This window comes from Ambystoma mexicanum, chromosome 7p, assembly GCF_040938575.1.
Source record: "Ambystoma mexicanum isolate Mex_15411 chromosome 7p, UKY_AmexF1_1, whole genome shotgun sequence".
Classification (NCBI taxonomy): domain Eukaryota; kingdom Metazoa; phylum Chordata; class Amphibia; order Caudata; family Ambystomatidae; genus Ambystoma; species Ambystoma mexicanum.
In genome coordinates, this window is record NC_090939.1 from 899,532,218 (window position 1) to 899,820,575 (window position 288,358).

The following is a 288,358-nucleotide window of genomic DNA, read 5'->3' on the forward strand; positions in this document are numbered from 1 at the left end:
GCTGTTGAGCCACTCTTGCATTGGGCGCATGCGCAGGCGCGCGTGAGGTACCAAATAAATACACGACACCATCATTCCTAGCAATCGCATCGCTTTGCGCACCGTCACCTCTCGACCCGCCACATATTGGGGGATCTGAAACAGCATGTTTTGGACCCTCTCGTTGGAGGGGAAGACGAGGCCGTCCTTTGTTCGAATTAGAGCCCCTAGGAATTGTTTGACTTGGCTGGGGTCTAAGCTGGACTTCTTCTCGTTGATGGAGAAGCCCAGTTGGAACAAAAGGTCTACAGTCTGTTGGGTGTTTGAGAAGCATGTCTCGTAAGAATCCCGTTATGAGCCAGTCGTCGAGGTAAGGGTATACTGGGATGTATAACCTGCGCAGGTGGGCCGCTGCCACTGCCAGTACTTTCGTGAATACCCTTGGTGCAGGTGCTATGCCGAAGGGTAGCACTCTGAACTGGTAGTGTTTGCCCTCTATCATGAACCTGAGGTATTTTCTGTGCGCTGACAACATTAAAATATGAAAGTATGCATCTTTCATGTCCAGTGTTGTCATGTAATCTCCCTGTGATAGCAGTGGGATCACTTCCTGTAAGGTCACCATACGAAACTTTTGGGGTTTGACAAACTTGTTCGCTGGGCGCAGATCTAATACAGGGCGCATGGTTAGATCCTTTTTGGGTACAAGGAAGTACACTGAATAAATACCTTCCATTACCTGAGATAGAGGCACGACCTCTATGGCTCCTTTTTCCAGCAGTTGGTCCATTTCTTGGAGAAGGATGGCGAGGTGTTCTGGTGTCATGCGGCGTCCCCTCGGGGGTCTGTATGTTGGGGAACTGTTGAACTCTATACAGTAGCCACGGGCTACGGTGGAAAGTACCCAGCGGTCTGATGTTATTCCCTCCCATGCTGGAAGAAAGGATGTTAACCGGCCCCCGACCGGCGTTGCATGGGTGGGGACGCGAATCTTCGCGTCACTTGGTGGTGTTGTTGGCTTGGGAGCCTCTGGGGGTGGAACCCCGGCCTCTTCCCTTGCCACGGCGTTGACCCCTCTGATTGTACTGGCCGCTATTACCCTGGTAGTTGCTGGCAGAATACTTGTCATGATCTCTGCTTCCAAAAGGTCAGGGTTTTCCCAACTCCCTTGGAAGCAGATCCATAACCCAGGTTCCGAGTGCCAACCAGTCCCAATTGGGACCTTTTGGACCCTGTCCTGGCGCCAGTGGCACCAGGCTCATAAATATGCCCAGTCCCAGCGCTGGAAGCGCCGGGCTCATAATGCATGGGTGGACTTACCTGCAGCAGACCATGCTGGCAGTTGAGCCTCTGATCCTCTTCTGTTTGGGACTACTTTTCCTGTTGGGTGGGGCAGGAGCCACTCCCTAGGTTCAGAACACTGGAACTCTTCTGGAAAGCAGGAACTCTTTTCTTACCTAGGCGTGGCTGTGGAAGGAGACACCTAAGCACTACAGGAGGCTATTTAAACCACACCCGATGGATGAATCTTGCTTTGCGTTATTCTGCATCCTCTGCAGCAGAATGCTCATGGTGTCTTCTGCATCGGATCCTGGGCCTAAGGAAAAAAGGCTTACCATCCTGAATCCAGTCTTCAGCAACACCTATAAAGACAAGAAAGAACAGGTTAGCATTACGGTCTTCAGTGACAGCGCTTCACTTACCTGGCCCATCGGCTGTCACCAACGCCTCGCGCTGCATTCCGGCATCTGAAAGACAAAGGCTTACCTACTCTTTGTGCGCTCCGGAGGTCTTCGCACTGCATTCCGGCATCTGAAAGACAAAAGCTTACCAACTCTTTGCACGCTCCGGAGGCCCTCGGCGCTGCATCCCGCATCTGAAAGACAAAACAAGGTGCGTTTAAAGACATTGGGGAACTTTAATACTCACGTGCCATTACTCCTTTCCACACCTAACCCAGTGGGTATTCCGGCACTCTGCAGCTGCTCCGAACATGTACCTGCAAAATAAAAAGACAGTTATTGCGCATCGTGAAGCAGGCAACAAGCGCTTACTTACGTGCTTCCAGGCGCTTCTATTCATCACACGGGCTCCATCTTCAACTCACTTCAGCCCGTCATCCGCCATCGCCGGAACCCTGCAAAACAAGAGACATCATTACAAAAGACTTTTAAAGACATTTGAACTACTCAAAACTTACCGTTCGTGCAGTAAACGACGGACAGCAGTCCTCTGAAGTCAAGAGGCCTGCTCCCCTTATCCAGTGAAGAAACTGTTTACAGCACCCTGCCCCGAGGCAGATGGAGAGCACGGCGTTCACTTACCTAAGGTGAGAGCGTTAACCTTTGGGGTTCTACAGGAGAAGAGAAAGGGAAGAAGAGAGAGACATTCAATAACCCAGTTCATTAATCCCATATTTTCTATCTGCAGACATCTTACCCTTCGAGTCAGACATACAGTGCAGAGGTCCAGCCCAAAGAGCCAACCGTGTGTTACACATCACCTTTGAAGATACGGTATACGCCCAGTCAAGACCGGCGCCTCTACGGGAATCAGGTGAGCGTTACAATACTGTTGTTGGTTTTGTTGCTGGCGTTGTCCACGAAAAAAGTGCTTATTACCAAATCCCCGCCTGTTAGGGGGTTTTGAAATTTGGTCTAAGGTCTTTATAGTATCAAATTCTTTCTTCGCGTTCTCCAGCGCGTCATCCACTGCTCTCCCAAAGAGGTTAGACTCCTCTATGGGTTTATTAATAAGGGACGCTTGTGTTTCCGCCTTAAATCCGGAATTGCGAAGCCAGACGTGACGCTTCAGTAAAATTCCTTGTACCAAAGTGCGGCCAGCCGTCTCTGCTGCATCGAGGGTATTCTTGACGATGCTTTGATTGACCAGAGAGCCCTCGTTAACTGTAGCCAGTAAACGAGTCTTTAGGGGTTCGGGAACTTCTTCGATGTCCTGTTTGAGCTTAGCCCATTGAGCATCGGCGTAGCTTGCCAATAGGGTATTATTATTGGCGATTCTGGTAGAGAATGCTGCAGAGGTGGTGATTCTCTTGGCTAGGGCATACAGCTTATTCCCCTCTTTATCTGGGGGTGCCTCGCTAGTAGATAGTGGGACTCCTGCTCTTTTCCTGGTGTTGGTCACGACCAGGGAGTCCGGGATTGAGTGACCCTTAATATATAATGGGTCTGATTGAGAGGGAGAAAATAGTTTCTCAATCCTCGGATTGACCCCTCTCACCAGTGCAGGAGTGGAAAGAGAAGGTGTAATACGTCTCTTAACTGAGGCGAGGATGGGTATAATCTGGCTAGTGGGGGGTTTTTCTTTGATAATCCTCTCCACAAAATCGGTGTCTGGGGTGACCTCCCCAGTTTCGATTTCGAAATGTGCTGCTGCCTTCTTCAGCAGTGCATTGAAGGTGGGTTGATCATCGACAGGCGAAGGGTTCCTGAATGGTGTAGTTTCAGTAGACCTGATGACTATACTGCTACTGCCTGTGTCAGTCGACCTAGCCGGTGACTGCCAGGGATTTGGGTCGCCCTCGCCTGTGTCTTCCTGGAATCCCTCCTCACATAGGTTAGTTTCCTCGTGAAAACCTTCCTCTTCTTGTTGGTCCTCAACATAGGTGAACTCATCTTCCTCCTGGAAGAAGGTGTCTTCCCGAGTGGGATTGTAAGAGTATATGTCCTCCTGTATGGGGTTATAAAACTTCTGGTATTTAGCCCTTGGACTCTCCAGGGGTGCCTCCCTTGGTCTCTTGGGTGCCCTGTCTTCTGGGATGGACATGAACCTGTCTAGTTTGTCCATACAGGTCTGGAACCTTTCAAAGGTCCACTGAGGTCAGGACGGTCTGGGAAAGAAAAAGGAGTTTCTTCCTCCTGTAATTGTCTGGTTCTGTCCCATAACGTCGAAGAAAGAGAGCCTTCGCCTTCTGAGTAGCCTTCTTGCTGGCTAGGGCCTTTTGTCGGTGTTGGGAACTGGCCTGATCTGTTTTCCGGCGCTTTCGGCGTATCTTTGGCCTTGTGCGCGGTTTTCGGCGTTTCACTCGCCGTACGTCTCTGGCCGTCCTTAGATGCTATGCGCGCAAGGCTTTCGGCGATCATTCTCTCTTCCGAGGGATCGGTCGCCGTCGCGCTATGTAACGTCGAGCCTTTGCTCGTCGAGTCCTTGCCCGTCGAGTCCTTGTTGGCAACGTGAGGGCTCTTGCGATGCTCGTCGCCGGAGGTTTTGGTGTTAGCGCCCTTATTTTTAGAGTGCCCAGTCGCCTGTCGCGGAAGCGGTGGCGGGGAGGGCTGACGACCCTTACGGTCGGCGGAAGACACCGGTGGGCCCGGCGTCCCCGTTGGCGCTATGGCTGCCTTCATCTTCAACGAATGTGTGCCGGGGGTATGTGCTTTGGTGTATTTCCGTGTGCGTCCTTGTCGCCGGGGTGTTCATCCCCATAAGCTGGGCGTGAGCCAGGCTTGTCGGGGCCGGGGACGAGGAGCGTGAACGCTCCTTTGAGAGGTCTACAGTCTCCGTTACGGGGGCCGTGTAGTCACTGTCCTCGTCACACTCGGCGGCAGCGGGCGAGGAGTCAGGCCTAGACATGGCGTAGGCCGCCCACCTTTTGACCCTGCGGTCTTTTAGAGTTTTGGGCTTTAGTAATTTACAGGCCGCACAGCCGTCCTCCTGGTGATCGAGGGGTAAGCAACGGTTGCACCATTTGTGCTTATCCTTCCAGGTATATTTACCCTTGCAAAGCGGGCAAAACCTAAATGGCGTCCTCTCCATAGCTGAAGGTAATAAGTGTGACTACGACCTCGAAAGAGAGGGAGGGGAAAGAGAAAGGCATTCTTAAAGAGAAGAAAGAAAGACCACAAAACCCCACTCTTCCCTACTGTGTATGGCCGGCGAGGCCAGGCCACGTGTTCGGAGGATCCCCTCTGCTCGTCCTTCCGTCGAAGATCTTGCTCGGCGGAGTAACGGCTCTGCGTCGAGGGAGGGTTCTACGTTATTGATATTACTAACAAACGACCAAAGGTCGAAGAAATTATTTGGCAATGTCTCTCGAGGAGCTCCGCATAAAGGCGACCAGTAGCTGGGCGGAAAATAACAATCTGAGGGACCTCGACGCGTGAGGGATTGTGGGTACAACGCACGTCACTATAGGGATAGTGTTACAGACACGCCTTGTCGACGTCCCCTTTTCGACTACGAAAAACAAAATGCAATACTCTGCAGTGACCACTGGATGTCGGACCTATGCACAGCATGTGATTCTAAGCAGATTAACAAACATCAGAAATTAAGTTTCCAGTTCTCAGTCTAATGAAGGAACAAAAACCATTGTTTCCAAGGCTTACCCAGTGTGTTTCCAGCTTCTAATTCACATGCTGAAAACACAGAAAACCCCAGCTTAGCACAAGTGGCTGCGGGTAGGGTCAAAGAAAGAAAAAGCCCTGTGGAGTGAAGGGCTGAGGATTTTTCTAGCTGTTAGGCTGTGGCGAGTTGGAGAAGACTATTGCTTACTGTTGGAGACTTCCATTTTCTCCACCCGAGGTGCGTGTGCCTTTAACAGCTGAGAGTCAGCTGACTACTTAAGGCCGCCTCCAGCGCCCTTGCGGCGTTAAGCCCTGTGGAGTGAAGGGCTGAGGACTTTTCTGGCTGTTAGGCTGTTTGGCGAGTATTGGCAGGGATGGCGGATAACTGCACGAAAGCACTTAGAACGCGTGCCCAAAGAAGACGTGTGAGACCAGGTGGGTGTGATGTAACCCCAAACAAAACTTCTACTGCTACAAAAAAACCTAGTCGCTTCTTTACATGTGTTTCTACCTGCGACGATGTCAACATTGCCACTAGTGAGGAAAACATCACGTACATAAACATTTCGGATGATGATCACGTGTTCGAGTGTGAGTGCGATCTACAAAATGTACATCAACGTGTGGGGACTGACAGCTGTAGTCACCCCGAAAACCCCAAATTCAATAGTTCTACACGGCCTACACGTGATTTTACATGCTCATCACAAAAACGCAAAGAAGGCTCTGGTGTGAGCCTCACGAAAGATGAACCTCTCAGCCTTCACTCACCCGTGGTGAACGAGCAGTCTTCGGTCTGCGTCGTTCCCGGGGGTGCCGTGGAGGGAGCTCCGTGCACAGCGAGCGGGTCTGTCCCTGCTGGTCTCGCCGGTTGCGCGGAGGAGGTGATGCATGGCTTTGGTGCCGGCCGGCGCGGCTGCGGCGGAGGAGAGGCCGGGTCGCCGTCGGTGCTGGGGCGGAGCTGTGCAGCAGGCGGGAGTCGAGGCCTGCGATGGTGCTCATGCAGTGGCGCTGAGTTCTGTGTCCCCCCGGCCACTCTGGTCATGGCATTTGAGGTCGGGGGTGGGACTGTGGGTCAGTGCCCTGCCGCTGTGGGAAGGCTAGGGAATTCCCTGGAGACAGGTGAGAGTATGCCCGCAGCGGATGAGGGGATGAGCAATGTACGCACGGTTCACGATGGTGAAACCGTGGCGGTAAAGCAAGTGAAATTAAAAGTTTTGGCTACTTCAACCTTGGAGGTGGGAGGAGGCCCAGTGAGTGGCCAAGCCCCACACGAACATGAGAGACGTCGTTACTCTATGGACATAGCAAATAACATTCTAGCTAATCTCATTGTGATGAACAAAGCCCATAGTACTGTGGGGAAAGGAGCGTTTGTCCAGGATGGCCTCTTGCAAAAGTCTACTCTTAAACGGCATAATGAACAACTTATTGACTCAAATAAAGACATATGGTCTAACGTATCATATAAACGGAGGAAGTCACCTGTAAGTGCCCCATTGGAGAGCAGAAACTCATCTTCTTTGAATGATATGTCGTTCAACCACATACACTCTCAAAAAAGAGCAACCAATCCTAAACAGGTGCAGTTGGACTCAACACATTTGAGCACTCGATCTATACTGCACGCCAGTTCCACTATCTCAGGGTCATGTGATCTGTCTGACTCATCACTTATGGAGCGTCCCTTTCCTAAAATAAGGAGACGAAGAATCCGTAGATTGGCTATTCCATCGAAGCGTGCCTCCGATGCTAATTGGCTGGAATCCAAGAATATGGGTCTATCCGCTGAGTTGCACTCTGTCTTAATTTCATCAGTAGCAATTTCTCTGGCCCCCTACATGAAACTCTACGAAAATCTGAATGACTCTTTAAAGGATCTAACAACATTGACCGCTTTACTGAATTCAAAAGTGACTCATGTGGAACAAATAAGTGGCCAGTCCTTAGGAAAGGTGCTCGAGATATTGAAATCTCTGGACATTTCATTGCAATCAACACGCGAGCAAAAGAGAAATGATGCAATCGATAAAAAATTGCTTGCTGATGTTGCGCGCGAAGCGCTGGCCATATTTCAAAACACTACCATATTAGGTTGACCTACAAAACAACCTATAATCGGATCCTTGGAACCCATGCCAAAAAAGGCGACAGGTCCACTAGGCGGTGATCCTGGAGGTACAGTAAAAGCGGCTGATATCCCTGAAGAGGCGCAACGGTCTTCACAGGATATTATTGATCTTTCAAGCGCCAAAAGTACAGACATAGTGACCCCGACTGAGCCAGTCAGGTTGGGAACAACAGACAACTCAATGATGGAAATTGACAGCTCCGATAAGGAGTGTGATAAATTACCCGAGATCTCCTTCAATACAGCCTTTGAACAAGCAAGAGCTTGCAAACAACGGCTAGCGATCGAGGATCAAACTCCTACTACTTCAACGCTGGAAACTCCCGTATATAAGGAGGATAAGGGGCCAAGGAGCATGCATGAAGAAGATAAACGTCAGATATTTTCCATCTTTGGTGGAACGCCTAACAGCGCAAAACTGGCGGAACAAAAGCTCAAAGCGGTAAATCTCATAAAAAAAATCAAAAAACATGCCAGCAAAGAGAGGTCGCACAAATACAGGAGCAAGAAAATTTTTAAGGAACATTAAAATCGTTCAAATCGTGACGGAAAATTGCAAGAAAACAGAGGTAAAGACGTCCAAAGTGGCCTTACCTATAAAAGCCTCAAATCAGCATTCACAGGATGAGAACGACGAGGTGTTAAAGAGCATTCCTGAAGAGCTTTTAAATATGTCAACTTACAATGATACGGATATACTTGAGGTGGATCCTGTTGGCACGGAGAGACGGTTAAATGAAGGAGCAAATATTTTAGACCTTCAACGCTCTGTTCCTGTGACCCCTCCCATCGCAAGCTCACAAAGACCGCAAAGTATCAAAATGGGACCTAAAGATCCTTTGGGAGCTGCGCAACTGAATCGGCTAATAGCAGCTCAGCAGCTCAAAGCGACGGAGACTTCATCACGGCCGAATAAGAGTCCTAGAAAGGATGATCGACAAACATCTCCATTAATTGCTCGAGAGAAGATTGTTAGAACCTGTCGGATCGTCGACGAACCAGAAAAATTGAAAATGGACCAAACTGTCCCGCCAAGTCCACCCTTTGTGACGATGCACGAAAAAAGATTGCAATTGTGCGCCAAACAGGAAGGCACAAATCCTATAATTTCGAATGAAGCCTGCCCAGATATACCGAGAAAGGTCGATTTGAAAGTCGGCTATGCTCTTGGATCCAAAGAGCGTGCTGCGGAGACTATAAAATTCGACGACAGCGATAAATTAGACCATACAAAAGCCTATTCAAGTGAAATTGCTCGAGAAAGGAACAAAGAGCAAATGACAAAAACTAAAGGACCAACGCCGGTCTTTAAATTAATGATTGAAAGGCTGGACTCTGTTGATAAACTGATCTTAAATCATGCTAACATCATTCATCTATTCGACTTGGTCCCTAGTCTACATGCTATTAAGTCTAGTGATGTTAAGGTCGTTGAGTTTCCAAATGAAAATCGGAACGACAAGGTAATTTTACACGTGACCTCATCGTTAATAGTCAAATCTATCATGGACGCGAACGCTGCTCTATTTTCACTGGGGTTTGAAGTGTACGAGTTGACAGTACAGAGGACGAATCAGCCTGAATGTCTTGACAGAAGTATTGGTAATATTTCAAAATGCTTGCAACAAACAAGTATTTTACGACGACACAACAACGCACCAGAGATTTGCTCAGCGAGCAACATTGTTGGAGGGAAAGTCTATAACCTCGACAATAGAACAAGGGGCCCTGAGTCAAAACAAGTTGAAAAAGACAAAGTTATCTTCAGAAATGCGAGCTCCCAAGATGCACCTAAAGCAAGCATAAGAATCACGATTAACCGAGGTCAAAATTGCAGACTAATATCAGCCACGGACACCAAGGGCCTGAGTTCCAAGATTACCAACTGTGAGTGGGGTTGGGTAGCAACAACGATTAACACAAAAAAATCAACAATAATGACAAGTAGTTCCCGGTTCTGGTGAGTGCTTAATGGCCTCGTGGAACACCAGAGGCTTTATGCACCTTTTCAACACGAACTGGCTGGAAGGATTATCGATTGTGTGCTTGCAAGAGACTTGGTTAAGAGAGAGCCCGCTTGCAAGTGAATATGAAGTGGCACTTAATCCTGCTATGAAGTTAGAAAAAGGACGCCCGACGGCAGGGTTATTAACTCTAGTGAAGAAAACTTCGGGCTACAGGATTAGCGAGTCGATTAACCACTCCCCCTTCATACAGGAAATCACGATCATAAACGACAGGGGTAGCGCTGAAGATCCAGATGAGATGTCTCTTCTAAATGTGTATTGGAACCACTCGAGGGCAGGGACACAAGAGTTTGTAGATCAAATCATTGAGATTCTTGATACCCTGTTTGTGCGTAAGGAGCACGCAAACATTTTGATTTGCGGGGACCTGAACATCGATCTCTTTAACGCTACCACTAAAAACACAAAGGTGTTGAGTAATAGCTGGTTGGAGGAAATGAACATCCGAGAAATGCAAATGCTAAATGGAAACACGATCGGAGACTTGAAACCAACCGCAACTTGGCATCGAGCTGAGACTAAATCAACAATTGATTACATATTTGTCTCCAGAAATCTACATGCTCGTATAAAGTTCTTCAAAGTTAGAAGCCAAATGAATAGCGATCATAATATGCTACTAACAAGTCTTAGTATGAAATCAAAGGAGGACTTTGAGCGGTGGATTCATAACATACGAGTCTCATCTAATAGGGTTAGACTACGGCTGGAGTCGCATGAGGTGGCGAAGTTGGCAACAGCTTATTGTCAGAACAGTACCGAAATCGACTATGCACACCTATTGCTCAACTTCAAAAACAAACATGTTGGGCTTAAACACTCAAATATGGCGCGCAAGCACTGGTTTGACCAGGAGATACAGGTCCATAAAAGGCAGATGAGACAAGTGATCCGTCACGCCAGATTGGGAGACCAGGGTGTTCGAAAAGAGAACATTAGAATGGCAAAACAGAAGTATAAAAACTGGCTAAAGGCCCATAAACATATGACAGTCCAAAATGATGCAGAATCAATGCTGATGGCATTAAAGAACAAAAATTCAGGAGAGTTTTGGAGGATTATTAACACCATGCAAGCACCTCAACAGGCCTTGCAAACGTGTTCAGTGTTGGAGAAGGACTGGATCGCCCACTTTGAAGAGCTATATAAGGGGCAGGATAGTGGTGCGCCTAGGTTTCCACCTCGTTCAATCGATTATTGTAAGGAGGACATCATATCGATAATTGCAAAAGCAAATAGCTCGAGAGCACCTGGCCCGGATGGGTTAACCAATTATACTATCAAACAACATCCTGAGATTTGGGCAGAGCTATGCGTAACCTTATTCAAAAGAATAAACAACACGGGACTATCCCCTGAGTCATGGAAATCAGCGGTCATAGTACCTATATTTAAAAAAGGAGACCGGTCGAATCCAGGTAACTATCGACCAGTGGCTCTTTTGGATGTCTTGGGCAAGATCTATGCTACTGTTTTACAACAAAAATTGGTAGCATGGGCGGTTGAAACAGGTCACGTTGATGCCCGCCAGGCGGGATTCGTAAAACAAGTGGGCTGTTCTTTAAACTTACTATTGCTTAACCTGTTAAAAATGGAGGCCTTGAGATCAAACACTAACATCTACCTGGCCTTTATCGACTTTTCTAGCGCATTTGACACTGTTGACCGTGACTTGCTATGGTCAAAATTGCACAGGTGGGGCTGTCCAGAAGATCTAGTAGCGGCAATACAAGAGCTCCACACGGACACGATTAAAATTCGACTTGACCAAAGAGGGTCCTTGTCAACCATAATCAAGACGTACAAGGGAGTCAAGCAAGGGTGCCCGCTTGCTGCTGCAATATTTAGTCTGTACATATCAGACTTGGGATACTCGTTAGATACAGTGTCCTCTAATCCACCTAAAGTAAATAATGTGCACGTAAGCTGGCTTTTATATGCCGACGATCTGGTGATCATGGATCTGACACCGGTCGGCTTGCAACGCAAATTAGACGCAATCCAAGCCTATGTTGGCGAAAATCGCCTGCTGATTAATGCAAAGAAATGTGAAGTATTAATATTCAAAAATCTAAAAGGGGCTACTTCAAGGAAAGTAAAAAATCTAAAATGGTACATGAGTGGGTCCCCAATGACGACATCACACAAAGTCAAATATTTGGGAATGGTGCTAAGTTCATGCATCAATGATGCCCCGTGGGTGGCAGACACAAAAAGGAAGTGCACCCAGTTAGCAAACCAAGCTCTGCTAATGAAAAAGAAATATGGGAAATTCTCCTTGGAACCGGTGCAAATGTTCTATCAGCAAAAAGTCGTGCCGGTCCTGATCTATGGAGCGGAAAATGCTCTGGGATGCTCTCATGAATTGTGGCCCTCCCTGGAGAACCAATTTTGGTCAAAGGTGTTGGGTCTCCCCAGAGGGAACTCGACCTCGTGTATCAGATACGAGTTATCCCTGATTTCATTGCATGCAAGGATCGTGTGGAGTTTACTGGCCTTATATCGAAAAACTCGAGTGCAAGAAAATATCTTGCAATTTGAACTTTTCCATAGCGCAACGTCGAAAGGTCAGAATATGGTGGCTTTATGGATGCACAGATGTGAAAGCTTATTAGTAGAATACGACATCAAGCCCAGCTTACTGCACGAAAATCCAGTTGCCGCTAAAATGAAAAACTGGCGCTTGGACTGGGAGAAAACTTGTACTGAAAGAGCGACGGCAAAGCTGATGTCAAATGCGCCGATGGAAGTCCGCCCCTTTACTACGCCTCAAGGGTACATCAATTTGTTTGCAGAACCAATGGCACGAAGACGCTTTATGTTATTTCGTTTAAATTTGTTTAAAACGAAAGAGCGGCTACAAAAATGGAAATGTAACAAAAACATAAACCTTAGATGTAGATTTTGTACCAAAGCACCGGAGATGCTGAAACATCTAGTGTTGTTTTGTAATAGCTTTCGGGACAACAGAACAGTACTTTTGGGTCCTTTGGGTGCCATCCACCCATCGTTGTGTGCAGAGGAATGGTGGGATCACATGTTTAACGGCACGGATCGAAAACTGTTATTTCCCCTGACTCAACTTTTAGCAATAATTGAACAGCAGCTGAACATGGTTGTTGATGACTTGGAAATGTATAAAGGGCAATTGTCCACCCTGAAAGCTGATGATTTGGGGGAAAGGTAGATGGGGATGGTGATCCTGAACGAAGTATTCTGTGGAGTGTGGATGTTTGTAAGAGGTTGTGTTCCTTTTTAAAGGTTTGTAAAAACCGTATAAATAAAAAAAAATAAAAAAAAAAAAGAAAGAAAACTGGATTTCAAAATGGAGGAGAAGCCACTTATAAGCTTGGTCCAAAGCATCCCCAGGTGCTTGCAGGAACATCAACCATAATCCTTCACAAATCAGAGAACACAGGTGCAGACCCTAGATAGAGTGGGAGTACACAGTGTAAATGCCCACAGCCCCATTTGATCAATACGGTTGCAGAAACAGGTGGCTCGCATTTGGTAAAGAGTGGAAACTGGTGGACAAGACAGCTGCTGGAGAAACGCAGGAGGCTAGAGAAGTGACACTATTATAGAGATGGAGAAGGTAACAGCTGAAGTGAAGGTGGTGGTAATGGCTAAATGGAAGCAGGTAGCAGCTGTGTAGGTGGTAACATGAGCCCAAACTGGTAGTGTGGAGGAGTTGGCGACACTGGCTCAAGCTGGTGGTACGGAAGAGGGTGTTACAGACTGAAGTGATATTCAGGAGCCGGTCGTAATCGGACGGAGGTGGTAGTGCAGGCAGCACAGGTAGTTGACTAACACTGGTGGTGATCTTTGGAAAGACAGAGGTGTTAATCAGGAGGATATAGTACCACCACTGGAGAAAGGAAATACAAAAGGAAGAGGTGAGGGCACTCTCGTTAGACAGCCCAAGAAGGTTTCTAGCGGGCCAGACTAGCGCTAGGCAGGACCAGACAGTTGGAGAGGGGAGTTACAGGGTGTCGGAAAGGACAGGATCACAGGGCAGGTTGCAGCAAGTGCCAAGGAAAGTGCTCGCCTGAAGTAACACTTCAATATTTCTATGGCCGTCTTCACAGAGGGTCCTCTCAGCGAGGTGCTACCAATACTTTGCCCGAGAAAGGCTTCATGTACAGGTCTCAAAAAGCCCAGCACCTAGAAAGTCATGGGAACTTGGAAAGAACATTTTGGGACTTAGAGACACTGCTTTACTTTGGAGGAGAACCATCCAGGGGCTTTTTCATTTTGGCAGACCATCCCCCAGGGGCTTTGATTTGTTTTCGGAGAACGTTCATGATACTGGACTTTCATTCTATTCCATTACAGTTTTCCTGCAGTGTAAATATTATCCCCAAACAAAAGTGTTGAGATTGTAATCTGAGAACTTGCCATTGTTCTTGGTCCCCAAGTACTTGACAGCCAATAAATCAAGAAACCAATCTAAAGCATACATGTCAAGTAACCTGCACAGTTCTAAAATAGCAATGTGTAGCCTGTCTTCCTCCTTCCTTCTCCCTCCTCCTCCTCCTCCTCCTCCTCCTCCTCCTCCTAGTCTTCATTCTCATCCTCCATGAAGCAAAGAAATATACAGTGAACAACCAGAATTAACTACTGAAACTCTGGGTTCAGACACCTTAGAACAAGGCACCAAAGAGCAGGTACCAAAGACTCAGGTAACCGATCCATGTTAAAAATAACAGGTTTCAGACAGTGAACAACATTCAAAAAAGAGACTAGAAACAGCTTGTCTTGGAGGATCGATTTGCAGTATTTGACAAAACCTCCGAATTCGGTCTGGAGTAAGGTTAAGAAATTATCAACTCTCAAGTACCGAGTCAGGTATTGGGGTAGAAAAAGGCTTTACAGAGTTTGAGGGTTGATCTTCTTGGGTCATGGTTTTGTACCAGAGTCACATAACAAGAGGAAGCATCATAGGGACAATGATTCTGTACACAACCCTTGGTACCATGCTTAGACTAATGCTTCCTGTACCTACCCTACTCAATCAAACTGCCTCCAAAGAAAAGCCTCCCCGTGTTAGCCTTTTCAGGGGATGTAGCACAAACCTGATCCACCCCAAGGCAGGCAGGAATTGTAAGGAGTGTAGCGGAGGTCCGAGTATGCCTCTTCATAACCATACAGACATGTTCTAGCTAGAACAGAACTGGTCGTCTGACAATGCGCATTGGCAGGCTTACCACATAACTGCATTCTTGAAGATCCGGAACTCATGTCCCATAACAGCCCACAGAAAGCCCTACAGACCTACCTGCCACTATAACCCAGTTCGGATTCACCCATATCTATATCACTGATGCGCTTGTGGAGGCTGAAGTCCACCATCACCCGCAGAACCTCTTTCCTTCCTTTCAACTCCGTTCAAATCCATAAGCTTAAGGGACCCAGGTGATATATCCACACAGAGAACAAAACTACATGTGATGAAGAATACCCAGGCAAGGGAACCGGTACTGCGTGGATCGGCAGAAGTAAAAGGATGTGTGAACAAGATACACACTTTACAGCCAGCGACATACAGCAAGTAACCTGTAGAGGTAAATACTGGGTGATAAAGTAAATAGGAAAGAAAAATGATAGACCATATACCAAAATGTAAGCACATACAGCGATGCAACAAAAGTTCCAATCTCAATTTCTATAATGTAAGAGAAAAAGTAACACCATTCAACTAGTGGCCTGCATATAGAGCAGAGAAATTTGTAGTGGTGCAGTGAAGATTGAACCACAAGGAGAGGAAGACCAAAATGTGCTTCAGCTGCAGAGCAGATCCCAAGGAAGGAGAACTGCAACCTATTCCAAAGCCAGGTCTGGGCTGAAGCACCAGCTGCAGTGAGGGGCTTGTAGAGCCAAGGTAAATTCCAACCTTCAAGGACGGACTGTTACTGAGATTAACCAAAGGAAGATGAACCACAAGCATGTGGAAGAAACCAAGGCTGGCCTTTGCAAAGTGAAGGGGAAAAGCAAGCTGCTATGGGAGACCAGAAGGGAGCTGTGCTGTGTGAATGGTGCTGAGCTAAATGAAGATGATACATGACCTACTGTGAGACCAGAGCGAGCCTGAAACACCCATAGACGAATGAGTGTTGCCACACAAAACAGAAGAGAAATGGTACAGAGCTTAATAGAGGCAGAGCAAAGAGGCCGTGGCACCAGTCACTGAGAGTATGTAAAGTGTAGGCAAAGCAGTACTGAGGAGAGAAGGCGAACAGCCAGAGGAAAGTAGCAGAACTTTAGTAAACAAGGAGGTTGAGTGCCAATTATGCTGGCCAGTAACCAGGGTTACGGTCAGAGATATTTGGCAAGTGATGCTGCATCTTGAGAACCAACAGAAAGATATCAGAAAGTTCAAAACATATCAAGGAAAGAAGCCTGTCATCAATGCTGCATTCTGGAAAAGTGAGGAAAAGTACCAAAAAGTATAACAGGTGTTGGGGGATTTGATTCTGCATTGTGCTTAACAGAAAAATACCAAAGCATTGAACAAGCCTTATATGACGAATACGATACTATGCATCTGCAAGAACTACATTCTGGAGGATGTACTAAGAATACCAAAGTCACTGAGAGATTGGCATACGAGAAGGTGCAAAGTAATACACAACAATGTGTGTGGGCCGTAGGACCTGTGCATATAGTAACAGGCTGAGAGGTGGAGTGGTACATGCTTGGGCTCCAAATTCTATAGCTACAGACTTCTGGACAAGAAGAGCAGTTTTTTAGGCTTTTAGGCCTGCAAGAGAAGGAGGGGCTGAGGGATGTAAGATGAATACGGATACATTCTGGGTCCAGGTGTCCTTACAACTCACCTTCATTCAATCAGCGTAATAACTACTGGTGCGATTCAGATATCCAATTACTTTCAAATCACAATCTTTCCCGTGAAATCTGCAACAATCTCTATAAAAATCAATGTGCATCTTCATCCAAGATAACAGTTCATGTATGATGTATTGATACTGCGTGCCAATAGAAAGAATGGAGGCACACAAGTACATGTTGGGAAGAGAATAGCTGCTCAAGATTCAGTTTGAGATTAAAAGTCAGAGGTTAGACACGTTTGCACAGGCGATAGCTTTTGCTATTCATACTGAATGACATTAACATCAATCTTATAAAAAGGCATATAATAACTTATTTACATTTCTTAGCTCTGCGTTTAAAGAAAGTCCTAGCGGTGTGAAAATGTGCTAAGAGTGACCAAGCTCTCCCTGTGAAATGTGAGGGAGACACAGGCCAGTGATGGACAGCAAAAGCAATACAAAAAAGTAAGTGCCATTTGTTCTGGGCTCATAATGTTTGTGGCATTAATGAATGGTTTTTTCAACGATAAAATGTCCAACTGTGCGACATGGCACACATTCAAAGAAAGCCCACGTTGATGGGTTTCCAAGTCTCTCAACACTAAGGACTCCACTGCCGTTTTCAATTTGCAAAGCAAAAAAATGTGCATGGTGTCACAAACAGAAGGCAAGAGAAAAATATTCAGTGCATTTGGCAGTAGCATCGGAGGTCACCACCGACTCCAAGGTTACATCTATGTGTATCCAGTACATCCAAAAATATGACTTTTCAAACCGTTCAGAAGTTGAGAAAAATAAACCAATAATCATGCAATATCAAATTGGATTTTATAGACCAAGGGTCTGCAACCTGTGGCTCTGCAGATATTTTGGACAGCAGCTCCCATGATCCCTCACCATCGGCTAGGATGGATAGGGGAGATGGGGTTTGGGGTCCAAAAGAGCAGACTGAAGCCTATATCAGTATGAAAGAGGGATGCATATGGGAAGGTATCCAGTGGCCTAGTGTTGAGGGGGAAATAAAATGTGCATTTTTCTAACGGTAAACACACCATGTAAGTTAGGAGTGATTAGTTATCTGATGAAAGTAAACAACATTTAAAAAAAGCCACCCCATGGTTAAATCCAGCCTCTGTCCCCTACCCTCAGGGATCTGCAACCTTCTGCAGTCCAGATGTTTTCTACTACAAATCCCATAATCCCTCCACATTGAATTTGCCAGCTGGGGCTGATGGGAGTTTTATTCCAAAACATCTGGAGAGCCAAAGGTTGCAGATCCCTACACTAGTGTATTCTCTTATCAGTTACATCTCATAAAAAATCAAATTAAACCAAATGGTTTGGGCAATTTTTGCTGTCTTCTGAACCAAGAATGCAGCAACACGATCTCTTTTCAGGTTGCATATGTATGGAAAAAAGGGGCAACGTCCCGGAGAGATATGGCGGCCACCAGCAGATTCCATAATGGAAGTGGCATGCACTTAATGTCGAAATCGGTAGATTTACAGAAAAGGGCAGCCAGCCACATCTTGCTCCCAAAACACAGGAAAGTCAAACACGAGTTCCTGCACCACGCCCCCACTGGAGCAATACCCAGCAAGCAAGAAGTCGAGTCGAAGTTGTGTTAGGGGGCTGGGTGGGGAAATACCAGACATCACTAGTAGGCCCAGTCGCTCTACTCCTTTCATTTTCTGCCCTGAACAGGCAAGTATCTTCGAGGGAGGGTAAACACTAACGCTTTCCTGCCTGTGAGCAATTGTGCAGGGCTAAAATACAGCAATTTTTGTCTCTTTCGTGCAGTTAGTTGTTAGGCGCTGCAACCAATTGTTTTTTAAATTTATTTACAGAACTGCAAGGCGATCGTCCGACCTATAACCTACTCCTAGCCACCCCATAAAATCTACTATTCACTCAATAATCCATCTCTTAAAAGGTGTAATAGACGGTCATAGGGGGAAACATGTTTTATAGTCACAGTTTGTTTGCATTTCAATGTTTAATACTGCAGAATCTGCATGCGATTTCGGAGGTTAGCAGCTCCACTCTTACTGTACATATTACACCCAACAAAAATAAAAAAAGATCCTTGTGAATTTGCTGCTTTTTAAAATCAGCAATACAAAAAAAACAACTTCTTGATTCCATATTGAGAATCTTATTATAAATCGAGCACAATCTGGGCCCTTTTAAACTTTTTAGCACCTCTCCCTTCCAACCAGTTGTGCATGGCTCCTATATGAAACCATTAGCAGCCATTTAGCTATTTGAATGTGGTCTCCATCTAAATATGGCATCATGGCAATGGATTACAGAATTCATATTTATTTGCACCCGAAGATGATGTTGGAATCTGCCAGTGACCCCCAGCATCACCCAGCCACCTACGCACCTTTTCTGGATGCCACAATTTTTCTTTACTTCCCCCTGGCCACCTTCCTCGCCCGACCCCTACGAAATCCCGCCCCAACATCATGCATCGCCTGCCCCACACCTCCCTCCTCACTGATTTACCGGCTGGCCTTGGCTTTCTCTTTCGGTTTCTGGGCTCCCGCACCATCCACGCTACTGCTTTAGAAATGGAAAAGAAACTTTGCCCCTTTTCATTTTGCTATAGCAGCGGACCTCTTTATCCCCCCCCCCCTTTCAAGGCGATTGGGCAAGTGCAAAACACGCAAAGCCCATCTCCTCTTAAATATCCCAAACGTTTACACTAGTCGCACCCCGGAATGCAAATAGCCATTGTTCAGGATCTCACAAGTCCAGTAACCAGCATTGGGCCCTCTCTGAGGCCCTCACATGACTTGGGGCTACCAAGTCTTGGGTTTGTGGGTCGTTACTAGCCCGGAACGCCCCCAAACTTGAGGTGATCATTAGAATGAACTGCTAGGACATCACGGCGGAAGCATATGACATTTTCTCTGCCAGGAATATTTTTGTTTTCATTTTGGGGTTCTCTGGTGAGAGGTAACATGGTATTTGATGTTTTATATAATTTCCACAGGCCTCCCCTCCCCATCCCTAAAATGCTGCTCTATGGGGTCCACTTGAGGGTGGTAGAGGGATGCAAGAGGGCCATGTACAACTTAAAAATTATAAATGGTAGCTTTCAACTACAGGGTGTATTACACTTGTGTGTTCTGAGCCGCAACAGACCACTAGCGATTTGCTCTCAATTTCGGAATGACATCTGATAGACCGTTTATAATTCCAGATACATGGGGAGTGACCACTGCAAAAGACCAGCAAGCCCATCTGATCTAATCTCCCCTTACATCAACCAAAGACCCTGCATAGTCCAGCACTTCACCCAAAAAAAGGACAGACTTGGGCCAAACACTGTCTACCAATGTATCTTCTTACGTCATCATGTGCCAAGCATACTGTGCTTAGAACCCTTCAACGCCAATACTGATGTACATTTCAGCTGCCTTTGTGATTTCAACAAAGAACCAGTTACTTTCCATTGTCCAGAACAGGAGGGACCCTGACAGCGTGTGTCTTGGATTTTGATCTAGGTGCAATCCAAGTCAAACATATGGCAACAATATTGTTATTCAATTAAACGCATGGAAAAAGCCAAACTAGGTCAGATATTCCCACCAGTGTGAAAAAGCACCACAGCTTTGAGAATGGACGGGGCTCCAGGCAGCAGTGCCAAGATTTATTTAGGCAGACGAGCAATGGGTCTCCAGAGCGTCAAGAAGTGAGACTTCAACCAAGGACGGTTATTAAATGGAATTTGCTTTTGCATCACTCTACCATATACGAAACAAACCGTACTTGTAATGTGTATGTCTCCCATGCTTGGTAAGTATCGGGCAGTGTTCCCTTTGCGGTCACGGATGTGGAAAGAGGCAACACGTGATCAGTCCCCTGAGAAGATGGTGTCATTGTTATCAGAGTGAGAGTTTGTTAATGCAGTTCATTTCTAGAAATCTCATCCAATAATACGAATATAGGCTTTACTTTAAAAAGTGCCACAGAAATTAATTTAAGAAAAATACTCAACACGTTGAGACACAGACAGAAAGAACACACTTAAAGGGCATACTTCGTGGGTACAATAACACCCCCCCACAAGTCTAAAATCAATCACTCTAACCTGTAAACTGAAACTTGCCCTCCAACATGGCCCAGGCAGCCTCAAGAAGCAACCACAGTAACATCCTGAGTGGCCGGGGAAGTGCCTGCCACATACAATTGCATGGGCACACTACCACAATTTTTAAAAGCAAGGGATCTACTTAAAAACTGTTGTTTGCCTGACTTTGGCTACGTCCCAGCACTTCTTTACACCATGCCCTCCTTTCTGTCATAGACGGTTCATAAAACAATCATCCTTGGGCGATTATTAAAAATACCAGGGTGTCCAGACCCACACTAAAATCAGGGGTAGGCGTACCGATGGCTTAAGTAGAAAGTATGCATCAGAATGATTCTAACTACAGAACACAATACATTCAGTTTTGTGGAAGTGGGGATACAGAAATACAAACAAAATAAAATCCGAAACCCTTGGCAGCTAACCGGCCTCCTTATCTTGAACATTACTGAAAGCTGTCCCAAAAGGTTGCATAGGTTCCGGTTTCTTCCTTCACCCACCTTATAGTTCTGAACATGAGGTAGAATGCCAGAGTGCCCTACTCGCTAGGCGAGCCAATACCCTTTCGTAGTCATCTCTGGGGTCAGTGGCACTCCTTTCCAAACACCAAGGAAAGTGAACAAATGATCAAAAGTCACAATTTGTGGAGTGATGAATAGAAGTAGACTGCACAGTGCACACATGTCTCTGTTTTTTCAGAAAACGTTATTAAACAATCAGGCAGATGGTCCCTTTTTTCTTTCCTTTTGACTTGAATACTGGTGGGTCCAAGGTCCTTTGGGGCCCGTAGCATCGACAGCAATATCGATATTGGAATCTGGAGTCATCCATTTTAAGAATAGAAGGAAAACAAAGCTGAGCACGGTGAACAGAGCGAAAATGTAACCCGCAACCGAGCCACAATGGGAGATGAATCGGTCCAGTCTTTCATCCATAGGCAACACAGCCTCGCCCGAGACCCGATCATAGACCTAAGAAAGCAAACAAAGGCAATATCAAACTGCAAGAAAGAAAGACCACCAATACATGTCATTTTCAGGCAACACACATGGCACGGTGCAATAAAGTAGTAGGGATCGACAATCTTCAAAAGGAATTCATCAACGAATTGTAGGAAGCAAGCACCATTTAAATAGGAATTAAAGCATGCAGCACGAAGCACCTAAACAAACAAAAAAAAAGCACATTAAAACATTTAGCATACATCTGGGCTGGGCTTTTCAGAATAGATATGTTTACATTTTTTGTATTTTTTTTTTTTTTTTTTTTTTTTTTTTTAAATGGAGCTTCTACCATTTGGCCAACTGTTGCTCATGCTCCATTGGGGAGTGTTCAAGTTGTTTCCCTGTTAACAAGATTTAGTATAAAAGATCGTAATTTACCTAAATAATGTCTAGTACTACATAGATTCCGTTTTTTCAACAAAACTAGATTGACAAAGTATTTCTGAAATAAAATATCTTCTTAATGCCTTTTACCATTGACCTCATTATGAGTGGTGAAAAAAGCACAAACATTGGGTATTGTAAATATAATTTGTTTTTAAAATAACATGTAATTAGGACTTGGTGTCAGATGATACAATTGCTGCATGGGGTACTTGGTAAGAAGCATTGGAGGGAGTAATACAATCATTTACCTCATGCCCCCTATGTGAATTTGTGTTATAATAAATTTGTTGAAGAGGATATCGACATTTGTTGGGTCGTTATTAACACTGTATACCCTTTGGATTGGCACAGTAATTGAGGAAAGATATCCTGTGCCGTAGGATTTCTTTTTTTTATAGTCTCATTTTTCCTACGGCACAGGATAGATTTCCCCATTTACTGTGCCAATGCAAAGTGTTAATAACGACCCAACAAACGTCGGCATCCTCTTCAACAAATTAATTACAATGAAAATTATAACGTTGAATATCATAAACAATGACATTTTTAATAACTAATATTGAATATTAACAATAAATGATTATTTATAATGGATATATATTTCAACTTGAAACAATTAATTTTGCTAAATGCTATATCTTTTTTGACCAGTAGGTGTCACTTTGTCGACGGCTTTTTCTCATTTCCATGAGCCGGATACGGAGATGCCATTTTGGACGTCTTCTTTGGACACGTTCAGAGTGCTTTCCTGGTGTTCCTGTTTTTGTGGATTTTTCTTTTTTTCCCCCTGTTTTTTTTTTAGAGGGTCTTTAATAAAAGAACATGTCAGGATTCTGGATCGCACTGGATTTGTGTGTTTGGCGTGCTTCTTTGGTGTTCCTGATATTGTGGCTTTCCCCTTTTTACCCGAATTTTGCATTTGGAGTGCCTCTTTTGTGTTCCTGGCCTTGTGGATTTCTCTTGGTGTTGCTGGCCTTGTAGATTTCCCTTTTTTTGTAGGGTTTTAATTTATTTTTTTGGTTTTTGGATTGTGACTATTTCAAATTTTTACCAACCGGATAATCCTGGATATGGTTTTTACTGCTGGATTTAATGGGTACCGCAATCTATCTTGAATTGCATCGGATTTGTGTTTCTCAGTGGTTTCATGGATACAAAGGACTTCTGGATTTCAACTTTGGTTCAATTTTCAGTATTTCAAATTAAAAGCAATACTCTACAAATATGCAACGTCCTCTACTTTTTCAAAATTTTGAATATACTTCTTTAGTCGCATTTGTGAGTCTCTATATTTTTTTCTTTGAATTTCAGTCTTTTCTCTTGCTATGCACTGTGCTAGCTGCATCTCCTGAAGGATTGTTCTTTTTTTAAATGTAATTAAAAAAAAACACAATGACCGATTATTCTCTTGAAGGTGTGTCTAATCCCATTGTGCCACCCCTCTAAGCGGTTATTTGTTTAGGGGGTTTCATTCTTACTTGCTTCGTAACAATTCCATATATTTTTTGGGCAACTGAGGTCTCCTCCTGTTACCACTTCTGGGCAGTTGCCCTATCCAGGTAAATCGAAATAATCCAATAATGGCTAAAAACAAAATTTTGTTTATTTAAAAAAAAGTCTATTAATTTCTCATAATATTTTTCAACATGATTTTCTGGCACAAATGCCAAAGCAAACAATTATATTGAAATTCTTGGTTGCATTCCACTATTTTGGAGTAAAATGAAGAAAGAAAACGTGATTTTTTGCTTCTGGAAATGTTTCCGTTATGGCTTTTATTTGTTGAATTTCATAGTCTAAAATGACAATGTTTGGATTCTTTGGTGAAATTCTAGCTTTTACAAATCTATAGAATTCTTTGTAACTTTTGTATGTTTTAATGGCATCAGGGCATTGACTTGTCCATGTACAGTATAAAATTGGGAAAAAGCTTTTGGACATACTTTAAACTTACTACCTGCCATCGTGTTGCATATTTTAGGTAATCATGTTTTTTTTCTTTTGCTGAATATCAATAGCCTGACCTCCGATTGTCATACATCAAAAAGCACTCCTTTTTTCAGTTAGCGTGAATTCTTCTGGTATTTATACCTCTGCCTTGATTTGTGGGAGAGGGGGAAACATTTTCCTTTTTTTGCCTCCGTTTGCACAGTTGCCACTGTAATAATTTAATGTTTGGCATTTGGCCTGCTACATGGAATGGTATATCATTACATACTGCCCTGATTACAGAACCACTCGGTTCATCTATTGCGTTATCCATGCACGCTTTCATATCGGCAACCTTAATTTCCAATATTGTACCATCAGGCATGTGATTGTGAACTCCTTCACTAATCAACTTTTCGCCCTTAGTAACAGCTCCCCCTCGAAAATTGTGTGTGTAGTAACAGGAACATTTCCAATAGAACCTATCGTCCCTTCCTTTCTCCTTATTCAGTAGAAATCCTTTTATAATGAACTGTTTAGCCTCTTTTGGGATGTCACAAACTCCAGGCCTCCGTCCGACATAATCTAATCTACATAAAAAGAAAAAAATCTCGTTTTATTACAAAATTAATTCACATGACATGCATTACTTACCGTAATAGCATTTCTGATTATTGTATCTGCTTAGATTCACATGCTGTGCATATAGTCTGACATCTAGTGGTAATCGCAGAGTACTGCATCTTGTCTTTCGAGGATCGAAAGGGGAAGTCGATAAGGGGCGTGCCTGTAACACCATCCCCAACGTGACGTGTAATGTACCCAAAATCCCTCACGCATCGAGGTCCCTCCGATTGTATTTTTTATGCCATGAGGGAGCCTTATGAGTATCGTGAGTGGGTACACAGAGAGAGAGAAGTAGTAAGATGTCTATGTTCCTTCCATCTGAGCGGGGAGGAAGGGTGGGCGCATGTCAATCTAAGCAGATACAATCATCAGAAATGCTATTACGGTAAGTAATGCATGTCTTCTGATGCTTGTGAATCTCCTTAGAATCACATGCTGTGCATAGACTAGCGAGCAGTACCCGCGGTTGGTGGTGGGAAGTGAGAAGGAATAGTAGTGAAGAGGTGTCTTAGTACCACTTGTCCCACCTGAGAATCAGACCTAGAATGACCATCTAGGCAGTAGTGTTTTGTAAAAGTGTGTACAGAACTCCAGGTTGCTGCTTTGCAAATGGACTCGAGGGGGACATTTGCAATGAATGCTATGGAAGCCCCAGTGCCCGGAGTAGAGTGTGATCTAGGCTTGAAGGGCAGATCTCTCTTGGCAAGAATGTAACAGAGTGTGATGCAATTGACAATCCACTTAGAGATGGCTGATTTAGAGACAGGGTCCCCTTCTCCAACAGCCGCCACAGACGAAAAACTGGTTGGTTTTTCTTAGTGGCCTGGTCTTTTCCAGATAATATAGGACTGCCCTGCGCACATTCAGTGTGTTTAGGCTTCTTTCTGCCACGTTAGTGGGGTTCTGGAAGAATGTGGGTAGTTCTATTGATTGGTTCACATTGAACTTGGAAATGAATTTAGGCGCAAACTGTGGTTGAGTGCGCAAAATTACCTCGTCTTTGTGGATAGTGACAAATGGGTCTAGAACTGAAAGGACCTGTAGTTCACCAACTCTTCTTATTGAAGTGACTGCCACCAGGAAGGCGGTCTTGTAAGTGAGTGCTTTAAGGCTAGCCTAATGCATCAGTTCAAAGGGAGATCCCATAAGTTTAGTTAGTACCACATTTCGGTCCCATCAAGGAGCTGGGTTTGAAAGAGGGGGATGAAATCTTTTAACCCCTTCCATGAAAGCCTTGATTACCAGGATCTTTCACCACAAGACCTTTCTCTGGGACGTTGCATATGCTGAAAGTGCAGCTAAGTGGACCTTGAGGGAATTAAAAACCAGACCTGTGTCCAGTAGATGAGTCAGGTATAATACAATATGTGTTGGCGAGCAGCCTATAAGATTGATGCTCTTGGAATTACATCAGATGACGAAGCGTTTCCATTTATTGGAGTAGTGTCATGATGCCTACCCCCCGGGGCACCAGACCAGGTCCAGCAACCCCGGAAGCAGGCATCAAGTTATTTTGAGCAAGCCCAAAAACCCCTGCTAGGGGCTGTTTGGGTGCGGTCCTGGCGCATATGGCGCCAGGCTCATATGGAGAGTCAGTCCTGGCGCCATAGGCGCCAGGCTCAGAGTAGAACTTACCTGATGCAGACCATGCTGCAAGCTTACCTGATGCAGACCATGCTGCAGAGCTCCAAGCCAAATGATGCTTGGATGGGACTATTTTACCTTGGGACTATTGTTTATTCGGGTGGGGCTGGGGAGGAATACTTACCTGAGACTACTTTGGAGGCTATTTAAACCACGCCCGAAGAGCAGCACACGCTTCACGTTATTCTGCATCCAGCAGCGTAACGCTCACTGTGTCTGCAAGCCTGCATCCAGTCTTCTGCCACGCCCGCCTCGAGTCTGCAGCTCCTAGAAAAAGGGAGGAACAGAAGGAGAAGAAGTTAGAATAAGAGCAAAACCTTCGATCCTTACCGAATTCCGGATCCACCACACCTTCGAGCTGGAAGAAAAGCATTTTACGTGTGCCGCCTCGCCTGCTGCAGCGCCGCGCTGAACTCACCGGCCTTCGCAGCATCCTCACGATCCACCGCATCCTTCTGCACGTTCCCGCCGCTCTCTGGCACCTAAGGGGAACACAAGAACAGCAAAGGTGAGCCAAGGGAAGAAACATAGGCAATAGTAACTACCCCCCATAGACTTACCCGATTACCGCCGGGGGTACTATTCCTCTTCACGGGTCGGCGCAGTCTCCATTGCATCCTCGCCGCACCCCGGCCCCTAAGGGGAACAAAAGGACAACAAGGTGAGACGAAGGGACAAACAAGCGGAACTCTTCTCACCACAATAGACTTACCTAATTTTACCGCCGGAGGCATTATTCCCCAAACTTCATATTTTCTCTCCACACCTGAATAAAGGAGCAAGCAACAGGTTACATTTTGGCCATATTTTATTGAACTGTGCAGGATAAGCTAAATCCTTACCTGAACTTAGTCAGCTACCACGAGGAACTCTTCGCTGGGGGCAAGCTGCAAACTGCAAGGAATCAGACAAGAGTGAAAGTCGGACATGTGAACTTTTATGAACTACATACTTTTCGGAGTCAATATTGTTCTGGAACTCACCAATTCCTTCGAGCCAGTGAAGCAACTGGTTATCAACGCGCCCCTGCGCTCAATGCAGGATGGAGAGCTCATCTTTTCAAACCATCAGGTGAGACTATAAGAGGGGACATCAAAGGTGATCTGTGGGGAGAACAGCGGGTGGGGGGATTTACGCTCAACCCCACGGGTGGTTAATTCCCTTTCTCCATTTACAGAAGAATATTCCTACGGGCCAAGCAAACGAAGCTAGGTGGGCCAGTCCAGTCCGTCATCTCGGCCCTAAACGTCACACTGATGGAGACCGCAGCTGTCCAGTTCAGATCGACGCCTCTGTGGGAGCCAGGTGAGCGTAACAAGTAGCAATATCTGGTGTTAGGCTTTCTTGCTTCTTTAAGTACGTCCATACATCTCAGAGGATGTTGAAGGTGCCCGAACTCTATGACTTCAGGAGCCAGGCAGCTAAATTAAGAGTTTGCAGGCATGGATGGAGTGTTTCCCCCCTGTCCTGCGATAGCATGTTGTATGGGCAAGGTAGTTTCATCAGAGGGGAGATACCTGGAGGCGTAATCTGGGAATTGCGAGTTCTCCAAATTTACAAACAAGTCGATCTCTGGGAAGCCCCATTCTGCGAAAGAACATTGTACACTATGTCTTCGTGTAGTCGCCATTCGTACTCTGTGGGTAGCGGTAAGTCTCTGCTGAGTATGTGTGGCAGATGAGTTCCCCTTGAACATGTTGCGACCGGAGGAACATCTTGTGTTTGAGAGTCCACTTCCATATGTTCTGGGACAGATTGGATAACCGCGGACAGTGTGTGCCCCCTCGTTTGTTCAGGTAATACATGGCGGTGGTACTGTCTGTGAGGACTAGTACTGTCTTCCCCCGTTTGTGTCTGAAAGGCCTTTAGGGTTAACAGTTACAACAGGTTTATGTGGTTGGACGCTACTGCTGGGCACCAACTGCTGTATGCCGTCTGCTGAAGGAGGTGAGCCCCCCACCCCGTGAGAGATGCGTCCGTTGTGAGAGTGGTTTATACTGCGGGGGTGGTGAAGGTCTTCCCTTTCAAGAGGTTTTCCCTCAACCACCTCTGCAGAGACACAACAAGGGCTGCCGAGACAACCACTAGATCGTCCCATTGTCCGCTGGCCTGACACCATTGGCTGTTGAGCCACTCTTGCATGGGGCTCATGCACAAACGTGCATGTGGGACTAAATAAATGCAGGAGGCCATCATTCCTAACAGACGCATGGCTTGGCGTGCGGTCACCTCTCGACTGGTTACATATTGAGGTATCTGAAACAGCATGTTCTGATCACTCTCCTTGGAGGGCAAGACGATGCAGTCTTCTGTCGAATCATAGCCCCCAAAAATTGTTTGACTTGGCTGGGGTCTAGGCTGGACATGTTCTCGTGTATTGAGAATCCCAGACTGAAGAGTAGAACTATCAGTCATCGAGGAATGGATAAACTGGGATGGATTGCCTGCACAGGTGAACCACCGCTACTGCCAGCACCTTTGTAAATACCTTTTGGGCTGAGGCAATGCCGAAGGGAAGGACCTTGAACTGGTAGCACTTGTCCTATATCATGCACCTTGGGTATTTTCTGTGCGCTGGCAACATTGAAATATGAAATCCCCCTGTCTCAGTAGAGGGATTACCTCTTGCAATCTTATCATTCGAAACTTTTGTGGTTTGACAAATTTGTTCGCTGCGTGCAAGTCTAGCACGGGGTGCATGGTGAGATCCTTTTCGGGTACAAGGAAGTACACTGAATAAATACCCTCGTTTACTTGTAGAATGGGGACGACTTCGATTACGCCCTTTTCCTGCAGGATATCGACCTCTTGCAGTAGGATCTTCAGATGTTCCGGTGACAAACGCCTGGACTTTGGTGGTCGGTATCGAGGTGGTCGCCTGAACTCGATACAGTAACCGTGGGTGACTGTCTTGAGCACCCACTGGTCTGTGGTAATTCCCTCCCATGTTTTATCTGTCCCCCGGCCGGGGAGGCATGGGAGGGGACCCGGATCAGCAAGTCATTTCTGATTGGAGGCCGGGGAGCCTCTAGGGGTGGTGCTTCTATCCCTTCCTTTGCCACGGCGTTGTCCTCTAGACAGATATTGGTTTGAGGCAGCCGACCCCTGTCCTGAGGACAATGTGTTTCCCATTCTGTATTGTGTGGGGAACGTGGGAAAGATTGTCCGTGAAAGGGGCGGTGAGAGCTTCCACCTCGCTGCTGAAAGGGTCTTTGAGTTATCTGGTTCAACGACTTCAAAGTCTCATGTCCTTTTTCGCAGTTTCTAGCACCTCATATAACGCTTTGCCAAACAGGTTAGATTCCTCTACCGGTTTGTTAATGAGGCACGCTTGTGTTTCTGGTTTGAATCCCGAATTTTTCAACCATGCGTGCCTCTTTAATAGGGTACCCTGGGCCAGTGTTCTCCCTGCGGTCTCTGCAGCATCTAGGGTGTTTTAAAGATTATGATTCACCTGCCTCCCTTCCCTTCCGACACAATCGACCAGCAGGCGTGACCGTGTTGGATCACCTCTTGCAGGCCTTCCTGGAGCAGGTTCCACTGAACATCGCTGTAGCTGGCCAACAACGTGGTATTGTTGGCAATTCTGGTGGAATAGGATGCCGCAGTGGTGACACGCTTCCCCAGGGCATACAACTTCTTGCAGTCCTTGTCCGGTGGTGCTTCGCCTGTGGACAAGGGTACTCCTTCTCTTTTCCTACTTGTAGTCACCACTATGGAATCTGGGGTGGCATTTCCTTGACTGTAGAGTTGGTCAGAGGGCGAGGGGCGAAAAAGTTTCTCGACCCGTGGGTTCACAGCCCTAGTTTGCGATGGTGTCAGTAAAGAAGGGGCGATGCACCGTTTAATAGAGTAATAGCCTGGCTTGCAGGTGGTTTCTCCTTCAGAATATCTTCCACGAAATCTGTGTCTTGCACTGTTTCTTGCGTGGCAATCTGAAAATGTTCTGCTGCTTTCTTCAGAATGGCATTGAATGCCATCTGGTCATCTATGGGAGATGCCTGTCTTATAGGAGGAGATGCGGTAGGAATCATACACAATGTCTCTGGATCCGGGATATTGGTCGGTGAAAACCATGGTGCATTATCCAATGGCTGGCCATCCCCCCCAAATCTGGGGCTTGGTCAATGGGGTCCTCTTCCTGTACATAGTGGTCCTGAGGAACCTCCTCTGGTTCTGTCAGGTCAAACACCTTCCTCATGAAGAGGGTAGGAGGTCCTTTGGAATTTAGATACAGTAGGATAGAGATCTTCCTCACTAGGCCTTTTAGGTGTGGTAAACCTTTTCTGAAAAGTCCACAAACTTTGAAAGTTTATTCATGCACCCCTCAAACTTGTCTCTGGTCCATAAAGATGAACCAGAGGGGTCTGGAAGGGAGGGAGGGGTGAGGGGCTCTTCGTGAGGATCTGTGCTTTTAGGCCGTCGAGATTTATCTGAAAGAGTCTTAGCCAGTGGCTGGGGACCTTCAGAATACTCTTCTGTTAGGAGGTGTTTAGACTTACCATCATTGTCATCTGCTGCTATGTAACCTAGTTACCAAGGAACCATTGCTGTTATTATTAAGCAAGAGTTCCACATTCTAGCGGCAGAGAGGAGGAGAGACGGATATCCTGGTTCTCAGCTGGGGGCCTTTCTCTTGGACGTACTACTAATAAATCCTCTCTGAAGACAAAGACTACTGTGAAGTGTGGTCATTTACTTATTAACATTGGCAACGAGGATTGGGCCAAGGAGAAAAGGCCCCCAGCAGCGGCAATAATTGATTGTAGGTTGGATGCACTTGGACGGAGTGTCATATTGGATGTGGAATTGCAGGCGAGAAACGGCCGGTGTCTCGGAGCGGAGTGAGCCACTGGGGTGCATCCTGGAGCGGAGCACGAATTCTGAGGAGGTGGTCGGTGTCTCGGAGCGGAGTAAACAACTAAGGTGCATCTTGGAGCAGAGCACGAATTCCGAGGAGGTTGAATTGTGGATTGTGATATGTAACTACGAGAGACAGTGCTGACAGGAGCAGCAGAGGTCCCACCTGAGGTCAGTCACTTATGTTCTGTTGCCATTGCCTTGATTACTCACGGCCCCGCCGTTGCACACAACCGCCGCGGCTTGCCGTTGTTTATCTTTGAATGGAACCCGGCTGTCGGGTGAATGAATGGGCGACTACGAGCACGAGGAACTCCCGCATTGGATCCCTTAATGTTGCAGCCTGGCGTCACGTCAGCACGCAATTAGACTAAAGGACCTGGAAACGTGGCGGCCATCTTTACGTCGTGTCAGTAATACGTTCGGATAAACGAGAGGGCCCGATTACGTTGACACACAGCAACTGGTTGTGAAGTCGGACGCCGGACCTGGAATGGTGTATTAAACTGGAATCTTCCTGGTGGGTGCACACCTCACCTTGTAATTTTGGTACAGTTCGGTGACGTTTTGTAGTGTTTGTTATCTGGGGTGACATTTGTTAATTCACAGCATGGCAAACGTACCAGCCCCAGTATTCTTCCTACCTACGCCAGGTGAACCCAGAGTGCGTTGGTTTGACTGGAAAGAGGGATTTCACAAATATGCACTGGCAGCATTTGGACCCAACTTTTCTAATGAGCGCAAAGAGGCACTTCTTTTTCACTGCTTGGGCACCGCAGGGCAGGAAGTGGTCAAAAAACTACCAGAACCTCCAGACATCCCTGATGGGGGGCCATATGAGAAGACTCTAGCGAAATTAGACAAACATTACTGTGTTGAAGAGAATATAATTCTTGAGAGGTACAAATTTGCTACGAGCGCTCAGAAAACTGGAGAGAGTATTGAGGAATTCTTAACTGCTCTTAGAGGCTTAGCCATCAAATGTAGATTTGACCATTGTCGAGATGAGCATGTCAGGGATCAACTGATGATTAAGTGCTCTAATGATAACATCAGGAAGGAGTTATGGAAGGAAAGAAATCCTTCTCTTGATAGGGCAATTGAGATAGCGAAAATGATAGAACACACAGACAAATGTATAAAAGTGCTCCAACTGGATAATACATCTCAGGATAAGTCCAAAACAGATGACTATGAAGCTGCCATACACAAGGTGTCGAGAGTGATGCAGAGAAGTGTGGCAGGAACTTTGCGTTGCCCTTGGCAAATGGGTAGGAGACCTGAGGGTCGTCAAGGTCCCTCCACCAAAGTATGGGGACAACAAGGGTCATCTACCAGAGGACCGCCCAGTCAGAATAATACATTTAGGGGTGGCAGAGACTCTGGTTACCCGAGAATTGCTTCAACTAGGAAGTGTTTCAGATGTGGGAGTATGTCTCACATAGCATCTGACAAAGAATGTTATGCAACATACATTGTATGTAATGAATGTGGGGTCAGGGGACACATGGCTAGATGCTGTAGGAATTTCTATACCACCTCAGGCCAAATACATGAAGTCAATGCGGATCAGGAATATATCTCAATTGACGATGCTGGTAGTGAAGTTATTTTCTCTGTCAATGCCATTGATGGTAAGGTCAAGAAAAAGAAACCATATGCAACTGTGCTAGTTGGGGGTGTGCCAGTATCAATGCTCATGGACAGTGGAGCAGATTATACTTTGATAAGCGTGCATGTATGGAGGGAGAAATTTGGATGTTGTACATTGTGGGAGAATGTGGTGAGAGCAAATGCTTATGGAGATGTGCCTATAGAAATTTTAGGGTGCTTTGAAGCTGAGCTCCAATTTAAAGACAAGAAGGCGATAGGGACTGTCCATGTGGCCAACAGAGGAGGAGAGCTGTTGTCCTGGAGCGATCAGGCAGAGCTCAAGATAAGACTTGAAGCAAGTCGCCCAGAACAGGTGTTGACTGTTGAAGGTGAAAAATGTGTCTCGAGTACCGTCATGGAGGGGGCCAGAGCGCAAACTAGTGTCACCAAGTTAGGGTGCTTGAAAGGATTTGTGCATAAAATTCGTTTGAAGAGAGATGCCATTCCCAAAGTTGCCAAATTACGTACCATTCCTTTGGCTTTTAGAAAAGATGTAGAAAGTGAATTGAAGAAAATGGAAGGTGAAGGAGTGATAGAGAAAATTGATTCCTCAGAGTGGGTTAGTCCCATTGTAATAGTGAGAAAGGCAATGGATCGCTGCGGATATGCATTGACCTTAGGCACCTGAATAAAAATGTGGTGGCTGATAAATTCCCTTTACCCAGAATTGATGATCTATTGACAGGTGTGTCTGGTTCCAAAGTGTTTTCTCTTATTGACCTAAAATCGGCATATCATCAAGTGGAACTACACCCTGACTCTAGAGATCTAACAGCTTTCATTACCCCTATTGGTCTCTTCAGATGTATACGCATGCCATTTGGATTGATTTCAGCAGGGAGTGTGTTTCAGAACGTGATGTACAGACTGTTGGGAGGTGAGAGAGGTGTCATGTACTACCAGGATAATGTGCTAGTGTGTGGGAAAGATGAAGTAGAACATGATAAAAGGTTAGAGTGTTGAACATATTCAAAGAGGCTGGTCTTACAGTATCTTTAGATATATATTTAAAACTGACAAAGTTGAATATCTGGGTCATGAAATCACGGGAGAAGGTATCAAACCCAAAGAAAAGGCCATAGAAGCCATTTGTAAGATGGAAGCACCAAAATCCAAAGCAGATGTACTGTCTTTTCTTGGTCTTGTTGAATTTTATGGCAAGTTCGTTAGAGGTTTGTCAAATTTGTCAAGGAATATGAGGATGTTGACTCGGAAAGGTGTTACTTTTAAGTGGGATGAGTCATGTGAGGAAGAGTTTTGTAAGATTAAAGATGCCATTGCCAATGCACCCATTTTGAAAACTTTTGAGGAAGGTAGACATTCATTACTATTTGTGGATGCCAGTGACTATGGTATTGGGGCAGTTTTAATGCAGGAAGATCAGGAAGGCTTACACACCATTGCATTTGCCTCTAGATCTCTCAAAGGACCTGAGAACAGATATTCAGTCGTAGAAAAGGAAGCATTGGCTTGTGTCTAGGGAGTGGAAAAATTCAAAAGATATCTGTGGGGTAGAGAATTCACAGTGTGCACCGACCATAAGCCCCTAATAGGAATATTTACCAAGGGTGGTCTGGAAGGTGTTTCCAGACGCATCATGAAGTGGGTGACTTCCTTACAAGGACTGCAATACGACATGCTTCACATTAGTGGTGAAACCAATGTAGTTGCTGATGCCCTATCCAGATCAGTTTTGAGAGAAATTGTGTCTGAGGAATGTCCTCCGACTCGTGAGAAGGGTGTTGAAATATTTCAAGTTCATGAGTCAGTAAAGAGAGAGGAGTGGGACAATGCATGTTCCGAGGAAGAATTGTACCAGAGAGTGTTGACATTAGTGACGCAGAACAGAATAAGAAATTATCTTGGTGATTTAGGTGGGTTTGCCAAAGTCAAAGAAGAACTCTGGATTGATAAAGGATATTTACATAGGGGACATCAGATGGTTGTACCTATCAAAATGAGAAAGTTAATAATTCATCTAGCTCATGTTGGGCATTTGGGACTGCCCAGAACCAAAGGCTTAGTTAGAGCAGAATTTTGGTGGCCCAGTCTAGACAAAGACACAGAAGAAGTGGTCAACAATTGTAGTGATTGTATTGAAGGAAATAAAGGTCTCAGGATTCAGAAAGTACCCATGACCGTTAGGAAACCGTCCACGGTTCCCTGGGATGAGGTTGCCTTGGATTTATTAGGTCCTTTCAATATCAGAGGTGGGAGAGATACCCATGTGTTGGTTGTCATAGACTTATTATCCAAGTGACCTGAAATATTTACACTAAGATATATCCAGTAGTAGCATCATTAAATGTTTGGAGCAATTGTTTTGGAGAGAAGGATTTCCCAGGAAGTGTTTATCAGATAATGGCACCCAATTGGTTTCCAGGGAATTTAGAGAGTTTTTGAGTAACCATAGCATAGAACAAGTAACCACCTCATTATATCATCCCCAGACCAATGGGTGCGTAGAACGCTTCAACCGCACACTCATGGATGCCATTAGAATTGCGGTAGCCACAGGAGGTGATTGGGTCAGGACCATAATGGAGAGAACATTCCAGTATAGACTAGCTCCACACAGTGTTACGGGTGTGTCTCCTTTTGAACTACTAAGAGGGAGGAAGCCTAACTCGCACATGTGTCCAGGCTGGATGGGAAAGTCAAAATTCATAGGAGTAGATTTGGAGGCAGTGAGGGAGAAGATATTCGAATTAGGTGTAAAATCCAAGGAGCAATATGACAGGAAAAATGCTTGTAGAGAGTTCAGTCTTGAGGAAGGTGACTGGATTAAGATCAAACTGCCTACCAAGGTGCGCAAAGGTGCATCCATATTTTCCCAGCCCAAACAGGTTGTTAAGGATTTGGGACCATCGGTTCTTGTTAAAGGAGGTGGTGTCTGGAACAAGGAGAGGATAGCAATTTGCAAAAAGGTTAACAATACTTAGTAACTTTACATTACCGCATTTAACCTATTCTCTCTCATAGCTTTGTACCAGTTACTATGTAAATAAGAAACCTTAAGTTCTTCAATGCAAATGCTCGTTTACATGAAGACAGCACTCATATTTTGGTAAAAGGAAGGGAGGTGTTAGGAGGTGTTTAGACTTACCATCATTGTCATCTGCTGCTATGTAACCTAGTTACCAAGGAACCATTGCTGTTATTATCAAGCAAGAGTTCCACATTCTAGCGGCAGAGAGAGAGGATTGAGAGAGGTGGAGAGACGGATATCCTGGCTCTCAGCTGGGGGCCTTTCTCTTGGACGTACTACTAATAAATCCTCTCTGAAGACAAAGACTACTGTGAAGTGTGGTCATTTACTTATTAACATCTTCCTTCCTTTCTCAGTGTGTGGGCGTGTCCTTTGGCCTGTCCTTAGGCCTATTAGCAGCCGAAATGAAACGATGTTCGCGAGACTCTCGCCGATTGCACAGCTTATCTGGGAGGGATTTCGACTGTTCTAGCAGCTTCGCTGTAGTTTTCGATGTAGCTGGAACTTTCTGCGTCAGCGCGCTCTTAGGAGGCGTCCCAACGCTCTTATGAATCTTGGTGCTGACGCCCTTATCACTGGAGTGCTCGGACACATGCCATCTAGGCGGTTGCGGGGAGGGCTGCCGACCCTGCGGATCGGCGGGTTCCGTCGAAGGAATCGTACCGGTTGGTCTCTTTGGCTGTCCCGACGTGTCCATCGAGGCAGTTCGGGGGGTTGTGTGTTTATCTTTGTGAGTAGTGTGTGCGTCCCTGTGCCGGGTTGCACACTCCCTATAGCAGAACCGGTGGCCTGACGGACGACTTGGAGGGTAGCTGCTCCGAAGATGGGTTGATGGCACCCGTGTCGGAGCCACGGCTGTCGCTAAATTCCTCGTCACTCTCGGCACCTGTGGCGGCGCTACCCTCGGCCTGCACCATGGCGTAGGCCGCCCACCATTTAACTCGCCATTCCTTTATCGTCTTAGAACGTAGAAGCTAACAAGAACGACAGGACTCCACGTGGTGATCTCGAGGTAGACACTTATGGCGCCTCCGGTGCGTGTCCTAACAGGAATACTTGCCTTTACAAGAAGGGCAAAAAAGGTCTCCTGTCCATAGCTCAGGTTTATAGCTACAGCAAAACCAGAAGGGAAAAGAGGGGAGAAGGCAATACATTCTTGAAAAGAAATAGAGCCCGGACCCCACTCTCCCTACTGTGTAGGCCCGACAGTGTCGACCGGAGAACCAGACGTCGAAGTCAGTAGTTGTCTTCCACAGTCTTCGGCAGTGGTGGTGGTGGTGAAGTAGTCGCCGATGAAGGGGACTGAAAGTCGTGGACAAAGATATTAATTGGCAATTGTACGAGCTCCACATAAGGCGACCAGCTAGCTGGGCGGAAAAAAACTATGCGAGGGACCTCGACGTGTGAGGGACTTTGGGTACACTACACGTCACGTTAGGGATAGTGTTACAGGCACGCCCATGTCGACGTCCCCTTTCGATCCTCAAACGACAAGATGCAATACTCCGCGATTACCACCAGATGTCGGACTATATGCACAGCATGCGATTCTAAGCAGATTCACAAGCATCAGAAACATGTTTTCCCCACGCATTACCTAAGCCTCCGTTTTCTATATGTAGTTATTTGCGTTAATGTTGACGTAATAAAGCTTACCTTTTTAATCACTATAATCACACGTGTAGCATTAGTTATTTATACTCTGAAACCCTGTTGAATCGGTTCACCTCCGTCTGTTACTCGCAAAAACACGTTTTAGAATACTAGCATCAATTCACATCTTCACTTCCTCATGAAGGTCCTTTTCTCAAAAATCTTGCTTCAGTTTAGTTAAACAGATCTGTCGCTGTTTGCGTTTCGTTAGAATGACACTTTATGTTCCGGTTAATACATTTAGTTATTAGTGGTATTGTTATTTGTAATTCGTTATTGTGAAATGTCGACTTTTATTTTCGTTATTAAGACATGTAACCTTTCAAAGAATAGAGCAAATGGCATGTTTAAACGGTGCATATTTTCTGAATCGGCATAAATGTTGGCCCTGGGCCACTGTCCAGTATATAAGGGTAGTTCGATTATGGGGACTTTTACAATACGAAACAAATTTAAATGTCATAAGTTTACAGTTAGTAAATATTCTTGCTCTGTATTGCTGGGCTATTCTTCTCCTATTGCTAGTTTCCTTTTGATAGATGTAAGCGGAATTGCCTTCCAATACCCAATTTCTTCAAGTTTCTTAGATACAAATTAGAAGAGTGCATCTTTGGCTAGAAAAATGATTTCCTAAATATTCATTAATGATGCTACCACTTACATGCAGGTGCTAAGGAAAGTTAGATACAACCCATTTTCGGGACTCCTTCCATAGACAAACCTGCATTTTGCAGAAGTGAACCTGCTTACAAGCAAAGAACCCAAAAGCCCTTCTTATGACCTATTTAACAGTGCTGGGAAAAATCTCAAAATGTAGCATCTCTGAGGAGCGCCCACTGCCGAGTCATCCACAATAAGCAGAGAATGCCTAGCCACCAAATAAGAAACAGCTACCCGCTGCAAGAAGGCATTTAAACATTCGCCTCTTCACTTTAAAAAGGAACACATTGCCTGTTTCAGAGTCACCTGCTGTGCACAGTCTGCCATCTAGTGGATGGTTGGGAATATTACTAGAAGTTTTGTCCTAGTCTTAAGTGTTAGGTAGAATGTTAACCGTGTGTGCAATTCTCCCCACTTATCGAGTCCACCAGCACTTTTTGCTAGACACTGGACATTTGTCTGACTCTCCCGAGTGAGTGGGAACCCTTTTTACTCACTCATTCACTCTTTTCTGTGACTGAGAACCCTTTTGGGTTTCAATTGATGGAGTTTGCTTTCCTCCATCTTCTTCTGGCATCTGAATTATCCTATTTCAGCACGCACCACCTTTTGTTCAGTGTTGCTGGAAGCTCCTTGAGCTTCCTTCTTTGGTTTTACTTTTTTCCTATGCAAACTTAAGGTTACCAGGATAGGGCGATACGTTTTATCCTACTTCTGCTTTTCGTTTGCGAGATCATTACACACCACTTTATGTGGAGTGCTTAGGGGACACAATGCATCCCTTTTATCACTTCTCCTGTATCTTTCTAGTTACAGTGACAAGTCTAAGAGTGGCTGGTGGCAGTGGATGATTTTCAACCAATTTTGTTAAACGTACATCGCAGACTGTATTCGCTGCTGTGGTAAGGGACACATGGGGTACCCTTGTTCCAAAATGGTGCCAGTCTTTTTTCACAAACTCACGAATTGTCCTTTCTTGAGCCTTTTTCCGGCAACCTGGGTAGGGGGAAGTTTCTCTCACTTCTTTGTCTTCACTGGGCTTTCCTTGGGAAGCCTGCCCAAAAACGCTGGTGTGTCTGGGAGAACAGGAAACTGGGAGGTCACCGAAACTCCTCAGGTCTTGGTTTCCAGTGTGTCTGATTGGATCCAGTTCTGACTGGGTGGCTGCCATCACCCAAAGTTTGATTGTAGGATGCATGCTGATTGGATGGGTTTGTGCATAAAAGTAGAGGGCCTTGATGCAGAAGCCAGAGTCGACCAGTGGAAGATCCAATCCGAAAGAAGGATGCCTGTGTAGCCACCTCCAGCGACCACCAAAGCCGACTCAGTGACCACTGCTGTTCCAGCCCTTTCTTCTGTGCGACAAGGAAGATCCAAACCAGAGGACTTCCTCCCTTGGACTGATGGGCTTACCAGTCGAGACCAGCTACAGGTTTAGCCATCCCACAACGAGATGCAACATTCCAGGCCTGCAATATCCGGATACCCTGGGACCTCTGGCACTGCGACTGTGCATCGTCTCATCAAGCGCAGTTCCGGCTGCAAACCTGTGGACATCCATCTGAGCCTACAGAGACTCCATCCCAAATTACAGAAGTCCCTTCAGCAGAATTGTCGACCAAAAGAAGGAGGAAAGTCTGCAGGGTGGCAACAGTCACGGCTACAAAGCCTGTGTCGAGTCTCCACAACAAAGTGCCGCGAAGACTGTATGCTGGGCATCCCTGTGACCGAGTCTGACCGCTTGCTCCCACCAACTGTTCTGCCTCCAGCTGCCAAGGCCAGAGACCCGAACCGGAGCTGCCGTCATCTTCCCTTAGTACCTGCTAGTGACATTGTTCTTCATCACAGAAGATACTGTCTCACTCCTGGGTACTTACCTGTGCAGTTGTGTTGCTGTTCGCTCCTCTTGAGCATTGGAGGTACGCTGGGGTGGACGACTCATTCTCCCATGCCCAAGGACCTCTGCCCAGAGGCTGAAATCCTTCAGGTGGCCTACCTAGTCCCCTGAACCCTTTGAATCCAATTTTATTACTTGCTACGAAAAGCATCATCTGTGAATTTGACAATTGCCTGCCTTCCTTTGTTCTGTCGCCCATGGGTCACGGGTCCCCAAGTGCCTCCATCTGACTTTTAAAACTCATTCCTCAGATAGGGTTAAGATTCCTAAAGTTTAGCCCTACACAGTTATCTAAACTTAACACTGTTGCTATTTAGTAATGTTGTTGATGAATGATTTGCTAACCTAAAGCTACTCTTAATACTTACCCGTTTCTCATCTAAATGTCGACTATTGAACTGAGTATTGCTACAGCCAATGTCGTCCTACTGTATATATGTGTGAAACATTCCTTACCCGAATTGTATTTTAAGTTTAGCATTGCCCTAGTGTATATTATAAATCATATTTATATATAACTACAGTGTATAAGCGTTTCATTGACTATAAATGTATTCAAAAGGTCTTTGTACTCAACTGGAGCCCTCCTACACTAATCCTTACTGCTTGTTAGGGAGAATTCTCAAAATGTGCTAATTTCCTTTACCTTTTGAGACCCTCAGGAACTTTGCTGGATTTCTAGGATTTCATTTTTTTCCTGGGTAGAGTGTGAGCCTTTTTTCTCACTCTTCCATGTATTTTGATGTGCGTTTTACTTTTGTGTTCTTTGGTTATGGAGTTTTAAAACAACTCCATAGGCATCATCTTTTTCTGTGTGATACACAGCACCTTCAGTGCAGTGGCACAGGGATGTCTTTCAGACTTCCCAAGGTTTAAATACCTTCTCGGACTGACTACTGTCTCTCAGAGCATGTAAAGTTAAATTGACTTTACTAGTCTCTTTAAATGTATTGACCCAGCACACACTATCTTCCTATAGAGTGCAGGAGGGGTTGCTTAGCTTCCCCTGAGTCAAAACACTCATGCAACAGTAAAATTCTACCTTTTCATACTTTAAATGGCTGGTGGCAGTGGTTTAGATCACTATAGTGATTTTTCCCGACCGCTAACAACGGTAGCTAAAAATCGAGTCAGCCATGTTTTTCAATATAGCACCACAGTCAGTAAAAACAGACTCCGGTCATCTTTTTTCGCCATTTCTTTTAGGAAAAGTCCTTCTGTTTGTCTCTGCGCGCCAAACCAGGTTTGGTCCCTTCGTTCATTGGCCTTTGGTGGGCTTCAGTGCTCAAGCCCTCCTCTGGCGCCCGAGTGTCTTGGGTGAACAGGATGTGATGGAGGTGACTGAAACTCCCTGTGCTTAGTCTCCTAGGAGACCTGAATGCACTCTGGCGTGATTGGCCGGCTGGCTGTCCGGTAAGGACAGCCACCCTGCTGTGTGAGTGGAAAACTGTTTAAAAGCAGGTCCTCTGGGACATTGGAAAGCAGAGTCGACCACTGGAACGAAAGAACCAAAGACGAGCTGAAGGAAGAGGACTGCTGCAACTCCTGGACGACCTGTGAAGCCCTGCTGCTGGTCTGAATTGCCTGAAACTCCATCGACAGAGAAGCCCTTCAAGGTTTACTTCTTCCCTTGAGTTTGGTGGGAACAACCAACTCGCAAGCCATCTGGACACTGTCCCCATCTGGTCGAATTTTCATCAGAGTGCTGTTGAAAACCGGATGGCCAGAGGGAAGAAAACCAGCTTGTGGACTTTAAGGGACTCGCACCTTAAACCGACATCTAGCTACAGCTTTTGGCCTCATCCCTGGGCAGTGCAGGAACCTCTCTACATCCTCCTTGTCCCCACAACTGAAGCTCAGGAACAGCGAGATCTGCTCGAACTGCCAGGAACAACTGCCTCAGCTACAGTTTTCTTCATTGAGAAGGTACTGTGCAAACGCGGTCTGGAAATATTTTCGGCAATCGAAAAAGTGCTTGTAACTTTGAAGGCTTGTCCTTCCCTAAACATTAGTCAAACTTTTCGCCTAGCCAAATTCTTCTAAACTCTGTGGCAAAGACTTAACCGTTATCTACCAGAACTGTGCTATCCTATACAAAGACTCTGAACCATTGACTTTGGCCCATGCCTATGAGAAGAATTGCTGGTTGTATTTAACTGAAACCCTTGGCCCTGCCTATGAATGTATTTGGGCTGTCTATGCTTATAACCTTGTCTTTTTACCCCTTTAATAAGTATCTGAAGTGCCATTTTGCTCCCACTTCACAGGAGCTAAACTTGTTCATTTACTTACCGGTTGTATTTTTGTGGTTTATTAGGGTGTGATATTGAGCTGCTTATGCTAGTGTAATGTTTTTGAACTGACTGAGTAAATAAATGTATATTGTTTTACCAAGAAATCTTGAGTGTTTGTTTGAATCACTGTATTAGTTGGTCCTTTGTGTAACTTGTTCTACTGCTCACTTAAACTCTTGAGATAAGTCTGGCTGCTCAGCCATCGTTGCCACTTTACTGTGTAGTACAGGGTTGTACCCAAGGTGAAATTGTGCTTACACTTGTAGTCTTAATTGCATGTAGTGCTCCCAAAGGGTACTGCATGAGATTCTGCCTAACACTGCTCAACCATAGGTACCAAACCTTTTGGGTAGTTCAGGCCAAACCGAAGAGTTGAAGCCCTATACATCTAAGAGGGAGTCTTCTGTGAAGTCCTACCACCGGTGGATTTTAGTAAAACCTCCCAACACCAAGCGTGGATATTCCAATACTGCAAGTCCTATAAAACTTGCATGTAGTCCATACAAATACTTCTGAAAGTTGACTCAGTCTTTAGATTGTTAATGTTCTTTATCTACTGCGATTAACTTTGGCATCACAAATTATGTAGCTAATACTGTAAAAGATAAAGTTAACACAGTAACCTGTGAAAGTCTCTAGATAAAAATGTTCATTTTTATATAAAAAAAATATTTCTCCATCATATCACAGATATAAAAATTCCCTTACGGGATTACTTTGTTGTAACAGTAACTACATGCAGTGGGGGTTTGGTGAGGAGCAGGTCAATCTAAAACAGACAGAAGCTGCAAAAAATAGTGTTAGGATAAGTCATGTTTTCCTTGTATTAAATAGGTTAACACTTCTAGTCTTACTGTCTGGGACCTTGAGTTTTGTGCATACTTTGTCCAAGCATTACAGCATAATTTACATATATCGGCTAACTGTACATTAGCAAGACCCCCAGCTTATTCACTATTGAGGACTCATGGGAGGCTGGGGAGGAGCGAGAGAGGGAAGAGGAGAGCGAGGGAGAGCGAGAGGGGGGAAGAGAGCGAGGGAGAGCGAGAGGGGGGAAGAGAGCGAGGGAGAGCGAGAGGGGGAAGAGAGCGAGGGAGAGCGAGAGGGGGGAAGAGAGCGAGGGAGAGCGAGAGGGGGGAAGAGAGCGAGGGAGAGCGAGAGGGGGAAGAGAGCGAGGGAGAGCGAGAGGGGGAAGAGAGCGAGGGAGAGCGAGAGGGGGAAGAGAGCGAGGGAGAGCGAGAGGGGGAAGAGAGCGAGGGAGAGAGAGAGAGGGGAAGAGAGCGAGGGAGAGAGAGAGGGGGGAAGAGAGCGAGAGAGAGCGAGAGAGAGCGAGAGAGAGCGAGAGAGAGCGAGAGAGAGCGAGAGAGAGCGAGAGAGAGCGAGAGAGAGCGAGAGAGAGCGAGAGAGAGCGAGAGAGAGCGAGAGAGAGCGAGAGAGAGCGAGAGAGAGCGAGAGAGAGCGAGCGAGCGAAGAGTGCGAGCGAAGAGTGCGAGCGAAGAGTGCGAGCGAAGAGTGCGAGCGAAGAGTGCGAGCGAAGAGTGCGAGCGAAGAGTGCGAGAGAGCGAGCGAAGAGTGCGAGAGAGCGAGCGAGCGAAGAGTGCGAGAGAGCGAGCGAGCGAGGGAAGAGTGCGAGCGAGGGAAGAGTGCGAGCGAGGGAAGAGTGCGAGGGAGGGAAGAGTGCGAGAGAGGGAAGAGTGCGAGAGAGGGAAGAGTGCGAGAGAGGGAAGAGTGCGAGAGAGGGAAGAGTGCGAGAGAGGGAAGAGTGCGAGAGAGGGAAGAGTGCGAGAGAGAGCGAGAGAGAGGGAAGAGTGCGAGAGAGAGCGAGAGAGAGGGAAGAGTGCGAGAGAGGGAAGAGTGCGAGAGAGGGAAGAGTGCGAGAGAGAGCGAGAGAGGGAAGAGAGCGAGGGAGAGCGAGAGGGGGAAGAGAGCGAGGGAGAGCGAGAGGGGGAAGAGAGCGAGGGAGAGCGAGAGGGGGGAAGAGAGCGAGAGAGAGCGAGAGGGGGAAGAGAGCGAGAGAGAGCGCGAGCGAGGGAAGAGTGCGAGAGAGCGAGCGAGCGAGGGAAGAGTGCGAGAGAGGGAAGAGTGCGAGCGAGGGCAGAGTGCGAGCGAGGGCAGAGTGCGAGCGAGGGAAGAGTGCGAGCGAGGGAAGAGTGCGAGCGAGGGAAGAGTGCGAGCGAGGGAAGAGTGCGAGCGAGGGAAGAGTGCGAGAGAGGGAAGAGTGCGAGAGAGGGAAGAGTGCGAGGGAGAGCGAGAGGGGGAAGAGAGCGAGGGAGAGCGAGAGGGGGAAGAGAGCGAGGGAGAGCGAGAGGGGGAAGAGAGCGAGGGAGAGCGAGAGGGGGAAGAGAGCGAGGGAGAGCGAGAGGGGGGAAGAGAGCAAGGGAGAGCGAGAGGGGGAAGAGAGCGAGGGAGAGCGAGAGGGGGAAGAGAGCGAGGGAGAGCGAGAGGGGGAAGAGAGCGAGGGAGAGCGAGAGGGGGGAAGAGAGCAAAGGAGAGCGAGAGGGGGGAAGAGAGCGAGGGAGAGCGAGAGGGGGGAAGAGTGCGAGAGGGGGGAAGAGTGCGAGAGAGGGAAGAGTGCGAGAGAGGGAAGAGTGCGAGAGAGGGAAGAGTGCGAGAGAGGGAAGAGTGCGAGAGAGGGAAGAGTGCGAGAGAGGGAAGAGTGCGAGAGAGAGAAGAGTGCGAGAGAGGGAAGAGTGCGAGAGAGGGAAGAGTGCGAGAGAGGGAAGAGTGCGAGAGAGGGAAAGAGAGCGAGAGGGGGGAAGAGAGCGAGGGAGAGCGAGAGGGGGAAGAGAGCGAGGGAGAGCGAGAGGGGGGAAGAGAGCGAGGGAGAGCGAGAGGGGGAAGAGAGCGAGGGAGAGCGAGAGGGGGGAAGAGAGCGAGAGGGGGGAAGAGAGCGAGGGAGAGCGAGAGGGGGGAAGAGCGAGGGAGAGCGAGGGAGAGCGAGAGGGGGAAGAGAGCGAGGGAGAGCGAGAGGGGGGAAGAGAGCGAGGGAGAGCGAGAGGGGGGAAGCGAGCGAGGGAGAGCGAGAGGGGGGAAGAGAGCGAGGGAGAGCGAGAGGGGGGAAGAGAGCGAGAGGGGGGAAGAGAGCGAGGGAGAGCGAGAGGGGGGAAGAGAGCGAGGGAGAGCGAGAGGGGGGAAGAGAGCGAGGGAGAGCGAGAGGGGGGGAAGAGAGCGAGGGAGAGCGAGAGGGGGGGAAGAGAGCGAGGGAGAGCGAGAGGGGGGAAGAGAGCGAGGGAGAGCGAGAGGGGGGAAGAGAGCGAGGGAGAGCGAGAGGGGGGAAGAGAGCGAGGGAGAGCGAGAGGGGGAAGAGAGCGAGGGAGAGCGAGAGGGGGAAGAGAGCGAGGGAGAGCGAGAGGGGGGAAGAGAGCGAGGGAGAGCGAGAGGGGGAAGAGTGTCATGATTACGGGGTTCCCTCGCAAAAGAATTTCCAAGAGTTCCTGGTTGGCCGCTTACAGTTGCTGGTCTAAGAATAGGCAGGTTGACTCTTCCTCATCACTCAACATGGCTGCCTGTAGTTACAACCTCTAGGTGGGCCAGCAGTCTAGTTTTCTGTCACTCGGGAGTATTTAAGCCCCGCCCCTTTGCTCAACGGCGCTTCGCGTCTTCAGCTGTCTCAGCGAACGCTTACCGCGGTTCAGCCCTCTGACAGGAATTCCTCAGCTTCCCTAGTATTCCATGGAAACCCTTTTCTGTAGTGCCCTGGAATAGCTTTTCCCGTCCAGTCCGCTGTCCCAAGTTGTGAATTCTGTGTAAAGTTGGCTTTCTTCAGTGCGGTGTTGGCGGTTACGCTTTTCCAGTTGGCGTTTATTGTGAGGAGAGTTTTCGAGGCGCACCTCCCAGTTCTGTCGCCCCTGTTGTTTTCACAGCAAGTATCTTTCCCTTTTAGTTCTCGCTATAGATTAATGGTTCCTATAGTAGCAACTGCTTTTCACACATTAGTTCTTTCGCGCAAGTGAATGTTCAAACCATATTCACCTCACAGAAGTTAAGAGGGTTGTGTGGAGAATTGTTTCTAGGAACATTAGTGTTCGTTTTTTCTGTCGTCATCAGGTACACTAAGTTTACGCATTTTGGAACCAAAAATGTTGCGGGTTGTGCACTTCAGTTTTTAGACACATTAGGGTGTTTCTGCATTTAGAGGGTTAGTGACACCATTCCTGTCTGACACTGTTAGGAAGTGTACCCCTTTAGACATTTCTGGAAGTTTAAGGATAATTCCATTCTCCTCACGTCCCTTCTTCAGAACACGCACCCCTGCGCAGAAGCAGGATGGAGAGCTAACCAAATCACCAACTAAGGTAACCGAAGAATACAGTTTATTTTGAAGGTGATTCTTTTTTCCCTATTTTAGGAATCACTTAGTTATTGAGTGTGGTAATTGTTTTCATGTATAGATAGAGAGTCCAATTGGGATAAGATAACAGCGCACCCTGAGAAGTTTCCGAATATCAAGTGGTGTCCCCGAGGAGTCTAAGGTAAGCGTTACAGAACGCGAAGCCAGTCATAAAAAATACTCCGCCTGGGCATCATGGGAACTTCTGAGGTAGATCAGTTAGCTCAACTACTGGGAGAACTTAGAGCTGAAGTCCATGCAGCCCGGTCCGAAACCGGCGCTCTTAGAAGGGAACTGGGAATCAATAGGGAACGAACTGAAGAGTTGGCTCGCCAGTTATTACAGAATCAGGCGGGACAGGTTCCCCTTCCCCAAGGTAATGCCCAAGGTTCCTCTTCTACATCGCCCTCAGTTCCGTTCCAAGTGGTAATTCCAGGAAATATTCCCTTAGCCCCTCCTGAGAGATTCACGGGGGACCCGAAAAGGTTTGCCGTGTTTTTAAATCAGTGTAGACTACATTTTTTGTGCAGACCTGGGGTTTTCTCCACTGACCAATCAAAGGTTGCTTTCGTGTTGTCTTATTTGGGTGGTCATGCAGCAGATTGGTCCATTCCTTTGGTTAATCGGGATGATCCCGTGTTGCAGAACTTTTCAGAATTCCAGAGAGAGTTAGAGAAATTGTTTGCTCGCCATTCACAAGGTCAGGCATTGGACAATGAGTTACTGTCACTCAAGCAGGGCAATCAGGAGCTGCTTGCTTACGTGGCTACTTTCAATCGATTAGTGGCAGAAACTAATTGGCCTACAGAAAAGAGAGTGACACTGTTTTATCGTGGTCTGCGCAGTGAGCTGAAGGATGTTCTCGCTCAAGTTGTCAATCCGCCCGAATGTCTCACAGAATTCATAGACCTGACAATCCAGTTGGATCATCGTCTTCAGGATAGGAGAACGGATCGAGCTCGTCAGGACAGTCGACCCTTTGTAGTCCGCTCCCGAGAACCAACGTCGAAGTCAGGATTAGATGTTCCCAATGAACCCATGCAGTTGGGCGGAATTCGAGGCCCAATTTCCCAAGCAGAGAGAGAGAAGAGACGACAGTTGCAGTTGTGTTTGTATTGTGGCAAGGCCGGTCATTTTTTAAAGGATTGTCCAGTAAAACCTTCACGGAGGCCTTTAGGAGGAATCAATCCGGATAAAAAAGAACAGACGGCGGAAAACTCCAGTGCCCGACAAGTTTAGAGGTCCGCTTGTCGAGCATGGAAAAGGTTGCAGCGACCTCACACTTCGTGTGTCCTATTGTCCTTTCTTGCCACAATAACCCCACACAGAGGCATGCATTGGTTGCGTACATAGACTGTGGGGCCATTGGCAACTACATGGATCAACATCTGGCTAGTAAATTGGGATTCCCCTTGAGGAATAAGTTGGAAGCTGAAAACGTCTCCGGAGTGGATGGTACACCTTTGGTGTCAGGTCCCGTGACCCAGTGCACTGACCCCCTCTTAATGCTTTGCCAGGAAGGACACAGGGAGAGGATCTCTTTTGACCTGATTCAAGCTCCTCAATTCCAGATCATCTTGGGAATACCTTGGTTGGAGAAGCATAACCCTGTGATCGATTGGTGTTCCCGGACATTGAAGTTTGACTCCAAGTGCCAAAGTATGTGTTTTTCTGCAGAAGGTCCAAAGGACGCCAGGCAGTCTGAGATGACTATCTACACCACCTTGGGTCTCATAGGTTCATTACCAGTAGAATACAAAAAATTCCAGGATATTTTCCAAAAAGAAAAACAGGCAGAAATTTTGCCCCCTCACAGACCCTATGACTGTCAAATTGATCTCATTCCAGGGGCTCAGCTTCCTTGTAGCAGAATTTATGCCCTCACTGAAAAAGAAAATGCTCATCTAAAGGCTTATCTGGATCAATACCTGGCCAATGGGTTTATTAGACCGTCCAAGTCACCGGTGGCATCTCCTCTCTTTTTTGTGCCCAAAAAGGAAGGGGATTTGCGAACCTGCATAGATTACAGAGCACTGAATCAAATCACGGTGAAGAACCGCTATCCTCTTCCCCTTATTTCGACCTTGCTGGATCAGGTGAAGCAGGCACAAATATTCACCAAGCTTGATCTAAGAGGTGCCTATCATCTCATTCGAATTAAGAAAGGTGAGGAGTGGAAAACCGCCTTTCGGACACGATTCGGGCTCTTCGAATATCAAGTCATGCCCTTCGGGCTTTGCAATGCTCCTGCTGCCTTCCAGGCCTTTATGAATGATATCTTCAGAGATCTACTGGACATCTGTGTGGTGGTCTATGTGGACGACATTTTAATTTTCTCTGCAAACCTGGCGGATCATGTAAGGCACGTGACATCGGTGCTTCAAAGGCTCCAAGACAATTCTCTGTATGTGAAATTGGAAAAGTGTCATTTTCACGTCCCTGAGATTGAATTCTTGGGGTTCATTCTATCTTCTAGTGGAGTCAAAATGGATAACAGAAAGGTTGATGCCATCCTGTCTTGGCCTGCTCCAACTTCTGTCAAAGGAGTTCAGAGTTTTCTGGGATTCGCGAATTTCTATCGGCGTTTTGTTTCTGATTTCTCTGGCCTAGTTCATCCTATCACCTCACTACTTCGAAAAAACAGGAAATTTGAATGGACTAATGAAGCTGATGAGGCATTTAAGAAATTAAAAGAGCAATTTACTGCTGCACCTGTTCTACAACATCCAAGACCTGATCTTCCGTTTGTAGTCGAGACTGATGCCTCTAACGTGGCTATGGGAGCCGTATTGTCTCAGCGTGATCCTGACACCCAAGAATTGCACCCCGTAGCTTTCTGGTCAAGGAAGTTCGCTGCTGCAGAATTAAATTACACCATTACCGATAAGGAGTTTTTGGCTATAATTTGTGCCTTGAAGGAATGGAGGCATCACTTGCTGGGCGCACGACACACGGTGACCATCTTCACCGATCATCGGAACTTGCAATACTTACGCTCTGCAAAGGCACAATCTTCAAGACAGCTACGATGGGCCCTCTTTCTAGCGGAATATGACTTTGTTATTACTTTCAGACCAGGAGTGCGAAATGGTAAGGCTGATGCCTTGTCTCGAATGGGTAATGGAGAAGAAGCCTATGTGCCAGTGAATCCAGTGGAGATCATTTCTGGAGAAAAGATCCTGGGAGTAATGAACACAACGGACTCTGCCTTTGAAGAGTTAAAAAGGGAAATTCAAAACCATCTTACGCAGGATGAATTGTTGAACTGGGAGTCCAGAGGAGTAGGCTTTACAGTGCAGGAGGGTCTTCCCTTTTATCAAGAACGGTTATACTTGCCCACGCCTCAACTACAAGAAAGAGTGGTTACCAACTATCATGACGCTCTTTTGGAAGGTCACCCCGGAATCAAAAAGACCATGGAGAAAGTTAAAAGATCTTATTGGTGGCCTACCTGGAGAAAAGATGTCATTCAGCATTTGAAAACTTGTGGTAACTGCGCTCAAAATAAGAATCAAAAGAGAAAACCTGCAGGCTTGCTTCTTCCATTGAGTGTGCCACCAACCCCCTGGCACACCATCTCCATGGACTTCATCACCGATTTACCTCCTTGTGAAGGGTTTGACACGATCATGGTGGTGGTGGACTTGTTCTCCAAAATGGCACATTTTATCGCATTGAAAGGATTGCCGTCAGCCTCAGTTCTGGCAAAAACCTTTTTGGAGAATATTGTGAAGCTGCATGGCTTTCCTGCGGTGATAATCTCTGATCGAGGTAGCCAATTCGTCGCCAAGTTTTGGAGAAGATGTTGTGAATTGGCCAAAGTTGATGTACGTTTGTCCACCAGTCATCATCCCCAAACTGACGGTCAAACTGAGCGAACCAATCAAACTCTAGAGCAGTACCTCAGATGTATGTTGCATCAATTGGAGAACACCTGGCTAAATGTTTTGTGGATAACCGAATATGCATATAACAATTCTGTTCATTCCTCCACTGGTTTGAGTCCTTTTTACACCTTACATGGCCGACATCCACGCACCTCAGCTTACGATCCACCTGAACCGTTAGAAATGCCAGCAGTAAAATCCCTGCATGAGAAAATCACCTCAGCCATCGCTCAAGCTCGAGAACAATTATCCATGGCCAAAAAATCCCAGAAAAAATTTGCAGATGACAAAAGAAGTGTTGCACCAGAGTATGAGGTGGGGAATTTGGTTTGGTTGGCCACCCGAAACCTGACCTTGAAGGGAGCTAGAAAGTTCCTTCCCCGCTTCCTGGGACCTTTTGCAATTGAAAAAATCATCAATCCCGTGGCCATCAAGTTAACCCTTCCAAAGAACATGAAAATCCATCCAGTATTTCACGTCTCTCTTTTAAAGCCTGTTAATCCAAACACACGAATCTCCGAAGCACCAGCCCCTGTGGTCATTGATGATGACCAACTAGAATACGAGGTCAAGGCCATTTTAGATTCCAAAATTGTGCGTAATAGGCTATTCTACTTAGTGGATTGGAAAGGTTATGGCCCTCAAGACAGAACTTGGGAACCCTGCGAGAATGTTCATGCCCCTAGGCTACTCAGAATGTTTCACCGCAACCACCCATCCAAACCAGGGAGAGGGAATTTCAGTTTTGGAGGGGCCTTGGGGGGGAATACTGTCATGATTACGGGGTTCCCTCGCAAAAGAATTTCCAAGAGTTCCTGGTTGGCCGCTTACAGTTGCTGGTCTAAGAATAGGCAGGTTGACTCTTCCTCATCACTCAACATGGCTGCCTGTAGTTACAACCTCTAGGTGGGCCAGCAGTCTAGTTTTCTGTCACTCGGGAGTATTTAAGCCCCGCCCCTTTGCTCAACGGCGCTTCGCGTCTTCAGCTGTCTCAGCGAACGCTTACCGCGGTTCAGCCCTCTGACAGGAATTCCTCAGCTTCCCTAGTATTCCATGGAAACCCTTTTCTGTAGTGCCCTGGAATAGCTTTTCCCGTCCAGTCCGCTGTCCCAAGTTGTGAATTCTGTGTAAAGTTGGCTTTCTTCAGTGCGGTGTTGGCGGTTACGCTTTTCCAGTTGGCGTTTATTGTGAGGAGAGTTTTCGAGGCGCACCTCCCAGTTCTGTCGCCCCTGTTGTTTTCACAGCAAGTATCTTTCCCTTTTAGTTCTCGCTATAGATTAATGGTTCCTATAGTAGCAACTGCTTTTCACACATTAGTTCTTTCGCGCAAGTGAATGTTCAAACCATATTCACCTCACAGAAGTTAAGAGGGTTGTGTGGAGAATTGTTTCTAGGAACATTAGTGTTCGTTTTTTCTGTCGTCATCAGGTACACTAAGTTTACGCATTTTGGAACCAAAAATGTTGCGGGTTGTGCACTTCAGTTTTTAGACACATTAGGGTGTTTCTGCATTTAGAGGGTTAGTGACACCATTCCTGTCTGACACTGTTAGGAAGTGTACCCCTTTAGACATTTCTGGAAGTTTAAGGATAATTCCATTCTCCTCACGTCCCTTCTTCAGAACACGCACCCCTGCGCAGAAGCAGGATGGAGAGCTAACCAAATCACCAACTAAGGTAACCGAAGAATACAGTTTATTTTGAAGGTGATTCTTTTTTCCCTATTTTAGGAATCACTTAGTTATTGAGTGTGGTAATTGTTTTCATGTATAGATAGAGAGTCCAATTGGGATAAGATAACAGCGCACCCTGAGAAGTTTCCGAATATCAAGTGGTGTCCCCGAGGAGTCTAAGGTAAGCGTTACAAAGAGAGCGAGGGAGACCGAGAGGGGGAAGAGAGCGAGGGAGAGCGAGAGGGGGAAGAGGGCGAGGGAGAGCGAGAGAGGGAAGAGGGCGAGGGAGAGCGAGAGGGGGAAGAGGGCGAGGGAGAGCGAGAGGGGGAAGAGAGCGAGAGGGGGGAAGAGAGCGAGGGAGAGCGAGAGGGGGGAAGAGAGCGAGGGAGAGCGAGAGGGGGGAAGAGAGCGAGGGAGAGCGAGAGGGGGGAAGAGAGCGAGGGAGAGCGAGAGGGGGGAAGAGAGCGAGGGAGAGCGAGAGGGGGGAAGAGAGCGAGGGAGAGCGAGAGGGGGGAAGAGAGCGAGGGAGAGGGGGGAAGAGAGCGAGGGAGAGCGAGAGGGGGGAAGAGAGCGAGGGAGAGCGAGAGGGGGGAAGAGAGCGAGGGTGAGCGAGAGGGGGGAAGAGAGCGAGGGTGAGCGAGAGGGGGGAAGAGAGCGAGGGAGAGCGAGAGGGGGGAAGAGAGCGAGGGAGAGCGAGAGGGGGGAAGAGAGCGAGGGAGAGCGAGAGGGGGGAAGAGAGCGAGGGAGAGCGAGAGGGGGGAAGAGAGCGAGGGAGAGCGAGAGGGGGGAAGAGAGCGAGAGGGGGGAAGAGAGCGAGGGAGAGCGAGAGGGGGGAAGAGAGCGAGGGAGAGCGAGAGGGGGGAAGAGAGCGAGGGAGAGCGAGAGGGGGGAAGAGAGCGAGGGAGAGCGAGAGGGGGAAGAGAGCGAGGGAGAGCGAGAGGGGGAAGAGAGCGAGGGAGAGCGAGAGGGGGGAAGAGAGCGAGGGAGAGCGAGAGGGGGGAAGAGAGCGAGAGCGAGGGAGAGGGGGAAGAGAGCGAGGGAGAGGGGGAAGAGAGCGAGGGAGAGGGGGAAGAGAGCGAGGGAGAGCGAGAGGGGGAAGAGAGCGAGGGAGAGCGAGAGGGGGAAGAGAGCGAGGGAGAGCGAGAGGGGGAAGAGAGCGAGGGAGAGCGAGAGGGGGAAGAGAGCGAGGGAGAGCGAGAGGGGGAAGAGGGAGAGCGAGAGGGGGAAGAGAGCGAGGGAGAGCGAGAGGGGGAAGAGAGCGAGGGAGAGCGAGAGGGGGAAGAGAGCGAGGGAGAGCGAGAGGGGGGAGAGAGCGAGGGAGAGCGAGAGGGGGGAAGAGCGAGAGGGGGGAAAGAGCGAGGGAGAGCGGAGGGGGGAAAGAGCGAGGGAGAGCGAGAGAGGGGAAGAGAGCGAGGGAGAGCGAGAGGGGGGAAGAGAGCGAGGGAGAGCGAGAGGGGGGAAGAGAGCGAGGGAGAGCGAGAGGGGGGAAGAGAGCGGGGGAGAGCAAGAGGGGGGAAGAGAGCGAGGGAGAGCGAGAGGGGGGAAGAGAGCGAGGGAGAGCGAGAGGGGGGAAGAGAGCGAGGGAGAGCGAGAGGGGGGAAGAGAGCGAGGGAGAGCGAGAGGGGGGAGAGAGCGAGGGAGAGCGAGAGGGGGGAAGAGCGAGAGGGGGGAAGAGCGAGGGAGAGCGGAGGGGGGAAAGAGCGAGGGAGAGCGAGAGAGGGGAAGAGAGCGAGGGAGAGCGAGAGGGGGGAAGAGAGCGAGGGAGAGCGAGAGGGGGGAAGAGAGCGATGGAGAGCGAGAGGGGGGAAGAGAGCGATGGAGAGCGAGAGGGGGGAAGAGAGCGAGGGAGAGCGAGAGGGGGGAAGAGAGCGAGGGAGAGCGAGAGGGGGGAAGAGAGCGAGGGAGAGCGAGAGGGGGGAAGAGAGCGAGGGAGAGCGAGAGGGGGGAAGAGAGCGAGGGAGAGCGAGAGGGGGAAGAGAGCGAGGGAGAGCGAGAGGGGGAAGAGAGCGAGGGAGAGCGAGAGGGGGAGAGAGCGAGGGAGAGCGAGAGGGGGAGAGAGCGAGGGAGAGCGAGAGGGGGAGAGAGCGAGAGGGGGAAGAGCGAGAGGGGGAAAGAGCGAGGGAGAGCGGAGGGGGGAAAGAGCGAGGGAGAGCGAGAGAGGGGAAGAGAGCGAGGGAGAGCGAGAGGGGGGAAGAGAGCGAGGGAGAGCGAGAGGGGGAAGAGAGCGAGGGAGAGCGAGAGGGGGGAAGAGAGCGAGGGAGAGCGAGAGGGGGGAAGAGAGCGAGGGAGAGCGAGAGGGGGGAAGAGAGCGAGGGAGAGCGAGAGGGGGGAAGAGAGCGGGGGAGAGCGAGAGGGGGGAAGAGAGCGAGGGAGAGCGAGAGGGGGAAGAGAGCGAGGGAGAGCGAGAGGGGGGACGAGAGGGGGGAAGAGAGTGAGGGAGAGCGAGAGGGGGGAAGAGAGTGAGGGAGAGCGAGAGGGGGGAAGAGAGCGAGGGAGAGCGAGAGGGGGGAAGAGAGAGGGGGAAGAGAGCGAGGGAGAGCGAGAGGGGGAAGAGAGCGAGGGAGAGCGAGAGGGGGGAAGAGAGCGAGGGAGAGCGAGAGGGGGGAAGAGAGCGAGGGAGAGCGAGAGGGGGGAAGAGAGCGAGGGAGAGCGAGAGGGGGGAAGAGAGCGAGGGAGAGCGAGAGGGGGGAAGAGAGCGAGGGAGAGCGAGAGGGGGGAAGAGAGCGAGGGAGAGCGAGAGGGGGGAAGAGAGCGAGGGAGAGCGAGAGGGGGGAAGAGAGCGAGGGAGAGCGAGAGGGGGAAGAGAGCGAGGGAGAGCGAGAGGGGGAAGAGAGCGAGGGAGAGCGAGAGGGGGAAGAGAGCGAGGGAGAGCGAGAGGGGGAAGAGAGCGAGGAAGAGCGAGAGGGGGAAGAGAGCGAGGAAGAGCGAGAGGGGGGAAGAGAGCGAGGGAGAGCGAGAGGGGGGAAGAGAGCGAGGGAGAGCGAGAGGGGGGAAGAGAGCGAGGGAGAGCGAGAGGGGGGAAGAGAGCGAGGGAGAGCGAGAGGGGGGAAGAGAGCGAGGGAGAGCGAGAGGGGGGAAGAGAGCGAGAGGGAGAGCGAGAGGGGGGAGAGCGAGAGGGGGGAAGAGAGTGAGGGAGAGCGAGAGGGGGGAAGAGCGCGAGGGAGAGCGAGAGGGGGAAGAGCGCGAGGGAGAGCGAGAGGGGGGAAGAGAGCGAGGGAGAGCGAGAGGGGGGAAGAGAGCGAGGGAGAGCGAGAGGGGGGAAGAGAGCGAGGGAGAGCGAGAGGGGGGAAGAGAGCGAGGGAGAGCGAGAGGGGGGAAGAGAGCGAGGGAGAGCGAGAGGGGGGAAGAGAGCGAGGGAGAGCGAGAGGGGGGAAGAGAGCGGGGGAGAGCGAGAGGGGGGAAGAGAGCGAGGGAGAGCGAGAGGGGGGAAGAGAGCGAGGGAGAGCGAGAGGGGGGAAGAGAGCGAGGGAGAGCGAGAGGGGGGAAGAGAGCGAGGGAGAGCGAGAGGGGGGAAGAGAGCGAGGGAGAGCGAGAGGGGGGAAGAGAGCGAGGGAGAGCGAGAGGGGGGAAGAGAGCGAGGGAGAGCGAGAGGGGGGAAGAGAGCGAGGGAGAGCGAGAGGGGGGAAGAGAGCGAGGGAGAGCGAGAGGGGGGAAGAGAGCGAGGGAGAGCGAGAGGGGGGAAGAGAGCGAGGGAGAGCGAGAGGGGGGAAGAGAGCGAGGGAGAGCGAGAGGGGGGAAGAGAGCGAGGGAGAGCGAGAGGGGGGAAGAGAGCGAGGGAGAGCGAGAGGTGGGAAGAGAGCGAGGGAGAGCGAGAGGGGGGAAGAGAGCGAGGGAGAGCGAGAGGGGGGAAGAGAGCGAGGGAGAGCGAGAGGGGGGAAGAGAGCGAGGGAGAGCGAGAGGGGGGAAGAGAGCGAGGGAGAGCGAGAGGGGGGAAGAGAGCGAGGGAGAGCGAGAGGGGGGAAGAGAGCGAGGGAGAGCGAGAGGGGGGAAGAGAGCGAGGGAGAGCGAGAGGGGGGAAGAGAGCGAGGGAGAGCGAGAGGGGGGAAGAGAGCGAGGGAGAGCGAGAGGGGGGAAGAGAGCGAGGGAGAGCGAGAGGGGGGAAGAGAGCGAGGGAGAGCGAGAGGGGGGAAGAGAGCGAGGGAGAGCGAGAGGGGGAAGAGAGCGAGGGAGAGCGAGAGGGGGAAGAGAGCGAGGGAGAGCGAGAGGGGGAAGAGAGCGAGGGAGAGCGAGAGGGGGAAGAGAGCGAGGGAGAGCGAGGGAGAGCGAGAGGGGGAAGAGAGCGAGGGAGAGCGAGAGGGGGAAGAGAGCGAGGGAGAGCGAGAGGGGGAAGAGAGCGAGGGAGAGCGAGAGGGGGAAGAGAGCGAGGGAGAGCGAGAGGGGGAAGAGAGCGAGGGAGAGCGAGAGGGGGAAGAGAGCGAGGGAGAGCGAGAGGGGGAAGAGAGCGAGGGAGAGCGAGAGGGGGAAGAGAGCGAGGGAGAGCGAGAGGGGGAAGAGAGCGAGGGAGAGCGAGAGGGGGAAGAGAGCGAGGGAGAGCGAGAGGGGGAAGAGAGCAAAGGAGAGCGAGAGGGGGAAGAGAGCAAAGGAGAGCGAGAGGGGGGAAGAGAGCGAGGGAGAGCGAGAGGGGGAAGAGAGCGAGGGAGAGCGAGAGGGGGAAGAGAGCGAGGGAGAGCGAGAGGGGGAAGAGAGCGAGGGAGAGCGAGAGGGGGGAAGAGAGCGAGGGAGCGAGAGGGGAGAAGAGAGCGAGGGAGAGCGAGGGGGAGAAGAGAGCGAGGGAGAGCGAGAGGGGGAAGAGAGCGAGGGGGAGAAGAGAGCAAGGGAGAGCGAGAGGGGGCAAGAGGGCAAGAGAGCGAGGGGCAAGAGAGCGAGGGGCAAGAGAGGAGAGATGAGGGGAGGGGGTGATGGAGGAGAGGGAGAAAGGAGAGAGGGAGGATACAGGAGGGGGAGAGTGGAGTAAAGGGGAGAGGGGTGGGAGAGAGAGACGGGGAAGCAGGGGAAAGGGGAGAGAGGGGGGAAGAGATGGGGCGAGAGATGGGGCGAGAGAGAGAGAAGGGGGTGTAAGAGAGAGAAGGGGGTGTAAGAGAGAAGTGGGGGTGAGAGAGAAGGGGGTGAAGGAAGGGTCCAGTGAAAAACCTGAGGTGTTGCTAGAAGTACTGAGTGTCGTTCCATCCTGTCTGATTTGTAGTGGGGACAATGGGTATGTGCTTCATCCAGTAGGGAGATCCCAAGATCTGTTAAATTACAGCGTAGGGACACCAGATTACCTGCTGGCTTGGATAGGGGTGTGTTATAGAGGTAAAGGTGTCAGATATACAAGAAGAAGATGGACCCAATAAGGAGCGGGTTGTGATGTGAAAATTGGCACAGCTGCGTCAAAATTAATGTGGCATGAAGCTAATCTGTTTGAGGGGGTCTGCACATGTAGCATAAGGTGGGGATGGAGAGGTGAGTTGGTTAGTTGGGGAGGAGATGGTATTCGGGACTACTCCAGATATGAAGTTTGGAACTAGACTGAACTGTTGCCAGTCTGTTGACCTGTTGGTGGTGTTTTCGTTCTTCGTCAGGCTGCAGACCTCGAACAGTTCTTGGATCTGTTTTGTAGGCAAGAGCCTGGGAGACTCAAGCGACAGTCTGATCTGCCAGGTTTCTGGATTGAGAGGTTGTGTGTTGCCGGTCATACTAGCCCGAAGATATAGTTTCAATTTTGTTGTGGTTTGCAAAGTTATTATTCCGGTTGATTGTGGTAGGCCTTAGGGTTCAGATTCAAGAAGCTAAAGTATGTTTGAAGAGGACTTCAGTTCACCTTTGGGTCAGATTGCCTGGTTGTCATATTGTTTCCAGTGGGCTTTTGAGTGCTAAACTGAAGGCAACAAATAATTCTCTAGATTGTCAAATATCCTATGCTTTGTTAATGTAGTATAAAAAAGCTCTTGGAATGTTAGTGTATACAGACTCCTTTGTTTATATGAATGTGGTTGTTTGAAAGAGACTGTAAATCAATTGTTTCACTAACATGACATCTAGAAAAACTTTGCTGAAAAATATGGCTGCGTTCTGAAGACTTGTGAATAAGAAAACTATCTTCTACTGATGTGGCCTGTAACACGCTCACACTGTGGGTTTCTTAGTGCTTATTATTTCCATTTGCAGTTAGTGTTCAATATTCCATGGAAAGTTTGTGCAGAGCTTTGAAACGAGGAAACATAAGTCTATGTAATACAGTATGTAAATCCGAATTTGAGGCTAGTTCTGCCACTGGTTGATGCAGCCACTTCACCCTCCTCCATGAAGGACGAGGGCCTTCACTACGCTACTATTACAAATTAATATTAAAAGAGTTATTGGACAGTCCTTGATCTAGCAAATGCATAAAGTAACAATCTCCCTTTCTGAGCAAGGTGCGGGTTGAAAACAATGCACACAAGACCACATTTCTTTCCCTTGCTTAAGTAACAAAACCTTGTTTTTTTATTTCAAGCTTTTTAATATTTTCAGAAGGATTATACAGATGAATGAACTAAAACATGGCACTGAATGTAGAAAAGGTGGATATCTGTCCTGATGGTACGTATTTTAGACCAAAAAAAAACAAAAATAAAGTTAAAGGGCATGAGAAGCTAAAAAAGCTAGGGAGAGCAGAAAACAGATCGAGGGGAAGAGAAGAATGGGTTGACAGAACTCGAGCATCAAGAGAAAGAATAAAGTGAGAGAGTGGGTAAGCATGCTCTTCTCAACATAGCACAAGCACATGGGTACGTAGACACAATTGGGGCGATTTATTCGCTTTCCCACATTAAGGAGTTGAAGAATAGATATGGGGAACATTTCCTCATACCATTAGAGTATCTTAACCATGTTAAACACGTAGATGGTCTGTGCCATTTGTGCCACCATCTCTAGCATCTAAGCTTTTCAGCCAAAGGTTAAGGTCTGACAATATGTCTTCAGTACTTGAAGAGTTACAGGTTTACTAGGAGGCTTCCTAAAATCTGACCACCAGGCCAGATTCTAGAAATCCATCATAACAGTGGGTCATCGAGAATGTAGCGGGGAAGAGGACACCAGGGAGCACTGGGTTTGTTGGCGGTACTACCCATATTAGAATGGTGGGGCTAGGATCAAAGCTGCGGTTTTAGGTACATGAATGTATATTCTCGCCCGCTGTTCCAGTCACCTGATTGGACAGTATCTCTTCCCGGGGTGCGAATATGTAAGACAACCCTCAAGAATGGAGCGACTACCAAGATGCTGCCTGCAAGCTCTGTACTTCGTGAGAGACCAGTCTTAAATAAAAGAGTCCGAGGAAAGAAAGAATGAATAGACAAATGCAGAGGCTAAACAGGTTGTGGGCTTCTAGCCAAGCATAAAGGTCTCTTGCCCTGTGGCATTAATGTCAGAACCCCATGTCTTAGCTACTAAAAATTAATCACTCAGCAGTTGCTATTGCAAATTTTAAGTCCTGTCACAAGACACAGAACTTTGACTCCTGGTTCAGAGACCGGCTTTTCTACTCATGAAGGCTTTTTTCCTCAGGCGATTCAGTCAGCAGGTTTTGCCAACAGTGAGAATACTCAGATTACAAGAATGAGGTTCTTGCGTATGTAATTCTTATGTAGGTGTTCATGTTCCCAATAGCATGTGCGAGTAGTCTCATATTGTGTGTGATGAAATTGTTAGTAGTTATTGTTTGGATGTACACAGGGAGTGCAAGGCAGGATCATGAAAAATGGTCTCACCTAAAGCAGTTGTGCATACACTCCGACGGCATGAATTCTGTCAGGCTCTGTATTTGTCTACAAGTGCAGTCATTGCTAAACAAAGAGAACTCTTCTCCTTATTCCATACATTTGCTAAACAAATCCTATGGTTGGAGGAAGAACTAGCATTTTTGTAGCCCATTCCTTGCATTGCGAGGATGAGGTGAAAGTTCAAATGAAATATAGGCTTACTTTTTCTGTTCTTGCTGCCACATTTCTCCAGGTATACAAAGTCTTGACTGTGTTATGGATCGTTTCAGGGCTCGATAGTCTTCCTATCCGAAGATTAGCAATCGCTTTCTCTATTCCATCACACAAAGACTTTACCGAAGGCTCACAGAGGATGACGAGACCTTCAGGTAGCACCTCAGGAATTCCACCCACTCTTGTACTCACAACCTGCGGAAGTAGTTCAAAATGTGAGTGATGTACCTAAACAGAATTAAATACGACAGGAAACATTATACATTTTTTCTCCATGCGTTCAGTACATGGCTGGGAAATAGCCCATGAAACTACTCTGGTAGTCATGAAGGCATTAACAATGGACATTAAGAAATGCACCCGTGACCTGGAGGAACATTGTTGGAGCACCTCATGCGTCATTTCACAATTTCAAGATTTTCCACTTTGGTCACTTCCCGATGTGAGAGATTTCCAGTAAATTCCTAAAGGATGTAAATGCTTTTGCAAAGTGGTTAGTCCTAGAAAGGTAGTCCAGAGCTTGGCTCTTTGGGCATGACTTGTCGAACACTTCAAACCAGGTTGAGGTGGGGCGGTCAAATCTTTTAAAACATTAGACTAGGCCATTTCAACTTACAAACCCACATTCCACAGTGTCAACCAGTAGCCAATTCCCAAAAGGTCACCCCCAGTTCAGAACCATTTTGCAATGCATTGTGGGTATGCAAATTAGTTGAAAAGCATACATTTTTTTTCATGTAAGAAAATTGTCTGTCTTATAGGAATTTTGGGGCTGTGTGGGCTCATAGGAGCATTTGTGGCCAGAGCCACTGGGCAGCTCTGTAACTACATCTCCCACGTTTCCCCATCACAACATGCCTCACGTACATGCAGCGCGGTCCTTCCACATAAGTTCTGCCCCTGCCCGATGCTGGTTATTGCGGTTTCTGCCACATGCAGGGGAGCCGAGGCTCCGTTACAGAGTTTGGTGTCAGTGACGGAGCAGCGAATAGTGTTTCCTGGACTGCTAGCCGTTTCACCTTGGCTTCTCGGCCTAGGCACAGAAGGCTCAGAAATCCTTCATTGAGCTATAGAAAGAATTCAGCATTCGCTCTGCAGGCTCGTTTGAATGTGAACACATTAAGCGAGCAGGCTCTTCCCGTCTTCACCAGCTCGCCCGGTGTGACATCTGGGGGCTCCCCGGGCATGAGATAAGTGGAATATTTGGTTGTATTGCATGCTTGTATAAAATGCTATGTGCAGTGCAGTCATTTTAAGATTCGCCCTATGACAGGGTGACAGGGTCGCTTCTTGCTTTATGTAACTTTAGGATTCATCTGTCATCACAAGTGGCACTATGGCACCAGTGTATGGGGACTCATTTCATAATGAATGAGTGCTGAGTTCAGAGGATGTCAGTGTTCTCAGCCAGAAAACACGTTCTTGTTTGTTCCTAGCTTGCAAGGATGTCTGCTTTCCATTTGCTTGCTTTGTAATGTGGCTGTGACAAAGCATTCATGTAGCTACCATTGTATGTTACTTTTAATGTTGTGTGTTCTCTAGTTGTGGCAGATACTCATGGGAAGGTATCAGTAGCTATCATTATATGTTGCTTGGCATATATGCTTTTTGCTGGCCATGTCGGAGGTATTTGGCGGTATCAGGATAACAGGAGTTGTGCCGAAGTAAGAGCTGTACAGGCTGGTGTGAAGTATAGGTGTAGGTATCCACCTGAGGTTACTTTACAGAGGGTTCTTTTCCCCGGCTTCCCCCTACCCATCCCTTCAAGCATCCCTAACCCTCTTTCCGGTTTCCCAAATACCCAATACCTATCCACCACTCCCTAACCCTCTTACTCCCCCATTGGCTGCCCGGTGATGACCAGTTAATTACAAATCAGGAACCCGTGACAACCAAGGTGGGAGGGTAGTACTCCATTTGGCTTCCGTGGTTAGGGAGGGGTTGTGACTTGCACCCTTCCGGGCTTGACAACAGCTCTCTTTTATACATAGCTGCAAACACTCATGAAACCCCAATGAGGGTGAAACATGTATATGGTTGGTTGTTGCATCTTTGAGAGAAGTCTCGGCTGATAAAAGAGGTATGCATAAAATAGCGCTGCCCTATAAGAAAGTCTGACTATGCTCACATTTCAGATAAGCTTAATGGTGTTTTGAAAACATAATTAGAAAGGGGAATGAGCAATAATGTGTTTATATGCATTGGAGCAGCCTGATAAATCAGAACGCCCTTTGTCTACTACTATTATTTTGTGCATGTATGGTAAATGTTTACAAATTTGTTTTATTGATTTTAGAAAATGCTAATAAAAAGTATATTATGAATAATAAGCATTATAGGAAATATTTGTACATCTTGCTAGGCAATGCAATACCGGATAACAATAAGGAGAAATGGAAGAGTGGATAAAGAAGCACAAAAAGATACCACTTTTGAGGAGATAGGAGCACTATGTAATGTCCATGGCATTAAAAGTGGTTTCATGTTCTTGATGAGCCAGCGCGACTTCATAAAATTGGGGGTGAGTGAGCAATTGTGGCATTACCCAAAGCTAACCCAGCTAAAATATTAATGCAATATATTAACCAAGCCATCCTAGCGCAGCATCTACATTTGTCTCTGACCAAAGACTGCCAAGTGCTCCCCCATTTAATGCTGAAATCTAAATAGACCCAGATGAAAAGGACTAAAATGTCACATCATCTCCTTTCCCACTGACAGGGACGATCACTGGGGTTGACCTTAAGCAAATAGTGGAAGTTATGTACTGGGGGTAGGCTCAGCTGTTGGTATTGTTTTACAGCCAAACTAACATTTCTGTCAGAGTTACTCCAGTAAAGCCAGCTTTCCTCATTCAGGTGAGCTCACAGCGCCAGGGTGCTAGAGCAGCATTCGCCAACCCCTACGCTCACCCCGATAGCTGTTGTCGATTGCTGGTGCTCCCAGCCAGCCTCCCTATCTTACGCGGCTCATCTGACATCATGACTATGACTTTTCAACCTCTATGTCGCCTGAATACAGCCCTTTACCACCTTTAAGGTTAATGTCATGATATTCATTACCTGCGTCATGCTTCCTTGAGGCCTGTAACCGCCCCTGCGGCCTGCTTGTAATATCTGTGCTCTCTATCTATGTTCCCGATGCCAGTTTAAACATGATTATTGCCCCTCTGCCCTACAGATCTGCTTCCCAGCCACGCCTATTAAACCCCTGGCATCCCTGGCCTATGCACACTACCCCTCCACCCTGCCATGCTTCTCCAACAGTTTATGACTAGTTTGCTTATCTGTCATATGTTCCCCATCCCCTTACGGCATTACATTTGCTACTCTTGTAATGCCAGCTAATATTATATGCAACTCATTGACTGTGCTACACACCTTCTAGCAGCATTTCAATTGATGCCATTATGTGTATATCTGATGTGCCTATTCTGACATATACTGTCCACACGTTGGTCAACACCCTGTAGGCTTACTCAGTACTCCACATGTTAAATTTACCAATCCTCTGAAGGGTTGGTTCTGCCCAAGATAGCTCGATCTCAACCACTCACATTCCAGCTAATTCAGCAGATTCAGCCTATTTGCACCAGTTTCTGTGATACTACCTCACCTGAGTCAGCCTGCTCTGAACTTGCACTCCTTCTTTGTATCCGAACAGTGTATTCAACCTGCCTAACTGTTTCACCTGCTGTTATCCCATCCCTGCACCGTTGCATAGACACAATTCATTGACCTTAATGCCACATCTGCCATCATCTAGCTACCATACGTGCAAATCATGTATCTGCCAATGATCTATACTGTCCTACTGAGGACCATCCTAAACCCAATTAGCACACTAAACCCTACCATGTCACACACCCTGCCTTGAGCAGCTCTTGCGACCATCTACAACAAATCCCCCTACACCCTCCTCCCGAGTCAGAATAATTTGATCACAAGACCATGTAGTCTCCTCTAGGGGAAACCTCAAACTCTGTGCCAGACTCCCTAAAATCTACGAACCTCTAGCTAAAACCTCACATCCTCTCATAAATAACAACACCACTAGAACCTCGAGTGGCCCACAGCCCAATACCAAAACCTCCACACACAAAGCCCCCAATACTCAGCACGCACTCCAGCTTAACAGCCAGCTCAACTGAGACATCAATACCCACCCGAAGCACCACCACAACACCCAGTTACTACCAATGGAATCTACAGAGACTAGCATAAAAGGAGCCCTAATAAATGCCTGCTCCATGGTGGCCCATGCCACTATAGCAGACTTACTCCAGACAGAAACAATTGACTTCCTTGCCATCACTGAATCCTGGCTTCATTCAGCAGCTGGCCCAGTGCTCATGCTAGCCATCCCCGAGGATTACACTCTCCTTAGAATAGACTGCACTAAATCCTGAGGCAGAGGCCGCGCCATAATTGTCAAAACTAGTCTAGCTTTTAGGCTCACCACACCACAAAACGTAGACTCATGTGAATCCCTCACTGCCAAGCTGACCATCTCCGACACCCAAACCCTGGCTATTCACCTCATATACAGACCTCATGGCCCCTTAGGCTCCTTCGAAGAAGACCTAACTAACATCTTATCAGACAACCTTAAGAATTCCTCACAATGCCTTCTCTTAGGAGATCCCAACACAGGTTTCAACGACCCATTAGATCACAACGCCTTGCATATTAACGAAATGCCCATCCAAACCCCGGACACCTGTCTCAAGGACAAAAGATGGTGCACTAGTATTCAGAGTGCCCTATATAACAAGGTAACAACACTCCAAGCCAAGATTAACAATAAAAAATAAACTCTCCTCCTGGCCCCCAAGCCCAACAACACCTCTGCTTTTCTGCCCCAGCCTACTATGCCTCCTCCCAATCTACCCATACCCTGCTTCAACTTCAATAAAGTATCCATCCTAGAAGTTGAAAAAGTCATCCTTACCCTCAAACCCTCTAACTGCCACAACGACTCCTGCCCAGCACAAATCATAAAAGATGCTGCATGTGACCGCTCCCTATTCATCTCCAAACTCATAAATGCCTCCTTCTCCACCGGCACCATACCCAACAACTTGAAACAGTCTTGGGTCCTCCCACTACTTAAAAAACAAACACTGGACCCGTCCATACCCACAAACTATTGCTCTATCACTACAGTCCCGTTTTTGCTTAAAATTCTAGATGAGGTGGCTTACCTCCGAATCCAACAATATCTGGAATGCAACCACCTTTTAGGAGTACGCCAGTCAGGATTCACACCACAACACTGAACTGAAACGGTGCTTATCGACCTTAAGGCACAAATAAATGCGCTGAGAGACGATGGTAAGGCAGCACTGCTGCTTGATCTTTCAGCAGCGTTCGACCTGGTGGACCATTAGATCCTATGCAACCACTTGGACTCTGCCGCCAATATCACACAAGAATCGATAGGATGGATCCAATCCTTCCTTGACAATAGAATAATGCGCGTCTTCTCACTCTTAGCAGCCGCTGATCCCATACCCATCACCTGTGGTGTGCCCCAGGGCTTCTGTGTATCCCCTACCCTGTACAACATCTTCACAAAGCCCCGTTTTGATGATCTAGACGGTCTGGGTAGAACCTACACTAATTATGCCAATGATACACAGATCCTCATCCCGTTGATGGGCGATTACAACAAGGATTTGGCCTTTGCGACTAGAGTGTATCTCGTCAACCAGGCATGGATGGCCTCTCATGGTCTATGCCTGAATGATGACAAAACGAACCTCTCATTCTTCAGCACGCCTGCGAACCTCAACAAACTAGGCTACAACTACTCCAACTTCAAAATAGACGGCAATAACATCACAGTAGCCAAGGAGGTCAAAACCCTTGGATTCTGCCTAGACTCCACGTTAACCTTCAAAATACAAGTCAACTCCATGGCCTCTTCTACTGCTTACACTTGTAAGCTAATCAGAGAAGCCAAGCCTTTCCTCTCCCGCAACATCTGCATCACCTTAGCAAGAGCCGTTGTTTTATCCAAACTGGATTACTGTAATGCCTTATATGTAGGGAGTAACAAATACACTACCACCAAGATTCAGATTCTACAAAACAATGCTTTGAGAGCAGCCCTAAATATTCCTAAGAATGCCCACATCTCTGACCTCAGAAGATCGAATAACTTGCTCTCCACGAAAGACAAAATCCTCCTCAAAACAGCTTCCCTGACACACAAATGTCTACACCAAGCCGCCCCACAATACCCGTTAGCCAGATTTATGAGACAACCCTCCAACCGTCCTTCGAGAACGGCCAACGCCAACCTCCTAATGGTGCCCAGATTTAAACGTACGAAGACTGGTGGAAGCAGCTTCCCGGTCAAAGCTGCCCGATACTGGAACTCCCTACCTCCGACCCTGAGGGAAGACCTACCTTACCTACGCTTTAGGTCCAATCTCATCCATTGGAAAAGGACCTATGACCTCTCACTAATATATATATATATATATATTGTAAATCCCGCTCCGCCTGTATATACTGTATATACTATCTACGTTGTTTTTGCCGTAATGTGCAACTGCCTGTCTTATGCCTGCATTCTGAACATACTTGCTGTCTACAACTTATTGTATAAAATGTATGATCTTGTATAGGAATGTAACCGAAGCTGAACAATCCTCTTGATACCTATTGCGCCCCGATACCCTTGGGTCTGGCGCGCATTACAAATATTAAAACAAACAAACAAGCTCCGTTTTAATAACATATCCATCAAAGTATAAACATCAACAGTAAAAAGTACTAAAATAAAGTTCAATTATAAATACAATACAAAGCTAAAAATTGTTTTAAAACACAGACATAAAATAACAATCCCAGAATTGAATTCACCTTGGCTTCAGTGCACGACACAGGTAGGTGAGCAAAGAACAGGCCACAAGGGGAGTATTGATTTCCTATGTGAACAGGGCCAGTCTGCATTGCCTATATCATCTTAACATGTCTGAATAATGTCGCACCTTGGTGAGATCATCGAGTGGCCAGTGAGGTGAAGATAAGATTATGGAGTGGTTACATTTAAAAAAAAAAAATAATAATAAAGAAAATCGCTGTTGAATTTTATGAGGTCTTCATTCAGTAACAATTATGTTTTGCTTTGCCCATTTCAATACATTAACAGAATACAAGCTTTCATTTAAATCTTATAGACAAATATAGATGGTAATAATCCCTCTCGCCCCACAAACCACGTCCAGCAAGAGACATGGGCCTCAGGCAGGTTAAGGCCAGAAAGTCAGCAACGACTGGCCCTCTTCAATGGACGAGTGGCTCATCTTCTATACTTAGCGTTAACACCAGATACAGCGGGCCGCATCGGTGTCATCGACCCAGGGCCCGGGTTAAAGGCCAGAGTGAAGCAAGGGCATCTAACAAGGGTCCCCGGGTGTTAACGCCATTAGTAGCCCGGGTTGTCAACCCAGTAACCCGGGGTGCTGACAGCAGTGTATTTTGTTTGAAAGAACGGAACGCTGTGCGGTGTCTCGTTCATTCAAACAAAACAATCCCCTTAAATACCCGCCACAGAGATTGAAGGCAGGGCTCCTTAAGGACCCCCTCTTCCATTTCCGTGGCGGCCTGGAGTGAGCGCGGCGGCAGCAGCTGGGTTGGCGACTTCCTGCTGCAACAAAAAATAAAGGGATGGGAGGTTAAAAAAAACATTTTTTTTAACCTAAGGAAGGGTGGGGGCAAGATGGCATTACGGGGCAGGGGAAGCAGCCAGCAAGCTGCTAGGAACGCAGGCTCAGATTAGCAGTTTCAGCCTGCGTCCCGACCAAACCCATTGGCTGGCTCCCCTGACTCTGATTAGTTTTTAATTTCTTTTCCATAGTGCTGGGCGCAGCATTTCCTCAATCCCAGGCTTTTCTTACAGTGTTCCTAATCATTTGCTTGCACTTGCTTACCGCTCTCAGTCCATTTGACCATCACCAAACACATTACGCTTATCCATTGCTCATATCACAAAAACAAGCCATACATTACCATAAAGTTTTAAATGAACCTGTCCATGTGGTCAGGAATGAAATAAAGCATCCGCTTCACTTGCAAAACACAGTTTGTTGATCTAAACGGTTATGCTCCGTAGCAAGTTACACTGTACCGATTTATGGGATGTCCTGAGAAGCGGGCGAGACAGCATGGGGTGCAGCAGCCTTTTTAATTCTGAAAAATAGCCAAGGCGTCTGTGAGCTTGCATGTGTGTTGCTGGAACTTCCTGCACATGCTGCTCCACCAACTGTTTATCCTTTTATATGTGTAAGACCATTAACTCATTACGGGGGATGGCAGGAGGGGCATATGGAAAGTAGGAGAACAGTAATCACTACTGTGATTTACTTGAACGTACTCCTAGGACCCGTCCACTTTCCTCCGTACATATGGAAGGCTAGAACGCATCCGACTAAACCACTAACATGAGCATCTCACATCTATGAAAATACATTTCGAAGAGCTGCCTTTCCAAATTGGGCAATGGATCCTGAACAGGCATCTTAGGAGTAGTGGTTACAGAATGCATCAGGTGTTGCCCATGTAGCTGCACTGTACATTTCTTCTTGCAGTACAAGCCTCTGGCAGGCTACCAATGGTTCCCCCGCAGAACCCCTGATGAGGAGAGGATTTTCTATACTCTGGCTTGGGGGACAGATGTATAGAAGGCCAACCTATAGTGAGACATGGACAACTATGGGCGCTGTAGCCAAACCAGTACAAGGTAGCAGTGACGAGTGGTCTAGGCTAAGTCGCAAGAGGTGGTGAGCTTTTAAAGGGTCAATGATGAGTACACGCAATGGGAGTCACAAATTACACTTAAACAATATATAAAAATACAGTTATGTATTTATGGCCAAACAACACTATGAAAAATGATTAACAGGTAGAAGTAGCACACACCACTAAAAATAGAATACATATATACAGTCACTAGAGTAGGGAATAATACAGATCAAACGCCTGTAAAGGAAAGTACAGATTAGATTATGCCTTGCAGGTCCACAGAAAATTAGTCCTACCTTCAAAAGGTCCTTCCCTAGGTTGTCTGGGGCCTTATGCCCAAAGGTTCAGGAAATGTTCAGACAGTTTGTAACGCTGGAAAAAAAATGAAGCTAGGGTCTCTGGGGTCCAGTGAACGATTCCAAGGGTTAGAGGACAAGTTATTCTAACTAACAAAAGTGTCCCCAAATTTCGGAAGGCTTGCGCAAGCAAGCAATGGCAAAGCTAAAGTGTTATAAAAGTTTTAGAAAAATTAGCAAAACTTTTAAAACAGAGTTTAGGGGCAGGTAAGAACCACTGTAACTCACCCCCCATACTGTGATTCTTCACAGGATGGAAGAAAGTCTGAGGTTGCTTTTCCCGCCGTCAGCCTCTGTCCTTGATTCGCAGGGGTTGCAGGATTGATCAGCTCTCCGGTCTGTGTCTTTGGCTGGTGCAAGGACTCAGTGACAGAATGCAGCAAAACACGATGCAGGACCCCTCTCAGGACTGGACTGGACTGGACTCAGTTGAGCTGTTTTGGACAGTGGTCACCGCAGCACGGCGACGCAAAGGGACTACCGTGTCGCAGTCACTCTCCCTCCCATCTCGGGCCCCCTTGACGCTAGGACTCCGAAATGTCGGGTAAGTCTTGTAGGACAAGCAGAGGATCCCCCAAATTCCAGACCTCAAAGTGGAACAGTGACGTTGGCAGCATGATAGCCCAAACTCAGAGCTTGTCAGCCACAGGGCAGTCCCGGGGCAATTCTGAAGGCTCTTCATCACAGGGTACCAAGCAGACGACAGGAATGTATGGTCCCTCCACTCCACGGGTCGCAGCTCCCTCACAGGACTGCTGAAGATCGATAGCAAGATAGGGCTCTTCCAGGACAGCAGCAGAAGTTGGTCGTCAGGCCTCTTTCAGACAGGTTGCCGGTCTCCTCACGCATCTCACAGCTGGACAGGAGTCGTGGATCCTTCAGGTTTCTCCAGGATCTCTCCAGAGAGGGTGCAGCGGTCCTCTTCTTATCCCAAAAGCCAGGTAATTGTATTGTATTGTATTGTATTTTGCATTTATATAGCGCCTTATATACCATTGGTATGGTCTGAAGGCGCTGGTAGGTTGAACGCCCTTGGGAACCGAGGTTCGAGTCAGTAGAGAGGGTGAAGAGAGACAAAAGGTGCGTGTGCGCACAGAGTATGTGTGCAGCTGGTGCGGGGTTATTGTGGTAGCTGCTTCTTAGCGGTAGGTGTGGTGGTTGAGAGGTCAGGAGAATGTGTACGCTCTGGCAGAATTAATCCAGCTCGAGAGTGGCTGCGTTAGGCCTGAGGAGAAACGCCTGGCTGGGGGTGTTAAACCAGCGGTGGTTACTTAGAGTGATGGGGAGTGAGCGGGAGATGTTGATATGAGAACAGTTATACCGAATGGTGTCATAGTATCCCTGTGTTCTATTTGAGTGATGGTGTAAAGAGGAGAGTAGGCGTGAGGTGTGGTATGATATATGTTCATTCGAATGTTCCCGCATATCAATGCATATTATGTACGTTCCTCACACTCAGCTATTCCCTACACTCAGCCAATTCCTACATTCAGCCATTCCCCACACTCAGCCATTCCCCACACTCAGCTATTCCCCACACTCAGCTATTCCCCACACTCAGCCATTCCTACATACTCAGCCATTCCCACATACTCAGCCATTCCCACATACTCAGCCATTCCCCACACTCGGCCATTCCCCACACTCGGCCATTCCCCACACTCGGCCATTCCCCACACTCAGCCATTCCCCACACTCAGCCATTCCCCACACTCAGCCATTCCCCACACTCAGCCATTCCCCACACTCAGCCATTCCCCACACTCAGCCATTCCCCACACTCAACCATTCCTCACACTCAGCCATTCCCCACACTCAGCCATTCCCCACACTCAGCCATTCCCCACACTCAGCCATTCCCCACACTCAGCCATTCCTCACACTCAGCCATTCCTCACACTCAGCCATTCCTCACACTCAGCCATTCCTCACACTCAGCCATTCCTCACACTCAGCCATTCCCCACACTCAGCCATTTTCCACACTCAGCCATTTCTCACACTCAGCCATTCCCCACACTCGGCCATTCCCCACACTCGGCCATTCCCCACACTCGGCCATTCCCCACACTCGGCCATTCCCCACACTCGGCCATTCCCCACACTCGGCCATTCCCCACACTCAGCCATTCCCCACACTCAGCCATTCCCCACACTCAGCCATTCCCCACACTCAGCCATTCCCCACACTCAGCCATTCCCCACACTCAGCCATTTCCTACACTCAGCCATCCGCTCTCCAGACCCATACGCTCTCCAGACCCATATGCTTTCCAGACTCATCCGCTACTCACACTCATACACTCCCCACACTCATATGTTCCATACATTCATACGCTCCCCACACTCAGTCTCTCCCCCCATTCGGTTGTTCCCCACATTTCTCTGCTCTATATGTGCCTCTGTTCTCAGCGCTCTTTCGTTCTGTATGATCTTGCGCTCTGCATATTCTCCAGGCTCATTTGCCAACAGCATTTATCCTCACATTCATCCATACTCATCTATATTCATCCATACTCATTCGTTCTTTCTACTCATCTGGTCGTGCCCTCTATGCTCATCCGCTCTCCTTGTTCATCCGCTCTCCACGCTCTCTTCTTTCCATTATTCAGCGATTCTTTTTCTATTTAATCATTTCCCTGTTTAGATCTAGTTTATTCGTTTTAGTTCTGTTTGTCAATGTAGGTTACAATCTGGTTCGGTTACTTTATTTATATTTGTTTTATTTATATATTAATTTTTATTTTTTTTTTTTTTTTATTTTATTTTTTTTGGGATGATGGTGGTTTAGGGCTGGTTGGTTTTAGGGAAAGAGCCAGGTTTTCAGTAGTTTGCGGAAGGCCGTTAAGTCCTGAGTTCGGCGGATGTGGGGTGGGAGCGAGTTCCACAGGGTTGGGGCCAGGGCTGAGAATGATGCTCCGCCTAACCTGACTGAGTTTGTTTTAGGAATTACTAGGAGGCCGGCTGAGCTTGATCTAAGGGTGCGGGTAGGGTGATAGGGTATTAGCTTTTTTTGAAGATAATAGGGTCCAGTTTTATGTAGGGCTCGGTGGGTGAGGCATAGGGTTTTGAAAGCTACCCTACGGGCTACTGGAAGCCAGTGCAGTGTCTTAAGGGCTGGGGATACGTGGTCCCTTGGACCAAGCGCGAGAAGCACTTTGGCTGCTGCGTTTTGTGCTCTTTGTTTATTCAGTTGGTAGGCATGAATTCCGAGGTACAGGGGGTTACCATAGTCCAGTCGGGATATGACGATTGATTGGACCGCGGAGACTCTGTTAGGGAATGAGAGATATGGAAAGATGCGCCTAAGGTTTTTGAGGTGGTAGTGGCAGGACTTAGAGACATTGTTGACTTGGCGCGAGAGTGTTAGGTCGGAGTCCAGGGTGCACCCAAGATTTTTTACTGTGTTAGAGGGGGTCGGTGAGATGCCCATGGCAGGTGGCCAGGGTAGTGGGTGCGGAAGAAGATCTGAGTTGCCGCAGACCATGATTTCTGTTTTGGAGGGGTTTAACAGGAGGTGGCTTTGGGTCATCCAGCGCTCGATGTTGAGGAGGCAAGAGGTCAGGTCAGGTTGGGAGTTGGGTTTCGCGTTCAGGAACTTTAGAATTAGTTGAGTGTCATCTGCGTAATTGTAACACAGGATGTTGTGAGCACGAATTATTGGTGGGAGGGTGATCAGGTAGAGATTGAACAGGAGGGCGGATAGACATGCTCCTTGTGGGACTCCTGTGTTAACTGGTCGGGCTTGTGATGTAAAGTTGGAGAGTGTCGTTATTTGGTGCCTGTCTTTGAGGAATGAGGCTATCCATTTGAGGGCGGTTCCACGGATTCCTAGGGAGTGGAGGCGGTCAAGGAGTATTGAGTGATTGATCGTGTCAAAGGCGGCTGATAGGTCGAGAAGGATTAGTGCGGCGCATCCTGCAGAGTCAGCAGTCATTTTTAGGTCATCCCAGATCGAGGTTAGGGTGGTTTCAGTTCCATGGCAAGATCTGAATCCTGATTGGGCGGGGTCTAGGAGATTGTTGGCTTCAACAAAGGCGTTTAGTTGGGAGTAGGCTGTTCGGTCAATGAGTTTGGCAAGGAACCTGGTGTTAGAGATCGGGCGGTAGTTTTTTGGTTCGAGAGGGTCGAGTGAGGGTTTTTTAATCAGAGGTTTGACGTACACTAATTTGAATGCATCTGGAAAGATACCGGAGGAAAGGGAGGCGTTTATGATAGATCTTGCGTGTTCTCCTGCGCAGGTGGAGGCAAAGATTTCTTTAAGGGTTGTGGCTGGGCAAAGGTCTAGTGGTGATCCAGATGGCTTGCGGTCGGATAGGAGTTTGAGAAATTGTTCTGGTGATATTGGACTGAAGGATTCGAAAGTTGGTTGCGTAGTGGTCGTAGTAGGGGGGCTGGCTGGTACGGGCTGAGGATTGCCTGGTGGTTGTAAGAGAGCCTGTTTGGCGGTCAGAGATTTTGTCCTTTCAATGGCCATGGAGTAGAAATGGAGGGAGAGTGAGTCACATAGTGATTGTGACGCGGTCGGGATGGTTGTGTTACATGCCGGTTTGGTGAATTCGGAGATAATTTTGTGAAGTTCTTTGCATAGGTTTTTGCAGTTTAGGATTCGTGAGTTGTAGTGGGCTTTTTTTGCTTTCCGGATTTCGGCTTTGTACTGGTACAGGTGTTGTGCCAAGGTGGTCCTGCTGTCTTGGGTTTTCTCTTTATGCCATTTGCGTTCTAGGTATTTGTAATGTCGTTTAGTGTTTTTTAGCTCAGGAGTAAACCATCTGGGGAAAAGGCCAAGTCGGGTTGATGGTTTGCACGAGGGGGTCAGGCGCATCAGGGATGAGTTGAGCCATGAAGGTAAGAGCAGAAGTTCCCACTAGCCAATAGTAGACCTAGCCCCAACACCCCCAGCAGGGGTCCAATCAGGACCACTGGCGGGAACACTCATGCATAACACTCAGACACACTGAAACCAGTTTGTGAATTGGGACCAGCCAGTCCCAGACCACATCCTGCCAGCAAATACAAATAGCCTCCCAGTAGCCCGCCAAAAGCCTCTGCTTTCCTCGGCACTGGAAGTCCCATAGAAGGATAAGAAGGCTAAAAGACAAGATGGCCAAAGGACAAGAGAAAAACCTTGTGGCATGGCCATGTTTGGTCACTACCCGCAGTAAGGCTAAAACGAAAAGCGTGTAAAAAGTCACCGATTACATCAGCTTGTCCATTGAGCACACCTAGAGTAACCAGAAATCCTCTGAGTGTTATTCTAGGGCAAAAACAAAAAAGTGTACCCCATTGTACTGCATTGAAAGATTATAAAAAGTTACCACAAGTGATAGGTTACTAAAAGTAGTAACCAAGTAACAAGATTAATGGAAACGTCTCCCTGCACTGACAGTCTGAAGGACGTGTCAGTTTCCCCATTACAGATGAGCAAAATACAGTGTAGTGAAGCTTAAGGCTGTAAAAAGTACAGGTCAGGATCAAAAATAAAAGCAAAACGTTTGGGGGTCGATTAAAATGGAAGAAAGGTGCAATAAAGAGAAATCTTTCCTAACAGATGGGAAGCTCCTCAGACTAACAGTCAAGATACAGCCACACTCTAAGAAGGTAGAGTGGCTTTTACAGCTTTCAAGTCTAGCCTCACTATAAGAGACAAAAAGATACAGAGAAGGAGTGTAGAGTTTGTTATAAATAACATTTGAGAGCGTCGGCTACATTCAGATTATGAAGTCTCTGCAGGTCTAAAATGAAAAATATATATAATAATCACAGGGAGAATATATGACAATATTGGGGAGGATGGTTCGGTGCATTTGCAAAACAGCCTTGCACTTGCAAAAGTATGGCTCTGCGTACAGAAACCTTGTAGCTCGCTGAAACACAATGGCAGAAGTAACTGCCACCATGAAGGCTCAGCTAAGGCCATGGGTTGGAATGGCTTGTAAGCCACTAAGAAGTAGTAGTCATTTGTAGATCGCCTTCATCACATTAATATGGCCTTAGTGCGCTTGTGTTGGGAACGCCCTTGGGCGACCAAAGTCCAAGGTGTGGGAAATTGTGTGAAGGCTAGAATGCGTGTTTGCATTTGGCCAAGATAAGGAGCTACGAGGGCTGGCTGGGCTCCAAAAAGCTACCCGTGAAGTCAGGCACATGGATGGGTGCTGAGTGGAGAGGGGGGGGCAAGATAGCAAGAAACACTCGTTAAGTGACCAGCAAGACCGAATTATTTCATGGGTTGTCACTGCATTCTGAAGGAAAAGAGGTGTTGTGGGCTGTGTTTAAGCCTGGGGGGGGGGGAGCGTTGTGTCCTGCAAGACTGAATTTCTGTCAGTTGTTGCTGCATTTTAGTGCGTGCGGGTAGTCATGCCTGTGGCCCAAGTTCACTGAAGGTGCGTACATGCGTACCTTGAGGCTTGGATGGAGCCTTGACTTTGAGGTAGTTGGGTGCTAATGTCATCTGTAAAAGGCTCCATTTTCTCTAGGTCGAATTGAACATGCTGGCTTGATACATCTTTTAAGCGTAATAGACGGGCTATAATCCTGGACCTTACGATTCCAATTCTAAATAACTTCTGAGAGCATTTATCTGCAATCTCCATATCTTTTGACAGTAGACAGGTTAACAGCATGGATCCTCTGGGTGTGTGCGGTCAAGGCGGGGTGAAATAGACGGGTGAACCCAGTACTTATTTCCAAAACATTCCGATCTCAGGAAGACCTGGCCGGGGATGAAGCCTTAAAAACTAATGAATGGCCAGTGAGGTAAACTGCAATAGCTGAAAGTTAAATCCTGCATAAATTAAACTTAATACCGGAGCCTGCCATTGAGACATTAAAGAAAGCACTCGATGTAAAGAGGCCTTTTAAAATGTAAGCACCTTTGCCCACACAATAACAGAAAAGTGCTCAGCAGTTGAGGAATGTTTCCTGGCTGCTTCGATAATGTTCAAATTCTCCTGAGAGAGTCCAATAGCTGAATATTCTTTCCTCAGGAACCAGGAACACTAAGCCGAGAGATTTAGTGGGCGAGTGTAGAATCAGACCTCCTCTTAGAAAAAAGGTCCCTCTTCTGGGGAAGAAAGAAAAGGAGGTCAGCTCACAAAGATCCCAAAACCAATGCCTGTGGCCAAAAAGGGGCCATAGACACCGTATGGCAGCCTAGCCTGCACCTTAGCTTGTTCACCCATTTTGAAAGAGGTGGGGGTGGGAAGGATGGGGACATGCTTATAGGGAATGACCATCCCAAGGAAAGCATAGGCCAGCAAGTTCACCCGTAGGATGCATAAAGGGCTATTTTGCTCTCCTGCTTTGAAAAAAGGACCAGGAGCAGAGAAGCTCATAGGGAGAAGATCCCATTCACTCCAGTGGGCTAAAGTTTCATTTGTGTTGTGCTTGGCTCCTTCTGCAGAGCTCATCCGCTGGAATGTGTACTCGCCCAATAGCTACTGGAAAGTAATTTACTGTACATCAGTCCAGTGCCCTCTACTTTACAGTATGGGTTACACTAAAGGAAAGCATACAGAGAGACTTGTATTTTGTTTTGGTTCTCGGGGTCCAGGAACTTTCTATAGTGGTCTCTGGTGAAAGCTGACCCCCTTTGTCTTTGGTCACTTGTCTCCACATAATCGACTTACCAGTCTGAAGTAACTACGGTCACAACGTCACTCCTCCAGCCTCTGCCAAAAGCTAGCCACTTGCTTTAGGGGTAGAAGATCTAGGTTCACAGGCTCACCAATTTGCTTGCCCTCTTGTGGCACTCCGCTTCCTCAAGGTACTACTTCCTTCCTTCATATCTGTCCTTTCACTCTCCCTCATTCCACACACCCTGTGTCAGATTTTCCCTAAACTCCCTCATTATGGGCTTGCCACTTCCCCACCCTTTTATAGCTAGGATCATGCTGAAATTGCAACAGGGAGTGTTTTATCGGAAAATCAGGGCCCTGTTGGCAGTGAAAACCCAGGCTTAGATGGTGGCCTTTGGACCCTCCCCTTACTAGCCTGCTGTGCGCCCACACCGAGACTTCAAATGCAGGATCTGCCATCTTGCAATCAGGCATGATTTTTTTTCTGTGGGTTACTTAGCCTCCTTTGTCTCAGGCGGCTAAGAATTCTTGGTAAGATTGCGACTTGAACTCTCTTCTCTCCCGCCAGCATCTGGTATTGGAATTGCAGACTGTGGTTTGTGTTCATCATCTTCCAAGTGTGGGTTGCTTACTTTTATTTGGTCTGGGTGGATGTAGGTGGCCAGGTTAGGAGGTTGCAAATAGGTGGGGCTTGGGGGTCCTTCATATGCCAACTCCAGGGCCAACTCCAGGGCCCACAATGTTAAGGGCTGGCGTTCCCTGGCCTGCTGTGCCTTGCACCCAATTCCTCTCTCACCTGGAACATTGTCACAATATCTATATCCAACAAAACTTGAATCCTCTCCTGGAGAAGGAAAACGTCTCTAGAAGTCTCCCACCTATGTAGGAGTGTTTGGGACAAAGCCATGTGTGATTTATTTAGATTGAAACTAATGTTGGTTTTAGGCCTTTCGATTCAAGTCAATTGTAGAGAGGCAGTGACAAGCTGTAGAGGGGGGGGGGGCCCAGATAAACCAGACAAACAAAGTAAGAGTAGACATGCATCTACTGAAGCCTTGGGGTGAGGGGAGGAGGAAGGAACTACTGCATTCATCACCTTCATTAAAACATTGACGGCTGAGATCAGACCAAAAAGGGAGCACCATGAACTGGTAGTCTTGGGCATCAAAACATAAAATCTTACGTTGACCCCAGGAAAGAATGTGCATGTACCAGTCGTTAGGGTCCCCCACACGCATCCACACTCCCTAAGGGAGTAATCATCTTACATTTCTCCAAAGGAGGTACGTGCTGAAGTTCAAGAGATCCAAAGCAGTCCTTCACCCACAAGCCTTTCTTCAGAATCACAAACAAGCTAGAGTAAACCCCTTCCACTATATGCTCTATGGCCTTCATCTGAGCAGAATTTTAATATTTCCTCAAACAGATTCAATTAAAGTTTTTTGTGGGACAGCAGAGGGGGAAGGCCAACTTGTATCCTTCCCCAAACCACTGAAATAGTTAAATGGTCAGATTAAATTTACTAACACGCGGGGAGAAGGGAAATCCTGCCTCCAAGTCCAACAGGTGGCCCAGTAGCATGTCAGTTTTTCTATGTCAGATAATAGGGCGTTAAAGACCAATTCAGTCGATCTTGGTCTACTCCTGGAGGTAGGATCTAGGAAATCTGGGAAGCCTCAGAAACCATGGGCGGCCTGGCTGCTTCCCGACCACTTAACTAATTAGGCAAAGGTATTTGAGGTAGGGTGTGTTGCAGCCAACAAGGAATTCACAAAGTATGATATGTGTGCACCACCCAACTGCTCATCAAAAATCAAGACTGAGCAATAATCTTATAAATATTAGAGATTTGTATTTGGGGTTAGCCAAAAAAGTCTGAATTGCACCTTTACAAGCCACAAATGCAAACAAAAAGACAGTGGGTACCCCTACCATTGTTTGCCTGCACCCTAGTAGTGAACACTAGAATTGTACTGCATGGTGATAATCAACAAGAAGTATATATTTAAACAAGAATACGCTTCATATTCTGTACTTCTGAGAAAGAATATGTGGCCAATGCATTTCTGACCATATGTCCATCGTCAGGGACAACTATGTATTCAATTGAAGCAAAATCTAGACACACAAAACCTTGTCTTCCAAAGAAATGACTGCTCTTCCAGACAAAATTCACTTGCTGGAAAATAACATAGAAGGCACACTGCCCGCTTGTCACCAATGAGTAGTAATGGTAATAAACAAGGAATTGGCATTATTAATTTCAGTGTACAGCGATTTAAAACAAATCCAAAATAATGAACTCATAACGAATCCAAAACAACAAAAAATAATGGATTTGTGGGCAAACATATATATGGGGTGGATGATAAGGGGTTAAAATGGGTGGGGAGGGGGCTTGGGTGGGCTTTCAAACATGGGTGAATGGAGGGCTTGGGGGGACCCCCCCTAACATTTAAAGAAAAAAAAAACATCTATATTTTTTGTTGTTATAGGTTCGTTATTAATTCATTCTGTTATTTGATTCGTTTATATCATCACATGGAAACTTAATTTCGTTTTTACTTGTGAAAGTCCATTCATGGTTGGATAGAATAACTTAAAGACTTTGAAGCAGAGGTCCTGACCTGTTCTTGGGACTCAGCTTTGTTCCTCTCAAGTAGGTATTTCTCCAGACACCCAGGCACAGGCACGTCCCTCACTGCCTTATCTATGTGACCAAAATGCATACTCGAAAGTATCATGCACTAGTTCTAGCTTCTGTTAGCCCTGCAAGAATGATTCCTTCCTGTCTGAATGAAGGTCATCAGGGAAACGTACATCGTGCTTGCATAATCTCCGATGGAGGGCATTGTTGAAGACAGACCTGAAGATGAAGCAGACATGGGAGGTTGACTGTGCGTGAGAGCAGTCAAAACCACTGATAAGTGATGACTGGGGTTTGAGGACATACAGGTTATTTTTTCTGCCACCAGTCAGAACTTGGCATCCAGTTTTTTTGCTGAACACAGAGGTCTTCTGAGGATGACTACACATTTTCTGGACACCTGTGAGAAAATCAGGCTGGGTTAGGATCCCAGTCTTGTCACTTCTAGTGGAGCACATAGTCACCATAATTCTGGATTCTATTGGCAGTGGAAGGGAAGCGTCAAATTCTAAGAAGTCCATAATTCCACAGAATCGATATGGGACAGAAAGTCTTCAAATTTCCTCCTTCCACTATGGCAACGCCTGGGCCTGCATTGACAGGCTTATCAGGATTCCAGTTAAAAAAGACCAGCGCCTGCCTCCAAAGCAATTAATGGAGACGTGGGTCAATGAGAGGCTGAGGTGACAGAGGAGTTCCCAAAGGAGACAGTCAAGATGGCCCATGGGGTGGCAGATAGCAGTAGGAGGCAGTGTGCAATGGGGAGGCAGTGTAGGGGTAGGCATTACCTACTTAACATCTTAAGAAATCTCTAACTCAGCAGGGGTAATCACGACACAAAATGTCAACAATGATAGCTTGAGAAAAGTCTTGTGGACTGATGGTGTGCCCAGGGTGAGACACTCTGTTGTGGCGGTCCACTCAAAGTCGAGGCCGCTGCCCCTCCTCACCTTTTACAAACAGATCTACTAATGTAAAAAGCATTGAGCGATGGACCAAAGTTAAAGAAGGATGTGACGAGGTCAGTACGCTGGCCTTGTCAAGGGGGATGGGAACCACTCTCAGCTAGGTTTGGGAGGCTACCAAGGAGAAATCTAGAGCCAGTCCCTCCCCTGAGGAAAACGGTGCTAGTTAAGAGGGTCCCAGTTCCAATCCTGTCCACTTTTGCCAACATGCTGTTATGCAGTACCTCCATCTCACACCATGCCTCATGAACCAGATGCTCAGACTCTGATATTTTAGAGTCAACAGATGTGCTCTGAGACAACACAAACAGCACCCAAGAGAGAACGCCACATGTTGTCCACATCTCATCATCGCAAGCCTGGACCAGAATAAATGAAACCAACCCTCCAGAATCCAGCGCTGCTGGCTTTTCATTGTTTGAAAAAGAGACCCAGTGGGGAGAGGGGAACTGGCATATCTGCAAAGAGAGAAGCCGCGCAACACTCTCTAGCACCACCAGCAATCCACCACAGCCAGCATTTTGCACTCTAGATGACCAGTGACGCAAAAGGGATCTGACCTCCAAACAGACTGCACTTTCCATAGGGAAACCCTGAACGAAGACCAGTCACACGCACTTGGGCACTGTACACCTCAGGCCAACATCACTATTCCAACGAGGGCCTGCACAAAGAAAAAGGGAAGGGCTTACTTCGCTATTTAACTGTTTTGGCGATTGCGTCACCTCCTGGGTGGGAAAACAGGGCCGGATTGGCCAGGGCAAGTAAACCAAACCAATGACAGGAGGGGGAGGGGGCAAAAAAGAGACAAACTAGAAGCAGAAAGTGTGATGCTCCGGCGACGTCAGTGGAGGAGGAGGTGGCTGACCAAGAGACCAGCAGGAGGAAGGAAGGATAAGATGAGGGTGGAGGCCATTTTTGAAGCAGTTGAGGTGGTGGTTAATGAGTGCAAGTGGTACTGCATTATGAGTGTACATGAGAGGGTAACAAGTGTGTCTAGGTGAGAAAGTGTAGGGAGTGTATGTGAAGTGTTTGTGTGAATGAAAGAAGGGTGTTTGAGTAGAGAGGGGGTTAGAGTGATGGGAGCAGATGTCTGGGAGGGGGAGAAGTGGTCATGTGCAGAGGGGGAGGAAGGAGTCACGTGGAGGAGAGCAGGAGGGAGTCACATGAGGAGAGCAGGAGGGGAGGAAGGAGTCACATGGAGGAGAGCAGGAGGGGAGGAAGGAGTCACGTGGAGGAGAGCAGGAGGGGAGGAAGGAGTCACGTGGAGGAGAGCAGGAGGGGAGGAAGGAGTCACGTGGAGGAGAGCAGGAGGGGAGGAAGGAGTCACGTGGAGGAGAGCAGGAGGGGAGGAAGGAGTCACGTGGAGGAGAGCAGGAGGGGAGGAAGGAGTCACGTGAAGGAGAGCAGGAGGGGAGGAAGGAGTCACGTGGAGGAAGGGGTCACGTGGAGGAAGGGGTACAGGTAGGCCCCTGGTGGAGAAAGTGTAGGAAGTGCATATGAAGTGGTTGTGTGAATTAAAGAAGGGTGTTTGAGTAGAGAGGTGGTTAGAGTGATGGTAGTCGTGTGAAGGAGGGAACAGTTGTCTGGGGAGGGGGGAGTAGGAGGCGAGGGGGCAGGAGTCACGCGGAGGCAAGGGGGCAGGAGTCACCCAGAGGCAAGGGGGCAGGAGTCACCCAGAGGCAAGGGGGCAGGAGTCACCCAGAGGCAAGGGGGCAGGAGTCACCCAGAGGCAAGGGGGCAGGAGTCACCCAGAGGCAAGGGGGCAGGAGTCACCCAGAGGCAAGGGGGCAGGAGGGGAAGGTAGGCCCCTGGAGGAGGGACAGGTAGGCCCCTGGAGGATGGGGGAAGCAGTATCAGGGAGGAAGTGCTAACATCAGAGGGTGGAGGCAAGGCTTAGGGGTGAGAAATCAGAGGGATAGAGAACACGCACTAAGTAGAAAGAGTGAAGGAGGGTGGTGAGAGGGAAATTTTACAAGAATTCAATGTTGTCAGCAGTTTAGTCCAGAAACCAAGAAGCCAAGAGCCAGAGGAAAAGAAAAGACTAAGATAAGTGCCAGAGTAAATATATTGCTAGAAGTGAACTTGTCAAATTCACAAGGAAAGTTTGAAAGTGCATTCATGTAGGAACAGCTACGGATTCAATCTAGTTGAAGACGTTTAAGCTCTTATAGCCGTGTGTAAATACAGCATCTGAAGTTGAAAAAAGTTTATCAGCAGCAAAGCTGTGTGTTTGAATGCGCAGGTTCAGCAGCTGCAAAGGGAGGCGAGTTATTTAAGGCCTTGCGCGCGTTCAACTGTGAAAGCAATGCAGTCAAACCTTATCCTTTTTCAGATATTACGTTAGTGTGAATAGAAAGTTTTCAATGCGAGCGCTCACGAATCTCCAGTGATGCTAAAGGAAAGGACCTATTGGCGTGCCACTGCATCCATAGGAAAGCAGACCGCAATCGTGTGAGAGTTCTGGGTTCTTGTTAAATGAAACTGCGCAGTAAGATATACGTGAGCCAACACACAAAAAGCTGCTGTGGTGTCAGAGACAGAAAGGAACTCTGTCTATTTCACAAAACGCTGCGGCTCCTATCAACATGAAAGTTTTCGCATTGTAAAAGCAGAATTAATTTGCTTACTCTTGACGTCGGAGGGAGAAAATAACTCAGTCAGTTTCACGGAGCGCAGCGCTTCAGTTATTAAAAGTAGTTAGTTTAAGTTACAAGAAGAACCAGCAGTTTCTTCATGTTTGGAAGTTCTAAGGTAAAAGACTGCTCTTTTGAAAAAAGAAGAAGCATATAGTTTAAGTGAGAAAGAATTTTTTGATACAAGAATAAAGCAACCAGAAATGCAGAGTGAATAATTAATACAGAAATAAATGTTAATGAGCTGAAATGGTCCAAAGTAAAGGTCATTCAGGGACTTGAGCTACAGCAGCATCAGAGCAGAAGTGTTTTCAAAGCTTCTGGTTTCTATTTGACAGTAGTATCCAGGCTTCGGGCGGAGGCATTCAGGTAAAGTTGGGAGTGAGGAGAGAAAATTAAGTATTATTGTGATGCTAACCTAGATGCTTTGTTGCAGGTTATCCAGAAAAGACAGAGGGGTTCAGGAGTTTGAGAAGACTGAAGGAAGTCTGATCGTTTGTTATTCTATCCACTTCTCCTTTCGCCGGGCCTGATCGGTTCAGTAGTTTTTTTTTTTCAAATCAGACTGCTGGAAGAATCAGACTAGGGAGTCTGGAGGACTTTCATCTGCTCCTGAAGCACTTCAGCGTTGGTCCTTAGAATGGGATTGTGACAAAATAAATTCTGCTCCACAGAAGTACAAATGTAAGTAGTGGCTAAACCTCCTACTCAGCAGTTCTACAAAACAAGAGTGATCCAAATTAGAAAGGTGGAACAGGCACAGTTAAGAGATCCATCTCTTTCACCTTTTGTGGTAATGTGGGCCGATGGCTTAAGAGTAGTGGGAATGTGAAATAGTAGCAATCCAACACAGCAAAGTACAACAGACCAAAATGAACTCATATCCAAGGAAGGTTCTACAATAACAAATGTATACTTTAATTAAACACACTTGAGTAATTCGGCCATCCGCATGGAAGGCGTGTGCCCGCCTCAGCTTTTTGACAGGCTTCATTAAATGGAATGATGTTAAACCAACCACGACAAAAGCATAGACCCATGTACTCCGGGCTGGACAATGCCTGCAGGCATCGTCCGCCACATCATATTTAGTTGGAATGTGACAACCGAGGGGTGGACAATGTCATCCCCTGGAAGTGGGAGGACCAACCTTCCCCTGCCATGGTCAGCCTGATTAAATGACAAAGGCTTGATGAATCTGCCCAGCTCTTTTGTTATGCCCTGCAGCTCATAGCAGCGATGATCATACTAACGGGGTATTTCAAACAGGCCCACACAATGCTTGGGCTGCAGAGGATAACAAAGGAGGCAGGAAACCATACAACCTTTCATATTCAACTGTTCAACCTGAAGCCAGATCCCACCTCTCAGTATTGATGGCAGTGAACCGACATGTCTGGGTCTGTTGTTTACAGTAAACCACCCTGCTAGGGTGACCCCATTCATAAGGTATGAGAATGTGGTTTACAGGAGCCAGAGTATAATCTCGTTGCAGCTTCAAGAGAGACTTGCCGCTTTAACAGGGACCAAACAGGGAGGACCATTAACCAGAGAGACTCTTTGAACACAACAGACAGGAAGATGCGTGGGACTTATTAGCACAAGGGAGTGAGCCCATAGCCCTTTCTGGTGAGAGACGTTTAGACTAAGTTCCTGGGCACGCCTTGTTTCTGTTTCCATCCCTTTTCCTTTCATCTTGCCAAACACTCTGGTTATGTCCTCAGGCATACAGGAGATTGCTGGTAGAGACCCCAAGATTGATTCACTAAAGGTAGGCATAGCCTACACTAATCACTGTGGCCCACTTGGCTTTAAAAGATGGCTGAGCCCCTCTTTTGGCAGAACATCTGAAGACTTATTTCTTACTTCTAGTGAATAACTCAACCTTGGAACCTGGCTGAAGGTACAGTCTGCCTTACATCTTCGGCCAGTGAAGGAAGGCCAGGATACCCAAAAAGGGAAGCAAGATCCCTCCCGGAAAAACATCTCCCAGAGAACAGAGGGAGATACAGAACTCAGAGGACCCTACAGGTGCTCCAGAACCGGTACCCAGCCAGCACACAGCATGCCCCATTAGGCTCTGCAGCAAGCTTCCTGGATAGGAAGTGGCAAAAGGTCTCTTAACCTACAACCCAGGACAGGACAGCTGCCTGCAACACACTCCACAGCTGTGTGCCACCCGCCTTGAAGGACAACAAGCCCATTGAAGAAGCTGGAAGAAGTGCCTCGACAAGCATCTACCAACATCCACCTTAAAGGACATTTTTCAAGCCAGTCGAGTTCCCCCGATCTGCAACCGATGGCAACGCTGCCCGTTGTCAAGCTGCCGTCGCTTGAAGACTTCTGAGACGTCTCGACCAGTGCTTGAGAACTGCCCATCAGCACAGACAACGATTCTTGACCCCGAGTCTCTGTGTAGGACAGTTTGTAGTCCTTTGTCCAGCTTCGCTTGCCGAACCGTCTTGCTGCCCGATACCCGCAGCTGACTTACGTCTCGAACTCTCACAGAAGAAAAGGCGCAAAGCGCCCTAAAGCCAACTCAACCCTGTCGAGCACCAAGAACGCCTACAGCACAAGTTACATCTTGGTTCTGTCCCCTTGTTCCTTCCCAGAAGGCCCCTAGAGACATATTAAGACCCATTGCTCCCTTTGTGCTGAAGCCAAGAAACCTTAAACTGTTGTGGTTATTAACCATACCGACTACCCTCCTGTCAGTATCCAGAGAGCATAATTTTTCCTTCTTTGAAACTGTCTGTTCTCTGCATTCCTTTACAGAGTGGGTTGTATTTCGGAGTGTTGTTTGTTGTGATTAATAAAGTAGATATTTTTAATACAACCTTGGCTGGACACTTATCATTGGGTAATAACTGTATTTTCGCTCTGTTGCAACTAACCAAAGATTCATGAACTTTCGGAGATAAGCCTGCCATTTCATCCAATACACCAAAATTGGAGAAGGAGGTTTATAATTTGCTTGTTATTCCAATCTGTTTGGATCCCTTCTGGTGTATTAGAGGTGTGGGGCTGATTGATGGTTTAGAAACAGATATTCACCCCTGGACCACTGTTACCCCGGAAGTTGATTAGTCACACACACCATATGCAAAAATAACTAAACAGAACAACGCTAAACAAAACCCACCCCTATGGAAAGACACAGGCAATCCAAGAAATACACAGATGTACTCTGGGGAATGAAACTGGACTAAAAGACAACCAATAACCACAATGCTTGTAAAAGGATATGTTCTTTTTCAAGAAAAGGGATTAAGGGTAACTTAACCAGTCTCTACGGCCCAAAGATGGACTAAGGGAGCAGTTAGCAATCAATAATACCTTCTTCTTGTTCTTGGGGCTTCAGCAGTATCGAACCAGGCTTCTTGGCACTGTGCAAGCAGTTCAAATCTGGTTCAGATGCAGAAAGTAGAGGTGATCCAGACAGGGAGTAGGCGTTGAGTCGAGTTCGAAGGGAGGCATGCAGCGGTTCAAATTCTTCTGCATTTGCGAGGTTCTAATATGAGCCGAGACATTGATGCACTCAGATGTCATCGTGTGGCAGCAAACTAGTTTGAGCATACAGCAACACCGGTCCAAAGAGTTTGAAGACATGCCAAAGGCAGCATCACAGGTTCTGTAGACTTGAATGCATTGGAATGCTGTCAAAATGCAGGGAACCAGAAGCTTGGCTTCTCCAACTGCTGCAAGTTCCAATCTAGATCTCAGGGACAAGATAGGCCCTTGTTCTCGTTCTCCCAAACCCAGGGGAAGGTGAGAAACACTTGTCGGTACCTTGACCTCCAGTGAGGTCCTGGGTACCGGTGTAGCTGGCAAAGAGGCAGATTTTGCACCAGAGGCAGGTCAGCCCCAATGTGCTGTGGGGATGGTTAGGGAGCAAAGCTGTCCTCTGCCATGGTTTGCCTGCCTTCACCTCACAAGTGGAGGACTTTGGAAAGGACTGCTCTCCCAGCAGGGTCCAATGAATTCTTCTTGAAAATTTTAAATCCAGCAATGAATCGAAGGAGTCGGAGACATCCTCTTTTATAGGCAAACGTCCACAGGTGAAATGACAAAAGCATGCCTGTTCTTGTGGTAAGTGGGCTTTGCCTGCTTGCATCACACTTAAAGTGCTTTATGCTAAAGGAAGTGGAGGGGATCGGATGGAAAGAGTTATCAAGAGAAACACGATGGAGAAAGACTCCTCAGATTACATTGAGCTCCCTCTAGCTGCGCTACCCCTCCCCTTCTCATTCATACCATAAAAGGACCTTTGGGATGCATCACCCTGGTGTGAGGCTAGACCTTTTGGAAAGGATGTGGGATTTGATGCTCGTTTCCCAAGACAAACCCCGTTGAGGGGCTGTCTCCCTGTAGATGGGCGTTACCTGACCTCACAAATGATCAAAGGAAACGCAGGGCAAGGCTGTCCGGCCAGACCCCACATAGTCCTTCCACAGATGGCCTGGGCTCACAATACTGACATATCTGATGTGTTTTTTTAAGGTTAGGTGTCTTACTATCCTCAATACCTTAAATTCAGGTATGGCTAGCAATGATTAATAACTATGTGGTTTTGGAACAGAGGTGTAGTTTCCAAATGCCGGCTCTACCACTGAGGGAAGGCTCAGCAGATCAGGGGACTGATGAAGCAAGGCGCTGGTATATGTTATGCTTTTGGCATGGAGTTTATGAAAGGGGGATCTGATTAGTAGGCCACCCTTTCTGAGATGGAATTACCCATATTATTTTTATTTATTAATTAAAAAAAATTTAAAAAGCCAGGGCTTCTACACCGTTGCCTGTTGGCAACTCCTCGCAGGGGCATAGTGCATCCATGAGTTCAACTAGAAGGGGTCCATGCAGGAAAAAAGTAAAGCATGACAAAAGGCTGCTCCTCCCTGCAGGTGTTGGGGGAGGGGTTGACGATCCAGACTCCTTCGATGAGAACGAGTCAAAGAAAAACCTGAAGAACACCAAGCCAATAATTTAGGGCTCAGGAGGTATCAAGTAGGTAGCTGAGCATTCTGAAAACTATGTTCACGACTCTTTCCCCTTACCTGAATTTGCCTTATGGTGAAACTTGCAGTGCATGCCCTACACCAGTAGAAGTTGTATTATAGGTTCTATGTAATATTTCCACGTTATAAAAGGTGGCACATCAAAAATGCCAATTTATTTTTGACCGTGTTGTATTCAGCCTTCAAAAGTGGAAAAAGCACACTATTGGGGGTGTGGAGGGGGGGTTCGCCCCCACCCTTCAACCTCCCTCAGAAAGCTGCACCCCTGGCATGCCCCACCCCAGACACACTGGCCCATTCACACAAACACACGTTTACCTACTCCCCTCCCAACCACATGCCACAAACATTCTGCCTCCCCCCCACAGACACACGCAGACACATTCTCACACACCAAAAACACGTACCCTTGGGCACCAGCATCTCTCCTCTTTTGGCCCGGCTGCACCCATCAGCCCCTGCGTGCACACCTGTGTGTCGGAGGGGCTGACAGTTCGATTTGGAAATCCAGCTCAGAGCCGCCTCAGAGCGGTTTTTCTAAATCGATTTTTTATCTTTTGTTTTTTTTAAACGAAAAAGGCACTCCATACAGCATTATTGTGTCTGCTGAACCCTGCAGTGAAGGTGCATCATTGGCAAACTCCCGAAATGGTGGCATGAGTGTGCTAGGGCCCGATTCAGCCATTGCGTGCGGGTGCAAAGGGCCTTATCAAGAACTTTGAGGAGTCAGGTGTACACTGACCCCCGAGACAGGTATGAATTGGTGCCCTTCACTGCTTAAGGCAGATGGAGGAGTACCCTAAGACATGTACTGGTTAAGGGCACCAACTCACCTAAGTGCAGGCAATGGAATTAGGCCCACTGCACATCTCGCAGTGAGCCCTAGTTGAAAGAACCTTACAATATCTTACAATACAGGGAGGGGTTTAAGGATCCTGTTAGGCAAGATTGTATGAAGCACCCTGTGGGAGACTGCACCAGCCTTGTCCTCTTGGCAATAGTTAAGCCAACCTTTGGTATAAGTCTGTACTACACAAGTTGGTAGAGTGTACTGAGCAGCCAGGCTTATCCCAAGAGGGGTCAATGTGAGCTGTAGGGTTGCAACATCGAGTTTCACAGTGACAAGTATCCAAATAACACTCAAGGCTTCTTGATTAAACTATTATTTATTAATTTAACAGTCAGTATGAATAAGGCTTCTTTAGAAGGGAGCAAATATGTAACACTTCATATACTTCAAAATACACACTCTCAGTTTCAATAAATCAGTAGATACCCTTTTGGGATGGCACACAGACACTGCCTAAACCCTGAGGGGACTTTAATAACTAGGACACTGTGGACATTAATATATCACTGGTACATTTAGAGCAATTCTGAGTTTGTTATCAAAAGTAAAAGGTTTAGGGAAGGAAACAATGGTAACAAGATTCTCAAACCGGTAAGCACTTTTGAACAGCCCCACCACCCTCCTCCTCAATGCAATGTAGATTAACCTTTTCCCAGCTATACAAGTCAACGATGTATGACTTTATGGGGGGACAGATCAAACACAAAAGTCAGAGGTGAGAAGTGTTGTCCAGCCAATGACACTTCAGCAAAGGCTAGGGGAGCTGAAGCACTTCTTGAAGGTAAGTAAAAAGTTGTGCACAATGTTATAGAGAGTTTTGTAGAAAATGAAATCACTGTTAGGCCACAAGCTGGGAGGCTTGTGATGGGCAAACTACAAGCATCTCTACAAAATGCAACAACTGCAGGTCTCAATTGAGAACAAGCAGGTTACCCAACACGAGGCAAGTACCTCTTAGTTTACAGTACCTCAGGTCTGAACAAATTGATTCCAGCTGGCAAATTGTTCCTGTTGTAAAATGGCAGATCCTGTTGTTCCAGGGCCTCAGTCGTGGGGACAAGAGGGAGGATGTCTGGGGACTCCTGCACTACGATTCGAAGGTTGGCGGCAGCAAAGGGAAAGGTTCAGATCAGCATCACTTCGGCTTCTCGCGAATAGCACCACCGCGGTTCTTGGACACCTTGTGGACTTTCTTTGCTTCTGGGGTCCAGCACTCTGTTGAGGTGGGTCAGTCCTGCTTCGAGGGAGTCTGCAGGATCTTCCTGGAGCTCGAGTCCGGCTTAAAGACTATGCACTCGATTCAAGTGTTCCTCTCCCGGTCACTTGGTTCCTGCACCAGCAATGGAAGTACAGCCAGCAACGAGAGGATTTCCAGATGAGTTTGTCTTTGGGTCGTTTGGTCCCACCAACCCAAGGGCAGAAGTCGTCTTTTGCAGGGCTTCGAGTCGTGGGTGAATTTGGAGCTTCTGCACTGCAGCAGAGCTTCACCGGGCAAACCAACGATCCAGGAGTTGCAGCAATCGTCTCTTCGAAGTTCTTCTTCTGATTCCTTCATCCAGTGGTCGACTCTGCCTTCTGTCTAAAAGACCTCGCCTTTTATGCATGTTTCACCCATTCATTCGCAGCCTAGCTGTCACTCACATAGCAGGGTTGCAACATCGAGTTTCAAAACTATCCTCAAAGGACAGCCAGCCAAATCACCTTTGAGTGCATTCATGTAACCAAGGAGATTAAGCACAGGGAGTTTCGGGCACCTCCCTCGTTCCTGCCAGACAAGCTGGAGCCAGAGGCAGGCTTCACCTGTGAACCCTGCCAAAGACAAAAACAAACAAATGGACCAAACCTGGTTTGGCGTGCAGAGTAAATCTCAAGAAGGATCTTTCCAACAAGAAATGGCGAGAAAAAAAAGACCAGGGCATTTTGACAAAATGGGCACCCATTAATGTGCTATACTGCAGCTCCGGACACAGCTTGCGGTAAAAACACACAATGGTAGGAAAAAGTAAACCACTGCCACCAGCCATTAATTGTAGAAAGGGTAACATAAAAATGTTACATGAGAAAGTAGACAAAGACAAAGGGGATACCAAGTAACCCCTCCAGCACTCTATGTAAGATAGCGAGTGCTGGGTCTACAAAGTTACAAAAAGGTATGTAAAGTCAATTTCACTTTACTGCTCTTGGAAACAGTAGTTTAACCAAAAGAAGGTATTTAAACCTTGGGGAAATCTGAACGACTTGCCTGTGCCACTGCACTGAAGGTGCTGTGTGTCAGAATGTTAAAGGATGATGCCTATGGAGACTCCAAAACCACAAGAAACGGTGTTCAAATCAAATAAAAATACATGAGTGTGGGAAAAAGGTCTTGCTCTCTCCAGGATAAATATTAAAAGTCTTCAAGTCCAGCAAAAGAGGTGGGGTCTCTAAGGTAGAAGGGAATTAGCACATTTCTGAGAATTCTCCCTAACAGATCCACTCACAACCAAGCAGCATGCGATGAAGGGGTCCCTGGGAGGGGTGCCCAAGAGAGAAGAAAAAGAGAGCTAAACTTAACTTCCATGAAGAAATGATGTTCCAAAGAGTCTGAAGAAAGCTTGTGAAAGAAAACTTACCAGCACTTGAGCCACCCCTGAAGGGAGTGACCGGAAATTGCATCAGGACCACCATGAACCAGGCTTGCAGCCTGACACCATCGACAGAGGTTGTGTGTGTTTGCAGCAGAGAAAACTCCATCACATGATGCACACCTCTGGAACCCCCTCAAGTGGCATAAGAGCTGGGAGCTCCCTTAAAATAAAGAAGGATTTAAGTGCCAAACTTTGCAGGTGCCGTGTGGAGGAAAGGACTGACTATTGGGGTAGGGAAAAGAGCAGGGATGTTCCTTCATGTGCAATGTGACTGCAAATATGCACCACTTCATTTTGCAAATGCTGCTGTCCTAGATGCTCTGGACTCATCCTCTTACTGACGACTACATCCTATAAGCATGTAGTAGTAGTAAAAAGGTGATTCGCGAATACTGCAGCAGTTTTAACAGGGGAGGAAAACGAAATGCCATGCTCCATGAACTAGGGTGCACCAAAAACCACACACACTGACAACAAAGATATTAGGATATCTGCTGGTGCAAACAGCATCAAAAACATATGTAATGAGCATTATAAAGTGGTTACTGAACAGTGATTAGACAAAGGAGACCAAGATTAAAGTAGCAAGCTTGGGTTCATGAAGAACCAGGTTTTGGAGCTCATCTCCTTCAGGGGCAATGGCTATAAACTTAGCTTGCTTTTAATTTTTCATGAAATCTGTGGCGCAAGCCACCAGTGGCAGCTTTTGTTGGTACGTGAGCGAGGACAAGAATAAGTACTGCATGCAGCAAGACTACGAGTGGGTTTCTTTTCTCTCAGCATGAGGAAAAGGATTTTTCATCAGTGGGAAATGCAATGCATGGAACAAACCATTAACATCTCTAGAGGCATGCATCAGAGAATCAGGGCAGCTTCACTCTGCCACCCTCTAGACGCCAAGGGGCAGTCTGGCTATTCCATGCATGATCAGCTGCTCTCTACCTGGGGGACAGGTATTCAACACTACTGGGGAGAGGGATCATTCCAACCAAGCCCATCATGGGAATTGGCAGAGCTGGTCCTACGGAACAACTGGAAAGACAGGAGGAAAGCCTGTGGAGGATCACAACCTGCTGCACCAGCCATGGTACAAGGCACTGCCAGCTCCTCCTCTGGGACAGTCAGTATCATTTCCTAGAGGAAGTCCTGGAAGCAGAATGAAGGAGCCCCATTATCTTGCCATCGCCACACACTCCAAGTGAGACCCTCAGGTGTGAACATCCAGCGAGCGGAGACCTTCAAAGGCTGGGAAGCTGACTAATGGAGCAGCAGCAGGGAAGTAGGCCTATGGTGGAGCTACACCCATCCTGTAGGGAAATAAATGTTGTATAGTAGTACAGAGTTATACTGGGCTCTATTGTCATCTGAAGAGGTTACCCTTCTCGGAAAGCCACATGGCTGGCGCAACAGCCTCTCCACTCCCACAAGTAGGAATGAGGGTGAAAGCTGATAATCAAACCACCCATTTTACAGAACATGCATCAGTGTCCAATTTCTTTCAGGACCGTCTTTCTTCACTAACGATGCACTCGCTTTCTGGACCTTGTGACCTCTCTCCATAACACAAATAACGCATGCATGTACTTATAAGCGGCACGTACATTTGGGTAACTATATACTGAAAATGAGGTTCTTTAGACATGCTATTTTTTACTTATAGTAAAGAAGGAAACTAAACTATCCCATTTCTGGGGCCGAATGACTCTTCCTAGATGCAGTGGTCTGCCGACTTTCTAAATAGTGGGGAAAAGTTCCAAAAAGGTTTGAGAACTTAATTAGGAAAGTCTCTTATAGCCCTTAAACTGAGCCTGCCTGTTGATTTCAGTTAAAATATTGCAGGGATGTACATTACAGAAAGGTGTACGACAACCCCTAGATTAAACGATTGTTGAACTTCCCACTCAGGTCTCTATTACATCCCCAACATAATGGAATAATTAAAACCATGCTTATTTAAAGTCTGGTGTCACTTGTAAATAACAGACACTCATTCTTCAATGTGTGAAACGGTTTCATTATTATCATCATTATTCCACAGGACAGATTATTCTCTGTTAAACAGCATTGTTAAATTAGTGTTGCAACTACTGGAATACATGGAATCCTCTTCCACCCCTAGCACCTTGTCACGCCAGCACTTGCGCAATCTGAATGACACCAGGCCTAGTAAGACTGTCTGTTTTGTCCTACCTCTGTCTACCCTTTCTTGTCTTGTTGCGCTTAGAAACACTTGTCTACAGGCGCGTTATAAATGACTTATCATATCAATATCATATCATTCATATCCCACATCTTTAAGAAAGGAGGCACAGCCCAGATCTGATCTGCAAGAGGCAACTAATCAAGGTCTTCCCAGCCAGGGTTCACACTTACTGAAGACAAACTGTAGCTCTTCTACATTCAATTTAGTACACAAAGTACATGCTATTAGGCTTTCCACACCCCTTCACATACTATCGTAATTATACAGGTTATTTATTTTTCAAATCTACATAGATTAGAAAAATGCAAGCACAAGATGGTTTTAGATCAAAATACTGGTTGAGGATTTGGTCAAAAAGCAATCAATAGAAAAGGCATTTCCAAAATCCCATTGCTTCAATACATCCAAAAATACCTAATGGGGATAAATGCACAAGCACTTTTGTTGTCACCCTCTTTTGATGGACTAAACACGGCATATCAAGTCGAAGGCACTTTTAATCTCTCATATAAAAGTTGCATGCAATTTTAATTGTTGATTTGTTGTTTATTCTATGCCAGACATCCTACAAGATTATCTTACTTGGAGCCATAGGGTCAATGATAGATGTCTTTTCAATAGAGCATGGTTTAGCTGTTTAGCTTTAAAAATCAATCACTGCAAAATGGTAAGGTCAATCTGGGGATACTAGTAGTCCCTTATTTAATGCACCCTTTAGAAGATCGGTTACATTTTGTAATGTGTTGTCCTGTCTACTTGCATGTTAGAAAGAGAACCCTGTTTTGTATTTTAATACAGATTCATTTTCTACAATGCCACCCAGCCTCATGTTATTTTCATACAGCCTAATCAACTTGCATTGCATGGGCTTTTTTCCATTATCTTAAACAGGTAACCAAGATCATAATGTTTTAGAACGGCACTGTAAAAAATCAATCTACTTTCATGTTAAAGTGTTGAATGAATTTGATGATGTGTACATGTTTTATGTAACGTTTTATTCTGTAATAAACAAAATTGATGAGGATGATTAATATTTACCATCGGTGCTTATTCCAGATTGTAGACATGGTCATAAAACAACATATCTGCTTTGTTTATTATTTGTTGTGTACCGGGGTACTGATGTGGGTTTTCTTATCTGCTTGTGTACACTTGTAGGGGAAAGGGTTTTACTTAAATGGTGTGTCAGCATGTGTGTGTGTTTGTCCATATTGGTGGGTGCACAATAGAGTACAAGGGATTATCAGCGATTATCATGTGAACCCCTGACGTAAGCGGTAGATGAGTGCCAAGAGGGTTAGCATGAGGGGAAGCATGCATGGGGTTTTGGAAGCGACATATGAAAGTACTACCTGTCAAATCAAGCAACTAACTGAAGACAGGATTAAAATACCAGTTATACTGTGAAAGTATCTTCCTAGCTTTTTCTTTACATTTCTTGATTAGTGTTATCATAACCAAACATTTCATTTAATATAGGTCTGAGTGAACATCAGTTATTGCAACACCTAATTTAAATAATCAATGATTTTGAATCCATCAGGCTATTGTAAAAGGCAGGGCACAGACCATAACAATTCATTATCTGCCATACTAATAGTTTGCGTCGCCACATAGAGGGCAGCAATTCATCATCTTCTCTACTTCGGGCCTCATTTAAAGTCGATTGAAAAGCCACCAGATTTTCACCTGCCGAAATGATTTATATAATGCGACTGGTTCATTTCATGACAACAAAAAAGGCAGCATGCGAGTAGCTCAAATAACAAACTCACGTAAACAATTGTGAATAGATGTATGATGTATGTGCAAACTGTTGGTGTCAAGCAGCATCCTTCGGACATCTGGCTGCATTCTACAACTTCCTGATTCTATCAAGCAATGGATTTGTTTTATTACTCCTTAAATGGGTGTAAGGAACACCTGCAACTCCTGTTCTCCAGCATTGGTAACTTTCATGGATTCACATGCTTTCGAATATTCCCTGTTGACAGGCTGGAAAACCGGATGGCGGGGAATATCCAAGAACATGTAAATCCATGAAGATCCAATTCTGGAGAATGTCTGTAGACAAGTGTAGTGCGTGTAGATCACCCTTATTCCTTTAATTTGTATGTATCATAGATGCATAAATAAAGTTGCCATTGAGTGTGCAAGGTCAGGGAATGGCGTTTACTAGATGCTTATTCTGGATTGTGCAAATGGGCAATGAAAGGTTTTGAAATAGAAAACAAAAAAGGAAGAATCTGGCTTTGGGTCAATATGATTGCTAAAAGAACATGGAACAAACAAAATGAAGAAGGAGGCCTCAATATCGAGTAGTGCTATATAATCTTTACCATTGGTTGGTTAGAAAGATTTGGTCCTAAAATACACAGAAACGAGGTGGTGGTGACCACAAAGTTACACAAGTTGTGAGGTTTGCAACACCACTAGTGGTTTTCTTTGAACGTGAACAATGATAATTCCCCACCCCCCAAAAGAAAGAGATTATTAATATTGGTATAAAAAAAGAGAAAGATAGATATTGCTTAGTAGATAATATCAAAGAATTGCAGATTTATTTTATTATAATATTGAATGCAATTTCACCCAGCATTTAGGTGGGTGTTTGAGCAGGTTTGAATTTTGAATTTCTGGGGCACATTTGGAGATCAAAAGTTAGCCCTGAGGCCCGAATTTCAATTGGAGTTAGGTCTAAAGAACAAGCAATCTTCAGAAAACTTTAAAAACATACTCATTTTATACATGAATTATTTGGGCAATGCAAGTCACTGTTCCCAATGCCATCATAACTTGGGCACAAGAAGCGGTGTAATGGATATGGTTTTATTTGAATATGTCATAAGTATTATAAAACATTTGGATTGAGGGCACAGAAAAGTAATGTATTTTTGTTTAGCTGAAGCCTGCAATATAGTATCTGAAGTTTGTAACGACATGTACACCAGTAAAAAACATTGCAAACATTTCAAATGTAATCACAGATCTGTAATTTACCTGCAAACCACAGCTGGCTGCTTCCACAATTGCCATGCAGAAGGCTTCAGTGAGTGATGTATTCAGGAAAATATGCCCCTGGACCAAGACATTTGGAACATCTTTATGTTCCAAAGCTCCCAAAAGTCGAACTCTGGAGAAAAAGAAAAAACAAAAAAATAAACTAGGAAGGCTTGTTGAAAGATTTAAAGTATGCAAAAAGATGAATAGGATGTACTGGATTAAAAGCGGAAAGTGCTTGCGCTTTGCCATCAATTTATTATCCTAAAAAATGGTTACAGAAATAGCATATCCACAATACCACTGTCAAAAAAGAAAATTAATCTGAACTAAACAGGAGTGTGGTTGGAGGCTGTGCTCTCTCAACTCCCACCTCCAAATTCAACCATAAAGAAAAGGACAATGATTCTGAGAGTGACTCGTGAATGTGCTGGCAATATACAAAATGGTAATATTCAAGTTAAAGTGTATTTTGGGATTGCACTGTAAAGACGTTCAAGCGTGTCCTTTTAATGTCTACAGGTCCTTCATTCCACCAGATTCTACGTTCCAGTAAACTACAGAGACGGTTAAAGATCTGTACACAACCACCTCTTGTTCAGGCACGCAGGGTGAGCATTTGTAATGGGAAGGAGTCCATACACTAGGACCAGCCGTTTTATAATGTTAAGAATGAGTTAGCATACATAGCTCTTCACATCCTACCTCAAGGTGTATTGGTTAGTCATATATTGCAAAATGTAAATAAGACTCTAGATCATATGCAATTGAAATGGCATTAACGGAGCGCTGTACATTTCATATAGGAAAAAAAACAAGTCTAAAGATTCAGGAATGACAACAAATACTATTAACAGAAAAGCATGGGCCAAAAACAAAGGTGAAACATACAAGAACCCATCAAAACCTGAAATATATTTTAAAATAAATATCTACCGTTTTTTTTCTCATATTTCTCATGTCAAGCTTTTCTTTGTAAACAATTAGTATTGGGTATTTTAGGATGAAATTATATCCCTAGATACCTTGCTTTTGAACTTTTTTAGATAATGGACTTTTACTTTAAGCAACTACGCCCTTTCATGCCCTGATGTCATAAAATTAATTGAATGACAAAAAAGGTTTAAATTGCTATCTGAACAGAGGAAGGTTTGGAAATGGAGAGTGGTTGTCACGTATTCGCAGTCAATCAATTGAATTGGCTCCAGAGCCTTAAAAGGAAGGAAGGGCCGAGTTGGTCATAGTAGCTTCTCTTTGAAGCAGAGGGTCTACCCAGAAGGTTTTTTGTATATAAAGTCTGACATGGAAGGTCGCTGGTTTATCGCTACATATTCAAGCCATGTTCCTTGTGCTCGTAAAAAAAACCCTCCTGAATTGAGACCAAGGAGGGAACTGCCAGGAACAGACAGCCAATGAGCTTCAGTCAGCAATGACATTCGGGTGACTTAAATCTAGCTCATGACTGTCAGACAGGGACATGAGAACTCGAGTTATAGATCAAAATTACTGGGCAGCCTTGAAGAAAATGAGGAAAGAACTAGGTCTATGAGACATGCAGAGGTCGTATGCCCTTGCAGGCAGTGGCTACACATCTTCACAAGCAGGTCAGTCGCACTCCATGAGGATGTATTCCTCACAAATAAAACAATGTCACCTATTATTATTAAAACAGTACTTTATGCCGATGCTTTTAGGACCAGGCCCTGGTTAAAAAAACCAGGATGCATGTCTGAGCAGGATCTAGAGATGACATACCTTTACATTCAAGGACAAGGAATTCAGGGAGAAGCATCGTCATTAAATAACTAACTTCCTAAAATGAAACGTGGGCAGCTTTGATGGCATTAATATAGCGCGTGAACGTGTAAAAACGGATGTCAAAGTCATCATTTTGTTTCATCACACACAGGTATTAGGAACGAGAGTAGTACAATTAGAAATGTTACCAATGAAACTGAAGGTTCATAAAGAGATAGCTCATGGGGTTGAAGTCCCAGTAAATATAGTATGGCAAGAAATGCAAAATTAAAATCGTCACTTGACTTGCAGACAGAATGCATTCGAATTTAAATGAAACAAACATTGGCACGTAGGAAGAAAGTAGTTCTTAGCTGCAGTCTTACATGCAGATCTAGAGAATATGAAAACCAACTAAGGGATTCATGGCAGTATTGCAAGGATTGACTCTGAAATGAAGAAAGTGTTCCCGGGAGTTTAATAGGATTTTATATAATCTTAACTGCTGCAGAAAACATCTTTGATGCGTTTAGCAAACATTTGCAGAGAACTTCATGAAGGCCAGCAGTAAGAGTTGAAAAGGGAGAGCACTCCCTCTGAAACGTCCGACACCCAAGCCACTCATCTGTCAAGGAGCCAGCTCTTTTGGTTCTTCAAATTCATTTGAAAGTTGATGCTACAGCTTTAAGTGTATTGTTGAGTCACATACACAACAAACAACACCACCACCATTCAAGCAGGGAAGCATCATTCAAATATGAAATATTCAAAAGTTACAGTGTGACAAAAAGAAATGGTAGGATCAACTAGCAAGGAGACGTGGTCCTCAAATATAGCTTTCAAACGGTGATATTACAATGTTAACGCAATGTGGGCCAATAAGCTAGGCTGGATAGCAAGCAGCAGGTTTAAATAATATAGACTAGATTGCTTTTATGATGGGTAGACACGAGTGATGAAGGGATAGTCCTCTGCAGAATACACACAAATCCAGTAAGCGTTATCAGTGAGTTTAGAGGTCAAAAAGGCATATGATTTATGATGGTGGCGGGGGCAGGGTGCAGGGTAATCAATGGTACACATGGGTCAGAAACTGTAGTTCAACACCTATATGCACAAGTGACCGTATGGATAAACACCCAAAGTGCTGAGGGTTTCCAACTACAACACAATAAGGATACCTACACTAAAGGTGTTGGAACAGGCACATTCAACATGGTGTGAGGGGCTTAGGGACTATCAATCTTTTCAGGTTGTCCTAATCTCATGCACAGTCTCAGGAGCAGAAGGCCCAGCTCACTCCTTGGCTCACCTTTTAGTCTCAGAAATGTAGTGCAAATCTCACATCGTGGCTTTTACTACCAGGAATTACTCCTCCCCCCGCCCCTGCTTGCTTAAGGCTTAGCCAATACGATCCACTAACCAAGGGGTCTCTCCTGAGCCACTGGACATCTGGTCTGTGACTGCACTAGCTGAGCCCTGGTTTCTTTAATTGGAAGGATGACCACTCAATATCTCTGGATAGCCTGATCTCGCCTAATCTCTCCGATACATTATGCTAGGTCTTCCTGTGGGCTTTACCAAGTTTATCAGTTTGACCCAGCAGTTCTCAGCCGTTATGCTTATTAACAACCCTTTAGCTTTAAATCATGTGTTTGGGTGCAGACAAGGATTTAATAACCCAACCCCCCCGAACAACTCGAGTGAGAGAGTGTGAGTGAGAGAGTGCAAGTTTTTTTTCTTCAATGCATAGAAACTGCCAAAGAGTTGTCCCTCTGAAGGGAAGAGTGGGAATGAAAGTGGGCTGTGTCGGCTTGTGAACACGGACTGAGCACTCGATTACAGTAGAGAGGTGGGAGTATGAAGAGGGTTGCCCTTCTTAGAACCAATCTGTGAAGCAAAATGACCACCTCCTCGCTCTGCCAGGTCCTGTGACTGCAGTTTTCTTTTTTTTAAATATATTTTTATTTTATTTTTTAAGGTCAAACAAACACACTACAACTGTTTCAAAACATAGAAAGCATCATATTCCAACACATTTTCAAACTCCCCCCTCCCCCTTTAAACTAGAGCCGGTTCTCACATATTGTTTACGGGAACATCATTGGGTGGCACACTACCTAGACAGCCATCAATCGGGTCGGGTCCTCTGTTTCGTTGTCACCCTGGTGAGGGTTTGCTAACGAGGCCACCAATTGCCGCCAGGCCAGCAAGGGCCCTGCTTCTTCTTCGCCCCCCCTGGTGACCGCTTCAAACCAGACTACGGATTCAGCTTCCGCCCACCTCAAGAGGTCTGTCCACCATAACTCCACCCTAGGTCTGTGGGCCGCCTTCCAGCCCATGGCGATCCTACGTTTGGCCAAGACATAGGCCAGGTCCTTCATCTTGCTTATGTATTTCAAATGCCGGGGTCTAGGGAATAGTCCAAGCATGCATGACCAGGCCGATTCCACATCCAGCACCACCCCCCCGCCAGCCAGTCTCGTCTTGACCTCGTTTCAAAATCTATGCACCTCCGGGCAAGCCCAAAACATGTGTAGCAGTCCCGCGTTCACCTCCCCACACCTGGGGCATTGCTGCATAGCTGATCCCCCAAACTTTGCAATCTTCCCGGGGGTTAAATAAGCCCTGTGGGTAACATACAATTGAAGCTGTTGGAATCTCGCGTTACGGGACACCTTTTTATGGTACCTCTGGGCCCGTTCCCACTGCCCATCCGTCATGGGTCCTCCCACCTCCTCCTCCCAATCTTGTCTCAATTGGAGCAACTCCTTCCCTGCCCTTGCTCGCAGGAGCTCATATATCCTCGATAATTCGTGCCCGCCCTCCGATACATCATACATGGTTTCCAGGGAGGCGTTTGGATCCTCCGCGAGCACTGTCTCCGGCCATCTTTCTCTAGTCTTTTTCACCAGCCTAGTGTAGGTTATATATTGGCCACCATGTACTCCCGTCTCTTCCTGCAGCCGCTGAAAGTCCACCGCCTCCCCTTCCTGCCATATGTCCCCGAGGGTGGCTAGGCCTACCTGTTCCCAGTATCTGCGGACCGATTCAAGTAGTTGAGAGTCGCTCCCACACAGAGCCGCCAAAGGGGCCTGCTGGGAGTATGGTTCCGAGTCCCCCCCAATCTTCCATGTCCTGTGCCAGATCTCCCAGCCCAACCTCAGTAGCCGCCCCTTGCCCACCAGTTTATCTCTGCCCAACCACACCACTTCCATCAGAAAGTATGGGGCTGTATCTTCGCGCAGGAGCCTGGCTTCCGCCGAATCTTCAGTCGAGAGCCACCTGGCCACGTACTGCAGCTGCCCCGCCAGGTAATAGAGTTCGAAGTTAGGCAGGCCTATCCCCCCCCCCTGTCACACGGGTTCTGGAGCTTCCACAGAGCCACCCTATTCCTAGAGCTGCCCCACACAAAAGCCCTAAACACGCTGTGAAGTTTCGCGAATAGGCTCCTGGATATCAGAAACGGGACGTTTATAAAGAAGTGCAAGAGTCTAGGCAGGACCACCATCTTGAGCAAGGCCGCCTTCCCCATCATGGTCAGGGGCAATCTGGACCAGAATACCATACTGTTCTTAATCCCCTCTATCACCTTTTCCGTGTTGTGCTTGTGTTCTGTCTCGATCTTGTGATAAATGTTTATTCCCAAATACCTAAATGTTACGGGCTGCCATGGTATTGGCAGAACAGGCAGCCTCTGCACCGGGACATTCCTATATCTACCCAAAGGGAACAGGCTGGACTTTCCAGGGTTCACCGATATACCGGAGAGGATGGCGTACCGTTCTATCACCTCTAGGACGTACTGTAGGTTTTCTTCTGGGTAGCGCAAATAAAGGAGCATATCATCCGCATATAATGATATCAGATGCTCTCCACTGGCCGTGTTTATGCCCACCTCCCCATATTGTTGACGCAGGCATATTGCCAGCGGCTCCAATGCCAGTATATATAGCATAGGTGACCAGGGACATCCCTGTCTGGTCCCCCTGCCCAGCTGCCAAGAATCTGAGACCGTGGACCCTGTCTTGACCCTCGCCATCGGGGTGCTGTAAAACAACTGTACCCATCTGAGGTATCCGGGTCCCACTCCGTACCCCTTCAGGACCGCTTTCAGCCAGGGCCATCATACCGAGTCGAAGGCCTTGACCGCGTCGAACGACACTATAGCCAGCTCACCGTGTCCTCCTCAGTTTGGTCTATGACATGGTGTAGCCTCCGGTGGTTATCAGTGATGTTCCTACCCGGAACATATCCCGTCTGATCTGGGTGTATCAGTTTCTTAATCACCCTCTTCAGTCTATTAGCCAGCACCGCCGTGAGTATTTTACTGTCCTGGTTTAGCATGGACAACGGTCTGTAAGACCCGCGCTCCACGGCCGGCTTGCCTGGTTTCAGGAGTGGGATGATTATAGCCTCACGGAGGGACAATCTGAGTTCTCCCTTCTCATAGGCCTCGTTGAAAGTGGCAAGCAGTGGCTGGAGCAACTCTTGCTGGTATGTTTTGTAGAACTCGCTGGGCAGCCCATCCGAACCTGGCGCCTTACAAGTGGGCAAGTTCCGAATCGCTACCTCCAGCTCATCCGAGGTGACGGGTGCGTCCAACTCAGAACGTTCTAGATCATCTAAGGTGGGCAGCTCAATATCCCCCAGTGTGTCTAGTATGTCTTGGCCCATATCCTCCCCCGTGTCCTCATACAAGTGTCTGTAAAACTTAAGGAATTCCTCATTTACCTCTTTCTGGGTGTTGCATATGCTACCTCCTTCGCCCTGAATCTCACTAATCACCGAGCGGGGGGTCTCACTCTTGTACAGCCAAGCCAGCAATCTGCCCGGCTTGTCGCCCCCTGCGTGCATCCTCTCCGTATATTTCCTGTAACTGAGTCTGCACAGTCTATCCCAGAGTGCACTGCAGGACAACTGTAGCTCCTCTACTTTGGTTCTGTTATCATGAGCGGTGCTCACGCAACGCGTGAGCTCTTCTAGCTCCCTTTCCGCCTCCCGGAGCTCCCTTTCGACCCCCCCTGTAGCACCTTAACTTGGGAAATAGCTACCCCACGCACCACCACCTTAAACGCTTCCCACAATGTGCCCACAGAGCTTACGCTTCCCGTGTTTGTATCAAAATATTCTTCAATGGCGTCCCTCAGGCCCTCCCGAAACCCCTCATCCTGCAGAGCCTCGGTCCCAAGGCTCCATGTAGGGATCTGCGGTCGTGGGGGCTGGTGTCTCCAGTATACCACCAAGGGCGAGTGGTCCGACAGCACTCGGGCTTTGTATTCTGCTCCTTCTATTTCTCTCACTATCCCGGCTGTTACAAACATGTAGTCTAACCTTGTGTACAAATCATGTGGCGCTGTGTAGTGTGAGTACTGTCTATCCATGGGATGCAGCCTTCTCCACGCATCCTCTAGGCCTAGGTCTTTCAGTAGTGTACTCCGCGCTTTAGCCGCCGGTGCCGTTTTTCCCGCCCTGTCCTTGGACCTATCCATACTGGGGTCTACGGTACAGTTAAAGTCCCCCCCCACACTACCGTACCCCCCGCCAGGGTGCCAAGTTTACCGTAGAGGGTCCTAAAGTAAGCCGCTGTATCGTTATTGGGGGCGTACAAATTTATGATGTGTACTTCTCTGTTTTCCAAGAGACCCGTTACCACCACCATTCTACCCTCCGAGTCCACCGTAGAATCAAGCACTCGAAACGGCACGTGGGGCGCCACCCAAGTGACAACCTCTCTGGCATACGCTGAGTACGCCGCCCCCACAACGGTGCCCTTCCATTTCCTCCCGACCACCTCCAGCCTTTCCCTAGTGAGGTGGGTCTCTTGCAGCAGGGCTATGTCTACGCACATCCTCTTCAAATACATGATCACTTTGTTACGTTTAAGGTAGCTGTTGAGGCCCCGTACATTCCAGGTCACAATTCTGAGATTACCCGATGCCATCTAGTCGGTCTATCTCCGTCCCATCCCTCCCCATAATGTTCCCCATGTAGGGTCGCTTCCTGGCTCTTTCCCTTCTGTTAACGAACCGTGCCCCCCTCCCCCTTCCCCAACCTCACACCACTGCACACAACTCCCCCCCCCCCCACCAACTCCCAACCATAGCCTAGCTCCATCCCTGGATCTCAGGCCTAGCCACGTCTGGACCCTTCTCGTAACCAAGAACAAGGACCCCGCAGGGTGTCACCAATCTAACAGTGACCTAACTAAGTGTACTACTATCGGGTGCAGAGGTTGCTCCCCAGGAGCTCCCAGTCATCTATTTAGGAGAAGTGAATTCAACGGAACCCGCCGGCAGATGCCGTGACTTCCTTCACCAAGCACAATATCAAACTATATTCTAGTCCCAATGTCATGGCTATGGCCTCATGGGTGCCTCTGAAGCATGCTGCTTATCTCCATCCGCTTCTGTCTGGGCATCCGATTCCTTTGGTCGACCTTGCATATCCAGCCATTCCATCGCGTCGCTCGGCGTCTCAAAGAAGAGGGATCTGTTCTTATGAATCACCTTTAACCTAGCGGGGTAAAGCAACATGTAGCGGTGGCCTGCCTCTCTGAGCCTCCTCTTCACCGTTCCAAAGTTCATTCGACTCCGTTGTACAAGCAGCGTGTAATCCGGATACGCTGTTATATTCGCTGACCCCCTTTCTATCGTGCCCCCTTTCCGGAAAAATTTGAGAATCTTCTCGCGGTCACGATAGTTCAAGATCTTTGCAATCAACGGCCGCGGGGGGACTCCTGGGGCCGGTCTCCTGGTCAGGGCCCTGTGCGCCCTTTCGGCCGCGAACCCCTGGGTCAGCTCTCCGCCTGTAATCTCCTGCAAAATCAGGGTTTCAACGAAATCCATGGGGTTCGATCCTTCCATTCCCTCCGGTACCCCCACTATGCGAATGTTATTGCGCCTGGCGCGCCCCTCCGCCTGCTCTGCTCGGTCCTCCAAATTGCCCACTCGTTGCACGAGGGCATGAAGTTCCTTGGCGTGTGTATTGCATGCCTCCACGGTCGGGGCCAACTCCTTCTACAGTTCCCCAGTGCGCTCCGCGATCGTTCGCACATCCTGGCGCAACAGGTTCACTTCTTCTCGGACCACTCCTATCTTGAGGTTTAGGCCGTCTTGCAACTCTTTCATGGCCAGGCCCAGCTTCGTCTCCCAGGCCACCTTCAAGTCGGCAATTGCTGCCAGCACCTCCTGGATAGTACCCGGTGGGTCCGTCGCTGCCGCAGGGGTTTCTTTACTCTTGCCCCCTTCCGCGCCCGGGGGCGACCTAGCATAGGTCTCCATCGTAGGCTGTTTGATCCGGGGTCGCACCACCTTGGAAGATATCCTGTTGCGTCGATTGGGCCCACGCGCCCAGCTGTATCCTCACGGGGTTCGCTCGCCGGCCCCTTCACAACGAGGTTTCGCTGAACCTGGATTCACTCTGCTAGCTCGCCACGACCCATGGCCTCTGCAGTGGGGGCCCCCCCCTTATGTTCTTGCCTTCAGCCCGAGGCGCATGCGACCCATCTAGCTGGTTGGGCTCGCCCACGTTCCGACCAACCTTGTCTTCCTCAGCTCGTCGGACCTTTTATGGCCCTTTGTCCACAGGCGGCCATCTTGGGTGCTCCCCTTCCTTTGCACGACCGCCACCTTCTTCGGGGTCTGGTTCCGTGAATATGCAGTCTCGCCGTTGGGGAGGGCACGCACCGTATGCCCCTCACTTTCATACGCCTTTAGATGCACCGTGGGCTCGAAAGTCTGCTAAAAACCATCACTTTTTTCCCCAGGATCAGGATTGGATCATCGGGAGCTCCTCCAAGGAACGTCCTCTCACGTAGCCATCAAGCCACGCCCCCGTGACTGCAGGTTAGTGTGTGTTCAAAAACCCCTCCTAATCACAAGAGACGTGACAACTTGGGACATAAGGAGAGGTTCTGGGGAATGGCATGGATAACACATTAAATAGACAGCACTTTATATAACTTGGAGCTCATCTCTACTCCCCAGATTACACTTAACGTCTGAACATAGGGTTGCATGAGCTCATGTGAGATTACTTTTTTGACAAGTAGACAACCCTTTAAAAGAGATTTTATGGTACTTTTGCTCCTTCTTCCCAACCTAAACTTTTTAAGAAAACCACTCTCACTCGAGTGGATTCTTAAGCAACTAATACCAGGCTCCCTTGCAGTATTCGGCTTTCCGTCTTGAAGCATCTAACTGATGACTAATGGAAAAAACGTGTTCTAATCTGGGGGTTCCCACATGAGAAAAATATAAAAATGGTGAGAAATGATGTATTCATTAACTATCTCATCTGCATATGTTTGGAACACAGGTGATGGTTGGTCAAAGCCTACTTAATTGGCTATTGTGGAGTGACAATGAGCTACCCATACTGAGTGAGGTTTAATATAACAGATATTCTATAGTTTAAACATCTGGAGAAGTTGGTTGGCTTGCGACCCTCCAACTGGAGCCAACAGGGATTTTTATTTGTATGGGCTGCTCTATGCAAATGAGGTGTTGATCTAAAGACAAAACAGCTGCCAAAAATGTAGACGACCTTTTAAAAAACATCACTGAAAGAGAGCAGACCAGGAGAAACATTGGGAAAGCAAAGTCTCCAGTGAGCACCCTTACTGCTCCAGTTATGGCCTCTTTCTCTGGTCCAGACATGAGTGCAGTGTCCCATACTTACAGAATAGGTGCCAGAGGCGGGCTAGCAGCATGAAGGTTCCCAAGCAACTACCTATAAGCAGGGGAAAAGAGGGGGGTTCTTATTCCACAGAGACACCATACAGATTTAAAGATGCCGCTGGACAGGCCTGCATGACTGGGAGCAAACTGCAGTGGTGCTGCAAATCTCAGAGCATGCAGGGTAGACAGACAAAAAACTATGCCTCATCACCAGTAAAAATGTGCTGCACAATCACTTTTAAGTACTTTTAAGGCCCTGTCAAGTGAAGGAGGGGGGTGCTGGGGGGGAGAGGTAGTAGCCTGACCCTGAACACCAGCCTGATACCGGCATGCTTGCGGCCAGGCACCCTCCCGAACCTTCCTTGCCTCATCTGGCGATGTCCGCGTCGCAGGGAGTGACACAAAAGAGACTGCGTGAGCCCAGCAGCCCCGGAGGAACCAACAGTGGTGGAGGTTTTTAGGGTGCCAGGAGGAGGTGCATGGCAGCGCCACAACAAGAAGCAGAGAGGCTGTGCCAGGCAAGTCGGCCCAGCGGTCTTCCGCGGGACAGCACAGGGAAAGACGGCATATGCAGCTCCCTCGGGCCAGAGAGAAGGCACCAGAATAGCGTTGCAGAACTGCACAGTCTCTGGGAGGAGAGCGGGGCTCCTGCAGCCTGGACTAGCAGGCGTCCAGCAAGGCGAAGCATGATCCACCAGGGATTTCATTACTTAGTCTTTTATAACGCACTTAATACCAGAGACGGGATTTGACAAGGTATTGCTCTGTGGTGTCTTGCTTCCAATACAAACACGTTGCCCCTGAGCTATCCTTCTGGACGATTAATCATAAATAGCTAAAGGACTCCCTGAAGGCCCCATGAAGTGAATACTTCACTAGCCTACCAGAGAGATCTTTGTTTAATATAGGCCTGCAAGGAGGCTGTGAGAAAGGGGGCCAACAGTCCCCTATAGACTACTTTGGGTTCCAGGTCAGGAAGGTAGCAGGGCTGCATGGAGGGTGTAGGGCTTACAAGCCCTTAAGAAGCCCTAACATAGCCTTCCTCGGGCACAACCTCTGGAGCCAAGTAAGCCATTGGTAAAGGCGAGTTGCCAATACTGGGATGAGGTGGGATATTTAAAGGGTAATGTGGGGATGAGTTTGTGTGGGTTGAAGTTTGACGAGCACAGGAGATGGAGGAGTATGTCCGAAAGACCAGAGGAGTTGAGTGCGGACGGAGTGTGGTGTTTGGGGAGTGTTTGTGCATGGGAGTCAGTATATCTGGCGATAGAGTAGGAGTAAGTAAAGAGAGGAGGTGGTAGTAGTTCCAAGCGGAGGTAGTGGAAGCAGTAGTGGGAGGGATAAGTGGTAGTTGTCAGTAGTGATGGGAGTAGTAAAGTGTTGTAGGAAGAAAGAGGAAAGGAGCAGTAGTAGTAGAAAAGTGGCACTAGCAGTGCAGAGGTAGTGGAAGTGGCAGTAGCAGTAAAGGAGTAGTAGTGAGAAGTGGAAGGAGAATAGGAGCAGTGGCAAGGGCAGAGAGCGCATAGTAAAAGCAGAGAGGTGGTGGTGATGAGTAGGTGGAGTCGTAGGAAAGAGGGGGTAGATGGTAACAGAGGAGGGAGTAGTTGTGGCGTAGTAGGAGGAGAGAAGTGGCGCAGAGAAGAGACATCAAAGGGTATGTATGTATGTCCGCTTCTATAGTGCCGGCAGCCCGAGGGCATCAGGGCGCTTTGACAAACAAAAACAGTTATACAAACAGAATTGCATTACAGGCAGCAGATTCTAGATCTACAATGGTAGATTATCCAAAATTTAACGGAGTAAACATCAATCACCTAAACAAGTAGGTTTTCAAGACTTTGCTGAACTTTGTGTGATTTTCCTCCAGTCTGAGATCTTGAGGGAGACTATTACACATCTGTTGCGCCAATACAACAAAAGATCTTCCCAAACCTCTCTTCAGCTTATATTTAGGCACTATAAGCAGTCCTATGCCTTCCGATCTGAGAGCCTTCAGTGGAATATACCGTTCCAGGCAATTTTTTAGATAGCTGGGAGCATTTCCAAAAAGGCACTCATGGACCAGTGTCATGGTCTTAAACTTAACTCTCTCCTCGACTCTAAGCCAATCTAACGATTGTCTGGCTGAAGTGATGTGTTCCCCTCTTCTTAGTTTTTTTACTATCCTAACGGCATCGTTTTCTATGACTTGGCATTTCACTAGGTCTTTTGCCGTTGCTCCAACAAGGAGTGCGTTGCCATAATCCAGTCTTGATAACACAATGGCCCTCCCTATTGTGGCTATGTTGCCTTAATCCAGGAAAGGGCTAATGGCCTTCATGAGCCGCAGATAGTAGGCTGAATTCTTTTGCAGGTAGTTGGCCTGTGCTTCCGCATTCAATGAGGAGTTTACCATCATTCCCAGGGTTTTAACCTGGGTAGATACCTGAATTTTGGCTTCATTAATCCTAAAAGTCCCATACTGAACCCCCAGTTTGTCAAGTGAACTACTATGTCCAAATAGCATGAGTTCTGTTTTAGTGTCGTTAAGACACATCCAGTTCCTCTGCATCCATTCATTTATTTTAGTATAGACTGATGCGATCATCTCACTATCCTCAATGTATAATCCTTTTAATTCAATGACCAGCTGCGTGAGATAGACAGACGGAGTGAAAGATCAGAGGGATAGAATTGCAGTGGGGAGGAGAAGATCTTGGGAATCCGTGTAGGAGAGGGTCAGGTGAGATTGTGGGTGTGAGCTGAGAAAGTGACATCGAGTGAAAGAAGGAACCACCCTTGTACTCCATGAAACAATAAAGCGGGGCTAGGGGAGGGGCAGCTAGAAGGCCCAGGTAAGGTAGCCATTATTTAGAGTGACCACTGCAGTGTTAGAAAGAACAGACACTAGCCGCTACCCTGCGCTAGCAATAACCGGATTAAGGATGCCTGGGTTAGGGTGCTGGGAGCCTAAGGGAGATGAGAGAGAGGCGGCCCTAGCGCCAACACTTCCTAATAACCCGGTCAGACCTTCAGTTTACCAAAGAATCCCTGAACCAATCTGTATATATCATTTGAATAAACACCCTTGGCATTTCATTTAAACCTCCCGAGTGGTAATTTGTGGCAGACCCCACTATATACTTTATGCCACAAACTGTGGAGTAGTACCTGGGGCAGATTTCCTTTTAGAAAGGTGAGTAACATACTACATTTTAAACATAGTCAAACTTCAAGCTGCACAGCGCATTAACTCATCAAGGTGGCACTCATTTACCCACACAATTGGCCCACACTTGCCAAATGGAAGGGCATTGGCACTATGGACCAGTCGAACCCCAGTGCTGCCTCAAGAACATACTTTATTTATTTAAGCATTTATAAAGCACACCAAGCCTGTGGGCATCTAGGCACTGGTTACAGTGGAAATGGGGAGGGGGAAAACATGGGAGAAATTGCAATGTCTCGGGAGGATGGCTCAGGGGCAACGCGCTCGCCTCTGAAGCAAGACGATGCGGAGCAACACAGGTTCCATCCCCGGGTCCGCGCTTGAAACCTCTGGGTATTAAGCGCATTCTAAATAACCAATTATAATGGAGGAGTGTCAGTTGAAGAGGTGAGCTTTTAGCTTCTTCCTGTAGAGTTTGTAGGACAGTTCATCACACAGGTGGGCAGGGAACCTCGCTCCACAAAGTGGCCGCCTGGACTGGGAAGCTGAACTCCCCCCACCCTCCCACTCCTCGCTCTTCTCCAGTTAAATCTCAGGCTAACAGGCAATGTTTAAAGGCAGATCTTAAAGGTCTTGCTGAGGAATTTTTTGTTTGGTTTGCGGGCACGGTAGGATGGTGTATTGTTGGCTAGACAGCGTTAGTAATGGAGGGGATCTTGAAATGTACTCTATCCTTGACCGGAAGCCAGTTGGCAGATTTTCTTGCCTCAGAGATGGGCTTGCGCTTGCCAATGTCTAGGGCAGCGCACAGTGCATTGTTCGTTACCGTTTGAAACTGGCTCAAGTTTTTGCTGGATGTGCCACTGAGCACTGAGTTGCAGTAGTCAAGTTTTGAGCAGATCAGAGCATGTGCTACTTTGAGCCGGTTCTTTGTAGTCAGGAAGGGTTTGCTAGCGGTGATGAGCTTTGTAGCATATCCCGAGGTGGAGGCAATATGATTGACCTGGCGAGTCATGTTTAGCGAGGAGTCCGGATACACGCCAAGGGTTTTCAGTGAGGTGGCCACAGGCATGTTGTAACAGTCGATGGCAAAGGCTTTGTAGGCCTGGTGAAGTTAGACTAGGCGAGCCGGGGGGCCGATGAGAAGGAGCTCTGTCGTCTCATCGTTGAGACAAAAGTTGTGTGTGGCCATCCAAGATTGTATAGTTTTTTACATAGTGTTCACCCCGAGGGCGTCTTGAGTGAGGTTGCCAGAGAGGGGAGTTGGGGGGCAGGGGGGATTTGCGTGTCGTCGCCTATTTGGTGTACGAGATGCCCAACGAGTCCAGGTGAGATGGGGAGACACATGAGCCTTGTGGTACTCCCCAGGGGGTATGAGTGGGGCACGCAGCAGCTTCACCGGCGAAAACCTGAGCGCTTCTGTCCGCTAGGATGGATGTACGCATCGTCTGATGAAAAGTAAGCTGAAGACGCGAGGTGGTGGCATAGCATTTGATGGTCGACCAGGTTGAATGGCACCGATAGGTTCAGCAGAAGGAAGGGAGAGGCTGCCTCGGTCGCTAGCCTCATCAAGCTGGTTCTTGAGATCCTGGAGGGTTGTTTTGGTTGCGTGCTTTGGCCAGAAACCTGATTGCCGAATTCCCAGAATGTGGTGTGCTTCTAGGAATTTATGGAATTGTAGGTAGGCGGCGAGCAATGATTTTCAGGAGGAATGAGACTGTAGTGATAAGTCGGCAGTTGGTGTGTATGGAAGGGTCGAGGGAGTTTTTTTTTTTAGTAGCAGTGAGACCCATGATTTTTTTAAGGAAAGGTGGGTCGAATCAGGAAGCGAATGAGGAGTGGATTATGGCGGTGATGAGGCGGAGAAGTGGTTCTGCGCAGTCTTTCACGATAGCGGCTGGGCAGGTGTTGCCTTTGCAGCGAGAGGGTTTCAAGCATTTAATGATGTTGCCAAGGGTGGTGGAAACACATGTAGGTTGAAACTGGAAGGGCAGGATGTGAGAGAAATCTTCTGGTGGTAGGCTACGGGGCAGGTCTGCCACAACAGTGGATCGTTTGACTGGGATCTTTGCTTGCAGTAGTGCAATTCTGTTGGCGAGGGTATCTTGGACGGTGTTGCACCAGGAATTATCTTTGAATAATAGTGGTGGTGTGAGGGAGTGATGGGGTTTCCTAATCTCTGAGGATGGCATATAGTTCTCGGGCACTGTACGATTCCTTGGTGATTCTGTCGTTATAGGCAGCTGCTTTGGGGGTGTGGATGGTTTGTCTGTAGTGGCTCAAAGTCCTAGTGAAATGCGCTTTATTAGTAGGCATGGGATCTTTGAGCCAGACCGCTTCAGCAAGTCTTTTTTTTTGTGCAGTGTCCCTGAGCTCAGGGGTGAACCAGGAAATTAGGTGAGGGGCGTTTTTTTTCGATTTCCGGTGCTTGAGGGGTGCCAGAAAGTCAAGAGTCTTGCTGAGCAAAGAGTTATAGTGTTGTACCAGGAATGTTGTGTCAGTGTGAGGGTTTGCATGAGGAATGGGATGATCTGGGCACTATATAGGTTGCGAGTGCTGCGAACAATGACGGCAGCCAGCTTGGTACTGGGTTTTTCGTGCACGGGGTCTAGGTTAGCTGGGGGAGGGGATGGAGGAGGGGATGGATAAGGGGACAGTGTTGTGGTCTGACCATGGACATGAGAGGTTGGATAGGATGGTAGCATTAGTGTTGTGGTCCAGAATCCAATCTAGCGTGCGGCCATGGGAGTGTGTAGGGTCGGTGACCAATTGAGTGTATTCTGGTGCTGTGAAGGAGCTAGGGTGGTGCCTAGGGCGGCCATATTCGTTGCATGGCTACGGTGTTCAAGGCCGTGTGTTGCCTTTGATTTCGCCATTACAGGGAGAGTCATGTGTAGTGGTGGGAGGAAGGGGGTAGTGAGAGCCACAGTGTGCGGGGCATGGGAACTTTGTTGGTCAAAGCAGTGTTGCCTTTGTTTTGGTTGGAGCAGTGAAGGAAGCAGAGTGCTGCTGTAGAGGAAACTGGTTCCCCGGACTGTAGAAGAGGTAAGGGTAGATTAGAGGGGAGGAAGGCAGTGGGCGGCAGCGATAAGGCAAGGTTGTTCCAGGCGGTGCAGCGGGGCACAGAGATGCATACAATGCAAAGCCTGTGCATATGTCTGAGTCGATGGGCATGGCTTACCTTTTAAGCAGGCAGGTATCAGGGAGATCTTGTTGCAGGACTGGCTGGGAAGGGTGCCAGCACTCCGCGGCTTTGCCAGCTGAGACCGGCAGAGACAGTAATGAAAGGCCTTAGCATCTGGCCTTGGCACATGACCGGCTGCGCCTACCGACTGGAGGAAACAGTGAGGAACCAATCAGCTTGCAGGTGGGCTGGAGCAGGCTGGGAGCCTGTGTTTTTACTTTGGGTAACAGTGGCCATTTTAATAGAATTATCAGGGTCAATGGGCACAGTGGAGCTGGACATCATTTCGGACCCCATCAGCCTGTTTATGCGGTACACCGATGGCAAACAGGCCTGGCAGAGACATAAACGAAAGGCCTAAGCATCTTGCCTCTGCAGATGACTGGCTGCGACTTCCGGCTGGGAGGGAGTGGACTCTCTACCTAAGTAAGCCAAAGGTTAACTAGTCCTCAAGGTGCTAGACGGGCACCGGGGACAATGTGTTTATGAATGCTGCCCCAACAAGTCGTCCTGAGATAGGTGGGCCTTGATGCCACTAGAACACTGAGGGGCTGACCGAGCAAATGCATGATTTAAACGTTTACTAGGTGCCTCTGTAAGGATGTGGACCCCTTCTGACTATGCACAAGGCAATAGCCCTTATAATTCTGTATTGGGCACTGCTTCTGGACTACTGGAAATGTAAAATTATGAAATGCCCTTTCCATGTAGAGTAGTGATAAATTGTTCTGTCACCACTACTGACAGGTGAATCAATGGCTCTAGTAGCCATTATTTCTCCTTTAATCCGTTTGACTTCTATGCTCAGTGGGTGAAGGGTGTGCCCCTGTAAGTACTGTTGATGCACTTTGAATACACTGATGTATTGGGGCGGGCAGCCATCACTATAGTGGAAAAGTAATTTCATGATTTTAAATTTCTAGAGGTCCAAAAGCAGTACCTAGGGGTGATGAGCCCCATTTCCAAAAAATACTAGAAACACACAAGGCCCCAGAACACTATCAGTTATGGACTATCATCAAAACAGTATCTGGTATCCCCACTGCAAATATCTGAGATTTGCGACCAAGGTTGGTTACTAACAGTTATATGTACTTCCTTTTGGACTGAGCTCAAACCCCAGAATATTCATCAAACCTATAAGCGGATAGCCCCAACTTCATTAGACAGGCACGTGTAAATACCCCTACCTGAGTGATTGGCTCATCTGAGCCCACAATCCGTCAAAGGCAAATCTCTCCCTCAATCTACTGGCAATTTGGCGTTTCCTTTAGCGACCGCAACCTGCAACAGCTTGGAAATTCAAAAATAGATTCACAGAATGTTGTTGAGAAATGGAAGAAGGGGAAGAGAAAAGAGCAAAAATTGCAAAAATGTCTGCTCACTGCTAAAAGTGTTGACCAACGTGACTGCCTCCCACACCTGTAAGAGGGTGACACAATGAGAGAGGTAGGCGGCTTGATGAAAAATTAAAATGGGTCTTTATTCAGACTATTTCAAAAAGGATAAAAGAAAATAAGCTTTAATCAAAATTTTCTGCAGTGTCCGTTCTCTCTGCTTCTGCTTCTTCTCTGATCCTTGCAGGGGATCTGGTAAGGACTTCTGGCAAGGCTTCTCCTTCTAGTCCTCATACGCCCACCAGCCTTCGGCAGCTCCTGATGTCCTGTCTGGTTTGATCTGCAACAAAACCAATAATGAACACACTCTCGTCTTCCAGGATTGTCTTTATATAGGCGGAGTTTAACAGGCCAATCAGTGTTCACTTCCTCCTCTAATCTATATAAACTCTCCCAAGCACCGCCCCCTTTTCCCTTGAGGCATTGCAAGCTGTCTTCGACCTCAACCTCCACCTGCTCCCTGTTCCAGTCATCTCTGACCAGGTGAGTTCTTAGTTCGTTCCTGGAATGGTTTTGGTGGGTCTCTGGGAGTCTCGCGTTTTTGTCCTGCTCTATTATGTTGTCGCAACGCTGTCTTTCATAATCCGCGGCTCCGCGGTTCTCAGTTGGATTACAACTGCCGAGTACCCGCAGGTTTCCCATGCCGCGGCAGCCCCGCCTCTCCCTGCTCGCGGTTCCTTGACTTATCTGCCGGCTGTCATAGTCGAACGTCGGCGTCTCTTCTAATTCACATGAGTGCGACAATCTGACTCTCGTGTGTCCGCCCGAAGGTTCCATGTCTTTCAGACCGCCGCCAGAATCGAACGTCGGCATCTCTGCTACTTCGCAGAAAGGCTGCGTTCCGACTCTTTTGGGCCCGTCCTGGAGTTCCATATTACAAGTCTCGGTCTGTGCTTTGGCTGGATTAGATGTCTCCTGACCCCACCATTCCCCAATCGGGTGGGTTTCTGGGTCTCGGGCCCCTCTGTGGTATAACTGACCCTCTTGACTGTTACATACACCCCCCGAAGCATCCAGCCAATCGGGCTGGTCAGGATTTCTGGATAGGTAATCCGGAACTAATTGGAACGCTGCTGGTCGGTGCACCGTTTCAAAACAAAATTCCTGTAGGGTCAAGAACCATCTCAATACTCGTTGGTTTGAGTCCTTGTGCGTGGCCAACCATTGGAGGGGAGCATGATCTGTAAAAACTGTAAACTTTCTTCCAGCCAGGTAATATCTGAGTGTCTCAATGGCCCATTTGATAGCTAGACACTCTTTCTCAATGGTAGAATACACCACTTCATGTGGTAAGAGCTTGCGACTTATAAAGGCCACTGGTCGTAGATCAGTTTCACTCCCTTGTGATAGTACGGCCCCTATTCCTACTCCTGATGCGTCAGATTGCACAAAAAACCTTTCTTGAAAATTGGGACACCTTAGAACATGTTGTTTTGATATTATCCGTTTCAGCTCTGTAAAGGCTTTACAAGCTTCTTCGTCTTGAAGCAAGTCGCCTTTGTAGGAAGATTTGAGAGCCTCCGTCAGAGGGCTGGCAATGGAAGAAAACAAAGGTATGAAGCGCTGATAATATCCAATGAAGCCTAAAAAGGCTCTGATCTGCTTCTTATTGCTGGGCATAGGCAGTTTCTCTATTGCTTCAATTTTGTCCAACTGGGGTCGTATAACCCCGTCCCTGACCAGATATCCCAGGTATCGAGTCCGATTGGCGGCCAGTAGAGTTTTCTTTGGGTTTATGTTAAGACCTGCTGATTGCAATGATTTTATTACGGATGATAGTTGATTCAGATGATCTTTCCAGTTTTTACTGTATACAACTATGTCATCCAGGTAGGCTGCACTGTATCCCTTATGAGGAGCGAGAACCCGATTCATCAGTGATTGAAAAGTTGCTGGGGCTCCATGTAAACCAAATGGAGTACTGTAAATTGATATAGACCAGAAGGGGTAGAAAAAGCGGTTTTGATTTTATCTTCAGTCCTTAACGGAATCTGCCAATAACCCTTTGGCAGATCAATGGTACTAATATATTTAGCAGTGCCCAACTGTTCAATAAGTTCATCAATACGGGGCATGGGGTAGGCTTGGTATGTCGAGATGGAATTCAATTGTTTGTAGTCCATACAAAAGCATATACTCCCATCCGGTTTTGGGACCAGAACAATAGGGGATGCCCAGTGGCTACATGATGGTTCAATTAGCCCCAGCCTTAGCATCTCCTCCACTTCTGCTTGCACTGCATTCCTTAGTGACTCAGGCAATCGGTAAGGACGGATCCTTATGGTCTGTCCTGGTTCTGTTTCAATTTTGTGTTCTGCCAAGTGTGTTCTTCCTGGGTAGAAGGAAAACACCTTACTTAAAGGCTCAAGGTGTTCCTTCAATTCTCTTTTTTCTTCTGTTTTGAGCTGATTTCCCCACTGAACTGAATTGAATGCAGGTTCCTGGGTCATTCTTGTGACAACCTGTATGGCTTTGTCCGTGTTCTTCCATTCCTTCAGCAAGTTTGTGGTAATTCTGTGTTTTTTCCTTCCGATCGGGTTGATCCACCAAGTAGTTTACTGGACTGAATATTGCCTTTATTTCATATGCCCCCCTCCATTAGGCCAACATCTTGTTCTGGCTTGTGGGCAATAATACTAACACCTGGTCACCTATTTTAAAACTGTCGAACTCTGGTGTTCCGATTGTAATATTTTTCTTGGGTCAACTGGGATCTTCCCAGGTTGGTTTGTGCCAGCTCCCTCATCCTAGTTAAATTATCCTGGAGTTCGATCACATAGTCGGTTAGGGTGGCAGGATCCTCTTGACCTTCCCATTCTTCTTTCGCAATATCCAGTATTGTTTTCGGTTGATGTCCAAACAATAATTCAAAGGGTGAAAAACCTGTTGAAGATTGTGGAGTATGCCTTAATACCATTAGGACCCAGGGTACTGCTCTGTCCCAATTCTTACTGGTAGGTGCCGTTACCTTCTTAAGCATTAGCTTAATGGTCTTGTTATAACGCTCTACTAAACCATCGGTTTGTGGATGGTAAACCGACGTACGGATTTGCTTTATTTGAAGCTGTTGACATACTCTTCTCATCACTCCTGATACAAAATTTCAACCTTGATCCGTTACCATTTCTGATGGTATTACTACCCTGGGGCAAAGAATGGAATCAATTGGTTGCATACTTGGATGGTACTTGTTCCTCTCATTGGAAACACTTCTGGATATCTTGTAGCGTAGTCCACCACTACTAATAAATATTGGTATCCATGACTACTGGGTTCCAGTGGTCCTACTATATCGATGCCTATCCTGAAGAATGGTTCTTTGATTAATGGCATAGGAATTAATGGGGCACGTCTTGGTTTGTTTGGGTTTGATTTTTGGCATGTGGGGCATTCATCACAGTACTTTGCCACTTCCTTATAAACGCCTGGCCAGTAAATCCGCTTCAAGATTTTCTCTAGGGTTTTCTCTCTGGCCATGTGACCGCCTGTCTGGTCATCATGAGCCATCCCCAGGATAGACTTTCTGAAACTCAGTGGTACTAAAAGTTGCTCGATCTCCTGTTCATCAGGCTTTTTGGTAACCCAGTATAGAAGCCCCCGCTGTACTTTAAACCTCGGATAACTGCTTGTACTTTATGGGTCTTTCATTGCTTGCTCGAGGACATGCCTTAAGGATGGGTCAGTTAGTGTTTCACTACTAAAAGAAACTCTTATCTTCAGAAATCCAATCTACGAGTCCACTGAAACTCTCCACCCATCTCCGTTTCTCTTCTCTCACCTCTCTTCTGGTTTTCCTGGGTATTCTCTCACTATTCCCTTCGATATCAGTTTCTGAGAAAGGAGCTCTTCTTAAAGGGATGGTCTAGTAAAAAAATTTATTTCAAAAATAGATAGGCCACATTAAAAAAGAAATACTAGCATCCTCCGTTTTAAAACTTCCTATGTAAAATTTTGAGCTATTCAAGCTCAAAATTTGAAAAAGCAAGCACCGGGGCGCCGCCATTTTGTGAAATGGAGGCCCTCCTGTGCTGGCTTTTGCGGCACTAATGAAGGAAAAGCCAGCCAGCTGTAGTAAACAAAGTCTACCGCTGGGTGGCTTTCCCTTCATTAGTGCCGGGACTCGGAGGACGCGGACCGGAGACCAGAGCAGGAAAGCTGCAGCTGAATCTCGGTAATTGCTATTTATTTTTTTTACAAAAAATAAGCACTAGCTGCGGTTTTTTTTCTAAGTTTTCCGGGCTGGAGGAGCCCGGAAAACTTAGAAATAAAACCGCAGCTTTAAAAACGTTGTATTTATGTTTGCGGTCGCTTTTGAAGCGACCGCAAACATAAATACAACGTTATTGTGTTGGAAAACGCTGCGGTTTTTCGTTCCAAGTTTCTCAGGCTCCTCCGGCTCAGAGGAGCCTGAGAAACTTGGAAAGAAAAACCCCACTGTTTTCCAACACAACCGCATGTGTTTCTGCCTGCTGTGGCTATCACTTTGGGTCTCCGGTGCTCCCAAAGTGAAAGCCACAGCAGGCAGAAACACACGCGGTTGGGTTTACATGCCGTGTAGTGTTTCTACCTGCAGCTGATTTCCCATTTGGGGCTCTCGGGCTCCCCCTGGGGAGCCCGAGAGCCCCAAATGGAAAAGCAGATTCAGGCAGACACAACGCGGTTGTTTTCCACAACGCCGCGTTGTCTGCCTGAATCTGCTTTTCCATTTGGGGCTCTCGGGCTCCCCACGGGGAGCCCGAGAGCCCCAAATGGGAAATCAGCTGCAGGTAGAAACACTACGCGGTTGTGTTTACATGCCGCATAGTGTTTCTACCTGCAGCTGATTTCCCATTTGGGGCTCTCGGGCTCCCCCTGGGGAGCCCGAGAGCCCCAAATGGGAAATGCTACGTTGTCTGCCTGAATCTGCTTTTCCATTTGGGGCTCTCGGGCTCCCCGTGGAGCGGGGCTTCAAAAGCGACCGCAAACATAAATACAACGTTTTTAAAGCTGCGGTTTTATTTCTAAGTTTTCCGGGCTCCTCCAGCCCGGAAAACTTAGAAAAATAACCGCAGCTAGTGCTTATTTTTTGTAAAAAAAATAAATAGCACTTACCGAGATTCAGCTGCAGCTTTCCTGCTCTGGTCTCCGGTCCGCGTCCTCCGAGTCCCGGCACTAATGAAGGGAAAGCCACCCAGCGGTAGACTTTGTTTACTACAGCTGGCTGGCTTTTCCTTCATTAGTGCCGCAAAAGCCAGCACAGGAGGGCCTCCATTTCACAAAATGGCAGCGCCCTTGTGCTTGCTTTTGAGCTTGAATATCTCAAAATTTTACATTGAAAGTTTTAAAACGGAGGATGCTAGTATTTTTTTTTTAATGTGGCCTATCTATTTTTTTAAATAAAATGTTTTACTAGACCATGCCTTTAACCATTCCTTTTCTCTAACACAGTCATCAAAGTTGGGCAGGTCAGTCCCTATTAACACAGGAGCAGGTATATGAGGCATGATGGCTACCTCCATTGGTGAGTGAACCCCGTTAACCTCTATGTTTACTTCCTTGGAAGGGTAGGACTTTACATCCCCATGGACACATTTCACCGAAATATTTTGCTTCCCTTTTTTTCCCAAGACACTTACTTCTGGTATGATGGCGGTTTGCTCGCTTCCACTGTCGACCAGGCCTTGTCGGGGTACACCGCCCGCTCGAATTTCCACTGTATAGGGCTCTCTTCTCCTTCTAAACTCCCGGTTCTGTATACAACCGATATCCATAGGTTCTGGTTTGTTCTTCCTTGGGCAAAATCGGGCGATATGTCCCCACTCCCCACAATCATAACACTGGGGTTGCCTGCTGGAGATGGGCCATGTCGAACCTCTTGGATCCATCTTGGTTGGCTTTACATCTCCCAAATTCGTGGGTCGAGGAAGTAAGGGTTTATTTCCTCCTTCTACAGGATTTATCCTGGCTCCACCTGCTTTTTGGAATGCTGTGGCAATGTCTATGGCTTCAGTGAGAGTGGGTCGATGGTGTTGTCGGACCCATCTTTGCATATTGCTTGGAAGTGCATCCACAAACTGCTCCAACTTCACTTTATCCATGATTTCAGGTATAGTGCAGTTGGCTGGTTTTAACCATTTTTCGGTTAAGTCGTGTACCTGATAGTACAGTTGCCTCGGAGTTTCCCCATTGCAGAGTTTGGTTTCCCGAAGCTTCTGACGATATGCCTCCTCATCCACCCCCATCCTTTCTAGAATGGTTCTTTTTATGTCCGCGTAACTTGTGTCTCCATTAGGTTTTGCCGCCTGGTAAGCCCCTTGCATTGAGCCTGTTAGCAAAGGAGCTATGAAGTGCCCCCATTTCTCCACCGGGAGTTTCTAGCGACCCGTTCGAAATTCGTAAAGAAATAACCTGGATCCTCACCGGCCTGGAATTTCTGTAGAATGTTGGAAGGGTCCGGCGTCATGCCTCTATGAGCGACCACAGCTTCTGTCACTTTCTTCAGGGCATCCTGGGAGGCAGCTTGCAACTGTAGGGCTTGTTGTATGGCTTGTCGATCCGCCTGGGCTTGATGTCCCTGCACCTGCACCAGTTGCTGAAGCTGTTGCTGTCCTTCTGTTAAGGCCTTGATGATATTCTCCATACCGTGTTTCAGGATCCCACCGCTGCCACCAAATTTGTGACAATGAGACAGGTAGGCGGCTTGATGAAAAATTAAAATGGGTCTTTATTCAGACTATTTCAAAAAGGATAAAAGAAAATAAGCTTTAATAAAAATGTTCTGCAGTGTCTGTTCTCTGTGCTAATGCTTCTTCTCCGATCCTTGCAGGGGATCTGGTATGGACTTCTGGCAAGGCTTCTCCTTCTAGTCCTCATACGCCCACCAGCCTTCGGCAGCTCCTGATGTCCTGTCTGGTTCGATCTGCAACAAAACCAAGAATGAACACACACTCGTCTTCCAGGGTTGTCTTTATATAGGCGGAGTTTAACAGGCCAATCAGTGTTCACTTCCTCCTCTAGTCTATATAAACTCTCCCAAGCCCTGCCCCCTTTTCCCTTGAGGCATTCCAAGCCGTCTTCGACCTCGACCCGCTCCCTGTTCCAGTCATCTCTGACCAAGTGAGTTCTTAGTTCGTTCCTGGAATGGTTTTGGTGGGTCTCTGGGAGTCTCGCGTTTTTGTCCTGCTCTATTATGTTGTCGCAACGCTGTCTTTCATGCTCCGCGGTTCTCAGTTGGGTTACAACTGCCGAGTACCCGCAGGTTTCCCATGCCGCGGCAGCCCCGCCTCTCCCTGCTCGCGGTTCCTTGACTTATCTGCCAGCTGTCATAGTCGAACGTCGGCGTCTCTTCTAATTCACATGAGTGCGACAATCTGACTCTCGTGTGTCCGCCCGAAGGTTCCATGTCTTTCAGACCGCCGCCAGAATCGAACGTCGGCGTCTCTGCTACTTCGCAGAAAGGCTGCGTTCCGACTCTTTTGGGCCCGTCCTGGAGTTCCATATTACAAGTCTCCGTCTGTGCTTTGGCTGGATTAGATGTCTCCTGACCCCACCATTCCCATTCGGGTGGGTTTCTGGGTCTCGGGCCCCTCTGTGGTATAACTGACCCTCTTGACTGTTACATAGGGAAAGTCCTTGTTGTATATAGGTTCTGTGTGTAAATGTTTTGCTGGTTGCTGTGGCAATATCTGCAAGCTATGTCAGTGCTTGCATTGGCTAGCTATGACACTATATGGTTCCATAATGGATCTTCATTATGTCACAGCTTTCAGAATGTTATTCCTTCAGAGTGTTGTTTCTTAATTTGTGTAAGTTGGACCCTGGATGTTGCCTGGGTTGGGGGTCTCTTGGTATGCTGCACAAATCAAAGACAATAAAGCTGTCTTTCACTTACCTGGTCGCTTCCTTTATTTCACAGTCCTCTTTCTCCAAAAGAGAGAAAGGTGTTACCTGGGCAGGGAAAGAATCCTGTAGTAGACATTTAGATCTTTTTGGGTTGCGAGGAGCCAGACTAGACAACTTTTCTCTTGTCTTGCAAGCATGAGACGGGGGCTCTATCAAAGGCTAAGACTGCCAGTTTTCTAGAGCTTTTTAGCCAGATCACACAGATGATATTTAGATGTAAGCACACCACCCTTGCTGCTGTGTCCACTAGACAACCCACAGAGACCAAGATATCCATGGCCACTTGCTTAGTTGCCAATAATAGATTTCCTGCAATCTCAGCAAAGCCTTTCAACAGTTCTATGTCTTTTTGCCGACAGGTTTTTTTTCAAAGTAATGTTTTTCGCAAAACTTACTTTAAAAAAAGAATCACATTTTTGGTTTGTTAATTTTGGTGGGGTCCCCCCAAGCCCGATCCTTTCCCCATGCTATTAACCCTACCCCAACCCCCTCACCACCCCACCCTAGATATATTTAGATGATTTTTTTTTTAAAGTAATTTTTTCAGTAAAAATGACCTCAAAAAGAATAATGTCGGCATAACAACGCAAGATCCTTTCATCAGCTTCAAGATGCAGACTGCATGGATGGAGACCGAGTGTGTTGAGTAAAATGCAAGGACCTATTTAAATGTACATTTTTTCCAATGGAGTTTAAAATGTCCTCTTCTTTACCAGAGACAATCGGAAGAGGCTTAGGCAGATGTTTGCTGGACTCCTTAAACCATGGGCCACTGACGACTGCTAATTTCGGTGTAGGGCTCAAATCGGACACAGATTTTCCTCTGAGGGAGCCCTGAATTTGGTGAGGGTTCAGTAAGTGAAGTTTGGTCCAACTTTTCTTTGCATCCTTAAAGGTCTGCTACAAGAATGCCGTTTGACAGGAGTGGGTAGGTTCAAGTACTGTTTTACTCATGGTATATTCTGGAAGTATGTCTTCAGAGAGGATAGTAACTTCACCTTGTACAGTGTACCACCAATGTGGATCATCTCCAGGATGAGGGTCTGTACACCGAGAGCTCACTAAGCTTGTATAACAGTTAGTATGGCATAGAAGATAAACCACCTAATGCAGGGGGGACCACTCAAGAGACAAGACTCCAATAGGACGGGCTCTGGCAAACTAGATCACCGCAATATCCTCCCACAAGGGACCTCATTCATGTCTGTGCTGTTGTAAATATGACCTGAGCCCAATCACTGTCAAACTCCCTACCCGCATACTGCCCGGAAGAAAATATTGCATGCTACTAACAAAAGAAACTGGAAGAGTCTCGACCTAGAATCCTTAACAGAAATGCTGTAATCAACTAAACTAAACATCTAAACAGTATGACCCCTGGCTTATTGGTAAAAAAAAAAAGAAACTTGGACGCCCGGATCAGAGGCCCTCGACCAATTAGCACCAGCAAAACCTTTCAAAAATACTGCAAAAGAAATGGCAGCAAGGTAGTTCACAGAAGAACTGAGGGAAATCAGAAAAACAAACCATAAACTAGAAAAACTATGGCAAACCATTTCAATCAATATGACTAAATAAAATACCAGCGAAAACTAAAATATACAAATCAGCCGTCCTTAACCCCTTAAGTGCCAAGGACGAGGTATCTCTGCCTTGGCATTATGTTCGCAGTGCCAAGGATGAGATACCTCATCCTTTTTGGCACTTCACTTGGCAGCGATCGCACAAAAGTAAAATCCAACCCCTGGGCTATGCGAGGAGGAGGTTCCTCCTCATGGCCCAGGGGTTGGATTTCATTCAGTTTCACGTCAGCATGCGTAATATGTGCCGACGTGAAACTGGAAGTAAATTTCACTGCTGCAGCTATTTTCGGCTGTGGCAGTGAAAAGAAGGTAGGTTTCCACCTTCTCGTCCCTCGATCTCCGGCATTATTGTGCTGTTGAGATCATTCGATCCGCGCCCAGCAATGCCACTAGACCACCAGGGATCTGTTTTTGAAGCAGGTGAGTGAGGGGTAAGCAGCCCTTGAAACCCCCTACCGGGCCCCAAAGCATGGGGCAGTACATTCTGCCCACCCTGGGGGCAGATGGGCTCACTAATGTGCCCATCTGCCCATAGGGAAGGGGCAAAAAAAATATATTTTAAAAACATGTTTTTGGTGGGGGGCACCCTAAACCACCAGTCATGTTTGTAATGGAAAGGGGGATGGCCTTCTCCACCGAACACAAAATGGAGGGGGCTCATGTAGCCCTCCCTGGGGGCAGATTGCTAGTGCAATCTGCCCCTAGGAAGGGGCAAATGTGTTTTTTTCCGGGGGGATGAGGGTCAGTAGACCACCAGGGATGGCTTGAAAGGGGGGCTGTGATCGGAGCATAATAGTTATTTGTTTTTGCTGGGCTGACCATATGTAACAAATGTTTTTTGTTTAGTTTACAGCTTTTTCTACGCAAGGACCTGCAATGTTATGGGAGTACTTTTTTTTTATTATTCTACGGTTAGGGCCCATTGTCAGTGGGGTGGGTGGGACTGGGGCTGGATTGTTGGTGGTGTGGGCGCGAGTGGGTAGTCTGGGGAGGTATTTTAGTGGGCTGGGACACAATTGCAGGGTCAGGCCACAAATTGCCCCCCATGCCAGCAGAATATTGCTGTTTCCCTGGGAGTGGAGGTCTCCCATGTGGGTTGACCGTCAGGAAGCCCAGGCTGCACCTCTGGCTGTGCTGCGTTACAGATTTAACCTCCGGGGAGGAATGGGGAACCTGCCGGGGCTCCCTTGGACTGCCACTGCACTTGTGGATGGTCAACCCATGAGGGATACAGGTGCCCAATGCCAGGGACGTGACCCCCAAACATCCTGCTACTCTGGCTGGCCTGGGTTACAGCTTCTCCAAGCAGGAAAAGACGGGGACTCTGCCGGGGTTCTCCGGAACCGCTGCTGGGCTTGGGGATGGTCAAATCACATGGGAGAGAGCCGCCCAAGGCCAGGGACATCACCTCCAACTGTCCTGGAGTTCTTGCTGGCCTGTGTTACAGCTTTTGCCCACGCGACACTGCTTAGGTAGATCTGGCGGTCGCCATCTTAGGTGTGGGGCTTTAAATGGGTATTGTAGTCCTTTTTTAGTTTTTGTTCTAATCGCGGTTATTACAATGATAATCGCTTAGTCCCATGTTGTCTACAGGAATTGTTACAGAGCCAGTATTTTATTAAAATAGGATGTCAGCGGTTACTAAAAGTACGGAAATGGAAAAAGTTGAAAAGGAGAAAAATGGCGTCTCCTATGAAAAAGTATATTTGCGAAACATCGCGGGAGAAAAGACGCTAGCTATTGGTGCGTATATTATAAACAATAAGGCGATATGCCTTATGAGCTGCATTTAGGTATCCTCTGAATTAATGTTGAAACTGAGCTCTTCCGGTTACATGGGGAACAGATATCTCTATTCAGAAGAGAGGTATTTATTCGGTGATAGAAGCCATAATAGAGCTATAATGTGACACATATACTGGTATCTACTATTCTTACTATGAAGGAGGGGTTATATTTTGTGCCATTCGATTGATTCGTTTAGCCCTATTTTGTCACTTTTTGTCAGGAAAATAAGTCTTTGTTCTTTTTCCAATATTTTTTTCTTAGTAAGAGGGTCTTTGCCTTTGATCATAAGCAGGACTGTCCATTTAAAGTCTTCAATAGAGTGATTTTTTTCTAAGTAGTGTTTGACCATGGGTGCAAGTAGAGTTTTATTTCTGATACAACTTCTGTGTTCTATCATCCGGGTTTTTACTTTTCTGATGGTTTTGCCTATATAATTGTTGCCGCATGGGCAAGTAATCATATATATGACATAGTCTGAATTGCAATTAGTCATTTGGATCCGTTTCCATGGGGTAGCTAGACCAATTTCTATTTCTTTGGATTTATTAGTGTATTTGCACACTGAACATTGTCCACAGGGGTAATGGCCGGTAATTGGACTCAGGCCCCATATGTTGGTTAGATTTACTGGTACCGATGGGTTACCTCTGAATTTACTACCATTTACCTTATTTCCTATAGTGGTGGATTTTCTGTAGGCGAATAGAGGCCAAGGCAATTTACTAGTGGATTGATTGAAAATCTTCCATTGTTTACGCCTAATATTGGTTATGGATAGACTCAAGTTAGACTGAAGTTAGTAAAGGTATTCACACTAACTAGTCTGTCGTCTTGCGGTTTGGTTACTTTATCTTCGAGTAAGGATTCCCGGTTATTATTAAACGCTCTTTTAGCTGCTTTAGGGTATTCTCGATTTCTCCGTTTTTGGGACAGGGCGGTTGCCTCCTGTTCATATGCTTCTTTTGTGCTACTATTTCTTTTTAGTCGTAGAAATTGACCATAGGGAAGTTTATTTTTTTTAGATGTTTAACGTGGTGACTATGGTAATGCAGGAGGGAATTTTTATCCGTGCTCTTATGGTACGGTCGTACCAATAAGGTACCTGATTGATGAAAGATCGTTAAATCAAGGAAGTTGATTGTCATCGTAAATTGTAAGTGGCGATTCTGTTGGTTTAGCCAGAGTACAAAGTTGTGGACTTCTTCTTTAGTTCCTTTCCATATGACGATAATATTGTCTATGTACCTCACCCACGATTGTAGATGGGTTTGGAATGGGTTGTTAAAATAAATGTTTTTTCTCGAACATTTCCACGTATAGGTTAGCCACACTTGGTGCCATAGTGGCTCCCATGGCCGTCCCTTCTATTTTCTGATAGAACTGACCTTGAAATTCGAAAAAGTTTTTAGTTAGTGCTATTTCTATGCACCATAGGATAAAAGATGTGGGGACTCGGTCCTCATCTAGCCTTGTCAGGAGCATCTCTTCTAGTGTTTCAATAGTTTGTTGTTGTGGAATATTAGTATAGAGGGAAACGATATCCAAAGTTATAAGATATTGTGTTTTGGTATCGTATTGACGGTTTTCATAGCGTTTAATAACATCTTTCGTATCTTTTATGTATGATTCCATTTTGGTATCATAGTGTTTCAAGTAGTGATCTGCAAATTTTGAGAGAGGTTCGAAGATGGAGTTTATTCCAGCTACTATAGGCCGTCCTAAGGTCTTATGAATCTTGGGTAAGCAATAGAAAGTGGGTGTGGAAGAGTCAGTGTTGGTTAAGAATTCACATTCCTGACGACTTATCCATCCTCTCTCTTTGGCTTTTTCTGCTTTTAGTTCAATCAGATGTAGTAATTCTTTAGTCAGATTTTCTGGTAGTTTTTTTTTATAATATTGTGCATTATTAACTGACTCAGACATTCATCCACATAGTCTTTTTTGTTGAGGATGACTATACCTCCTCCTTTATCGGCTCTTTTTATTATTATGTCCTCATTTTGAGAGAGGTTGTTTAAAGGCATACTCTAGTAAAACATTTTATTGTCCCTATGGGTCGGCCATGTTTTTTTTAAGGCTAAGTGGCTCGATTTTAGAAAACTTTCCTATGGACCTTACCCGAGTTTTCGTCCATTAAAAGCACGCGAAAACAAGCACCTGTGAGCCGCCATTTTCTGATAATCCTATCTTTTCCCCGATCGACCTGGCTGACCTGCTTTTGCGGCACTAAATCAATTCCCCCGCCCCTGAGCCTGTCATCAGCAGACTCGTACCGCCCATTTCCCAACGCCAAAGCACGTCTCGTGTCAACATTCGCTGCGCTTCAGCTAATGACGTGTCGCCATGGAAATGGCAGGACGCCTCTTTCCTCAATAAGTATAAACAGACCGTTTCACAACACACAGCAGCAGATTTTCGATTCCATTCCTCTCTCTGTGTTACTTTGAGTATTCTGTGACTCGTTTCTGTACTCTGGTCAGCTACCTTCGCCGCTTGTAGCCCGTGTGAACACCTGTACCATCTCGGTAAATTATTTTACTCTGTTTACCACACAATGGCTACAATAATGCCCTACATGTACGAGCCTGAGTATACCGAGGAGGAACTACTGGAAAGGGAAGCACGCGAAAACGATGGGGATTCGGACGGCAGTTGGGAGGACGATTTAACAGATGAAGAGCCTGGGCCTAGTCACATGGACGGCGTCTCCACCTGGTGCACATGCAATCGGTGCGAGCTAATGCCAACCGAGGACGAGAACTGCTGCTGCCGAGAAAACTCGGGATGCCTGGCCTACATTTCGGAAGGCGAGCCACGCCCGCAATGCATCACCGAGCTGCCAGACTTCAGGGCAGCCTGCCTCACACGGGCCGTGTTGAGAATCATGATGGTGCTTATGCACGAACTTCGAGCAACTGTTCGTCCTCGTAATCCGAGTAACGAGTAAGTATACTCTGCTTGTCATGCCACTCCTATTTCATGTTCTTCTACTATATCCAAAATTACATCTACATATCATTGTAACGCATGTAAGGCGTTGAATAGTGTGCATTGTCTAGATAGCATTTGTCCGTGTAAAATGCCATTAGTTACAAGAATTGTCATTGACAACAAACGTTTATTAAACTTATCTGGGTCATTTAAAAACAGTTTCTTTCATTCCTTTTCACAGGTGGTACAGGCTGGTGGCCTATCGTTCCTTTACATGGTGGCTTCACGGGAGGCTTGGACACCGCGTTCGAAGAGTGATACCCGCCTGTGCCGTTCGTGCCATTAGAGACACGTTCCCGAGTGACAGCGGTCAGTACAGGGGATTTTCTCTCGCTGTGCTGCAACCTGACCTGTATAACCTTTAAAGTCTTCTAATTTTTTTTTGTGTCATGAAAATAAGATACAAAATAAAACACCACATTTATTTTAACAACGTTTGTCTCGATTTTTTAAATGAATCACATATATCTATACTATCAATTACCATTGGATTATACAGGCCTTAGGGTCTTGGCCACTATAATACACCGGTTGAAGTGTGGGTCTGTGCTCCCAAGAATCTCCGGTATGTGGCATTTGTTATTGATCAGCAACGATATACTATCATTGATATAAAGGCGATATACTGTATATTGATATAAAGGCGGTTCGCGCCGGTGGATGCTCGCTGGCATGGGGGTTGCTGTCCGGGGCGCGAAAGGCCAAGTTGCCAAACTGCATGTACACTTCAAAAGGTGTCCCACGCCAAGGGGCCATCGGCCACATGGCCTACTCAGACCCCGTGTCTCCAGCCAGGCCTCCCCTTGAAGCAGGCCGCCCCCCTGCAATCCACATAAGTGTGTCTCCATTCAACAGTCTTCCTGTGCCTTATCTGCACGCCCCAGGCCCATCCATCCCACCCCCCTGTATCAAAGGCGGTTCGCGCCGGTGGATGCGCGCTGGCATGGGGGGCTGTGACGGGCGCAAACGGCCAAGGTGCCAAACTACATGTACACTTCAAAAGGTGTCCCACGCCAAGGGGCCATCAGTCACATGGCCTACTCAGACCCCGTGTCTGCAGCCAGGCCTCCCCTTGAAGCAGGCCGCCCCCCTGCAATCCACATAAGTGTGTCTCCATTCAACAGTCTTCCTGTGCCTTATCTGCACGCCCCAGGCCCATCCATCCCACCCCCCTGTATCAAAGGCGGTTCGCGCCGGTGGATGCGCGCTGGCATGGGGGGCTGTGACGGGCGCAAACGGCCAAGGTGCCAAACTACATGTACACTTCAAAAGGTGTCCCACGCCAAGGGGCCATCAGTCACATGGCCTACTCAGACCCCGTGTCTCCAGCCAGGCCTCCCCTTGAAGCAGGCCGCCCCCCTGCAATCCACATAAGTGTCTCCATTCAACAGTCTTCCTGTGCCTTATCTGCACGCCCCAGGCCCATCCATCCCACCCCCCTGTATCAAAGGCGGTTCGCGCCGGTGGATGCTCGCTGGCATGGGGGGTGATGTCCGGGACGCGAAAGGCCAAGGTGCCAAACTGCATGTACACTTCAAAAGGTGTCCCACGCCAAGGGGCCATCGGTCACATGGCCTACTCAGACCCCGTGTCTCCAGCCAGGCCTCCCCCGAGGCAGGCCGCCCCCCTAATACCACGACATACATACGTCATTCATTCATAAACACACCCCAGTTTCTAATACTTTAAAAACCACTCGATATGTCTCATGAGAACATCTTTGTGCTTTGCAACTCAACTCTTGAACGTGTTACCTGGGAACCACTGAGATCTATGCTAATCTGCTTGTCGTCGTGCTATCCGTGAACTCTGTGACCGACCGCTTCGAGCATACCCATCAGTGCGCTACCTGTGGCCAGCCACCTATTCTCCCGCAACATACTGCTCTGCTTGCTGAACCCAAGTGTTTGTTGGTCAAGGTAAGGCCATGTATCCTGGTTATATTTCGCAGATTTTTAAATTTCTATCTATTTTCCAGTAGAGTACAAAACAGTGCAATGTTCATTGGTCTCATTGGTATTGACTTCAGTTTCCATTGCTATGCTATCAATAGATCTATTTATTTTAATCTGTGACTATTGTGATTGAATTGCATCCTTCGTGGGTCCAGTCAATAATGTTAGCATGTTTCCTTCTCATGCAAGACAAAACATCCAAGGGACGAGTCACATGTTCAGATTTCAGACACATGAATTATACATTTCTACAACTTTTGCAAATACTAAGCAGCACATAATGAACTGGAATAGTTCCTGCGACCAAAACAAACCTTGCATTGATCATTGTATGATTCATTTACTTTTGTATCAAATCTTTACTCTTGAAGATTGGATAATAATGTCGATATTTACTTTTCAGATTTATCAACAATGCCTGCCTGTTCGATTAGCGGTTGCCCTTCGAAGACCCATGCGAAATCTGAAGGAACTACAATGCATGTATTCCCGAAAACTGTTGATCGAATAAGAGAATGGGTCAGACACTGCGGATATCCACTGGATGAGCTGGAAAGTAGAGTCCAACAAGTCTTGGAGGACAAGAGGGGTGATCGATACCGCATCTGCAGCCGGCACTTTTCCTTGGACCTGTACACAACTTCTTGGGTAACAAAGAAGCATAAACGGCGAACGACACGCAAATTGCTTGAAAACGCTATTCCCACTCTATTCGTCCACATTCCGCCACCGGTGAGTCAAGTGTCCCGATGTAGCTTTAGGCCTTGTGGTAGTGTGTAGCCGAATGGATTAATAGATATTGTAGGTGTTCTATCCCTTGTAATAATTTCGATATTGATATGAGTGTATAGTTTTTTGAATAATGACATTTATCAATATATTCTTTTTCGGTTTATTGGCATTTCACTATCAATCATTAATTGACCTTTACAACTTCTTGACTATCCCTTGAATCTGAAGCAAGAACATTCTACATCCTTGACGTGGTCGCAGTTATCAACCACTTCTAGCGTGTATCAGGTAATCTTACTAGGCTAATCCGCTACATACTTGTTTTATGCATGGCAAGTAATAGTTACTGCTTTCCAATTGATATACACCTTAGTTATCGTCCACTGGTGTTTGTTTCCATTTATAATTAGTGTTATCCATTCTAATGCAAGTACTGTCTTTCAGGGAGATGCTGAAGCGTCCGCCACATCTACAACGTTTCTAGATGATCCTCACCAGCAGGAGGTATGGATACTGACAGCTCCATCGAGCGTCATCATCAGAGCTGGAATTCCTGTCGTTTGATTGTTCTACACAATGTTTCATTCGTGGTTATCCGTTGATATGTACCTGTGCTGTCGACCCCAGGTGTATGTTATGTTTTCACAATTGTAAACCTCACTAATGCAAGTACTATGTTTCAGGCAGTTGATGGAGCGTCAACCCCCGCACTTGAGGTAGAGCCTGACATTCAAGTATACGAATCGGCGCAAGAGCTTTCGGAAGTGCGCACTACTAAGTGCTGTGTTTCAGGGAGACGACGAAGCTTCCACCACAATCACACATCTCATTTAGATGATGCAGATGTAAAGGAATTGTTGAAATAAGTCGATGAAATGTGATCATATTTTGATTTTCCTTGATTCTTTTGGACAATGCATCTTTCGCGGTTATCTCTTTATATGTACCTGTGCCGTCGACCCCAAGTGTGTGTTGTGTTTCCAATATTGAAAAGCATACTAATCCAAGTACTGTGTTTCAGGGAGACGACGGAGCTTCCACCACAATCACAACATCTTATTGAGATGATGCAGATGTAAAGGAATTGTTGAAATAAGTCGATGAAATGTGATCATATTTTGATTTTCCTTGATTCTTTTGGACAATGCATCTTTCGCGGTTATCTCTTTATATGTACCTGTGCCGTCGACCCCAAGTGTGTGTTGTGTTTCCAATATTGAAAAGCATACTAATCCAAGTACTGTGTTTCAGGGAGATGCGGATGCCTCCTCTCCAATACAACCATTCATGGCAGTCCATTCAGAGCCAGAGGTATGGATACTAACAGTTCCATCGAAATAGATAATCACTGGTCGAATACTTGTCGTTTGATTGTTGCACAAAATGTTTGAATCGTATTTGGCTATTGAGATGTACCTGTGTGTTCGTCCTCGGGTGTTTTATGCTAACAATATTTTGATACATAGTAATGAAAGTACTATGTTTCAGGGAGACGAAGGAGCCTCATTCCTTGCTGGCTATGCGGATACAGAAAATATAGTCCTTGCAGCACAAGAGGAAGGGAGGACATGCGGAAACGAATCGGAGCTACAGCGTACAGCGTGCAGATGTTGAAGGTCGAGTCAAAAAAGTTGCAAAGAAAAAAAAAACAAAAAAAGGTTAGTTACAAACAGTTAATAACTTTTAAAAAATGTATGTGGTGGGGACTATTTTATGTTTTTTTCCAGTCAATTCTACTACACTCCATCTTGTGTTTAAACTGAACATCCCTTTTCCAATCTCTCCTCCAGTTACCCGTGGGCGTCAGAACTATACACACACAGACAGTGAAGCGAATGAGAGATGTGGCTTGCCAGACCATGTACACTATGGAGGAACTATTAATTGAGGCGAGGCGTGTTCAGGCGCGAGATGCTCATGTCCAATGGCCAGAACATGAATTAGCTCTGTTTGGAGACTACAGCAAAGTTGCATTGGACCATAGCTACTGTGCGACCGGACCACCACAAGAAGAGGTTATTGAATGTATTGGAGATAGCTCTGAAGTAGTTGCAGATCAATTTACACAATCTACACCAGCCAAAAAATTGCCACCAAAAAACATGTCGACATTGTTGTGTTCTCCCATCAATGTTGAATTAGCAGATGTTGAAATGAGAGAGAATGAACCAGCCGCAGCATCCAGACGCAACAATACTTGATAGCAGCGATATTACTTTCCAATGTGTTGACATCTCCACAACGTCAAAGGCCGAAACAACGTTGACGCAGGATGACAGTCTAATGAAAGAGAGCAAATACATTGTATTCGACAGTTGCTTGATGGAAATTATAAGTATGCTGAAATGTGTGCATTCCGTTAGAGGGAAAGTATGTGGGAAGCCATTGATTAATGTGACTCGTAAAATGAAAGGCAGTAACGTCAAAATAAATGCCGCCTGTAGATTAAATCATAGGTTCTCATGGTCTGCACAACCAATGCTGGGGAAAATGCCAGCAGGCAATTTACTGTGTGCAGCTGCTTTACTTTTTAGTGGCTCCAGTTTTAGAAAGTTAGAGGCTTTCTTTTAGTTTGTGGGACTCCATTTCATTTCTAGTGCGCTGTACTACACATACCAACATGATTATCTGTTTCCGGCCATTAGTGATGCTTGGAGAATTGAACAATTGTCTCTAGCAAGTACATTCGAAGGCAAACGATTCAGGCTAGCCGGCGATGGACAGTGCGATAGCCCTGGATTTTCTGCCAAGTACTCCACCTACCACTTTCAGGACATGGATAGTAAGAAAATTGTGAGTTCGGAGGTCGTGCAGGTAACACAATGTACATCCTCAGTGGCCATGGAGAAACTAGGATTTATAAAATCAGTGGAAGATCTACAATCGAGGGGGATGCACATCGACCTCATAGCCACGGATAGACACGTTTCAATTGCCAAGACAATGAGAGAGCAGTTCCCACATATTAAACATCAATTTGACGTATGGCATCTTGCTAAATCAATCAATAAGAAAATCTCGGCTGCAGGGAAAAAAAAAGGTTTCGAAAGTATTTTGCAGTGGTCACATTCTATCACCAACCATCTTTGGTGGAGCTCAAAAACTTGCGAGGGGTCAGTGGAAATACTACTTGAAAAATGGCGGTCACTGATGCACCACTGTACCAACGTTCACCGCTGGACAGCAAATGAACATTTCCACCAATGTGAACATGGCCCTTTGTCCCCAGAGGAGGCACGGAAGAAGAAGTGGTTGATTCCATCATCACCGACACACAAAGCCATTGACAAGATTGTTTTCGACACAATTCTATCAAGAGATTTGAGAGGACTGACAGAATTCTGTCACACAGGAGATTTGGAGGTGTTCCACAATATGTGCCTAAAGTACAGGCCAAAGCGCTTCCATTTTAGCTTTCGGGGCATGAAACATCACACTCTACTAGCGGTCTTGGCCCATAACAGCAATGACGGACGTGAACAATCTAGGACTAGGGGTAAAGTAAGGATGCCTCGCTACACCAAGGTGTTTTCAAAACGAAGTAAGCAATGGGTGATCAAACCAGTCTATGATGAAATGCAGTTCGACTTTGTGAAAGGCCTTATTGTTGCTGTGTTAGAGAAGCACAGATATGGAATTTTGGACGTTTCAATACAGAGCAGTGATCCATTGCCACCAAACATTGCGACTGTGCCATGCCCACCCGATGCACAGCTGATTGTAAAGTACAAATCGCGGTTTAAATAATTGCAATAGGATTGTATTTTTGTAAATAAATGTTATTGTACAGTGTACCAGTAAACCTAACCCCCAACTTCACCATCATGGGTGGCGAAGAAGCTGGGTGTCATCTTTGAATTCTCTATATTCACCTCACATATGTGTATGTATATATTTTTCTCATGTCTCATCTCATGTAAATGTAAATGCTGCGCACTGTTAATGGAGGGGAGGCTTGCGTATTGCAAATAATAAAACAAACAAACAAACAATAAATCTCACTTTTAACTCAACTCCTGTGGTACTTTATACTTTCCCTGACCTTCCGCAAAAAATGAAATGTCTCAATTTGGGCTGCAAAGCTTGCAGACAAAGGGGACAAAATTGGGGCACTTAGAACGCGCCAGCCAAGCAGGCCGTGGCATTTGGGAGAGAAGGCAGTTTGCATTTGCACATTGAGGCGCACTACATAGACGGATTCTAAACTTCAAGTTCTCATAGATGCTATACTACGTGATGTTGCAAATAAAGAATGCGAAGGACAGTGCACAGATGAGGCCCACAAGTCGCACTGGAAGTATAAGGGTCTATTGTTTTTTGACCTTGAGACAGGGACCATGCCGAAAGAACTACATTTGAAGGGAGTGCGCAATAACGTAAGAGACGATAAGGCAGAAAATTCAGAAACTAGACCGAGTTTCAGTTTTAGGTCAGTATACGAAAAATCATTGTTAAGAGCACGGTCCGTTTTACAGACTGCATTACGAAGAGACACAATGGAAATTTCAAATATAATGTAAGTAAATCTTTACACGCTTTTATACCGGAATGAAGATTTAATGAAAGGATGCATGAATAAATGAATGAATGAAGACTGTAAAAGATGTTAAAACTGTTCGTAGTGGGCACATGGGCATGCAGGTTCACTGGTCTCACCGATCTCGCTCCTTGGCCCAGCCACTTTTCCCTGCACTACGGGACTGTCTCAGTATCCTTCAGCCCCTTGTCCCAGCATTTACCTTGCACTTGCCACCAGCTGGCCCTATTATTTAATTTGTATTCAACTATCCTTGTACAGCCCATCCCCATGCGCGATCAGAAAGACACCTGGCCTAGTAGGATCGTTGTCTGTCTGCCCTTGTTCCCCACCTGCCTCGTCACGCCTAGAAACACTTGAGTATACGCGCGTTACAAATGCCATATCATATATCATATCATTCCTCATGCATGTAGACTGTCGTTTATCATTGTGTGTTGCCCTCGATTTATCTCGTTACTTTTCGCATTTATGTTAGAGAAGAACATAATCCATTGAACTACCCTTGCAAGCAAATAGTTTCTGATCGGCCGTAATAAATGAAATGAGTAATATTAATGAAGTTCGGCTAGCGAGACTAATTATCATTTTTTTGTTTTCATAACAGGTATTTGATCCCTTTCTGCAACTGCCACCTGTTTGAGACACCGGCGGACGGATTCTTCAGCAGACACCTGCAGCTTCGTGTCAACAACTGGAGCACGATCACCATATTATGGGACGATCGCCAAGGGCCCACATGCCCTTACGCTGTACTAGTGGCTAGAAGTAACATAACAAACTTTAGGCTGGACTAGTGCCTAGTTGATGGAACAGCCTTGCAGTTCACCGTGCTTCCAAAAGTGAACGGAACAGTTATTGCGGATACAGATAAAAGAAAATAAATGGCTTCCGGAGTTCATATGAATATTCTCTAAACATTTGATGCCAAATAAATGTACTTTACCAAATGTATCGTGTTGCTGCTTCATTGTAAAGTACAGTTTCATATTCCGAATTGTGGCGCGCTGTGTTTTGAGTTGATCTGTGTCGGTTTCCGGGTTCTGTGTGGAGTCGCGCAGAAGACGACTGGGCGCGTTTGCCTACGCAGCACAGTAACGTCACGGGGAGAGGCGGGGAATATGAATGTTTTGATAATGTCAGGCTCAGGGGCGGGGGAATTGATTTAGTGCCGCAAAAGCAGGTCAGCCAGGGCAATCGGGGAAAAGATAGGATTATCAGAAAATGGCGGCTCACAGGTGCTTGTTTTCGCGTGCGTTTAATGGACGAAAACTCGGGTAAGGTCCATAGGAAAGTTTTCTAAAATCGAGCCACTTAGCCTTAAAAAAACATGGCCGACCTATAGGGACAATAACATTTTTTACTAGAGTATGCCTTTAATGCATTAAGTTCTGAACGGCTGAGATTCTTAAACGGCTGGTGGTTTTTCCTTTTCAAGTTTTTCAATTTCTCTGAGGACATTTTTTTCAAAAATCATAGATTCGGGAGGATAGGAATGGCTAGGTGGACAAAAATGTGAGGGATTTTTTTAAGCCAGTGTAATTTTTAATGTATGGGGACGTCATATCAATCGCGGTTTCCGAAAAAAATTCTTTGAGATGTATCAGGTCGATCTCTGGAAAACCCCATTCTGCGAAGATGTTGGACACAATGTCTTCGTGCAGCCGCCATTCGTATTCTTCTGGCAGAGGAAAATCTCTGCTGAGTACGTATGCCAGAAGATCGAGTTCCCCTGGAAAATGTAGGGACAGCAAAAACATCTTGTGTTTGAGAGCCCATATCCAAATGTTTTGGGACAGCTTGGGTAGCCCTGGGGATTGAGTGCCCCCCCGTTTGTTCAGGTAATACATTGCTGTAGTGCTGTCGGTTAGGATCAGCACTGTTTTCCCTTGCAGTTGCACCTGAAAGGCTTTCAATGCTTTGAACACCGCTGGTAGCTCCAGTAAGTTTATATGGTTGGACGCTACTTGAGGGGACCACACTCCGTGTGCTGTCTGCTGAAGCAGGTGAGCCCCCCACCCTGTGAGAGATGCGTCTGTCGTGAGAGTGGCTTCCACTGCAGGTGTGGTGAAGGTCTTCCCCTTCAAGAGATTTTCTCTTGACCACCACTGCAGAGAGAGAACGAGGGCTGGCGAGACAACTAACAGATCTTCCCATTGTCCGCTGGCCTGACACCACTGGCTGTTGAGCCACTCTTGCATGCCGCGCGTGGGGAACCAAGTATATACATGACGCCATCATCCCTAGCAAATGCATCGCTTTGCGTACCGTCACCTCCTGACTGGCTACATATTGAGGAATCTGAGAGAGCATGTTCTGAATCCTCTCGCTGGAGGGGGAAGACAAGGCCGTCTTCCGTCCGAATTAACACTCCCAGAAATTGTTTTACTTGGCTGGGGACTAAGCTGGATTTCTTTCCGTAGATTGAAAAACCCAGGCAGAAGAGGAGATGTACTGTTTTTTGGGTGTTCGAAAAACAAGCATCGAACGAGTCCCCCGTAATGAGCCAGTCGTCGAGGTAAGGGTAAACTGGGACTGAGTCTGCGCACGTGTGCAGCTGCCACTGCCAGGACTTTGGCAAACACCCTTGGTGCCGAGGTGATGCCGAAGGGGAGTACTTTGAACTGGTAGGGTTTGTCCTGGATCATGGACCTTAGGTATTTTCTGTGCGTTGGCAACATTGAAATATGAAAGTATGCATCTTTCATATCCAATGTTGCCATGAAGTCCCCCTGTTTCAGCAATGGGATCACCTGCTGCAGTGTTACCATGCGAAACTTCTGGGGTTTTATCAATTTGTTTGCTGGGCGCAGATCCAGAACAGGACGCATGGTGAGATCCTTTTTGGGTACAAGGCAGTACACTGAATAAATACCCTTGTTTACCTGAAGAATAGGGACGGCTTCTGTGTTGTCCTTTCCCAGCAGTGCTTCCACCTCTTGAATCAGGATCTCCAGATGGTCCGGGGAAAGGGGCCGTCAGCGTGGCGGTCTGAACTGTGGAGGTCGGGCGAATTCCACGCAATAACAGTGGGCGACCGTCTTTAAGACCCACTGGTCAGAAGTTATCCCCTCCCATCCCTTGAGGAAAGAAGTTAATCGCCCCCCGACTGGGGAGACATGGGAGGGGACATGGACTTGGTGGTCATTTCTGACCAGAGGCTGTGGCTCCTCTGGGATTGGGGCCTCTGCCTCTACCTTTGCCGCGTTTCTGACCCCTTGAGGGGTAGTAAGTAGGGCTTCCGGATGCTTCATTCGTGTTGAAGTTACCCGTGCCGTAGTTGTTCTGACCGGCACAGGCTTGTCCTCGAAAGGAGCGCTGAGAATTGTTATCCCTCTGAGAGGAGGGTTTTTGTGTAATTTGGTGCAAAGACCTAATAGTCTCATGCTCCTTCTTGGCCGTCTCCAACGCTTCATCAACTGCTTTCCCGAAGAGGTTAGTCTCCTCAATGGGTTTATTAATGAGGGAGGCCTGAGTCTCAAGTCTGAAACCCGATGTACGCAGCCATGCTCGTCTTTTCAGAAGAGTACCGTGTGCAAGAGACCTGCCTGCTGTTTCTGCAGTGTCCAGGGTGTTCTTCTCCACATTCTGGTTAACCAGTTTTCCCTCCTAAACAATGGCGAGAAGCTTTGTTCTGGCGGGTTCAGGAACCCCTGGAGGCCTTCTTGGAGTAAGTTCCATTGGGCATCAGCATAGCTTGCTAATAACGTAGTATTATTAGCAACCCTAATGGTGTATGCAGCTGCTGATGTGACACGCTTGCCCAGGGCATAAACCCTTTTAGACTCCTTGTCCGGTGGTGATTCTCCCGTGGCAAGAGGTACCCCTGCCCTCTTTTGAGTGGTAGTCACTACCAGCGAGTCTGGGATGGCGTGTCCTTTGATATAGAGAGGGTCGGTAGAAGGCCGAAATAATATTTCGACTCTCGGGTTCACTGCCCGTGTCTGAGCAGGTGTGACCAAAGAGGGAGCTACCCGTCTCTTAACAGAGTTAAGGAGAGGGATGGATTGACTCGCTGGAGGTTTTTCTTTAATAATATCCTCCACGAAATCATGCTCTGGTACCGCCTCTTGAGTGGCAATTTCGAAGAATTCTGCAGCTTTTTTTCAACATGGAGTTGAAAACCATTTGGTCATCCACAGGGGAGGCCTGGCAAGCTGGGGTGGACGGAGGAGAATCTAAGCACAAAATATCAGAGTCCTGATCTTGTTGTGTCCAAGGGTTTTCACCTTCCTGCTGGATTGCCTCCCAGTTGTCCGTCGTACCCTGTTGATCCTCCTCATAGTTTGAGAAAGGAAGCTTCCTCTTCTTCATTATAGATGTCTCTATAAGTATCCATATGGATCATGTCTTCTTGTTGGAAAACCTGAGACTGATCTACTTGAATTTGGGGGTTATGGTCTACCCGAGCCCTTTTCGGGGGCGGATGATCAGAAGAACTGATAATCCGTGCCAGCCGATCCATACAACCCTCAAATTTTTCTGTAGTCCATGTAGAGGACTCAAACGGGCCGGCGGGAGGCGAAGTGACGACGGGAACCTCTAAGGGTGTCGGAGAGAGTCTCTTGACTATCCACATAGATATCATCGGAATCGGGAATCCAATCCGCCGAAATCTTTTCCGCGGATTGACCCATAACCTTCGGTGGAATCGGAATAAGGCCTACCGCTGCTACGATTCTTCCGATGCTACTTTGGATAGTCGCCGAATCATTGTGAGACAAAAGCTCCGATGATTTGTCGGTAGTAGAAATACTGTCCGTGCCACTAGGAGGCTTAGCGGATGGGTTCCCGGGTAGAGGCCTAGACGTAGTTTTCGGGCCTACTGAGGCCTTGGAACTCATCGAAGCGTCGGACTCCCAATTTCGACGCGTGTAGGTTTAGGTGTAGAGCCCTTGGTTTGTCTAGATTGCCCAGTCACCATGCGCTGCTGCTAATGCGGGGACGGCCTTGGATCAGAGCTATCTGAGGGAACCGGCGAAGACTTCGGCAGCCCCGTTGGCGCTTTCGCTTTATTCAACGAAGGCGTCGAAATTGGCGTAGGGGTTGTGTGTTTAGTGTGATGCGTGTGTACTCCCCCGACGCCGGGTGTGGTCCCTGTAGCAAGACCAGAGTCGAGCCTGGACGTTTGGTCATCCGAAGTACCCCCGTCACTTTCAGCTGGTGTAGCGGTTGGGGAGGGGGGGGGGGGGGGGGCTCCACGCGTGACATACCGTACGCGGCCCACCGCTTTACACGGCGCTCGTTAAAGGTCTTAGGCCGAAGGAGTTTGCACGCCGCACACCGCTTCTCGTCATGCTCTAGGGGGAGATAGGCGTTACACGTCCTGTGTTCGTCCTTCCAAGGATATCTGACCCTACACTTAGGGCAGAATCTAAAAGGAGTCCTTTCCATAGCAAAAGGGAAGGATGACCAGACCGGAGGGGAATGGAGGAAAGTCATACTAAACAATATGGCCACCCCGACCCCACTCTCCCTACTGTATAGGTCGGCCAGAGGGCCGACCACGTGAACGATCCGGCTGCCGGATCTTAGGCGCCGAAATCCACAGCCGTAGACGATTCCCCCCGTAGTCTTCGTCAAAGATGTTGTTATTGGCGAAGTGACTTAACGGGGAGTAAACCGACAATTTGGTAAGATAAACAATGTCTCTGGTAAGAGCTCCGGTATAGGGCAACCAGTTATCTGGGCAGAAAAAAAACAATCTGAGGGACCTCGGCGAGTGAGGGATTTTGGGTACTACACACGTCACGATAGGGATAGTGTTACAGACACACCTATGCCAACGTCCCCTTTCGGTCCCCGAAAGACAAGATGCAATAGTCTGCGGTTACCACTGGATGTCGGACCATATGCACAGCATGCGATTCTAAGCAGATTAACAAGCATCAGAAATCATTGGTATGACCTCAAAGCGCGGGTAAGTTGAACGCCCTCGGGAACCGTAGTTCTGGTCAGGGGAGAGAGAGAGAGAGAAAAAGAGAAAAAGAGAGAGAAAAAGAGAAAAAGAGAAAAAGAAAGAGAGAAAAAGAGAGAAAGAGAGAGAAAGAGAGAGAGAAAGAGAGAGAAAGAGAGAGAAAGAGAGAGAAAGAGAGAGAAAGAGAGAGAAAGAGAGAGAAAGAGAGAGGGAGAGAGAAAAGACTGGGCTCTGGCTGCGTTAGGCCTAAAAGGACGCATATGTGAGCAACTATGCCGGAACGTGCTTTGCTAGCTGTGTTCTATTAGGGTGATGAGGTGTTCATGGGGTTGTATTCGTATGTGAACAGCTGGGCCGAATTAATCAGGGGTATAGCTGTGTTCTAGTTGAATGATGGTGTATAGTAGAGAGTAAGCGTCGTGATGTGATATGATGAGTATCTGTAGCCTGACATCAGGCACGTAAACAGGATGGCAGGGAACAGAGCGACACAAAGACAGGGGGCTGGGCTTACAGCAACAGGAGGGGGGATACGGATATATAGCAACAGCATGGGGAACAGGAAAGCCGGGTACACAGTGATACACGTGTGGGGCATGTTTAACATTTACATTTCTATCCAGCTGCCAATCAGGCTAATGTTCATAGCTCCACTCAAGTATGGGACATGCCAACATTTGCATTTCTATCTAGAAGCGACTCAGGCTAGCCTTCACAATCCTGTCACGGTCTGGAGCAGGCTAATGTTCACAATTCTAACTAAGTGCGGCATTGCTAACATTCACAATCCTATCTAGATGTGATGCGATGCAGGCTAATGTTCACAAATCATGCTAAGTGCGGAATTGCTAATATTCACAATCCTGTCTGTCAGGCGCAGGCTAATGTTCACAATTCTCTCTAAACGATGGACAGCTTAACATTCACATTGCTGACTAGATCTGGCGCTGGCTTATGTTCACAATTGTGACCAAGTGCGGCATTGATAACATTCATAATCCTGTCTGGGTCTGGTGCAGGCTAATGCTCACAAATCATGCTAAGTGCGGCATTGCTAACATTCACAATCCTATCTAGACGCGACGCAGGCTAGTGTTCACAAATCATGTTAAGTGTGGTATTGCTAACATTCACAATCCTATCTAGTTGCGACACAGGCTAGTGTTCACAGTTCATGTTAGATGTGGCCTTGCTAACATTCACAATCCTATCTAGATGCGACGCAGGCTAATGTTCACAATTCATGTGAAGTGTGGCATTGCTAACATTCACAATCATGTCTAGACGCGACGCAGGCTAATGCTCACAATTCTAACTGAGTGGGGCATTGCCAATATTCATAATTCATAATCCTGTCCGGGTCCGGCGCAGGCTGATGTTCACAATTCTAACTGAGTGGGGCAGGCATTGCCAATATTCATAATCCTGTCCGGGTCCGGCGCAGGCTGATGTTCACAATTCTCTCTAAAAGATGGACAGCTTAACATTCACAATCCTGTTTGGGTCTGACGAAGGCTAATGTTCACAACTCTAAGTGCGGCATTGCTAATATTCACAATCCTATCTAGATGCGACGAAGGCTAATATTCACATGTGGGGGGGGGGGTAATGTTGAGTGGCAGGGTTTTCCAGAGTAGAGTAATTGCTCTACTCCCCACCCGTGCCACACTTACTTTGGGAGCTGCTGTTGGTTGATGACTGGCCACTGGCTTCCCCTGCTGACACCTGCAGACACAATCTGGAGCCGCCTCTGTGGGAGCCGCCTGTTGCCTTGGGGTCCTTAGCCGCAGGGGCTGCCGGGCAGAAGGCTGCCCAGGGAAGGTCAGTTATGACCAGGTGGAAGTACCAATCAGGGGACGTGGGGGGGTTGGGAGGGACTGGAAATGGGAGGGACTGGAAAAAGGCCAGACACAAAGGACTACAACCCACGGACTGCACCCTCTGGATGCAGGCCAGCACAGAAAAACAGGGTCAAAGGCCACAAAAACACTAGACAAAACCACCAGATTAGCACACAGTGCTCACCAAAAACTATTGAAAAAACAATCCTAAACCACAGCACCCCAGCATCTTACTACCGATGACTGATGAACCTATCCCTAAACACAGGAATAGTACCAAAATCTTTCAAATCAGCATGCATCAAGCCACTCCTAAAAACAAAACAGGTAGCACGGAAGACCCCACCAATTACAGACATATATCCAATCTACCATACACGACAAAGCTACTGAAGACTACATATACAAAATCTTACTTAACCATGTAGAAACAAACGGAATACTCGACCACTCGCCACTCGCCTTCAGACCGATGACAGGAACAGAATCAGCATTTCTATCCATATGGGATGACCTAAAAATAAATGCAGAAAACAGTACACCATCTGCCCTCATACTACTGGACATATCAGCCGCTTTCGACACAATCAGACACACAACACTAATTGAAAGGCTGGCTGGAGGAATGCGGTGTAAAAAACTGCTTTAGAATGGCTAAAATCTTTCCTCACTAACCGAACTGCAAAAACTTTTACCACCATTTCCCTCCAACACAAATCTCCTGCGGCATACCACAAGGCTCTAGCCTCTCCCCACTCCTTTTCAACATCTATATGTCCCCTTTAATGAAAATCATTAGACACCACAGAACTGTGAAGATGATACCCAACTCCATCGACAAGATAGCCACATCCCAAGACCCAAACAATACCCTCAACAATTAACTCACTAACATATGCAAGCTGGATCACAACCAACAACCTCAAGCTAAACATGACCAAAACAGACAATGATCGTAACACAACAGACACAACTGACCTGGCATAGGAATTCAACTGGGAGCATCAGCCATGATAAATAAAAAGTCTGGCAATACTCCTGGACAACGGACTCTCACTAGAACCACAAGTCAACGCTATAGCAAAGAAATGTTTCTAGCCCCTGCGACTACTTATGGGGATCCCCCCCTACCTCTCCTTCCCACACAAAACCCTCGCAATCATCTCACTAATATTATCAAGAATCAACTATGTGAACAGCTTCTACCTTGGAATACCGGAACGGCTCACTACAGCCCATCCAAAACACGGCAGCAAGTTTACTCCTGAGACTAAACAGAAGAGGCCACAACAGCCCAGCCTTGAGAAGCCCACACTGGCTGCCAGTAAAAAACAAAAAACACATTAACTTCAAAGCCCTCTGCATCGCCCACAAATCACTACACGGACAAGGAGCCACATTCCTCAAAGTTAAGATCAACCGCTTCCAACCAGGAAGCAACCCAAGATCAAGTGACGACCTCCAAATCGAAACAATAAACAAAAAGGAACTTTGGAGGAACCGCATTCTCACATCTCATTGCCAGTCTATGAAACTGAATCCCGAAGGAGATACAAATGACAGAAGACTACCTCCCCTTCAGAAAAAGACTGAAAACCTGGCCAGTCAACTCACAGTGACTAACATAAAATGGCCACCGCCAGTAATATCACTGAGGACCTGAAATAATCCAATGACAGTACAGAGTCTGAAACCAACTATTAAACAACACACTGTAACAACCACTAACCTCCCCTGCTCCTCGCTCCTCTCCAGCATAGCCCACACATACATCACACGATCCAACGGATCAGTTTCACCTCACACACACACACACACACACAAAATAAAAAAGAACACTGCTGGGGGGGCGCTGTTGCGCACGAGAAGAGATGGACGCTCCCATGTGAGCTCTGCAGGCATCCTGGGCCGTAATTTGATTAACATTGCTAATAAACGTCAGTACTGCCTAAAAATCGGCAAGAATGCTCCGCCAGGACAATGGAACACTTCCATGAAGTTTGAACTAAATTGGTACCACGGTTCCTGAGAAACACTGTGCCAGAGGTACCACGTTGCCAGCGAGTGAAGCCAGCTTACACAAGCCGCTGTGCAGGGGGAGGAGCCCAGCGGTGAGAAGACCCAACAGGGCGGCTCGCCTATACACTGAAGAGGGTCGCGGGCGCTCCGAATCTCGTCGAGCGCCTGCTGACCGAATACTTTCGGCACCCAATCAGGAACCGCGGCGGGGCAGAGGAACCCAAGGAACCGCGGCGGGGCAGAGGAACCCAAGGAGCAGTCTAACGAACGGTAGGAGGGGGGGCACAGGTGGAAGCAGAGTAATACCCAGCCTGCCACATACCAACACGGGCCCCTGCGGGCTGTTCCCCGCCCGGCGGCTGCCCCCCTCGCCTTCCCCCTCATCAGAATATGGTGCCACAAGAGGGACCCACCAGAAATCCCCCCACCAACATAAGAGCGCGGCTCCACTTGGCCTGCAGCAGAAAATGTAGATCGAAAGGCGCGGCACGCTAGTGACAGTTACAGGCGCCGAAGGCACGGCCGCTCCCACACGCATCCCCCACTGCACTGGGGGACCACGCACCACCAAAACCCAGGCAGCAAAGCAGGACTACCACAAGCAATGATAATTCTCAGCCTGCACCAGTGAAATAACTAATCGTGATAGAGGCCCACAGGCACTGACAGCCACGTTAATCCCTAGCCTGCGACCATAAACTCAGTGGAAGAAGTCGCAGCGAGCAACACCACAAGGATAAAGAGAGACTACATCCACCTCCATACAGTAACGCGCCACAGGCACTCACGTGTACAGCATACTATACACAGAACCAAGGGGCTCACCCATTATCACTGCAGGAACAAGCCCACCCAGTTCCTGCCGAGCAGCGAATACAGCTAAACCAATGGGATGGCTCCCCCAAGCTGGCTCAACATAACGTACCCGCGCCCATGTCCGGGTAACCATAATCCCAGGATATTTATCCAGTCCCTCCCAACCCCCCACGTCCCCGATTGGTACTTCCACCAGGTCAGAACTGACCTTCCCTGGGCAGCCTTCTGCCCGGCAGCCCCTGCGGCTAAGGACCCCAAGGCAACAGGCGGCTCCCACAGAGACGGCTCCAGATTGTGTCTGCAAGTGTCAGCAGGGGAAGCCAGTGGCCAGTCATCAACCAGCAGCAGCTCCCAAAGTAAGTGTGGCACGGGTGGGGAGTAGAGCAATTACTCTACTCTGGAAAACCCTGCCACTCAACATTACCCCCCCCCCCACATGTGAATATTAGCCTTCGTCGCATCTAGATAGGATTGTGAATATTAGCAATGCCGCACTTAGAGTTGTGAACATTAGCCTGCGTCAGACTGCGATTTCACAGCTGAAGAGAAAGTGTGCAAGCCAAGGCATAGCCTACCTTAATCTACATTGGCGGGGTCTCTATGCATTAAGAGAGAGGGCTCACCCATAGCCACTTCGGAGACACGCTAACCAAAGTGTACACAGGGCAGTGACTACAGAAAAACTGACATAAAGGTCCCGCTGGGCCGTCCTATCCTGAAGGCTTGCACCCTGGTGCAAATAGTTACATTTTCAAGACAGATCACAGTGGGGAGAAAGGGAGCGCACAGAGAACACCCTATCTCTGCCTAAAGCTGCGGAGTCTAACAGACCCACACCATCATCTAGACTACTAGAAATTGCCCCACGGAACCCAACGGGGGGGGGCATCCAGGATACCCCAGATCAGCACGTGACCATCGCACTGCCCCCCCCCCCCCGGCCACTGGCCGCAAAGAACCACAAGATATAACAGCGCCATTGGAGGAGCAAAGTACGATGCCCAATGGCTTCGGCCCCAAGAAAGGGAAGGGAGCCATAGAGAAATACATGACGACAACGAGAAAAGATGCGGACGACACCATGTCCACGGAAAAAGCACCGCAGACATAACCGGCTACAACTCCCCCAGCGATGGACCCACAGGCATTCTTCCAGGCCATGCAGCAGGGATTCACCTCACTAAATGAGAAATTAGACGGGATAACGGCCAATGTCGCCTCCATCAAAACGCAATTTGACAAGACCACAACCCGAATCACAGAAATGGAGACACAAATATCCAACACAGAGGATGGACTGGAAGCGTTAAAGAACACAGTGGCAACTATGGCAAAAGAATTATGAACGGTTAAAATCAAGTGAGAAGATTTAGAAGCTAGGTCCTGATGGGACAACATCTGTATAATTGGTATGACAGAGGAAGCCCTGAAAGGACCCATGGAACAAGCGGTGGGAAAACTCATCTACTGGGGGATCCCGGATGGTCACCCATGTTCCTTGTGGAGCATGCACACAGATCCTTGGCACCACGACCCAAGCCTGGAGCATACCCGGGCCCATCATAGCGCACTTGATGAATTACAGAGATAGAGACTTGGTGTTGAAAATTGCCAGAGAAACAAGAACTGAGATGGGAGGCCAATACTGTCCGCATCTTCGCAGACTATACATTAGCAGTACAACAAAAAAGACGTCTATTTACAGGGGTCAAGAAGCTACTACGCGAATGACACGTTCCCTATGCCATGCTATACCCAGCTAGGCTAAACATACAACACCAGAACAAAACCTACTTATTCACATTTCCTGAGGAGGCGGCAAACTTTGTGAAGACACATATCACCCTGCCAACTCACCAACCGAGAACTGAAGAGGACTCTTAAAGTTGTGTGACCCTACAACGAGGAACAAACAAGAGGAAGGATCGATGACGTGAAAACTGAGGCCCCGCCCCTCCCGGGGGAGCCCCATAAAGAAAAAAGGCAAGGCCAATTCAGTCCACCTACGATAGAGAAATGAGCACCCTTTTTGTTCATGATGAGTTAGAGCAACAACACACAGAACTGGCCGTGACGTAAGAGAACATAAGAACCGCCGGCCTGGGCTGTCGCTACAGTGCCCCTGTAGCAAGTGCACTACGAGTTAACGGGAAGGGAGAGGGAGGGACATGCAGGCATAGTTAAAGTTCGGGGAACTATGAGGGTGGGGCAGGGCAGCCGGGCGAGTTTGTTGGGGTATAGTTCAGGGGAAGAAGAATATTATAATAAAAAGCACACCGGTAACGAGCACATGCACAGACATGACCACACAGAAAATGGAACACACCGAACAGAAGTACACACATATCCGGGAGAATGGCTGAACCAAGAAACAAAGATATTAAAATGTTAAGCTGGAATGTCCGGGGGCTAGGTTCCCAGATCAAGAGAAGGAAAATTCTAGCATACATTAATAGATTGGGCGCCAAGATAGTCTTCCTGCAGGAAACACATTTAATACATCAGCAAGCCAGAAAATTCACCCCCAATTGGGGAACACATCAATACTACACGTCATACTCTAGCCGGGCGAGAGATGTGGCGAACCTCATACACAAAACCTTGCCATTCGCAAATCTCCACTCTGAATGTGACATAGAGGGCAGATATGTTCTGGTCCATGGCACCCTTCACGACAGAGAGGTGCTGTTACTTAACATATACGGCCCTAACACAGACGACCCTGACTTCTATTCCACTTTATTTGGGAAACTGGCAAAGTTTCCGACGGCCCACCTGATATGCGGCAGCGATATCAACACCATTCTGGGCGTAAACGTAGACCACACGTCGGATCAACCAGGGGCACCGTCTAAATCCGCCCAAACGATACTTACCCATATGTCTGACTTGAACTTAAGAGACGCATGGCGTTCCTTGACCACCACCAAAAGGGCATACACGTTCTACTCGTCCGTGGATGACATGCATTCCAGAATAGACTTGTGGCTAATCGCTAACAAAGCATTAAGCTGGGTTACTGATGCTCAAATACACCCTAGGACATTCTCCAATCATTCACCTATACAGCTAACAGTCCGCATCCCCGATGTAAAAATAGGCAGACCCCCCTGGAGGTTTAAAGCTGCTGCCCTCCACGATTTGGTCTATAAAACGTCATTAGCCCAACATATACGGGAATACTTCTAAATTAATGAGAGCTATGTGTCCAGTCAAGCGGTATTATGGCAAGCATTTAAAGTCTGTATCAGAGGCACTGCAATGTCCACTGAATTCGGAGTCCTTAAAGACATTTGTAGAGACCTAGCCCGCCGAGAGGCAGACATTGCCAATGAACAAACCCAGTGTGCACAGTCACCGTCCCCACAACTAGGGCTACAGATTAAAACTAAACTAGATGAATTTAAAGAAGCGGCTGATCGCGAGATCCGCTACTTCGACAGTCCTGCAGCAGGACGTCGCTATGGGGAGCGAGAGCGCCCTGGGAGACTATTGGCCAGAATGGTGCGAGGAGAGCGGGGTCCAACTACCATCCCATGCATAAAACAAACAGACGGCACTGTGACCACAGACAAACAAAAAGTGATGGGGGCGTTTTATGATTTCTATAAGCGGCTTTACTCTCCTCAGAGTAACGCTACTGACGAGGAAATAGATCAATTTCTCCCTCGCATACCCACAACATTAATAGTAGATGCCACTAGAGTGACTTTTGAAAGCACAATCACAGAGGCAGAGATATCATAAGCCATAAAAATGTTACCCAACGGGAAAACACGGAGGCACCGATGGCCTCTTCGCGGAATTCTACAAAGAATTCAGCCAGCTCCTCGTACCCAGGCTACACGCAGTATGGACAGAGGCTCTAGAAAAAGGGGAATTACCCAAAACCACTAGAGAAGCGGTCATCACCTTGCTGCTTAAGCTGGGGAAGCAACCGGAAGACTGTGGCTCCTACAGACCACTATCATTAATAAACACTGACCCTAAAATCTTTTTAAAAATACTGGCCAACTGGCTAACCCCGCTAATGCCCTATATGGTTCATGAGGATCAAGCGGGATTTGTCACCGGTATATCCACCGCTACAAATATCAGACGCTGTCACAAGATCTTGGCGGCAATACAGGAGAAGACACAGGGGGTGACGGTCTCCCTTTACATGCAAAAGGCATTCGACACAATATACTGGCCCTTTTTGTTCAGGGTATTACAGAACTATGGGTTTGGCCCTAATTTTATTAAGTGGATTAAAATATTATACACACGCCCCTACGCCAGGATAAGTACCAATGGCTCCCTATCAGACGTACTGGCGCTCCGTGGGGGCACCAGGCAGGGATGCCCACTATCACCTCTACTATTCGCATTGGTGATAGAACCCCTGGCGGACATACTCGGGGCTCGCTACAGCGCATACGGGCTGTGGCTCGAAGGCAAACTGGAAATCATCACACTATATGCTGATGACATCTTATTATATCTTAAACACCCAGATTGCACGCTAGGGAAAGTCCTGTCAGAGGTTAAGACCTTCGGCGAATTCTCTGGCCTAACACCAACAAATCCGAAATGTTCCCGCTCACAGAAGCAACGGTTGCACCACGTGAGCTTCACTGCTCAATTGTCCCGCACTATGAACTATAACACCCTGGCCGACAGGCTGGAACGCCCTCCCTATCTCATTGATGGATAGTACCGTCCTTATCAAAATGATAATCCTTCCAAAACTCTTATCTATTCACCACAGTCCCAGTGTGGCCTGGTTGTGCACTGTTTGCCAGAATAAAGAGTGCCTGCACCTCATTCACATGGGGTGGAGGGGGACACTCCAGATTGAGTTGGAGGGTGCTAAATGATCCATATCCACAAGGAGGCCTAGCGGCGCCAGACTTTGAACTCTATTATTTAGCCGCACAAGCGCATTACACCGCCCAATGGGCTACAGACTTCCTCAACCCCAAGGACACACTGAACGACCATCACCAAACAAAACCCACCACACTGCTCCACAATATGACGAAGTCTCGCCCCAAACGTCACAACTCCATTGACTCAACACAGGTCACAACCACAGCTTGGGCCAGAATCACCGAGATATATGGCACAGACAAGCTGTACCACCCGAGCATGCCAATCTGGGGCGACCGCCAAATACCACCCACCTTAGTCAAGGAGGCAGCTGCACACTGGGGCACCAAAGGTATTGTTCAGTGGGGTCAATTGTTCCCAGACAAACGATTTGCGACCTGTGAAATCCTCAAGGATGTAGTGGGCGACGTGGCCAAACCCATGCTATACTATATGCGCATAAAATCATCCCTTGCAAACCTATGGCTCGACTTCCCAGCAGAACCAGTGATAAACCTTGGTCTGGGATATATGTTCACTGCAGAAGAAAGGGAAAATGTCTGCATCCACACTGTACAAGACCATTATTCAGTCTTGCCCACCAGAAGCACAGAACGCCAAAACTAAGTGGGAACAAGATCTGGGACACCAGATAGAGGACTACCAATGGCAACAGATATGCACTCTGACCAAATATATATCATGCAATGCCAGATATAAACTAATTTATTATAAAATTGTCCAGCGAACACATTATACTCCTGCCAAACTGAAACGCATATATCCAACCATAGCAGGTACATGCCCAAGAGGTCATTCCGAAGAAGCAAACATCTTCCATATGCTGTGGGCATGCATAAAACTGAAGGAGTATGGGCGGAGGTTTGCGCAGCCTTAGACGAAATGGCTGATCAACCTATCGAATGGTCACCAATGCTATGCTTATTGGGTGCTACAGGGAAGATGAACCCAACTTGGAGGAAGCTACTGAACTTTAGTTTACTGATAGCTAAAACAGCCATACTGCTGAAGTGGAAATGTTATACCCCGCCAACTAAGCGAGATTGGCATAAAGATATGATATGGACAAGTGACAACAAAGGACTATACATAGACTCAGTACAGCCCACCTCGAGACCCCGAAACATATGGGCCAGATATAGACAATACCTGTCTGACAAAGCTGTAACCGATAACCCAAAATGACAGGAAATGTAAACGATTGTAGTGTGAATGTCTCGTAATTAATGTGAGATGTGTATAAGTCCTACCTGTGTGCAACTATAAATAAAGGTTTAAAAGAAAAAAGAAAAAACTGCCACAAACAAACATCCGAGTCACTGGGCATTGCCCTTCCAGTGCGCACAATCCAAACACATCTAGAAAAAAGAATTGCACAGACACCAGTTTCCCCTGGTTCTACATGCACCAACAGAAAAGCAAACCTCTATCCTACTTCCTCTTCCCTCACTAAGCTACCCAACTCACTTTCTTACAGAACCATGTCAGCACATGGAGACCATGCCAAAGGTAACAGCGCACAGTATGTCAATTGAACAAAGCATAACCCCTCCCAATTAAATAACTCATCAATCCATTCCTTCAGTTCCAAGGGCTTTCCCAAAGCTGTCAATGACGGTCATCTGTTCGTTGGGCCTGCCGGACCGCTTAATTTTTTTTTTTATCCACACATACAGGGAGCCAGAGTCGATGTTTAACCACAAGAAGGAAGGTGTACATGGTTCCATGTGTTAATATCCCCGCAAAAATATTGCGATACAAAATAATCGTCATATTTTTGTGGCTATATTGACCCTGCGGGGGACACCCCTGCAACCCCTGCATCATTTTAAAATATGCGGGGGACACCTCGCCCCCACAAAATACCCTCCACAAAAATATCACCTATGGCGAGACAAACGGCCATATGTACGGCAATATTTTGGGGGGGGTATTTTGTAGGGATACCGGTGTACATAGCCAGCCTCAGGGGTAGCTTGTGGCCTAGCGCACCAGTGTATCATTATGCAGAGACAGAGCTCTTGCCTCATCGTGCAGTGGATAAGGTGGCCTCAGGATAATTCCCGGCAGTCTTAAATTGTTTATGTGTAGGCCTTTGCAAGCGGTCTGGTTGTGCACCATGCTTTTTTGGGGTCAAGCTATACTCTTGGCTAGAAGACTTGGTCTGCCAGAGCGGCACCTTCAGTTTAATCCAGGGGAAAGGTTCAGACAGAAACTTAGCCACAAGGGAGCTCCATTGTAAGAGTTCAGAGAATCAGGTCCAGTACTTCTCTGGGAAGGAGGCATCTTAATGGGGTGCCAGCAAACCAAAGATGCACATGTCTTACACTTTGATATGCAGTCTTTGGAGGCCTGTGGTGGACGATGAAGGAAAAGCCCTACTTACCTTCTGAGGAATTCCGAACTGACTTCACTTAAAGTTTGCCACACAGTGAACAACGCTGAAATCACGTACACTGCTGCACATGTTGCAAGCCATCTAAACCCTATACCAGGGGAATATTGATAAAATTGCAAAAATAATTTAGGGGACTTCAGCATTGCTTCTTGTGTATGCTTTCTGGCCTGTGCACAGGAGAAAGGGAATGACAGATAGGGCCAGGAGCATGAGCAAAGGATGGGACGTTAAGAGGGCATGCTTGTGTTAACACGTTTCTTTCTTCAAATCACAAAGCCACTTTTCGTTATATTATGGTGCTATCCCCTGCTGCGGGAATGTACCCCATAAGTAGGGATACCAATACAATGATACATAGCTATTATGGGTTTGGATCCTCGGTGTTTATTAACTAAAAAAAAATATATGGACTTATTGAAGGGGCTTGTTAAAGAAACAGACATAACAATGTCTTAGAGTGTCTTTGGTGAGGCAATGCTCTGGAATGGAGCCCAGTATGCAGGGCATTTAGTTGTAAGGCCCACAAAATGTATTTCCAACAGCTTTATATGGAAAGAAGATGCATGCAAGATGAAAATGTGTCTCCTGTTGTAGGTCCTGGTTTCAATGCTGAAGGTTAATTAGAAAATGTTTTGGTGGATAAGGATGGGATGATTTTACAATAGGGGAATTCTAGGAGGCAGCTTAGGACTTCACCAGCTTGGAGCTACATAGTAGCATATCGGCCGAAACACATACAATTTGGCTGAGCGCACGATTAGTGGGATGGATGGCGCTCAGTCTGAGGCAGCAGAAATCCTTGCACTGGCAATGATGCAAGATCATCAGATCAATGCAGAAGTTTCTCTGAATCCATTTTTGGTGATTACAATGTCATATCAGCTGCAAATGTAGGCAGTGCCTATGCGTTCAGTGAACCACCTTAGAATTTATGCAGGGCACAGCATCCTGCCTTTTCAATTAAAGTCCTGAATGATGCATCCAAAAGTGGAGAAAACTCCACACTCAAAATATTGGCCAGATTGAGGTGGATCCGACAATGGTGCAGGGGAATTTTCATAAACATGGGTGTTGTGGATTTGTTGAGAAATTCCTTTAAGCGTCAACGAGTGTATAGAGAAATCAACACAGTAGTCTTTTTGGGGGGTTGGGGATTTGCAGTGTTTATTTTCTTTAATTCACCTTCTACTCTACTTTAGAGAATGAACAACACCACTTGAGACAAATGAGGGCTTAGAACGTACACCAAATCAAATTTGCCTTTCAGATGAATGGAAGTATACTACAAACAAGGGCTATTAAAGTACACACGACTAATACAAGTGCCACCTTGCTCTTGGTTTAGGACATTCAACCGGTATGTTACCATGCGTTTCGCTTGAATTATTCACAAAAAGGCAAATTTAAGAAAAACGTACACAGTACATTGCGTCAATCACCTGTCATGGAGTTGATATCTTTCGCGAACTTCTTCCAAAACAATTCTTTTTGGTCCTTCACCTCCAATTAAGAAATTTAAATCTGGATATTTCAGACAAAGTTCTGGGATTATGCCACTGAGCAAGTCAATACCTGAAAACATAAAAAAAAGGAGGGGCTGTTACCAAGCATTATGATATACAAACCCTGGCACAATTCATGGATACCATCACAACAAAAACATGAGCGAAGTCAGGGTTCGAAATTAAGATTGGATATGCAGGAGCTAAAAGTAGCTCCTTGGTATTCAGCATTAACCAGTGATCAGGTGCTACCACTGGGGAACAAGGAGCTAGTACATAGCATTCGCAAGTCTAACTTCCACATAAGATGGAAACCTATATTTGTGCCCATTATTTATGACCCATTATGTTTTAAATGTTGTATAGATGTGTCCCAATATTTATTTATGGATTGTCCCAAATGTACAGTTAAATTCACTTAGGCGTCTGTGTTCGGTATGTAAGGAACTCATGGTGGCAACAGTAAATACAGACACAAGTGAACACAGTTCAAGGGTGTTTATTAAACTGTATAGGTAGATTGGAAAAATATCTAATCCAAACCTAAATCTAAGATGGGAGCAAGCTACGACCATCAAATAATAATAAGGCAGTCCTAGTGGCATCTTGTCAAATAAAAGGGCCTGTAGTAAAAAAAAAAAGAAGAAATATTGCCAATCCTTACAACTAAATATAAAGAGAGTGTGGGATAACGTTCACAAGAAAGAAAGAAGTGTTCACAAATGATAAGTCAGGTCTCCCTTCCCCACGTTTTGAGCACAGGACAAGGCGGGACTCCTGAGCACAGCACACGCTCAAGCTTTTCCAGTACAAGACGACAGTTCTTTTCTACAAAAGGTCTCTTGCCTCCAAGGACCTCATGTATTCAAAATAACAAACAAAAAAAGTTCCTTTCCTTATGTTCGTTGTGTGATGACTTCTCACCCCTGCATCTCCATCTTCCGGGCTCGGACCCACAAAATGTTCCTAGCGATATCAGGATCTTCAGTGGTTAAATCTCTTGTCCCTGAGGGTCTGGTATGTTCAAAATTAACAAAAGTCCTTTCTGATTGTACTTGGGTGATTCTTCACTCCTGGGTCTCCCTCTTCCAGGCTCAGACCCCTCCCGAATATCAGCCTCCCTCCGTCGGGTTCACTACGGCTCCTGTCAACTCAATTTTACTTATGACATTCACAAATCTTAATGTCTTTTTCAAACAGTTCACTGTGGACATCCCTCTGTCGGGTTCACTTGTCAACACACTGTTCATTGGGACTTTAGGCTTCGCCCCTTTCCATCGGCATCCTTCCGTCAGGTTCACTCTTGCCAACACGCAGTTCCTTCTCTTTTCTAACTATGCTGGATTCACTTCCCTTGGGTTTTCAATGGTTTGTCGATCAAAGACTTTAAACTGTACAGGGGATTTAGCTAGTCCCCTGTATGACCACTTTGACCTTTTCCTTGTGGCTCTTTTACGGCCTTCTGGTATCGGTAGTTTCAACAAATGTGTGATCAACCAGAGTTTCTCGAATGAGCACCCACATGGTGCCGGACCCCCCTGCAGCTGGTTTTCCCTTATTGTTAGCAGTTCTTTGAAATTCTCTTATTTTGCCACTTGCAACTTTCGTTCAACACAGTTCGGTTTCACATCAATTCTCCCCTCGACTCATCGGCTGTGATGAACCGCTTGGCTTTTCTGGTCTCTGAAGTCAAGGACGGTACCACGGTAGCAAGCATCTCTACCTGCCTTGTTTAACAGCAGAGGAGGGCTCCGTGTACCGTTGACATCTGCTGCAACACACACTGGCTATTTTTCCTCGGTCCTACGAGTCCTTTCATGGAGGCTTTGTGGGACTGGGTTGGAAAGGGCAAGGTCGCTTCTCTCTTTGTCACCCCTTCGGTTCTCGCTGCCTTTCTCCTCCTCTTCAACTGGCGTACTCAGATAGCTCTCTCGTCGTTCGGTCTGCCTTGCTTGTTGTGGGCTCTCATGCTCCACCTTTGATCCCTGTGGGGGATAGGGAAAGGGGTGTCAGGTGTGTGAGATTCTGGTCAATTGCCTGACCCTTGTGTTGTGACATTTCAGGTAAACGGCTCTGGTGTTAGTCCGTGGTCTTTCGTGGTGTGCGAAAGTGTGCATGTCGGAAAGGGGGTGGGTAGAGTGTCTGAGTATCCTATGTGGTAGGATGGGGAAAAGGTGTTAAAAGAAGGTGGATACCACGTCTCACCCGTCAGGTGTCCCACTTCCACTCAGAGGATCTCCCATCCAGGTGATCCTCCCTCACTGGTCCACCCCCAGGAACTGGATCCAATAGCGATGGCTGTGTCCTGGCCGCCTGAATGACAGATCCCTGGGTACTAGCAAGGGAGACACTTCTAGGTTTCCTCACAGGTATCATATGGCCAGGGGAGCTAATGTAGCTCCTGGTAGCTGTTGGTGACAAGCTAACCAGGCTCTTCTAGGCTACAAGCAGGTGCTAAATAGCTCCCAGCTTCCCTCAATTTGGAACCCTGGAAGAACTAAATTACAACCAGTGTAGAAGGCACTTTGAAACAGAGATACAATTTGTTCATGGATTTTCTCTCTCTGGGACTTTGAATTTGACTCATGGGCAGGGAGAGGGGGGTCTATAAATAACATTTTGAATACTATAGTCGTTCGCCTGCTGGTCTATCCTGCCTCCCCTCCATTCCCAGAGAGGACGGGACTGGTGGGGAGATGTTCTTGGGGCAAGGAGCATCTATAGTTGCAATATGGCTGGCCCCTGGCGTCCTACCCCCACTTACAAGGTCACGCAGGAGACTGTCAGCTAGCACAGGAAAAAAAGGACAATGGTGTGTGCAAGCAAATGGATCTTGGCGAGTACATGCACTTTTCCCTCATGTGTCCCTCCATTTTGCAGAATACCAGAAGCTTGGATGCTCCCTCTCTCCAAGGTTTTTCTTCAGATATTGCAGTGCTTCCTGCTCCATTGTTTCTCTACACAAATCTGGACAACACAGGATGGAAGAGAACTGTGATTTTCTTTAAAGCAACATGGGTTGCATTTATATATGGTGGGTAACAGGTAATGTCCACCCCATCCATCTTAGTGGTGGTCTACACGCAGGGATGGATAGCCTTCCTTTATGTTTTAGACTGCTGCTGTGGAAGATGAGAATGTTTTGTTTGCAGTTATCGATTCCTGTATGCTGCATGGTGTGAAAATGGCACTTTGTCATCTACTAAAAATCCAATAAAAAGAAAATTAAAAAGAAAAGCAGAAGCATCTTGGTTGAAGAGTGATTGAAAGAGAAAATCGGAGTGCATTCAGGAATAGGGGGTAGATGGAAATGCAGAGAAGCAATAGCAGCAAAGTCAGAAAAAGACAACAAAATGGGGGCTTTGCAATGAGATGGTATAGAAAACCAAAGGAGAAATTGAGGATACCCATGGAAGGCATGCAAAGACACTAGAGAAGCACCGATTTAAAACACCATCCAAAGAGCTAAGATACGTTATTTTTATCATATATCATAAAGGGAGATATTGGTGGACATGCTGGGGGAGGCTATGGTGCACTTGTAGTAGGCCCGTTTGAGGAATGGAGAGGACGAAATGCAGATTGAAAGGGTCCGAATACAGTCACTTGTGGTAAATCAGACATAGGAGACAGCCAGGAAGACATGGTCCAACAGGTTTTATCAAAGAAATCCTCAACCAACCCTACAGTTATGGTGATGGGTTTCTCCAACTTCAAAAGAAAAAAATAAAATGGTGCTGGTCAGGATGGCTCACAAAAATTACATCCTCTGTCCAAACTGCTATCCTATACTCGATCCCTACCACTAATAAACCTTAATAACAAATGTCTGCTTAAGCAAGTTGGTCCCTACACTACTATGCTTTGTGTGGCTGGTTTCTAGACCCCCGCCCCTCAGTTGTCGATGCATGTTTTTCTCTCCCAGGTCCTGGCCTGCTGATAGCGTTCAGAATTTGGATCCTCATGCCATTTCACTTTCTGCCACTCTGTATCCTCTGCCCATAATCCTGGACAAGGCTACCTGTTAAAACTTTGTAAGCAAATATACACTTTCAGACTATGCATTTCCGTCCATTTTACAGGTGTACTCATGCTTCTGGTCACGATAGCAGCTTCAACCCTGACCACACCTATGGATATTTCACCTTGCCCGTCGGCTCAACTGGGATCACAGCATACTATAGATCTTTGACACCTTGGAGACAAACCAACTTTGCAGCCTGTTCTTGAGAAACTACAGGCTTATATGGCACCCTGTGTACCATGGTAGATGCCATCAACTCAAGAACAATATATGCCCCAGTTTAGACTAAAGGGATTGTAACAATTACAATACTGTCCTCGGCTGCCACAGACTAGAAAAACCAAAGTTTTTGTAACAAAATAGGCTTGCCGAGTACCGTGGGAATTGGAGTTTGGAAGGAATTGGAAGGGAATGTGTGTGGGCTTTACAGAAAATTTGCTATTACTTAAATTGTATTTTAATTCCCTTTGGAAACCACAGGCTCAGAGTTCGCTGGGAGGACGTGCACAGATCTTTCAATCCTTGCTTGCTTCACTAAACATGTGAGGGAAATCATCCAGCTTGCTAAAAAGGAAAATCCTTTTTTGTACAAAGAAGATTTATCTTGTGGCTGATCTTACAAAAGTGATAATGGATAAACAGAAGGGCATCTTGAAACTGGGGACGGGTGTCAAGATGTGGGGCCTATGATATGGTCCGATGGATACAGTTCACATGTGGATATCGAAGGAGGTGAAACTATACAATTCTGCATTTCATCAGATCTGAAAGAATCTCTACATAGACAAGTATCCAAAAGGCATCAACTTCGAACTTCAAGGTGCATAAAAGCATCAAGAATCCTGAGATGGCATAAAAGGCAACAAGTGTGACAGTTTGGAAAGATTTTGTTAAGCAACATAAGAGGCGCCTGGCGACATGATCAATCCAAACATGAAACTAGAGATAAAGATAGTCACAAGGTTAGTGGGAACACATGACCCAACAAGGATGCATAGTTTTTAACATCTTTATTATAAAAAGTAAAAGAAACAGAAGGGGGGAGTGAAACTAATGTGGCTTTAATTCAACTAGAGAACAATCAATGCTTCAATTGCATGAGCATACATCTCCCTCTTAACTTTCCCATGAACTCCCTTACCACACACCTCACTCCCCACAAGTGAGCTTTTTAACACATGGTGGTCTCCAAACCAGCCAAACTAAAGTCTTGTAATTAAATAAAGGCAGGCAGGCCACACATTGCTTTGTGCACTCATGGGTCCCAGATAACCCCCCTCCTCCTTCACAAGGATCCACATACAAATGTCTCCTCAGGTCGCTCACTGGTGTCAAATACAGTTTCTGGGCAAATTAAAATTCACAAATAAATGATTTTATTGCTTATAATGAGAACCTAGCTCGAAAGTAGCAGAGCATTTTACAAGAGGAGGGTGCCAACATTTGGCTTGGCACTTTATTCAGTAGCGCAATACTGTGGGTGGCTGGAGATCGGGATTTTTTGTTTGTCTGGCAGGTATTGTTCAAAGAGAGAAATGTTTTGTTTCTTTGCGGAAGACAAGCATGGTGGGAGCATTTAGAACATCTGCTGGGATTGATTTCCCGATGCTCAGGGCTTGGCAGGAAAAGGACTGCATAAAAGCCTTCTCTTTATGGCCAAGCTTAGACTCCAACCTTTTGATACTTTTGCCATTTGACGTGCAAGAGCCTCCAGGTGTGGAGTTTAGCCATGAAGAATGGCAAGGTGGAGGTACGAAGACTAAGACAAGTCCATAGGACTTTTTGTTATGCCATGGTGTTAATTGTATACAATGTCAAATTGCTGATGAAGTTTTGTGTTGTATGATGGTTTTGTGTTAAAAGTACATTGTGTACTATAAGACACAATAGAATAAATAAATAATAAAGATAGCCACCAAGAAAGTCTTCTCTTCGAGACTTCTTTATAGGCGATACATGCAGCTGTGAATAGGATCCTGTCAGGAAGGGGGAGCCAGTGAAGCTGTTGCGCCGGAAAATCCATATTTTCTACTATGCTATTGACCATGGGTCCTGATCCTACAGCTGCCCGTCCCCTTTTTACTATTCCTCGCTGGTACGATGATCACTCGTTAACAGTGGACCAAGAGCTTGTCCCAACTGCTGGCATTTATGCCGTCTTTAGGCTAGCGTCCACAGCGTTCTAACATGCTCATTGCTCCTCCCACCTAATCCATACAATTGGTGGGCTACCCTGACTGACACACTCCCTACGTCTCCAAGGGATTCTCAAATCACCTCCACGCCTAGACTCTCCACAACTTAGTCTTCACCACACAACCTCCTTTCCTACTCTACGTATGTCACTCCTGCTCCCATCTCCTTCACTCCTACCTCCGAACTCTCCGCAAAACTTCCCTCACTCCAACTTTGTCTCAGTCCTACTATTCAGATTCAACTCTTCTCCTCCCTTCACCACATCCTCCGGCACCATATGCCTTTCCTTCTCTTTCGACATCTCCAACCTTACCCGCAACTCTTGCTTCTCTTCCACTCTCCTGCACCAAGCAGCACCAAACTCCCACACTAGCCTGCGACATCCACAAGCTTAAGATAGGGTTCTTTCTTCACGCTGGCAGCCAGACTAGAATAAATCTGTGTTTCGTTATTGTATGCAGGGGATTGGTTAGGATCAAACCGTGCATAGTTCTCATTTAACTCCACTAAAAGGAGGGCTTCAGCTCTGCGATGGGCAGTCGCAGCCTTGAAGAGGCTGGTCAGGTGGTTTGGTTTTTCCACTGGCAGGCATCCACAGTCAGGTGCACACCTGAAAACTTGACAGTGATGCTAGCATTGCCTACACAGAACCCATCTTCCCGATTGCTCTTCTCTTGTTCTGGGTTACTCTTGCTTCTACGACTTAAAAAGTTCCTAAAACTTTCGTTAATTTACTGTTGCACAAGAAAATGTGCATCCAGGCAGCCCAATCCCACATTCCTGTCCTGGCAGAGCTACATTCATGATACTGCTTTCCTCTTAAAGGACCAGCCTCAGCTACGGGGCACATGTGAGGGGTCCCTGTTCCTTAACCATAGAGTTGGAGTGAGGGGACGGACTAGTACATCCTCTCCATATCAGCCTCAAATCATATAGTGGGTCGTAGTACCCTCTCACCTTCTCACATACCGTAAGAGTCAGGCAGGTTATATTGTCAGATTACACGCTAATCAACAACAAAAAGATCCCATTTAAACTCATAACTGATCTAACGCTGTGTCTTTATCAAATTTCCTTCATTTTTTGCATCTTACCCAGCCTACATTGCTTGCAGCACAGGTAATTCTTGAGCTCTAGGCTCAGAATTGTAATAACTGAAGTCACACTCTTAAGAACTTATTCCAATGCATTATCTTAAAAACATACTAATGTTCTATTGTTTTTTTCTCTCCAAATTGTCCATTAAAAGTGACCATTTAGGATTCCACCAGGGGGAACAGACAACATGGCGGACTAAAATGTTGTCTCCCTTTGTCTTGCGCCGATAAGACTTGGAGCCACGGACAACGCAGAAGATATATCAGCATCGCCATGGGAAGACCTAGAGAAGGCAACGGGACTCATAGTTACAGCACAAAAAAGTGAGAGCCCAGATAAAAAAGTGACCGTAAAAGTGCGGCCAATCGCCAGCCATGCAGTGGCGGCGTAGGGGAGTGAGATGAGGGTGGATCGGTCAGATGGAAGAACAAGCAGGAGTACTAGTGTCCCACCCAGACATGTGCAGGAGTCACACCGACCACCAACAGCTCCTCAAGGGAACTTTAGCACCACCAAGCATAATACAAGGCTGGCGAGCGGTCAAACAAAAAGGATGCAAGAGAAAGTAAAGGATTACCGAGGAGGGGACAGATGACGAGTGCAGTATTACAGCACCATCACAAGCTGTGACCCATAACAAGCAGTTACTAAGCCCTGTTGTGGGACACTGATTAGTAGAACAAAGTAAAGAGGAGGCCTCTCCTCTCCTAACTGTACCATGCCAGCGTAATCGTGTAAGGTAGCAGCGAGAATGAATGCACAGAGCCGTTTCCAGAGAGTAATACGTTGTGTTGATTGCCATCACAATCAGTGAAATTCCGCTAACACACAAGACTGGAATTCACTAAACATCGCTCCTTAGTCATACAAAATCATCGAGAGCAAGAGAGAGGGATAAACACACCAAAGATATACGAGAGCCACTCCTGACATGGCAGCCAAAGTGAAGTACAAAATGCTGCTCATGAATGTGCAAGGACTGCTCGTGAATGTGCAATGAAGTTGTTGATTCAGCACCAGACAGGGGGGCGCACCTACCAACTGGGGGGATAAGCAGGATGGGCTGGGACGCCACTTGAGGGAGAGGAAGGGTACTCTGGGAGCTGTAGTCAGCCTTTGACTCAGGCCTGGAATGGAATAAGGGGAAGGGGATATCTTGTCCATATCGGCACAAGGAATGAGTATGTGCAAGGACGAGAAAGGGGAAACCACAGGTAAACACACTCTATGGGAATGCCACAAGTTGGGTTTCACCCTGAAGGCCCGCTCCAAACACATGCCCCGTGCACTACGGTCGAGGGGGTTGGGGGGGGCACTGAATTCAAGCTGCTTGTCTCCAGCAGATCATAGTCGCTGAGGCAGCACTGGGTGATGCGAACAATGTCGACGAGCCAGTCCCACGGCTACTTGTGGGAACTGGAGAATTTGACCTGATCCAGAGAACCACCCGCATAACACCAAGGCAGTCTTAATTGCTCTTTGGCCAGCAGGTATGGGAACGGGAAGGTGGAAGGGAGACGGCTTCCTCCAAGGACCAATCAGACGGTAAATTCTGGTGTCCCTGAGAGGTAACCAGCCTTCTGTGTCCACTACAATGTTTGTGAAGGCTGCTGACTTGAAGGTGCCCTGTGAATGTCCCCCTTCCCACAAGTTCAGGGGGCCTCAGGTTCATCCTCTATGGTGCTGACCAATGGCAGGTTAATAAAGTACCGGAGGTCAGCACAAATGTTTTTACTAATTGCAAACTATTTGCTGGAGGAATGGGAATCAATGTGGCACCACATGGGGGAAGAGATGAGCTAAGAGAGGGCAGATCTGTTTGCACCAATAATGTTCTACTGACATATGTCTAGCTATAGGGGATTGACGCATGTTAACCAATATGCTTCGTGGGAACCACAAAAGAGGTGAAGTTTGAAACGCAATACCATGAACATTGTATTAGCGGTATAAAAATGATGTTCGCTGTATGGCAGTTTGTCAGCTCATCAATCAGTTCTGTTCCACTGTTTGGTTTGATTTGTGCTCGCCCAGCTGTAATACACAGTGTTTGTTCTTGCTCCTTTTTGGACTGCTTGTGGTAACTTTTTATTACAAGCTTTTGCATTACAAAATTAATTGTTGTATTAGGATTAATGAGAGGATTTTATTCTGAGAAGTAGTTTTGTATTGTGATTTTATGATTGTTATAGGTGAATACATTTGTGCAAGGTATTTGGACCAATAAAAAAAAACACACAAAAAAAAAAAAGAAAGTCAAAGACAAATGGGCAAAAGATTTAGGTACACCAATAGTTGTGGTAGAATGGAAGCAAATCTGCAAACATGTCAACCAAGTTTTGATTTACTCTAGATTGAAACATATCCACTACAAATATAAACACAGGTCATACATAACGCCTGCCATGCAGCGGAAACTCACTCTGGAACACCCTACTTCAACTCCAAAGTAAGCAGCATTATGAGGGAATACTGCGGAGGTCTGTTTTTGTAAAGTGGAAATACGCGTAGAGGAGAGCTAAATAATCCGCAGAGAGGAACGATTTAATTAATGTAAAACTAGAGTCTCTTTACGCAGTCATGGTATTGGTGAAACAAGTCCAGATAGACATCAGGGTAGGAATGGCTGTACATGGATTGAGGGACTAGTGTGATCTAGTAGACCTCAATGAAGTGACAGAACAAGGAATAACAGTACACTACAAGGTGAGAGATCATCTGTTTCAATAATAAAATTCTGGCATGCTTTTACAGGATACCTTTGGATGTGGATTAGCCCGAACAGACACGATTAGAGAGGGCCGTATGAATTGGGCTCTGCATTTTTCGCATTTCCCATAAGAAAGAATATTGCTCTGGGAACAACGTGCTGATATGTAAGTACTAGTGTCGCTCTCGCTGTCAATGTGGTGTAAAGTAATTATATAATAAGAGATCTTAAAATATTTCATTATTTTTATAGGGCACAAAATAGATGCGCTATGCCCTGATGGACTGGTGTTGAGTGTCGGTGGGAGTGTGAAGAAACCTTTTCTCTCTTTAACTATCTATCGGAACGAACAGGACGGAGAGAGCACTTTTTGCTGTCTTTTGCCTAGGTTCGAGTAAGTATTGAGATATGCTATGCTGTTATGCTATTTATTAAATAATAGTTTGTTTGTATCCTATTGGTGGGAATAAGAACAGTGACCTTCTATACTAGGATATGAATAGGATTAAAGCCAAATATCTTCCTTTCTTGCAATAGATGAGAGATTATTGCGAAGAGGGAGAACCAAGGACTACTTGTTTTAGAGTCTTTTTGTTCACAGTAGTAATAACTAAACAAATAACTAAGGGATTGGTATTTATGCAGATCACTAATGTATTGTATTGTTTTTTATAGGTGGTAAAACTCACACTACGTGGTTACAGGGGAAAGATAATAATTCCCTATTAGAGTCCTAAAGAAGGTTGCGTCATCAAGAGGACGAATTTGTGATGTCCATCTAGTCAACCGAAACATATGTAGACTATTTTTGACTGTGTAATTGATTTAAACACAGGAAGTATCATCTTCTACAGAAGTGGAGGACATTGTAGAGATGGAAATAGAAAAAAATCTGACCAAAGAGTTAGTTTGTGAGGTGTGAGTCATACATTTTTTTTAAACAAAGGAATGAAGGGTAGGAATGACAGAGTGGGTTGAATTGTGGTGAGAAATATCGTGTGATATGCTTTTTAGAAACAAATTTTATATTTTATATGTGTTAATAAAATGAATTTGAACAAAATAAGTTACATTTATTGATATTTGTTAAAAAAGTAAACGTGAAAACGTGCACCATTCCCTTTTCGACTGGTCCATCGTGTTGTGTTTGAGGGAATACAAAGAAGACAGGACCCCGAGTGGGGAGATACTGAGAATACCTAAAGGAGGAACAGAGAAGCCGCCAAGTTGGGAGAGAAACCGAGAGAAGCCCACAGTGGGGAAAAACCAAGAAGCCCAGTGTGGGGGGAAACCAGACACAGAGAAGCCTGGTGTGGGTGAGAAAATGCAGGTTCTTTATGAACACACAAGGGAGTGCTAAATGTAAACTCTGGGCAATCCAGGCTTCAATTCTCCAACGATTCCAAATGTAATATAATTACAAATTCCAGTGCAGGGAAGGCCACGATACTCCAGAAGTTTTTGATTTTGGAGTTATTCCAATGTCCATTGCATTCATAAAATAGTTGTCCTGTGTAAAAGCATATGTTTTTTTTTTTCCTTGACCAAACATGATTTGCACAGACGTAGATCAAAGTCAGTGGAAGCTATTTGGATGGTACCTGTAGATTGGTTAATTTGGTACCAACGACTGGCTACCAGGCACTCTAACTCCTCAGGCTAATTGTTGCCAAACATACTTTCACAACTAACTATGCACATTTCAGAGTGTATAAAGAACTAGACATGGGTCACATATAAATGAACAAAGTTTGGTTCTCATGTGGAGGTTAGATTTGTGGCATGCTTGTACCATCTCCTTATTTCCCCAGTAGCTCCTGTTTACTGGGTTTCGCCGATACCCAGATTTGCTCTTAGCTCTTACTCATTCAATCCTTTTTTAAATTCCTGCAGAATACTAAACCCAGAGTGTAATCAGCCTTGTGTGATGGGGCCACAATTGTGTGTGTAAAAAGCAGGTATTTCATACTATAAAAGGTTTTGATTAACCCTCATTTTGACCTCTTGAGCTACTCGATCACTCCAAGACAGGCCGGGGCAGCAAGGAAGCTCCATGCATTCACTGAATGACGGTAAGAATAAACTAATAATCTCCAGCAGAACACAGGAGAGGGTCCCCGCCACGTCTACAAAACCAAAAGGCCAGCAGCAGCAGACGGGTACATATCACACTTCATGCTTATGGAAGACAGCCGAAGGCAAGGCCACTCACCCGCACACATCGACAACCATACTCAATTCCAATAATACATATTGCACAACACCTCTGCCATTAGAATGCAGCTACCCCTCAGGACAAAAATTTGGTCTAGCTGGACACATAATTAATCTACTACTCTCAATCACTCTTGTCAACGCCAACGCACCCATCCCCTTGCCAGCTTGATATGGGTAGCTAGTAAGGACCTGGCCACCCCTACCCAACTTCGCTTTGGCTAAAATACACACACGCTTTCTAAACTTCTGACGCATTTCCCATACCTGGACTTCGGTCCTGCGAGGGCGTTCAACCTACAGCGCGTTGGGACCATACCATGGAGAAAAGGCACTAGACAAATGACAATTACAATACAATTAAGCCCAATTGCCAACTGCGATTCATCTATTCGGAGACTGAAATCTCCTAGCACCATTAGGTGTTTATAGTCAGGGGATGCACTGCTTTTACTTGTGAGGCAAAGGAAGACACATTTGAGGGCGTGTATGGGGTGCGGGGGGGCCGGAGGGGTGACAGAAAATCATAAATCATTAGAAACTGTGTATTCCATGTTGGGGAGCCAATGCATACCAGGATAAGTTCACATCTAGTGGCAGAATTTGAAGGTATGAGTTAAACTTGTACACATGAGGGCTGGGGGGGGTGAATATTGTTAGGCCTCCGTCATGATGCCCATTAGAATCAGTGTGAATAATATTAATGGCATGGGGGTTGGAATTCTGGGTGATTCGGTTACATTTATCCTCAAGCAATGAGATAATAGATCGATTTCATATGAGAGAATAGTATCCGATGTGAAATCTGTTTGACGGCTGGCAGTGAGTTGATGGAAGACCCAGTTCATAGAAGCTTCAATAAATCCAAGCAGGCTGTATTTCTTGGTGCACGTTTTGGGAGTGCTATTCCGGGAGTTGTCCAACATGTAATAGCAGCTGCATCATTTGTAGCTGTAGAAATAATGTTATGCACTTGCATTGCTGGACTGTGGCATTTTAGTAATTGCAGTGTACATTATGCAGGAACATTTGGTCTCTTCTTTAAATGCTCTACCGAGATTAAGCCCTTCCTTTCTGAGGAAAATAGATCTTTCTTGCCACTGCTCTAATCAATTCAAGATTGGACTATTGTTGGCAGGTACTAATTGTGTGAATCTGCATGCTCTCCAAACCTCATAAAATTGACCAGTTAGGGCCTTTTGTGGCATCGTCAAGCAAGACCATGTCACATCTGTTAGACATTCTCTCTATTGATTGCCGGTTGAGCACAGAACTTCTCCTAACCTGCTTTCATCAACTTACAAATGTTGTGCGTGTAAGACCCTTAATACATGACGGATAGATTGAAGCCTGTGTCAACCACAAGGACTCTGCCCTCTAACAAAGACATGAAGTCTATTTAGCCAGGTTTAAAGCTCAAAAAATGCGCTGGAAAAAACATTGAGGGAGACTCGATCTGTTTTTTTTTTTAAGCCACTATACACCCTGCCCTGCATATTTGAGGACTAGTGCAATTAAATAAACTCCAGTCCTAGAATATTTAGGGAACGTTTTGGATAGTGCCTTTAATAAAACAAGGAGTCACCCTCCGTAGATATCGTTTCTAAGCCGAGAGCATCCCTTTCCAAATAAAATAAAAAGGAGAGAAACACATTTTAGAGGGCGGGCAATAAAAGGTCACCAACTTTTGGTGAAGAAGGATGTGTGCCATTTTAAGCAGGAAGAGAAACAAGCACCAGATTGTAGAGAAAGAAGGACCGCACAGGTCAAAAACAAAACAAAAAAAATGATTGCAAAAAGAATTAAAATAACAAGCACCAAAATAAGTGTGCGAGTGGATGGCAGAGGAATAACATAATTACCAGTGTACCAGTGTGAGTGCCAAGGGGTAAGGGAAAGACACAGCAGGGCATGGAGAAGACATGCCCCAGAGCCTTGAGAAAATAGACAAGTCCTGAGAAAAAGATTGGTGCTACAGCATTGGGTGAGAGGAAAAACATACCCAACAGAATCAGGTTACATATTCAGTAGATGGAGATGAGGCCAGGCAAACAAATCACAGTAGTAAAAAGGTACATAAGGGAGTGAAGGTCAATCAGATGTATAACCCATGCACCACCTCCAAACACTTGGTGTTATAATTCCTACACTCCAAGACACATCCTTAATCTCATACATTCGCAACACGAGTATACAAAGGGTCCAACATCTTCTCAGATACCCTTGCACAGGTGCTCAAAGAAATCTGACTTTTAGGATTTGAGGAGAGGGAGGGGGGAGAATGATCTCTTTTGCAAGACGACTGTACACCATAAAAATATCTAAAATATTCAAACGTAGCAATGATGTAGGCACGAGGGGGGGGGCTTTACCTTTTCTGTAAACAAGCCTGCTTGCAACGACAATAGTTGTATTTTCATTACGCTTGTGGGGATCTGGAGTGAACTCTGTGGGATCCACTGCGTTGGGAATCACAGAAACAATCTCAGGATTCAGAGCCGCTCTCAGCACGGTGTTCTCCTTGCTGGTGTAGGACACACATATGATGTGATTCGTATCACAAAGCGACACAGTCAGGAGCTTGTTCGTGAGAACGGAACTGACATCCGCAAACCCAAAAAGCGAATGATCTGTGAAAACGGTGCGGAGTCCCATTGTCTTGGCATGGAAGAGAGCATCGTGGGCCATGGCAGAAAAGGAGCTGTGCGAATGGACGATTTCAACTCTTTCCCGCACAAATATGTACCTGAGCAGAGGCAGGCTGTGGAAGAGGGTTGTAGCTGTGGACTGATTATACATGACTCTCAGGGGCAAATAATAAACTTTGAGGCCATTTGTGAGGTAACGGATTCCTTTTCTGTCCCCGTACGCATGAGTCACAATGATAACTTTGTGTCCCCTTTCAATGAGGCACTGTGACAGCTGGTAGAGATGACTTTCCACACCTCCCATGTTTGGATAAAAAAAATCAGAGACCATACATATGCTGTGTGCATTAGCAGTTTGATGTCCACTGTCAACACCGTTTGAGTGAATACTAAGACATGTTCTGTCTCCTTCCCCCCTCCCGTGGGACATGGTGAAGCCAGGTTGACCTCAGAAGACTCCAGGCTATGTGCTACCTGAATGGGAAAAAAAAAAAAATTGTTTAATAACTTGACTTTTCATGAAATGTCTTCTGTAAATAAAAAGATGCCATCGTACACAAGAGAAGCAATATTAATGCCAAGTATATATTTCAAAGGGTGAAAACAATCATAACATCATTAAGTACGAAAATGCATTCAGGCTCCGAATCACTACTTCCTTGTCAGCCACCTTCCAAATCAATAGAGTCAAAATTGCATGAAGTCATCTAGCACCTGCGACTGTAGTCTTGAGACCTGGTAAGCTTGACTCTTATAGGGAGCTATTTTTGATTCTCCCGGCTAAAAATACCTATGCAACATTTATAGGCTCAATCTTGTTCCAGCCTATTTCCCACAATGCGAGTCTGCCATTAGTGGTCTCAAGGCTTTTCTTTGTGACAATGTGAGATTTTGGGGGGTGGGGAGGGATTTCCGTTTCTTCCTATTATTGCTTAGACATTGTTGATCTTCCTAATAAAACAAGCATTGGCAATGTCAACAGCTTGGGCTTTTATGTAGGCATAGGAAAGGCACTTGCCAGGCACAGCCGTAGCGGTAACTGGCCAATAATGCTCCATCTTGTTCCGGCTCAATCACTCCCCAGCTCACCACGCCAATTATACACATACACACAGCACACCATTTCTTACCTGCCAAGAGACAATTATCCCTAGCCAATGGCTAGAGGGAAGTGCCCACTTGGAGTCCTGAACAATTTCTCTTGTTTCAACTAGATTTTCCTTTAAAGTCACATGTTTTATTGTCCAGTGATTGCTTTTACTGCATCTTTTGATCAGTTCTTTAAAAAAACTGCCATTATTAATTGAATTCATCTTGTATAACACATTTAAAACTGGAGACCAGTCTCCAAGTGCGGGCCAGGGCTTAAACTTCTACAGCTCTGCGTTGTCTTGCTTCCAAGACAAATGCGTTGGCAGTTAGCTACCCTCCCGGCCCACAGGATGCGTCTGGGAGAAAGCTGTATATGGTTCTCATTATCCCTTACACTTGAATCAATCACAATCCGAAGTTGCGGATGTGTCTGGTTTATTTTATTAGTCCATCTCGTAAACTCGGGCATTGTGATTATGGCTCGAGGAGGGCTTGAAACAATGTGTTGTCTGCTACAACATTGTTTATTTGTAAGCACACTGAGTATAATAAAGAGAGATCATTTGTTTATTTAACTAACAGTGTTCTGTTAGGGTAATACGATTTATACTGCGCACCACTGCCATGTTGATGGTCTCCAGGTGCCCTGGCAGATTTGAAAAGAAAAAAGGGACTGGGTGAATGTGTTAGGGGGAGGAGAGGGAGAGTGCTGTTGCTGCTCTTGGCAATTTCAGTTTAGAAAAAACAGTCACTATGTTGGGTTTGCTTTTAGTTGGTATGGGTTGGCACGCGTTCGGGTACCTGTTGCATTGGGGTGGGGGGACGTTGTAGGATTAATGGTAGGAAGGTTGAAACAATGTTCATTTTTTACATTAGTCTATAACCTTTACGGACTTCATTTTGGTAGAAGAACCATTTTATCTTTTATGCAGCAATTAACTTGTGTGGCAATCACCAAAAACATGAATTGTAGGTCCAATCAATAGATCCTCAGTTCAATAAAATGGTTTATAAATCATCAACTTGCTTTTCACTTAGAAGTCCTGTCAATGTTCATCTGATATACATGTTGTGGGTCCAATCAATACATCCTTGGAGCAATAAAATGACTGCAACTTCTGGCCCTTTCGGACGATTTCAACTTTGACTTCCATGGTCCTCCATCATGGACTATGGTGGCAAAGGCCATTGGGAGTTGTAGTCCAAAATGCCCAAAGGTTGCAGACCCCTGCAAGAGTATATGCACAAATACATATGAAAAATCGTTAGAAAAAGGGCCTTCTGCCACTCTAGTTTGTGCACTATTCATTGTAATTCTGGCACGTGGAACTCTGTCTTAACCAAGACTGTGCCAATGCTTAATGCACTATGAGAGTGAGACAACGTGTGTGGCATAGCAATACAACCAGAAAAAGGGGGAGAACAAGAGGTGATGGCTGGAAGGTTTATAATGTTAACCTCTGACATCGCTCTGGGCCACACTCCAGGCCACCATTCTTTACCTGCCAAGCCATTACAGATATGGGGAAGACGATAAGCAAATCAGGCTTGGTCCCACTCCAAAGGGGCAGTCCAGCCCAAACTGCTAAATCACACCCATTCTGCATGAGACCACAAGCAACGCCAGATGTGTTTCAGCCTTATTGGGCATCATCAGTGAGTTGTAGCTTGGGTCTTTAGGCCCAGCATGCACAGGATCCACGTCTGGGCATGCCCGGCCCACTTGGGAAGGACTAAAGCAAAGTTAAAGAGGAGATGGCTGAAGATTTAGAATTCATTTTTACCTCTGACATCACTCAGGGCAACTCTCCAGGGGGTGATTCTTTCCCTGACACGCCATTACAGAAAGGGGGACGACCAGAGAGAGGTAGGAGCAACTTCTCTCATCTATGAGATTTATAGAGTGGTAACCTAGCTGTGAAACAATGGAGCAATGTACAAAGGGGACACACCCAGTAAGACGCAGGGGTAGCAGAGAAGGTGGGATGGATAGGAGGAGCAGGGGGACGAGGAGAAAACTAGGGGTGGGGCAATAGGGTTGAATAGAGCGATCATAGATTTGCGCAATGTTCTTTGAAGAGGAGGCTCCTCAGGTCTTCCTAAATGAAGGATGGGGAAGCCAGTCTTATCTGCATGGGTCATGTTTTCAAGTGATAGGAAAAGAGAGAACAGGCCTTTTCCTGATATGTACCAAGTTTGTCCCCCGCTTCCTGTTCTTTGTTTTCAGCCAGTCGAAAGGACTTCTACTAGTGGTGTGCTGGCCTCCAGAGATCATGGGTTTCTCAGCCAAAGAGAATGGTGTTTTGGTTGAGACTGGTTTGGAGATGATTTGGGCAGTCTAGAGCATGACGTGTGCTTGAAGTAGTAGCCAGGGTAGTTTCTTTACAATGGGGATGACGTTATAGAATGTTCTTTTTACCCCTGTGACAGGCATGCTGGACTGGTTTCAGGGGGGCAGGGTCACGGTGGTATCTGGAACTCCTGTGAATACTGCATTGCCACCGTCCAGGTGGGAGAAGACCAGTGTTTGCACAAGTGTTCTAAAAACTGGGACAGGGACAAAAGGCTTATATTTGCAGAAAAGCACAAGCTGGTACCATGCTGCCTTCGTTTTCATAGCAAAGTGCGTTTTGTCACAGTAAATATTACAGCAGAGAGATTTTGCACTTGGTGAGAGCTGAGACATGAATCCATTGAGATCCAGTTCATACAGCCAATTCTGGACATACTTGGTGTGGTTTTGTAGGAGAATTAATTCAGCCTTCGGAGGGTTGAGCTTCAAGTGCTTGATACCCAGGCTTGGATAATGGACAGACTGTGCTTTAGCCGAGGGATATTGCTGATGCAATTGATCTTTAGATAAAGCTGCATGTCATTTGCAAAGTGGTTTATCCTTATGCCAGTGTGCTCATCAGTTACCCGAGGGGTTCTACAGAGGTTGAAAATGACCAAGGACAAGATAGAGATTTGTGGAACTCTGCATGTTAGGTCTATCAAATCCCAAGTGGGACGGGTATGCCCAGACGTGGGTCCCGTGCCTGCTGGGCCTAGAGACCCAAGCCACTCCTCACTGATGAGGCCCTACTAGGCCGAAACATGTTTGGGGATGCTTGTGGTCTCGTACAGAAGGGATGCGACCTAGCAGTTCGGGCTGGACTGCCCCTTTTGGGGTGGGACCAAGCATGATTTGCATATGGTCTTTCCCCTTCTGTAATGGCTTGGCAGGTGAAGAACGATGGTCTGGAAGGTTGCCCAGAGCAATGCCAGTGGTTAAAAATCATTTTAAACCTTCCAGCCATCACCTCTTTGTTTTTGCTGCGCCAGCACCTCTCTACCTGTGAATTCCCCGACTCCCCCAGCCATGGACGGCGTTGGGGCCCTTCAATCCTTTCAAATGAAAGCGGCCTCAAACCTTAGGGGGGACCCCAGGAACTGCCACCATACAGACTTGCAACACAATAATATATTCCTCTCTATTTACAGCACTGCCATTAGAAGCTGTGTTTCCTGGAGCCCTACTGTCTGTCACTTCCACAGGATATACAGAACTGTTAGCAGCTCATTGACTTCTAACACTGGCTCCTCCAGATCAGCCACTTGCTGACAATGAATGGTTTATAGCTCTTCAGTGGGAAGTGTTTAAGATCACAGCTGACTCGCCCTCTACTAGTGATAATCAGTGGCTACTAAACTTATCTTTGTCATCATTGTAATGTATGCACCCCATGCAGGCCTCAGACTGATATCGCTCTAAGCAGGGGGCACCAACCATCATATTGAAATGGGCCGCACACACACACACACACACACACACACATCTTCAGCCGGGCCTATCCCCAGATCTAGTTATTGTATGGTACGTTTTGATGTAAACCTCTAAAACCCACACTGTACGCCCTGGTCTAAAAGGATGAGTTTAGAGACCATCCTGGGGTCATCTGATGATCATCGAACTACACTAGAAGTCATTCCCACATCATCAGACGTCATCACGCTGTTAAAGTCATTAGCAAATATCTCAGAATGGTGGGTGATGATTTGGGGATGAGCTTAGGATGACTTCATGAATATGCGAACATTATCTCTATTTTAGAAAACTCTTTGTTCCTGATGCTTTTAGGATGACCTACTGGTCACTTCAAGTGATTGCACATTTGTCCCTGATGATTTGGGGATGACCTGCTGATTACTTCAAGAGCATTGCGATGAAACATGGTGGTTCTTGATGATTTGGGGATGACTTACCGATAACATCAGAGTTTGTAGGATGATATGCGGACCAATACTGATGGTCATTCTGCTTTTGCTTAGTTGCACTTATGCTGAGTGATCCCCCACTGTGGCAAGGGTAAAGCTTGAGACTATGTTGGGCTAAAGTGGAAGCCAGAGGCCTAAACATAGCATACACCTGTGAGAATCCTTTGCCATCCCAGTCAAAAGCAGGAACCCAGCACCCTCACAATCAATACATTTCCATGCTGACTTGTTAGGTAAGAATTGGTGCCGTCCCGCTGTGTGAGACTACACAACACTTATCTGCTTGGTATTAGGTAAGCCCATCTTTTGGTATAGGTCTGAACTAGACAGGTTGGCAGTGTGACTGAGCGGCCAGGCCCATCTCAAGAGGATTAACTGTGAGCTGTACAAATGCAATCTGTAAATACAAGTAGCCAAGTAACACTTACACCCAAGGTTTCAATTATAAATAGTATTTATTTAATTAACATTTTGTAAATAAGCGTTCTTTAGAAAGGCAATTCATGTAACAATGTAAATATACTTTAAAATTACTTTTCAGAATCAGAGCAAGTTAGTGGATAATCTTTGGATATGCTTCATACACAATTGCTACACCCTGGGGTGACTTCAATCACAAGGACAGTAAAGGCATTTATATATCACACTAGTTATACTTTGCAGATTCTGAGGTTGCAGAAAGAAAAGGGGTTTAAGGAAGGAAAAAGATTAAACAGGTTCTCAGTATATGTGAGGACAACTAAATCTTCCAATGGAATCTAGACAAGCCTTTCCCAGCAGTAACAGTCTAAAACAAGTTACCACCTGTGAGGGACAAACCATATCAAAGTCAGTGGGCTAGAAGAGTCTGCAGGGACCCAGGACAGCCAAAGTCAATTTGAAACAGCCTATGGAGCTGAGGCACTACTTAGAATCAAAAGTCTTGTACAAAGTTAGAGAGTTTGTTGGAAAATCACTTGTAGGGTCACAAGCTGTGAAAACAGAGTAGGAATCAACTCTAAAAGTAAGCCACTGCAATTCCCAACTGAGAAAAGCAAGGCTACAAGACAGCGAGGTAAGTACCCCAAGTCTAAACAGTATCTCTGGTTTGAAGAGTGGTCCAGCTGGCTTCTGTCCTGCTACAGCATTGCACACCTGTGTTCCCGAGCCTTAGTCGTGGGGACAAGAGGGAGGACGTCTGTAGGGCTCCTGCGGTGGTACTTCGGAGGTCGTTGGTGACTACGGGCTCTTTTCGGTTCAGCGGCACTTTGCGGTTTCAACACTTAGTAAACAGCACGGTTGCGGATCTCTGGTACCGGTTGGGCTTCCTTCACTCCTTGGGTCTGGTGAGGGGACTCTAGCTCTGGTCGTCCTGCTTCTGGAGGGTCCTTAGGAGACTCCTGGAGCTTCTAGCCGGATTTCAGACGTTTCACTCGACTACGGATTACTCGACCCCTGGCACTTGGTTCTTGCAGCAATGAAGAAGTACAGCCAGGCAGGGAAGATGGTCCAGTGGAGTTAGTCTCTGGGTTAGTTGGTCCCACTAACCCAAGGGGAGAAGTCCATTCCGGAGCTTCTCTGTCCGAAAAGGGAGTTTCAGCACAGCAGCAGGGCTTCACCGGGCAATTCAAAGGTCCAGGAGGATGCAGCAAGCCTAGTTCACGGTTTCCTTCATCAGGTGTTCTTCCCATTGGTCGACTCTGCCTCTAGTCACAAAACCCTTGCCTTTTAAGCAGGTTTCTCCCATTCATGCACAGCCTAGGCTGTCAATCACACACCAGGGTCGCTGTCCTAAAAGGACAGCCAGCCATTCAGGACTGGTTGCATTCAGGCATTCCTAGAGACAAAGGACAGGGGAGTTTCGGGACCCTCCCTCACATCCTGTCCTTCCAGACACACTGGAGCCAGAGGCGGGACTCAGGGCTCAAGTGCGCCAAAGGCAAGACAAACAAAGGGCTCCAATCTGTTTGGCGCACAGAGTAAAACCCAAGAAAGACCGCACAAACAAAAAAAATGGCAAAAAAAAAAAAAGACAGGGGTTGTTTTGATAAAATGGTCACCCCTGGGTTCTAGCTATACTGCAGCTGAGGGTTCAGCCTGCGGTACAAAAGCACAATGGTAGGAAAAATTAAACCACTGCCACTAGTCATTTAAAAGTAGGGAGGGCAACATACAAATGTTACAAGAGAATGTAGGATAAGGGGCTACTAGGTAACCCCCCAGCACTCCACATAAAATGGTGTATGCTGGACCCACGAAAAGGTAAGTAAAGTAATTTTCACTTTACTATTCTTGGGAACAGTAGTTCACACAAGAAAACAGTATTTTAAACCTTATGAGAAATCTAAAGGATTTCTCAGTGACACTGCACTTATGTTGATGGGTGTCACCCAGGCCTCCAGATAAGGTGCATACCAGGCCTTTTTACGCATGAAAATCTTGCAAATACGACAGCTTTTTTATTTTCCTGCGTACATTTATACACAGGTTTAGAGCAGAGGGCAGTGCAAAGGTCAGGTTACTTGACAGAAACCAGAAGACTTCTTTTGATTTTTATCTACATGGATGTAATTGCAAGCCACCTCTGAAAAAGAATGTATTTCTCTGAAGCCAGCTAGGTTTTTGTGATTTCAACATTTAAATATATACAGGAGAGATCAAATGGCCAGACCTTAGAGAAATAATAAAAGGTATTCTGTCACAATGCAGAAAGCTGCCGTACGGTAAGGATTTCCATACAGTTTGTGCATGCGTCGCTGGATGTCACATACATTTTACTCTCTTGCAAAGGAGAAAAGTCATTTTTACTCTCTTAAAATCACATTTACTCTCAAAGTTTAAAAACAGGGAGTAAAATACTCCCACCTCAAAATCAATCTGGAGCAGTGGTGTCACCATACAAAAAGTAGACGCATATGAAGTTTGTCAGACTCCCAAAACAGTGAAAACCCAATCCAAAAGGTCGAAACACATGATGCAGTGGGAAAAGGGTCCCGCTCACTCCAGGGTTAAAATTAAAAAGTCCTAAAGTCCAGCAAAAGAGCTGGGGGTCTCTAAGGTTGAAGGGAATTAGCAAAGAAATTAGAATTATCCCCAACATAACTGCACCAATATATGCCAGTATTCAGATACACTCCTTCACACAGTATTCATGTTTGCTTTGCGCAAAATCCAATAATCAACAACCATAACGAAAAGTACCCCTGGGATAAAAAAAGTCAAAAGAAAAGAAAAGGATCCAAAAAAGAAAGAAGCAATAAACGGAACCACAAAGTCCCATTAACTACCCACAACCTACCAAGTCACAAACAGCAAAGACTAAACCCAAAAGACCATGAAAAAAACCTATCGAAAGAGGACGCCCACTAAGGAAGTCAACCCACGCATCATGCCTCGCCACAAGAAAGACAAAGAAGCCATAAAAGACAACAGAAATAATAAGAAATCCCAAACCACTCTGGAAAGCACGGACCAGCATGACCCCACAACCCCAAAAGACTTGACATGGTAAACAAAAACAGCACAGCAACAATGAACCGACAGCCAATAAGCTTCACAAATACAGGCCCAACCAGGACACCAAACGGATGACAACTAATAGACCATCCCAACCTGGTCTCCACCATGGACAATACCCCAACCAGAACAAGGAACAAATCGGAAACTATCACACTCACTCTACACCCCCTATATCACCAGGACTGGAAAAACAGAGGTGTAGAGACCCTATTTACCACCCGGAAATGAACCAACCCCACCATAAACCTTATCTGTCTACTCGACAAAGAGACTGACCAACAAAGAACCACACCACCCAAAAGACTCAAACCGGAAAAACCCTGGAACAGAAACCCAACCAACAACACACCGGTCAGAAAAAGCAATACTAACAACACAAAAGGGAAATCCAGCAAACTACACTGCAGCCTCCTCAACATTAGATCCATGGCAAAACACTCAACAGAAACCAATGACCTAAGTGAAGGAGGCACAGAGGTGCTCTTCCTTACAGATACCCGACTATCAGACAACTATAAAGCCATCGTGAACGAAGCAATACCCGACAATTATAAATTAATACACACTAACAGAGAAAACCGAAGAGGAGGTGGAATTGCAATTATACACAAAAAAATATGCCTGGGCATCTCGAATCATCACAACCAACACGGAAGACTATGAATCCCTCCTAATCAAGATAGAACTCAACGACCAATAAAACATAGTATTCCTACGGATCTACAGACCATCTTCTTACAACCCCAACTTTGCAACAAAACTAGCAGACAAGGCTGCCATGCTATCAACCCACCACGACAACCCAGGTGAAAGAGATCCCACCAATATAAACATAGATACAACAGAAGACACACTCAACAACTGGCTCACCAAGGCCATTGCGCACCAGCTAAAACATTCAAAGCAACACCAAAAAAAACTGGTTCACAGAACAAATGAAAAAACGCCAAAAAAAACGCTAAATGGGGAGAACAATACACCAGACAAGACTAAATACCAAAGACAACTCAAACTATACAAAGCAACAATCCTCAAAGCAAAAAAAAAAAAAAAAGGGGGGCGGGGAGGGGGGGTGGACTACACCACTAGAATCGGAAAACAATTCACAGAAAGAAATCACACCCTTACACAAACAATTTGTGAAAGTCATTTACACCAGAGCAGGGTCTGTGTAGTAGCTGCACAGCAGTTACTGCCTTTTATCGGGCATAAGCCTGCGCAGGTATTATTATATATGTAGTCACTTGCACCAGAGCAGGTTCTGTGTAGTAGCTGCACAGCAGTTACTGCGTCTGCGGGAATTAATCTGCACAGGTGTATATATATATATATATATATATATATATATATATATCTCACTGACACCAGAGCAGGGTCTGTGTAGCAGCTGCACAGCAGTCACTGCCTCTGCGAGCATTAGACTGTGCAGGTATTATTAGATATGTAGTCACTTACACCAGAGCACGGTCTGTGTAGTAGCTGCAGAGCAGTTACCGTGTCTGCGAGCATTATCTGGCACAGGTATATAAGTAACTTACACCAAGAGCACGGTGTGTGTAGTAGCTGCAAAGCAGTTACTGCGCCTGCGAGCATTGCAGAGCCTGAACCGTACCGTAAACGAGGTTCGGAGCAGCTACTGTGTCTATGCCAACAACAGGCTGCCCCGTATAGTTTCAAAACCAGATGTTTAGAAAATCACGTACTTACAATATTTAATTTCAACAAGTGATAAGTACAATACAAGGAATTACAGCTTCAACGTGCATTCCAAGAGGTTGCAAAAAGGCTCCTCTTAACAATATAACAACAAAGGGGTGAGCACGTCTAAGTTAATGGATGCTAAAAGAAATGCATATAAAATTCACTTCAAGAGCTGGATCGCATGCACTCACCTGAAGCTGCTTGGAAACTGGACATGAGCGTTTTGTAAAGGGTAGTGTCTAATTCCCATTCGAGAAACGGTCAATGGTTAACTAGTTCCCATCCGAGAAACGGACCATAGCAACGGCCCACCCACTCTACTTCACGTGACCTTTGATGTCTTCCGTGTAATTTCCGGAGCAATGAAGCGGTTCCGGAGCAATTATCAACCAACGGACTATAGCAAGGGTAGCGACTAGTTCCCATCCGAGAAAAGGACCATAGCAACGGCCCGCCCACTCTTCAACACGTGGTCTGTGATGTCATCCCTGCGATTTCCGTCGGAGCAATGAAGCGGTTCCGGGGCACTTTCTTGCTCGGGATGCAGCGGGATTCGGGAAGCGGGAAAGCTGTGGCTGCTGGTGCAAGGGCACTGAATGCTTTCGGCTTGTAGTGGGCATTTTATTTTGAATACCGGAACGTTTCTATGAGATCCTGGAGCGTCGGACTTTGTGCAGCAGCTGCAATCCGTGTGCTGTTGGCTGGCTGCAAATACAATTAGCATTTTCTTTCGAGATACCATGAACGTTCCTGCAAACCACCAGATTTCCACAGGGAAGCGGGAAATTGCATTTATTTTAAAAATCACGTTCAGCTATTCACCATGGAAGGTATGGAGGGCTAAGAAAAGGAACAGGGAGACAGTGGATTGTGGTGCTTAACTAATCAAAGGGGACTAATAGAGTAATTTAATCTTTCATGAGGGTGTGTTTAGGATGGGTGGTTTTAGAGGGGTCGACTGCGGCTGAGCATCTGTTGCAAGGGGAAGGAGCATCTTGTTATGAAGGGAGGATGGGGCATTATGGTATTGGTCTAGACTAGAGGGAGGGATGGGGCATCTTGGTTTGGCCTGAATGGTTGGATAGGGCACGCTGGTGTAGGTCTGGTGGGATGGGGAACATTGTTGTGGTTCTGGAGGAAGGGGGCACATTGGTGTGTGTCTGGAGTGAGGGATAGGAACATAGTGGTGTGGATCTGGGGGGAGGGATAGGGACAGTGGTATGGGTTTGCAGGGAGGGTTGGGGTACATTGGTGTGTCTCTGAGGAGGGATGGGGACATGGGTGTGGGTCTGGGTCTGGAGGGTGGTATGGGCCATCTAGGTGTGGGTTGGGAGGGTAGGATGGGGCATCTTTGTGTGGCTTTGGAGGGAGGTGGTGGGGCACATTCATGTGGGTTTGATGGGAGGGATGGAGCACATTGGTGTGGGTTTAGGGGGAGGCATGTGGCACATGGGTGTGTTTCCAGAGGGAGAGATGGGGCTCAGTGGGTCTTGAGGGTGGCATTGTTCATCTAGGTGTGGGTTGGGAGGGTGGCATGGGGCATCTTGGTGTGGCTCTAGAGGGAGGGGGTGGGGGCACATTGGTATGGGTTTGATGGGAGGGATTGAGCACATTGGTGTGGGTCTGGGGGTAGGGACTGGGCACTTGGGTGTGTTTCCGGAGGGAGAGATGGGGCACAGTGGGTCTGGAGGGTGGCATGGGTCATCTAGGTGTGGGTTGGACGGGGCATCTTGGTGTGGCTTTGGATGGGGGCACATTGTGGGATTGGGGGGGTGGTTCATCTAGGTGTAGGTCTGGTGGGCAGGATGGGGGCATCTTGCTGTGTGAATGGAGGGATGGTGGCATCTTGGTGGGGTCTGCAATGCATAGGGGCACGTTGGTGTTGGTCTTGTGGCACATTGGTGCGGGTTTGATGTGGGGGCTGGGCACATTTTTTTGGGTTTGATGGGAGGGACGGGGACATTGGTCTGGTGAGGGATGGCCGCATATTGGTGTGGGTCTAGAAGGAGAGGATGGGGCACATTGGTCTGGGTCTGGGGCATACTAGGATGGGTGGTTTTAGAGGGGGTTGGCTGGGGCTATCTGCGTGTGATTCAGTATCGGCACATGGGCATCTGTTGCAAGGGGAAGGGGCATCTTGCTATGTGTAGGGAGGATGGGGCATTATGGTATTGGTATAGAGGGAGGGATGGGGCATCTTGGGGTCTGGATGGATAGGGGCATGCTTGTGTGGGTCTGGCAGGAAGCGGCACATTGGTGTGGGTCTGGTGGAAGGGGCACATTGGTGTAGGGCTGGAGGGATAGGAACGTGTGGGTCTGAGCAGAGGGATAGGGACAGTAGTGTGGGTTTGGGGGACATGGGTGTGGGTCTGGAGGGAGAGATGGGGCTCAGTGTGTCTGGAGGGTGTCATGGGCATATTGGTGTGGCTCTGGAGGGAGTTGGTGGGGGGCACATTCGTATGGGTTTGATGGGAGGGATGAGGCACATTGGTGTGGGTCTGGGGGGATGGATGGGGCACATGGGCGGGTTTCAGAAGGGAGAGATGGGGCACAGTGGGTCTGGATGTGGCATGGGTAATCTAGGTGAGGGTTGGGAGGGTGGGATGGTGCATCTTGATGTGGCTCTGGAGGGAGGGGGTGGGGGCACATTGGTGTGGCTCTGGAGGGAGGTGGTGGGGCACATTGGTGTGGATCTTGGCGGAAGGATGGTGCACATGGGTGTGTTTCTGGAGGGATAGATGGGGCACAGTGGGTCTGGTGGGTAGCATGGGTCATCTAGGTGTAGGTTAGGATGTTGGGCGGGGCATCTTGGTGTGGCTCTGGAGGGAGGTGGTGGGGCACATGGGTTTGTTTCTGGAGGGAGAGATGGGGCACAGTGTGTCTGGAGGGTGGCATGGGTCATCTAGGTGTGGGTTGGGAAGTGGGACGGGGTATTTTGGTGTGGCTCTGGAGGGAGGTGGTGGGGGCACATTGGTGTGGCTCTCGAGGGAGGTGGTCGGGCACATTGGTGTGGATCTTGGCGGAGGGATGGTGCACATGGGTGTGTTTCTGGATGGAGAGATGGGGCACAGTGTGTCTGGAGGGTGGCATGGGTCATCTAGGTGTGGGTTGGGAAGTGGGACGGGGTATTTTGGTGTGGCTCTGGAGGGAGGTGGTGGGGGCACATTGGTGTGGCTCTCGAGGGAGGTGGTCGGGCACATTGGTGTGGATCTTGGCGGAAGGATGGTGCACATGGGTGTGTTTCTGGAGGGAGAGATGGGGCACAGTGGGTCTGGTGGGTAGCATGGGTCATCTAGGTGTGTGTTAGGAAGTTGGACGGGGCACATTGGTGTGGCTCTGGAGGGAAGTGATGGGGCACATTGGTGTGGATCTTGGCGGAGGGATGGTGCACATGGGTGTGTTTCTGGAGGGAGAGATGGGGGAACAGTGTGTCTGGAGGGTGGCATGGGTCATCTAGGTGTGGGTTGGGAAGTGGGACGGGCATCTTGGTGTGGCTCTGGAGGGAGGTGGTCGGGTCCCATTGGTGTGGCTCTGGAGGGAGGTGGTGGGGGCACATTGGTGTGTTTCTGGAGGGAGGTGGTGGGGCACATTGGTATGGCTCTGGAGGGAGGTGGATGGGGCACATGGGCGTTTTTCTGGAGGGAGAGATGGGGCACAGTGGGTCTGGAGGGTGGCATGGGTCATCTAGGTGTGGGTTGGGAAGTTGGACTGGGCATCTTGGTGTGGCTCTGTAGGGAGGTGTTGGGGGCACATTGGTGCGGGTTTGATGGGAGGGATGGGGACATTGGTCTGGGGAGGGATGACCGCATATTGGTGTGGGTCTGGAAGGAGGGGACGGGGCACATTGGTGTGGGTCTGGGCGGATGGGGCATACTAGGATGGGTGGTTTTAGAGCGGTTTGGCTGGGGCTATCTGCATGTGATTCAGGATCGGCACATGGGCATCTGATGCAAGGGGCATCTTGCTATGTGGAGGGAGGATGGTGCATTATGGTATTGGTCTAGAGGGAGGGATGGGGCATCTTGGTGTGGTTCTGAGAGGAAGCGATGGTGCACATGGGTGTGGGTCTGTAGGGAGGGATGGGGACATTGCTTTGGGTATGAAGGGAGGCACAGGACACATTGATGTGCATCTGGAGGGAGGGATGGGGCACATTGGTGTGGGTCTGGAGGGAAGGATTGGGGCTCATTGGTCGGAGGACGGATAGGGGCATCTTTCTGTGTGGAGGGAGCATGGGCCATCATGGTATGGGTCTTGAGGAAGGGATTGTGCATCGTGGAGTCTGGATCGGAGGGGGCATTGTTGATATGGAATGGGCATATGATGGGGGCATGCGAGGGAATGGTGGAGCATGTGGGTCAGGGCTGGAGCGCTCTGGTGGGAAGGAAGGGGGCATCTGGGTGTGAATGGAGGGATGGGGTATGTTTGTCTGGAGAGAAGGATGTTGGTTTATTGGAGTGGTGGGAGCATGTGTGTGTCGAAGGGATGGGGTAATCGGGTGTGGGTATAGAGAGAGGGCAAATGGCGCCATCTGAGTGTGGAGGTAGAGATGAAGCATATGGGTGTGGCTCTGAGGGGTGGAGCATCTTGGTGTAGGTATGGAGGGACGGATGTTGGTGTCTTTGTGTGGGTTCGGATGGAGGGATGGTGGCATGTAGGTCAGGAGGGAGGTGGCATTTGAATCTGGAACGTGTTTGGAAGGAGAAATGGGGCATTTGAGTGTGAATGGTTTCTGCTTGTGGGTGGGGGCATAAAGGATCATTAACAGCGGAGCAGCGGGAGGGAGAGCCGTGGGCCTGACCTCGGTTGCATCCCAGACGTGCACACCCACAGCCCGGGGCACCTCTCCCAGAGCGGTCCGGTGCGCGTGGTCAACCAGCCCCCTCTCCTCACTGAGCCCGCATCTGCGCTGGCCGGGGGGCGCACACTCCTCTCTCTGACCTGCCAGCGGCTGGGCATTGGTGGGCACACCCCGGTCACCAGGGAAGCCCTGACTGGGGGCAGCCGGGAGCCGAGGGAAACCTGACTGCTCTCGAGGGGTGCCTCCCCAGGCAGACAGGCACCCGGGCAAGCCAGGCATGAGCCATGGTGCAGCTGGCTCACTTGACGGTGGGCGCCAAGGTTCCAACCGCCCACATCTGTGTGTGAGCAATGGCCAGGCCCGCTGGCACAGTGGGTGACCTTCCCTCTTGCCCAGGTACCTGGAGCTGGGTCCTATGCGGCCGGGCTGGGGTTTGAAGACTCTAGTGGTCCCACCCGACCCCCTGTCTGTGCTGTCTCTGGCCTGCCTCGTTGTCCATCTCCCAGCCCCCCCTCCCAAAAGGGAAGGGGTCGGGGAAGGATGAGTGGATCGGGCCGTGTGGGCAGGTGGCAGAGCGGCCTACCTCCATCCCCCTGGGAAGCGCTGTGCTGCTGCAGCTGGCGGTCAGGCTGAGCACCTGGATTATTATTTTTTATTTTTTTGAAACCACAATGGTTTCGGCCGAGCTAGACAGGGAGCTGGGCTGTCCTGCCACAGCCAGCGCTGCCTCCCCCAACCTCTCCTGCACCGGCAGGGTCAGGCCGACGTCTAGGACAAAAAAAGTTGCCTGTGGCTCTTGGCGGTAGATCACTCGACTCGTGCATCGATGAAGAACGCAGCTAGCTGCGAGAATTAGTGTGAATTGCAGGACACATTGATCAACACTTCGAACGCACCATGTGGCCCTGGGTTTTTCCTGGGACTACGCCTGTCTGAGGGTCGCTTGTACATCAATCGCCCTGGGGTTCACTCCCAGGGGCGTGGCTGGGGCTGTCGCAGGGACCCCATTCCATTCATCCCCCTAAGGTCAGACCCCGATCAGCACCGTCGCTGGATCCTTGGATCTGGCGCGCAAGCTCATTGCCGACGCGTCCTGGTTTCCCCACCTCATGCTGGTTTCGGGAGGGCGGGTGGCCGACGCGCCTCGGATGTAGTGGCAGTGGCAGCAGGCTTTAAAAAAGCCTGGTGCACCTTCACCCTACCCCGGGGCACCTGGCCGTGCTGTGTGTGGCTGTCTTTGGTGTCCCACGGCTGCCGGCGCAGGATGACCATGGAGCACGGACCTTGTGACCATGTGGGCTTCGGTCACAGATTGGGACAGAATACACTTGCCTGCGCCAAGGGCTGGGGCAACCCCCCATACGGGCCCGAGGCCAGCTGCCCTGAGCTTTGTGCTCCCCGACCACGGCCTCAGATCAGACATGGTGACCTGCTGAATTTAAGCATATTACTAAGCAGAGGAAAGGAACTAACCAAGATTCCCTCAGTAACGGCCAGTGAAAAGGGAAGAGCCCAGCGCCGAATCCCCATTCAGCAGCAGGCGTGGGAAATGTGGCGTACAGAAGACCGACTCCCCGGCATCACTCAGGGGGCTCAAGTCCTTCTGATCGTCTCCCCACGCAGATGGTGTTAGGCCGATAGCGGCCTCTTGCCCACCGGGATCAGGTCTTCTTGGAGTCAGGTTACTTGGGAATGCAGCCCAAAGCGTGTGGTAAACTCTGTCTAAGGCTAAATACGGGCACGAGACTGGTGACCAGCAAGTACCGTAAGGGAAAGTTGAAGAGAGTTCAAGAGGGTGTGAAACGGTTGAGCGGTAAACTGGTGGGGTCTGTGCAGTCCACCCACAGGATTCAACACGGCAGGCAGGTTGGTCACCTGGAACGGTGGAGGCCCTTGTGAGTCTGCAGCGCGGGCACATCCAGCCCCAGCAGGGTGCATTTGGGAAGGCCCCAGGGGGCAGGTGGCTCTCTGCTCCAGCAGAGAGTGTTACAGCCCCCTGACAGCAGTTTTGCTGTGTCCACGGAGCTGAGGGAGATAGACCACCACCGGGCCCTTATCCGGCAACTGTCCTGGCCCCTCTTGGGGGGTTGCTAGAGTGGCCACGGGAGACGGGGCTCCCGATGTGACTGTGGTGGACTGCCCTCAATACACCCCAACCACGTCGTGCTGCCGGGCGGGGAGGCCCACAAAGGGCGCCAGGGGTCAGTTAACCACCCGACCTGTCTGGAAACACTGACTAAGAATATAATGCCTGCCCGAGTCAGAGGGATGAATGAAACCCTGTGATGTAATGATGTTGAGGGCCGGTGCCCGGCGATTGCAGTGGCATCCTGTTGCGGTGGGCTCTCCACCGACCCGTCTCCCCCGCTCTGTCAGAGATGATGCATGAGCGTGTGTGATAGGACCCGAAAGATGGTGAACTCGGCCTGGTGGAGGTCCGTAGCGGTCCTGATGTGTAAATCGGTCATCCGACCCCGGTATAGGGGCAAAAGACTAATCGAATGATATAGTAGCTGGTTCTCTCCGAAGTTTCACTCAAGATAGCTGGCGCACGGAAACCCCAGTTTTATCTAGCAAAGCAAATGATTAGAGGTCTTGGGGCCAAAATTATCTCAACCTGCTCTCAAGCTTTAAATGGGTATGAAGCCCGGCTTGCTGGCGTGGAGCCGGGTATTGTATGAATGTGCTCAGTGGGCAACTTTTGGTAAGCAGAACAGGCGCTGCGGGATGAACCGCACCCGGGGTTAAGGCGCATGATGCAGATGCTCATCAGTCCCCAGAAACGGTGTTGGTTGATATAGACAGCAGGACGGTGGCCATGGTAGTCGGAATCCGCTGAGTGTGTAACAACTCACCTGTCGAATCAACTAGCCCGGAAAATGGATGGCCCTGGAGCATCAGGCCCATACCAGGCCAGCGTTGAGAGCCGCGGGGGGCTAAGTCAGGCGAGTAGGAGGGCTGCTGCAGTACGCACAGAAGCCCGGGGCGAGGGCCCGAGTGGAGCCGCCGCAGGTGCAGATCTTGGTTGTAGTAGCAAATATTAAAACGGGAACTTTGAAGAATAAAGTGGAGAAGGGTTCCATGTGAACAGAAGTTGAACATGGGTCAGTCAGTCCTAAGGGATGGGCGAGCGCCGTTCGGAAGGGATGGGCTATGGCCTCCATTGCCCTCAGCCGATCGACAGGAAGTCGGGTTCAGATCCCCAAATCCAGAGTGGCAGGGACGGGCGCCCTTGCGGCGTCCAGTGCGGCAATGCAAATGATCTCAGAGAAGCAGGCGGGAGCCGCACAGTTTTTTTTTTTTTTTTCTTTTTTTTTTCTTTTTTTTGGGAAAAAACAATGTTTATTTTATATAACACACAATTCTTGGGACTTCCATCATCAGATTCAGCGTCAGAGTGTTACAATCAGCATTGTCCAGTCCCATGAAACTCCCTCCCCCCTAACTTGAGCCAATATGTCCATGTCATCATCCTGTGATTTTTCAGGCGGGTTTATCGTCGTCTCTTTATCCGTTTTATCATCGCTCTGATCAGACTGGGGGGGCCACTCATGGTAGCCACCAGCTGCCTCCATTCAATTAGGGGTCCTACCTCCTCCCCTCCCCTACAAACCGTGTCCCACCAAACAGCCGTTTCTGCCTCTGCCAATTTTAAGAGGTCAGCCCATCACAACTCTATCCTCGGCCTCTGGGCTGCCTTCCAGCACATTGCTATCCTTCGTTTGGCCAGGACATATGCTAGATGTTTCATTCTGCTTATGTGCTTTAAGTTACGTGGCCTAGGGAATCCCCCCCCCAGCATGCATGCCCAGGCCGACTCCACCTCCAGTGTAATACCGGTTCCTGCTAAGCGTGCCTTCACTTCTTGCCAAAACCGCCCCACCTCAGGGCAGGCCCAAAACATGTGGAGTAGCCCAGCCTCCTCCACCCCACACCTAGGGCATTTCTGAGTCGTATGGCCACCAAACCTAGCGATCTTACTGGGGGTGAGCTATGCTCTATGTGTGACATATAGTTGGATCTGCTGGAGCATTGCGTTCCGGGACACTTTTTTATATCTTTGGGCTCTTTTCCAGAGCCCATCCGACATGGGCTCTCCCACCTCATCCTCCCAAAGTTGTCTGTTGGGTCAAGTCCTTCCCCACCTTGGATCCCAACAGCTCGTATATGCGGGAAATCTCATGCCCACCCTCTGAAATATCATATATAGCCTCCATGGTGGCATCCGGTTGTCCGGTGAGCACCTCTGTTGGCCACTTCACTCGTACTTTCTTGACAATTCTGGTGTAAGTTATGTACTGCCCTTTATGCACCCCAGTATCTTCGATCAGGTTCGGGAACTCTAATGCCTCCCCTTCCAGCCATATGTTTCCCAGGGTGGCCAGGCCCACTGGTTCCCAGTACTTGCGGACCCCTTGTATCAGCTGGGGATCCTCTCCACATAGTGCTGCAAGCGGCACCTGCATAGAGTACGGAACCAGGTGTCCCGCAATCTGCCACGTTCTGTGCCATATCTCCCATCCCAGTACCAGCAGCCCCGCCATCCCCCGGACCCTCGACTTGGACAGCCACACCACTTCTTTGTGAAAGAAGGGGAGCAGTTCCCTGCACAGCAGCCTGCTTTCTGCCGTCTCCTCGCCAGACAGCCATCTTGCTACATACTGCAGCTGCTCTGCCAGATAGTATAGCTCAAAATTTGGCAGGTTGATCCCTCCCCTATCACACGAGTTCTGTAGTTTCCAGAGGGCCACCCTGTTCCTGGAGTTGCCCCAGATGAAGCTCCTACACAGGCTATGGAGGCTAGCGAAAAAGCGCCTCGGGATCCCATGCGGGATGTTAACAAAGAAATGCAACAGTCTGGGCAAAACTACCATTTTTAGCAGAGCAGCCCTCCCCACCATAGCCAGGGGTAACCTGGACCAGAATCCCATGCTGTTCTTAATTCCTTCTACTGCTTTAACCGTGTTGCGTGCATGTTCTTCTGCCATATGGTATATGTCAATTCCGAGATATCGGAACGACTTTGTGTGCCAGGGTAATCGGCAACACTGGCAGACTCCTAGGCAAGACAAGCTTGTATCTCCCCATAGGGAACACGCTAGACTTTTTGGGGTTAACCGCTATGCCAGAGAGAACGGCAAATTGCTCCATCATGTCTAGAATATATTGCATGTTCTCTTCTGGGTAGCGTAAATATAACAGTATGTCGTCCGCATATAAAGAAACAAGGTGCATGCCATCCGCAGTGCGAATACCTATCTCCTCGTATTGCTGTCTCAGGCAGGTGGCCAATGGCTCCAGTGCCCATATGTATAACATGGGCGACCACGGGCAGCCCTGTCTAGTGCCTCTGCTTAGTTACCATTTGTCCGAAATGATAGCACCCGTTTTGACCCTGGCGATCGGGGAGCTGTATAACATTGTCACCCACCTGAGGTACCCCGGTCCCATTCCATAGCCCTTAAAGGTCGTGATCAACTAGGGCCTTTTCACTGGCTCGAAGGCCTTGACCGCGTCTAGTGAAACTATTGCCAGTTCACCTGGGTCATTTTTTGTCTGGTCAAGGATGTGATGCAGTCTTCTGAGATTATCAGTTATGTTCCTGACATAGCCCGTTTGGTCGGCGTGTATCAGTTTACCAATGACAGCCTTAAGCCTATTTGCCAGTACAGCAGTGAGGCTTTTACTAACCTGATTGAGCATCGATAAGGGCCTGTACGACCCACAATCAGTGATAGGCTTGCCCGGCTTCAGAAGTGGGATAATCACCGCCTCTCGCAGGGTCTCTGGTAGCCTGCCTTGCTCATACGACTGGTTAAGCATGGCCAGCAGCGGGTGAAGCAACTCTTGTTCATAGGTTTTATAAAATTCACTTGGAAGCCCATCGGACCCGGGGGCCTTACAGGTGGGCAAGTAGCGAACCACTAGTTAGAGTTCTTCCATCGTAATAGGGGCATCTACGTCTGCGCGTTCTGCCTCATCTAAGGTGGGTAGGCCCATGTCCTCCAATCTTACCCGAATTTCGTGGTCTCTAGGGCCACCTGGGTCCTCATAAAGATGTTTATAGAATCTCAGGAACTCCTCATTCACCCCCTCCTGGGTATTCTGAGTCCACCCTCCCTTGCCTTTAATTTCCCTGATCACCGTTCGCGGCGTCTCACTCTTGTATAGCCAGGCCAGCAACCTGCCCGGCTTATCTCCCCCTGCGTGCTGTCTCTCCACGTATTTCTTATAGCTTAGTTTACATAACCTGTCCCAGCAGTCCCCACTGGCCTGTTGTAATTGCCTTATCCTGTCTCTGTCCTCATCAGCGGTGCCTTCTGTACGCATCCTGCCCTCCAACTCCTCCTCAATTCCCTTCCACTCTGCTCTATGCCCCCCTGGAGCCCCCTAGACTTTGAAATGGCAACCCCCTGCAAAACCACCTTAAACGCCTCCCAAACAGTTCCCATAGAGCTTACACTACCAGTATTTATCTCGAAGTATTCAGTGATCGCCTCTCTTAAATCCTCCCTGAATCCCAGGTCCTGCAGAGCCTCGGCTCTGAGTTTCCAAGTGGGAATCCGTGCCCTGGGAGGTTGATGCCGCCACTCCAGGACCAGGGCAGAGTGGTCCAAAAGCACCCTAGCTTTGTATTCCGCACCTTCCATCTCTCCTGCCAACTCTGTGGAGGCGAACACATAGTCTAATCTTGTGTGAAGGGCGTGTGGTGCCGTATAGTGCGAGTATTGTCTATCCATTGGATGCAACTGCCTCCAGACATCCACTAGGTCGAAGTCCCTCGGGAGGGCCTGCAGCACCTTTGCTGCTGGGGTTGGTTTGTCTATCTTACTATCCGATCTTTCAACATTAGGGTTAAGTACACAGTTAAAATCACCTCCCCAAATAATCCCACCACCCAGCAGAGGGCCGACTCTACCGTACAGGGTCCTAAAGTAAGCCGCTGTGTCCTGGTTAGGGGCATATAAATTTACAATACACACTTCTCGGTTTTTCAATATACCCTTCACAACAATCTGCCATCTGGGTCACCAGTGACCTGAAGCAGCTGAAATGGCACCTGCGGCGCCACCCAGATGATAACTCCTCTAGCGTAGGCCGAGTATGTGGATCCCACCAGGCACCCCCTCCACTTCTTCTTAACCACCTCCAATTTCTCCCTAGTAAGGTGGGTCTCTTGCAATAATGCTATGTCGGTCCTCATCCTTTTCAGATACATCATCACCTTGTTACGTTTCAGATAGCCATTGAGGCCCCTGACATTCCAGGTAACCACTGTAAGGCACCCTGGCGCCATCACCATGATATCCCGCCTCTTAAGGGTCACATTTTGGCTCAATACCCTTTCCCTCCCCTCAAACTTCCCTCCAACCCCCTTCCCAACTCCCCATCCCCCAACTTCAAACCACTGCACACCCCTCTCACCCTCCCACCTCCCCCCCCTTCGTCTACCCCAACCCCAACAAGTGCCCAGCTCCATCCCTGGATCTCGGGCCCCCCTGCGTTTGGTTCTGCCCTAAAAGGCCCCAGCCCAGAACCCAGCAGGGTGTCACCGAACTACCAGTGACCTAACTAAACTATTTGCTATGGGGGTGTGAGGTCATGCTCCGTATAGCTCCTATATCTATATCAAGTTTTCCAGTGCCACTGTCTCATATTTATAATTGTAGCTCTGAACACACTCCTCTGCCGGTATATGCAATGCTATATTCAAGTCCCATTGTTATGAGCTGCAGCACTTGGGGCGCTTTTCCGACGCATGTTACTTATCTCCACCTTCTGCTCCCTGGATGTCCGGTTCCTGGGGACAGCTCTGCGCATCTAACCATCCCATGGCGTCCTCTGGGGTGTCAAAAAACAAGGTTCTGCTCTTGTAGAAAACCTTCAGTTTAGCTGGAAAAAGCAGCATGTACCTATGGCCTGCATCTCGCAATCTTCTTTTCACGGACCCAAAGTTCATGCGGCTGCGCTGTACTTGCAAGGTATAATCCGGGTATGCCGTTATGTTAGCAGCACCTCTTTGTATCGTGCCGCCCTTCCGAAAGTGTTCAAGGATTTTTTTCCCGGTAGTTTAGGATCTTCGCTATCACCGGCCTGGGGGGGTTGGGGGGATAGGGTTCCCCGGCGGTGGCTTCCTCATCAGGGCCCTGTGTGCCCTCTCTACAGCGAACCCCTAGGACAGAGCTCCCCCGGTTATCTCCTGTAATAGCATAGACTCGATGTATTCGTAGGGTTAGTTCCCTCAGCTCCTTCCGACAATGGGAATATTGTTCCTTCGGGCGCGTCCCTCCGCCTCTTCCGACCTGCTCTCCAGATTGCCCACACGTTGTAGCAAGGCGTGAAGTTCAGATTTATGGGCAGCACAGGCTGCTGTGTTCGGGGCCACCTCTTTTTCCAGGTCCTCCGTGCGCTCAGCCAACAATCGTACGTCTTGCCGGAGAAGATTTACGTCCTCCTGCACCGCTCCAACTTTGAGCTCAAGTACAGCTTTCAATCCACTGATTGCCAGGCCCAGTTTGGTCTCCAAGGCCACTTTCAGGTCCGCAAGCACCTCCTGGTTGCCCATAATGTCTGGGCCCCCAGCGGGGGTCCTGTCTTTCTTCCTGGCCCCTTCTGCACCTGGTGGTGTTTTGGCAAAATCGTCCAGTGTGGGCTGCTTGCCTTTCTGTCTGATGGGTTTGTTGGACATCTTGTTGCGTCAGGGTAAAGTGAGTCGGCCCCAAAACGTGCTGTCCTCTTTTAGAACGTGCTAAGTTGCCCCAAATGTCTAGGCCCGGCCTGATCGTTTCAGGGGTGTCCTCCAGCGACCTCCCCTATTTCTAGAATGGACTGTGTCCTCCCACGTACCCATGTGGGTTCATTCAGCCTTCACAGGACTAAGGACCCTGCCCCAGTCGATCTAGCTCCCTGGGCTGTCTGCCTGGCCCTGGTGTGGCTCTGCGGGCTCCGGTGGCCACTCTTGCTGGTCCCCACTTTCATGGGGCAACCCCGTACACCTTCATCTGCAGTTACCTCTTGCGGCCACCTCGGGCACGTTGTCTGCGTCTCTTTGTTCCCACTTCAGGCGGCTGCAAGTCTCTGTGTTTCTGTCTAAGCCTGTCTGTGCCGCTCGGGTGGCTGGATCAGCATTCGTAAATCAATCATAGGCATGTCTTGTTCTTCGTTGTGCTATTGTGTTTACTAGCCTCCACAGGATGGTTTAGTGGAGTTTGTTGCAGGTTGGGTTGCCGATGTGTGCCTGCGCCTCTTCGTCTCACGGTGCGGCGCTGGGTTTATTGTGTCATGGGCATTTCAGCTTATCAGCTGTCTGTGAGCAGCAACAGTGCTCTTTTCTCTCCTCCCATCACCTCGTTAAAGGAGACGGATGCTCCCAGCGTCGCCTCCCTCTGATCGATCCGCTTGGTGCACAGCGTACCGGGCAGCTCCCTGCGTCTATATACACGCGCGCATTGGCGCCATTTTGAATGCGCTATCCAAGCTCCGCATCGCAGCCCATTCAAAGAATTGCTTGGCAACATGATAGTTAGTTCAATATAAGTCAGTAGTGCTCTAGTCGCCACCAGGTTCATTCTAGTTACTGGTTCCACATTCCACCATGCAATAGTTCCATGTTTGCAGGGTCAGCGCTCTGCATGACCCTGCCCTGTGCTGCAATTGCAAGATCAACTCCCTTGTCCCCGGTGGATGCGTGAACCTATACACGTTGCAAAGGGTAATATGATTAAGCTGGCATCTGTTTTGCTAGGAGCTGCTATCACATCTAATCAGGGTCCCCCTGTGTGCCTCCGTCAGGTCTCAGGCAACCCTTAGGCTGTGCTCGGCTTTATTATCAGTGAAACTTGATTGCATCCGTTTCAGGGTCATCCTGTGTGGCACTCCGTATACTAAGCTGGCCCTGTACATCCGTGTTATTGCGTTACCTTCGGTCTGGATGGCCGCAACACAGAGCCTGCAGCCGTTGACACCATGCGCGACCCGAAAAGCTGCCCTGTCATAGGCCTGTCTAATGACCATGTCTCCACTGCGGCTGCAAGCGAAACCGCCCATAATGCTTGGACGGCTCACACGCCGTCACTTCGCTACAGCTGCTTGTGGACACGCCGGTGCCTCGTATGTGTTGCGCATACACTGCCGAGTATTGCAGTGTATATTGTACTGTCACTTATTCATGGGTGAGCAGCCTTGTAGTCTATCACGCATACACGCGGACTGCTTGGGGTTCCAGTCCCGTTTCGTCGCGCACCGGCATGCGCTTTTCAATCACGGCACTGTTCGTTTGCCGTTTTACTCCGACGTCTGGCTTCTCCCCTGTGTCCCGCGCTGTGGCCAGAGGGGGTCTTAACAGCTCCGCTCTACTCGCGGCCCCTTCTGGCAGACCCGATCTGAGCGCAGCTCTCTCTCCTACAACGGGCTGCTCGCGAGTCAGCTGTCCTCCACATCTCTTTGTTGTTGGCGGATTGCCATTTTAGATTCCTCACAAGCGCACCGCCACAAAATTCTTCCGGCTGATTTCGCTCGCATCACAGCGCTGATCCTCACCATCTCCAGCTCCAGTTGGGCAGTGTTAGTTCATGAACTCGGGCAAACGATGTATTCAGACCAGGATGGTTTCAATGTGTCATAGCAAAAACAAAGAGGTGATGCCTGGAAGGTTTAGAATTAATCTTAACCACTGGCAATGCTCTGGGCAACCCTCCAGACCACCGTTCTTCGCCTGCCAAGCCATTACAGAAGGGAAAGACCATATGCAAATCAGGCTTGGCCCCACCCCAAAAGGGGCGGTCCAGCCCGAAATGCTAGGCCACATCCCTTCTGCACGAGACCACAAGCATCCCCAAACATGTCAGATTCCCCTGGTCTAGCTCCCATTTAGAGCCTGGGTTGGTTGCCCCCTGGGGGCTGTGGGGCTAATACGCTCAAAGGTGAAAGTGGTTATGGTCGCAGTGTCACACTGGCCTGGAGCCCAGGAGCTTCTTGAATTTCTTCCCGGGGGGCCCCTGTGCTCCCACCACTCCTGAGCCTCTAAGTATGCTCTTGAACCCATGGAGGTTCCTTCTCGGTTAATCTTGCATGGCAGGGTTAGTTTTCATAAGGGTGGGTTGTGGAGCGAAGCAGCGCTCTCCTGCAGAGTCAAATGCTGAGGGTTGGGGGCACGTGCCGTCCCGTTAGCGGGGGGGATGCTGCAGGAGACTTAGTGCTGTCACCCTTCTATTACTGCAGTTTGCCTCTGATGTTGCTGAATGGTATGGGCATGGGCCTTTGCTGGGGTCCGGGTATGCTGCGGGTCTCCTGCCATAGGGGGGTCTCCTTAAAAGTGTAGGTTATGGTGCGCTGGGGCAGATGCTTTCATAAACCTCCATGTCCGTTGTTTGGGAGAGGAGCGTCTTGTGTGCGCCTGCTTCATGGCTGCCAACTCCCTTAATTATGCCTACTTACCCTGCGCCAGCTGGGGCGCATCACAGCTCATGGGGGCCCTGTGCCGCGTGGTTCGTGGAGGCCCTGCGCTGCGTGGAGCCGGGCTTGCTGTATGGGGCAGAGGCAGGCGCAGGATTTCAGGGGAATACTACCCGCTCCCTCTCATTTGTAGCTGGGTGTCCTGGCTGCGCCGGCTCTACTGTATTGCCAGTGGATCCGCGGTGGTCCGCTCGCACTCGCCTATGTTGCCTTGGCTGAATGGGCACCCTGCGTCTTCTGCACCACCCACGTGGGTTCTCTGATCTCCTCCGGCTTGACTGCCAGTCCCCACACAGGCATCGCTGCTGGCGGTCTCAGGTCCACTAACTCTGCCCCCAAATGCTGCAGTTGAAGTTTTCTTGGGGACCGCTCGCTTCACGGGTCGTCCCCTTTGCTTTTGCTGCCCTGGGGTCTTGTAACGCCGCTTATTGCTCCTTTTTCGGATGGCCGGGGAGGAGCGCGCTCCTCACGGTGGGGTGGTCGCGGGGGCCCTTTTGGAATGTTCTTATGAAGATTTTTGAACCTTTGTCTGCCCTTTCTTGAGTAATCTTTCTTCCACACTTCTCAATCCATTTTTCGTCCAGGATGTGGCACAGAGGGGGTGCTAGTCTCCAACGCTGATGATGCGGCTTGGATGCACAACTCTGGCAGCGTCGGTGCTTATTACTAGACTTATCTGCCGCCTTTGATACCGTTGACCATGCTGCCTTGCTCGTCTGGGCCGGCCTTTCTGGTGCCGTACTTTCCTGGTTTTCTTTGCTTTCCTCTTACCGAACAGTCAATTTCCACCCCCCCACCCCCCCTTTCCACTCTGTACCATCTGCCTTGAGATGTGGATTCCCTCAGGTTTCCTCCATCTTCTAGGTTTTGTTTAACATGTACATGTAACCTCTTACCAAGCTTATCTGCTCTCACGGCTTCCACTGTTATTCTTAACAGATCACACAGATCCTGGTCCGTTTAGATCTCTCTCTTGTCGAGACAGCGACCAGATTTAGGTCCTGTCTCGAAGCTGTGGCTGCATGGATGTATAATAGCTGCTTCAAGGGGAAAAAATGAGGAGTTGGTGGTGGGCGCTCCTTCCTCTACTGCCTTTTGGACCCCCTCTTTTTGGCCATCTTTAGGGGGTAAATATGACATCTGAGATTCCGCAGACAGAAAAGCTAAGTCTAGTATGTCAAAGGGGCCATCTTCAACTGAAAACCCCATAGCAAGGTTCTTTGTTTACTCCTTTCTCAGTTACGTGCCTCTGTGGTGTCCTTACTTGTTATGTCCTCCATGGAACACTGCAACGCCCCATTTCTGGCACAAACTGGCTACTTCTTATGGCACCTTCAGGTCCTGCAGAACTCTGCAGCCAGAGTAGCCACTTTCACACCTAGTTGTGCTCACATTACTCCATGTGTGCACCATCTTCATTGGCTACACATGGCCAAGCCCATTCAGGTCAAGGGCTAATGTCTAGTACATCATGCCTTTTATGGAACTGGGGCAGAATGTCTACAGGCTAAATTCTGTTTGTACATTCGTGCTCGGCCACTCCGCTTGGAATGCCTGATATTAAATACTGACAAACTGCCTTGTACATATAAATCCATTATACATCCATATAAAAGTGCTGTGTGCAAATGCGTCATAAAGTCAAAGCAGAACCATATTACTTCAAGGCAAATCGTAACTATTGCAAATGCCTGACTAAAGTGCCAAGAGTATAACAGATTCAAAAAGTGCCAGGTGCGCTTGAGAAACGTGTCAAGTGTTTCTGAGTTCCTTCCACTCTAATCGCATTTTTAATTTTAGGCAGTGTGAGTTGCTTTTCATGTTATTTTAACTCACTGGGCCGCATTACGAGTTTGGAGGTAGGCATGGTGCTATTAGCGCCATGGCTGCCTCCAAACTCTGGTCCGGGTTCCTTGAATGAGGAATTACCAGGCCATTCCAACCTTGGAGGATCCGGTAATTCCTCATTCAAAAAACCCATCCCCATTTCCATTTGAGCCCCCACAGGGCTCAATGGGAATGGTCCCTGTGCGGGACCCGCAAAGGACGTCTGGTCTGACCAGATGTTCCGAGGGGGGTCCCGCAAGGGAACCTCGTAATAGGGTGGATTGGGTTTACCGGCGCTGTTAAACCCATTCCGCCCACCTTGTAATGAGGCCCACTGTCCTATAAATCCATATTTCGAGTGACATTTTTTACTTGCAAATATTCTGAGACCTTTAGTTGTCTATAGTTTACCTGTACTTATTCACACTACAGCACCATTATGAAAAGCAAATAATGTATAGATCGATAATTGCGTCACAAACCTCCGGCACTGTGTATCATCGTTCCCCTGCTGAAGGTGTGAAGTCGTAATATCTGTTGAGCCCTTACAGGAAATATTGTGACAAAAGATTGTGAACATTTGCAATAATAAAGTTTACTTTTTCTTTTATCCAATTCTTGCAGCGACTCATGTGCAGTTATGAGAACTGTTTTTCCATAAATGTTTCACTATTCGGCTTCTTTTTCCTTCCAATCCCCCAGGTAAAGCAGGTTCACTCCATATGGCTCCACCAATTTGATCTTTGGATTACACATGTATATGTATTATTTGTTGCTTTACAGTGTAAGCACTTGTCATAATAAAAACACTTCAGTTACCCAATTGTCTATTTCTTTAAGCTAATGTGTTATTTGTTTTTAACCCCTTAACTGCCAATACCTCCCACCCCCCCCCCGCGCGCCAAGCCCTTTTTTGGTGGTTTCGGTATGTCGCCATTCAATCCCGTGTAATGCTTTATTTACATGTGATATCTCCCTCAAATTTGGCCCCCTTTCTTCCCACATGTAGGTGATCCTAACGCCACCTAGGAATCCTAGTTTGCTGTATGGGGGTGAGAGAAAATAACCGAAAACGGAGCACATTTCGTGTTTTTTCAGACAATGCCAATAAAATTATGCACAAAGAAGCCTGTGGGTGTTTCCTTGTAAGAGCTAGGAACAAATGATTTGCTGTGCTAAATTTGCCATTTTCCAGGCTTTCAAGAACAGGTTGAGTGAAAACCAAAAAAATAAGGTTACCATCAATTTTGTGGGAGCTATGCAGGTTTACCCCCCAAACCCCCCCTCCCCCCCCCCAATAGTCCATGCGGGGACGGAATGGAAGAGGAGGGTAGGAAAGCTGAAAGGGAAGACCAAGGCATACATTTCTGAAAAGTAGACAAAATTCCAAGTTTAGGAAAGGGTGATTTGTGCAGGTGAGGCAACATCTATGTAGGGAAAATGCCCATAGTTTGGGGAAAGATTTGAAAAATTACAGTTAAAAAAGGTATGTGCTGGACATGGTTGGACCTGTAAGGTAATGGCTTCTATGAATATTTAGAAAAGCAGTGCCCCGCTACATTCCCCTGACTTTTCCAGTTAGGAAATCGCATGTACCATAAGCCAAAAATGGAGCCATAGTACACAGGAATTTTATGCTGACGGCCTAAACAGACATACTTAGTATGTGTAAATAAGGAAAATAAATGTGAGGAATGGCAAGCATACCATTTTTGAAAGAGCACAGGCAGCCCTTTTGAAGGGTAGGTGACTTGAGCAGGTTACAAAAGCATACAGTGCTTAAATCGGCAACTACATGTAGTTCACATTTGGGAAATTAAAGGGTTGTGTAACAAAGTGCAATAGCAAATGTATGAAAATGTTAAACCAAGAGAAAACAACAAATGTCCTACTATCCTACATACCCACACATGTCCTGACGAAAACTGTACCTCATATGTCGGTGCAAGTACCTCGGTGCAAATGGAAAGGGCTAAACCACTGGTAACCCAAGTGTTTCAGGAGAGCAGACTCCCGTAGGAACCCACAGAGGTCTGACTTGTGCCAATTGCCCTAGAATTTATTACCCAAAAGCCCGGCAAAGTCTGAAATTTAGGGAAAATAAACACAATTTTCAGACATTTCCCACCTGGAAACTACGGAAACATACCGCCAACACATGGCCTACCTTCCCAAAGGTGTCTGGATGAAAACAGTACCTCGTGCGGGTGTACCTACCTGGGTGAAAAAGTGTTAACCATCACCAAGTCCAACGGCACTCCCAAGGAGCACCAGCAGGGTCTCCATCCGTTCCCTGAGGGGAAATTCTGTAATGCTGCCTACCCAGAGCTCCAGGATGGTCTGCGGTGATGTCACCGGCCTTGGATGACTCTACCATGTGGGTCCACCATCCCCAAGTGCAGCAGGACTCCCAGGGAGCCCCGGCAGGTTCCCCGACCTTTCTCAGAGGGAGAAGCTGTAACACAGGCCAGCCAGAACTCCAGGATAGTTTGTTCCTGGCCTTGGGCAGCTGTCTCCCATATGGAGTGACCATCTCCAAGTGCAGCGGCTGTCCCAGGGAGCACTGATAGGGTCACCTACCCTGAGGGAGTGGCACCCTTCTGGTGCTTCCTGGAACCGCTGCTGGGCTGCGGGATGGTCAACCCACATGGGAGACAGCCGCCCAAGGCTGGGCACTTTACCTGCAACCATCTTGGAGCTCTGGCTGGCCTATGTTACAGCTTTCCCCCACCAGGGAGCCCCGGCAGTGTGCCAAAACCTCCACGAAGGGAAAAGCTGTAATGTAGCCCAGCCAAAACTCAAGGACGGCTGGAGGTGATGTCCCCGGCCTTCGGCATCTGTCTCCCATGTGAGTCCACCATCCTCAAGTGCAGTGAGAGCGACCTACCCCAAAATCTGATATTTAAAAAAATGGGTACAAAACATTTGGAAAAAATGCAACTACTTCAGGTTCAATTTAAACACATAGATCCATAATTATGCCAACGGCTAAGATATTTCACACTTTGGTCCAATTAAATGGTTATAATAAATCTTGAATATGATAAATATGTAAGAGCCATGAACTGATAACTCGAGTAATAAAATAAATGAAATAAGGCCTACTTTAACAATATACTTTCATGGAATATAAACGACTTAAAATATGAAACTGTCAATGAAAAGAATTACATATTAAGTACAACAATGAACTGAGTGACAGCATAAAAAAGGAGAGAACTGTGACCATGTTTCTAGGTGGACATATGGGAATGGAGCTACGAGACTCTGGAGGGGCCTGTACTTTGAGAAAGATAATAGCCAGTATATAAGGTATTCCCAAGGCGTATACCCTATACACTTTATCCTTTGCCAGGTACCAGTCTGTAATTCAAGACCTGGTAGAGTTTTGAAGAATGAACAACTCTGCATTAGAAGGTCAAAAATTTTGTGGGTATCGTCTTTGATCCCACTAAAAGTACATTTGAATACACTCTGCAGGATGGACTGTGGAAAAGACCTGCTTGGGTATGCAATAAAGTTGGCATATGAGGAGGTTCAAGGTTGGCAGAGTTATTGCGCAGCTGCCTGCAGGAGGCACCATGGTGGGGTCAGGCAGCTACCATGACAGCGCTGCTTGACTTCAAGTTGGCAGCTGACAATTTATAACTGATAAGAATCACTAGATCTGAAGATGGCGAGTTACTCAGAAGAGCCAATCACTTTGTCACGTACACACAAGGAGTTGGGCACATGAATTAACACCTTTCCTTTTCCAGTATAAAAAGGGGCAGGACTATACAGGGAGGCTTTGGTAGAAGGCCTAGTATGGGAGTTTAGGAACAAGCGTTGCAGTAAAGAGCGGAGTAAAAGAGGAAGAAGGAAGGCGAAGGGAGTTGAAGGAGAGTAAGACTTGAGGTGGATGGGAGAGGAAGGTGAAGATGCGACAAAAGAAGGGAAAGTGGAGAGCAGCGTAAAAAGGGGAAAACTAGCAATGGGGGAAAAGCAGAGATGGAAGGTGAGACACAAGAGAAAGGAAGAAATTACTTGGAGAACAGTTTAAAAGGTACAGACAAAATCGGTGTAGGAAGAGGGCCACCGATGGAGGAACATTTTTGGAAAGGTACTGAGGAAGAAAAGGAAGGTGGAGGAAGGAAGAAGTGCAGAAGGTGGACCCTGAAAATAGGGTAAATGCTGTGAACGAAAGCCTGTGTCCATTAAGTATTATGCTAGCAGGTCCCTCTGACCTGGAGAGGCAGAAAAGTCGGAGGGCCATTTCTCTAATGGGAAATAGCTGCTTCAGTGTGAGTGGCCTAGTTCCCATTAGACGAGAGGACCTTTCTGCCTCTGCAGGTCGGAGGGCCGCTTCTCTAATGGGAAATAGCTGCTTCAGTGTGAATGGGCTAGTTCCCATTAGACGAGAGGACCTTTTTGCCTTTCCAGGTCGGAGGGCCGTTACTCTAATGGGAAATACCTGCTTCAGTGTGAGTGGGCTAGTTCCCATTAGCCGAGAGGACCTTTCTGCCTTTCCAGGTCGGAGGGCCGTTTCTCTAATGGGAAATAGCTGCTTCAGTCTGAGTGGGCTAGTTCCCATTAGACGAGAGGACCTTTCTGCCTTTCCAGGTCGGAGGGCCGTTTCTCTAATGGGAAATAGCTGCTTCAGTGTGAGTGGGCTAGTTCCCATTAGCCGAGAGGACCTTTCTGCCTTTCCAGGTCGGAGGGCCCTTTCTCTAATGGGAAATAGCTGCTTCAGTCTGAGTGGGCTAGTTCCCATTAGACGAGAGGACCTTTCTGCCTCTGCAGGTCGGAGGGCCGCTTCTCTAATGGGAAATAGCTCCTTCAGTGTGAATGGGCTAGTTCCCATTAGACGAGAGGACCTTTTTGCCTTTCCAAGTCGGAGGGCCGTTACTCTAATGGGAAATAGCTGCTTCAGTGTGAATGGGCTAGTTCCCATTAGCCGAGAGGACCTTTCTGCCTCTGCAGGTCGGCGGGCCGCTTCTCTAATGGGAAATAGCTGCTTCAGTGTGAATGGGCTAGTTCCCATTAGACGAGAGGACCTTTTTGCCTTTCCAGGTCGGAGGGCCCTTTCTCTAATGGGAAATAGCTGCTTCAGTCTGAGTGGGCTAGTTCCCATTAGACGAGAGGACCTTTCTGCCTCTGCAGGTCGGAGGGCCGCTTCTGTAATGGGAAATAGCTGCTTCAGTGTGAATGGGCTAGTTCCCATTAGACGAGAGGACCTTTTTGCCTTTCCAGGTCGGAGGGCCCTTTCTCTAATGGGAAATAGCTGCTTCAGTCTGAGTGGGCTAGTTCCCATTAGACGAGAGGACCTTTCTGCCTCTGCAGGTCGGAGGGCCGCTTCTCTAATGGGAAATAGCTGCTTCAGTGTGAGTGGGCTAGTTCCCATTAGCCGAGAGGACCTTTCTGCCTTTCCAGGTCGGAGGGCCCTTTCTCTAATGGGAAATAGCTGCTTCAGTCTGAGTGGGCTAGTTCCCATTAGCCGAGAGGACCTTTCTGCCTCTGCAGGTCGGAGGGCCGCTTCTCTAATGGGAAATAGCTGCTTCAGTGTGAGTGGCCTAGTTCCCATTAGACGAGAGGACCTTTCTGCCTCTGCAGGTCGGAGGGCCGCTTCTCTAATGGGAAATAGCTGCTTCAGTGTGAGTGGGCTAGTTCCCATTAGCCGAGAGGACCTTTTTGCCTTTCCAGGTCGGAGGGCCCTTTCTCTAATGGGAAATAGCTGCTTCAGTGTGAGTGGGCTTGTTCCCATTAGACGAGAGGACCTTTCTGCCTTTCCAGGTCGGAGGGCCGTTACTCTAATGGGAAATACCTGCTTCAGTGTGAGTGGGCTAGTTCCCATTAGACGAGAGGACCTTTCTGCCTTTCCAGGTCGGAGGGCCGTTTCTCTAATGGGAAATAGCTGCTTCAGTGTGAGTGGGCTAGTTCCCATTAGACGAGAGGACCTGTCTGCCTCTGCAGGTCGGAGGGCCGCTTCTCTAATGGGAAATAGCTGCTTCAGTGTGAATGGGCTAGTTCCCATTAGCCGAGAGGACCTTTCTACCTTTCCAGGTCGGAGGGCCGTTTCTCTAATGGGAAATAGCTGCTTCAGTGTGAGTGGGCTAGTTCCTATTAGCCGAGAGGACCTTTCTACCTTTCCAGGTCGGAGGGCCCTTTCTCTAATGGGAAATAGCTGCTTCAGTGTGAGTGGGCTAGTTCCCATTAGACGAGAGGACCTTTTTGCCTTTCCAGGTCGGAGGGCCGTTTCTCTAATGGGAAATAGCTGCTTCAGTGTGAGTGGGCTAGTTCCCATTAGCCGAGAGGACCTTTCTACCTTTCCAGGTCGGAGGCCCCTTTCTCTAATGGGAAATAGCTGCTTCAGTCTGAGGGGGCTAGTTCCCATTAGACGAGAGGACCTTTCTGCCTCTGCAGGTCGGAGGGCCGCTTCTCTAATGGGAAATAGCTGCTTCAGTGTGAATGGGCTAGTTCCCATTAGACGAGAGGACCTTTTTGCCTTTCCAGGTCGGAGGCCCCTTTCTCTAATGGGAAATAGCTGCTTCAGTCTGAGGGGGCTAGTTCCCATTAGACGAGAGGACCTTTCTGCCTCTGCAGGTCGGAGGGCCGCTTCTCTAATGGGAAATAGCTGCTTCAGTGTGAATGGGCTAGTTCCCATTAGACGAGAGGACCTTTTTGCCTTTCCAGGTCGGAGGGCCGTTACTCTAATGGGAAATGGCTGCTTCAGTGTGAATGGGCTAGTTCCCATTAGACGAGAGGACCTTTTTGCCTTTCCAGGTCGGAGGGCCCTTTCTCTAATGGGAAATAGCTGCTTCAGTCTGAGTGGGCTAGTTCCCATTAGACGAGAGGACCTTTCTGCCTCTGCAGGTCGGAGGGCCGCTTCTGTAATGGGAAATAGCTGCTTCAGTGTGAATGGGCTAGTTCCCATTAGACGAGAGGACCTTTTTGCCTTTCCAGGTCGGAGGGCCCTTTCTCTAATGGGAAATAGCTGCTTCAGTCTGAGTGGGCTAGTTCCCATTAGACGAGAGGACCTTTCTGCCTCTGCAGGTCGGAGGGCCGCTTCTCTAATGGGAAATAGCTGCTTCAGTGTGAGTGGGCTAGTTCCCATTAGCCGAGAGGACCTTTCTGCCTTTCCAGGTCGGAGGGCCCTTTCTCTAATGGGAAATAGCTGCTTCAGTCTGAGTGGGCTAGTTCCCATTAGCCGAGAGGACCTTTCTGCCTCTGCAGGTCGGAGGGCCGCTTCTCTAATGGGAAATAGCTGCTTCAGTGTGAGTGGCCTAGTTCCCATTAGACGAGAGGACCTTTCTGCCTCTGCAGGTCGGAGGGCCGCTTCTCTAATGGGAAATAGCTGCTTCAGTGTGAGTGGGCTAGTTCCCATTAGCCGAGAGGACCTTTTTGCCTTTCCAGGTCGGAGGGCCCTTTCTCTAATGGGAAATAGCTGCTTCAGTGTGAGTGGGCTTGTTCCCATTAGACGAGAGGACCTTTCTGCCTTTCCAGGTCGGAGGGCCGTTACTCTAATGGGAAATACCTGCTTCAGTGTGAGTGGGCTAGTTCCCATTAGACGAGAGGACCTTTCTGCCTTTCCAGGTCGGAGGGCCGTTTCTCTAATGGGAAATAGCTGCTTCAGTGTGAGTGGGCTAGTTCCCATTAGACGAGAGGACCTGTCTGCCTCTGCAGGTCGGAGGGCCGCTTCTCTAATGGGAAATAGCTGCTTCAGTGTGAATGGGCTAGTTCCCATTAGCCGAGAGGACCTTTCTACCTTTCCAGGTCGGAGGGCCGTTTCTCTAATGGGAAATAGCTGCTTCAGTGTGAGTGGGCTAGTTCCTATTAGCCGAGAGGACCTTTCTACCTTTCCAGGTCGGAGGGCCCTTTCTCTAATGGGAAATAGCTGCTTCAGTGTGAGTGGGCTAGTTCCCATTAGACGAGAGGACCTTTTTGCCTTTCCAGGTCGGAGGGCCGTTTCTCTAATGGGAAATAGCTGCTTCAGTGTGAGTGGGCTAGTTCCCATTAGCCGAGAGGACCTTTCTACCTTTCCAGGTCGGAGGCCCCTTTCTCTAATGGGAAATAGCTGCTTCAGTCTGAGGGGGCTAGTTCCCATTAGACGAGAGGACCTTTCTGCCTCTGCAGGTCGGAGGGCCGCTTCTCTAATGGGAAATAGCTGCTTCAGTGTGAATGGGCTAGTTCCCATTAGACGAGAGGACCTTTTTGCCTTTCCAGGTCGGAGGCCCCTTTCTCTAATGGGAAATAGCTGCTTCAGTCTGAGGGGGCTAGTTCCCATTAGACGAGAGGACCTTTCTGCCTCTGCAGGTCGGAGGGCCGCTTCTCTAATGGGAAATAGCTGCTTCAGTGTGAATGGGCTAGTTCCCATTAGACGAGAGGACCTTTTTGCCTTTCCAGGTCGGAGGGCCGTTACTCTAATGGGAAATGGCTGCTTCAGTGTGAATGGGCTAGTTCCCATTAGACGAGAGGACCTTTTTGCCTTTCCAGGTCGGAGGGCCGTTTCTCTAATGGGAAATAGCTGCTTGAGTGTGAGTGGGCTAGTTCCCATTAGCCGAGAGGACATTTCTGCCTTTTCAGGTCGGAGGGCCGCTTCTCTAATGGGAAATAGCTGCTTGAGTGTGAGTGGGCTAGTTCCCATTAGCCGAGAGGACCTTTCTACCTTTCCAGGTCGGAGGGCCCTTTCTCTAATGGGAAATAGCTGCTTCAGTGTGAGTGGGCTAGTTCCCATTAGACGAGAGGACCTTTTTGCCTTTCCAGGTCGGAGGGCCGTTTCTCTAATGGGAAATAGCTGCTTGAGTGTGAGTGGGCTAGTTCCCATTAGCCGAGAGGACCTTTCTACCTTTCCAGGTCGGAGGCCCCTTTCTCTAATGGGAAATAGCTGCTTCAGTCTGAGGGGGCTAGTTCCCATTAGACGAGAGGACCTTTCTGCCTCTGCAGGTCGGAGGGCCGCTTCTCTAATGGGAAATAGCTGCTTCAGTGTGAATGGGCTAGTTCCCATTAGACGAGAGGACCTTTTTGCCTTTCCAGGTCGGAGGCCCCTTTCTCTAATGGGAAATAGCTGCTTCAGTCTGAGGGGGCTAGTTCCCATTAGACAAGAGGACCTTTCTGCCTCTGCAGGTCGGAGGGCCGCTTCTCTAATGGGAAATAGCTGCTTCAGTGTGAATGGGCTAGTTCCCATTAGACGAGAGGACCTTTTTGCCTTTCCAGGTCGGAGGGCCGTTACTCTAATGGGAAATGGCTGCTTCAGTGTGAATGGGCTAGTTCCCATTAGACGAGAGGACCTTTTTGCCTTTCCAGGTCGGAGGGCCGTTTCTCTAATGGGAAATAGCTGCTTGAGTGTGAGTGGGCTAGTTCCCATTAGCCGAGAAGACATTTCTGCCTTTTCAGGTCGGAGGGCCGTTTCTCTAATGGGAAATAGCTGCTTCAGTGTGAGTGGGCTAGTTCCCATTAGCCGAGAGGACCTTTCTGCCTTTCCAGGTCGGAGGGCCGTTTCTCTAATGGGAAATAGCTGCTTCAGTGTGAGTGGGCTAGTTCCCATTAGCCGAGAGGACCTTTCTGCCTTTCCAGGTCGGAGGGCCGTTTCTCTAATGGGAAATAGCTGCTTCAGTGTGAGTGGGCTAGTTCCCATTAGCCGAGAGGACCTTTCTGCCTTTCCAGGTCGGAGGGCCCTTTCTCTAATGGGAAATAGCTGCTTCAGTCTGAGTGGGCTAGTTCCCATTAGACGAGAGGACCTTTCTGCCTCTGCAGGTCGGAGGGCCGCTTCTCTAATGGGAAATAGCTGCTTCAGTGTGAATGGGCTAGTTCCCATTAGCCGAGAGGACCTTTCTACCTTTCCAGGTCGGAGGGCCGTTTCTCTAATGGGAAATAGCTGCTTCAGTGTGAGTGGGCTAGTTCCCATTAGCCGAGAGGACCTTTCTGCCTTTCCAGGTCGGAGGGCCGTTTCTCTAATGGGAAATAGCTGCTTCAGTGTGAGTGGGCTAGTTCCCATTAGCCGAGAGGACCTTTCTGCCTTTCAAGGTCGGAGGGCCGTTTCTCTAATGGGAAATAGCTGCTTCAGTCTGAGTGGGCTAGTTCCCATTAGACGAGAGGACCTTTCTGCCTCTGCAGGTCGGAGGGCCGCTTCTCTAATGGGAAATAGCTGCTTCAGTGTGAATGGGCTAGTTCCCATTAGACGAGAGGACCTTTCTGCCTCTGCAGGTCGGAGGGCCGCTTCTCTAATGGGAAATAGCTGCTTCAGTGTGAGTGGGCTAGTTCCCATTAGACGAGAGGACCTTTTTGCCTTTCCAGGTCGGAGGGCCGTTTCTCTAATGGGAAATAGCTGCTTCGGTGTGAGTGGGCTAGTTCCCATTAGCCGAGAGGACCTTTCTACCTTTCCAGGTCGGAGGGCCCTTTCTCTAATGGGAAATAGCTGCTTCAGTCTGAGGGGGCTAGTTCCCATTAGACGAGAGGACCTTTCTGCCTCTGCAGGTCGGAGGGCCGCTTCTCTAATGGGAAATAGCTGCTTCAGTGTGAGTGGGCTAGTTCCCATTAGCCGAGAGGACCTTTTTGCCTTTCCAGGTCGGAGGGCCCTTTCTCTAATGGGAAATAGCTGCTTCAGTGTGAGTGGGCTTGTTCCCATTAGACGAGAGGACCTTTCTGCCTTTCCAGGTCGGAGGGCCGTTTCTCTAATGGGAAATAGCTGCTTCAGTGTGAGTGGGCTAGTTCCCATTAGCCGAGAGGACCTTTCTGCCTTTCCAGGTCGGAGGGCCGTTTCTCTAATGGGAAATAGCTGCTTCAGTGTGAGTGGGCTAGTTCCCATTAGCCGAGAGGACCTTTCTGCCTTTCCAGGTCGGAGGGCCCTTTCTCTAATGGGAAATAGCTGCTTCAGTCTGAGTGGGCTAGTTCCCATTAGACGAGAGGACCTTTCTGCCTCTGCAGGTCGGAGGGCCGCTTCTCTAATGGGAAATAGCTGCTTCAGTGTGAATGGGCTAGTTCCCATTAGCCGAGAGGACCTTTCTACCTTTCCAGGTCGGAGGGCCGTTTCTCTAATGGGAAATAGCTGCTTCAGTGTGAGTGGGCTAGTTCCCATTAGCCGAGAGGACCTTTCTGCCTTTCCAGGTCGGAGGGCCGTTTCTCTAATGGGAAATAGCTGCTTCAGTGTGAGTGGGCTAGTTCCCATTAGCCGAGAGGACCTTTCTGCCTTTCCAGGTCGGAGGGCCCTTTCTCTAATGGGAAATAGCTGCTTCAGTCTGAGTGGGCTAGTTCCCATTAGACGAGAGGACCTTTCTGCCTCTGCAGGTCGGAGGGCCGCTTCTCTAATGGGAAATAGCTGCTTCAGTGTGAATGGGCTAGTTCCCATTAGCCGAGAGGACCTTTCTGCCTTTCCAGGTCGGAGGGCCGTTTCTCTAATGGGAAATAGCTGCTTCAGTGTGAGTGGGCTAGTTCCCATTAGCCGAGAGGACCTTTCTGCCTTTCCAGGTCGGAGGGCCCTTTCTCTAATGGGAAATAGCTGCTTCAGTCTGAGTGGGCTAGTTCCCATTAGACGAGAGGACCTTTCTGCCTCTGCAGGTCGGAGGGCCGCTTCTCTAATGGGAAATAGCTGCTTCAGTGTGAATGGGCTAGTTCCCATTAGCCGAGAGGACCTTTCTACCTTTCCAGGTCGGAGGGCCGTTTCTCTAATGGGAAATAGCTGCTTCAGTGTGAGTGGGCTAGTTCCCATTAGCCGAGAGGACCTTTCTGCCTTTCAAGGTCGGAGGGCCCTTTCTCTAATGGGAAATAGCTGCTTCAGTCTGAGTGGGCTAGTTCCCATTAGACGAGAGGACCTTTCTGCCTCTGCAGGTCGGAGGGCCGCTTCTCTAATGGGAAATAGCTGCTTCAGTGTGAATGGGCTAGTTCCCATTAGACGAGAGGACCTTTCTGCCACTGCAGGTCGGAGGGCCGCTTCTCTAATGGGAAATAGCTGCTTCAGTCTGAGTGGGCTAGTTCCCATTAGACGAGAGGACCTTTCTACCTTTCCAGGTCGGAGGGCCGTTTCTCTAATGGGAAATAGCTGCTTCAGTGTGAATGGGCTAGTTCCCATTAGCCGAGAGGACCTTTCTACCTTTCCAGGTCGGAGGGCCCTTTCTCTAATGGGAAATAGCTGCTTCAGTGTGAGTGGGCTAGTTCCCATTAGACGAGAGGACCTTTTTGCCTTTCCAGGTCGGAGGGCCGTTTCTCTAATGGGAAATAGCTGCTTCAGTGTGAGTGGGCTAGTTCCCATTAGCCGAGAGGACCTTTCTACCTTTCCAGGTCGGAGGCCCCTTTCTCTAATGGGAAATAGCTGCTTCAGTCTGAGGGGGCTAGTTCCCATTAGACGAGAGGACCTTTCTGCCTCTGCAGGTCGGAGGGCCGCTTCTCTAATGGGAAATAGCTGCTTCAGTGTGAATGGGCTAGTTCCCATTAGACAAGAGGACCTTTTTGCCTTTCCAGGTCGGAGGCCCCTTTCTCTAATGGGAAATAGCTGCTTCAGTCTGAGGGGGCTAGATCCCATTAGACGAGAGGACCTTTCTGCCTCTGCAGGTCGGAGGGCCGCTTCTCTAATGGGAAATAGCTGCTTCAGTGTGAATGGGCTAGTTCCCATTAGACGAGAGGACCTTTTTGCCTTTCCAGGTCGGAGGGCCGTTACTCTAATGGGAAATGGCTGCTTCAGTGTGAATGGGCTAGTTCCCATTAGACGAGAGGACCTTTTTGCCTTTCCAGGTCGGAGGGCCGTTTCTCTAATGGGAAATAGCTGCTTGAGTGTGAGTGGGCTAGTTCCCATTAGCCGAGAGGACATTTCTGCCTTTTCAGGTCGGAGGGCCGTTTCTCTAATGGGAAATAGCTGCTTCAGTGTGAGTGGGCTAGTTCCCATTAGCCGAGAGGACCTTTATGCCTTTCCAGGTCGGAGGGCCGTTTCTCTAATGGGAAATAGCTGCTTCAGTGTGAGTGGGCTAGTTCCCATTAGCCGAGAGGACCTTTCTGCCTTTCCAGGTCGGAGGGCCGTTTCTCTAATGGGAAATAGCTGCTTCAGTGTGAGTGGGCTAGTTCCCATTAGCCGAGAGGACCTTTCTGCCTTTCCAGGTCGGAGGGCCCTTTCTCTAATGGGAAATAGCTGCTTCAGTCTGAGTGGGCTAGTTCCCATTAGACGAGAGGACCTTTCTGCCTCTGCAGGTCGGAGGGCCGCTTCTCTAATGGGAAATAGCTGCTTCAGTGTGAATGGGCTAGTTCCCATTAGCCGAGAGGACCTTTCTACCTTTCCAGGTCGGAGGGCCGTTTCTCTAATGGGAAATAGCTGCTTCAGTGTGAGTGGGCTAGTTCCCATTAGCCGAGAGGACCTTTCTGCCTTTCCAGGTCGGAGGGCCGTTTCTCTAATGGGAAATAGCTGCTTCAGTGTGAGTGGGCTAGTTCCCATTAGCCGAGAGGACCTTTCTGCCTTTCAAGGTCGGAGGGCCCTTTCTCTAATGGGAAATAGCTGCTTCAGTCTGAGTGGGCTAGTTCCCATTAGACGAGAGGACCTTTCTGCCTCTGCAGGTCGGAGGGCCGCTTCTCTAATGGGAAATAGCTGCTTCAGTGTGAATGGGCTAGTTCCCATTAGACGAGAGGACCTTTCTGCCTCTGCAGGTCGGAGGGCCGCTTCTCTAATGGGAAATAGCTGCTTCAGTGTGAGTGGGCTAGTTCCCATTAGACGAGAGGACCTTTTTGCCTTTCCAGGTCGGAGGGCCGTTTCTCTAATGGGAAATAGCTGCTTCAGTGTGAGTGGGCTAGTTCCCATTAGCCGAGAGGACCTTTCTACCTTTCCAGGTCGGAGGGCCCTTTCTCTAATGGGAAATAGCTGCTTCAGTCTGACGGGGCTAGTTCCCATTAGACGAGAGGACCTTTCTGCCTCTGCAGGTCGGAGGGCCGCTTCTCTAATGGGAAATAGCTGCTTCAGTGTGAGTGGGCTAGTTCCCATTAGCCGAGAGGACCTTTCTGCCTTTCCAGGTCGGAGGGCCCTTTCTCTAATGGGAAATAGCTGCTTCAGTGTGAGTGGGCTTGTTCCCATTAGACGAGAGGACCTTTCTGCCTTTCCAGGTCGGAGGGCCGTTTCTCTAATGGGAAATAGCTGCTTCAGTGTGAGTGGGCTAGTTCCCATTAGCCGAGAGGACCTTTCTGCCTTTCCAGGTCGGAGGGCCGTTTCTCTAATGGGAAATAGCTGCTTCAGTGTGAGTGGGCTAGTTCCCATTAGCCGAGAGGACCTTTCTGCCTTTCCAGGTCGGAGGGCCCTTTCTCTAATGGGAAATAGCTGCTTCAGTCTGAGTGGGCTAGTTCCCATTAGACGAGAGGACCTTTCTACCTCTGCAGGTCGGAGGGCCGCTTCTCTAATGGGAAATAGCTGCTTCAGTGTGAATGGGCTAGTTCCCATTAGCCGAGAGGACCTTTCTACCTTTCCAGGTCGGAGGGCCGTTTCTCTAATGGGAAATAGCTGCTTCAGTGTGAGTGGGCTAGTTCCCATTAGCCGAGAGGACCTTTCTGCCTTTCCAGGTCGGAGGGCCGTTTCTCTAATGGGAAATAGCTGCTTCAGTGTGAGTGGGCTAGTTCCCATTAGCCGAGAGGACCTTTCTGCCTTTCAAGGTCGGAGGGCCCTTTCTCTAATGGCAAATAGCTGCTTCAGTCTGAGTGGGCTAGTTCCCATTAGACGAGAGGACCTTTCTGCCTCTGTAGGTCGGAGGGCCGCTTCTCTAATGGGAAATAGCTGCTTCAGTGTGAATGGGCTAGTTCCCATTAGCCGAGAGGACCTTTCTGCCTTTCCAGGTCGGAGGGCCGTTTCTCTAATGGGAAATAGCTGCTTCAGTGTGAGTGGGCTAGTTCCCATTAGCCGAGAGGACCTTTCTGCCTTTCCAGGTCGGAGGGCCCTTTCTCTAATGGGAAATAGCTGCTTCAGTCTGAGTGGGCTAGTTCCCATTAGACGAGAGGACCTTTCTGCCTCTGCAGGTCGGAGGGCCGCTTCTCTAATGGGAAATAGCTGCTTCAGTGTGAATGGGCTAGTTCCCATTAGCCGAGAGGACCTTTCTACCTTTCCAGGTCGGAGGGCCGTTTCTCTAATGGGAAATAGCTGCTTCAGTGTGAGTGGGCTAGTTCCCATTAGCCGAGAGGACCTTTCTGCCTTTCCAGGTCGGAGGGCCGTTTCTCTAATGGGAAATAGCTGCTTCAGTGTGAGTGGGCTAGTTCCCATTAGCCGAGAGGACCTTTCTGCCTTTCAAGGTCGGAGGGCCCTTTCTCTAATGGGAAATAGCTGCTTCAGTCTGAGTGGGCTAGTTCCCATTAGACGAGAGGACCTTTCTGCCTCTGCAGGTCGGAGGGCCGCTTCTCTAATGGGAAATAGCTGCTTCAGTGTGAATGGGCTAGTTCCCATTAGACGAGAGGACCTTTCTGCCTCTGCAGGTCGGAGGGCCGCTTCTCTAATGGGAAATAGCTGCTTCAGTGTGAGTGGGCTAGTTCCCATTAGACGAGAGGACCTTTTTGCCTTTCCAGGTCGGAGGGCCGTTTCTCTAATGGGAAATAGCTGCTTCAGTGTGAGTGGGCTAGTTCCCATTAGCCGAGAGGACCTTTCTACCTTTCCAGGTCGGAGGGCCCTTTCTCTAATGGGAAATAGCTGCTTCAGTCTGAGGGGGCTAGTTCCCATTAGACGAGAGGACCTTTCTGCCTCTGCAGGTCGGAGGGCCGCTTCTCTAATGGGAAATAGCTGCTTCAGTGTGAGTGGGCTAGTTCTCATTAGCCGAGAGGACCTTTTTGCCTTTCCAGGTCGGAGGGCCCTTTCTCTAATGGGAAATAGCTGCTTCAGTGTGAGTGGGCTAGTTCCCATTAGCCGAGAGGACCTTTCTGCCTTTCCAGGTCGGAGGGCCGTTTCTCTAATGGGAAATAGCTGCTTCAGTGTGAGTGGGCTAGTTCCCATTAGCCGAGAGGACCTTTCTGCCTTTCCAGGTCGGAGGGCCGTTTCTCTAATGGGAAATAGCTGCTTCAGTGTGAGTGGGCTAGTTCCCATTAGCCGAGAGGACCTTTCTGCCTTTCCAGGTCGGAGGGCCGTTTCTCTAATGGGAAATAGCTGCTTCAGTCTGAGTGGGCTAGTTCCTATTAGACGAGAGGACCTTTCTGCCTTTCCAGGTCGGAGGGCCGTTTCTCTAATGGGAAATAGCTGCTTCAGTGTGAGTGGGCTAGTTCCCATTAGCCGAGAGGACCTTTCTGCCTTTCCAGGTCGGAGGGCCCTTTCTCTAATGGGAAATAGCTGCTTCAGTCTGAGTGGGCTAGTTCCCATTAGACGAGAGGACCTTTCTGCCTCTGCAGGTCGGAGGGCCGCTTCTCTAATGGGAAATAGCTGCTTCAGTGTGAATGGGCTAGTTCCCATTAGACGAGAGGACCTTTTTGCCTTTCCAAGTCGGAGGGCCGTTACTCTAATGGGAAATAGCTGCTTCAGTGTGAGTGGGATAGTTCCCATTAGCCGAGAGGACCTTTCTGCCTTTCCAGGTCGGAGGGCCCTTTCTCTAATGGGAAATAGCTGCTTCAGTCTGAGTGGGCTAGTTCCCATTAGACGAGAGGACCTTTCTGCCTCTGCAGGTCGGAGGGCCGCTTCTCTAATGGGAAATAGCTGCTTCAGTGTGAATGGGCTAGTTCCCATTAGACGAGAGGACCTTTTTGCCTTTCCAGGTCGGAGGGCCCTTTCTCTAATGGGAAATAGCTGCTTCAGTCTGAGTGGGCTAGTTCCCATTAGACGAGAGGACCTTTCTGCCTCTGCAGGTCGGCAGGCCGCTTCTCTAATGGGAAATAGCTGCTTCAGTGTGAATGGGCTAGTTCCCATTAGACGAGAGGACCTTTTTGCCTTTCCAGGTCGGAGGGCCCTTTCTCTAATGGGAAATAGCTGCTTCAGTCTGAGTGGGCTAGTTCCCATTAGACGAGAGGACCTTTCTGCCTCTGCAGGTCGGAGGGCCGCTTCTGTAATGGGAAATAGCTGCTTCAGTGTGAATGGGCTAGTTCCCATTAGACGAGAGGACCTTTTTGCCTTTCCAGGTCGGAGGGCCCTTTCTCTAATGGGAAATAGCTGCTTCAGTCTGAGTGGGCTAGTTCCCATTAGACGAGAGGACCTTTCTGCCTCTGCAGGTCGGAGGGCCGCTTCTCTAATGGGAAATAGCTGCTTCAGTGTGAGTGGGCTAGTTCCCATTAGCCGAGAGGACCTTTCTGCCTTTCCAGGTCGGAGGGCCCTTTCTCTAATGGGAAATAGCTGCTTCAGTCTGAGTGGGCTAGTTCCCATTAGCCGAGAGGACCTTTCTGCCTCTGCAGGTCGGAGGGCCGCTTCTCTAATGGGAAATAGCTGCTTCAGTGTGAGTGGCCTAGTTCCCATTAGACGAGAGGACCTTTCTGCCTCTGCAGGTCGGAGGGCCGCTTCTCTAATGGGAAATAGCTGCTTCAGTGTGAGTGGGCTAGTTCCCATTAGCCGAGAGGACCTTTTTGCCTTTCCAGGTCGGAGGGCCCTTTCTCTAATGGGAAATAGCTGCTTCAGTGTGAGTGGGCTTGTTCCCATTAGACGAGAGGACCTTTCTGCCTTTCCAGGTCGGAGGGCCGTTTCTCTAATGGGAAATAGCTGCTTCAGTGTGAGTGGGCTAGTTCCCATTAGCCGAGAGGACCTTTCTGCCTTTCCAGGTCGGAGGGCCGTTTCTCTAATGGGAAATAGCTGCTTCAGTGTGAGTGGGCTAGTTCCGATTAGCCGAGAGGACCTTTCTGCCTTTCAAGGTCGGAGGGCCCTTTCTCTAATGGGAAATAGCTGCTTCAGTCTGAGTGGGCTAGTTCCCATTAGACGAGAGGACCTTTCTGCCTCTGCAGGTCGGAGGGCCGCTTCTCTAATGGGAAATAGCTGCTTCAGTGTGAATGGGCTAGTTCCCATTAGCCAAGAGGACCTTTCTGCCTTTCCAGGTCGGAGGGCCCTTTCTCTAATGGGAAATAGCTGCTTCAGTGTGAGTGGGCTAGTTCCCATTAGACGAGAGGACCTTTCTGCCTTTCCAGGTCGGAGGGCACTTTCTCTAATGGGAAATAGCTGCTTCAGTGTGAGTGGGCTAGTTCCCACTATTATGCAGGACTTGGCCACTAGGGGCAAAAAGGGCCATTTTTCTAATGGGAACTAGCCTTCTCAGTGTGAGTAGGCTAGTTCCCATTATTATGCAGGACTTGGCCACTAGGGGAGCAAAAAGGGCCATTTCTCTAATGGGAACTAGCCTTCTCAGTGTGAGTAGGCTAGTTCCCATTATTATGCAGGACTTGGCCACTAGGGCCAAAAAGGGCCACTTCTCTAATGGGAAATAGCAGGACTTGGCCACTAGGGGCAAAAAGGTCCATTTCTCTAATGGGAACTAGCCTTCTCTGTGTGAGTGGGCTAGTTCCCATTATTATGAAGGACTTAGCCACTAGGGGAGCAAAAAGGGCCATTTGTCTAATGGGAACTAGCTTTCTCTGTGTGAGTGGGCTAGTTCCCATTATTATGCAGAACTTGGCCACTAGGGGTAAAAAGGGCCATTTCTCTAATGGGAACTAGCCTTCTCAGTGTGAGTAGGCTAGTTCGCATTAGTATGCAGGACTTGGCCACTAGGGGAGCAAAAAGGGCCATTTCTCTAATGGGAACTAGCCTTCTCAGTTTGAGTAGGCTAGTTCCCATTATTATGCAGTACTTGGCCACTAGGGGCAAAAGGGCCATTTCTCTAATGGGAACTAGCCTTCTCTGTGTGAATGGGCTAGTTCCCATTATTATGCAGGACTTGGCCACTAGGGGAGCAAAAAGGGCCATTTGTCTAATGGGAACTAGCCTTCTCTGTGTGAGTGGGCTAGTTCCCATTATTATGCAGGACTTAGCCACTAGGGGGCAAAAAAGGGCCATTTCTCTAATGGGAACTAGCTCACTCACACTGAAGCAGCTATTTCCCATCTGAGAAATGGCCCTAACAACCGATGGTCCGTTTCTCGGATGGGAACTAGTATCAACCCTATAGCAAGGCCCGCCTCCACTTCATCACTTGGGCTGCTCTACATTACGTGGGTTTCAACGTCCGCTTCATCACGTGGGCTGCTCTAACACGTTGGTTTCAACGTGCACGTCACCATCATTTTTGCACGAGCTGGAAGGCATGCCGTTGTGAGAGCGATTCCTCCTTTGCAAAGCACGTTTTGTATCGTTGATTGTTATTTGGTTTTTGGTAAGTCTTAAAGTTATCTCATGTTGATTGTTACTTTAATGCAGAGCGGCAATATTGAGAAGGGGGTATTTCGGTAGTTTGTAATGTGCATCGGGTGAGATGTACTCCGAATACAGGCGGATTCCGTTTTTTTTTCTCCTTTATTTCAGTGTATATTTAGGATATGTAACGTGCATCACAGGGGTGAGGCAATATTGGGGAAGGGGTATTGTGTATTTTGGTGGTTTGTAATGTGCATTGGTTGAGATTTTCTTTAAAGTGCAGGTGGATTCAGTTCGTTTTGGGGTTTCCTCATGCAGGTGTGCGACTTGTTCCTATTTTGATTTTAGTTGCACCGACAGCAGAACTTTGTGTGTCTTCTTGGCTGGTATCCCCATCCTCGGCTCCACACACCCCAAACAGAAGTGGTTTATGGCCGTGCCGCACACGCTGAGAGAATTTCAGGGCAGATTCGGCTGTCAACAGCAAGTCGGGTTGTACTGCCATCTTCAACCTTACATAGCTCTCGACTCACACGATTTTGGCTGGTGTCACCCGCCTTGTAAACAGCGGACTCACCCGCCAAGCCTCATGGACGCCCATTTGTTTCAATGGGCCTCTCACCCACCAAAATAAAATTGGGTGTTTTCACCCGCCTTTGCGACATATGGTTGAGAGCTATGCCCTTATCCAGTGGTGGAAATTCAAAAAATTTGGTGGGGGGTCCCACAAGGGCCAGGTTGGGGGCAGAGTTGAAGGGTGCAGTGCCCAAAGAGGCGGGGTTTAGGGGGAGGAGCTGGCAGTTGACCTCCGATCAAAGGAAATGTCAAAATAATAGTTTAAAATGGCGCAATTTCTTTCATGTGGCTTCTTTTCCAAACTATATATCAATTCCACTTCCCTGGCACTGGTGCTGTTGATACACTATGTAAATAATAGTTTTGACCAGTGTTGCTGAGTACATTTTCTTTGAAATGCACAATTTGCATCCCATTTTTATTTTAAAAAAACTCCCCCATGGGTACTATTCAAACAGGGCCAGAAAAGGAATGAATTGCCATTTACGAATCTCAATGTTTCCGAAAGTTGGCTTGGTGAGTTAATAACTACTGTGTCATACTATATAAGATATGTAGAATGATGTTAATGCCAGCAGGCTGGACTTCGCAACTGTTAAGGGTAGCATATAACAAGCTGATGCTCTTCCTCTCGCTCGCTCTATTATTTTTTTTGTCTCTGTGACTGAGTATGAGTCACGTTTAAAAGGTATGTGCTCTGACTGCTCTCTCTACAAGCTAGGGTTGACTGGCACATAGGGAATTTTGGAGATTTCCCGGTTGGACCTTGTACCCTGGGTCCCTTTTGTGTGCGGGGAGGATGTGTGCCTACTAGCAGAGTGTAGTGCACAAATATTGGTACGGTCAATCTGGTACGGTTATAATGTACTTTTTCAATTGCAGGGACACAAATTGGCTTAATCATCCCATCTTGGACAGCAAAGTCCCCAGCAGCAATGGCACCATAAAAAATCCTGACATCTGTATTAGGACTTTCCGACGGTGAGAATGTCTTTTTTTTTAAACAACTGTATTTTGCTGTGGGTGATGGTGGGGTAATTTTAAAGGTATAGAAGGAGTCACAATCGGGGATTTCAAACCTATTTTTGAGGCTGTTCCTTTCTCATGTCCAGTTTGGGGCGGTACTGAAAGTTCACGTCTCATCTGGGAGTTGCATTTACAGTACACTGTGTACTCTCTACAGGTTTCCCAGCGTTACGTCCTGCGTACTAGCTGATGCTTAACACCGAAGAGCTGGTTTTAACCCCTGCTCATTTTTGAAGTTGCAGGTAGACCCATGTGTCCTTGACTAACTCTTTTCATTGCAGCAGCATCGCTCAAAGTGTCTGTGTGCCAACCTAACCACCTGTGTCCAAGCAAGAAAAATCCAGTGAAGCACATGACCCAGTCACGCAGGCAAGTACGGATTTCTTCTCCCTATGTAATATTGGTTGAGTAGAAGTGCTGAAGGTTTATATCAGCCCTGTGCAATGTGCATACAGGTGTGGTTTTCGCTGCTCTGTGGCCTAGTCCAGGACCACACTTCAACAAAAAAATCAGAGCTAGAACTTCACGATCTGAACATGGAGTCTTCTGAGACTTGTATCATTGTGGTGTTTTTTTAAATCCAAGCAGCATTTCTGACCCATTTCTGCTGAGTTTGTTTTGTCCCCCTAGCTGTTCACATGGTTTTGTTTTTCTCCCTCTCCTCCTCCCAGCCTTTTCATGTGGTTCGTTATAAATCTTATATGGTGTTTGTCAATTTAAATCTTTTAAAGCATTTTTAATTTTTGAAAAAAATAACATGACATAAATTAATGTGGAGGGTTTGCAATGTTTTAAGAGTCTGGCTCCTTTTTTAGATGGATCATTGGTACTAAGTGAAAATATCTTTTTCACTGTACCGATTGGGGTGGGGGGGGTCGATTTAGAAAGACTACTCTGTTTTCTAAATCGAACGATCATACTTGTCAAACCCCTGTCACACATGAGTGTGCGCAGGGGCTGACAGGCGCTGTGAACCCCAGCAGAGTCGTCACAGGAGGCAGAGGTATGTTTTGGACTGTGTGCGCGCATGTGGGTAAGATGCGTGTGTTGGGGTAGGGAAATTGAGGGTTCGGGGGTCCCCCCTGATTAACGAGTTAATGAATGGGTGGGGAGGGGGGGCAGTATGTGAATTCTGCACTTTAAAGTCACTACAAAAACAGCCGGGAAAAAAAAGTCTTTTTTGTGTTCGGGCTTTAAAATGCAGAAATAACACATAGAACTGGATAGTTTCATAGTGCCCAAAGATGGTAGGAATCTCCAAACGAAAAGTGCAAGGAGAGGTGGAAACGGACACGAGAAATGCAAAAACATGGAAATATGTCTTTTTTGGGTTTACATGGATCTCAGTTGCTGACAAGTTAAGCTGCAGTTTGTGGCGCTATATTAGCAAGCCTGAAGCCAACACTTAAGGCGCATTTGGAAACAAAACCTTAGCAAAAAAGACCAGGGATTCGTTTGTATGGCAGCTACAAGGCATACACAAGCAAAAGACACTGTTAAAACGTGGCCTCGGTACCTGCAAATGCTTTGAAAGCTTCTTACCACATTATCGGGGAGGAGCCCTTAACAGATGCTGAGAGTAATAATTCTGCCAACAATTCTCACTGTCAACCGTTGCAGCAGAGAAATGCAAAAGTATCTTTATGTCTGACACCACAATTTTCCGCCGCATCACTGACCTATCCTCTTCTATTAGTACAGAATTGATATTGTGCTTGAAATATTTTATAAACCAATTCAGGGCAGAGCAACTGCATCTATAGTCATTGACATAGTTAACTACTTCCTAAGTTCCCACTGCCTAAAGTGGAGGCGTGTGTTGGCGTTTGCTTGGATGGTACTCCTTCAATGTCTGGTGCTAGAACTGGGTTAAAAGCAAAAGTGTTGGTAGTAGCTCCACATATATTGTGGACACACACACTGCGTGATCCCGGGAAGCTTTGCCTGTGCGCATTATGGGGAATGGACTCTCGGACGTGCTGACTTCTGTTGTAAAGATTGTGCATTTTATTAAGATGCACCGCACAAGAGCCCATCTGTTCGCCTCATTATGTGCAGAAATTGGAGCTGAACATGATGCTTTGTTTCACACGGAGGTCCGTTTGCTCTCCAGGGGGAAAGGTTTTAAATTGTATTTAGGAACTCTGGAACAAAGTGAGACGCTTTCTCCTGGGTTTAGACCAGACGAAAGAAAAGCCTCTGTGTGATTCACACTGGCTTGTACTGTTAGCCTACTATGGGGACCTCTTTGAAAAGCTACATTTTCTAAACCTCTCCCTGCAAGGCACAGAAAAGAAACCACATCATTGGCTATGAATGCAAACATGTCAGCATTCAAGAAGAAGAAGAAGTTGGGGCTTTGGAGGAGGAGGGTTAATGTCTGCATTCCGATGTGTTTCATTATTAGCAGATGCTCTTGAGGAGGTGGAGTATGATCTTTTCATGTGTTGCTGAACTAATGGAAACCATCTCAGAACAACTCTCAAAAGTACTTTCCAGAGGACAATTGTAGCATCAATGACTGAGTGGTTCAGCCTTTCCTATCAGACGTAGGGGCTCGCCCACCTCCCAATACACCTCCAGGAGGAACAAATGGAACTTCAAAGTGATTGCCTACTGGAGAATCAATTAAAAAAATTGTCCTTGGGTGGATTTTGGCGAAATGCAGTTTCCTCCTTTGTCCAAATGTAGTCAATGTACTGTTACCTTTCAGCACCTTGTACCTTTGCAAGATTGGATTTTCAACTTTTGCAGCCCTAAAGACTAAATATCGGTCAAAGCTGGAAGAAAACCTGTGGTTGGCTATTGCAAAAATTGAACCCAATAGTGATGGCTGGCTGCTGAAAGACAGGCCCACCCTTCACACTAGCTCTCCAGTATGCCACTGTCCAAATGTAACGCTCACCTGGTATCCACGGGGACGTCACTCAGCCTGCTCTGACCTCTTACGACCTCAAACCCTTCTCTGGAGTCTACTCGACTGGAGACTGGGCCTGAAATGCAGGATTGGTAGAGTTTAACTCCCTATTGTCTCTGTGTGGTTGAACCCCTTCTTCCCCGGGGTCCTTCCCTTTGATCCACAGCTCACCTTGTTTTCTTGGAAAGTGTGCTCTCCGTCCTGCTTTCAGCGCAGGGGCGCGTTGATTGATGCAGGCTCGTTGCTGCCTAGTTGCTTCACTGGCAAGAGTCCGACAGGTAAGTATAATGAGTCTTTTGAACAGTTCTCTAACTTCATTCCTTTCCTTCCTTAGATGATGACCTGCGTCCGGGGATGGCGGCGTGCTGCTGAGATGAGTAGCGCTGAAGGTGAGTGAGAGCGCGATGCACCCGTTTCGTATTTGCATTGAACTGAGTTTGTCTTTTAGGTGCTGCGACGTTTTCAGCGTGGATGCCGGTTATGAAGAAGAAATGCGGTGAGTAAGTGCGGTATGCAGCGCCTCTAGATGTTTCCATGCTAACCTGGAGTGTCTTTTCCCTCTTGCAGATGGATGAGAAGTTCAGTTCCCCCAGAGCAGCTAGGATTCAGGTAAGCGTTTCAAGCTCGTACAGTCTTTAAATATAAGCAAAGTTTTGCTGAATGCTTACTAATGCCTTTTTTCTGTTCTTTTCCCTTTTCCTTAGGAAGCGGCGTGCCGGGTTGGGAATGACACCGCCGAAGATGCCTGCAGAACAGAAGAAGCAATGAATGATGGGCAGAAGCGCCGCAAGGTAAGGCTGTTCCTAACGGTGTTCTTGCAGGAGCTGAGCACAGAAGAAAGATGCAGGCCTACTGGAGACCGATCCGAACACGGTGAGTGTCACGCTACAGGTGCAGAAAACACAAAGCATGTTTCTCAGCCTGGGTGTGGCTTAAATAGTCTCTGGATATCCCAGGTGTCTCTGGGCTGAACCACACCCAAATGACTAGACTGCACATGCGGGGGCATCCATCTTGTCCCCATCAAAGCACTACAAGTCCAATCCCCAATGTTATCCTATGGGAGTGAGTGAGTCTGGTGGCACAAGCGCCAAGTCTGACTCCAAGTGGGTCTTTGGAGGGATGGAGAGGCCCTTGAGGGCCATGTAGGTGATCGTGGCCTGGCTCCAGACTGACATCTTGGAGGGCTGGGGACATGAGGGGCAGGAATCATGACAAGAACTTGCATGTGACTGCATGATAGTAATCAAGTTTTTGTACCCAAGTATGTCCTACGTTACTGAAGGAAATACATATCCAATACTACTTTTAGTCACGTCCCCTGTAGCAAAAAATGCAGAATGTTGCGTTTACAAATATTTGCCCTCTAATTTGAGTTATTGCAAGCAATGATTTTGAAAGAATGTTATTTGGCACCCACACAGCCATTTGGCACCATTCTACACCAGATACACATTTTGGAGTCCATGTGGATAGAGGGGCCCAAGCCAGGCACCTTTTTCTTAGGGAGGGCTTGAGGATCAAGCAAGTTTGAAGACCGCTGCCTGTAGAGTGATTATCCTTTTAAACAAGAAAATTGGCAGAGAGAGGACCCTAAAGGGTGCAACGCATGGATGGCTAATTGATCCAATTTGCTAATTGATGTCTCTCTTTTGCTCTTCTTTTTCTTTACGGGATGTTTACCACTTGGATTTCGGCCACATTTCAGCATTGCTCTAATGACTAAATACGTTCTCCGTACAACTGCAAGTTATTGGTATGTTGCCTTTATCTTTCAATTGTGTGCCATTTTTGCTCGTTATGTCTGCTAATAGGCACTCAAAATTTCTTTCAAAATTTTCTTAAATTGTTCTTGTTTTATAGGGAGCCCACATATTACTTTTCATTTCTATTTAAGGTTCAATACCTGGTAAGCCTTTTACTCTGGGCAAAGTTTTTTTTTGGTTTTTTTTCTTCTTTTTTTCTCGCATTTCATGTGTTTTATGGATTTCTACCTATCCTTTGACTTATTTTCATTTAAATTCATTGCGCAATTATTTGTTACGCTCACCTGGACCCCACTGGGGTGTCGATCAGACCCGGACAGCTGCGGTCTCTGTCAACGTGATGCGTAGTGCAGAGATGACTGTCTGGACTGGCCTGCCTAGTCTTGTCTGCTGGACCCGAAGAAGTATTTTCCTGCAAGTGGAGACAGGGATTAGCCACCTGTGGGTTTTAGTGATGGCCTCCCAACTGTTCTCGCTCTCCCCCACTAATCACCTCCGATATCCCCTTAGTAACCTCACCTTAGGTTTGCAAAAGATGAGCTCTCCATCCTGCGTGTCTTGCAGGGGCGCGTAGATACCAGTTACTTCACTGGTTTGAAGGCGTTGGGAGAGTTCCGGTAAGCATTGACTCTGAAGTCCCAGGCGGGAGTGGTAAGTATCAAGTTCATAGAGTTAAATGTGCCCAATGTTCACTCTTGTCCCCTTCCTTCCTTCCTTAAGTTGCAACTGAGTTCATGAGAAGAAGGTCTCGTAGTTGCTGCTGGCGTTCAGGTAAGAGTCTGTGTTACCCAACGCTGTCTGGTAACTATTGCATGCGTTAACGTGTTGTTTTTCTCCCTCTTTACAGATGCGGCATATGAAGATATGGAGAATAATACCGCCGGTGGTAAATCTGGTAAGTCTATGGTGGTAAGAGGCATTTGTTGATTCCCTTGGCTCACCTTGTTATTGTTGTGCCCCTAGGTGCCGGAGTTCGGCTAAGAAATGATGGAGACAGTGCCGGAAGATGCTGTGAGAACTGGTGAGTATGGCGCCGTGCTGGAGCTGGCGAAGCGACGCATGCAGGACTGATGTACTTTCCAGGTCGGGAGATGAAATGGATCCGGAATCAGGTGAGGAATTTGAAATAAGTTCGTTTTCTAACCTTGTCGTTTTCTTCCTCTTTATTCTAGGAGCTCCGGATTCGAGGCGGGCGTGGCAGAAGACTGGATGTTGGCTGCAGGCACGCGGGCGTGGCAGGATGCTGGCTGCAGGCACAGTGAGAGTCACGCTGCTGGATGCAGAATAACACGAAGCATGTGCTGCTGTTCGGGCGTGGTTTAAATAGCCTCCAAAGTAGTCCCAGGAAAGAAGTTCCCCAGGACCACACCCGAGTAAAAAATAGTCCCTGTAGTAAAATAGTCCCATCCAGGCCTCACATTGGCTTGGATTTATTTGCAGCATGGTCTGCATGAGGTAAGTAATGTCTATGAGCCTGGGGCTGCTGGGTTTTTTGTAAATGTCTGGATGCCTGCTCCCGGGGCTGATGGGCTTGATCCGGGTGCCCGGGCGTAGGCATCATGACATTATTTCCATTAGCACGAGATTTGCAGATTGACCAAGATTAAGGTACCCATATACAATTTGGGCTTTACCCATGTACTTATTGGCTGATCACCATTTCAACCCTTTTTCCTCAACTAATGTTGTTTATTTATTTTTTTATTTCTCTTTATTAACCTGATATCCTTTGACAAACAATGCCGCACTCCATTGGTAATATGCTTTTTACCTTATGTTTAATTCAAATGTATTTTTTGTTAACTTTCTATTCAATTGCTATTGCATTGTGGTTGTTTTGATTTTAATTTGGTTGGTACACCCTACCTGCTCCATGTGTTTTGGGTCTGGTTGTTTTTGTTCTACTTTTACTATTGATTTTGGAATTGTGTAATAATTATTTTCATCAAAATTATGTCTAAGCAGCCTCAGTAGAAGAGTATGAAGTTCGAAACGCGTGTAAGGCTGCAACGTTGTTGATTATAATCAGCAAATTGTGCTTTCTATTTGATATTGTGTGCGCAGTGTGAGAGCAAACCCAGTCTTCCCTGATTATCTTATCAAGAATTATTTTTATTTTTTTTAAGGCAAAAAACCTAATTGCTATCTTACTGGCACTGCTATATGTTAACATATATTTTGATTGCTAGTTTGAATGAGCACTTATCCTCCCTGGTCCCTAGGGGACAGTGCACGTGTGGGTTTAAACGGCAGAAGCTTAATGTACTAAACAAACCTTTCCAAAATCCCTGGTTGCTTTACAGTGGTCCATTAGCCATGTGCTTGCTTTGCCCTTTTGTGCGACGTTGCTATGTGTCCGGTACGGTGCATATACAACTCGTACACATGACCGCATCAGTGGATAGGAGCAAAATCATTCCAGTGCTTTACTGTGAAGGAAAGAGTTGCACGGACCCATCGATACTCCATTGCCTCTGTCGTCTGCTTAAGAACATTGCAGTGTCGCATAGCGCCTGTGAAAATGTGTCTCTTGTATATAGAGGGCACAATGCTTGTAATTTTCAATAAGTTGCCCAGACACCCGCTGGCATAGATTTCCCTTTTGTGGGGATTGTTGATGTGTGGCTTGTGGGAACCGTGTGTGACTTTCGCAGCATCTTTAATATTGTTTAATTCTGAAGCAGGGTGCCAAAGTTTTGTTTGGCTATTATGAAGGCTGGCTACGTTTTGAAGTGTGTGGCAGACTGTTTGAGCCGCTGTTTGGTACAGGGTGCTGCACACACCGCCAGGTGTAGTCTCAGGCTGGGGATGGTTGAAACGCCCTGATGAATGAGTTCTTTGATTCCTGTGTTCCTCCTTAAGGTGGAACAGGGTGCTTTGGGCTTAGATTTGCTGTTGGGATTCTGCACACAGAGAATGGTTGCAGATATTGGCCATCCAAGCTCTTATGAAGAAGGGAGAGAAAAAGACTCCTTTAACCAACAGTGGACAATGCCCCCATGTATTTCTCTTAACAATGCTTGCAACCTGATCATTGCTTTCACTTAAGCCATTGAACACCAGCCAACTAAAAAAAAAGTGCCATCCATTAATTGTCCAGCAACAGAATTTGCATTAAAGGAGAGTCACAATGCCCCCATCCCCGTTTTCAAGCTGGGGAAGATTGTTGAGATTTGTGTAATGTGAAAAGTGTACAGAGCAGGTACTCTGTAAAGTTCAAGGTCAGGTACTCTGTAAAGTTCAAGGTCAGGTACTCTGTAAAGTTCAAGGTCAGGTACTCCTGTAAAGTTCAAGGTCAAAGCACCCCTAAAGAGGTTCTGTAAAGCTGCCCCCCATAAAAAGCAAACTGTCTGGCATTCAAAGACTCATTTTATATTGTAATGCTTTTGAATATTATTTTTTTCACTGCTGGAAGTTACGGATGCTATACCCGCGAGGCAGAGCTTTTTACGCCATTTATTTTAAAGGGCACATAGATGGCTTGTTCACCCCCGTTTTCTATTCCTTTTCGGTTCACAGTAGGGCTAGTTGTGCCAACGTTTATGCACATGGGACCGTGTTCTAATTCCCCTCATGACTCATGCTCTACTCCATCTACGTTTAGTTTGTTCAACACTTTGGGGAAATCGCTACATGATTTAATATATACAAATGTAAGTTTCAGGGACTCGGGATTACTGTATATTCTAGTTATACTTTTGTCACATTCTCTATATAGGTGGATGAGGTTCCCGGAGGGATTTTATTGCCCCTTCAATGTGCTTTGTTTGTTTTTTCCAATCACTTGACCTCAGCAGTTAATTGATTAATAGTTTGCCCGTAAAATGTATTGCATGCTTGTTAGGGATAGTGATCCCTGTCATTAATTTTGAAAATATATTTTTTGATCTTTGTTCATGATGATCTGGGGTGAATGCTTTTTACGTTTTTTCTTTTTATCTAGTGATCAGACCAGTTCATTCTCATTAGATGATGTTGAGCTATTTTCTTGCTTGTCTGGATTTTTCAGCAGCCTTGTGTATCAGAGGACTGGCGCGGTAGCAGGAGTTTTCTGACCTGGGCGTGAAAGGAGTGCTGTGAATTGCTTTGCTATTTGAAAGTGGGAGGTCACTTTATTCCCTTATCCCCTTAAGTGCCAAGGGTGAGGTACCTCGTCCTTGGCACTTAAGGGGGTAATGAAACAGAAAACGTTAGAAGACATTGAATGGCGAAATACCAAAATCACCAAAAAAGGCCTTGGCACTGGTGGGGGAGGAACCCATGGCAGTTGAAAGGTTAAGGCAGTGGTCTTCAAGCCTTTTTATGCTGAGCCCCCCCCTTGAGTAAAATAATTTCTGCCCCGCCACAAATTCTTATATTTTCTATTAAAAAGTCACCATAATCCTTCAAGCCCCCCACCAACTGGCATCCATTGGGCCTCCAGTTTGAAGTCCTCTGCCATAAGTCGCCCTAGCTGTTCAGCATACAGATGCCCCCTTTTTGTGGGTGGGGCGACTCCTTCCCAGTTCCACACAATGACTGTTCTACAGATCAGGCTGATTGCTTTCAAACCGTTGCCAAGTAGGGGATAACTGCTCCTACTGGCTGCCCCTCTCTGGCTTTAATGCTGTTGCTGCGCCAATGCCCCCACAATGTTCCACACAACTAGTTCATGCCTTCCTCAGATAGGTGCACCCAACCCTCTATAATAGGTTATCTACATATCCAGTCGTGGTGCATGTGAGAAACCATGCCTTTGCAAAGTTTACCCATTGCTTGGTTTACTTTTTTGCAGGATTTTTCCACTGCTATGAGCGCCTCACTAGTTCAGCTGTAGTGCATAATTTATTGCTTATGGGGGGGGGAGGACTTCTGCCCCTTCTGGAGGATAGTGCCTGACTCATATTAGCAAAGGCCTTCCTGCTAAGGTGTAATAATTACTTTTTGTTCCCCCAGTAAAGATCACTTTGGTCATGGGTTCTGTCACTGCATACCCTCCTATTTCCTGTACATGTTGCTGTCTGCAAGGTGGGGCTCTCTATAGTTGATATTTACATTTAAGAAACTGAAACATGTGTTTGTCTTTTAAAGGACACACACGAAATGACTGCAGCATTTTAGGGACAAGAGCTCTGCAGTTAAGAACGTATTGCCTCTCCAGAGAACACACCTCTAAATTTGCAAACAGATGCAACTAGTTAAAGCCACAATGGGTGGAAGTCTTGGAGGAAGTTAATCAAGCACCAAGAGACGCTTCACTCATAAATCGGGGACACATTTGCCAGGAACATCCATAGCAAGCCCACTATAAATTAATGGTTTTGGGTACAGACCTGGTTCACAAATACTTGGCACATACTAAATTTACATATTTTATTTCTTCTTTTAGACAATAACTCATCATCATGGCACTCTTTGATTCAGACAATTCTCTGTGCATTTGAAAGGATGGGGAATTTGAGCCTTTTCAATTCCTTTTGAAGTTAATTGGAAATTGATGACAGAGGGTATCGATGAAAGTAGAAGAGAAATACGTGAAGAAAAGGATTTCAAGGAGTCATGCTTTTCTAGTTAGGTAAGCAATGTATTTTTTTTTGGTTCATCTATTTGATGTTTGGGGGAGGAGGGTACATCTGCCGTCCCTATGTGGAGTCGTTCCTTTTTTCACACATACAGATGAATGCTACACAATGCCCACAACATTTACAGCATCTCTTTACTCTAGAGTAACTATGGATGGTCTACTGATTTCTCTCATGTTATTGGCAAAGGGCTATGGGTTGAACGCCCTCGGGGACCGTAGTCCAGGTCCGAGTATGTGTGCAGCTAGGACAGAGAATGGATTGGTATTGGCGAATTGCACTCTACCTCCTTAAAGTTAGCTATATAGTCTTTTAGAATGAAAGTAAAACAATATCATCAGGTTTCGACCTTAGCCGTCTTCGAGGCCTTGAAATTGAACACTTGGTATGGTGACCAGGTTTGTAAATTGATTGTGAAAATATCTTGAAACAATTTTCTGATAGTACTTGATAATTAAAGGGTTGAGTCCCGAGAGACCTGTCAATGGTTGGCACGTTGTGCTAAAAGACTTTAGTGGTGCTTGGACATCCTGGATTGGTTCCCTAAATCGAAATTCCTAAACTTATCTTTTTTTTTTTTTTTAAACACCTTCGATGCAATCCTGAAAATGTAGTCCACGGGTTGGGGAACTAATCTAGGATGTCCAAGCTAGAGGGCGATTCGCAAATACCATATCAGTTTTCTGTCCTATTCATTCAAGGTCTTTATGCGTAGACCTTGTGGAATTGGTGACACAGCTCACCAATATTTATAAATTATAGGGGTCACGGTGCACTCTCAAGGGTATGTACCCATACACACTTTTATGCGTGCAGCTACACTAAGTTGTGGGTAGCTGCATGGGGAGGGAGGGAAAGCGCCAAGGAGAGGAAGAATAAGCAAAACTCCAAGGGGGCGGATAGGGTCACGCTTAAGGGGAGTCGCCCCAGTGTACAGTTCAGGCAAAATGTTTGTTGTATCGGGAGTCACATTATGAAGTTTCAACTTTGCCTTTTTCATACCTGCAGCCAAGAAACTGTATTAAGACACAGGAAACATTTGATGAAATAACGGAAAGCTATAATTGAGGCTTCAAAAAGAAAGGTAGAGGAGAAAAAGCAGCTACTGGTGGAGTCTGGAAAAAGAAGATGCAGTAAAAAAAAAACAAGAGAATTATATCGTAAAAGCTGATGGGTGAAAACGGACTATTCCACAATGTATTAATGGCTGTTCACAAAAGCTGGAAAACCTTTTTGTCAGGGATGGCTAGTGTTCTTCATTCCTCCTACATTCCTTCCTCAGAACCTGGCTCTTACTTCACCTGGACAATTGATAGACAAAGCATTAAATCGGCAGATGTCTGTGTAATGTTGCAGTTACCAGAGACGTAGATGTGCAACAACTGAAAAATATTGGACTATAAAGTAACCAGTTAATTGTCTGCTACAAATGTTTTGTCGGACAGATTTAATTTGACAAGCTCAACTCTATCACCATGCCCTCTTAACTGTGTTCTTGTTACAGTATGATTGTCATGCCTGTTTGGACCATGAAGTGGCACCTACACGTTGCCACACACCTGCGCAATCTTTCAGATTACGGTTTTAAAAAAAAACAATGGAATTGCAACATCCCCACAACCGAGTTTGGTTGCTATGTCAGCCACTAATCTACAATGTAATTGTAGCTCACATGATGCTCTGTGAAACTGAAGATGCAAGTGCTCTTGTGTGTAGAACTATTGTAGTTGCTCTGGTGAATTTGTAGGTTGGTGCCAACTTGTAAATGGTACATGTTTTTGTGCTATTGGATTTCTGTTGGGGTGGGGGGGTTCAGCTAATGTTTTCTTGGGTGTGGTGAATGGTCGAACTATTTGCTAGCTGCTCATAGTGATATTGGGTCAAGTGATCAGCAGTCTTGTCATGCAGGTAGACCTTTAACGGATTCTTTTTAGGTCACTGAAGATGTTTATTTTAGTGCAGTGATTTGTAATTGTGGGAGTTTATTGGGTGTGATGCCATGTTAGCTAGAGGTGAGATATGAAAGGAGGGAGTTTAGAGGTTGGATCGTGGCATTGTGGGGTGGATTTGTAGTTTTGTATACTAAATTAGCAAATCTTAGTTAAATGACATTTGAGTGGTCTAGCAAAGATGGCAAGTAACGGTGGCAAATTCCATGTTTTCAGTACACTATCCGTAAGTCCAACCCTATAGTAATACCACCCATCTTACACACAAGGAATCAAAACCCTTTTCCTAAATCGTTTGAAAGCAACAGCCTCCTGAAGTCTGCAATAATCGTTCATAATTTCAAACCCATCCTAAAGTTGTCACAGGGTCATTCTGGAGTAATCCCCCACCTATCCTGGAGTAATGCCCACCCATCCCTGAAGTTGTCATGAAGTCATCCTGGAGTAATCCGCACCATCCTGAAGTTGTCATGGGGGTCATCCTGGAGTAATACAAGATCATTACTGGAAGTAATCAGAACTCCTCTTGGAGTAGTTTCTGTGATAACTCTAGAGTCATCTCATTTGAATATTTCAGCCTATACACATACTTCAGGATGGTTTCGGATGATCTCCCTGAACTAGCCATGGATGACTCTAGGATGGAGTCACCTGATGACTCGAGAATGATTCCAGTAAGATCTTCCTTTTTGACTTGGGCATCCACCTCCCTGTTCATCTGCAAAGAACTAAAATAGCCATATCTACATACGTGTTTAAGTGCCCATCCCCAACGAAAAAAATGCAACCACGCCCAACATAATTGCAATGGGAACATGAGAAGCCGGCCTCCCATGAACACCGGAGAGGCGTCATTTGGCTTTCGCTGCTGCTCGCTGTGAAGTCAAAATCGGGTAAAACGAGGGTACAAGAAAGTCCCGTTCCAGACTATCTTACTTCTCAAATACGTGGGACTACAGATGGATCGTAACGGAGGAGGATTGCTGATATCTGCCCTTTGAATGGTTTAATAACTCCAAATAAACATCTACGAGTGAGAGGCAAGCATGACAGCAGTCTACCTCTTGAAACACGTTCAACTGTTTTCTTTCAAGTTCTTGCATCCCAGCAGCAAAGCTCCTAGCAGAAACTTCTTTCAGCCTCTTATCCGTTTAGAGGTACAGTTTAGGGGCTCACTGTTCGTTCAATCTTTATGCGCAGCAGTTTCAGCGATACACCCTGGAAACTGAGGACCAGGAGGAGAACCGTTGCTTCCCTGGCTCCCTGCCTCCCTCAAGGTAAAAACGTACCCACCCCTCTTCCCAACAAGCCCATGCCTCACCTCTGCGTCTCCCCGTAGCCTCGCACTTCCAGTATATCCCTGCCGACGCCATGTTGGACGAATGAAAAACGAAACCTGTGTCTACTTCCCGGTAGCGACCAGTTCCCATCGGTGAAACGGACCATAGCAACGGCCCGCCCACTCTTCTTCACGTGACTTCCGGCGTCATCATTGTTTTTCCGGAGCAATTTTAGTTAGCTCGTTGGGCCGCAGTTGAGGGCAAGAAACATCCGCGATGCGGACGGCTGTCTACTGTGCTGCTGGTGCTTGTGCGCGCGGCTCGAATGTCAACTAGGAGGGGCAGCGGATGGGCGCTGTGAGGCCGCTCAGCTGAAACTCCATCGCCGAGTCCGACTCTTCGGCTAGGTTGAGACGAGAGAGGTCGCACCGCAGTGCACAGAGTGGATGGAAGAGGAGTGTTCAGCGGGCTGTACTTTCGGGTTACTGCCGGTTTTCATGTGGACGGACTCGGGCAGGGCGGAGCAGCGACTAAGAGGAGGGAGTTGGGCTTGAGGAGGCTGAGAGGACTCCTTAGGCGAGAGAAAGGGGAAAGTGTGTCCAGAAGAGGAGGTAAGGATGGGCAAGGGAGGTGGGAAGCCTGGAAAGAAAGGAGGGGTGGAGAAGAGGGGAAAGGTGACATCTGTGAGATCCTCATCTGCGGAGGAGGGGAAAAGGGGAAATGGGGGACGGCTTCGCAGCAGGTCTCCTCAGAGGAATAATGAAGGAGGGTTGGTTCAGGACTTCTCAGGGTCGGAGTGTCAGGAAAAAAGTGATTTGGAGGAGCTGGGGACTTTGGGAAGTGGTGTGTTGGAGGCAGAGAAGATGCAACATGATAGTGTGTGGAAGGTGGTATTGAAACCTGATAGTCGCGAAAAGACATTTTTTGGGGGTGAATCCATTGGAAATTGCTAGATGGATAGAGGCAGCTGTGGGGGATGTTACTCGGGTGTTAGTAGTGGCTGGGGGTCGGTTGCTAGTGGAGGGAACGAATGCTAATAGCAAAGCTAAGATTCTGGAAGTGCGTTGTTTGGGTAGACATGCGGTTCATGCGATTGATCAAAGTGGTGTGTCGTGTAAGGGGGTGTTGTATGGAGTGCCGGTGACTGTAAATATGTCTGAGATAGAAGATAAATTAGTGGATGTTGGGGTGGTCGAAGCGTGGAGGTTGGGGAGGAGAGATGCACGTGGGGATGTAATATCTACGACAGTAGCAGTGAGATTTGCGAGGAAGGAGTGTCCGGAAATGGTGGAGTTGGGTTATCAGAGGTTCCGTGTGAAAGCTTATGTAGCGATGCCAATAAGGTGTTATAAGTGTCAACAGTTTGGGCATATGGCGAGAGTATGCAGGAATGAAAGACATTGTGGGAGGTGTGGAGGGGATCATGACATTAAGGAATGCAAGGTGGAGACTCCGATGAAGTGTGTGAATTGTGGGGGAGGGCATTCTACTGCGTTTAGGGGGTGTGAGAGTCACAGGGTTGCGAGAGAGGTGGTGCAGGTTAGGGCGGCGGAAGGTTTGTCATATGCGGAGGCAGTAGCAAAGGTGAAACCGGCACGGGTAGCAAGTGAGGTGAGTGCGAAAGAGTTGGTAGTGGAAGAGGGTGTGGGAAGGAAGAAAGTGATGGGTGAGGTGAAAGGCAAAGAAATGGTGATTGTTTCGAAAACTGAGTTTATGTGTTTCATAGTGAGTGTGCTGGAGTTGGTTCAAAGGAATGCTTCTATCAGTGTGTTGGATCTTACGAAAGGAGTGGTGGAAGCGGGGAGGAGGTATTTGAGTGGTGTGGATGTGGTGGAAGAAGATGTATTTAAGATGGTTGCTAAAATGCGGAAGCAGAGTGGGATTCCGGCATGAGGATATTGCAGTGGAACGCGAGAAGTTTGTTGAGAAATGGACAGGAGTTAAAAGCGGTGTTGTGCGGGGAATTGAATGTTGACGTGGTTTGTATTCAGGAGACGTGGTTGAGGAGTGATCTGAGGTTTGTGATACCGGGTTTTGAGTTGTTTTGTAAGGATAGGTTGGAAGGGAGAGGGGGGGGTGTGGCTCTAGCGGTTCGAAAGGGGTTGGTAGCAAGAGAGATTGTGGTGGATGGAGAAGTAGAGGCGATTGGGGCAGGGATACGGGTAGGAGGATCGGAGATATTGGTGCTGAATTATTATAATCCGTGTGAGGTGGTGGAAGTGGGTGTGCTGTCTGAAGTGATAAGGGGATATGTGTTTTGTGTGGTGATTTTAACAGTGCCAACACGTGGGGTAGCAATCGGACAGATACAAAGGGGGAAATGTTGGAGGACATGGCGGATGAATTGAGACTGGTTTTGCTGAATGGTGGTTCAGGTACGCGGTTGTATGTGAGGACTGGGAAGTTGTCGTGCTTGGATTTGACCTGGGTGTCTGCTGCTATAGCGGGTGAATGTGATTGGGAGGTGCGTGTGGAAGGGGACATGGGGAGTGATCATTCTGGTATCTTGGTGACTGTAAGGGGTGAGGTAGGGATAAGGCCACGGATGACTGGGAGAAGGTTGAATTTTAAGAAGGCTGATTGGGAGATGTATAAAAGAGTGTGTCAGGAAGTGATTGTTTCTCGAGGTAGAGATGAGGGTGTGGATGAATGGAAAGAATATTTGGTGCAGGGAATGAGAGCAGCGTCTGAGGCGGCAGTTCCAGAGATTGAGAAGGGGAAGAGTGGGAAGATTGAGGTACCTTGGTGGACGGTTGAATGTTCGAGAGCGGTGGCGGAACGTAAGAAGGCTAGGGCCAGGGCGGTAAGGTCAGGAATGATAGCAGATTTGGTGACATATAAAAATGCTAAAGCTAAGGCGCAGAGAGTAATTCGGGAACGGAAACGTGGTTATTGGAGGGGTTATTGTGGGTCCTTGGGGAATGATTCCGGTGTGGGTGAGGTATGGAAACAGTTCAAGCGGATGTCTGGATTAACGAGATCACAGGGTGGAATGTCAGTGTTGTTGAAAGGAGAAGAGGTGATTAGTGAGGATGGGGAAAAGGCGAATTTGATGGGGGAGTATTTTGCGGAGGTGCACAGTTCGGGGAATTTTCCAGAAGCGGTGAAGTTACGAATGGGTGTGGTAGAGGAGGAGATGCGGGAGGTGTTGGCAAATGTTGGGCCTTGGGAAGAGCAATATGAGGTCCTGTTTTCGATGTTGGAGTTGGATGGTGTGATCAGGAAGGGGAAGTGGTCAAGTCCAGGGGTGGATGGTGCTATGTATGTATTTTTGGAGAAGTTGCCGGTAGAATGCAAGTTGGAGGTATTAGCTCTGATCAATGAGATTTGGAAGAGTGGTGTTTTGCCGAAGATGTGGAAAAGAGCGATTGTGGTGGCGATTTTGAAGGGTGGAAAGGTTCCAACGGAGTGTAAGTCATAGAGGCCGATTGCGTTGACTGTTGTGATGTGTAAAGTTATGGAACGGATGGTGGTTGAGCGATTGGGGTTTTATTTGGAGTCGAATGGGTGTTTGAGTGATTTTCAGAGTGGGTTCAGGAAGAATCGGTCGGTGGCTGATCCATTATTGAGATTAGTGACTGGGGTGGAAGAGGCAATATGTGATGGAGAGTTGGTGGGAGCGTTCTTTTTGGATTTGGAAAAGGCTTACGATATGGTGTGGAAGAATGGGTTGTTGGTAAGATTGTTGGAGGTGGGAGTGAAGGGGAGGATGTTTCGGTGGATAAGGGCATTTTTGGTGGATAGGACCTTTCAGGTGAGAGTGAGGGGGGTGCTGTCTGAAGTTTGGAAGATGGAAAATGGGACACCGCAGGGAAGTGTGATTAGTGCAATGCTGTTTAATGTGATGGTGGATGGACTGATTCGGGCTATGATGGGATTCGGGTGTCAGGTAGATTTCTTTGCGGATGATGGTGTGGTATGGGTAAGAGGGCGGAGTTTGTTGATGGTGCAGAGTCGGTTGCAAGCTGTGATAGTACGCATGGAGGAGTGGTGTGGGAAATGGGGCTTTTCGGTGTCTGTGGAAAAAAAGTGTGAATATGGTGTTTTCGAGGAGAAGAGTGCAGCAGGAGTTGAACTTGGTTTTGAAAGGTGTGAGGGTGAAGAGTGTGAAGGAGTTCCGGTACTTGGGGGGTGATTCTGGATAGAAAGTTGAATTGGAACATGCAAGTGGATGGAGTGATGGACAAGTGTAAACGCAGGTTGAATTTGTTGCGGGCGGTGACTGGGAAAGAGTGGGGTGCGCAGCAGAAGTGTTTACGAATGTTATATAAGGGATTGATTTTGAGTGTGCTAGATTTTGGATGTCAGGTGGCAGTGGGTTTCACAAAGAGTCAGAAGTTGCGGTTGGATAGGGTACAGGCGAGAGCGTTGAGAGTGTGTTCGGGTGTGATGAGGTCCTCTCCAATGAATGCTGTTCAGGTACTTGTGGGGGAGATGCCATTGGGATTGAGAAGGGATGTGTTGAATATGAGGTGGTGGATGAAGTGTAGTGCGAAGAGTGTGGCTCATCCGGTACGTGAATGTTTGCGGTATAATTGGAGGTTTGACTATTATGGGGATCGGTGGAGGAGGAAAGGGGGCACTTGGGGGTTTCATATGTGGGAGAAGGGGGTGCAGTGGGGTGTGGGCGAGTTGATGGTTGTGAAAGATATGGATCTGGTAAGGTGTCCAATGTGGATGATGAGGCCTCCTAAGGTGTGCTTGACGAGTGTGGTGTCAAAGAAGCGGGGATTGCGGGGTGAGATCAAAGATTTGGGACAGGCATATGTGGCAGGGAAAGAAGGGTGCAGGGTGTTCACGGATGGTTCAAAGGATCCGGTATCTGGAAGAGTGGGAATGGCGTATTATTTGGAAAGCACTGGGGAGTATAAAGTGGGGCGTCTGACGGATGATGTGTCAATTTGTACGGCTGAGTTGGTGGCGATTGCAATGGCGATTGAAAGGGTATGCGAGTTGAGGTTTGAGAAAGTAGTGGTATTTTCAGATTCATTGAGTGGGTTGCAGGCGATTGTGGCAGGGGATGGTGATAGGAAGGATGTGATTTTGGATATCAGGAGAAAGATTGATCGGTGTGTGCGTGGGGGGATGGATCTGGAGTTGGCGTGGGTCCCCAGTCATAGCTGCATTCTGGGAAATGAGTTAGTGGATCTGGCGGCGGGTGAGGGTATGAGAAGGGAAGCGGTTGATGTAAGGTTGCCTTTGAGTGTGGATGAGACGAAGGCAGTGATGGTGAGGCGGGTCATGGATGAGTGGCAGGAAAAGTGGGAGAGTGGGGTGAAAGGTAGGTGGATGTTTGGTATTCATGAGAAAGTGTCAGTAAAGGTGGATCCGGGAAGCTTAGAATGGAGGAGGGGGGAGGAGCTGATGCTGAATCGATTGAGAATAGGGCATGTGGGGCTGAATGAATGTCTGTTTAGAGTGGGGAAGCGAGAGTCGAGGGATTGTGCGGTGTGTGGAGTGCCTGAGACTGAGAGACTGTGGAACATTTTCTGTTTAGGTGTGAGAGACATGCTGTAGAGAGAGAATTGATGAGGGTTCGATTGTCTGCGCAGGGTGTGACTGAGTTGAGTGGGAAGGGAAGGCTTTGTTGGGAGGTTACGGGGTGAGTGGCAGGAGGAGGAGTAATGTGTTGTTGGATTTTGTGAGGCAGACAGGGCGGTGGGAGGAATTGTGAATTTTACGTGGGCTGAATGGTGGATAGGTGCACATCATCCAATTGTGGGTCCGTCCACGCCTACTCTAATTTAAAGAAAGAAAGAAAGTTAGCTCGTCTCTTTTGTCTTTTCTGAACTGGAACCGGGAAGGCACTGGCTGGCAGGCTGCAAGAGCAGCAGCAATCCGTGTGCTCCTGGCTGGATGAGAATACCATTTGCATTTTCTTCGGGAATCCGTGAACGTTTCTGCAAGACTCCAGGTTGGGACGGGGAGCGGAAAATTACATTTACTTTAAAAATCATGTTTCGCTTAGTTCAGAAGGGTGGGATAGGGTCACAGTGGTGTGGGTCTGGAGGGAGGAATAGGGTACATTGGTGTGGATCTGGAGGGACACAGTGGTCAGGTCTGGAGGGAGGAATAGGGACACAGTGGTGTGGGTCTGGAGCGAGAGGATGGGGGCATCTGGCTGTGTGGATGGAGGGATGGCGGGATCTTGGTAGGGTCTGCAATGGATGCATCTTGGTGTAACTCTGGAGGGAGGGATGGGCGCATAGTGGTGTGGGTCTGAGGGGGAGGGATGGGGCACATGGGTGTGGGTCGGCAGGGATGGGGACATTGTTATGATATGATATTTTATTTGTTTCACGCTCGTACACGTGTTTCAGAGCGCGACTAGGCAAGGGAGGGGAACAGGGGATAACACAACAGCGATCTTACTAGGCCCAGTGACATTGAGAACGCGCAAGTGCATCGGAAAGGGGAAAAGTGCATGGAAGGGGGAGAGTGGAAAGTGCGAAGCAGAGGAGAGCAGAATAAATAATAATAAATAGAACATTGAGTCAATAAACAGTGGTAGTGCAGCCAGCAAGTGGCAACTGCTGTGTTTAAGGCAGCAGACAGGGTAGTCTGATAAGTGCAGAAAAAGAAGAAAACATGGGGGGGTTGTATGGGTACAGATACAGCCCCCAGTGCAAGGGGTGGCCGGGAGGCAGTGCAGGAGGATGGCAGGGTGAGCAGGTACCTGGGCCCAGGGGATAGAGGGTGGCCAGATGCACAGTGCCAAGAGAGAGAAGATCTGCAGGGGAGAGGGAGAGCGAAGGCAGAAGCAAAGAGGAAGTTCTTTAGGTGCTTCCGTAACCGGAGATGGTTCTCCTCAAGTTTTAGAGTGGCAGGGAGGCTGTTCCAGAGGGAGGCCCCAGCCGAAGATAGAGATCTACCCCCAGCACGTTTCTTTGAAAACTGATTGACCCGGAGGGAGTTAGAGGTAGAGGAGCGAAGAGCTCGAGAGGGGAGGTATTTGCGGAGGGATAGCTGAAGGTATTTTGGACCCAGGCCCCAGAAAGCCTTGTGGACGATGCAGAGGGTTTTGAATTTAATCCTTGCATCCACTGGGAGCCAATGGAGTGATCTCAGAGCTGGAGAGATGTGATCCCAGGGCTTGAGGACAAGGACAAGTCTCGCAGTCCTGTTCTGGATAAGTTGTAGAGGCCGGTAGATTTAGAAAGAGGCTGTTACAATAGTCCAACTTAGAGAGAACCAGGGCTTGGCAGACAGTGAGCTTCTGAGGGAAGGAGAAGAAAGGCAGAGTACCTCTGAGGAGGTGCAGTAGGAAGTTTGACTTTTTAGAGACCTCAGAGATATGGGCAGGGAAGGAAAGTGTGGAGTCGAAGATGACCCTGAGGTTCTTAGCCTCGCAGCTAGGGATAGGAGGAGGGCCAAGGGAGGCCGGCCAGAGAGTGAGGGAAAAGGATGGAGATGGTGTGCTGATGAGGAGGAACTGAGTCTTGCTGGCATTCAGACAAACGTCATTTGCGGCACACCAATCTTGAATGGCAGTTAGGCAGTCAGAGATGAGAGAGGGTGAGGAGGTGGCCGAGGGCAGTCGGAAAATGAGCTGTGTCATCAGCGTAGCACTGGAAATTTGAGCAGAAAAAGGAAATGCAGGGGGCGAGAGTTGCCAGGTATTTTTGTGGGTGTGAAGGGAGGCATAGGACACATTGTGGGTCTGGAGGGAGGGATGGGTGCTCATTGGTCGGGGGAGGGATAGGGGCGTCTTGCTGTATGGAGAGAGGATGAGGCATCATGGTATGGGTCTTGAGGAAGGGTTTGGGCATCTTGGAGTCTGGATCGGAGGGGGGCATCGTTGATTTGGAATGGAGGGGCAGGGCATATGATGGGGGCATGTCGAAATGATGGAGCGTGTGGGTCTGAGTGAGGGCTGGAGCACTGTTGGGAAGAAAGGGGGGCGTGAATGGAGGGATGGGGTATGTATGTTTAGAGAGAAGGATGTTGGGTTATGGGAGGGAATGGGAGCATGTGTGTGTGTGTGTGTGTGTGTAGAAGGGATGGGGTAATCATTTGTGGGTATAGAGAGAGGGCGGATGGCGCCATCTCAGTGTGAGTCTGGAGGTAGAGGTGAAGCATATGGGTGTGGCTCTGAGAGGTGGAGCTTCTTGGTGTAGGTATGGAGGGACATATGTTGGTGTCTTTGTGTGGGATCGGAGGGAGGGATGGTGGCATGTGGGTCGGGAGCAAGGTGGCATTTGAATCTAGAACATGTTTGGAAAGAGAAATGGGGCATTTTAATGTGAATTGGGACATGCAGGGCTGGGGTATCTGCTTGTGAGTGGGGGCATGAAGGATCATTAACAGCGGAGCAGGCGGAGGGAGAGCCGCAGCCCGGAGCACCTCTCGCAGAGCAGTCTGGGGTGCGTGCGTGGGCAACCAGGTGATGGGGAGCGGGGATTCCCTTCCTCACCAGCCCACCGGATCCTCTCTGATCGGCCTGCAGCTGCGAGCCACGCAACATGCCAGCTCTCGTTGGTACGGCCCCCGGCACCTCCTTACTTCACATGCCTCGCTCCAAATGTGCTCCCACGCCTCATGTAATGTTTGATATAGCTTTCATGCGGGGGAGCTTCAGTGTAGGCTTCTTACTACGCGGTCTTCCTCCCTTCGATGCAGAGCTCATATGAAAGCCGCCATCACGGCTAATGCGCAACAGCGCCCCCTCATTCTTTTCCAAACTTGACTGAAAAATAGGGTACCACCAAGTGGCTCTACACGCTGAGTCACGATATACAACAGCCTTCACTGCACACCAGGGCCTATACCGTTATAATAGACTACGTTTTGGCCTCTCTTCGGCAGTAGAAGTATTTCAACATGTGAAAAGAGGAGTGTTAGCAGGCCTACCAAGGGTACTCAACATCGGTGATGGTATACTGGTCTATGTTGCGCCCAAAGCTGAACATTTAGAACATTTGGAACTTGTGCTGTAGCGGCTTCAGACACAAGACCTCACATTACATAGAGAAAAAAATTCAATTCATTTACACAAAGCTTGAATGATTTGATTACATATTCCAGTCTGATTGGTTTTCGGCCCACCCGAAGACGATCCAAGACAAACAGTACACAATGGCACTGAAATGTTCTTCTGAAGTGAGAACTTCAAGGTATGGTGACACACTGTAGGAGATTCATCAAGAACGTGGCTACTTTGGCAGAACCATTGAGGCAACTCGCAAAGGGAGATCCTTCCTGTCAATGGATGGCCCTAGAAGAATTGTCCATCGAAGAGATACATCTGAACCTCATATCAGATATCACAATGGCATTCTTTGATCTGAAGAGATCATCAAAAATGTATTCCTCACTTTTTCCCCAAATACAGTTTTGCTGAACTTTTCTGCCGCATTTTTTACCACTTTTGTCTGCCAAAATGTAGATGGTACCTTGGAGTAAGGTATATAGAAAGGGGATTGGGGGTTGGGAGCGGTTGTGTGGATTTCTCCCGCCTCATTTTGAGAAAATTATGTGATAACATTGGCAGGAACATTTCAGCAAAAGTGTATTTCGGTGAAAACAAATCGGGGAAAACCTCATAAATCCGTCAGAAATAGTAGTGGACACCGGCACATCTGGACTAGGTGCAGTTCTCCTTCAAATTGAACCAAAAAGACAAATGAGACCAGTAGCGTTTGCAAGGCACGTATTGTCAACAACAGAACAAAGCTATTTGCAAATTGAATGCAAAGCACTGGCTGACCGGTGGGGATGTCAGCATTATCATATTGATGTGTATGGCAACCTATATTGGTCGTCACTGCTCAAAAGCCACTAGTGCCCATTATCACAGGCGCTTCTTTGCATCCCCTGGCAAGGACAGAAAAATAGATGCTTAAGCTTAGTATACCACATAAACCTGACATATCGTCCTGGAAGACGCAACCCAGCTGATTAGCTTCTACACCACCCCTAATCACGAAAACAAGAAGGAACAGACAGGGAACTGGAAATGGTAGGATTACAGTGGCAGCTGTGCCAAAATCTATGTCCCTAAGAAATTACAGAAGCTTCCGAACAGAATGAATGCTTCTAAATAATCCTCTGATCCATCAAGAGTCTGGAATGGAAAGTTCTAAAATCCCTGGATCATAGCTTGACAAATGGTTACAGCAGTCCTAGAGAAACTGTGGCACATAAAATATGAACTGATGTTGGCTTCAGAAGGATTACTTATGAGAGACAACCACATTGACATCCTCCTAGCCCTGCTACCCCGAGTAATTCATTTAGTTCACCAGGGCCACCGAGGAGCAACCAAGATAAATGCAAGATTAAACCCAAAAGTATGGTTTTCACTCCTAGAACATAAAGGACCTCATTACAAGGTTCAGGGTATTCTGGTGGTAAATCTGCTGGAATACCATCAAACAGAATTACTGTTACCGCCACTTGGTCCTGCAGGATTACTGCTGTATTACAAGTGGTGGCATGGTGGTGTTAGTCCCCATTTATGGAGTCCATAGAACTCCATGGGGACTTCGGCAGCATTACCACTGGTGGTAATTTTGCCAATTCTGGTGATTTTAGGGCATTTTGCTGGAAGTTTTTCCACTGCCTCACCACCAAAGTTGTAGTATGGTGGTGCAGTAATGCAGTGGTAACGATTTACCACTGCATTACCGCAGTTTATTCCTGAAATGAAGCCCCCCCCATGAAATTGCCCGGGAGGAGTAGCAAACCATATGAATGTCAGCATTGATTTTCAATCCACAAGCACAGACCATCATTTCCTCATAGTAGTAGACCAATGGTCAATCAAGATACCCAGAGGTTGAATTTGTACCATCAACGGCTGCTGGTGCAGTCATTCTAGAGTTGGGGGAAGATAAACTCCAGACAGTCCTAGCAGACAGCGGAATCTGCCCTCAACAAATTGCCATTGTGTGCCACGGGCCAACAGTGAAAACAGAAAGATTCATGAGGACACTGAACAAAATGTTTTACGAATTGTGCATGGTCAAGGACCGAACATAGACATAGCTCTATAGCAATTCCTTAGCAAATATCTATCTACACCTCGTTCTTCTACCAGCGCAGCTCCTGGAGAAGCGCTCATGGGAAGATGCCCACGCGTACTGAACCCCAATCACCCTTCAATGAAGAATTGAGTGATAGATGATGTTGTTGCAAAGGTAAAGTGAGAGACTAGAAATGCTGGCGAAAGGGTTCAGAGGGGACTAGGTACACCAAGCATACGAATGAGAGACACTGCCCTGTTAAAAGGCCAAAAACCTACAGGGAACTTAAGTCTACCCTAGGAACCACACCAATACCAGGTGATCAAGAAGAAAGCATACATGATGACAACAACCAATGGCAGACAGGTGGTTGCTTGCAATACAAGCTTCTTCAAGAAGATAAGCAAACCAGGTGTTCCTAACCAGTCAAGGGATGACCGATCAGTGAACAACAATATACACTCTTGAGTATTACAAGAAAATAAAACTCAAAGCTCAGAAGAGTCTGCCGATGAAACAGAAAGAAGAGACCCTGAAGAAAACATGGACAATGTTTCACCAGGCCAGGGTAAGCTGATTCAAGAAGCACCTTACCCAAAAAGGTACCTAGGAATCAGACCAAGCTCTTAGATGAATACATTGGGCCAGGGTCTCAAAGCGGGATGGGCTTTTAATTACACAGAAACGAGGGTCATCCTCCTGCGCCATTTGAAGCAGGTGCAGGGGGAAGTGCAAATCATGATAGGATCATTTCTGACCCTGTCATGATTTCTTTTTTTTTTTATTTAAGTGTGATAGCTGCGGGTTAAACCGCAGTGGTCAAACTTGCATTTCCTTCTCCCAAAAAAGCATGGGAATGCTTTCTTTCGGGCATTTCAGCGTCTCAGTGAAATGACCCCCAGCAGGGACGTCATTTCACCAAAATGCCAGGGGTAGCGGAAGTGACATCATACGACCTTGACCTCTGATGACAAAACAGGAAGTGATGTAATTTGACCCTACACCAAAGTGATATTACTGGAAGCAATGTAACTCGCCTTTCACCCCTTGACAATACAGGAAGTGGTTTCGCATAGCATTGTTCCTAAGTACAGTATGAAAAATATGGTTACGATATCACTATAATGTGATATACATTTCATACAAGAATGGATTGCCATATGTATCAAGATCAGTGTATATAGGCCATATTACAAATTACTGTGAATGCAAGCAGACTTCCATGGCCAAATGATAATGATGTGTTATTATATAGCATGTACGCTTAGGCGCTTTTTATAGAATACATACAATATAACCCAACCTGTGTTGGTACTCATTTATCGACCTCAGAAGGATGAAAGGCTGAGTTGAGGTGTTTTAAGAACAGACTAAACCAGTGACTCACCCCTTGAAGTGTGCCTGAAATAAACCTTTAATGAGCCTAGCTATTATTGTATAGATTTAAAGAGGCCTGAACAATACAGCCAGCCACTCCAGAAGCAAAGAACCACACGGTGCTGGCCACAGCCCAGGAGATTGCAAAAAGAAAATAATTCTTTTGTTTGTTTTTTCCTTTTATTTTAGGGGTAGCAAGGGAGAGCACGGGGGTCACAGTTGCAGCCCCTAAATGACGTCCCTGCCCCCAGCAACCACGTCATTCCCGGGAGCCTGCCATATATTAGTGTTGGAAGCTTTCTCCGGGCACTAATGCATGCAAAGGCGTTGGACAGCGCATCTTTGAGCTACTGCCCAGCCCCTCCAGAAATGTTCCGGAAACCTTTTTGAATAAGGTGACCTGAGCATTTCCCAAAGCTGCAAAAATGAAACTAACGCGTTCTCTGTGCTCCTTTCATTTGCCCTGCTTTTTGAGAATCTGGCCCATTGTGTATAACTCACTGAAAGACTTGTGAGGTTATGGAAGCAATGTCAAAGTTTTAGATATACTCTTAATTTGCTTGTGTTATGATGAAGGAAGGATGTTGTGTTGTATGTACCTTTCAGTGTCAGAGCACAACTCAACCTTTTCGGTCCCCAGGGCGGGTGAAAATATGAAATTTCCTTTTAGGCGGGTGAGAGCCCATTGAATTGAATGGACGGATTAATGGCTTGGCGGGTGAGTGAACTAATTCCTGGCTTGGTCACCGTGACACCCTCCAAAAGCGTGTGAGTTGAGAGGTATGCAAGATGCGTCATTATGCTACCAGAACAAAAGGGGTTGGAGGTGGGGTGTGCCTCAGCCAGTCCGTGCAGAACCACAGATGCGTGAAGATATGGTTCCTGCGTGTATGTTTATTTCCAGTTGCAAGCTATGCATTGGGAGACCATCTCAGTATTCAGCGACCGTGCAGAACAGACACCCCAATTGTAATGGGAAGGAATGTAGTTATGTATTCTCCTTCTTAGGTGGGGGCATGTTGACACGTCCCACTGGCTTGCTATTCTTGTCCATACTTCTCAAATGTTCATGATAGGGTAAACTGGGTTCTCCCTTGTTAGGCTACTTTAAATGAGGCTGGAACACTACCAGAAGTCAGGGGAGTTTCAGTTTGTGCCCTTTTCAATAAAATTGTGTCACAAACATGGGCCCCTGTTTTCATTCTGAACGGAGAGGCCACGCAAGGATTGACAGCACCTGGAGTTCGAATTACCCCACCCACCTCCCCCGGCTCACAGGGGCAGGTTTGAGGCACACACAGTCTCTCCCTCCCTGTTGGATAGTTTTTTCTGCTATTATATATCCCTAATTCCTTTGCCACCCTCTTGGTTCATATGAAAAGGTAAGCCTATGTCAACATAGATACAGAACTCAGATAAGCATCTGCCCTCACAGAATTTGCAAGTGCTCAAGCATGGATACTAGAGGGAGATTGAAAGCAACAAGGCAGGTACTATAGCAGTAACAGCATTTAAAAGGTCAGAAGTTACGAGAATGGGGCACGCACCTGAACATAGACTTAAATAAGAAGAGGGGCATTTATTTCAAGTGGTTTGACTTGCGTAAGATAGCAAACACGTGATTTTGTGCTGTGCACTATGTGGATGGTCAATCTTATCTATAGAACTGCAAAGCCACATAAAGTATTTGAGGCTCTATTGATGACAATACCCTCAGAACTAAATCATACTTGGGGATTCACAATGTTGGGACTGGCCACATGGACTGGTTAGACGCTGTGAGATTACTGAGTTGGCCAAGATCGTGCACTAGGGTTGCGTTGTAGCACTGGTAGTTCACTCAGTCTTTAATGTTGATGCTTAACCACATTGTTTTCCATTACTTGTCATACAGAAAGGTGCACTTATTTTTTAATGTTTGACTTTCAAAAATGCAAATAATATCCAGTTTTGTAGAGCTGACTTTGAAAGGGCACAAATCATGTGATAAACCAACATGACAATATTATAAATAAATCTTTATGAAATAAATGTTCTGCAAAATAATCCTGATTGTAGCTTTATTTTTCCATCATAAATGGAAGTCTAAAAGTAACAGAATCCTAGTTGATGTGAGCTTAACAAATCTCATCTGGGATTTACTACTGTTTTTTTAAATATGTAAGTATATCCAGCAAAGGAATCTGAGCAATTAGGTTTTCTGCTTGTATTCATTGTTTGACACATGCTACCAAATTGTTATGAATGATGTAAAGAACACATGAAATTCTAGAAAAAAGGGAAAGGTCTTTTTGTGTTAAATAGGCAGATCTGAAAATAAGGTCAGTAGAAGTCTGTGACATTTGGTTAAATCACATTCATGAAAAGAAAGAGCAGGGAATACGCAAATGAAGGTCAGCAGAATGTAAGGAGGTAAAACATCGGACAGTAAACCATTTTCAGATCAGCTCAGTACTATATAGGATCACAGTATTGTCAGTGGCAAAGGTAGGATGTGGGCTTTAACACTCGGGGCGGGGGTAGCAGCCAAGCAGGTTCCTTGGATCGCGGGCTGAAACTACTAACCACAGCCCAAGTTCCATGGAACATGAAGGCTGCTTCCCCTGCCCTGCCTTAGATTTTATTTTTACTGTTCCCCCCTTCCCCTCCCATCCCTCCACCCCACTTAACTCTATTCTTCAGCAGCAGCACCCTCTGCCACAGCCATGCGCTTCCTTTGCCGCTCTGTGGCCACCATGGGTTTCCATGGTGGCCACAGAGCGGCAAAGGGGGCAGAGGGGCTCCTTATGGAGTCCTGCCTTCCAAATCCATGGTGAACATCTTGTGGCAGTATTTCCATTCAATGACCGGGATGTTGTGCATGTCCCGTTCGTTGAATGAAAATACATTTTACTTAACACCCCAGGTTTCCAAATTGGAAACCCGGGGTGCTAATAGCCTTAAGACCCGATCCGGCCCAACGGATCAGGTCTTAACGCCATAATTTCCACTGTCACGAATTTGGCTACTTAATCTCTTCCGACTAAAATGCTCTTCATTAGGGGTGGCTGCTCAATTTTACAACCCTTATTTGGAATAACCGTGCCCCAGACCTTAAATATACTGCTGTCATACTAGTTTTTAAATGGTAGCGCTTTCTTCCGTTCTAAATGAAAATATCTTTTTCACTTGAACGAAATAAAAAAGATTGATTTAGAGACAGTTTGTTGACCGTTCCAATGGGGTCTTTCTAAATCGAACTGTTATGTCCCTGGGCTCACACGAGTGCGCTCAGGGTCTGACAGCCGCTGCTGGGCTATAAATTGCAGTGTTCCAGGTAAGTGTTTTTGTGTGTCTGTCTGCCTGTCTGTGAGGAGGAGGAGAAGGAGGAGGAGCAATGTGTCTAGTGAGGAAAGGCGTGTTTGCATGTGTTTGTGTCTGTGTATCTGTGGTGGGGGTTGCAAGGAATGCTTTGGCGAGGAAGGGAGGTGGCGGGGAAGGAGAGGGGGCTGATGGGGTAAAACTCCCAATTTTGTATGAAGTCCAGCAAGCGTGGGGGAGGGTGTGGGTGGGTGGGGTATCGGCTTCCTGGTGTTTGAGAGAGGGGGATGGCCTTCAAAACGCAGCAATATTGCATGCATTTACTCTTTTTGTAGCCTAGTTGGTGTTATTATTATAAAAGCTTATATATACAAGTTTATCAACCTCATAAAAAGGAAAGGCTGAGTCTGATTTACTGAGATTTGGTATTGTCATGTGTCATATGAATTCTCTGCAACAATTACTTAACACACTGAACTATCATATTACCCATCACAGCACTCTCTCGTTATTTTGAGTTTCATCTTTGGTAATTGCATGTGTTCCATATAAGTCCTGGCAAGCCTTGTCAGGAATTAGAAAGGTCCTGTTGTTGGCAAAAACTATCTATTTAGAGTGGTACATGTATACTTTTAAACATTACATACTCCAAAAAGGAAAAGGAATTGCTACATAATTGCTTGTTGATAATTTTATCATTTTTGTTCATTTATCAAACAAAGGCAGATAATGTTCAAAATAGTCCAACACACTTCAGACTTGAGTCTATTCTCAGGGAAACATTCTGCCTGTTTCTAGTTTAAAATACCCAATTTCATTGTCAATGACTTCAGTTTAATGAATTCCTGGGATCAGACCTCGCCATCATTCTCCTCCAGACATACAAAGACTGGTCAACAGAGACACAGTGCAAGTAAATAATGTGCATATAAATCTGACAGCCTATATTGGATAATGACTTAAGCTCGTGAGAAAAAATAGGCTTTTCTGATTTCAGTAAAATCTGATTAAATCTGAATTCTGCCCCCAGGAATATTTTTTCTTCTAGGGATTATCCAAAATGGCCTTCCAAACATGGCCGCCTTTGTTTCCTCACATAACTGTGTGTGCCTGGCCTGGCCCTGCTCCCCCTCCCATTGGTTGCACATGGCTTGTTAAACCAATCACGGCAACCGGGAGGCGGGAGCCGTCCCATCCATACAAGGCACACATTGAAAGCCCTGTCTACCCCTGTCCACCACGGTACGCCACTAGCTGCCCCCGTGAGCAAGTTTGTGTCCCCATACCCATGTGAGAAAGTCTGTGCCTCCCATGCCCCCGCAAGCAAGTGTGCGTCCCCCCCATGCCCCCGTGAGCAAGTCTGTGTGTCCCCATGCCCCTGCAAGTGTCTCCAAGCCCCCCTCCCTTTGCCCCCATGAATGTCTTCAAGCCCCCCACCCCTTCCCCCTGTGAGTGTGTCTCTCTGCCCCCACTCACCCCCGCTTGCTTTTAGCACCCTGTGCCCCCCCTCCCTTTCTCATCCCTCTCCTTCCTTCCCTTCCTGTCCCCTCCTTCTGTCAAATTTCGGCTCTACCTCAATTGCCGTCAGACATAGTAAAAGTAGCTGCCTGTCTTTAGTAGCCATCTTGCCCTCCCCCCACCTTTCCAATTATAGCTTAGCACTTACTCTTATCATTTGTCCCTTGACCTCTGATAACAGCTCTTCTGTCTCCCCCTCCTTGTCTTCTCCTCCCACTCCGTCCCCAACACTACCTTTGAATAGTCTTGACCTTTCAAGATAGTCACTTGTTCTGTTCCTCTCATTATCCCTTCTCTCCACTCCCCACACCTCCCCTCACCCCCTCTTGTCATTCATGCACTACAACAATTGTCAAGCATAGTAATGTTACTGCTAGTCTTGTCTCCTTTTTTCCTCCCTCTCCTCTCCCTTATTGTTCCATGCACAGGTACTATCTGATATGAAAGTTATTTTCATATTCTGATTTGTTTCAAGGACCTGTAAGAATGTAACTGTATTCTCCCATGTTCCCTTCCTCCTTGAAGCCCATTGAAACACATTTTGTATAGGCGCTATACAAATAATCAATCAATCAAAAATGTCAGAAAATGTCCTCTAGATAACTGTGCAGGCCTTGATACACCTGCATTACTGTAGTAAATTGAAAATTAAAAGCAAGGTCAGCACTGCCCTCTAGTGGACATTTTCAGAGATGCTCATACCTGAAGATGACCCAAACTGAAAGAGGCCACATCATATGCTTGTTTCCCTTAATAATTATTTATTTAATTGACTATGGCCCTCATTATGGGTCCGGCGGAAACTGTGTCGGTAAAACTGGCAAGTAGCCACCGGACCCGTAATGATTTACCGCCGCCTGACTTGCCGGAAATACCAGGGCATTACAGCCCCAGCGGTCCGGTAAGTCTGGCTCTGGTAAAATGTTGATCCCAATTCCCATAGTCCATTAGGACTCTATGGGAGTGGGGACCACGGAAGCAATGGCACTGTTAATCCGCTAATAACAGTGCTGGTGCTTCTGTGAAAGTCTGCGGGCGGGTGCCATTACGCCCACCAGGTCTGACCCTAGCAGGCGGAACGGCACCTCGTAGCAGTCTCGTAGTTTGTCGGTCCAGAAACAACTGGGCTGGTTGTTAGGAAAGATTTCATATTTGAATGTAATTTTCCCTCCATGTGTCAACCCCCAAACATTTTGCTGCTGTTTTACACCCTGAACTAAACTTTGCCAGAGAAGCGCAGCCCTCAGCTGCACTCGTCTGGGCTTTCGCTCACTTTTTATGGGGAAACTGACATGCCCTTAAGACAGTCAGTACTGGGAGACTTTGTTTCCCTTAGTCCTTTCCTCATGTTGCAACTTTTGTGCAACATGTAACAGGTGTACAATGTAACTTACCTTACAGTACACTTGGGTCTCTAGTCTTTCCAAAGGCCCTAGAAACTCTCGCTGGACTTTTTATGAACTGTGCAGATGTGTCATGGACAGGACTGGTGGCAGCTTTCATTTACATATATTTTTAACCCTTTCTTGCCATGTTAACCGCATTAACCGCGTTTGGCACAAATAGGTGGCCTGGCTCTAAAATGGCCATGCCACGAGGTTCTTTGTCCTGTCCTTTGGCCATCTTGCCCCTTCACCTTCCCCAGGTTGAGTCGACCCGCGTTAGTCCTTGTTTGGTCATGCACTTTCCCGCGAAACCCAATGCTTTCGCGGGCTTCTGCATGCCTTGTGTGTGTGCCTCCAGGATGTGGGCTGGGATGTCTGTTCCCAATACACTTCCTGGGTGCCAGAGAGTCTAGAGTGTCCTGAATGCCTGGGACCACTGTGGTCCGTGATTGGTCCACATATGGAGTGAGTGTTTGTGATCAGATCTTCCATTGGGTCCTCTCCGTTTTGGCGCAAAGGGAACTTTGGATAGAGGAGGCTGAAAACACCACTACCATGTCGATCTCCTGAGTTCACACGAGCAAAGGATAAGGAACCAAGTATCCTGCAACAAGAAGCAGAGTCGAGGAACCGCTAGTGACCCGCTGGAAGGTTTGGCACCCTGAGCCTGCTCTCGTCCCGTGGGACCCCTCTGCATCTGATCGTCCTAGGTCTGCGAAGACGCTTCGACCCCTTGGGACCAACTATTCTCGGCACCTTCATCAAACCCTGCAAGTAAGCCTCTTCGGAAGCGTCCCTGGGCCAACCAGTGGGCTGACAAGCTTACACGGGACGTTTGCTCTGTCACTGCCGCCGTTTAGAGGAGGCCCTCGAAACTTGGCATACTGCTAGCTCTGTGTCCACGGCACCCTCACACCGAATTTCGTACACTTGGCATTCCCAGGTCTGAAGTGAGATGTGTGCGCCCAGACCAGGGTAAACGCGGTTGCCGTGTTGCCCTGCTGTGGCAACGACCTGTGCACGTTCCTGATTTGTGACCCCCTTGCCCCTGAAGCCTGCTGCATTGGAACTGGGCCGATTCCTCTTCCCTGAGCGGAGAAATCGCCACTGTCCCGTTTGGCAATTCTCGCTGCATCTCGGGAACTACACGGTGTCGAGACATCCTGATTGTCGCATTCGAACCTGCCAGCGAAGTGGACTGTACTGGCGAAGTCTGGTTCTGCCTGCATCGGGGACCGGTGAGTAATCCTTACCTCCACCGGTGGCCCCTAGCGAAGGAGCCCATTTTTACGCTTGAAGTGGCCCCCGATGGCACCTTGCCTTTCCATAGCTATTGTGAAATAGCTACTCCATCCCGAACTCTCCAAGTGCCTCTGCCCTCAAGTGGAGGTCCTGTTTGAATAGTGGGAACCTGTTCTTCATCGCCTTATCCATCTTCCTGAGCTGCTAGAGACCCTTGAAGAGACCCTATTTTGTCCATTGGCACAGGCGCGTGCATGCACTATTGAGCATAAGGCTCCTCTCTTCATAGGGCATGGACTGTATCTTAAGTTAGGTGTATTCTCGTTGTTGAACTGGGTCTAAAGATTACCTGAACTGCCTGTTTTCCTCCCCATCTAGGTGGTCTACATATTTTGTGCTTTTAACTCCTTAGACCCCATCGGTCTTGTATATATATGGTATTGATTGTGATGTATTGGTTTACTTTAGTGTTACTGTGATTCTTTACTATGGTCTATGTTACAAAGGCCTTGTAATAAATGTGTCTATATTTTTAATATAACACCTGTCTGGAGTAATTCATAAGTGTCCTTGCTTTGTGTGCTCATTGAGGTCTTTCAGTCACCCTCACCTCTCTTGAGACTTGGTCTTGAACGCCTGCAATAGCTACCCTGATTGGTCTGGCTTGTCCAGAGGTTACCCTGTTCCAAGAAACTAGGCTGGCCTTCTGAACCTCTGCCCCTCCAGGTCAGAGTTCAGAAATCCTTCTTAACACTGGTAATCTTACCGGCACCGCCGTTTCCAGACTGGAAAACTTGTAGTGAGGGCCAATGCATTTAAAAGAAAATAGCAATTTTGAGTTAATTATTGGGGTAGCAAATACTAAAGCTGCACAGCTGAAAAACTCCAGTTAACCACTTGTCACAGAAGATGCAAATGGACTGCTTAATCAAATGGAGCCTTGTATTCCATTCATCCTCCTTCAAACAATAGCCTGTTAAAGTTCTCTTGGGGAAATGGACCAAAAAAAAGATCACTTCTATTCCCATAATGCAAAGTTTCCAGAAAAATGTGATTCTTTTTAAAAAAAAATGTATTGGCATTTTTCAACATAACCAGCACATGTGTGCTAACATTCAGCAAACGACAGAAGAAAAAAAGGAAAGACATAAAATCAATAATAGCACAGTGGGTCAAATTGCATCATTTCTAATCTCAGTTTGTTTAATCATCACAGCTGGAGATTCCATACCCCATTATGATCTGTCTCAGAAAGATAGAACGCCTGAACTCCGAGCTATTATTTCAGAATACTATTGCCACTCACATAACAGGCAGCTCTATATCACACATTGCTGTCACTTTATGGACGTGTTAGGGGCGAGCTTGGGTTCTCCTGTGGCATTTGGGACTGAGCAAGCAGGTAGTGAATGTATGGTCCCCATATGCCTCTGGGCTTAGCTTGGGGGTGCAGTAGTCTGCCATATTCTATCTCCATGTCATTACAGTACAGGGCATCAGAACGCCACTGATCTTGTCTCAGAGATTGTGTTAAGCCCACCACCATCGCCACCCATCTCTTGGCCAGGAGTAAAAGAAACCCAGTTAGTTTCCTCACACCATTTGGGGATAGGTTTGATGTAACCCAATAATACAGTCATTGGGCTTGGGTCCAATCTCTCACCCACTATGTCACAGGGTGTCTAAAGAAAACCTCCCAAAAGGACAGAATCGCCAGGCATCCCCATGCCAAGTGCAAGAAATCGGCTGTTGTATTACTGCATCTTGCACATCTCTGAGGTGTCTGGAATTAATCTGTGTAGGAAGGCTGGTGTGTAATAGAATTGATGAAAGTATTTGAAATGGATCAATTTAAATCTGCTATTGAGTACCACTCGCCTCGTCTCTTCACAACAATACCTCCACGCCCCATATAATATTTTACATCCCAGTGAGATTTCCCATTTCTCTGAGGAGGAGGTACCTGCTTTCATTGTGGCTTTAAGGCACATACCGTACATAGGTTGAGACCACCCTACTATTGTGGCCGCCCTGAAGAATTTTGTCAAGTATTGAAGCCGCTTCAGGTTCCTTGGGGAAGGTAGAAAACATCTGCCTTATAGAGTTTCTCAGCCTAAAGTATAAAAACATATCCAGGGATGTAAGTTTCCGCCTACTCCGCATCTCCTCCAGCGTTATGAACTGGCCATTCGGGAAGAGATCACAAAAGCAAGTTACCTTCACTCGCTTCATAAAGGCAGCATAGCTTTTTCACTAGTCAGCGGGATTCTCTGTATGTAAATGACCGGTAGATCTGGAGAGTAAATTACTTCATCTTTGTATTTGTGCTCAATTCGGGTGCACGCTCTGCAGGTCAATTCCACCATGTTATTTACTCTGGAGGTCATATCGGTGCTGTCAAAATGACTTGACCGTAAAAGGAATGGTGTCGCCAATGCTCTCTGCACCTCTACATGTCTTCTTTCTACTTGGTCCCCAAACCAATAGAGGAGGAACCCTGCTTGAGCCACATCGTAGTAAGTTAGAATTCTGGGAATGCCAAACCCCACTCATTTATTGGTGCAACTAGCTTCTGCCATGAGATTCTGGCCAGTTTCCCTGCCGAAATTAACTGCAGTATCACAGATCTCAAATCCCAAAAGTATTTTCTGGGTAGCACCAACGGGATATTGAGGAACACCTATAAAAACGTGGTAGCAGCACCATTTTAACTAAGGAGATTATCCCGTAGAGGTTAAGAGGTAAATCCTTCCACCGTTCCACCGCTGTTTTTGCCTGTTCCATTACTCTTTGGTAGTTATACTATAAGACATTTGGGGCTCTAGCAATATCTATCCCTAAATATCGAGTAAAGTCCCCATGCCACTGAAACCCCCATTCATCTACATAGCGTTCGGCACTGTCTGCTAGTGGAAAAAGAACAGATTTCGTGGCGTTAATTCTGAGCCTGGAGTCCCCAAATGCCAGTATGTCCCGCATAATCGGGTCGAGGTTACGTTTGGGTCAGTGACAAAGAGAACCATGTCATAATAGGGGAAACTACCACTCTGTGTTTACAAAGTTAAGCCCCTCTATTTAGGTGTCATTACCCGATTATCTCTGCTAACGGCTCTATCGCCAATGCAAATGGCAACGGCGATAGAGGGCATTCTTGCCGTGTACCCCTTTCCAGCATTATATTGGGGGTAAACTGACAATTCACCCTGACCTAAGCACTGGGTAATGTGTACAGTAACAAGACTAATGTGATGAACTGTTCCCCCATCCTATGTAATTCTGCAAACAATAAAGGCAATCCTACTGAATCAAACGCCTTTGTGGCATCTAAAAGTGGTGCCACAATTGAGTCGTTGTGCTGTACCGCTAACATCAACCCAAACATCTATCAAGCTGCCCCCCGCCCCCGTTAGCCCCAAATACCTGTGGTGCAACGTGGTTTGTGATCCAGGATGCACGGTTCACTGGTGTCCCTCTGGTTTTAGGGATTCCGGTAAGGGCTGTGTCTGCCTGGTCTGGAAGATATGCAGTGAGGGTATTCACTCCTGGAGCCAAGCTGTGATATACAGCAAGCCTGGAACAGGGAACAGTTCCCCTGGACAACAGTAATCAGACCTCCCCACAAGTCGTGGTACCGAGCAGTGCAAACACTGTAAGTGGGAGGCCATGGTCTTAACAAGAAGGAGAGAAGGAAAATGGGGGAGGGGGGAGACTGGCCAGGAAGGCCGACCAACAAGAGCAAGAACAAAGGTAAGACAGCAAGGGAAGGCAAGGATCCAACAGCGTTTCACCTATGGAAAAGGTTGCGACACATCAGGCTTACTATGTGCCGCATCTTTATACTGTGGTGAAGCCAATGAGGAGAGAATGCCAGGGCATTGGTTGCTCCTAGCAACGGACCAAGCGGCGCTCACTGCGCATGCTGGAAGTCGGATGCTGGTTCCGGATGGCAACCCTTTGGCAGCCAATCCACCCTAGATTCTCTATGGAATCATGATTGGGGCCATAGTAATTAACCAATGTGTACAAACTACCCTGTATGATGCCCTGCACTACCAGGCATCTTCCCTCTTGATCTTTAGCCATGGTGATGACGTGGAACCCGACAGAGTTGTGCAAAAAAATATACACTCCTCTGGAGTAGGAAGAGAAGTAACCGTGACACCCCCATCTCCGCCCAAATTTCGATTCCCCTCCCAGTATTAGATGCGTCTCTTGTAGAAACGCTGCATCTACATAATGCCTTTGCATATACAACAGCACATTGCAGCACTTGGACAGACAGTTCAGGCCTCTCACATTCCATGCCATGCTCCTATGCACATCATCCTCACAAGCACATATTGTTTCTCTTGCTTAGTTTGTGATGCTGTGACACCCCATTGTCCAATAAAGTAAAGCAACTCACAGTTCCTCTTCATACTTATCGTTAACCCCTTTAACAACCCCCCTCCATCCCCACCAGCAACCCCAACCTGCCAGTTTCCCCCCTTCCCCTCACCAGAACACCAAGCATAAGCTCACGCATGTGGGCTCGCCAGGGCCAGTCCTCCGGGCAATCCTCATAACTAGATAGTGCCCCGCCTGCCAGTGTGTACCAAGCATTTCCCACCTGAAAATGTCAATACTGCATTCGTGATAGCTTATGGGAGATGTCTCCCTAGTAATTATTTCCTCTACGGCACGGTGCCCTAGGCAGGGTTGCAAGGAATGTCTTTGCCCCCTCCGGGGTGTAGAAAAATAGTGTCCTTCCATCATGTTCCACTCTAAGTTTCGCTGGGAAGAGCGTAGCTTACTTCATGTCCCGCTCTCTAAGTCTCTTTTTGACATCGATAAATGTTTTCCTGGAGGTCTTTACTTTATCCGAGAAGTCGGGGGAAAAAACTGGATCTGTGCATCATATCAGGTGGCCCTTTCCCTGGCCTTACGCAAAGCTAGGTCTCTGTACCGATAATTCCATAGTCTGGCAATCAAGGATCGGGCTGGCGCTCCCAGTATAGGTTTCTTCCCACTTGGAATACGATGGGCTCTATCCACTATGAACACCACAGAGAATTCCTCGTCACCCAGGAATTCTTTCAACAGGCCTTCTATCAATTGCGCATGTCTGCCTTCTTGCGTACACCCACAATTGACAGGTTGTTGCACCGTGAGTGAGACTCAAGGTCATCCTGCTTGTCCGTTAGTTCCTTCATGACTTTTTTGATTGTGACAAACTCTCCTGGTTGTGTTAGAGTTGTCCTCGAGCCTGGATAATCAACCTTCTACCTCTCCTAGGCAATCCCTGTGCTTATCCAAGCGCACTTGCACATGGTCTACCTTGCATGTCAGGGTGTCCATCTTTCCATTCAGTGATTGTATGCTTGCTTGTACTTGACCCAACATTGTTTTAATGTCAGTGAGTGTTACTCCCGGATCCAGCATTGAGGACTGCAAGGCTTGAATCGGGGAACAGTCCCCGAGAGATAGTGGTTTGGCCAGAGTTTCAAAGTGTAATTTAGATTGCTGCTTGCCTGATTTTTGTAACTTTGACATCTTGCTGGGTATGTTTCTTGATCTCACCTGGATGCTTTCCGGGACACTAGATCCTGTCAAGGATCTCACCAGGGACCCGGAGTAACGTTACTCCCTTATATATTTCATTAAATGTACTTGCTGATGACTGGGGCCATGCCCACTCACCACTCCTTTCCACACAACTCAAAGGGAGCATCAGGAAAGGAGACTGCCAAGGTTGGAGCGTCAGCCAGTTGTTACCAACCCAAACATTTACATCCCCACTGAATGGCACTTTGTTTCCGAGGATGCCGTACAGTAACTCCACCATCAAGTGGTGACTTGCATCCTACAAATGAGACTGTTTATGTTCATCAGGATTGCGCACTGCGTGATACCTGACCTCTTCAAAGATATCACCACAGACTCTGACCAATTTCCCTGCCGCACAGATCTCATTAGATTGGGCCCTACGGTGCCTAGGACCCTGCTCTCTCTTGACTCTTTTCCACAAAACACAGAGGAAGAATCGGGCACAGAAACCGCAGAGTTTAAAACATCAGCCGATTTTCTTTCAGCCCAGTGGCCTGTACCCACGCTGAGTTGCACTGTGTCTTCTGGGACGCCTGTCAATAGTCCTTCCACCAAGCAGTGCCTTGCATCCCTCAAATGAGTCCGTTTATATTTACCCGGATTGCACTCTGCTCTGCTTGGTTCACACAGGCCCTGCAGGATCACTTCCCCAGGTCAAGTCAGTTATCTTCCAATTGTGCAACGTTGATATTGATATTGATATTTTATTCCTATCGCGCTCATACACAAGTGATTTAGAGCGTGACAAGGCAAGGGAAGGGGAACAGAGGAGAAACAAAAACAACGATCTTACTAGGCCCAGTGACATTGAGAACGCGCAAGTGCATGGTAGAGGGGGAGAGAGAGAAGTGCATGGAAGGGGGAACAAAAGGAGAGTGCGGAGCAAGGAGGAAAAAAAACATAAATAATAATACATTAATTAATAAGTAAAAGTCAACAGAGGGAGTGCAGCCAGCAAGTGGCAGTGCTGGGTTTAAGGCAGCAGGCTGGGTAGGTCTCAAGTTATAGAGTGGCAGGGAGGCTGTTCCAGAGGGAGGCCCCAGCCAAAGACAGAGATCTACCCCCAGCTCGTTTCTTTGAGAAACGACTGACCCTGAGGGAGTTAGAGGTAGAGGAGCGGAGTGCTCGAGATGGGAGGTATTTGCGGAGGGATAGCTGAAGGTATGTTGGACCCAGAAAGCCTTGTGGACAATGCAGAGGGTTTTGAATTTAATCCTTGCATCCACCGGGAGCCAATGGAGAGATTTCAGAGCTGGAGAGATACGACCCCAGGGCTTGAGGCCAAGGACAAGTCTCGCAGTCCTGTTCTGGATAGTGTTATCATCAAGTGTACCCGATAGAACCATGGTTAGTACACGGGTGGTGCCAGGGGCTCCCCCTATTTCCAGTACATCCAGTCAGGGTCTCTCCAGCCCACAACTGTGCCAACAATCCCCCCTTGGGTCCCGAGACTGTATTGGATCAATCCAAAGGATGAGGACAGGCCCCCTCCTCCACTCTGGTGCTGTCCCACACACTTGGAGTGGGGGGGTGGTCCGTTGTAAACCGCCACCTGCTAACCCAGTTGGTGGCCGCCACACACTGCAGCTGGCTACGTTGTCCCCCAGGTGGCAAAGGGGGCTAGGGCTTCAATCAGTGCCGTACTTGGCCCACCCTCTGGCAAGCTCAAGCCTTCGTAGTAATGGTGGAGTCCTGGCCATGCATACACGGGTGTGGGAGAATGTGTCCTCAGTCCTGATGGTGCCAACGTCCATGCACTGGGACCTGCTACAAGTGGCGGCTCCTCTCCGATTCACGCAGCTTGCCAGTTGCACTTATCTGGCCGTGCACAGAACAGGAAGCTCCTCCGCGCTCCCTGCTTCGGACAGTGTCACGGGTTGCCTGTACCGGCCTGTAACTCCAACACGGGAGCCTCGCCTCCACACCATGTTGGCTGGTTATACTTCGCTATCTCCATCTCTGAGGCACTCCTGCTCTTCGGAGTTGATCCAGGATATGAACGAGACGTTCCTATCTCGTATGGATCCTGTGTAGACGTGATGGCAGTTCGAGCAGTGCAGGATAAAGACCAGATATTTTTGGATTGCCCAGGAGCTCACAGGCTCGTGGCCGTTTTGACTGGGCTCTCTAGCGCCCCCCCCCCCCAAAAAATGTGATTCTTTAGTTCGCTTAAAGAATAGCAGATTTATGTCTGTGATTTGGAATCCCTAATTCCCATCAAATTAAAAACCCAGCTCTTTGTTATGGTTCCACAATCTATTTAACCATTACATTCATACTTTATTTCTGTACCAAGAGCTGTATTGTAATTTGTGATGAGAAGCAATTAGTTCCCAGGAAGTGTTTTATTAAAAAGATTGCTCGGTTCTTTGCCCTACATGCAGCTTTGAAAATGAATATACAGATGAGCCTGCCTCTGCCCCCAATGCGCCTTCCTCATCCTCTCCTATACAACATGACTAATATTTACCTTGGGTAGTGTATGTCTTAGGGTTCACTACAAAATGAACTTGTATCTTGCCCTATGTCTGGCAACTAGAGGCTCTTAAGTCTGCATTTAATTATTTGCATTTTTCATGTGCAGTTTTAATTTTCCATTGTAAATTCAGGACTACATGTTCAAGAATTCAGAGAGAAAACAAAGGCTGCATCAGTATAATTGGTGATTTATTTGCTTCACATGAATTATGTATAATCCATGACTTTATGTGGGAAATAATGGGGAAAGCACTTATAAACACAAATCTTGGAAAATGTTGAAAGCCGTGGAAAAACACTATCAGAATTCTAAAAACATAAAATAGGAGAACCTAGATATAAAGCTTGTCGCATAGACTACAACGGGTCCAGAGCTGTAATGAGATGCAAGCATATCTTGCTAAACATGGGCTTGCCATGTAAGATGTGTATAACTAAGCAAAGCTGGATATCTTCTGGAGCCCAAACATGCAGCTCAGGCAATTTCCCTACAAGGTGACTTCATAGAAATCGCCCTCAAAAACCACATACAGACGTTTTCCAAATTTCTGCGGTCACATAAAGGGGGTGCAAGCATAAAATTAAACTTCACCATTCAAACAGAGTGAGGCTAGTCCCAGGCTGTGAACCAAGAAAACAATAAAACCATTCGAGCCCAGTGATTTGTCTGAAAAAGCCATGATGGGCCTGATTCACAGAAAGTTTTCCTGTGGTACTGCACCATTATAAAATGCTTCTGTGAATCAGGCCCATTGTCTCAAAAGATACTTGCTGCATGAAACTGCATAGCCTTGAAGGGGAGGTAGTGTCCACAGCTTCCCCGCCCGGCACCTCAGAGCTCATCCTTTTAAAAAAAGAAAAGAAAATGTTTGTTAGTTTTTTTTGGTTTTGTTTCAACCATCATGATACAATACATTATTCTATGCAGCATATCACAATTTGTCTTCATCAATTCCCCCCTCCCCTCCCAGCCCCACATTTTCCCGTGTCCCACAACCAAACTACAACTACGACTATGACTTGCAAAGTATTTGCTATTCATTTCCCCCCCACTGATGCTTAATTCCCTCAGTTGGGCTTCTTGCAACCTGAAGAGATGAGGCCGACACAGGTAGGTGATTTAAAGCATAAGCTTTATTTCATGCAGGCCCGCATGGAGAACCCATCCAACTGCGGCTCCGCCAACCGTCTCTCTGTCCTGCCTCGCGCCCGCTCCACAAAGAAAGTTAACTCGGGTGCTAGGCAGGTCAGAGAGGCAGGCGCAAGCCTAAATATGTAAACAACATCCCTACATATCTCCCCCCCTTAATGTAACAACGAAAGGACATTCATGAATGCCACAATTTACTTTTTTTTTTCCAAAAAAAAACATACAAACAAAATTTCTGGTCTACTTTAAAACTCCAACTAGTAACACAGATTTAAAGAATTTCTACTATATAGTATTTTTCAATTAAAATATTCTCTCAGCCAACCTGGTTTCTTAACCACCCTTCCTTAAAAGTAACAGTCTCACTCTCATTACGCGTCACCACCTGACTATCATCATTTTCTTCCCTCGACTGATCATTCACTCTATTCTGACCATCTTCATCATCATCAGGTTGTTGAACCTCATTAGCTTTTGCCAACCTTCCTTTCGACCAAACTTCACCTCCTTCTACAACAACCACACCATCCCTAATAGCAGAAATCCTCTTAGGACCAAGGAATTTGCTCGCAGTGCACTTTTCCACAAACCTGGGGTTCTTTATATATACTTCCTCACCTACACTCCACTCACGTGCTTTCACTTTCTTTCTTACATCAAAATGTTCTTTGTTCCTCACTTGTCCCTCTTTTATCAACTTCATTATTCCTTCCCTATCCACCACAACTGATTTTGCTAAACCAAGCCAACCTGGACACAACCTGGTGCCCGGTTCTCTCCCTTTGAGGGACACGAATGGAGCAACACCCGTTATGGAGTGTGGAGTGGTTACATAGCACCACGTCACATGTTTCAAAACTTCCTTCCAGGGTTGCCCCTTATTCAGTGCCATCTGAATACCTCCTTGAGATATCTATTCACTCTCACAACCATCCCATTAGCTCTGGGATGGTATAGAGCTGTTTTTGTGTGTTTAATACCATAACTTGGCAGAAATGTTTTCATTTTAGCTGAGACAAACTGCACTCCATTGTCTGTTACTAGCTCAGATGGAACATCTTCTCTCATAAAAACTCCTTCCAAAAATGTAATTAACTCACCTGCCGTCACTTCTTTCACAGATTCCCACTCTATCCATTTTGAATGAAAATCTACAAGTACCAACAAGTATTTACCACTCTCTCCCAACCCTGCAATGGGGCCCATGATATCAACTGCCAATTTAACCCAAGGCTGACTCGGAATGGTATTTGGAATCATTGGAGTTTCACGAACCACTTTACTTTTATCACTCGACTGGCACATCACACAATTTCTGACCTTCATTTCCGCCATTTTATCTAAACCTGGCCACCAATAGCTCTGTCTCAACTTCCTCTTCATTGCTCCCTCTCCTGGATGACCTTGATGAGCCAAGTCTATCAACATTTCCCTTATTCCTTCCGATGGTGCACAATATTTACCTCTCCACAACTTATCATTCATCCAATACAATTCATTTTTAACTTCCCACCATATTTGGAAGTTTTTGTCTAAATCTTTTTTTTCTGGCCACCCCTCCATGGTCCACATCTTCAACTTTTTCATATTGGCATCCTTCCGCTCTTCTTGTACCCACACTTCTTGCGTAACTGCGTGCTCCACCTCAGCTACAACAGCTTCATCCAGCATTTCCTCTTTAATTCTCTTCCCAATCTCTCTATTCTCTTCCCCCGGCAATCTCGATAGATAATCTGCCACAACATTCTTGTTCCCAGGTAAGAAACTCACTTCAAAGTTGTACAATTGCAATCCCAACCCCCATCTGTTGATTCTAGGCGATCCCATCGCCCACCTGGCACCCTCAAACAACTGAACCATGGGTTTGTGGTCAGACCGTACCACACATTTTCTACCCCACAAGAAATATTTAAAGTGGTGAATAGCCCAGAACATAGCAAGTGTTTCTCTTTCTATGACCGAATAGTTGGCTTCAGCCCCTCTCAGTGAGCGTGAAGCAAATGCAATCACTCTTTCCTCATTGTCCTTGTTGTACTGTACTAGAGTTGCACCCAACCCTATGCCGCTAGCATCCACAACCAATACACATTTATCACATGCCATACATTTTCCAATCGACGGTGCACCTATTATTGCCTCCTTAATACTCTTAAATGTTTCCTCACAATCATCACTCCATGCAAACTTCACCCCCTTTCCAAGTAGTTCCCTCAAGGGCGTAGACAAACTCGCAACATTTTCAACAAACTTGTGATAATATTCCGCAAGTCCTAAGAACGACCTTACTTTTCCTTGCTCTCCGGTCTGGGTGCATTCTTAATTGATTCTACCAGGCTCTTTTTAGGTTTCACTCCACTTTTGTCCACAACATGCCCCAAGAATTCTACACTCTCCACTTTTATTCTACATTTACTCCTCCTTACTGTCAACCCAGCTTCATCTAGCCTCCTCAACCCTCTCGCAAGAATTAAATCATGTTCATCCCCAGAGTTAGCATGGACAAGAATGTCATCTTGAAAAACTACTACATTTTGTACACCTTCCAACACAGCTTCCATTACTCTCTAAAAAACAGAGGCCGCTGACGCCAGTCCAAACGGCATTCTGCAATATTTGAATGTTCCCAACGGGGTCACAAATGCCGTCAACATTTGACTCTCTTTCAGCAAAGGCACCTGATGATACACCTGAGACAAGTCTATCACAGAAAACACACTTGCACCCTCAAGCGTAGTCGGTTTCTCTCCGATGTTGGGAAGGGGATGCTTTTCAACAAGAATGTTTCTGTTCAAGTCTCTTAAATCCACACATAACCTGATGTCACCATTAGACTTAGCTGCTACAACCACTGGTGAAAGCCGTTCAGAACTCTCCACTCTTTCAATAATTCCTCCTTGTAGCAACTTTTGTATTTCTTGCTTCACCTTTTCATACAGATTATGTGGTATAGGTCTAACCTTATGTACTTTAGGCACCGCACCTTTCTTTAAAACAATACCATGTTCAAAATCTTTCAACACCCCCAACTCCTCTAAAAACACTCTGGGATACTCTTTTTCCCATATGTCTTTCACTTCGTCCACTGACACTGTACTTTCAGCACTAGCTTGGATCCCTATACCCAGTTTTCGCTGTTCTTCCCATCCTAACAAGGAAGATCCTTCTTGTGTGACATAAACATTCGCCTCACAGCTGCGACCTTTGTATTTTATAGACGCTTGAAATTTTCCAAGAACTTTGATCTTCACATTTCCATATGCATAGGGTTCGATCATGTGTTCACTTAGTTGCTCTACACTTCCTTGTACACATCCTTCATATGTTTTCCTCGATATAAGAGTCCATGTTGAACAGCTGTCAACTTTCATTGTCACCACCCTGCCCTGGATCATGAAGACATCAGTCGGTCCTTTCCCTTCAGGGTACAATTCAGCTACCTCCAATACATGTTTGCCTTGAAACGGAATTGCATGGCTCTCTTCCTGTTCAGGAAGACCTAGATCAACGTTGTTGACTTGCCCCGACTCTTTGCAAACCCTGGCAAAATGACCTCTTTTCTTGCACTTCAAACAGTTAATATTCCTCGCCGGGCAGAACACACTTGAGGCCACATGCCGGTTGCTGCCACACTTGAAACACTTGACTTCCTTGAAAGAATTAGGTCTTCTGGAGTTAGGATTTCTAATTGCAGCAACTTCACTCCCAGACTTCTCTGCTTTCATTTTTATCATATACTTGCTCGTCAGTTCCATACTCCGCGCCATTTCCACCGCCGCTTCCAGTGGAAGATCTCTGGACAATAGCCTTTCCTTTATCTTTTCACTGTTAGTGCAGCGCACCAATTGATCTCTCATTAATGAGTCAGTGAGGGTCCCAAAATCACATGAATGACTGAGAGTTCTCAATGCAGCTATGAAGTTTTCAACAGGTTCCTGTGGTTCTTGCACCCTTTTGAAGAACTTATGTCTTTCAACTGTGGTATTTTTCTTGGGTTCAAAATGGATTTCAAGCTTCTTCTCAGCTATGCTATAAGAGTCAGTCTCTCCTTGTCCTTCTTGTGGGGGTTCAGGCAACCCATCGTACACACTGCGCCCTTCCGCGCCCAAATTGTGCAAAAGAATGGCTTCCTTCCTTGCAGAAGAAAATGTATCTCCTCCTATCGCAATGAGATAAGTATCAAAAAGCTTCTTCCATCCGTCCCATCCGATACTGGGTGTACCAGCTTCTAGTAGAAATGGTGGAGGTGCTGCCATACTAGCCGCCGCCATGATGAACCCTTGTGCTTGGAACTAAGCTTGGACCTGAATTCAGCAGCACTACACTCTTTTACAAGATGTAAACACAATATTTCCAAATGTGGTAGGGATTTTACTGCAATTGCCAGAGTCTTCTTTTCTGCCACTTAACCCTTTAATTGCACTTTCCTGAACAATATGCACTTCACTTTGGGCCGTTCCACTGCCACAAGGGCCAACTTGTGTCCGTGCAAGGGATTTTACTCCAGAGATTGTGTACTCCCTTATTAATCTGCCTCTTGGTGCCCTTTTGAGCCAGAACAATGCCTTGATTTCCACAGGAGGCTGGCAGTAAGATTTCACTTGCGTGTGTGTAACAAGGATTACGGTACTCCTTCCTCCTCTTTCCCCTCCCTTTCCAAAAAAACTGCTGCAAATCCTTCCTTGCAGGACAGCCCGTCTTCAACCCCCCCCCCCCTTTCCCTTCCTCCTCACCTGCAGTATAGTGTCCAGGAAGAAAGGGGCGGGGCTGGCCTCAACGATTTGCAGGCAAGAAAATGTGACGCCCCCAAGCGTGAAAGCGGCAGGAGCGCCAACGCCGGCGTGGACAGCCCAGACGGGCCTCCCCACAATCCCTCACAGGGGGAGGTGGGGCTGTCACAAGGCCACGGAGCTTCAAAGGGGAAGCTCAACGCTGAGCCCTCGATGCCGATGTCTCCCGCGGGCCTGCGTTCACCTCGTCGCCATTTGAAGAGATGAGGCCGACACAGGTAGGTGATTTAAAGCGTAAGCTTTATTTCATGCAGGCCCAAATGGAGAACCCATCCAACTGCGGTTCCGTCAACCGTCTCTCTGTCCTGCCTCGCGCCCGCTCCACAAAGAAAGTTAACTCAGGCGCGAGGCAGGTTAGAGAGGCAGGCGCGAGCCTAAATATGTAAACAACATCCCTACACAACCATTTCCATCTCTCAGCACTCCTTCCTCCTCCAACATCTCCAGTAACTCGGGGTGGTTTGTCATCGGGCGAGGTAAAAAGGTTCTGCACTAGTGCATTCCAGTTAATTGTGTCATCAGTGCTTTCTCTTCTCCCCGTTTTATTGCATCATGCCACACTGCTGTATCTGCTATTGACCATCTCTTTAGATCTTCCCACCATATTTCTATGTTCGGGCCCTCCCGTGACTTCTATGCTATTGCGATCCTTCTTTTTGCAAACACCCATGCCAGGTCCACCATCCTGTTTTCTGGCTTAGGCTTCTCAGGGCACGTGAACAACCCAAGGAGGCAGGCCTCAGGCTTCCATCCGAACCTTATAATGCCCCCTTTCCTGAGCCTTGATTCCATGACCAGTCAGAACTTCCAAATAACCGGGCAGGACGAGAACATGTGCTGCATTCCTGCCTCGCTCACTCTGCACCCCGGGCATCCCCTTACTTAAGAGCCTGGGAAGCGTGACAACAGCTATGGTGTCATGTATGCTCTATGGCATGCATAGAATTGTGTCCACTTCAATCTGGCATTTCTAGATACTTTCTTTGGGTACCGCAGTGCCCTGGACCATTCTACTGTTGTGAAGTATTTGCCTACAACTGATTCCCACATGCTTTTCCCACTAGTCTATTGCAGACATCTGTCCACCTAACTGAAATAGACCTGAGGGGTCTGTAATCCTATCCTTCCTTAGCCACAGTACTTCTTTCAACAGGTACGGGGCTATCCCAGCACTCAGCAGGGCATGTTCTACCATCTCTGATTCTGCCAGCCACCCTGCCACATGCTGCAGTTGCCCAGCTAGGTAATAGAGTTTGAAATGCGGGAGGCGCAGCCCGCCCCCTCTTCCTCATACTCCCTGTACAACACTTCTATGGCCACCCATCTTCTGGCATTTCTCCATATGAAACCTCCTTTTGCTGATGTCAGCTCTCTGAAGAAAATCCTCGGGATGACGAAAAAAAAGGTTCAACTGTACAATACGACCAAAAAATGCTACCCCGCTCACTATACTATGTGGTATAGTGAGCTGGGTGTTGCGGGCGACACCCCGCAGCACACCTGCAAAAAAAAGGAAAAAAAAGAAAAAAACGTGCGCTGCAGGGGTGTCCCCCGCTCACTATACTTTACAGTATAGTGAGCGGGTGTTGCGGGGGACACCCATGCAGTCCCCGTAGTATGTAAGTGTGTTCACATGAGAAAGGTGCAAACCTTTGGTAGTTTGCAACTTTCTCATGCAAACTTTCCAGCCGTGGAAAAATCAGCCCGCGGTTGGATCACTTAGAATCCGGGACGTTTACGAAGTGGTATAAAAGGCGGGGGAGGGCCACCATTTTAAGGAGCGCTACCCTGCCCATCATTTAGAGGGGCAGTTCTCCCCAGAACTTGATAGAGGCTTCTAGGCCCGATCTTGCCTTTAGTGCATTATGGCGATAGGTGTTCTCCGCCTCGTGGTAAACGTCGATCCCTGGATACGTAAAGGTATTGACCTTCCATTGCAAGCCCAGAAACGGGAGTCTGTCGTTCTCTACACCAACCCACCCCGCAAGTGGAAATAGGCAGGATTTTGACCTACTCGCGAGATCCTTGACAGGTCAGCAAAATTCTCCATCACTTCTAGATAGGACTCCAGATTTCCCTCCGGGTGTCGCATATATAGCAGCACATCGTCTGCCTAGAGCAGCAGTATTCAAACTGAGGGGTGGCTGCAACCCTGGCAGGGATTTGAGAGCCCAGCATGAAATGTAAGGAGAAATGGGCAGGGGCGGCTCAGATGGTCAGGCTGAAGCATGAAACTGTCTCGGGCACCAGGTAAAAAGTGGGCCCCAGTTGTAAATGGATATTCATTCCTTTAGTCATAGATTATTTGAATTGTACCCAAGGGGGTGCTTTACGTTAAAATTTAAGTACATTGTGATATATAAAGAATATTTCTTCAGCAACAATGGTCAAAATTACTAACTGCATAGTGAAGTAACTCATCAAACTGGCCCACATTGGCCAAAAGGGTGGCCCATTTTGACAGGCCCACACTAGCATTTTGCATTTTTGGTACAGGCATTGCCTTGTAGGCCAGTCCGAGCCTGGCAGCACATCCATAATGGCAAGGGGGTGCCCACCCAGTGGCCCCGTCACCCGTTATGGAGGAGCTAAGGAGCCAGCCCAGTGAAACAATGAGCACTCCCCTCAGCTGCTTTTTCCAGCCGAGGGAGTGCTCCTGGGCTGGATGAACTGTCAAAGGGAAAAACTATTTCCCTTTGACAGTTCACTTTAGTTCCCCAGCCGCACATGCTCACTGAGCCATGCAAGTGCAGGGGCGTTTTGGTTCGCCAGCATTGCATATCTCATTGGAAATGCTGGCTGGGGCACTGCATATCTGTATGTGTGAAGGGGAGCTCCTGCGCCTCCTCGCACATACGGACAGAGCAGCCTGGAGCAGGGCGTTTCAGCACCCACCCGCAGGCCAATGCAGAAAGTATGTTTGTTAATTTTTGCTCGTGTGAATGATAGTGATTGCTGTATGAATGAATGTGTGTGTGTGTTAGTTTGTTTTGGTTCGTTGAGCTGATTTTGGCAAGTGGTGGATAGAGGGGGGAAGGAGGTTTGTACAACAAAGGCATTTTACAAATGCCTAAATGCCTTTGTTGCACAATCCCCCTACCAACTTGCCTAAATCAGCTCTCCTTCTGAGGCGCTGTGGAGCCCAGGGGACAGGGATGGTATTTTTACTGGATTTCTATCATAGATGTCCAGTCAAAAATACCATGCTTTCCCCCTAAGCCCCCAACCCCCTTCCATATAGACATAATCATGTTGATTGTGTTAGGCCCGAGGGACAGGTATGGTATCTTTTTACTAAACATCTATCATAGATGTCCAGTAAAGAATGTCATGCCTGCCCCGTGGCCCCCCAGCACCATTTGTAAACTGTTTGGCTATTTAACCATTTTTTTTAAAAGTATGCTCTACAATGCAGCATTTTAACCCATTATTAAAAAAATTATTAATGGGGAGGAAAACCCCCCGAAACCTTCTTGATTGGTTCGGGCTCCCTCCCTGCGCTCAGTCACTATGGCATTTTTGGGGGAAATAGTTATGCCCCTCCACTTAAAAAATTCACCAGCCGCCACTGGCCCTCGGACTGTGTTGGGAACGGGATGGGGAGAGCACAGGGACTGTGGTGGGAGCAGGATGGGCGGGAACCATGGGATAGTGGTGGGAGCAGGCTGGGTAGAGCCTAGGGTGTGTGATGGGGTGAGGAGAGCCCAGGGACTGGGCAGGAGTGGGATGAGGGAGCCCAGTGACGGTGATGGGAGCAGGTGGGAGAGCCCAGGGACTATACTGGAAGTAGGGTGCAGTGACGGTGCGCAATACATACTGTCCATTTGGCATTTTGGGGGGGGGGGTGTGGCCAGGCCAAATTTTGCTCAGGGGGGCCAAGGCCAAAAATGTTTGAAGACCACTGGCCTAGAGCGATATCACATGGTGGACCTCATCTATGCAGAGCCCAGCGTTTTTAAATTACTTTCTTAGGTATGTTGCCAGAGGCTCCAAGGCCAGAATGTATAGCATGGGGGATGAGGGGCAACCTTGTTTCCTGCCCCTTCATATTGGGAACTGCTCTGATATGCATTTACCAGCCCACACTCTAGCGACCAGGGTGGAATAGAGCATCTGGATCCATCTCATGAATTTCTCACCTATCACAAAGCTTCTCAAGAAGGCAAACAGGCATTCCCAGCTGACCTAGTCAAATGCTTTGATGGCATCAAGTGCCACTACCGCACAGCCCTGCAGCCAATTTTGTGTACTTTTATCGCATGTAGCCTTCTGAGGTTTTCTGTCATTGCTCTCCCTGGGACATAGCCGGTTTGGACCGGGTGTAATAGTGACCCGATCACTCTCTTTAGTCTCTATGCTAAAACGGCTTTGAGGATCTTGGTGTCCTGGTTGATGAGTGATATCGGACAGTATGAATCACATACTGGTTTTCGCTTCTTTGCCTGGTTTTAAAATCAGGATTATAATGGATTCTTCCATGCTATAGAGCAGTTTCCCTATCTCGTATGCTTCTTCGAGAGCTTGGAGCAATTTCAGGGCCACCATGTCTTTGAATTCTTTATAGAACTCTGCCGTTAGGCCATCTCCCCCTGGAGCCTTGCCCGTGGGCAGCATGGCTGCTATCTCCTGTACTTCTTCAATTGTGAGCGGGGCCTCAAGCATGTCTCTTTGCTACGTATAGTGGGTAGGCCGATACCAGCCAGGGTCTCTTTGATTTCTTGCTCTCTAGTGCCGCTCGAGTCCTTTTACAGTTCTTGGTAGAAGGTTTTGAATATCTCATTGATTTCCTTTTGCGACCTCCATGTTTCTCCACATTCGTCCAGTATTTCAGTATCTGTACTTCTAGTCAGCCAGGCCAATAGCCTACCGGGTTTGTCCCTTGCCCGTAGATCCTCACTGTGTATTTTGCAAAACTATACCTTCCCAACCTCTTTCCCAACCCTAGTGCTCTCTAGCTTCCGTGCTTGCCAGATTTCGCTCCATTTCCTTCTGAGTTCCTCCTGCCTTAGCTATGGCCACGCCCCCTACCACCACCTTGACATCCCATGTTTTCCCCCTTTTCTGACACTACCCTCGTTAAAGCCAAAGTATTCTTCTATCTGCTGAGCCATTTCTTCTTTGAATGGGCCATCTCTCAGGGTTTCTGCACGTAGTTTCCACGTTGGTATCGGGCCCAATTGACTACTGAGTACCCATTGTAGTATTAAAGGCAAGGTCTAGTAAAAATGTTTATTGTCCCTACGGGTCGGCCATGTTTTTTTAAGCCTAAGTGGCTCGATTTTAGAAAACTTTCCTATGGACCTTACCCGAGTTTTCGTCCATTAAACGCACGCGAAAACAAGCACCAGGGAGCCGCCATTTTCTGATAATCCTATCTTTTCCCCGATCGCCCTGGCTGACCTGTTTTTGGGGCACTAAATCAATTCCCCCGCCCCTGAGCCTGTCATCAGCAGACTCGTACCGCCCATTTCCCAACGCCAAAGCACGTCTTGTGTCAACATTCGCTGCGCTTCAGCTAATGACGTGTCGCCATGGAAATGGCAGGACGCCTCTTTCCTCAATAAGTATAAACAGACCGTTTCACAACACACAGCAGCAGATTTTCGATTCCATTCCTCTCTCTGTGTTACTTTGAGTATTCTGTGACTCGTTTCAGTGCTCTGGTCAGCTACCTTCGCCGCTTGTAGCCCGTGTGAACAGATACCAGTACCACCGCTATAAATTATTTTAGTTTGTTTAACACACAATGGCTACAATAATGCCCTACATGTACGAGCCCGAGTATACCGAGGAGGAACTACTGGAAAGGGAAGCACGCGAAAACGATGGGGATTCGGACGGCAGTTGGCAGGACGAATCAACAGATGAAGAGCCTGGGCCTAGTCGAATGGACGACGTCTCCACCTGGTGCACATGCAATCGGTGCGAGCTAATGCCAACTGAGGACGAGGACTGCTGCTGCCGAGAAAACTCGGGATTCCTGGCCTACATTTCGGAAGGCGAGCCACGACCGCAATGCATCACCGAGCTGCCAGACTTCAGGGCAGCCTGCCTCACACGGGCCGTGTTGAGAATAATGATGGTGCTTATGCACGAACTTCGAGCAACTGTTCGTCCTCGTAATCCGAGTAACGAGTAAGTATACTCTGCTTGTCATGCCACTCCTATTTCATGTTCTTCTACTATATCCAAAATTACATCTACATATCATTGTAACGCATGTAAGTCGTTCAATAGTGTGCATTGTCTAGATAGCATTTGTCTGTGTAAAATGCCATTAGTTACAAGAATTGTCATTGACAACAAATGTTTATTAAACGTATCTTGGTCATTTAAAAACAGTTTGTTTCATTCCTTTTCACAGGTGGTACAGGCTGGTGGCCTATCGTTCCTTTACATGGTGGCTTCACGGGAGGCTTGGACACCGCGTTCGAAGAGTGATACCCGCCTGTGCCGTTCGTGCCATTAGAGAAACGTTCCCGAGTGACAGCGGTCAGTACAGGGGATTTTCTCTCGCTGTGCTGCAACCTGACCTGTATAATCTTTAAAGTCTTGTATTTTTGTGTCATGAAAATAAGATACAAAATAAAACACCACATATATTTTAACAACGGTTGTCTCGATTTTTTAAATGAATCAAGTGTGTCTCCATTCAAGGATGGACGTCCGACATCTGTGCTCCGAATGGGTGAAGGTCTGGTCGCTGTGAAGCAGGGTGGTCACTATCTATCTAAGCTAACATAACATATTCTCGATAATGCATGCACTAAATAACACTTGTTCAAAGTCTTTCAGTAGGTTATGTCTCTATAAAAGTCACACATATATCTATACTAACAATTACCATTGGATTATACAGGCCTAAGGGTCTTGACCACTATAATACACCGGTTGAAGTGTGGGTCTGTGCTCACAAGAATCTCCGGTATGTGGCATTTGTTATTGATAAGCAACGATATACTATCATTGATATAAAGGCGATATACTGTATATTGATATAAAGGCGGTTCGCGCCGGTGGATGCGCGCTGGCATGGGGGGCTGTCAGGGGCGCGAAAGGCCAAGGTGCCAAACTACATGTACACTTCAAAAGGTGTCCCACGCCAAGGGGCCATCGGTCACATGGCCTCCTCAGACCCTGTGTCTCCAGCCAGGCCTCCCCTTGAAGCAGGCCGCCCCCCTGCTATCCACATCCCTGCTATCCACATAAGTGTGTCTCCATTCAGCAGTCTTCCTGTGCCTTATCTGCACGCCCCAGGGCCATCCATCCCACCCCCCTGTATCAAAGGCGGTTCGCGCCGGTGGATGCGCGCTGGCATGGGGGGCTGTGACGGGCGCAAACGGCCAAGGTGCCAAACTACATGTACACTTCAAAAGGTGTCCCACGCCAAGGGGCCATTGTTCACATGGTCTCCTCAGACCCCGTGTCTCCAGGCAGGCCTTCCCTGAGGCAGGCCGCCCCCCTGCAATCCACATAAGTGTGTCTCCATTCAGCAGTCTTCCTGTGCCTTATCTGCACGCCCCAGGCCCATCCATCCCACCCACCTGTATCAAAGGCGGTTCGCCCCGGTGGATGCCCGCTGGCATGGGGGGCTGTGATGGGCGCAAACGGCCAAGGTGCCAAACTACATGTACACTTCAAAAGGTGTCCCACGCCCAGGGGCCATCGGTCACATGGCCTCCTCAGACCCTGTGTCTCCAGCCAGGCCTCCCCTGAGGCAGGCCGGCCCCCTGCAATCCACATAAGTGTGTCTCCATTCAGCAGTGTTCCTGTGCCTTATCTGCACGCCCCAGGCCCATCCATCCCACCCCCCTGTATCAAAGGCGGTTCGCGCCGGTGGATGCGCGCTGGCATGGGGGGCTGTGACGGGCGCAAACGGCCAAGGTGCCAAACTACATGTACACTTCAAAAGGTGTCTCACGCCAAGGGGCCATTGTTCACATGGTCTCCTCAGACCCCGTGTCTCCAGGCAGGCCTCCCCTGAGGCAGGCCGCCCCCCTGCAATCCACATAAGTGTGTCTCCATTCAGCAGTCTTCCTGTGCCTTTTCTGCACGCCCCAGGCCCATCCATCCCACCCCCCTGTATCAAAGGCGGTTCGCGCCGGTGGATGCCCGCTGGCATGGGGGGCTGTCCGAGGCGCGAAAGGCCAAGGTGCCAAACTACATGTACTCTTCAAAAGGTGTCCCACGCCCCCGTGTCTCCAGCCAGGCCTCCCCTTGAAGCAGGCCGCCCCCCTAAGACCACGACATACATACGTCATTTATTCACAAACACACCCCTGTTTCTAATACTTTATAAACCACTTGATATGTCTCATGAGAACATCTTTGTGCTTTGCAAGTCAACTCCTGAACGTGTTACCTGGCAACCACTGAGATCTACGCTAATCTGCTCGTCGTCATGCTATCCGTGAACTTCTGTGACCGCTTAGAGCAAACCCATCAGTGTGCTACCCGTGCCCACCCACCTATTCTCCTGCAACATACTGCTCTGCTTGCTGAATCCATCTGTTTGTTGGTCAAGGTAAGGCCATGTATCCTAGTCATATTTCGCAGATTTTTAAATTTCTATCTATTTACGAGTTGAGTACACAATAGTGCTAGGTTCATTGGTCTCATTGCTATTGACTTGAGTTTCCATTGCTATGCTATCAATAGATCTATTTATTTTCATCTGTGTCTATTGTCATCGAATTGCACCCTTCGGGGGTCCAGTCTATAATGTAAGCATGTTTCCTTCTCGTGCAATACAGAACATCCAAGGGATGAGTCACATGTTCAGTTTTTAGTCACATCATTTATACATTTCTGCAACTTATGCAAATACTAAGCTGCACATAATGAACTGGTATAGTTCCTGCGACCAAAACAAACCTTGCATTGATCATTGTATGATTCATTTACTTTTGTATCAAATCTTTATTCTTGAAGATTGTATAATAATGTCGATATTTACTTTTCAGATTTATCAACAATGCCTGCCTGTTCGATTAGCGGTTGCCCTTCGAAGACCCACGCTAAATCTGAAGGCACTACACTGCATGTATTCCCGAAAACTGTTGATCGAATAAGAGAATGGGTCAGACATTGCGGATATCCACTGGATGAGCTGGAAAGTAGAGGCCAACAAGTCTTACAGGACAAGAGGGGTGATCGATACCGCATCTGCAGCCGGCACTTTTCCTTGGACATGTACACAACTTCTTGGGTAACAAAGAAGAATTAACGGCGAACGACACGGAAATTGCACGAAAACGCTATTCCCACTCTATTCGTCCACATTCCGCCACCGGTGAGTCAAGTGTCCGGATTTAGCTTTAGGCCTGGCGGCAGTGTGTAGGTATCCGAATGGATTAATTGATATTGTAGGTGTTCTATCCCTTGTAATAATTTCGATATTGATATGAGTTTATAGTTTTTTGAATAATGACATTTATCAATATATTCTTTTTCGATTTCATAACCCACAAACGCATTGTATATATATATGGGGACAGGGAACTGTGCTGTATTGAGCATTTTTCAAGTATTCTGTCAGCTTACATGGCTATTTTTAATATTGGCATTTCATTATCAATCATTAATTGACCTTTACAACTTCTTGACTATCCCTTCAATCTGAAGCAAGAACATTCTACATCCTTGACGTGGTCGCAGTTATCAACCACTTCTAGCGCGTATCAGGTAATCTTACTAGGCTAATCCGCTACATACTTGTTTTATGCATGTCAAGTAATAGTTTTATTCTATCGTGTAATTACTTTAACGAATGTTTGGTTACTGCTTTCCAATTGATATACACCTTAGTTATCGTCCACTGGTGTTTGTTTTCAGTTCTAATTAGTGTTATCCATACTAATGCAAGTACTGTCTTTCAGGGAGATGCTGAAGCGTCCGCCACATCTACAACATTTCTAGATGTTCTTCAACAGCAGGAGGTATGGATACTGACAGCTCCATCGAGCATCATCATCAGAGCTGGAATTCTTGTTGTTTGATTGTTCTACACAATGCTTCATTCGTGGTTAGCCGTTGATATGTACCTGTGCTGTCGACCCCAGGTATGTGTTATGTTTTCACAATTGTAATCCTCACTAATGCAAGTACTATGTTTCAGGTAGTTGATGGAGCGTGAACCCCTGCACTTGATGCAGAGCCTGACATTCAAGTATACGAATCGGCGCAACAGCTTTCGGAAGTGCGCACTACATTTGCAACATCCATAGATATTCTTCAGCAGCACGAGGTATGGATAATGACAGCTCCATCATGCGTGATCATATACCGTGATTCCATTTGCTATACTTTCTTCCCTATTAACGCAAGTTCTGTGTTTCAGGGAGACGACGAAGCTTCCACCACAATCACAACATCTCATTTAGATGATGCAGATGTAAAGGAATCGTTGAAATAAGTCGATGAAATGTGATCATATTTGGATTTTCCTTGATTCTTTTGGACAATGCATCATTTGTGGTTATCTCTTTATATGTACCTGTGCCGTCGACCCCAAGTGTGTGTTGTGTTTCCAATATTGAAAAGCATACTAATGCAGGTACTGTGTTTCAGGGAGAAGCGGATGCCTCCTCTCCAATACAACAATTCATGGCAGTCCATGCAGAGCCAGAGGTATGGATACTGACAGTTCCATCGAAATAGATCATCACTGGTCGAATACTTGTCGTTTGATTGTTGCACACAATGTTTAAATCATGTTTGGCTATTGAGATGTACCTGTGTGTTCGTCCTCGCGTGTGTTTTATGCTAACAATATTTTGATACATAGTAATGAAAGTACTACGTTTCAGGGAGACGATGGAGCCTCATTCCGTGCTGTCTATGCGGATACAGAAAATATAGTCGTTGCAGCGCAAGAGGAAGGGAGGACATGCGGAAACGAATCAGAGCTACAGCGTGCAGATGTTGAAGGTCGAGTCAAAAAAGTTGCAAAGAAAAAAAACAAAAAAAGGTTAGTTACAAACAGTTCATAACTTTAAAAAAATGTTTGTGCTGGGGACTATTTTATGTTTTTTTCCAGTCAATTCTACTACACTCCATCTTGTGTTTAAACTGAACATCTCTTTTCCAATCTCTCCTCCAGTTACCCGTGGGTGTCAGAACTATACACACACAGACAGTGAAGCGAATGAGAGATGTGGCTTGCCAGACCGTGGACACTATGTAGGAACTATTAATTGAGGCGAGGCGTGTTCAGGCTCGAGATGCTCATGTCCAATGGCCAGAACATGAATTAACTGTGTTTGGAGACTACAGCAAAGTTGCATTGGACCATAGCTACAGTGCGACCGCACCACCACAAGAAGATGTTATTGAATGTATTGAAGATAGCTCTGAAGTGGTTGCAGATCAATTTACACAATCTACACCCGCCAAAAATTTGCCACCAAAAAACCTGTCGACATTGTTGTGTTCTCCCATCAATGTTGAAGTAATATATGTTGAAATGACACAGAATGAACCAGCCGCAGCATGCATAGACGCATCAGAACTTGATATCAGCGATATTACTTTCCAATGTGTTGAAATCTCCACAATGTCAAAGGCCGAAACAACGTTGACGCAGGATGACAGTCTAATGAAAGAGAGCAAATACATTGTATTCGACAGTTGTTTGATGGAAATTATAAGTATGCTGAAATGTGTGCATTCCATTAGAGGGAAAGTATGTGGGAAGCCATTGATTAATGTGACTCGTCAAATAAAAGGCAGTAACGTCAAAATAAATGCCGCCTGTAGATTAAATCATAGGTTCTCATGGTCTGCACAACCGATGCTGGGGAAACTGCCAGCAGGCAATCTACTGTGTGCAGCTGCATCACTTTTTAGTGGCTCCAGTTTTAGAAAGTTAGAGGCTTTCTTTCAGTTTGTGGGACTCCATTTCATTTCTAAAGTGCTGTACTACATATACCAACGTGATTATCTGTTTCCGGCCATTAGTGATGCTTGGAAAATTGAACAATTGTCTCTAGCAAGTACATTCGAAGGCAAACGATTCAGGCTAGCCGGCGATGGACAGTGTGACAGCCCTGGATTTTCTGCCAAGTACTGCACCTACCACTTTCAGGACATGGATAGTAAGAAAATTGTGAGTTCGGTGGTCGTGCAGGTAACACAATGTACATCCTCAGTGGCCATGGAGAAACTAGTTTTATAAAAATCAGTGGAATATCTACAATCGAGGGGAATGCACATCGACCTCATAGCCACGGATAGACACGTTTCAATTGCCAAGACAATGAGAGAGCAGTTCCCACATATTAAACATCAATTTGACGTATGGCATCTTGCTAAATCAATCAATAAGAAAATCTCGGCTGCAGGGAAAAAAAAAGGTTTTGAAAGTATTTTGCAGTGGTCACATTCTATCACCAACCATCTTTGGTGGAGCTCAAAAACTTGTGAGGGGTCAGTGGAAATACTACTTGAAAAATGGCGGTCACTGATGCACCACTGTACCAACGTTCACCGCTGGACAGCAAATGAACATTTCCACCAATGTGAACATGGCCCTTTGTCCCCCCACGGAAGAAGAAGTGGTTGATTCCATCTTCACCGACACACAAAGCCATTGAGAAGATTGTTTTCGACAAAACTCTATCAAGAGATTTGAGAGGACTGACAGAATTCTGTCACACAGGAGATTTGGAGGTGTTCCACAATATGTGCCTAAAGTACAGGCCAAAGCGCTTGCATTTTAGCTTTCGGGGCATGAAACATCGCACTCTACTAGCGGTCTTGGCCCATAACAGCAATGCCGGACGTGAACAATCTAGGACTAGGGGTAAAGTAAGGATGCCTCGCTACACTAAAGTGTTTTCAAAACGAAGTAAGCAATGGGTGATCAAACCAGTCTATGATGAAATGCAGTTCGACTTTGTGAAAGGCCTTATTGTTGCTGTGTTAGAGAAGCACAGATATGGAATTTTGGACGTTTCTGTGCAGAGCAGTGATCCATTGCCACCGAACATTGTGACTGTGCCATGCCCACCCGAAGCACAGCTGATTGTGAAGTACAAATCCCGGTTTAAATAATTTCAATACGATTGTCTTTTTGTAAATAAATGTTATTGTACAGTGTACCTGTAAACCTAACCCCTACCTTCACCATCATGGGTGGCGAACAAGCTGAGTGTCATCTTTGAATTCTCGCTATTCACCTCACATATGTGTATGTATATATTTTCTCATGTCTCATCTCATGTAAATGTAAATGCTGCGCACTGTTAACGGAGGGGAGGCTTGCGTATTGCAAATAATAAAACAAACAAACAAACAATAAATCTCACTTTTAACTCAACTCCTGTGGTACTTTATACTTTCCCTGACCTTCCGCCAAAAATTAAATGTCTCAATTTGAGCTGCAAAGCTCGCAGACAACTGGGACAAAATTGGGGCTCTTAGAACGTGCCAACCAAGCGGGCCGTGGCATTTGGGAGAGAAGCCAGTTCGCATTTGCACATTGAGGCGCACTACATAGACGGATTCTAAACTTCAAGTTCTCACAGATGCCTATACTACGTGATGTTCCAAATAAAGAATGCGAAGGACAGCACCCAGATGAGGCCCACAAGTCGCACTGGAAGTATAAGGGTCTATTGTTTTTTGACCTTGAGACAGGGACCATGCCGAAAGAACTACATTTGAAGGGAGTGCGCAATAACGTAAGAGACGATAAGGCAGAAAATTCAGAAACTAGACCGAGTTTCATTTTAGGTCAGTATACGAAAAATCGTTGTCAAGAGCACGGTCCGTTTTACAGACTGCATTACGAAGAGACACAATGGAAATTTCAAATATAATGTAAGTAAATCTTTACACGCTTTTATACCGGAATGAAGATTTAATGAATGGATGCATGAATAAATGAATGAATGAAGAGCTAGGAAAAGCAAGTAAAACTGTTCGTAGTGGGCACATGGGCATGCAGGTCCACTGGTCTCACCGATTTCGGTCCTTGGCCCAGCCACTTTTCCCTGCACTGCCTACCTGCACTACGGGACTGTCTCTGTATCCTTCAGCCCCTTCTCCCGGCATTTACCTTGCACTTGCCACCAGCTGGCCCTATTATTTAATTTGTATTCAACTAACCATGTACAGCCCTTCCCCATGCGCGATCAGAAAGACACCTGGCCTAGTAGGATCGTTGTCTGTCTGCCCTTGTTCCCCACCTGCCTCGTCACGCCTAGAAACACTTGAGTATAGGCGTGTTACAAATGCCATATCATATATCATATCATTCCTCACGCATGTAGACTAACTGTCGTTTATCATTGTGTGTTGGACTCGATTTATCTCGTTACTTTTCGCATTGATTTTAGAGACAAAAATACTCCATTGAACTATCCTTGCAAGCAAATAGTTGCTGATCGGCCGTAATAAATAGAGTAATATTAATGAAGTTCGGCTAGCGAGACTAATTATCATTTTTTTGTTTTCATAACAGGTATTTGATCCCATTCTGCCACTGCCATCTGTTTGAGACACTGGCGGATGGATTCTTCAGCAGACACCTGCAGCTTCGGGTCAACAACTGGAGCACGATCACCATATTATGGGACGATTGTAACGCTCACCTGGTTCCCACGGAGGCGCGACGTCGAAGGCGCAGAACTCTGAAGATGGACAGGAAGGGCCCCTCTATTCTGGCTTCCCTGGCTCGTTGGATACCCTCCTGTGCGTGAAAAGGGAGTATTACCAACTGTGGAACAATTCTCAAGCCTCCCACTCCCTTCCAACCCTCCACGATACCTCCTCCACGATTCCCCGTGAAGCCTCACCTTAGGGTTTGGAAGGATGAGCTCTCCATCCTGCTTCTGATGCAGGGGCGCGTTGAAACCCAGTTACTTCACTGGATTGAGGATTGATGGGAGTTCAGGTAAGCTTGACTGTTCAGGTAAGGCGCTGTAAAAGTTCTGTTCAAAAGTTCAAGCTTAATAATAATGTTCGTTGTCTAATTGCAGCAAGCGCTAATGCTTATGTCTTTTTCCCCTTAGGGGCTGGGGTTCGGAGTGCCGGAGATATGGCGCCGACCCGAAGTGAAACAGTTCTGGATGAGCGCTCAGGTAATGTCTTTGCATTCGCTCATTCAATGTCTTTGTCTTTTTTCCCCATAGGGGCCGGGGTCCGGAGATGCCAGGAAGCGGCAGGACCCGAAATGCAGTGGCAATAATCCAACAGGTAAGACTTAAAAGGAAACTGAGCTTTCCTTATTCCTTTTCTCCCTCTCATCTTTGTTCTTGTCTTTTTTCCTCTAGGCGCCGGGGCGTAGCTGAATCCGGAAGATCGCTGCTGAAGATGGAAGCGCCTTGCAAAGGTGAGTAAAATGCAGCGCTGCAGCGATTGAAACAAAATGCCTTTAAAATGATGTCTTCCTTTTCAGGGCCATTGGAGAAATGACTCCGGGATGCAGATTTAGCAGGTAAGGGCTTTTCTTCTCCTATTCTCTTCCTTTCTCCCCTTGCAGGTGTTCCAGGGTGCTGGCAGGCGTGGCTGAAGTCAGGATGCAGGAGCTGACACGGTGAGCGTCCAGCTGCTAGGTGCAGAACAACGCGAAGCACGTGTGGCTGTTCAGGTGGGGTTTAAATAGCCTTGGAAGAAGTTCCTGGTATGTATCCTTCCACCAATCAGGTATGTATCCTTCCCCGACCACACCCGGGTGGTGAAGTAGTCCTACAGGTAAAGTAGTCCCATTCAGGCCTCAAGAGGGCCTGGATGAAGCAGCAAGGTCTGCATCAGGTAAGTGTGCACCCAAGCACTTAAACACATATCCTCTTCTATGAGCCTGGCGCCCGCTATGAGCCTGGCGCCTAAGGCGCCAGGACTGAGTCCAAAGGGCCCCGACTTGGGCCCGCTGAGACTTCCCTGGGGAAAATGATGTCTGCCTCTGGGGTTGCTGGGCCCGGCCTGGCTCTTTGGAGGTAGGCATCATGACAGTACCCCCCTCAAGGCCCCTCCCAAGGTCTTTTCCTCCGGGGGTTTTGGTTTGTGCGGGAATCTTCGATGGAATCGTTGAATTAATCGTGGTGCGTGAACATAGTTACTGGGTTCCCAAGATCTTTCCTGAGGTCCATATCCTTTCCAATCAACAAGATAGAAGAGTTTCGACTTAACTATCTTGGAATCTAAAATGTCTTTCACTTCGAATTCTAATTCTCCATCAATTTGGACAGGGCCTGGGGGCTCAGACAGTCTGGTTCCAGGTTGTACTGGTTTTAGAAGAGATGCGTGAAAAACGGGATGAATCCGCATGTTGGATGGTAAATCGAGTTTAAAGGCCACTGGGTTGATAATAGCTTTGATGGGGTAAGGCCCAATGAATCTGGGATTAAAAGTTCGCTGACCCTTGAGGGGTAGATGTTTAGTTGCTAGCCATACCTGATCTCCTACTTGGTAAGGAGGAGTTTTACTTCGGTGCAAATCAGCGTTTTCTTTATACTTTTTCTTGGCTTGCTGTAAGTGGGTTGTAGCTTCTTTGAAGGCTTGGGTTATTGTGGAATGTAGGTGATTTACTGCAGGCATCTCCAGGGTCAGAGGTGGATCTAGGCCAGAGGTCCGAGGATGGTGACCATACAGGGTATAAAAAGGAGTCTGTCCGGTTCCAGAATGCACTGAATTGTTGTATGCATATTCTGCAATCCAAAGGATGTCTTTCCAATTTAACTCGGATTGGTGTAACATGCACCGCAGATATTGCTCGATAGTCTGATTGGTTCTCTCGGTTTGTCCGTCGGTCTGGGGGTGGTGGCTGGTGGATAACCGCACGTCTATTTGTGCTAGTTGGCAACATTTCTTCCAAAAGTGGGAGATAAATTGACTTCCACGGTCTGAGACTAATATGGAAGGGAAACCATGTAACCGCACTATATTTTCCATAAATTCCTTGGCCAAGGTGGAAGCTGACGGCAATCCTTTTAAAGGGATAAAATGGGCCATTTTGGAGAATAGATCCACTATTACGAGAATCGTGTTGTAACCACCACAAGGAGGCAGGTCAGTTATAAAGTCCATTGACAAGGTGTGCCAAGGTGCTGGTGGAATGTCCAAAGGTTGAAGTAGGCCGGCTGGCCTTTTCTTTTGACTCTTATTTTGGGCACAGATTCCGCAAGACAACACAAATGACTTTATGTCTTTTCTCCAAGAAGGCCACCAGACATGGCGTTTGATCTTTTCTTCTGTTTTCGCGATACCGGGTTGTCCTTCCATTAATGATTCATGATGACGGGTAATGACAAGTTCCTGCAATTCTTTACTTGGCAGAAATAACCGCTCTTGGAAGTAGGGTAAATCATCCTTAACGGTGTAGTGAGGACCCTTTTGACTCCATTCCAGTAAGGCAGAAGAGTCAAAAAACTGTTTTACTTGAGCTTGGATGTCCTCAATGGTTTGCAATGAAGTCAAGCCCAGAATTCTTTGTTCCGGTATGATTGGCACAGGTTCTAAACTCGAATTGGGTTCTTCCATGCCTATCCGGGATAAGGCATCTGCCTTACCATTCTTGCAGCCAGGGCGATAGGTAATTACAAAATCAAATTCCGCAAAGAATAAAGCCCATCGGAGTTGTCGCGAAGATTGAGCTTTGGCCGTCTTTAAATACTGCAAATTTCTGTGGTCCGTAATTACGGTGATGGTGTGTCTTGCACCGAGAAGATAGTGACGCCAAGCCTTGAAAGCTGATTTAATAGCCAGTAGTTCTTTGTCGGTAATTGCGTAATTGAGTTCAGGTGGAGAGAATTTTCTGGACCAAAAGGCTACAGGGTGTAGTTGGTTAGTTTCTGGGTCTCTTTGCGACAGGACAGCTCCCATGGCCGAACTGGATGCATCGGTTTCCACGATGTAAGGGAGATCTGGGCGCGGGTGCTTCAATACACGTGCAGAGGTGAATTTGGTTTTCAGGTCCTGAAAGGCTTGTTCAGCCTCAAGAGTCCATTCAAAGCGTTTATTTTTCTTTAGGAGAGCTGTGATGGGTTGAACAGTTCGAGAAAATTCCGGGATGAACCTTCGATAGAAATTGGCAAAGCCAAGCATGCTTTGCACTCCCTTCACAGAGCTAGGAGATGGCCATTTGAGAATGGCGTCCACTTTCCGCGAGTCCATTCGGATTCCTTGAGGTGTCAGGATGAATCCGAGAAACTCCACTTCTGTGGTATGAAAAACGCATTTTTCGAGCTTGGCAAATAATTTGTGCTGGCGCAATTTCTCAAGAACTGCTCTAACATGGTTTCTGTAATCAGATTCTGAGGAGGAATACACCAGGATGTCGTCAATATAAACGATGACACAAACATCGATAAGTTCCCGAAGAACATCATTCATGAAGTACTGAAAGGCGGCAGGTGCGTTGCACAAACCGAAGGGCATTACTTGATATTCGAAGAGCCCAAATTTGGTGCGGAATGCAGTCTTCCACTCGTCGCCCTCTTTTATACATACCAGGTGGTAAGCTCCTCGGAGATCTAGCTTGGTGTGCACACGAGCATCTTTTACTTGGTCGATAAGCTCAGGTATCAGGGGCAAAGGGTAACGATTCTTAATCGTTATCTGATTTAGGGCGCGGTAGTCAATACAGGCCCTAAGGTCTCCTTCCTTTTTAGGTACGAAGAACAAAGCGGAAGAGACTGGTGACTTTGATGGGCGAATGAAGCCATTGGCCAGGTATTGATCCAAATACTGGCGCAAATGCAGGTTCTCAGGTTCAGTAAGAGCATAAATCCTACTACAAGGTAGTTGTGCATTGGGTACCAAGTCGATTTGGCAATCGTAAGATCGATGGGGAGGTAAGGTGTTAGCCTGCTCTTTCTGAAAAACGTCTTGGAATTCTTGGTATTCAGATGGTAGCTGTACAGGGGTGGAAGTTACAGAGGCTAGACCCATAGCTGGATTCCTTGGGTAACAGGTTGGTTCACAATCAGGAAAAGTTATCTTCTTTGCTCGCCAGTCTATTCTCGGATTATGTGTTTCTAACCAAGGGATACCAAGAAGTACTTGAAATTGTGGGGCCTTGATCACATCAAACACGATTGCTTCCCGATGTCCGTCCTGACCCACCAGAGTGATTTCAACTGTGGAATGCGTTACAGGCCCTGAGGCTATTTCGGTTCCATCAACTGTAGTAATTACATCTTGGGTTACTTTCGGGCGGAGAGGAAGCTTAATCCTGCAAGCCAATTCACGGTCTATGTAATTTCCAATAGCTCCACTGTCTATGTATGCTTTTATAGCATGCAACTGCTGAGGCTGTTTTGGGTTCACAAGCACCATTGGCATGACAAAATGCGAGGTCAAAGAGTTTGTTTTCAAGCTCGGCAAGCGGACCCCTACGCTTGTCGGGCTAGGTCGTTTCCCGAACCAGGTGTCAATAACTCGTTATCAGTGGCTCCAACCACCTTCTTGGGTGGTTTAACTGGACAACTTTAAAGAAAGTGACCGGAAGTTCCGCAATACAGACAAAGTTGCATTTGTCGCCTTCTCTCTCGTTCCTTCTGCGTTAATGGTCCTTTAACACTGCCAATTTGCATAGGTTTGGAAACGTCAGTACTCTCAGAGTTAACGTGGGTCTTGATATGTACTCTGGTTTCATACTTGAGCCGATCTGCTTTTCTATTTTGAAGTCTGTGATCAAGTTGAACCACTAAGTCTATGTAGTCTGCGCAGGCCTGGGGTGGATCTGCTATCTGAGCTATAACATCTTTAAGCTCTCCGCGCAGGCCTCGATGAAACAATGTGATCCTTTTATTTTCAGGCCATGCGGTTTCCACAACTAGTCTATTAAAGGTGGCGATATAGGACAAAAGATCCTGATTACCTTGTCGTAAGGATAGCAGTTCGTTGTCAAGGGCCTGTCCCTGCGAGTGTCGAGCGAACAATCTTTCCATGCTGGCCTGGAAGCCCTGGAAATCCCGGAGAATGGGATCATCCTGATTTACCAATGGAATAGACCAATCGGCAGCACAGCCACTGAGGTAAGATAGTACAAAGACTACTTTGGTCTTGTCGTTGGGGAAGGCCCCGGGCCTGCATAAAAAGTGTAAACGGCATTGGTTCATAAAAACGGCATATTTCTTGGGATCCCCCGCAAAACGTTCCGGCGGGGCCAAAGGCATGTGTCCAGGTAGATTGATTTGTACCGGGTTATTCGAACCCATTGTTGTAGAAATATCTCCGGAAACAGCTAAAGGAGTGTGCTCTGCCTGGCCCTGCAATAACCTTTTGGCCAGATCATCAGTTCTTTCCTTGGATAGGATTAGTTCCCTTCTGAGAGCATTAGTCTCCTGGCGGGCTGAGTGCACTTCTGCCCGTAATTCCCCTAAAAGATGGGCCAGCTGATCTGTCTCGGAAGTCTCCATAGCGCCCAGGTGGGAATTTGTGGTAAGGCTTTGCGTTCTGTAACGCTCACCTGGTTCCCACGGAGGCGCGGCGTCGAAGGCGCAGAACTCTGAAGATGGACAGGAAGGGCCCCTCTATTCTGGCTTCCCTGGCTCGTTGGATACCCTCCTGTGCGTGAAAAGGGAGTATTACCAACTGTGGAACAATGCTCAAGCCTCCCACTCCCTTCCAACCCTCCACGATACCTCCTCCACGATTCCCCGTGAAGCCTCACCTTAGGGTTTGGAAGGATGAGCTCTCCATCCTGCTTCTGATGCAGGGGCGCGTTGAAACCCAGTTACTTCACTGGATTGAGGATTGATGGGAGTTCAGGTAAGCTTGACTGTTCAGGTAAGGCGCTGTAAAAGTTCTGTTCAAAAGTTCAAGCTTAATAATAATGTTCGTTGTCTAATTGCAGCAAGCGCTAATGCTTATGTCTTTTTCCCCTTAGGGGCCAGGGTTCGGAGTGCCGGAGATATGGCGCCGACCCGAAGTGAAACAGTTCTGGATGAGCGCTCAGGTAATGTCTTTGCATTCGCTCATTCAATGTCTTTGTCTTCTTTCCCCATAGGGGCCGGGGTCCGGAGATGCCAGGAAGCGGCAGGACCCGAAATGCAGTGGGAATAATACAACAGGTAAGACTTAAAAGGAAACTGAGCTTTCCTTATTCCTTTTCTCCCTCTCACCTTTGTTCTTGTCTTTTTTCCTCTAGGCGCCGGGGCGTAGCTGAATCCGGAAGATCGCTGCTGAAGATGGAAGCGCCTTGCAAAGGTGAGTAAAATGCAGCGCTGCAGCGATCGAAACAAAATGCCTTTAAAATGATGTCTTCCTTTTCAGGGCCGTTGGAGAAATGACTCCGGGATGCAGATTTAGCAGGTAAGGGCTTTTCTTCTCCTATTCTCTTCCTTTCTCCCCTTGCAGGTGTTCCAGGGTGCTGGCAGGCGTGGCTGAAGTCAGGATGCAGGAGCTGACACGGTGAGCGTCCAGCTGCTAG

General features: G+C 47.3%; 1 protein-coding gene and 1 non-coding gene across 2 annotated transcripts; one reads left to right on the forward strand and one right to left on the reverse strand.

Moving 5' to 3' along the window:
- Positions 1-19,905: 19,905 nt before the first annotated feature.
- PIGA (phosphatidylinositol glycan anchor biosynthesis class A) lies at positions 19,906-181,301 on the reverse strand. The gene is made up of 6 exons (XM_069637172.1): positions 181,056-181,301; positions 170,041-170,790; positions 155,364-155,496; positions 96,448-96,580; positions 59,805-60,011; positions 19,906-21,343 (listed from the first exon to the last, which is right to left on the reverse strand). Exons 2-6 carry the CDS (start codon positions 170,744-170,746, stop codon positions 21,089-21,091), a joined length of 1,434 nt encoding a protein of 477 aa, XP_069493273.1. The 5' UTR covers positions 170,747-170,790; positions 181,056-181,301; the 3' UTR covers positions 19,906-21,088.
- A 5,155-nt stretch (positions 181,302-186,456) lies between these two features.
- LOC138526680 (5.8S ribosomal RNA) lies at positions 186,457-186,607 on the forward strand. The gene has a single exon (XR_011283709.1). It is a non-coding gene; the product is annotated as a 5.8S ribosomal RNA (ribosomal RNA).
- Positions 186,608-288,358: the final 101,751 nt, after the last annotated feature.

What these genes read in the sequence shown, in the direction of transcription:
- PIGA (XM_069637172.1), bottom strand. Translation starts at nt 170,746, where the DNA reads ATGTCCCACGGGAGGGGGGAAGGAGACAGAACATGTCTTAGTATTCAC. An exon ending in CAGCCAGCTGTGGTTTGCAG is followed by an intron (nt 60,012 to 96,447) that starts GTAAATTACAGA and finishes CTACTTCCGCAG; the next exon opens with GTTGTGAGTACAAGAGTGGG. An exon ending in TGGCAGCAAGAACAGAAAAA is followed by an intron (nt 21,344 to 59,804) that starts GTAAGCCTATAT and finishes TTGCTTTCTTAG; the next exon opens with GTCTATGATCGGGTCTCGGG.